The sequence below is a fragment of the Ornithodoros turicata genome, chromosome 1 (assembly GCF_037126465.1).
Source record: "Ornithodoros turicata isolate Travis chromosome 1, ASM3712646v1, whole genome shotgun sequence".
In the NCBI taxonomy this organism is placed as follows: Eukaryota; Metazoa; Arthropoda; class Arachnida; order Ixodida; family Argasidae; genus Ornithodoros; species Ornithodoros turicata.
This window is the reverse complement of record NC_088201.1, coordinates 25,737,371-26,016,936: the sequence shown is the minus strand read 5'-3', so window position 1 is coordinate 26,016,936 and position 279,566 is coordinate 25,737,371. Positions and strand designations below refer to the sequence as shown.

At 44.5% G+C, this 279,566-nt stretch overlaps 13 protein-coding genes and 4 long non-coding RNA genes across 33 annotated transcripts; 9 read left to right on the top strand and 8 right to left on the bottom strand.

The window, feature by feature from the left end:
- Nucleotides 1-8,340: 8,340 nt before the first annotated feature.
- LOC135377709 (uncharacterized) lies at nt 8,341-13,669 on the top strand. Its single transcript, XM_064610322.1, has one exon. It carries the CDS (start codon nt 8,717-8,719, stop codon nt 10,622-10,624), a length of 1,908 nt encoding a protein of 635 aa, XP_064466392.1. The 5' UTR covers nt 8,341-8,716; the 3' UTR covers nt 10,625-13,669.
- A 6,072-nt stretch (nt 13,670-19,741) lies between these two features.
- LOC135377708 (uncharacterized) lies at nt 19,742-45,821 on the bottom strand. The gene is made up of 5 exons (XM_064610321.1): nt 45,646-45,821; nt 41,151-41,358; nt 24,334-24,453; nt 21,373-21,574; nt 19,742-19,889 (listed from the first exon to the last, which is right to left on the bottom strand). The coding sequence occupies exons 1-5, from the start codon at nt 45,724-45,726 to the stop codon at nt 19,880-19,882; spliced, it is 621 nt and encodes a 206-aa protein (XP_064466391.1). The 5' UTR covers nt 45,727-45,821; the 3' UTR covers nt 19,742-19,879.
- An 11,411-nt stretch (nt 45,822-57,232) lies between these two features.
- LOC135397782 (uncharacterized) lies at nt 57,233-60,558 on the top strand. Its single transcript, XR_010423749.1, has 3 exons — nt 57,233-57,263; nt 59,577-59,726; nt 60,408-60,558. It is a non-coding gene; the product is annotated as an uncharacterized LOC135397782 (long non-coding RNA).
- Nucleotides 60,559-61,617: 1,059 nt separating this feature from the next.
- LOC135377707 (uncharacterized) lies at nt 61,618-69,339 on the bottom strand. The gene is made up of 4 exons (XM_064610320.1): nt 69,178-69,339; nt 66,997-67,198; nt 64,739-64,858; nt 61,618-62,693 (listed from the first exon to the last, which is right to left on the bottom strand). Exons 1-4 carry the CDS (start codon nt 69,244-69,246, stop codon nt 62,491-62,493), a joined length of 594 nt encoding a protein of 197 aa, XP_064466390.1. The 5' UTR covers nt 69,247-69,339; the 3' UTR covers nt 61,618-62,490.
- A 179-nt stretch (nt 69,340-69,518) lies between these two features.
- Nucleotides 69,519-96,772, top strand: LOC135377706 (solute carrier family 35 member C2-like). Of its 8 annotated transcripts, none has more exons than XM_064610311.1 (9): nt 69,519-70,057; nt 71,902-72,116; nt 72,210-72,282; nt 73,343-73,511; nt 78,122-78,205; nt 79,836-80,011; nt 82,873-83,002; nt 88,740-88,822; nt 94,011-96,772. In XM_064610311.1, the coding sequence occupies exons 1-9, from the start codon at nt 69,812-69,814 to the stop codon at nt 94,119-94,121; spliced, it is 1,287 nt and encodes a 428-aa protein (XP_064466381.1). In that variant the 5' UTR covers nt 69,519-69,811; the 3' UTR covers nt 94,122-96,772. The 8 variants fall into 8 exon arrangements, with proteins under 8 accessions (XP_064466381.1, XP_064466382.1, XP_064466383.1 ...); XM_064610312.1 differs by having other exon boundaries at nt 94,006-96,772; XM_064610313.1 differs by having other exon boundaries at nt 93,983-96,772.
- Nucleotides 96,773-99,090: 2,318 nt separating this feature from the next.
- On the bottom strand, nt 99,091-118,117 carry LOC135377704 (G1/S-specific cyclin-E-like). 7 transcript variants are annotated; one of them, XM_064610304.1, is made up of 13 exons: nt 117,961-118,117; nt 117,337-117,372; nt 117,183-117,259; nt 111,170-111,421; nt 110,794-110,851; nt 110,562-110,649; nt 106,963-107,283; nt 106,191-106,337; nt 106,030-106,125; nt 105,678-105,833; nt 103,033-103,144; nt 102,128-102,273; nt 99,091-102,043 (listed from the first exon to the last, which is right to left on the bottom strand). In XM_064610304.1, exons 5-13 carry the CDS (start codon nt 110,805-110,807, stop codon nt 101,933-101,935), a joined length of 1,191 nt encoding a protein of 396 aa, XP_064466374.1. In that variant the 5' UTR covers nt 110,808-110,851; nt 111,170-111,421; nt 117,183-117,259; nt 117,337-117,372; nt 117,961-118,117; the 3' UTR covers nt 99,091-101,932. The 7 variants fall into 7 exon arrangements, with proteins under 7 accessions (XP_064466374.1, XP_064466379.1, XP_064466378.1 ...); XM_064610309.1 differs by lacking the exon at nt 111,170-111,421; XM_064610308.1 differs by lacking the exon at nt 111,170-111,421 and having other exon boundaries at nt 117,224-117,259.
- Nucleotides 118,118-126,038: 7,921 nt separating this feature from the next.
- LOC135377703 (PRELI domain containing protein 3B-like) lies at nt 126,039-147,343 on the top strand. Its single transcript, XM_064610303.1, has 6 exons — nt 126,039-126,250; nt 131,252-131,420; nt 132,935-133,021; nt 143,962-144,032; nt 144,108-144,210; nt 146,866-147,343. Exons 1-6 carry the CDS (start codon nt 126,219-126,221, stop codon nt 147,064-147,066), a joined length of 663 nt encoding a protein of 220 aa, XP_064466373.1. The 5' UTR covers nt 126,039-126,218; the 3' UTR covers nt 147,067-147,343.
- Nucleotides 147,344-155,804: 8,461 nt separating this feature from the next.
- Nucleotides 155,805-160,251, top strand: LOC135397775 (tetraspanin-33-like). The gene is made up of 2 exons (XM_064629354.1): nt 155,805-156,622; nt 159,645-160,251. The coding sequence occupies exons 1-2, from the start codon at nt 156,048-156,050 to the stop codon at nt 160,045-160,047; spliced, it is 978 nt and encodes a 325-aa protein (XP_064485424.1). The 5' UTR covers nt 155,805-156,047; the 3' UTR covers nt 160,048-160,251.
- A 5,311-nt stretch (nt 160,252-165,562) lies between these two features.
- Nucleotides 165,563-168,525, top strand: LOC135377702 (GDP-fucose transporter 1-like). Its single transcript, XM_064610302.1, has one exon. It carries the CDS (start codon nt 166,165-166,167, stop codon nt 167,179-167,181), a length of 1,017 nt encoding a protein of 338 aa, XP_064466372.1. The 5' UTR covers nt 165,563-166,164; the 3' UTR covers nt 167,182-168,525.
- Nucleotides 168,526-172,795: 4,270 nt separating this feature from the next.
- LOC135377701 (cell adhesion molecule Dscam1-like) lies at nt 172,796-179,259 on the bottom strand. The gene has a single exon (XM_064610301.1). It carries the CDS (start codon nt 178,962-178,964, stop codon nt 176,733-176,735), a length of 2,232 nt encoding a protein of 743 aa, XP_064466371.1. The 5' UTR covers nt 178,965-179,259; the 3' UTR covers nt 172,796-176,732.
- A 7,543-nt stretch (nt 179,260-186,802) lies between these two features.
- LOC135377698 (synaptic vesicle membrane protein VAT-1 homolog-like) lies at nt 186,803-213,174 on the top strand. 2 transcript variants are annotated; one of them, XM_064610299.1, is made up of 10 exons: nt 186,803-187,159; nt 200,811-200,940; nt 201,053-201,268; nt 202,152-202,294; nt 203,947-204,050; nt 204,568-204,623; nt 206,081-206,275; nt 208,909-209,007; nt 209,592-209,697; nt 212,367-213,174. In XM_064610299.1, the coding sequence occupies exons 1-10, from the start codon at nt 186,957-186,959 to the stop codon at nt 212,375-212,377; spliced, it is 1,263 nt and encodes a 420-aa protein (XP_064466369.1). In that variant the 5' UTR covers nt 186,803-186,956; the 3' UTR covers nt 212,378-213,174. The 2 variants fall into 2 exon arrangements, with proteins under 2 accessions (XP_064466369.1, XP_064466368.1); XM_064610298.1 differs by having other exon boundaries at nt 208,909-209,049.
- Nucleotides 210,206-217,488, bottom strand: LOC135377700 (uncharacterized). The gene is made up of 2 exons (XR_010418184.1): nt 217,202-217,488; nt 210,206-210,326 (listed from the first exon to the last, which is right to left on the bottom strand). It is a non-coding gene; the product is annotated as an uncharacterized LOC135377700 (long non-coding RNA).
- Nucleotides 217,489-219,263: 1,775 nt separating this feature from the next.
- Nucleotides 219,264-222,895, bottom strand: LOC135377699 (heat shock factor-binding protein 1-like). The gene is made up of 3 exons (XM_064610300.1): nt 222,730-222,895; nt 221,874-221,940; nt 219,264-219,523 (listed from the first exon to the last, which is right to left on the bottom strand). The coding sequence occupies exons 1-3, from the start codon at nt 222,850-222,852 to the stop codon at nt 219,435-219,437; spliced, it is 279 nt and encodes a 92-aa protein (XP_064466370.1). The 5' UTR covers nt 222,853-222,895; the 3' UTR covers nt 219,264-219,434.
- A 5,241-nt stretch (nt 222,896-228,136) lies between these two features.
- Nucleotides 228,137-258,536, top strand: LOC135377695 (protein naked cuticle homolog 2-like). Of its 3 annotated transcripts, XM_064610294.1 has the most exons (8): nt 228,137-228,348; nt 231,440-231,537; nt 244,775-244,853; nt 246,627-246,754; nt 247,839-247,934; nt 248,253-248,552; nt 253,713-253,894; nt 257,839-258,536. In XM_064610294.1, exons 1-8 carry the CDS (start codon nt 228,324-228,326, stop codon nt 258,302-258,304), a joined length of 1,374 nt encoding a protein of 457 aa, XP_064466364.1. In that variant the 5' UTR covers nt 228,137-228,323; the 3' UTR covers nt 258,305-258,536. The 3 variants fall into 3 exon arrangements, with proteins under 3 accessions (XP_064466364.1, XP_064466366.1, XP_064466365.1); XM_064610296.1 differs by lacking the exons at nt 228,137-228,348; nt 231,440-231,537 and adding an exon at nt 236,101-236,265; XM_064610295.1 differs by lacking the exons at nt 228,137-228,348; nt 231,440-231,537 and adding an exon at nt 240,209-240,442.
- LOC135377697 (uncharacterized) lies at nt 240,103-246,747 on the bottom strand. Its single transcript, XR_010418183.1, has 3 exons — nt 246,616-246,747; nt 244,440-244,487; nt 240,103-240,615 (listed from the first exon to the last, which is right to left on the bottom strand). It is a non-coding gene; the product is annotated as an uncharacterized LOC135377697 (long non-coding RNA).
- Nucleotides 258,537-265,103: 6,567 nt separating the features above from the next.
- LOC135377696 (ganglioside-induced differentiation-associated protein 1-like) lies at nt 265,104-278,439 on the bottom strand. The gene is made up of 5 exons (XM_064610297.1): nt 278,284-278,439; nt 266,560-266,749; nt 266,265-266,429; nt 265,894-266,094; nt 265,104-265,574 (listed from the first exon to the last, which is right to left on the bottom strand). The coding sequence occupies exons 1-5, from the start codon at nt 278,371-278,373 to the stop codon at nt 265,375-265,377; spliced, it is 846 nt and encodes a 281-aa protein (XP_064466367.1). The 5' UTR covers nt 278,374-278,439; the 3' UTR covers nt 265,104-265,374.
- Nucleotides 271,115-272,416, top strand: LOC135397767 (uncharacterized). Its single transcript, XR_010423735.1, has 2 exons — nt 271,115-271,161; nt 271,243-272,416. It is a non-coding gene; the product is annotated as an uncharacterized LOC135397767 (long non-coding RNA).
- Nucleotides 278,440-279,566: the final 1,127 nt, after the last annotated feature.

Sequence of the window (279,566 nt, the reverse complement as noted above, 5' to 3'; positions counted from 1 at the left end):
GCGCATTACTTGTTGGTACGAACCGGCGGCAACGGGGCCCCAAGCAGCACAATGTACTGAAAGTCGAGTGCAATAGGGGTGGACGGTATGTGCGTTATCAATGTTCTTTAGTTTCAGGAGTCTGTTCAAGGCCTTCCGCATACCCGTCCACCCCTATTGCACTCGACTTTCAGTACATTTTGCTGCTTGGGGCAGGACCAGAGAAGGCAAATAACACTGAAAAATTCTGGAGTAATATTTTCTGGAACTGTGCGCCTTCTTCACGCTGTTTCAGTTGGTGTGGTACAAAGCATGTGACATTGAAGCGAGTGGGATTTTACAGTGACCCTTGCCGTCCTATAGTATAGTTGTGAGGCACAACAGTCTGAATACCATGTGTTGCTGAATTCCAATTCGTGTTGTGTGGTAGAGCGTGCGCATGATTTGGGGATGAATGTGCGGCTATGAAGAAACTGAGAGATGCTGTAGTGCTATTTGAGATTTTAATAGCGGCCGAGACTATCACGATGCGGGCTGGTACAGCACAGGGACTAATAAGGGCTGCCATGTGAATCTTGCGTGGACCTATAGTGGACTGTGGACATAACATTAGTGAGTACAACAGGTTTCTTTTGATCATAGTCGTCCCGGGACTTAAACCCCCCCAAAAATTATTAGGGGGTTTTAGGTGACCCGAAGCTGTCTACGACAACGACACGGCAAAGGAATCGGCAAAGGAATCAAAGGTCAGCCACGCGATGTATGTGAGCCACTGCAAAGGGATAGCGCGATTGGTTTAGCGTGTTTTTCCAACCGTTATCGTGAACCCCGTTCCGATGTATTAAAACTCCCTTTATCACGAGCCTTCTTCATAGATCATCATCGCAGTATCACGACTTTCCACATTCTCTATCAGTACTTCAATTGCAGCACTTATTTCATAAGCAAGGTGTGACCTGGCAACGTAAGCACCTTGCACGCTTCACGCTTTTTCTTTCCTACGACCGTCTCATTCTACACGTTTCAAGATACTAAATTCCGAACATCTCGTACGCCGTAGAAAAGAGGAATAGACAAAAAATGTCGACGTGTGAAGTGCTAAGGGACTTGGGTAATGAGATGGTTGGACGACGAGGCCAGATTGCAGGAGTAGGAAATATTGCGTTGCTTTTATTTGGTAGTGGTAGCGGTGCCGCCATACTTTTCCAGATTCGTAGTGACGCTAGCTTTAGATTTGTAGCTACTTGTGAGTGAAGTAGCGGGTAGCGGTTATTTCGCTACTAAGTTTCACTACTACCTCAAGCTTTGGCCGTATATCCCTAGAGAGCTTACGAATCAATGTTGCGCCAAGCTATGAACGAATGCTTCGTTGATAATAGGTATAAATTTGCTTATGAACATCGATTGTGCAACGTAAGCCGCACAAGGTCATGGCGCATTGGGATTGCGACACTTCTCGGCTATGAGGTCTGGACTCCGTGAATATCCTTATTCGAAAAAGCACTTTGGATAAAAGTATACCATTCCATAGGATTAATCAGCACAAAAATTAGTAGACATCCTGTGAACACCAAGCAAGCATCATCCGCTGCCGCTTATCTTTCTAAAGTACAAATGTGTATACTACTACGCATATTTTGGATTGCCTGTCAGCTACCACAAATCAATGGCTGTTTGTTGTTTCACAACGTACAGCAATTAGGCATCACTACTTCTACATAGTAAGCATTTATTCGACGCAATTTCGTGTACCCTCTGCACGCCTTACAGCCCTTTTGACGGTCATCCCCTAGTGAGAAGAAGTTTATTTCTGGCTGTGTACCCCACAAATGTACCTCAACTCTGTCCCGGTAACCTTGCACCTGCCGCAAATGAATGTTCTACAACTGACGACCAGATTCTTGCTACGTGCGATGAGTCCCTCTTTTTATAGAAGTCTGTCGCCTGCTACGATTCGCAGAAGTTACGTGCGACAGACGACACGAAGAATGCACTCGCCTGTGTCACCCCGTGGTTCAGAAAGTGAGGAAGAAAAAGTGAATTGTCTCGCACGATGTACTGAAGGAGCACGCAGGGGGGGGGGGGGGGAGCTAGTGTGCAGAACGCTTCAAGCTGCAGCACCTTGTAGGATGAAAGACCAAGGCATAGAAATACCTGCCCTCTATGAGCTTTCTTCTTTCTCGATAAGGGTTTCTGACAACTTGCCCACTCTTTTTCTACTACTCAGCAGCCTACTCAGTGCCGGCGTCTACGGGGGGTGGGGGATTTCTTCTCCTGAGCCCGTCGAAAGGGGTGCCAAAACGAGCCTATACTACCGCATAAAACAACCAAGAATTGTTGCGGTTGTGTGGGGCATCTACGCCACAGCTCAGTTTGTGTTCATTTAAGTATACTGCAATATTTGGGGACGCGAAAGACGGGGACATAAGGTGCACACTGAACAGGCGTCACTCACATTCAGGCGTGACGACATTCAAGACTTGAATGTCGGCACGTGTCGCTTGTTACCGGTTTGCGTATTTATGCCTCCCTTTTTTCCGCAATACACTTCAGTTGTGAGTGAAGTATGTTCTGTGTGTACCTTTTGTCCTCGTCTTTCGCGTCCCAAATATTGCAGTATGCTATCTCACCAACTAGCCCAACTTCCTGCATTTGTTCATTTAAGTATTTTAGGAGGAGTCTTGAAACATTTTTTTTTCTTGATGACGTATAGGTCAGGCGCCGACGATTGGCCCGACCAGACTGGTCTATGTATATTTTGGTTAGGGCTTCTTTTGTCTTGCATATTTAAGGCAAGGTAGTAGCATTTTTACTATGCTTTTTTGCTTTGCATGTAGCAGTTTGGATAAAGAGTAATTTCGATTTTAGCCCAAAGTACATATAAGAATAGTCCAAAACGCAGTGCATTAATTTTCAACCATGCACAAAGTAATGATCAGAAATGTCTCTTTTTGCCAGTACAGGATTCAGTTTCGCGACGTGCATAACGCAAGAAGGGAGAAGCCATGTCTACAAACCGATTAGTACATGGCTGGCTACTCCTTGGACTTGACTTGAAGTAGCCCGTTGGGATAAACTAGTAATTCCAGCAAGGGCGTAGGGTGGCCCAAGTTCTTACATCCAACGTCTCCCTTGGTGAGTTTCTACAATGAAGCACGGGCGTGTTCAACGGTGTCTTTGATCACGCAGGATGTGAACGATGCATATTCTTATATTTTTGCCTGTGAAGTAGAGGACCTTCTCTATCTTGACTTTTGCAGTTCTGAGTCATAGATACTATAATATTTGATACTACAGACATTTCAGACGGAATTCTTCGTGCCGAAATTGTCGCATAAATTGTTTGCTTGACCGCCTGCTTGTATAGCGTTTCGGCGGCTTTACACATTACCACAGCTGACCCATGTAGCAATAGCTAACCGACAGAATTTCTTATAGGATGATATAGCTAGGGTACTGTAATGTAACACTAAATGGGAACACACAAAATGTCGCCTCAATGCGCGCAACTGCTGGACGCGTTATTGACTTTTGGCTGCCACTGTATTATCAAGCGCTGCTGTGCACAAGTCCAAAAGAGTCAGGACGTGAGTTTTTCGCTTTCGTCCGAGTACCATACGAGCTACGTCACTATAGCTAGCTTTAGAACATATTTACATCGTTGCTTGCGGACTGTCAGATGAGATTCTAAGTCAGCGAATCTGAATCATGAGTGAGCAATGACGCCAGAGAAGCGCGGGTCTCGATCATTTCTATTGGTTCCTACGAGCATGTGACCTCTCCCAAGCACGCAGCCCGTGGGGGACAGCAGTTCGACTGGCTGAGCAGCTGCCGTGGTCAAACACCAGCATTCTAAGGGAACTGTGCCGAGATATGTCTGAGAGAGAGTGCATAAGAGCCCATTAAAACCTTCATTCAACCAATGCTAATGAACTTGCCAAGGTTTTTTTGTTGTTGCAACGCGCTTGTGGTTACTGGTGTATACGCCACAAAATTTCACGGGGTGAACGCACACTTTTGAATCATTGCGCACGTTAAAAAATAGCACTTGTAGTAGATTAGCACTCTCGTACACCCAACATGAATCAATACACTAATAAAACGCACAGCCTGATATGAAAGTAGAACAAAAAAGGCCCCTTAGGAACAACGCCGGTGTCAACCACAATCATCTCATTCATGAGATGCGAAGACGGGAAGCCCCCTGGTAACAAGGGATGGCTGTGCTGCAACGCTACCACCCGGCGCCGTATCCGCTAAAGACCGGCGCATCTGTATCATACGCCATCACGTGGCGGAAACGTGCATCAAGTAAACACATACGGGACAACATCAGAAGGCACAGATTTGTCATGGCCAAGGGGCCACTATCTTACGGACCAGGGTTCAACCCCTAGAGACCTCTAAAAATAGCGTAGCTGTACTACGTGAACCGGCGCTCGGCACGCCACCTGGAGCGTGTCCTCCACGCGCCGTCACGTGACTCCCGAAATAACAAACGACGCGGGAACGTGCTCGAGTGGGGGAGCGTAGGGTTGCGTATATCATTCAGCACTCACGTGGTGGAAATTATGCAACAGCCAATGCTGGGGAAGTGAATGCTAGTGAAGACTGTACTTTCCCATTTCCAGAAATGGAAAGAGAGAAACACACACGTGTCACACCTCCGTGTCGCAATGTTTGAGCCACTTCGACTTTTCCTATTTTCTTCAGAGCGGGAGGATGTGAGCGCAGCGTGGCTTACTGGTTTCGCGTAGAAAAGGGCCGGTGAGTACATGGACTGTGGATATCGGTTCAAAAGAACCGATGCCTGGACAAGTTAACATGCTTGCACGGGTTAGTTTCGACGCTGATCCAGACGTCACATTCGTTGCTCCACAGTGATGCCAGACGCTGACTAACCCAGTGCATGCAAAGTAGCGTATCGCAGCGATATGGACACCATCATACCTTCCGGTTTCATGGGGCACCCGTTACTCCGATCATCGCTCCCGCTGTGCGTCCCAGACCTTTACAAGCCCAGTGAACCTATGTGTTCGATGGCTATAATATGTGGTACCTCCTATATGCCAATATGTGTATAGGCGATCCCAACAATTTACCGGATAAATGAATACTGCGTGAACCGCACACATGGAAGTTTGCTGTCTAGCCACTTTCCCGTCACGGAGTATATACCTACCGCGCCCCCACCGAGTCTCTTCTTTACGCAGTTCTGAAGTCGTGTCTTGCCATTAGTGCAGATTTCCTCTGTTTATATGTGGACATTTTCCGTCCCACTCAAAGCGGCTAAGTGGTCTGGGGTAGTCAGTTTGACTTCGTCGTGACTTAAATCTTCATTTTTTTCTTCTTCATTCACATCACATCACATTACCCACTGAAAGCGCACATCATTTTCGTTTTTCCGGAGCCAAGACTCAGTAGTGAAGTGATCTCTTCTCTTTGGGAGCGGTCTGTGGACTGGGACTCTTGTGCCTGGGAATCTGGGACGCTGTAATGAACCGCACCTTTGCCTTCTGAAGAATCCAGCCACAGAGCCAAGGTGTGACTAACGAGTTGGGGCGATCGACGTGGCAGCGGTCAGGTTAACGGGGTCAGAAAAGCTTCCCCGAATTGTAGGTAACTGAGTGGAGGTTTTTAATTGCAGTGAGGCCGTTCCCAGGACTTTTGTACGAATAGAGAGTTTGCTGCTACGATGCATCCTTAGTGTTCAACATGTCCACCAGTAATTGCATACATAAGTCGGAAGCGACATGCCCTGTACGTTGCAATTCGACACACTTTTTTGTCACTTGTACGACCGTGCTTGTACGTACAAAAGATATGCTCCAAGGGGGACATGGCGCGAACTAAGACAAAGAGGACAACCACAAGAGACAACCCCCTTCTACCTTTTTGTCGTAGTACTTTTTTGTCGTAGTTAGCGTCATGCCCCCCAGCTCGGAAAGCACTTCAATCACCACCATTGTTTTAAACCATGCGAAGTAATTCTATCAACAGGTGTACAAATATCGCATAATTCGATTTTGAAAATCGCGACCGTGCGCAACGGTGGCAATGCCCGGAAAGAGCCGTCGAGCCACTTGCGTCATTTTGACGTCGGGAAAGTGGAGCCGCTGATTGGTTTAGAGGAACGTCGTCTGCTATTTTTCACTCGGAACTCCGCCGCAGCGGTGGAAGAAGTTTCTTTTTGCCTTTTCTTTGATTTGGTCTACAGACACCGTTCAAGGTTAGGCCATGAGATTGTGGAGGCCATCCTCATTGAACTCCCCGAGCAAAGTTAACCAAAAATCGGTCAACCTGTCCCCGCTCGATCTCGCTTTTCCCTCCCGCGACTTTCCGGAGTAGGTGGATTATGAAAATAAACTTCAGGTGCCAGTTGAACGCTGTTCTGTCCATGTCTGTGTTTTGTATGGTGTTCGTTATTGTGGTGACTGTTTGTTGTTCTGTTGTTGGCGGCAATAAGTATAAACACAGTGCAGCACTAAGCGCTGCTTCAGTTCACGCTTGAATATGATCGCTGCATCGCTATGATCACTAATTTGCCCGTCACTTCGACTAGTAACTTTGCTAGCCATTCACCCAAGCAGCACAATGTACCGAAAGTCGAGTGCAATAGGGGTGGACGGTATGTGTCTTATCAATGTTCTTTAGTTTCACCAGTTCGTTCAAGGTCTTCCGCCTACCCCTCCACCCCATTGCACTAGACTTTCAGTACATTGTGCTGCTTGGGCAGTTAATGTCTCGTTCAGCCGGAGGAGTGTTCTTGCCGATACGTTATCAGATACAATCCAGTGAAATCTATCGCAATATGCCGTTGCCGGTACGTCGCGGCATCAGGCGTTGAACATCCATTGGCTGGGTTACACACCAACATAGCCAAGCAGTGTCATAAAACCACTACAATTTATGGTTAACTCAACAATCATCGAGCTAAACGAGAATTAGCCGGTACAGGCTACATACGTGGGCGACACAAACACACAAGTTTGAGTTCATCCGTGCCCGGCGCCTTTTGTTTTGTCACCACATAATGGCCGACAACGAGTTTGCGCCCGTCGGCATATCAACGTGCACTCAAACAACACGTGACTAGCGTAAATGTTATCTGACCATAAAATGCACAGTCGCGCACGGGAAACTGCCAACGGCAAACTGCTTACCTAGACATAACATTGCAACAACAACAACAGCAACATAGATGAATGGATGATGATGATGATGTGGGATGTTCCCCTGCGTTGAGTGCAGGACCCTATACCCCATTTCAAAATGGTTGGCGTGAAAGGTTGACGAGGGAAGGAAATCCCTACAGTTCGTGAAGGAGGCCGGTGGCCCTCAGAAAGGAAAGAAAAGCGCCAAGTGCACGACACTGATGTCCAGGGTTACTCCATGGGCCGAGAACTTTGCAGATGTTGAATGGCCTCTGATCCAGCATTTCAAGCATAACATTGCAAACACCCAACTAACTAACCTAATGATGAACTAACCAATATGCCGCCCTGCTAAGCCAAATGGCTGCTAAAATGTGCCTTTTGGACACATATCGAAAACCCGTGAATTTGAGTGGTTAAATAGTGATGTTATGTTCTTAATCACGGCATATAATCTTACGAAGCAGCATTTTCCCTGGTTTTCCTTGTTTCCAGAACATGAATCCATCACATCCTAAAGTTGGCAATACGAGAACATAAATTTCCAGAACGGGGGTTTCACGGCAAGGAATATCGAGGTCCTTCCTTATTCATCACTTGACAGGGAGAAAGCAGGGGAAAAGAAGAAGAAGAAAAAAAGAACTAAGTTAAACATAGCTCCGCGCGTTCACCCTTAACTCGCCACTCCGGGTATAACGAGGAGGAGAAGCATGATGCCACGTCACCGATGACGTTACAGTGTCCACGCGTTCTGGTTCGCTGGTCAGTGGGGGTCAGCGCCCTGTCCCTTTGCCGCCTTAAATCAGTTTTGCCAGTTCCCCAGGAGAATGGGGATAGAAGGAGCGGCCGAATCATGACCCAACCAGGAGCAATGCTTTTTCGGAGCCCCGAACAGCCGAGTAGCAGACAATATTTCTCTGAACCAATCAGCGAGCGCAGACTCTGTAGCGTCAGCGCGAGGTCGCAGGCAGATCACAGGCTCGTACTGCTCTCCACCACCGTTGCGCACAGTCGCTTTTTGCGGCGTACTTTAAATTCAGTTTCTGCGTGTAGTCGTTTTTAGTTTCTTCCCATACGCGAGAGAGATCCAGTTGTATGTTGAAGCGCCTATAGATGACATCGGATACGCTAGAGCGCCAGCGAAGTTGTTTGGGTTTAAAGGGCTGTTGAACGTTGGACATTGAACGGAAGAAAGTGAGAGTCGCGGTCTTGCATCGGCGGGACGCGGTATGGCAAGGTGTCCGCGGTTTTGGTCCTGAACGTTGAAATGGAACGTAAAACGCAAGTATTAAAGAGTGTTTAACTCAGTATGTGTGTGTGTGTGTGAAGAAAGTCTACAACTTCAGAAGTGGGATAAAGATCCGTCTTGGACTGTGACGACGAAAGAAATGTGCGAAGAGAGCGAAGCCTAAAGCCAACTACGCAGTACGGAAACATGGCAGACGGCAACAAGGAAAGTGAGGTCTCGGAGGTTCCAACGGCGGAACTTCTGCGCATGGTTTTGGAGAAAGATAAGCTAATCATGGAACTACTACGAGAACGGACAGCTGACCCGCCAGCTACCTGTGTCAAGTATTCAAGTCATGCCGGACTTAAGCAAGGGAATCAAAGACTTCAACGGGGAAGGCGACTCATCGTTAGCCCGCGACTGGATTGAAAACTTAAGGAGTACGGCGGCTTTACATAAATGGCCAGAAGAATTTCAGCTCGAAACAGCAAAGTCCCATTTGAATGGAGCTGCGCTGGACTGGTACCGCAGCCGAAGGAGCAAGATGACGTCATGGAAGGAATTCGAAGAACGCTTCACGAGGACTTTCATAAGTCAAGCTAACGCAGCAGAGAAGTTCAGGCGCATGAAAGAGAGAGTCCAGCAGCGGAATGAAAGCACAGTGGCTTACTTTCATGCCAAGATTCGATTGTGCACGGAAGCAAATCTGGATTTTTGCATTACCAGAGAACAAGTACTGGTGGGATTGCGATCGAGGCAGTTATGCAGTCCGCTGATGGCACGTGTTCACGACGATGAGGACGATTTATTGCACGACATTCAAGAGTTTGAACGGGTAGAGCGAGAGCGAGATGAAAGGTTTGGCGCTGTCCTCAAGAAGCCGACGCAAGACAATGAATTACGTAGCGCAGAGGCGAAAGACGGGAAAGACGTGCAACCTCAATCCGGAGGTCGAGTCGTCTCAACGGGAAAGGACTTGCGTCCTCCACTAAGAAACGAGGAGGGGGATCCGAAGTGCTACAACTGTAACGAGTACGGACATGTCGCCCGAGACTGTTCAAGGCCCAAACGTGCACTTTTGTGCCTTAGATGCGGAAAAACTGGTCACACTCAGCGTCACTGTTCAGACTTCGTTAAGAGAAATGAGACCAACGTTGTGGGAAAGCCATCGGAAGATGTCCAGCAACCACAGGTCCTCCTCAAAAAAGTGCGTTGGAATGGGAAAGCGAACCTCGTGGGAATGATCGACACTGGCAGCTCCGGCTGTCTCCTACGCAAATCTGCTGCAGAATGTTGCGGCGCCGAGGTCCAGCTTGAGGCAGCGCCCCTTTATGGTTTTGGGAATAGCGCTGTTCCAGCGACAAGAACAATTGGAAAGTGTACCGCAGATCTGGAAATCGATGGAGTTGTGGGCAAGAATGTTTCTGTCCTTGTGGTACCAGATCAAGCCCAAACAGTGGACTTGCTTGTGGGTCGCACGTTCACGGAACTCCCATATATAACCTACGCGCGCATTGGGGGAGTATTGCGTTTCTGGCACAGAGACGACTGTCCGTTTTCACATTTGGAGCCTGACCAGGTAAATACTCAACTGCGGCTGAAAGCGAAAAAAGATGAGCTTTTGCAAGAAGGTACTGTGAACTGGATTACGTTGACAGCAGACGAGAATCTGAGTGGTGAAGTGTCGTACAGGCAGTGTGGAGAGGAATACTTCATCGATATGCAGCAAGGTGAGATAAAAGTTCCTGTCGTATGTACCGAAAGAGGAGGCACTAAGATCAGAAGAGGTCAGCGCATGGGAAAAGCGGTACTCTTTGAGCCTGATCAGAGTGGCGATTCAGGGGAGAGCCCCTGCACAGACTTTAACCCTGCGGAAGAGGGCACCAGTGCGAGCGACACGCTTCTGGTGACTGAGCGGAGATTGATAGATCTCGGAGAGGTGAAGGTTGGACCAATAGTAGACGAACAACAAAAAGCAGAACTGGTTGACCTTCTGAATGAGTATCGCCAGTGTTTTGCGATGATTCCAGAGGAGCTCGGTTGCACGAATGTGCTGGAGATGAAAATCGAAGAGATCCCTGGTAGCACACCGGTGGCCGTAAGACCATACAGGGCAAGTGCGATCGAGAGGGAGATGATCCGGAAGATTGTGACTGAGTGGAAGAGGCTGGGTATCGTGACTGAGACCCATTCACCATATGCAAGCCCGGTCTTGCTGATTGGCAAGAAAAATGGTGAACAGCGCCTGGTGGTGGACTACTGACGCTTGAATGCGCAAACTGTACGAGAGAAATACCCACTGCCGAACTTGGATGATCAGTTGGAGGGGCTGGCTTGCGCGTCGCACTATACCGTACTCGACCTGGCTCATGGGTACCTACAGGTCCCTTTGTCTGAGGACGCCAAACAGAAGTCCGCTTTCATAACGCCAGACGAGACAGGACAATTTGAACGAATGATGTTCGGTTTGACAAACGCTCCGTCCGTTTTCCAACGTCTCATGAACAAGGTGCTTGGGCCTTTGAGAGGACCAGTGGCTTGTGTGTTACCTAGATGACTTAATGATTCCTGCTACATCATGGTGTGATCTGATCGATAGGTTAACTAAGGTTCTACAAGCCTTTAAGGAAGCAAGATTAACTCTGCGACTAAGTAAGTGTGCGTTCGCTATGGAAAGCATTGAGTACCTGGGATTTCGCATCAGTAAAGGGATGGTTATGCCAGGAGATCTGAAGGTTAAGGCTATCACCCAGTTTCCAGCTCCGAAGGACGTCCACGAGGTGAGGCGATTCTTGGGACTTACGAGTTTCTTCAGGAGGTTCATAGAACACTATGCAACTATTGCCGAGCCACTGACGCAGCTTACGAAGAAAGGAGCTCCTTACGTCTGGGGCCTTGAGCAAGAACGCAGTTTCCAAGAGCTGGAGTCAAAACTTACACAGAAGCCGTTGCTAAAGCTCTACGATCCGACTGCAGAGACCGAGTTGCACACGGACGCGTCAGCAAAAGGGCTGGCAGGAATGCTACTGCAAAAGAGCGATGAAAAGTGGCACCTTGTCTATTGTGTAAGCAAAAGAACGACAGAAGCCGAGAGTAAATATCACTCGTCAAAACTGGAGTTGATGGCAATAGTTTGGAGCGTTGACCGCCTGAGGCCACTGCTTCTCGGCATACACTTTACAGTCGTCACGGACTGCCAGGCTCTCGTATACATGAATGCCAACAAAACACAGAAACCTCAAATCGCACGTTGGAGTGATCTGATACAGGAGTACGATTTCACTGTCCGACATCGACCGGGGACTGATATGCAGCACGTTGATTCACTGAGTCGCGAGCCGGTCGAAGAGCCTTCGGACACGCTAGACAATGTTCTCGAGGACTGTTTCGAAGTATGTTTGACATACAGCATGGAAGATCAGATCCTTGCCCTACAACGGGGAGATTGTGAACTGCGCGAGTTATTGGAAATTCTCGAGAGGCCCCGTAGCAACTGGACCAAAGAAGAGTCAACTCGTGTGAAAGACTACATTACAGTGGATGGTAAGCTGTTGAAGGTCATCGTCATAAATGGCAAACAACACAACCGCTTCGTGCTTCCCAAGTCTCTACGCAAAGCCGTTGTTGTACGATGTCATGACTTAATGGGGCACTTTTCGGTAGACAAGACAGTGGCTAAGATCAAGGAAAGGTTTTGGTTTCCTCGAATACGTGCTTACGTAAGAAGGCACATCTCAAGATGTTTTGAGTGCATCGCTAACAAGGTACCAGGAGGAAGAACGGAAGGTCTACTTAACCCCTCCATATTTTTCTTTCTTTTCCAATCCAATCCAATCCAAGGTCTACTTAACCCAATCTCGCCAGGCTCAAGAACCTTTGAGACTGTGCATGCGGACCACCTAGGTCCCTTTGTGACGAGTAAGCGCCGAAACGAATACCTACTTGTCATGATCGACAACTTAACTAAGTTTGTGCGACTCCTCCCTGTCAGGAATACCTCAACGAAATGTGTACTACGATGTATGGAGGAATATATCCTAGACTAGCGGGGACTATCAAAGACCCTAATAACTGATCGAGGGTCGTGCTTTACATCGAAAGCTTTCGAGGAGTTTTGCATGGAAAGGACCATAAGGCACGTCCTTACTTCTACGCGACGTCCGCAAGCTAACGGGCAAGTTGAGCGAGTTAATCGAACTGTGCTACCTGTGATTGCTTCGTCCATGCGGGATCCTGAGCAGAGAGACTGGGACGAGCGAATCAAGGAGTGCGAGAGCTACCTAAACAACGCCGTTAGCAAGACGACAGGTAGAACACCGTTCGAAGTACTGCATGGTTATAAGCCTGATTTCTACGCTCTTGCATTACAACGTCTTTCTGGAGACGACTGCAAGGAATGGCAAGATCCCAAAGAGATTCAAGCAGCAGTCCGAGAGCGGCTGATTCACGAACAACAGAAAATGAAGATGGCCTATGACAAGCGGCATTACCCGGCCCATCAATATGAAGTTCGAGATCGTTGGCGAGATCTTTTTCATGCGGACTGCTCCGCGCCACACAGGACAGTCAACCAAGACGCAGCCAAAGTTTCGAGGCCCCTTGGTTGTAACTGAAGTCCTCCCATCTGACACATACAGAGTTTCAGCGATAGGCAAGTCGAGTCATTTCCGAACGACTGCCCATGTGTCACAGTTAAAGGGGTGGTCCATGACAACTAGATCCTCCCATCAGCTCGATGATGACTCTGATGATGATGATGAAGGATCAGCGGGACCAGCATCAGCCCCTGAGCAACTAATCCCAGAAGCATCCGCAGAAGACAGGGAGCACCGCCCCAGACGAACAAGACGACTTCCAGCAAGATTTGGAGACTTTTAAACTATAGTTGTGTGTGTGTGTTAAAGATTTCCCGTACAAAGGGATATAGCCTTTATATAACCTACCTATAGTTTTATATAACCTTTTCCTATTCGCGTATTTACCATTTAACTGAGGATAGTTACGTGTGGCAATTTAACGGGGACGTTAAATCTTTCAGAATGGCCGAGTGTAGTCGTTTTTAGTTTCTTCCCATACGCGAGAGAGATCCAGTTGTATGTTGAAGCGCCTATAGATGACATCGGATACGCTAGAGCGCCAGCGAAGTTGTTTGGGTTTAAAGGGCTGTTGAACGTTGGACATTGAACGGAAGAAAGTGAGAGTCGCGGTCTTGCATCGGCGGGACGCAGTATGGCAAGGTGTCCGCGGTTTTGGTCCTGAACGTTGAAATGGAACGTAAAACGCAAGTATTAAAGAGTGTTTAACTCAGTATGTGCGTGTGTGTGTGTGAAGAAAGTCTACATGCGATAATTATGACTCTGTGGTGTGCATTACTCGCGGCCGACTCCAGGGCGGCCCTACGTCACGTGGTTGACTTCTTTGAGGCGACAGCTAGGCCTAAAGGACTCACTATGACCCCAGCAGCGCCCTCGGACACTCCCACCACCACGATCACGTCCAGCATCGTCATCGCCACTTCGATCATTCCCGTCATCTCTCATCGTCATCACTGATCATTGTCACCACTTATATTAGACCCCTAGCTATGGGGTAGCGTTCCACTCCTAGAGTGGAAAACCTCCCCACTTCATCATCACAATATATATGTTGTTGTTGTTACTTCTCATGGTGCATTTTATTGGCCTACTCAACAGTTGTATAGGAAGAAAACAGGGTGCTAAAAATTACTTCTGTGCTACTTTGAAAGATATGCTGTTTTTGTCAACTCCGAATGGAACTTCGAAAAGAAAAAGGAAGCCTTGCGATGCACTGAAGCCACACTCCTAGCCAACCTTCATCTCGAATGATATCGTTATCTGCCTTGATTAGTTGAAAAACGGAGGCGTCCGCCTTTTTTGTGACACTTATGCGGTTAATAATTGTCACAAAAAAGGCGTACGCCTCCTGTTTTCAACAAATCATGGCAGATAACGGTATCATTCGAGATTATGGTTGGCGAGGAGCGTGCTATCAGGTGAATTTCATTTCTAAGAGTGTGACTTGTCGGAGGGGGCAGTCGGCGACCCGGAGTTGGAACCTACGCATCTCTCTTCGGGTAAAAGGAAGGATGGCGCTTTTTTCGGTGGATATATCCATTCCCACGTTCAAGAAGTTGTCGACGGCGTCCAGTGCACTTTGCACATTGCCTTCATCATCTCAAGGCCCAGCGCTGGGGAAATGTGATTCGTCACTTTGCCGGTATGCGCTGGGGTTGCACTAAGCGCGATCTTCTTCTGCTCCACAAAACACTGGTTCGTGGCTCCATGTTATACAGCTTGCCCGTATTGCACGGTCTGTCACCCACGTCTCAACACAAGCTTTGGTGTGCACTGGAACGCAGCCTGCGGACGTGCCTTGGTGTTCCGCGCAGCGCTGAGACGCGGATGGTGATCGCCGTCGTCGGAGATCTGATATTCTCCGCCGAAGAGAAACCATCCGACACTATTTACGGTTGCTCGCTCACCACTGGTGCAATCCCTCTGGTACAAAAGCTACGTAGGCGGAAGTAGTAAACTCCCGACATGTGTTCAAGCGACGACGGGCCGCATCGCTGTCTTTACTGTTGTCCTGACCGCCCCTTCAGTGGCACCGTGGACACTGCCGAGCCCATTCCTTTCGACACACATTCCTGTCCTCATGGGGCCGAAGAGCCAGGTCCCCGTTCCGGTTCTTAAGCAGCCTACTTCGGAAATGATAGATACAAATACAGAGGCTTTGTCATACCGGACGAGTAGATATGATATGGGTTTCGCCTGTCACATCGTGCTTCGTCGACCTTTGCGGAGCTGTATGCCCTATTGCTGTACCTAAAGTGGACTACCATCTTTGCTCCTGGGTGCACCGTGTAAGAAGCATGGGCATTCGCGGCTCTTTGGCCCCGGTGGTACTGAGTATCCTCACGCTGCTCCGACTCTGGGGGAAAAGGGGCACTGGGTGATCCTACAGTGGGTCCCCGGCCACATTGGAATTCAAGGCAACGTGGTGGCAGATTTGACGGCTGTTGCGGCCCACCGCTACCGCAGAGCCGTGCCTACCATCCTCTCCAACGGAGATAGGCAATCCCACTTGTCTGCGTTGGGGCCACCCTAGGCGCGCCAGCAATGGTGCCATGACATCACTCAATGGTCACTCATCTATATAGTGGACCGTCGTTATCATTCAAGATGTCAGATGATTTCCCTCGCAGCTTTACATCACTTGTGCATAGTTTACGACTCAACGTCGCCTTCACCCCTGTGTTCCGGGCTAGGCCGGGCTACGGTAATACGATGCTGTGCTCCACTTGCCATACCCCAGCTACGATTCCCCAGATCATCGAGGACTGCGACCGGTACACGTGTGAACGACGGGTACTTCGACGCCAACTTGAACTCCTGGACCACAGACCATTCAGCTTGTCCAGAGTCCTTCTCCCATGGAGCCCCCCTGCGCACCAGTGTCAGGCTCTTCGCTCCCTCTTTGCTTTCGTTCAAGCTACCCATGGAGGAAGGAAACACAGGAGCGGCCCTTCCAAGTTTTTGCCATGGGGACGGGCGTGCCAGCATCGCATTGCACTCTGGGATGCTCCTGTCTATCATGTGACCGCTCACCTGACCCCAAGAGCATGCGCAGGCCAGCTGCCTAAGCAGACGACGGCAGGAGTCGTGATTGCAGCTCAGCTCAGACGCCTGCCTTGTACGCAAGCTTGTACGTGATGAGCGCCGCGCGTCCAGTTTTATTTGTGTGTGTTCGATGGTTTACTCTTGGTTTACCCTTCTACTGCAAGACCGGTCACGATCTGCAGGATAAGCAGGCAGTACCAGAAACATCATTCGTAGCAGTGAAGTTTGTGTGACGACGTAGCCACGTTTTGTGTTTGTTGCTGAAGTGGTAAAGCATGCCAGTAATCAAACTTATACAACAATGAAGGAAATCAGATGAATCTGCAGCTGTAGCACAGCGCTAGCTTGCAAACGAACGATTCAAGATGACTCTCTCACAGACACGGATACGAAACAAACCGATCAAGTACGTACTTACGAATGAAACATTATTCCCGTGATAGAGCTGCTTTCTGTTGAACGACAGCCGCAACCGCGGTAAGAACACGTTAACAAAATGTTGTTTCCCCAATGGTGCTCACATTTTAAGAGTAAAAGACTTTGGAAAAGCATAAAAGCACGGAAAGCAGCGCGAGCAACAAAGCGTTGCTAAACCGAAACTTTAGAGAGGATCACGTGGTGGACAGGAAGTAATGGCGGTTTTGACAGGGGCGACCGCCAGAGGGGTCCCACGGAAATCTGTTCGAAACGGCCGCTCCTGTGTTTCCTTCCTCCATGAAGCTACCGCGGCCTCCTCGAACAGCTCTGAACAGAACTCTGACCTGTCATTTCTTCGCGCTCACCATTAATTCGTCCTCTCATATTAACCTGTTTGAAGTGAGGTAGGGTCCTGAGGCTATACCACGGGGAAGCATCCCATGTCATCATCACCTTTCCTCCATTCATTTATTGTTGTTGTTGAGTCCGGCTTGAGGCTCATATTTCTGCAATGTAAGTGTGTAAGTCCTATCCAAATAGAACACTGCCCAGTTTATTCACAATAATGACGAGGAAAACATTATTTTGGGAATGGGCTCTATATACATTCCCTCCACTTGTCATTCTTTCTCCGAGTCGCATTTCTAGTCGTGACCATTTACCACGCTACTCTGCCTCCCTTCTGCATAGACTTTGCCTGAATATAGCTTTTGCTCGCAATTCGAACACAGTATCGGATTATAGTGATACAAGCTTACGTTCCAACTGCAGCGTCGTGGCGGCGTTACGTCCTTATACACTGTAACTAACGTTTCTGGTTCTCAGTATTTAGTGAAAACCGCCGATAACCACCGCGAGAAGGATCAACGATAGTCACCTGAGGGCTCCCTAGAACGTCCAGTGGGTGCGCCAAAAGTGGGCATGTACAAGCTGAGCCGAACTTTGCTGCGGAGAGCTGTTCGGTTATTTTAGACGCAATGAAGGTGAGGGAATCGGAAGCTGCCCTTTAAACGAGGCGCATTTGATGGGCTTGATATTTTCCCCCTTCTTGGTAAGAAGCGAAGTTTCGGGAATGGTCGCAAAGGAAGCCGATTGAATCCTGTCAGGAAGTCAGAGTGGAAGAAAACGCACATGTTGTGCGGGTCCCTCAATCAATATGTGCATGAAAAATCCACTACAACAAATTCAAGTTCTAGATGTGCTTATCTACTCCGTTCTATTATGAACGTGTAAACTAATAACAATTTCAATTTCAACACTTCTTTTGTTTTACTTCATAGCTTCATATTTGCGCCGTGTCAGATATAGACAAAAATGTTTTCGCCGAAAACTACCGTTTTCAGGTTTCCTAAATCACATTTCTTTCTCGACGAATTTCGGAAAATCTAAACGCCGAAAACCAAGAACCGTTGCTCCATCCAAAACGGAGATGCGACTACTTCGTGCTCAGTTGAGTATCATCAACAGGAAGCCACAGCCTGGCAGCGATTCTAGTCCCTGTGCAACACTGACAGTCCCGATTATTTATGAAGTTGTTGCCGACGCACCGCTCTGCTCGTGCGCTTTAGATGCATGTCGTGGTTTCTGCTATTATCGGTTTATCAATCGCACCCGCACAATAATCCCCGGAACGGAATGGCACATAAGGTGCTAGGCTCGAACTATGAAGCTTTCCTGACCCTCGTCAAATTCGATCCTATATCCTTTCGACGAGGCTTCTATACCTCTCATGTGACCTTGTGAAACACAAGCAGTAGGCTTTTGTATTGCCGTATATCCAGAAGTTTTGCAGTATCATCAGCCTAGCCACAAGTAGGAATACGAGCTGCACCACAGCCCAATGTACTGTCGATTTTTCCATTGTCGATTATATGCTGGCGAGATGGTGAGAAACTGTCGTTGAATGCGGGCAGGAGTGACCAGGCGTCTACGCTGCCGTAATGTACGCCGATATCTGTGATAAACTTTGCCAGACCTCAGACCGCTTCGACGGAACCGGTTCACGTCATGCCACCTGATTGGAACTGCTCTGCACGTCACCGATTGACGTCAACCTGACTACTGCGGTTGGGTTTCTCGGAGGATGCTACAGCGAGTGCTGATAACTCACACACACAAAGAGACGATGGTGAGATGGGGCTGATGCCGGCCACGAGGCTGGGCGCTTCGCCAGTGCCATTTCTAGATAGTGAAAGATGATGAGGGAGATGACGATTCAGGTGATCAAAGCAGGGTGGAGAGGCCTGTTGATAACAGGAAATCCCAAAGGTGACAGAGACCTTGGTGCATATGAGCGCTACTGGACCATAGACCCAGCACCTTGACTATGGTAAAGGGGCGGTGGTCGATTGCATGTATTCCGTGTTGCAATATCTCGCGTTCCCGCTGGTAGGTAGGGCAGTCCATAAGTAGAAGGTGCAGGTCAGCGCGCACATTGCGTGATGAACAAAGGTCCGATGGTGCACGGCCAAGACACTGCCTCCTAACTGGGGTAGATGCAACGTTCAACCGCATACGGTGAAGAGCGTGTTGATAAAAACCGACTGATGAGCTTGCTTTTGTGTAAGAAGCTAAGAACACACCATATTCGCCATGCAATCCACCGCTATGAAAGACTTATGGAGGACTTATACTTCAAAATTTATGGAGGGGGCTTGCACACCTGCAACACTGCACATGCACATAAAAGTGCCACTACGGACTAAATCTTGTGTCTTCAGAATCCTACCAAAGTTATGTTACTGAAATCTTCTTGTCTGACTTTACATTCCTGCAAAATATTTTGGCTCTACGTGACGAGAAAGCTAGAGATAATTATTTTTTTTTAGAACTGTGACGTCATGTTATGCTCCGACGGAGCGCCCGGCTCTCATCTGGCAACGTTGTTGCCCTTCGCGTCTTCCGGGGGCTCACTTTTTGCACTCCGTTAGCGGAGCCCCACGTGACATACCATCCGACCGCTCCGACCTTGGAGAAAACACAAAGGAGGGAGAAGACATCTCTCCCATTTCCCCCTCTTTCGATCAGCCTCACATGACTTCTCCACCACGTGACCCTCCCCGGACGCCGGCGTCGTTGCTAGGAGACGAGTGCCTTCACCAGAACATGACATCATTGCAATTTGTGGACTTATGGTGACGTCACTCGCTCGTTGCGTCATCGAAATTTGTGGATGCTCAGCAGATCTTCAAAAATTGACAGAAATGCACAGCGTTCGTAAACAGGATTGAAATTTCGCGTAGAGAATTCTTGAGACACCTTCTTTTCATGGACTAAATAAAATAAACGCTGTTTTCTGAGTCCGGAGTGGCACTTTGAAGAAGTTATATTCATATTCTATAGTTTATTTCTTTTTGGATAGTTGTACAAAAGGTGAGGGCAGAATAAAAAGCAGCTTAGGACATCTTCCGCAAGGATCCTGTCATGTGCGTTGCTCTCACCTCACCTCTGTTGTACCCATCTCATCCGCGGCTGAAATAAACAAGAATAGTAGTTAAAATATGCTCTCCGCATATATCCACAGGTCGCTCTGCACCACTCTCCAATCGAGCTGACGTTACTTTAGGTTCACCCTGAACTCCCATGTATGACTGTGTACGGATGTACCATGAAAACGAATTTACATCTCCAATGCCGAAGCAGTACTGCCCATTTATGAGGGAGAGCCACCAAGAATGACACCAATATTCACCAATGGGCCAAGAAGAGCCCTCGGATTCACGTGTGCGTTTATGTACTACATAGAAGGAATGACACGCCTCTCCCACGCAACATCGTCGACAGCAGGAAGTCGGTAGCGCAAGTAAGGTGTCCTCTGGCACTAAATGAGTTCTATACACTGAGACTCCAGAAGAAGGCGACGTACAGATAGGCCATCACGCATCGTTCTTGGGAAGTGGGTGCGCGGATGCCAACAGTGTTGACAAATTCTCCAAGTGTGCACAAGAAGTCTGCAGGAGGACATGACGTGTTTTTCAAGCTATTCCTAGACATGCTCCAGATAGATTCCAAAAGCCACCGGGTCGGGATTTTGAAAGTTGGCGCCAATTTTAAAACGCTGAGTACAGAGTCGCTTGTGGGGCTACGTATGACAGATCGCACCATCTGTGGGGATGCTTGTGAACTAGGTTCAACCGCACTTCACCGCATAGCACGCTCCTAGCCATCCACCATCCCGAATGACATCGTTCTTTTTCGTGATTTGTTGAAATCGGGGGGTGTACGCTATTTTTGTGGTATTTTGTAGTAGGGTCCTGCGGCTACCACGGGGAAACATCCCATGTCACCATCGCTTCTCCATCATTTATTGTGGTTGTCGTTGTTGTTGTGGCATTATGCAATTCATAATTGAAAAAAAAAAAAGAGGCGTATGCCCCCCGTTTTCATCAAATCATGCGAGAGAACGTTGTCACTCGGGATGATGGTTGGCTAGGAACGCGCTGTGCGGTGAAGTTCTGTTTTTAGAGTCTACCTGCGTCGTTCAGTTGGAGATACTCGTTTGACAAGCATGTAATACGCTGAAGAAGGCCTTTTCCAAGTGTTATAAAACAACAGGTATTTCCGTCACTGCGAAGGGGGTTGAATGCACGAAAAAGGGTGCTTCGTAAATAACACAACGTTCGCTTGTGGCGATGGATCAGTCCTGAATGCGGCAATGGCAACCTATTGGAACCCGCTTCCTATGGGGTAACTGAACAAGTTACCATTAGCGTTTTTCTTTTTCTCTCTTGATAAGTGCTCCCTTTCTGCTGGATCGACATTGGTAACCTGATTTCAAATAACTATTTATTTATTGTGAGCTTGTGCCCGTGCTTGTGGTGCTAGCAGTGTAGCTGTCACACATACTGGACCAATAGGAGGCCTGTATCTACGAATATTAACTATAGGGAGATGCAAAATGCACAGTCTTATTTGTCGACAAAAATTATTCGATAAAATTTCCGATGTAACTTACAGTTCCTCCAATACTTTCACAGTGCAATTCGTAATCACGACAGGCGTGAGTGGTCTCTTAGTCGGTCCCACTTGAACCTGCTGGATTTTCTTAATAACTGTCATTGATGCTCTAGAGACATTCCCGAACGCCAAGTTTTGTCCATCCAACCAAGGCGCTGGTTCAGTCGTAATGATGAACTGGGCGCCATTTGTATCTTTCCCTTAAAGAAAAAAGAGAGCAACTTATTTCACAACATTCAAGGAAGTCGCCACCAAAACGTGGGCACATAAAATGCCCGTAATATGCTGCTCTCCCACTCCACATGAAGTCCACATATGCTGGTTCGCGGGCAGAGACGAGACACTTTTTTAGCCCAGTCGACTTCTACCGCCTTCGTGCAAGCAGCTATTGACCTTGTCCCTTGTGCTCATCAACAATTTTGACCTGTTAAACGTACATAACCAAGCGGTGCGTTCTGAATAGCTTTCCGTTTCAGACGTGAATGCGAATCTGGAAATTTTGCGTTATTTGTGGATTAAATAAACCATATAAATAATCGCACAAATAAATATCCAGTATTTAGAATTTGACGACGGAATTCATTTGCAGAAGTCCAATTTCCAACGCGTCACACTGCAGAGATTGGTTAGCATGTTTAAACTGTACACTCTTTAAAATTGAACTTCACCACACGCTGAAGGCCAACCATTGCATAGAGCGATACCTTTATCACGCATTATTGTGGAAAGTGTGAAGTGTACGCCTTTTGATGACAAATAACATAACCACATAAGTGTCACGAAAGGGCGTACGCCTCCCGTTTTCAACACATCAGGGGAGAGATGAATGGGAGCGTTGCCATTCGGGATGATGGTAGGCTATAGCTGCGTGCTATGCGGTGAAGTTCTGTTTTAAGGGTGTAGAGCACATCGCGTGTAGGCTAGCGACACTAATTTAAAATGAAGGCATTGGACTAAGCATATACTTCTGTGCGAAATAAAATTAGCATAGAAACAAACAAACAAAATTAAATGAGGCGTGGTGTCTCTTTGTTAAATACACAGAGGTTGGACAAAATAATGAAGACTGGTGCGAAATGACGCAATTTCTTCATAAAGATGGTGACCTCCCCTTGATCCCCCCTGATCTCCCCTTCATGTTAGGCTTCGAGAAAAGTTTCAATACAGAAAGACTTCCCAAAGTGATTCGATAGTTCGATATTCGATAGCAACAACAACGTAGTAGGCCAATGGAAATGTTGAAGCGCATGTTCATGGTCTTGTATGGGAGGAATATTGGAAGATGACATCAAAGGTTGCATCTAGAGAGTGACTTTTTCGGGTTAAATGCCTTTCTCAGATTCGGGGGCGAGGAGGGGGGGGATCGGGCGCTATTTTGAAATCTGTCGTCCGGGGAGAAATCGGGCGATAACTGTGCCTTCAGGTGTTATCGGGTGTTTTTGTTTCTCCTCTTGTCTATTAAGTCCTCCCCCCTCCTTTTTTTATCACCCATGATTGTGGCATGACATGGTAGCGTGCATAAAACACGCCTTTTCTTTTTTTTTCTTTTGTGGGTGACCTGCCAGCGCTAATTCCTGAAGGCATGGGCAATGCTCACACACATGGGTGTATTTCTGGGATCGTAAGTGACCCATTCTTATACATGTCTTACACGTGGCGACCTTTGTTCGTCTTCACTGGAAACGTCACTTGAGGATTTCATAGTGAATGGAATTCGGGGAGAAATCGGGTGTAATCGGGGTCGGAGGTCAGTTCGGGAGGATCGGGCAGAATCGGGTTTAACCCGAAAAAGTCGCCCCCTATATATCCCTTCCGCAGACCTATTGTCGGCCAAAAGAAATAGCATAAACTGGTCAGTTCCACACGCAACAGACGACCGGTATGATAGGACCACGGTCCTTTGGACCGTGGTATCAATGGACCGTGATAGGACCATATAGAGATTAAGAATTAGCGCAGGCCAAGGCACTATTCCATGTGTGCTTCTTGGGGCTATACCCCCCAAACATAATGTTCGCTAGGAATAAAAGCTGTTCTAACGTCAAAACCATGAGCTAGTTTTGGATAAAGGTGTATCACTACGGGCTCGGCTCTTGTTGCGGAAAATTTGGATTTTCTCAAAGCAAGGTTTCAGCAAGATTATTCCTTCGAAGAGTCACTGTTTTCTTTTCTCCTCAAACAACCAAACTCGCACAGTTTTAGTTAAATCTACTTCGCTTAAACGATTGCCAACAATACGCATTCTTCGGAGGTCGGACAATTTTGCTATTTATTTGTTTTATTATATACTTGTTTCTTTAGGTGGGCACTGTTTTAGGCACTGTTCCTGCAGTCTTTCTTATACATTACGTCGCTGTGAAGGCGCATCTCGTGTTGCTCTTATTTTGTCCAAATCCTGTGTGTCGTTATCTCGTATTTACGTTTTCACTCTTCCTCTAAACCCCGTCATGATATAATAGACACAGATACATACTATATGAGTGACCTCTAGAGGTTATGGAAATGGTTTAAGACGTTTAACCACACTTTATTTGAATGACTGTGATTTGAGTGCTTCATCGTGAGGGCGCGGAGGGTGGGGGGGGGGGGGGGGGGGTCCTTGTTGCGTTGTAACAGCTCTATGTTTTGTCTGCCGACATGTGTCTCAAGCTGTACGGGATGCACAAGAAAGAAAACAAACGGGGGCGCGCGCTAAACGTTGGGAGGTTGATTACTGCCCTTTCGTGGTAATTTGTTGAACAACTAAATGGTGAGCAACATAGCGAGGACCGAATTCATTCAGAAAGGTGAGCAATGTTTTAGGGCAGTGTGTTGGTGAGCTCAATTTCATCAGCTAGGGACCAAGCAACTGCGTCATTGAGAGGTCGCGAATGTAACTGATTTAAAAATACGGTGCGAGGTTTAATACGTGTGCTGAAGACCTGAAATGATAACAACGAGGAAAAAGAGAGTAACATACCAGCGTTTGCGGAGCTCACGATTCCCGGCTCGGCATGGTTGAGAAGAAATGGTTCATCATCGAAATAAGTTCCATAAATGCTGAGGGAACCCCAGCCTTTGCGGTTTTCAACATCTCCACCTGCATGAGCACGTATTTCACTATGGCACTATGTAGACGATCGAGTACCCGTCGTATTCTGGCTCCGCCCTGAGGGATCCCTCGACAATAATGCCCTTCAAGATTCATTCTCAATAGCCTTGGCATTGAGCACGCGCTCGCTGTGCTGCTGCGAATGAGTTTTGAAGCACACTAGGGGCCCTCAGGGCCCGTGTTCAGGGCGAAGCAAAAATACAACAGTACGCCACTTTCTCGACAATGGCGAGTTCAACAAACTTTAGTAAAGCGTACACGGTGTTTCTCCCATGCTCGGCATCGTATGCGCTTTTCTAGAGCTTAACTAGAACACTATTGAAAGTTTTCGTAAAGCATATATATCATGAACTGTAGCACATATAGTAGTTTAAGGTAGTGGCGTGGGAAATGCGTGGTTAGTTAGCCACAAGATAGGTGCGTGATCCAGATGACCCCCCCCCCCCCCCCCCCCCTCGAAGCGAAATATTTCTACACTAGCCGCACAATATCACGGCAATTTCACCTGTTTCAGATGCTGTGAGGTGTCTGCAAAAAAAAAAAAAAAAATGTAGGCTCTTTTTTCATTGTAAATTGTACACTATAATCTGAAAGGACAATAAAGGTTCAGGAATTCGATGCAAATTACCAGAGAAATTAGTGCTAAACTTGGTGCTTCATCACTCATTTCTCCTAACCAAGTGACCATAAAAGCATTTTTCGTACATAGGGAACCGATTTTCTTACGCTAAGGTGATTTTCTATACTACGTTTTCATCAAGCCAACAAACATCATGTCGTAAAATCTTATATGAAAACTAGTCATTAAAAAACATAGCTTTATCAGTGAGTCACACTCTTGCAGTTTATAAAACATTTCCAGGAAACAACGATATATCGACAACTCTATACTGAATAAAACGTTTTGTGTAGAAAGTGAAAGATTCTCATTGTTGCAACCACATATCACTAAGTTCTTGCTTTCAGAATATTTCTGTGCCAAAACGGAAGACTTCTATAGCAGCTTTCGGGCGCAGCAGTCGTAAACACGACACCGCTTTGTTCGTGTCTAATTGTCGACAGGGCGACAGTTTATGGTCGGGCAAGGAGGCAAACAATATCTTTGGTCATAGAGGGGGGGGGGGGGGATATGTTTATTAAGAAAAAGAAAGGAAAGGTCAGCCAGACGGAGGTCGGCTTGCTATTCAAAAAAAAAGGAAAAGGAGAAGAAAAAGGCGAAAAGGAGAAAGAAAATGAAAGGAAAGGAAGGAAAGAAAAGGAGAAGACGAAGAAGAAAAGAAAGGAAAAGGAAGAACACAAAACTAAAGCTGAAAAGTCACACACACGGTCACACAATCACAAGGCGTTGACAAGGTTCGACGCGTCGAGAAAGCCGAGGATTGCAGTGGTGACTGCCCACTGGGTCGACTGACGAACGGGACCTAGTAAGGTAGCCAGTGTCATAGTGCCGTAGCCAAGTTGGGATAGACGACGACCGAGGGCGTTACAGTGCAGAAGGTGTTGCCGGCAGTGTAGGAATATCACCCACCACGCCACAGCTAGTGCAGAGGGGAGTGCTAGATTGACCCATTTTGAACAGTTGCAATGGTGTGCGGGCGACGTTTAGGCGGAGACGGTGAAGGAGCGATTCCTCGTGACGAGTGCAGCGACACGTAATAAAGAAGTCTTGGCAGGCCAGCAATGTATTCTAGGGCTGCGAGGATGGCATACAGTTCCGCCTCAGTAGAGGACACAGGATAGGGCAACGTGTAGGCTTGTTCGTGGTCCGTATCTGTGACGTGAAATGCTGCCCCTGATGTGTCACGCATCACAGACGCATCTGTGAAGATTTGACGACAGCAAGGGTTGGTAGAGATGATATGTGCCAAGGAGAGCTGATGGGCTACTACTGGAGGAGCTTCGTGTTTTCGAGGAATGTCCGGGATTGCAGGTTGAATGACGGGACGTTCGGTCCACATAGCTGGCGCAAAGGAGGGAGTAGATGTCGTGGGCGGGAGATAATCCCTTAGGCGGGCAATGGCAGTACCGATGGCGGAAGCAGGGCAGCTTTCTGCAATCTGACAAAAGGGATGGGAAGGGTGGGTCAGACAGCGGGCGTATACGCGCAGGGTGGTTGAGTCCCGTAGAGTAGGAATAGGGTGTTCTCTAGCTTCTGCGAGGACGGAGTAGGTCTCCGTTGTCCGAGGGACCCCTAGGCAGACACGGAGTCTGCGGGCTTGAAGGTTGAGAAGCTCTCGGTCTTGGGTGGGGCTGATTCCATGGAGGATAGGGAGGCTATACCGTAGCGTGCCCAAGAGAGGAGCCGTATGGACTCAGTGGAGGTCATGGCAGGAGGGGCCCCAGGACGCACCTGCGACACGCTTAAGGACGTTCACCAGGCTTGAAGCTTTGGCAACAAGTGTCTTCACGTGAGGAGACCATGTCAAGCCACGGTCAACGGTGAAACCCAAGTAACGCCAGGTTGAGACAAATGTGATGGGCGATCCAACAAGGGATAGTGGGTAATTGTGAAATGACTTCCGTGAAAAGGTATACCTTTTCCATACCTATAGCCATTAATGGCTAGAGTCTTGGCAGGTGAGATCGTTAGGCCTCGGTCGGCGAGATAATGACATATTGTGTCCAAGGAGCCTTGCAGATGACGTTGGATCGCATCATGACGAAGGGCAGATGTCCAAATAAAAATATCGTCCGCATATAGAGTGTAACGTGAATGTGTTTTGGCAGCTGTGCTGAAAGGGAGGCCATGACGATATTAAACAATAGGGGCCTGAGTACGCCACCCTGTGGGACATCTCGTTGGACGTGCTGAGAAGCAGTATCCCCCTCCGTAGTGCGTACAAAAAGAGAACGGTCTGTGAGGAAGTCTCGGAGCCATGGCGGGAAGAGAGCTCCTACTTTGGCACCTTGGAGCGTTACCAAAATTGCATTATGTTGCACATTGTCATACGCCTTCTTAACGTCTAGGAAAACAGCGGCGGACAGGAAGCCATCCGCACGAGCCTGTTGCACTTCACTGGCGAGGGTAAGGACACTATCAAGTGATGACCGGCCTGGGTGAAACCCCATCATTGTGGCCGGGAAAAAACCGGTACTCTCTAGGTACCAGCTGAGCCTGTTGAAGACCATTCGTTCCAGGGTCTTCCCCACACAGCTGGTAAGGGCTATCGGGCGGAAGGAGTCCAGGTGGGGAGGAGATTGGCCGGGTTTGAGCAGGGGAACTACCATTGCGGCTTTCCATTCCTCGGGAAATCGCCCTTGCCGCCAGCTGAATATGCGTAGGAGACATAGTCGCCCCGCATAGGGAAGATGCTGAAGTACAAGTACGAGATCTGGTCCGCTCCTGGTGAGGTATGCTGTGGGGATGCACCTAGTGCAGCATTCAGCTCCATGAGAGTAAAAGGCAGGTCTGGGGCTGCGTTGCTCGTACATTGCACTACGTCAGAAACAGCTTGGCTTGGCGCAGGCAAAGCTGTGAGGCGTGCACGGAAGTCCTCTGCAATTTGCAGTTCCGTGCACGACATGGCCAAAGAGAGGGAGCGGAACGGGTGACGTTGTATTACAGGAGTCGAGAGTCCCTTAAGCACGCCCCAGATCCGAGACAGGGGGGTACGGGGCGAAAGGGACGACGTAAATCGACGCCAGCGGTCCCGTGTGAGCTTCTGCAGACGACGCTGTATAGCTCTTTGTATGCGTTTTGTGGCCTGCCGGTCTTGGGGCTGGAGAGTGCGTCGTGCCCGCCGTTCGGCACGTCGTCGAGGGCTCGGAGCCGCATGCTGCATCAACGGCTGAGAATTGAAGTGGAACACGGTAGCTGCTCGGGTTGCGCTGGATACAATGTGGCAGAAGTCCCGAGCATTGCCATATACACCACTTGAAAGGATTGACTCGACGGCCCCTGCGAAGTGATGCCAATCGGTCCGCTTGACGGAGTGTGAGATAGGCGACCGGCGGGTTCGTGGGATGCCAACTAGGACAGGCGAGTGATCGCTGCCAAGAGTGTCCGCATCGACACACCAGCGGAGCCGGTGGGCTAGGGACGCCGACGCGACGGTGAGGTCGAGACAGGAGGAAAGGTAGGTTGAATGGATGAAGGTTGGCGAGCCGTCGTTTAACACGCAGAGGTTTCTGTCCGCAAAAAGGTCTGCAAGCCGATGGCCGCGTGTGTCCGTACGCGTGCTGCCCCAGACAGCATTGTGTCATTTGTGTGCATTAAAATCCCCGCAGAGCACGAAAGGTGTAGGGAGGCCATTAATAAGTGATCCCAACTCGGCCACATTGTATCTGACTGCTGGTGGGATATATAGAGAGACGATGGCGAGGTCAAGTGAACCAACACGAACCGAGCAGCAGACGTAGTCCCCGACCTCATCCATCTGCAGATCACGTTGGATCACTGAAAGGTCGGCCCGGACAAAAATCGCGCCACGACTAGTCCGTGCACCAGGCTCAGACACAACGGTGAGGTAGTTTGAGAGACGAAAGTCTGCCCTAATGCCACACTCTGAAATGCACAGAACCAGGAATTTACGGCGCCGCACGAACTGGCGACAGTCAGATAATAGTGAGTTTTAGCACACCGTTGGTAAGGTTATCGTTCCTATCGGAGCCAATCACAGTCGCGTGTGACTCAGAATCTTGTCCACTGATTGGTTCCGGTTGATACGGTTCGACGCAAGCCACGTTATCAATGGTTTCCTAAAACTCTCTAATTTCGAGGGCAATCTGCGTGAATTCCATTGAAAGATCGTGGCTGTCTGGTAGCGGGCTAGTGTAATGCGACGGCGACCGTTATTCATTGTACGTAGAAGGGGATGGGCCTTTGCATAGGAGGGGTTCATGGGCAAGCACAGCTTGGACCGCAGGTATGTCTGCTGCTGTTGGGAGCTGCATACTATATTCTACCCCTCTGATTTCGATCGGAAATTTGTAGTAAGAATGATGATTTCATAGGCTTTGAAATTGCTCGCTTTCATTCTGTTCGTCCGACTTCAATTGCAAATCTGTAGTGAAACTTATATGTCACGCATAATAATTATTGCTAGCTATGATTAGTATTACTTGTTCCAACATGTTAATAAATTTTGTTACACCTGTCAGTACTCTGTGCTGGTTGAAAAGGATCCTTGCATACGTATGTGAGATGAGTTGGTTGAATTTCAATCATCCATCAGGATGATATAAATTCAACTGCAATTGATCAGCAGGATGAAATATTTTTGAGTGTAACAACTGCGTATGTCTATTTTTTGCATGTCGGCGAGCAGGTGTGGGCAGGGAGTTGTTGCGTAGGGTCGTACGGTGTAGATTACATGATTCCTCCTTTAAAAAATATTTTCAAGTATACATCTGTGCATTCTTTGCATGTTGGCGCGCAGGTGTGTGAAGCCAGTACGTCGGCTTGCGGGGTATATCGACGTCACTGTCGCTCCTTTGCAAATTACTTGCTGTACACAGCAGATGATGAAAGTAAAATACTTAGGTCTGTAGCGCGCACTGTGATTACTTTTGTGCTTCATCAGTGCCTCGAGCACATCATGCGGACATCAGGCCTTAATATCGCAATTGCAATGTGCTCCCTAAAGTCAATAATTAAAAAGTTGATTAAAATATCTTCGTTAATTAGTCCTCTAATTGAGAAAAAATACGGTTTCCTAGTAGCAGCCTCGTACGTCGAGTAATCCAATGACAAGAGTAAAAGTGTCCTAAGGCAACTCCCCCTTTTATGAAAATTTATTGCAGATAAAAAGAAACCCCCTGTATAATTATGTTGCCGTATTCACATTTTCAATTTTTTTCCTCAGCTTCCTAGTCTGGTGATCTGTGATAATTGCCTGATTCTCAATGTCTTCCTTCGTACATGTTATGGGCCACAGTCTTGCAGCAGTGTAAAGACTACTTTTATACCGTTTTTTATTCTTTTTCTCAGGGATACTTGCAAGCAGTTGTTTCTGAGAATGATTGAGCAAGTTGTAAGCAAATGTGTATACACCTATATTATATTCCTTGCTGGCAAGTTTATTTCAGTATGTCATTCAGTGCTTTAGTCCAGGCATCTGTGATAACCGCTATATCAGTTCACTATTTACATCTTCTTGGCACTTATTTTGTTCTTTTGTTTTTTACCTCTGTGTTCAGGCACAGGCTTATATCTGCACATCTGGTGTTACTTGTCAGTGCATAGATTTTATCTTTTCTCAACAGTGTATAACAAAGCTGTTCCACTGTTGCTTTGTCATGCTTGTCATGTACCTGCTAGTCAAATGCATAAATTTTATCTGTTCTCAGCAGTGTATAATTAGCTGTTTCATTGTTGTTCTGTCAAACATGCCTACTTGTGAATATAACAGTCTTGTGCACCTCCAAATGTTTCAGCAGGTTTCTTGAATTTCATTACGCATGTGAAACCGCAAAGACACGGCGCGCGCGCCCGCGGAGGCTGGTGAAACTATGAGCGGGAGAAGTAGTGAGAGAGGAATAACGAGAGAGAAGGGAGGGGGGGAGGATAGCGAAATGAGCAGCGGGAGGATCACGTGGATAGATGGATGGATGGATACTGTGGCTTTTCCCTTTGGAGCGGGCGGTAGCTTGGCCACCTGTGGTTTAACACGTGGTTTTGAGCGTCAGCGCGATCTATTGAGAGCGGCGTGCGAACCAACTACCCCATGCACCCTCCACTCTTACACTCCTCCTCGCCATTACCGTTGCAGGAGCTACAGCTGTGGAGGCCTGAGGAAGTGACACGATCTTGGGTCGGCGCTAACAGTGTGTCTCCGCGAGACATCAGTGTTCCACGGCGAATGCGCCACCTGTGGAGGCCGCAGTGCAAGCCAGCATGTACATATACAAAGGAAAAATAGCCGAATAGGCGAAAGAATAAATTTTTAATATATCTGTCCATCGTGAGCGACCGCGTTGGGTCGTGGGGTCAACGCGGGGGTCGCAAGTGTCTGTCGTGTGTGGTAGACCATACAACTGGCGTGCGGCTAATTCACCGTGCATTTCCTTCGACACTATCTTATACTACTACATACGAACGACAAAAAAAAAAAGAGAGAGAGGAGGGAAGAAGAAGCATAACGTTGTCATATTCCGTTTTGATTTGTGCATGTTATCTGCGACAGCAAGCCTATAATAATGAGGTGATAATAATAATGAGAGAAGAGCCTCAGAACGAGGGACGTCGATATTTCGAACAGAGTCTCCTCTTCTTCTGGTCTAATAATGGATAGGAATTTAAAATAAAGGTAACCTCAAGTATAAAATAAAGGTATAATAAGTTTACCTCTCTGTTCAAGGCAGCCAGGAAATCGTTACGCGCATTCCAAATTCGAGTTAAGCGGAAGCTGGGAGGACGACATTTAAGCCTAACTGCCATATTCTCGCGCTGCTCTCAGCGCTCCGTAAGCCAAGTGCGCTTCAACAAGCCGTCAGTAAAATTCCTTGTTTCCGTAGGGAGGTCCGTGATGTGTTCTGGTGGTTGTAGCTGATCCCAATGACGTCTGACAAGCAAATGCTCAACAGCAACAATGTTTAATTACACTATACAGGCACGGCATACACATAATACACAAGGCACGTACACAAGGCATGTACAACGCAAAGGGTTACGAAATAAGAACTCGGTGGGGTAGAAGGTGACGATGAGGTCCCAGACCTTCGGTGGCGAGAGTCCCCGCTCGAGCTGTCCGAAATTTGCATGCGCCCGCTTAAAAGGGCGAAAAATGGCCGCTGCCCCTCGCATGCCTGCTCCAATGAAAACACCCAAATGAAACAGAAACCAACTACTTAATTGGACAATTAACTGGGTTGGTCACATGAAACTACCCGCCCAGGCTTGGTCTCAATCCCGTAATCCTGTACGCCATCTTGAACATGTTTTAGTTTCCACAGTGGTTTCGGCTTTAGAGATTAGCTCTGGCCTCTACAAAGGCTCTGGCTCCAAGTGGGTCACGGGCGCCGCAGGTGGTGAATGTTACGTACAAAAGCCATTCATGTCGCTCCCGCAGACGGAGATGCGAGATGGCCGTCGCTGTCGGAACCCTTACCCTTTACCCTTACACCCTCTCTTACTGGTTCAGTCACGCAACTGTCTTCGTTGTACGATCTGACTGTCTCTTATGACGAATTCCAAACGTGAGACAGCAGAATGGGAGACAATCGTCCTTGAAAGGCGTTCTCTTTTTAAAAAAATCCTGAAACGAGCACGTACGTTGAAATATCCATCGGCGAATTTTCATATGCAAATGAGCTGAAACCGAAACCGCCGCGTGGATCAGGAGCACAGGGAGGACAGCGCTCATCCCATGCCAGAGGGACATGTGCTTTGGAGCGACGGAGATGATTGGAGTAGGTGCTGATCTGCTAGCCAGATCAACCGCTTTGCACCACCACCACCGCTTTGCGGCACCAGCTCGCGTGGCTTATAGTCAAAGAAACCTAGTCCGTCAGCTCTCAAAATATTACTGCGCCGCAGATAGGATGGCTGGATACAGAGAGGTCATGCTCGCTACTCCGCGAGATAATGTAACCTAGAGTCACTGTATACTGTATACAGTGACTCTAATGTAACCCATCATACTCACTCTGCTTCCGTATTGGCTGTTAAGACTGCCCACATGACACTACGCTGCGTGGTGGCGCTGCAGTATTTCTCTTGGCGCGCTATTGCGCCTCCTTATCTCCAACGGCGTATGTGGAATTGATGGACTAGATTTCATTTTCCTTCTTAAGTTGAATACGACTATAGTGGTTAGCGTGCTGGCCATTTCGCGTCGAGAATGGGAGGTACCCGGGTTCGAATCCCGGTGCCGGTAGTGATGTCTGGGGTTTTTCCTGGGTTTTATTCAGACGGCTGTCAGACATGTGTCGGCACAGTTCCCTTCGAAGTCGGCCCAGGACGCACGTTCTCCCCAGGGCGTTAGTCGTGACGTTGCCTACCTCCGTCACCACCACCGCTTTGCGGCCCCAGACAAGCTCATGGGGCTTGTGGTTTCGTCTCATTTGCATAGCAAAATCCGGCTATGGATATTTCAGTGTGCATGGCTCGTTTCTATATTTTTCAAAGACGGAATGGATTTCAACGAGGATTGTCTCCCATTCTGCTATAGTACCTCACTTTTGCCCGAAATCCCCTAATTAAAGAGTTAGTTAGTGAATTTTAAGTAATTGGTCATCTTGTAGTTACATACTGTCTCCGAGAGGATGTCCGCTTAGCGGTTTAACTCAACTGCAAAGCAGTGTGTCGAACCGAACGGTTTTTCGTTCCGGCTTTCGTTTCAGTTAAAAGTAAACTGTTCAGTTCCGGTTCAGGTCCGGTGTAAAATAAATAACGAAACCGGTTCGAACCGGTTTAGTTTCACATGGTGTAAGGAGAATTGGTATCAGCGAAAATAATCCCCTTTATTCTTTCCAATAGAAAGAGAAATAAAGAAAATGGTTACAAAGACCTACAACGTGGCTTATAGACGAAAAGAAGGAGCCCGTCTCGCGCTCTGGCACATTGTTGTAATGTGAGGTTTCTGGAGTTTCCTACCCAAACACCGATGGATGCCATGCACTGTGCACTTGAAGTCTTGCGTTACGTACCCTTGAGGGCCAAATAGTTCAATTTTCCATTTGAACCGAAAACACATTTTCGGTTTCCCTCCGGAGCATAAAATTTTGTTTCGGTTTTCGTTGTGTTCCGGTTCGCCCAAAAATAACGTTTTTTTTTTTTCCTTTGTTTTCGGTTCAGGTTTTCTGTTCTCTCCGGAACCCTGCTGGCAAAGACGACATCCAACAACAACAACAACAATTATATTGTGACGATGAAGTGGGGAGGTTTTTCACGACATTCAAGTTGCTGTCATATAATTTTTAAAAAATCTGTTGCGTTTCAAAAAGGCATTGCGTTAAAACAAAAACAAAAAAACGTATAATTATTTATTTGCAAGTCACCGTAACACTTGTCATCTTGTCTCTTATGGGGCATTGGGAGATATGTTGTATTTGGCCAGATATATTTTGAAACCAAACCAGGGAAGTCGGTAGGAACTGTCGAAGATAGCTGTTCAATACATATTTGCATGCTAGTTTACGTTTCGGGAGATTTCGATTACTATCAAGATGTGAAAAAAATGCACGTGCACCCTTTATGCTTTCATGAAATTTCGATCTAAAGTTGAGATTTGTGTTATACCCGTACCACACGAGCACAAAAAATGACATGGTGGTCTAATGTCATTGCGGTCTCCGAATGCTACGATTTACGAAGGTTGTTCACCGTCACACCAGCTCCGGTGGCGCAGCGGTAACGCGTGCGCTTGGAGACTGGGAGGTCCGCGGTTCGAATCCGGTTCCGCGATTCCGCGGTTCGAATCCGGTTTTTCCTGCGTTTCCCTCAGATGTGTAATAGGCGTATGCCGGCACAGTTCCCCTGAAGTCGGCCCATGGACGCAGCTATCCTCCCCCCGAGCGGATTCCGCTCGGTCTTCCACTTCACCCTTTCCTCTCCTCCTCTCCACCACCTTTCCCTTCCCGAGAAACATGCCGCCTAATCAGGAGAGGCAGACCTCTCGGGCTCCTCCCAACGACACACCTCCTCCTCCTCCTCCTCCTGTTCACCGTCACCTTACCCTTTTTTTTAATGACATTAAACGCCGTCATAAATGACGCGACCCACTCCCCAAAGTACAATGTATGCGATTCGCAAATTAGAGGTAGCTTACAGGTCAAAATGAATTTAATATTTTGAAACGCAATAACATTATTAAGTAAAAAAAGAAGCCGGAGCGCTTTGCCTGCACGTATCGTATATGAGTCAACTTAAACGTCGCCTTACCTGCACCGGACAGCTGCTTCGGCCTTATTGGGTCATTGTCAGAAGTGCGCGGGTAGGTAACATTTGAGTAGGCGGCGTCAGAAAGTTAGGCTCTCACCCTGACGGGAGGGTATCACGTGCGGCAATCCAGAAGATGTGGGTTCGATCCCTACAGCTGGCTAACCTTTTCAGTGACTTTCATCGTTCATCGTTGATTTCTTAGGCAATTTGAGGCTTTGTTTGTATCTGTCCCCTCTATGTTGTTCCAGCCTCAGAACATCAGTTTATCTCACGTCTTACGTGACATTCTGACGCCACCCACTCAAACGTTGCCTGCCTGAGCGCTGCAGACGATGGCCCAATAAGGCGAAACAGCTGTCCAGTGCTGGTATGGCACCAGTGCCGGATTTACAGTGGTGGGGGCCCGGGACAGCGTACATGATGGGGGCCCTTCTGCACGATTAGTACTTTTCATGGTGCTTCCTGAGTGTAAATTATGGTCATACAGATGCCTGACCTTGGTGCGAATATTCCGTGCGATATACAGGATGTCCCAGAAAACGTGGCATTGAATTATAATAAAAAAAAACTACGCCACCTAGAATCATGCGGTCAACGGCATTTATTCTTACTATGTTTTTGCCAACTCCTGATGTGAATGTCATGTATCGTAAGTTTAATTATGTAAATATTTGCGAACTGAACTCGGAAATTTGCCAAGTAAAGGTCACTGTTTTACCCCACCAATATGAAGAGCGTGCCGAATTCACTCAAGTTCGTGATAATTGACAGTGATATTCACGAGCTATCCCATCGGAAAAAATAGCCGAACATCATGCTTGTGGTAGCACCGCACCATAACGTGCGACGACTTTTTGAACGCAATCGCTCTCAGACCGACGAAAGGAGGTTCCAAACCCAGCCCACAGAGTGATAGTAGAAAAAGTGACAGTTCCTGAAATTTGGAGAGGGAAAGTGTGATCCAAGCGAAAGTCGGACGCGATAAGCCATACCTGTGTTATCTCTTTCTGCGATGCAGGTGTGGGCTGGGTTTCCAACCTCCTTTCGTCGGACTGACAAGGATTACGCTGAAAAATTTGTCGCGCGCTAGCTCCGTAGAGCATGATGTTCAGCTATTTTTTCTGATGGGATAGCCCCTGAATATCCCTGTCAAGTCAATTAGACACGCTCTTCACATCGGTGGGGTAAAAAAGTGACCTTTACTTGGCAAATTTCCGACTTCAGTTCGCAATAATTTACATAATTAGACTTACGTTACACGGCATTCACATCAGGAGGTGGCAAAAACCTAGTAAGAACAAATGCCGTTGACCGCATGATTCTAGGTGGTGTAGTTTTTTTATTATAATTCAATGACACGTTTTCTGGGACACTCTGTATACGTATATGAAAAAGTTCAATGTCCAGCAGTTAGTTCGTTTATTACCACACAGCTTCCAGAAAGAGTACAGGGTCGGACACACATAAGCGTATCGCGGGAGCGCATGACCTGCAAGTATGCCAGCGCCGCGCAACGGATGTTCCTGGGTTTGAGACCTCGCGCCTAGCGAACATTCGCCACCTCTCGGTTGGGTCCGTCATTGCTCTCGTGGCGCCGGCGGGCGGGGAGACCCACCTGCTGTTACTATTCAATTTCTGCTGACGATGTTTTGATGAGTGCGTGGCGCGGTGTAATCTTTTACGACATGACCGTCTTATCGGGATCAAGAAGGAAAGTGAAACAGACGGATGTGATGACATACGATGCATCCTTCGCAAACGAACAGATAACTATACATTACAATAAATGCAAGTATGCCACGACATGCGCCTGTTTCACTTTTCTTCTCGATTCCGATAAGACAAAGATTACGTCGCGCCACGCACTGATCAAAACATCGTCAGCAGAGATTGAATATCAACAGCAGGTGGGTCGCCCCGCCCGCCGGCGCCACGAGAGCAATGACGGACCTAACCGAGAGGTGGCGAATGTTCGCTAGGCGCGAGGTCTCAAACCCAGGAGCATCCGTTGCGCGGCGCTGGCATACTTGTAGGTCATGCGCTCCCGCGATATGCTTATGTGTGTCCGACCCTGTACTTCACATTAGCTTTTACAGTGAACATCTTTTAAGATCTTCTATCTACTATCTTGCAACCTATTCAAGACTACATTTCGCTGCTAGCGCACACTGGAACCTTCGTTGACTTCCTTACTCAAAAATCGTTAATGAGCTCTGCAAAATGAAGCTGTTTAAGAATGTCCCTTTGCATAGGAGTGACAATGTATCTGCCGTGCGTCATAGTTGCCCGATGACTGTTCTTTATGAGCTTCAGTATCGAAAATGAGCGCTCACAGGGACTGCTGCTAACCATCACACTGAGATCTATATGAAGAGCAACCTCTACATAAGGGAAAACTTCCTTCACTCCATTCTCCATGATCAGTGCGTAGAGGAAAGATTCTTGGCTGCCGACCTCGTCTTGCAAAAATGCCTTAGCACAGAGGCTGAACTCATACCTCCAGGATGCAGATTTCTCCAAAGAGAAACCGAACCAGGGCGATAGCTGTTCATACGCGGACAGCCGTTGATCAAGAGAAGCTAAATTGATTAGAGGGCGGGAGAAAGTTCTTTCTCCGGAACTTCTATGAAGGGTCACTAAACCGTGCTTCAGTGGCAGTTACGTAGCCTATTGACGTCAGCCTGTACACTGGATCGTCAATTGCGCTTTATTACTGCAGTAAATTCCCTCGTTCCAGGTACATCTTCCCCAACCATGCGCTAGTGATCGAATGCTTCACGCCTTCAGGTCAAAGCATGTTCAGGTCGCTGTTCAGGTCTATCTGTGGGCTTTGTAACGTTTTGCTATTCTTGTCCACTCTGTCTAAAATATCGTCCCAAAACAGCGCATGAATTCCCAAGTCAATGACACCATTTCATCTCGATTGCTAGTAACGTACACTCTAAGAAAAAATGTAGAATTTCCTACCCAGGCTGGTAGAAATATATGTTCTACTCTGTAGTTTGTTTCTACTCTGCAGTTATGCCCGAAACGTAAAACAGGTTTGAGTAGAAATGTGGTTGCAATGCATCTCTACCGAGATGGGTAGAAAATTCTACCTTTAACGACGTTTAAAGACGTAATAACTTTTTAAAGAAAGACAGTATCCCCTGACAGTTCACGCAACATCCGCCCTACAGGACCACCGTGTTTTCGGTACTGGAACGGGCTGCTTTGTTGAGCAGTCGCCGGACACCGTTGTGGTGAGGTCGCTCATCTCCTGTGTCTTCGTGTCTATATCTTTGTGTCTATGCGTGGATGCTGTAAAGAACTCGTATACTTGCTCGAGGTAATCTAAAATGGCAACAGCAGCATGTCAGCACCCGGCAGCTAATTTTGCCACCAGATTCAGACAGTGCCCTGAGCAAGGAACCCACGTAGCCAGGTGCTTTTTCTGTCGTACTCACGCTTGAAGACCTTTGTACGTTCTACTCATGGACGCAGCATTGTCGTAGGACTACCCTGCCTTTCCTGATGTTTATGCCATGCGCGTCGAATAAGCTTCGAGCATGTCTTCATCATTATGCCCCTGGTTATGCATGAACCGTACACGATGGAAAGCAACTGCTCTCAGGCTGAAACACACAACATTGTGTGCTTCACCTTGAGGGTTGTGTTAACACGAGCCACCAGGGCGGCATGGTCAAGTGGGTTAAGGCGTCTCGCTCGTTGGTGTCGTGCTGACTGGGAGGTGGTGGGTTCGAATCCTAGCACCGGCTGTGCTGTCTGAGGTTTTCCCTGGGTTTTCCGAATACTTTCCAGTCGAATGTCGGCACAGTTCCCCTGAAGTCGGCCCAGGACGCGTACTAACCCCCCCACTCCTTCCTGCTGTCCTCTCTTTATCTGTCCTCATCTGTACGCCGCTCATAGCCATAGTTGTTTTGCGGCGCTAACACGAAAGTAAAAAAAAAAAATGTTAACACAAGCCTCAAGGTTCCTAAGAACATGAACAACTGAATTATGGCATATCTTTCTACAGGGATGGGCATAAATACTTTTTTTGAGTGTTTAAATATAAATACAAAATACTTTGTTGAAAGAGGTATTTAAATACTCTGCATAAATACTTTTCAACATGAGTATTTAAATACAAATTATAAATACAGTATTTAAATACCCTAACTACTACCATAAATACTGTGAGGAAAATGTCATCTGGAATTACAAAAATAACGATGATCATAACAACAAATCAGCAACGAACAATAGCATTTATTTTTTAGATTATCATGGCAAATTTAATACTAGAAGTTTCTCGAATATTGCATCTTAGGCATCTTCTGTTCGGCCGTACAATCAGATTGGCAAAGGAGAAGAGCATCTCCACATGTGCCGATGAACAAATGCTTACAACAGTGAAAAACTTACCATCTAAAAATTTTTGTCGCATGCGCATGGTAGCGCAAACACTGCATAACTGCGCCCGAAACTCTCTCTTCTTCCCGAAAAGTCGAATGGAGGGCAACTTTAAGATATGAGTCAGTATATATTGTATTTAGGAGTATTTACAAAGTATTTACAAGAATAAATACCCAAAAATTGGTATTTAAATATAATTATAAATACATTTTTCAAGTCTGTATTTAAATACAAAATATAAATACATGTATTTATATTTTAAATAGTATTTTAATTACAATGTATTTAAATACTGCCCATCCCTGCTTTCGACTGGGGTGGTATTTTCCAGGTGCACTAAAGTTCTTGCTCCATATGTGGTTTTGGCGAGAACCCAAAACCGTATCGTTTGGAGAAGAAACAGTGACAATTTCATGACAATGGCAAATGACAAATTTCGTCACAATGGAGGCCCCTTTTTGGTGGGGGCCTCGGGGCATGCGCCCCGTTTGCCCCCCCCCCCCCCTCCTCCCTTAAATCCGGCACTGTATGGCACGTTTGAGTTGTAAACCCAATAACATTAATTGAGTTTTATATGAATCAGTTTTATGTCTAACATTTTAGTGCCCGTGTAGCGCGAGTATTACTTTGGCTCGTAAAAGTGGTTTATTTCTTCCTTTTTTGAACGGGGGGGGGGGGGGGGTAACGTTGGGTATCCGAGCGCTCTGCCTAGCTAGACTGGCGCGGCACCTTGCGAGGGAAGTGGGAGGAAGGGGAAGGGAGGTTCGTTAACTTATTTGCTGGTAAGGACCATGGACTTATAGCCATCCTTGAGAGTCGACGACGGCTATGTATTTTGTAATTGTGTTAAGTGAATTGTCCAAAATTTCAGACGTTGAAGGGATAGCGAAAGTACATAAGGATTCGTCTACAAGGGTACGTCCAACATGTATGTTGCGACTACACTCTTAAAAAAAAAGGGTGGAGCAGCTACACCTTTTTGAAGGTAATAGTTGTCGCATATGTTGTTCCTAAAAGGTTGCAAAGTTCCACCTGCTACGTCACTCTCTGCCACGAATTATAGGGTTACCGCTTCTGATTCGGTGAGCGAGCGGGACGTACGACTTTTTGTAGCAATTTGGATATATGATAATTGCTTTTACCACCCTTTTACACCCTTTATCAGAAGCTATGTTGACCTAGGTGGTAACTGTAGAAGTTACCACCTTTTCACACCCTTTTTTCTAAGAGTGTACGTCCCCTATGGAAATAAAGAGTTGTTGACAGACCTTTATAGCAATACTGAAAAGCACAAGTCGGCGGTGACAAATCGTATTTTTTTTCCGGGAAATGTCGTACATGTTCACTTCCATGGTACTATTTATACTTCCTTCGTCCTTATGCGATAAAAGAGGGCAGCCATGGACGCAACCAGCGAATAACCTTATTCGTTTTACTTACATGTAAGAATACGTTTACCACATACCCTGGATCAATGACTCCTTAACGCGGTGGAACTCAGTGCTGTTATAAGACAGGCCCCAAAATCCATCTCCAGCGAAGGTGATGAAGTTCTTCACTGTTCTCGGTGCAATTTTGCCGTATAGGTTGACAGTTATAACGCCTAGCTTCGTATCTCCGTGATGAATAACAAACCTGGCTTTATGAGTCACTTTTTTCAACCTGGAGTCAACCTGGAAGTGAGGGCGGAACAGCTGTTACTAGATGGTCTACAAATTATATATCATAAACATACACACAAGGTGAATACTCAACAGTGTGCAAGTTGCATCGTCCCTGTCCTTCCCGGGAGACAACGTTTTGCTTACGCCTAACCTCACGTTCCTGAACTAGCTTTTTGCGATGAAAGCAAGTTGCAGTTCCCACCCATATTAGAGAGTTTTAGCAGACCGTTGATAACGTGACTTGCGTCGAACTGTATCAACCGGAACCAATCAGTGGATAAGATTCTGTGTCACGCACAGCTGCGATTGGTTCCGATAGGCACGATAACCTTATCAACGGTATACTAAGACTCACTATTGTTCAACGAGACGGCACGGCCGAGAGGCACAGAGGGGAAATCTTACACGTATGCTAGCAGGACTATATCCTAGCAGTCCCGTATTAAAAACTGCAACTGAGCATGTACTGAATGAGAAATAAAAACTCCTATATTGAACATAAAAAGAGCATGCAATTCAAATGGTGTAGATTTGAAGCAGTTAGCGTTTCCTTGGGACTGAGGGAAGAGAGAGACACAAGACGAAGCACAAAGTACGGACGAGACTTTGTGTCCCGTCTTCTGTCCCTCTTTTCCCACAGTCTCAAACAAACGCTACCTTCTTCGAATCGCGTGTATGTGGCATTAAAATTTCGAACAGAATATTAAGAACAGTACCAATTAAAAATATCCCCAGCTTCTGACGTTAGGCCCCTCATTTACTTATATCAAAAACACATCTTAGTGGTTGTAGAAATCGCCATGGGAAAACAAAGTTTTATGTGGACCGTACAATGGCCCATCATGAGGTAATAAGACGTAGGTGGTGATGTAAACCCCAAGAAGATTAATTTTGCGGTCACACAGTTATCAGCGCCATCTACACTAATGAAGGCCTGATCGCTGATCGACGTGACGTAGTTATTCAGAGCGCGCCAATCGCACCCATGCTTTCGTGAAGGTCAAGTATAATTTCGCCAGACGATGCGGCACCCTGCGGCCCGTGCAACATGTCATCACACTGCGCAGACAAACCTTACGTGCAACATCACAGTACCATTATTGATGGAAGAAGGCGCACACTTATTTGTCTTTCGCTTGTTTTCGTTGAAGAAGAAGCGCGTGTAATCGTAGAATGGTTGCTGCCTCAGAAGGCCAACAGATACAGTAACATAAACGAGTCCCGTAAAATCAAGACGCCGTGTAATAGTGCCGAATGTATTCTAAAAATAGTAAGTGAAATCAGACAAAAAATGCATCCGTCCGTCCGTCCGTGGAGGTCTTCTTTGAAGCGTGCTTTCATTGCAGTACACACAAAGTATGCGGGGAAAGCAACCTGAGTGTCTATAACCGGCTCTCTCAGAGAGCAGTCGTAATATTGCTGCGCTGTTGCAAAGGAGCATGAAAGTGCCGGCCCCACTGGTTAGTGGCGCAGCCGGGGGGGATTTAACCCCCCCCCCCTTACCTCTAGGTAGCGAATTTGGGAGAGACTGCCACTGGTCTGCTTTTAGATGCACAGCTCGGGAAGAACATAATTTTATTTTTGTTTATTTATATGTTTCGCTGTACATGGCATACAGTGCGGGTCCACGGGACAAAAAGCAGCTCAGAGCAGCTTGACTAATGCATTGGGATTCAAAATGAAGAAGGCTGAAGTGACAAGCTCGCTTGGCGGTTCTCCTTTATACTCTGTAATGTACCAGGTAGTTCAATAAGAACAAGTTGAGTTGAGCGTGAACAAGACGGTCGTCACTTACTTTAGCCATCATAGGCATCTTCTCTACAGCATGGATTTAAACACCCCCGAAGCGCAAGTCACACCGCAGTTAACGAGCGCAACGACTCCGCCGGCGGTGACAACGCAAGAGTACTAGCCATCCGAACCGCAAGGAAACGTTTGCTCCGAGATCGAACGGTGTCGGCGCGCTGTGGAGGACGGAGAACTACCGTAGTGTGGACGTGTCGTCTGCTTTTACACGTTTATTTCGGTTTACATTGGCGCCGTTGCATCACTTTGAAAAGTTTGCACAGTGAATAATAAACAATGGAGCTTTCTATGGTTATTCTGCAAAGCTTTCATGTAGCACTCTACATTTCATCAGGTGACTGTCTGCTCTTTCTTGGCACCTGAAGAAATGTTGACTGCTACATGAAAGGTCCTGCGTAGAATAAACACATAAAGCTTCATTGCTTTGTATTCATCGTGCCTGTACCATTGAGGACGTGACTTGTTGAGGAGTGACATTTCTCTACTTTTAAAAGGTGGATGAAATTCAAGCAGTTCACGAAAAAGGCTCGACTCTGCTGTATTAAAAGTTCGATTCGCCATTATCGCAACTGCACAACGTGAAGTAAACTTCATTCAGACTCCCAACTTTGAACAAGAACTATTCCATGAACAAAAATCTCTGGCAGTTTCTCCGACTGATTTCTATAAGTAAGTGGTGCGTATATCTGGGACGTTCTGTGAGAACACTTTACCTTTTTATATATATAATTTGCGTAGTTCACTGATAAAGCGATACGCATATGGTCACGAAATAAACTTTGCAGTTGTTTCTGCGTCTCCTGCAACGTTTATATAGTACCATGCAATCCTGTGGTCACGTCCACGCCGATGCCTCCTCACTATGCCGATCAGCAAGACCGATCAGCATATAGTGAGCCATAGGCAAAGCAAACCGAGAAAGCCGATCGGCATAGTGAGGACGCACCTTTACAGACTCTTCACAGTGCTCTTTGATTGTGATTAGCGATGTTTGTGGACTCATTCGAATGAGTATTGCGGATTACTCTAGTATATTACTAAACGTAGTACTGTCAATACGCTTTGATAACCGCGGTATCGGAAGCGTTATCTGGAACATTGCATTCGGTACGATTGGCACAAATTGGTACCGATGCGCTTCTATGCGAAATATTGCTTTCCGTTTAACTTCTTGCGAATTACGCTGTCACTACCAGTGTTGGAAAATCGTAGGAACTGGGAAGCAAGTTAATTTTGATGCCATATCGGCCAACAAATTGCCACCAATGCTACCACATAACCAGCGTTGGGTAGGTGTAATAAACACAATAGAGAAAGACATCTTGCGTCTCCGTTCTTTTATCCCGTAGTCAAGAATGGGGAGAGGGTTGGGATGAAGCATCAGTAATATGGGAGATCGAACCATAACCCGACTGCCATCATTCAATTGCAACTGGGCGTTGTCAGGCTTGTGCTGTGTTTGTCCTTCTATGTTTAATTGCCTCAGCCACTATACAACATAACTCGACGTTCACACTACGACAATCACAATGAATTGCTTCCTGCGATCGCTAGTTACAAATATACATGGTACCAAATCAGTGCGTCCTGGTTATTAGACCTTCGTCATAGTGGTTATCACAGAACACTGATCATTGTTTTTTGTCTTTTTTCTTCTTCTTCTTGTTCTATTCAGGTATTTTTTCGGGTACTGACGCTTATCCTGAGCAAGACAGACTACGTATTTTGGCAATATATATATATATATATATATATATACAAATACAAAAATGAGCAAATGCTCCATGGCTGCACGTGAGGCATATGTTTACAGTTCAAGCGTGCCACAATCCCAGCTGTGGACGGCCGTTTCGAGCTTCTTGGCTCTCATCGGCACAGCGTAGGGATGTGACACGCTCTTGGGTCGGCACAAACACTGTGTCTCTGCAAGACATCAATGTTTTGCAGACATTACACCCTGGAACATTGATGTCTTGCACAGACACAGTGTTTGTGCCGACCCAAGAGCGTGTCACATCCCTACGCTGTGCCGATGAGAGCCAAGAAGCTCGAAACGGCCGTCCACAGCTGGGATTGTGGCACGCTTGAACTGTAAATATATATATATATATATCTTTTTTACCATTTCCCATAAACATCTCCCGGCATTATAACGCTCTCCGTCCCTTCTATACATTCAAACCCTCGATTTATGAACGATTACCGAGAAAGTCTCGTTTATATATCAAGGATTAGCTGTACAAGTATAGTTTTAACGTTCTCTATGCCAGATCTGAACAAGGGATCTTCGTATGGTATATAGGTACTGCATGCGTTCCCTATAGGTGCACCGCTCAAATCGGATAATCCAAAAAGCAACGGACAATGCAACGCAATGCTTGTCCGTCGCGTTCAGAGAAAGAGACATAAAGTTTCTTCACCAAGTGCCGAAAAGAAAGTCAAATACTGTTAAGTACTATAATATTAATATTAATAGTAATATTTGCATACCTCTGTTTGACCGTACGCCTTGGTCACATATAGTGCTACACAAATGACCAAAATTAAAACGTGCACCATGGTACGGGACATCACGCACGGATTCGTAAACAAGGGCCAACGCTGTGTGCGTAAGCAAGCTCCGTAATCAGCGAGGATACTGCAGAAAGTCACACTCGTACCTCAAGTAATTGGCAGAATGTCTGACCGGAAGTAGACGCTCGTTACTCATTATAGTTATTTCGTATTTGGCTAAACTTTGCGATGGTTACAGATGCGCGACTCGTAGATTGCAGCCCTTTATTGTAGGCTCAAACTGCACGTTGCACGCAGGTGTGGAAGGAAGTGAATTAGGGCTGTACAATTGAGTGCAATTGCCCGCCAACAAATAAAATGCGTCTCCTCAAAAATCCATTATGTTCAAACAGGAAGTCTCATTTCCTTTCGGACTCGCTTCAGAGAATAGGATACACAGACGGAATAGTATACTTACCCTTTACTGGGAATGGTATCCCAGGAGACCTCTTTACTATGCCATACTCTTAAGCCGTATGGCTGTTTTGTCATGTTTCTCCCACACCTTGAGTGTAATAAAGTGCTGTCTATCTATCTATCTATGACCAGAACGATCGCCAACTGCCAGGGCACAATTAGAGCTCGGAATCCCGAGCCGTTTTTACAATCGCGGGAGCTGAGAATTTCGAAATGGGCATCCCGGGACGGGATCGGATATATGTGCAACTGTCTCCACGAGGCCGAACACGACTGTAACCACTTGCGCATCTACGATACTGCATGCAAATACCAATACAGCGCGCGTTTCCTACCTATATTGTGCTTTGCTCTTTTGGTTCCTCCATTTCACCCATTACCACCAGCAATAGGGTTGACTTTCGCGATGAAGCTCCCCAATCATACTCACAAAATAAAGTTGTTGTTCCTCCTTTGTTCCATAGTAACTATACTATCGTGTTCTGGTACGGAGTAGCCGAATCTATAGTTTTCCAGAAAGGCTGTCTTCATTTTTACCTTTTCACTTTTAAATCAACTTATTGATTAGAGAGATGGGCTTCTGCAAAATTTTGTGCAATCTCGCAGATCATAAGAATCCTTGTGATTTCGTGAGAGTTTCAATGTTATACCTGATGGCTGTTCTCGTGGCATAGTGGCCAGTCGGCTATAGAACGGTGCAGCAAACAACAACTTTATTTCGAGACGATGAATGGGGAGTTTCATCGCCAAGGGCGATACTCTATTCTATTGCCGGTGGTGATGTGAACCGTGCAGCAATATGTTGCTGTTGTGTACCAATAACATTATCAGCACCAATATGTGTGCTAACTTGTTATATATTCCCCAAGAACACACTGTCATCCCAGGGCTATCCTAAGGTTGTCATGGGGACAGGAATGACATCCCTGGGATATCAAAATCTGATCCTCAGAGTATCATAATACTGCCACTTTGGCATATGAGATGACGCCCCCGAGGCTGTCCCTCGCTCATCATCAGGGACGGATTTAGGATGGTTTAAGTACACTCGGGGAAGAAGGCTTTCTCTCAATTCCCTGCTTTTGATTTGCTTAATTTTGCTCTTTCTGGCACGTACATGCGCCAAGTGGTTATGGGAGTTACGTCAAATTCCAATGACACTAAAGTTATGGCAGCATTTTTATTGCTCCAGTGTGAAACAGAATCTTGTCAGGGGCACTAAGTCCAAGAAACCCTCGCATTGCCAACTGTAGGGTGGGACAAGTCTAAGCTTGCCCACCTCGAAACCCACTCCGAAAGGTACTAGAATTCTTTAGAAAAAATCTTCCCGGAAACAATACCGCAAGCGATGCTGCCCCGACGACCGTTTTACAGGCCGCGCATTCTAAGACACGGCCCACCCGGGGGCGGACCGCGTTATCAAGGGGCCCTTCTCGAAATATGAAGGACCGGCTCCCTTTCGCCTCCCTCCACCGCGAAAGAACGAAAGATCAATACGCGGATTTGAAGGGAGACCAGAGCATGTCCTAGAATTCTCTTTCGAAGCCAAAACAGATACCATGTATTGCTCATAATGCGACCCTCCGTAAATTCGAGAGTCCTGCTCGTCAGCGACACAAAACGAAGGGTGAGACTGTGGCTGACAACTCTTACCCCCTACAAAGAAGAAGAAGAAGGGTGAGCTGTCCATGTTTCTTTACATTACGCAAAGAAATAATACAAACAGTGAGAAATTGATTGGAGTATTAGATCTGCATCATTTCAAAGTCTATGTTTATTACTCCGTTTGGTTTGAGAGATTCAGGTAAAACCTTTGATAGTCAAAAGCAGTGCCACAGAATAGCACAATTCTGTCCTTTTCACGAGAAATCCTCCATGTGTCATAGACGGCCATCCTTTCTAGAGGCAGAGAAGTTTACGCTGGGCCACCCTTTATTTAAGAAAAATATCAATCGGGTCCCAGGATCGTCCCAAAAACAAAACAAATGTGTTTAGGGAGTCTGAGCAGGTAAATACTTCTCGTCCCGCTAGCTACCCACAGGGACGGGCACAGCACGTTCCTGAATGACTCTTCACGGACAGTCCGCGAGTGTTATCCCTGGGACGTTCTGGGGACGAAGGACGAGGACACGATGACACTGTGGGGACATCCTGAGGACCGTGTGTGTTGTTGGGGTTTCGTTCACTTTAGCATAGGATAAAAATCTACTCCAGCTTCCTTTTTATTTCGAGACCCTTCTGCATTAACTTTTGTCTGCATTTCGGCGTCAGCTCTGTGTCACTATCGTCAGAGATGACTGATTGATTAATTGATTGATTAATTTGAAGGAGAACTAAAATGGAGATTTCGGTAAAGAGGTGGCTGTCCTATCGCAACGCCCGCTCCTTGCACCACGCAGGGGGTGTTGTTTCCAATGCAGCCCCCAATAGACGGATTATCTCCGATGAATAGAAGGATTACCCATTGTTTAGGGAACACCACTAGAGGGCGCTACGAACGACGCCTCACCACTAGGGGCCGCTGCTGTCGCATTCCGCGGATGACGTCATTGCTCCTTCGGGGAGCATGGTGAGAGATAGCGGGAGGCATTGGATGGCGATGCGAAATAGAGCGCCCCCTTGTGCAAGGCTGTGGTGGCGCTGCGGGCGACAGGACAGACGCTCTCGGTGGCGGCTCTCCACGGCGTTGTTATGGTCTCGTGACCGCGATACGCGGCGTCGGCGGCAAAGGGTTTTGGGTCCAGCGTTGTGTACGAGTCTTTGAGCGAGTTTATATTAATCTCACTCCGTTTATTGTTCAACTGATGGTTGTTGTTTGAGAGCTCAATTGCTATGCTGTGAGATTGTGGTGTACGACACGCATATAAGGCATACGACAATATAAATAAATACGTATAAACAAAAGGACGTGCACGATAAATTACGCCACATTATTATAGCTTCCCGTGTTGCTACACTTTGCATTATAAAGGCGCTTTCGCGAACCAGTCCGTTCACAAACAGCTGTGTGCATCCCGTCATGTATATATTAGACTTGGATACTTTCCTTCTAATTGCCTAATAACGCTTTTGCGACTCGAGCGCGTATATTATTTTGGTGATGGTGCATATGTTCAGACAAGAGCGGAGGAAAGTTGTTCCCCCTATTTGCTTTATGTATTTATTCACTTCAGTATATCACTCTCACATACTAGTTTAAATTTAATTAGCGATTAGTAATACTGCAGTATATGCAATTTAGCACACTACAGTGCTGTAAGATATATTGTAAGCACCTTGGCTGCAGAATCACTGGGTGGATATCTGTAAAATTTTAGTGCCTTCTTTTCTGTGGTGGTCACTGTCACTAATAGTGATTCAGTTAAGTGTTGTGGCAATTCCAATGTAAACAGTCATCTGCTATATTGGAAAGTGTGTGATTATGGTCAAACAAGTCTCAATAAACATGATACCTTCTACAATAATAGAAATTTCAAAAACACGTGGCCTGCCTTATTGTTGCTCATGTTAGACCGGTGTGTTCATGACACAATACTGGCTCAGATTTTGATTCGATATCAGGTGTTGAACACTAGATGCCCAGCACATTGAATATAAAAGGTATGGAAATGGCTGAGAAATTTTAAAAATACCTAGATGAGCATAACAAATGTGCAAGATGGAACAGCGGTTTGCAACTTGTTGACATGTGGTCTGCCCTTTTGTTGCTCATGTTACACCGGTGTGTTCATGACCCAATGCTGGCTCATATTTTGATTCGATATCAGGTGTTGCACACTAGATGTCCAGCACATTGAATATAAAAGATATGGAAATGTTTGAGAAATTTTAAAAATACCTAGATGAGCATGACAAATGTGCAAGATGGAACAGCTGTTTGCAACTTCTTGACATGCCGTCTACCTTATTCTTGCTCAAGTTACACCGGTGTGTTCGTGACCCCATACTGGCTCATATTTTGATTCGATATCAGGTGTTGAACACTAGATGCCTAGCACATTGAATATAAAAGATATGGAAATGGTTGAGAAATTTTAAAAATACCTAGATGAGCATGACAAATGTGCAAGATGGAACAGCGGTTTGCAACTTGTTGACATGCCGTCTACCTTATTCTTGCTCAGGTTACACCGGTGTGTTCGTGACCCCATACTGGCTCAGATTTTGATTCGATATCAAATGTTGCACACTAGATGTCCAGCACGTTGAATATAAAAGCTATGGAAATGTTTGAGAAATTTTAAAAATACCTAGATGAGCATGACAAATGTGCAAGATGGAACAGCGGTTTGCAACTTGTTGACATGCCGTCTACCTTATTCTTGCTCAGGTTACACCGGTGTGTTCGTGACCCCATACTGGCTCAGATTTTGATTCGATATCAGGTGTTGCACACTAGATGTCCAGCACGTTGAATATAAAAGCTATGGAAATGTTTGAGAAATTTCAAAAATACCAAGATGTACATGACCTACTGACATGATCGTTGCAACTGCAATAATCTTCATGCTTTCCTTATTGCAAATGTGTTTGACTGCACATATCTGCATTTGTGTAGTTAAATTATGTTACCAGAGGCAAACCCAAGACCCGTCTTTTTGTTTTTGTTTTCTGGGTGTTTGTAGATGGGGGGGGGGGGGATGTGGAAGAACTTGCTTTGGATAGCATGCACTACGTTAACATTTCTTCATACCTTGTCATACCGACATTTAGGAACCACAGATGGTATTGTAGAAGGTATCATGTTTATTAAGACTTGTTTGACCATAATCACTCACTTTCCAATATAGCAGATGACTGTTTACATTGGAATTGCCACAACACTTAACTGAATCACTATTAGTGACAGTGACCACCACAGAAAAGAAGGCACTAAAATTTTACAGATATCCACCCAGTGATTCTGCAGCCAAGGTGCTTACAATATATCTTACAGCACTGTAGTGTGCTAAATTGCATATACTGCAGTATTACTAATCGCTAATTAAATTTAAACTAGTATGTGAGAGTGATATACTGAAGTGAATAAATACATAAAGCAAATAGGGGGAACAACTTTCCTCCGCTCTTGTCTGAACATATGCACCATCACCAAAATAATATACGCGCTCGAGTCGCAAAAGTGTTATTAGGCAATTAGAAGGAAAGTATCCAAGTCTAATATATACACGACGGGATGCACACGGCTGTTTGTGAACGGACTGGTTCGCGAAAGCGCCTTTATAATGCAAAGTGTAGCAACACGGGAAGCCATAATAATGTGGCGTAATTTATCGTGCACGTCCTTTAGTTTATATTTATTTATTTATACTGTCGTATGCCGTATGCGTGCCGTACACCCCAATGTCACAGCATAGCAATTGAGCTCTCAAACAACAACCATCAGTTGAACAATAAACGGGGTGAGATTAATATAAACTCGCTCAAAGACTCGTACACAACGCTGGACCGAAAACCCTTTTGCCGCCGATGCCGCGTATCGCGCTCACGAGACCATAACAACGCCGTGGAGAGCCGCCACCGAGAGCGTCTGTCCTGTCGCTCGCAGCGCCACCACAGCCTTGCACAAGAGGGTGCTCCATTTCGCATCGCCATCCAATGCCTCCCGCTATCTCTCACCATGCTCCCCGAAGGAGCAATGACGTCATCCGCGGAATGCGACAGCAGCGGCCCCTAGTGGTGAGGCGTCGCTCGTAGCGCCCTCTAGTGGTGTACCCTACACAATGGCTAATCCTTCTATTCATCGGAGATAATCCGTCTATTGGGGGCTGCATTGGAAACAACACCCGTCTCGTGACCGCGATACGCGGCGTCGGCGGCGAAAGAGTTTTGGGTCCAGCGTTGTGTACGAGTCTGAGCGAGTTGATATTAATCTCACTCCGTTTATTGTTCAACTGATGGTTGTTGTTTGAGAGCTCAATTGCTATGCTGTGAGATTGGGGTGTACGGCACGCATATACGGCATACGACAATATAAATAAATACATATAAACAAAAGGATGTGCACGATAAATTACGCCACATTATTATAGCTTCCCGTGTTGCTACACTTTGCATTATAAAGGCGCTTTCGCGAACCAGTCCGTTCACAAACAGCCGTGTGCATCCCGTCGTGTATATATTAGACTTGGATACTTTCCTTTTAATTGCCTAATAACGCTTTTGCGACTCGAGCGCGTATATTGGCAGGCTCCAGACTTGCGCAATATTATTTTGGTGATGGCGCATATGCTCAGACAAGAGCGGAGGAAAGTTGTTCTCCTATTTGCTTTATGTATTTATTCACTTCAGTATAAACAATTATGCACACTACAGTGCTATATGATATATTGTAAGCACCTTATGGCTGCAGACACACTGGGTGGATATCTGTAAAATTTTAGTGCCTTCTTTTTTGTGGTGGTCACTGTCACTCATAGGGATTCAGTTAAGTGTTGTGGCAATTCCAATGTAAACAGTCATCTGTTATATTGGAAAGTGAGTGATTATGGTCAAACAAGTCTCAATAAACATGATACCTTCTACAATACCATCTGTGATTCCTAAATGTCAGTATGACAAGGTATGAAGAAATATTAACAAAGTGCATGTTATCCAAAGCAAGTTCTTCCACATCCCCCCCCCCCCCATCTACACACACTCAGAAAAAAAAACAAAAAAAACAAAGCCGGTCTTGGATTTGCCTCTGATAACATAATTTAACTACACAAATGCAGATACGTGCACTCAAACACATTTGCAAGGAAAGCATGACGATTATGCACCGTTATTATGACCGTTGCAACGGTCATGCCAGTAAGTCATGTACATCTTGGTATTTTTGAAATTTCTCAAACATTTCCATATCTTTTATATTCAACGTGCTGGACATCTAGTGTGCAACACCTGATATCGAATCAAAATCTGAGCCAGTATGGGGTCATGAACACACCGGTGTAACCTGAGCAACAATAAGGTAGACGTCATGTCAACAAGTTGCACACTGCTGTTCCATCTTGCACATTTGTCATGCTCATCTAGGTATTTTGAAATTTTTCAAACATTTCCATATCTTTTATATTCAACGTGCTGGACATCTAGTGTGCAACACCTGATATCGAATCAAAATCTGAGCCAGTATGGGGTCATGAACACACTGGTGTAACCTGAGCAAGAATAAGGTAGACGGCATGTCAACAAGTTGCAAACTGCTCTTCCATCTTGCACATTTGTCGTGCTCATCTAGGTATTTTTAAAATTTCTCAAACATTTCCATATCTTTTATGTTCAATGTGCTGGACATCTAGTGTGCAACACCTGATATCGAATCAAAATCTGAGCCAGTATGGGGTCATGAACACACCGGTGTAACCTGAGCAACAATAAGGTAGACGTCATGTCAACAAGTTGCACACTGCTGTTCCATCTTGCACATTTGTCATGCTCATCTAGGTATTTTGAAATTTCTCAAACATTTCATTATCTTTTATATTCAACGTGCTGGACATCTAGTGTGCAACACCTGATATCGAATCAAAATCTGAGCCAGTATGGGGTCATGAACACACCGGTGTAACCTGAGCAACAATAAGGTAGACGTCATGTCAACAAGTTGCACACTGCTGTTCCATCTTGCACATTTGTCATGCTCATCTAGGTATTTTGAAATTTCTCAAACATTTCCATATCTTTTATATTCAACGTGCTGGACATCTTCGATTGATATCAGGTGTTGCACACTAGATGTCCAGCACGTTGAATATAAAAGATATGGAAATGTTTGAGAAATTTCAAAATACCTAGATGAGCATGACAAATGTGCAAGATGGAACAGCAGTGTGCAACTTGTTGACATGACGTCTACCTTATTGTTGCTCAGGTTACACCGGTGTGTTCATGACCCCATACTGGCTCAGATTTTGATTCGATATCAGGTGTTGCACACTAGATGTCCAGCACGTTGAATATAAAAGATATGGAAATGTTTGAGAAATTTCAAAATACCTAGATGAGCATGACAAATGTGCAAGATGGAACAGCAGTGTGCAACTTGTTGACATGACGTCTACCTTATTGTTGCTCAGGTTACACCGGTGTGTTCATGACCCCATACTGGCTCAGATTTTGATTCGATATCAGGTGTTGCACACTAGATGTCCAGCATGTTGAATATAAAAGATATGGAAATGTTTGAGAAATTTCAAAAATACCAAGATGTACATGACTTACTGGCATGACCGTTGCAACTGCAATAATCGTCATGCTTTCCTTGCAAATGTGTTTGAGTGCACGTATCTGCATTTGTGTAGTTAAATTATGTTATCAGAGGCAAATCCAAGACCGGCTTTGTTTTTTTTGTTTTTTTTTCTGAGTGTGTGTAGATGGGGGGGGGGGGGGGGATGTGGAAGAACTTGCTTTGGATAACATGCACTTTGTTAATATTTCTTCATACCTTGTCATACTGACATTTAGGAATCACAGATGGTATTGTAGAAGGTATCATGTTTATTGAGACTTGTTTGACCATAATCACTCACTTTCCAATATAACAGATGACTGCTTACATTGGAATTGCCACAACACTTAACTGAATCCCTATGAGTGACAGTGACCACCACAAAAAAGAAGGCACTAAAATTTTACAGATATCCACCCAGTGTGTCTGCAGCCATAAGGTGCTTACAATATATCATATAGCACTGTAGTGTGCATAATTGTTTATACTGAAGTGAATAAATACATAAAGCAAATAGGAGAACAACTTTCCTCCGCTCTTGTCTGAGCATATGCGCCATCACCAAAATAATATTGCGCAAGTCTGGAGCCTGCCAATATACGCGCTCGAGTCGCAAAAGCGTTATTAGGCAATTAAAAGGAAAGTATCCAAGTCTAATATATACACGACGGGATGCACACGGCTGTTTGTGAACGGACTGGTTCGCGAAAGCGCCTTTATAATGCAAAGTGTAGCAACACGGGAAGCTATAATAATGTGGCGTAATTTATCGTGCACATCCTTTTGTTTATATGTATTTATTTATATTGTCGTATGCCGTATATGCGTGCCGTACACCCCAATCTCACAGCATAGCAATTGAGCTCTCAAACAACAACCATCAGTTGAACAATAAACGGAGTGAGATTAATATCAACTCGCTCAGACTCGTACACAACGCTGGACCCAAAACTCTTTCGCCGCCGACGCCGCGTATCGCGGTCACGAGACCATAACCATAACAACGCCGTAGAGAGCCGCCACCGAGAGCGTCTGTCCTGTCGCCCGCAGCGCCACCACAGCCTTGCACAAAGGGGCGCTCTATTTCCCATCGCCATCCAATGCCTCCCGCTATCTCTCACCATGCTCCCGGAAGGAGCAATGACGTCATCCGCGGAATACGACAGCAGCGGCCCCTAGTGGTGAGGCGTCGGTCGTAGCGCCCTCTAGTGGTGTACCCTACACAATGGTTAATCCTTCTATTCATCGGAGATAATCCGTCTATTGGGGGCTGCATTGGAAACAACACCCAAACTATTCACAAACGGTACAGGTGACAATGAATTTCAATTAAAATTGCCGCGGATACTGAGCGGCCGTTTCCTTGGCCTGGTGGCTCTCTGGTAGCAACGAAATTATATGACTGTGAGAGCGCATTGCACAACTTTAATAGTATATTCTGCAGAAACGTTCGAAATGAAAATGAAATTTCGAAAATGCAGAACTACACGGCAACATTCTTTCTTTTTTTTTTCAATTTTTTAGACATTCTTTCATTGAACAGTAGACATGACGGCACTTTACACTGTGACGTGTTAACACTGTGACGCTTGACGTCTGCCCTGACCCAAAAGGGACGAGGTGCACTCACTCACTCACTCACTCACATTTGAGTAGTAACTTCGGACGGGACTCCTCCTTTCCTTCGGTTTGACTTGTCTCGCTAAATCGTGTCCACTCAAGCGAAGCTAATTACAATCGCTCAGTACAGCGCACCTTTATTTAGTGCCTCTGGGTTAGACAAAGTTACACTGCACGTTTGTAATTTTTTGTAATGAAACATGTATAAGACTCGACGAGCTTACTATGCATGACCCTAGCCAGGCAAATCTCGCCGAAATGAAAAAGGAGTCGATACTCCCAATTTCTTCGGTGGGTTAGACATTTTTACGGTTGCGGGTTTTTACGGGTTTCTTTTTCTTCTTATGTTTTTTTTTTTTTCGGTGGGTTTTACTTTTCCACGTTTCTGGCGGATGGGTTGGTGTTCTCTTTCGACACATTCCTTGTGGAATTCGAGGGAGAGGTGAAATTGCGATACTGCACGATTATCCTAATAGGAAAGGCCCGTAATAGATAATAATGAGTTTTCGCATACCGTACGCTGTCGCTTTTGCGTATACGTAAGGGATAGCGTCTTGGTTCTGCGCAATGCGCTGCTTATGTCTTGCGCGTGCGAACGTGGATGTTATACCACGGTTATACTGAAACTCACTATTAAGTGTGCAGCAAATTACGCGGAAATCCACCCCTCTCATCTCCTACAGAGCTTTCTCAAGGGGAACAACGCAAAACGGCGTCAGTGCATGTGTCTGTGTCTGACTTTTTAGCTCCCCGGCACTGGGGTTTTAATGCTTTCAATCATGAGCCTAAAGAGACCTTACGTAATTATTAACACAAATGTTAACACGTGGCTGGTAGAGGGCGCTCCAGCTGCTGAAGAAACTCTCGAGTTCTCCATAATATGTTATTAATAAATTACATCTTACGACGGCAATGAAAGCACTCAATGAGAAATGAACGAAGGAAGAACACGACCCATCTCCATATTTTTCTTTCATTTCCAATTCCAAGAACAGGACGTCCCACAAACAACCGAATCGGCGTAATGGACATGTGAGTCATTCGGCCGATTGGGACAGCACTTTTGAAGGTCAAAGGTGGTGATGGTGATGAGGTAAAGGGAAAAAATGGCGATGTGGGGAGTAAGGTTGTCTCCCATTCTTCAATGCATTCGGCGAATTAGGATTCGGCAGATTGGAAGACAGTTGCTGCTGAGCCGCTGATAAGTCTGTTTGGACTGGTCATATACGTAGACAGGTTTCCTGGTGGCCCGCCTCGGTTTGACATGCGTGATTTGGGCCGTGATCACGGGCGGATCTACTGGGTATCGTATCTACTCATGTTTTCAGTTCGCAACACCATATGCATCTGTTGGTGGCGATCACTGCATGTGGAGCTTATACATAAAGCGTGCCTTAAAAACCCGTTTTTATGCTTTTTTAGGGTCACGAAATAAAACTGGAAATCATATGTAATCATCTAAACAATGTTGTTTGCCTTCTGATTGGTTGAAAATAAGACCAGCAACTGAAGGGGGTACTTTTTTTTTATTCTGTGTTAGCACCGCGAAGCAACTGGCTATTTGAGCGGCGTACGTGAACAGATCCCTGCTGGAAATAGAAGGCATGATCTCAATGAATTATTCCTGCAATTCCAATGAGATTCAAAGAGAAATCAGACGGCCAATTCGTTCAGTGTGTATAAGCCGAGTATTTCTCCTTTGGAAATTTTGCAGGGATGCTGCCTTCGCGACATCGTGCTCCGCCATGTTGCGTGGCGAACACCGGAATCAGGGAATAAGAAACCAAAAGGAATTGGTCTAATGGGTATCAGTGAGAAACAGTGATTTCCAATTGATTTGATGAGACCCAACATGTTGTGTGGCATAGACTGCACCAATACAAGGAATGAGAAGCCAAGTGAAGGAATTGGCCTAATGGGTATCAATGAGAAACGCTGATTTCCAATTGATTTGATGAGATCCAACATGTTGTGTGGCCACCAATACAAGGAATGAGAAGCCAATTAAAGGAATTGGCCTAATGGGTATCAGTGAGAAACGCTGATTTCCAATTGATTTGATGAGATCCAACGTGTTGTGTGGCCACCAATACAAGGAATGAGAAGCCAATTAAAGGAATTGGCCTAATGGGTACCAATGAGAAACACTGATTTCTAATTGATTTGATGAGACCCAATATGTTGTGTGGCATATAGACTTCACCAATACAAGGAATGAGAAGCCAAGTGAAGGAATTGGCCTAATGGGTATCAATGAGAAACGCTGATTTCCAATTGATTTGATGAGACCCAACATGTTGTGTGGCATAGACTGCACCAATACAAGAAATGAGAAGCCAATTGAAGGAATTGGCCTAATGGGTATCAATGAGAAACACTGATTTCCAATTGACTTGATGAGACCCAACATGTTGTGTGGCCACAAATACAAGGAATGAGAAGCCAATTGAAGGAATTGGTCTAATGGGTATCAATGAGAAACGCTGATTTCCAATTGATTTGGTGAGACCCAACATATTGTGTTGCATAGACTGCACCAATTTTTAGGAATGAGAAGGAATTGGCCTAATGGGTAGGAAACACTGATTTTGAATTGATTTAATGAGATTCAACATGTTGTGTGGCCACCAACACAAAGAATGAGAAGCCAATTGAAGGGATTGGCCTAATGGGTATCACTGAGAAACACTGATTTCCATGTTGTGTGGCATAGACTGCACCAATACAAGGAATGAGAAGCCAATTGAAGGAATTGGCCTAATGGGTATCACTGAGAAACACTGATTTCGAATTGATTTAATGAGATCCAACATGTTGTGTGGTCACCAATACAAGCAATGAGAAGCCGATTGAAGGAATTGGCCTAATGGGTATCAATGAGAAGCACTGATTTCGAATTGATTTAATGAGATCCCACATGTTGTGTGGCCACCAATACAAGGAATGAGAAGCCAATTGAAGGAATTTGCCTAATGGGTATCAGTGAGAAGCACTGATTTCCAATTGATTTAATGAGATCCAACATGTTGTCTGGCCACAGGCCTGGCTCGGGTAAGCCCTGCTCTAGCCAGGGCTAGCCCTGTAAGCAGTGCTCTAGATCATCCTAACTACTATGCCACGGGAGCTGATAAGAGAGTACTATAAAGAGATTATAGTAGTAGTGACACCCTTACTGGAAACAGCAAGTAGTCCGCCGTACAGCAAGTAAATGAAAAGAAGAGATGCAGTTACTAACCAAAATAACGACATATTCGTATTACCTACTCAGAAAACAATAAGGAGGCATGCAGTCAAGATCCATGTGTAAAAAGTCATTCAGCTCAAATCCCTTTGTAGAAAACACAGAAAGGTAGACAATCCAGTGAGCCGAATATTTCAAACATGGACTGTTGTTCTTCTGGACCCGAAAGAACAGTCCCTGTTCAAAGTATCGGCAGCCCTTGTCCTGCTTGAGGCTCATCACTCTTTAGAAAAATGATCCAATCGGAATCCAAATCCCTCTGCAAAAAACTAGTTCAATCCAAAATCCTATCCATTAATTGGCAGCCAATGAAATCCAAACCAAATCTACATGCTATTTGTGATGATTTGAATGCAAATTGAAATCAAACTGCAGGTTTCAAATCCACAATACTGGATCGAGGAAGCCACTCTCCCTCATACACTGCAATGAAAATTCAACCACGGCACCAGACGTCTTGATGAAGACAAAGCCTCATGTCACTGTTGGCTATATCAATTACTGGCACACCAGCAGTTCACACTGGTAACAGTCCGACCACTTAATTAATTTTTAACCATTGAATCGGAGAGTTTGTCCACTTTATCCAGGATGTCACATGTGGCAGTGATGCAGCTCCGCTTCACATGTCCCAGCCCCTCGGGCAACTAATCTGGATTGTTTAGCGACAAGATACAGCACATCGCACTCATGCACAACTTACCTGAATCACTCACTCACTCAATCCCATGTTGTTAAGTTCAGCCTAAAACTCATCAAAAGCCAGAGAGGAGGGATATGTTTACTAGCATATCATACTAACCAACTTGGTGCCACCTGGGGCCCCGATCTTCAAGTTATCGTCATACCATAACGCGCATTAAATGCATCACCTTGCACCATGATTCGCCACAGTCTCTTCCACGAGCCTATCAAAGCGGCTTTGGAGCACACAAACTTTAAATATAACGATAACGCTTGCTATGTGCAAGAGTTCAAAATCGGGGGCACTGGAGCATAGCTTCTTCGTGGGTCAGACTTCATTCATCAGGGATTTTGCCTGCGGTTATGAATAAACATATTGCAAAACCATGTGTGCTGTGTACTTATTTTGTTTCGTTATTGTTAGTTACAGATTCTATAGTGGAATTAATTCTTGGAGAATATGCGATGTCGCGAGTGTATCAGAATCATTCCATGTGTCTAAAAAAGGTCATATCTATGCAGGATTCGCCGGGAGTCGTTGGTTCTTTCGACGATGTGGAAAAATACTTCAAATATATCTCTCATGAAGTTTAGAAATGGTCGGCTCTCATTCACCGTCAAGACCAGGTTGAAATATCCAACGGCTGCCATATTTATATGTTATATGTTTGAAATAGCTCAGGAGTATGATAGACATATCATGATATCCTTCATCAGCTATGTATGGATTAAACCGATCAGTGTTCAGACTATGTACAGGAGTATATCTTTCGGAACGGTGTGCTCAGGTTTATAAAGACCGCAATGAGAAGACAGTTCTTTGGGGTCAAATTTCAACTGGAAAGGCTTTTCCAAATTTCTGTGCCGATGAAATTTTGACACCTGTATTAGTCTCTTCCGAAACAGCCACGAATGTGTGACAAGATGTTGATCCGGTTTGGTATGAGAAAAAATAAAATGGAGGTTGTGGTGCTCATAAAGACAGCAGACTACGGGCTGCAGACAAATGGTCATAGTGCTCGCTCCATTCGTTTCACTAATCACTACTGAACTGGATCTCACACCCTCCCGATGAAACTGAGTGATCCATAACCGGATATATGCAACTGTATTCACCCAGCCTTCATTCTTCAGTCAGGGTTCACTCAGAGCCAGCAGACCTACTGCACCTGCGAGGCATCTTACTCGGATCACTAGCCTATCCAAGAATATCTTGTTATACGGCAATAAAGTGCCGTTCTAGTTAGTTTCCCTCAGTCAAACTTACAATAGGGGAAAAAGTAAATTGGTTTTAACGCGACAGAGCTTGATCACCCTGACAATCACTCACATCGTTTTGTTCGAGTTTCGTTCGATTCTACACTGAGTCACGCCGGCTACACTGTGCTGCACGAAAACGACAAGAGGAATTTGCTGTTAAACACAACCCACCTGTCTGTCATGCTTTTATATGCGAGCATTTCAACAATAACAGATAAAGCATTCCATTCAGCATTAGTTTTAGGAGGTCAGCCTCGCTCTCAACATTACTGTAACAGTACTCCATGCAGTGGAGTGTTGGCTACATACATGTATAGTACGAAAATATGCATTAAATTCAATACAGCTTTGACCGTTCAGACACAAAACAGCTGCATCCAGTGTCAAACGGCACATGGTTATTATGTTGCAATACCAACTCCGGTTATAAAGAGTGCACACGTATTAGATAAAGCAACAGCACACCTGTGACTGTTTTTGCAAGACTTGACTGATCACATTAAAAATATCAGTCAATTTTATTGCAGTCCAAATAGTGGTAAAGAGGTACAGAAAATACACATTAAAACTGTAGCTTCAATAATGACATAGAAATGTGTAAAAAGTTTGATGCTTTAAAATAAAAAGTCTAGAAACAAATGTTTGGCACAAAACATTGCACGCTACATCATAAAAGACACGGCTCACTTTGTGGTGCCTCCCCCAAAAATTGAGAAAAACAGAAAATGGCACACATTATGTAGGAGGACTAATGCTTATGCCTTTCAAAGATTTGCTAAGTTAAACTGTTGTTTAGTACAATAGATCCAGAGCTAAATCGTGCATCAGAGTTGAGTGTTCCCATGATATGAGTATTAAGATAAAGGCACTGCAGGAATGTGGAACAAGAGCAGATAAGTGCACCTGGCATTAACAAGAAGTATGCCATAAAGTACTGGTCAGACAAACAGGCGTGCCAGAAAAAGAAGATTTGGGGGATTTATAAAGTCTTAATAGCACAACCACAGCTGCTGGTAGCGAGAATAGAACTATACGTCCACTTGTTTTGAAGCAACACTCATCTGTTACAGAGCATCACCAGTTGCAAATAGGTTGAAAAAAACGAGATCTGGGAGAAGTACAGCAGAGATAGCCACATATGCAAAGTTGAACAAAATAGTTTGTTTAAGGCAAAATGGTATACTAAGAAATGTACCAGTTCAATTAGAGAAAGCATGCCATTTTCGTTTGTTTCTTATGACCCTACAACGAACTGCATGATTGAGCTTCGTGGCATGCTCAAACACAGAAAAGAAAACTGCAATAGTCCACCTGTATTCTTGAGTAAGCCTCCGTACTCAATGGCTCACAGAGGCACAAGCTCTTGAACGGATGATTTGCGAATGAGAACAGGTTCAAGAGGAGTGTCCTGGCTGTTTGTCTTCACGCCTTCAACTTGATGGACAACATCCAATCCTTCAAGGACCTTGCCAAGTACGACATGGTGGCCGTCCAGCCAAGATGTTGCCACAGTAGTGATGAAAAATTGGGCTCCGTTTGTGTTCTTGCCTAATATGAAAAATAAATAAAAACTGCAGCTCACAATTTCAGGTCTATAACACTGGGAACAATGGCCCGGAGAGCTGTGCAAGAATTCTTAAGTGCGTACTCATACAAGAGAATTGTACTTAAGAATACATTACGGGAACATTGTGATGGAAAGTAGCTGTTGTTAAGGATATGGAAGATTGAAATATGGAAGTCGTTGAAAAAGCCAACTGCTAAATCTGAGGGAAATGGAATTTGTTGGAGTACTCAATATCCTATGTTTTATGGCTGAGGGCCCAACATCACAGCATAACCGTCTACACTGATTTACACTGCAGACACAGACTTAGTCCTAATAGCAATTGCTTGCAAGCAAAGAGACTTATTCAATCTCGCAAACAAATCTGACACAGCTCATTATTGCACATATGAATCAATTTTTTTTCTAACTAATCCACCTTGTTACCTAAATGCGTAGCTGTCCCAGATATTTAGCCACATGTGGGGACATTATATAACGTATTGGGACTATGCACATGTTCCATAACTAGGGTTTCGGGTCTTCGGATTAATCCCCAAAACTCCGGAAAATATACACCAGTAAAATTTTGGCAACTAGGATTTATCCAAAACTCTTTTTTAGAGATCCCAGAATTCAGCACTAAGGGTCCCGTTTTCCTTGTCCTCCACGTGAACGAAACACTACAATGGAACAACAACAACAGATAAATCGTGGCTATGACATGGAACAGACGTGGCACAAAGTGGCCATTCTGAAAGGTTGCTAGTTGGCGCAAATAGCGGGATGGGACGAAAGCAGAAGAACAATTGCGCACTTTGAGGAGGAGGGGAGGCAGGATTCATAGAAAAAGGGGAAAGTGAAAACACTAGCCACTGGACATTTTCCAGGTAGCCTTGAGAAATGGCCTCAAGCGCACTCATGTCGAGCAGAGTCACTAAATAGGGCACCTTGTGTAGCGACTCCAATGTCAGGGCACCCCTAAAAAAAAAAAAAAAAAAACAACCTTCCTCGTCGTGGGGGCTGGTAACCCGTGATGAGAGGCAATCTCGACACAAAAGAAAACTAGCTCCATCAACCAGCCATCAGGGCACAGCTTTTCTGGCTAAGCTCTAGATTACTGGAACCTTCAGAAGTGGATAGATCTAAAAGCGATAAAACCCCGGTGCAGGGGACACAAAGAGACAACACAGACGAAGCACTGTCTTGCAGTGCTTCGTCTGTGTTGTCTCTTTGTGTCCCCTGCACCGGGGTTTTATCGCTTTTAGATGTACCACCAAACAGCCCGGTTTTTATCGCTTTTTGAAGTGGATAGTTCTGGATAAATCCGAATTGCTTTATATTTTACCGGCATATGTGTTTTTTATAAATCCAAAAACCTGGAACCCTACTGATAAGGAAGCATCCAAATGTTTCCAACTTGCTGTAAACTCATTGCAAAGGGATCTGCGATTACGCATACATATCTGCTTCTGACATATGTACCCGTGCATCAGTTACTTGCAGAGAGCCATCAGTGTCCGATGCATAGCACTAGTTCATTATTTGTTGGTAACACGGTGTCATTTTATTCCTCGTGGACCACTGATCACGGCATCGAAGTCCCCACGCGAAAGAGCGGCGTAGCTTTACTGTTATTCGATGGAATACATGACAAGAGCAGACACCAGATGTTGAGAGTATGCCGGGATTCCCTCTGGAAAAACGAGAAAACGTCCCTAAGAACCAATGAGGGAGAGTCCTTGAGAAAAGGAATGCTGCAGCCGTGCAGGCGTTTCATATAGTTATGGAGCGTCTGGACGGCCCCTTCTCCTCTGGGCGTTGCCCTCTCGCTCCTTCGCTTGGGGAGTGAAGTCACACCACCGGAGCCTCTGCAGCTACGGAAGCAGCGTGTGGTATCAGTTTCATAGATGGGTTTCCAGATGCGACCGTCCCTTTAAGTCGTGGCATAAGTGCCTTTCTCTCTGTCAGGTGAAACTTTCTCCTACTTGCATGTTCACTTTCATGTCATCACCAATTCAAGTCCAGGAGATATAAATTCACCTACCAGCATTAGCCATGCTCAAGGTTCCAGGCCCGGTGTGCTTCAGAGCAAAGGTTTCATCATCAAAGTACTTTCCATAGATACTTATGGACCCCCTGCCTTGAAGTTTCTCCACGTCACCACCTGTGAGCATGTACCACAAGAGCTTACTTGCGTTAATTATCTCACTTTTAATGAATAGCAATGAATAAAAATATTTGCTGCAGAAGGCAAATTTTCCCAAAAGCCAAAAATCTATTTCTTCAAATGAGAAAAGTGTTTCAATGCACGATCCCTTATACCTCGGCAACAAGAATAGTAAGGCATTGAAGGCACTAAGGCATCATCCCCTGAATTAAAAAGTCAATGCAATAAAATGTAGACTGCAATATTTAAATATGTGATGTACCATGCACTAATTGAATATCAATTACCAGAAGCATCTTAGTTCCAGCTATGAAACCTTCACGAGTGGATGTCTAATAAGAGCAATCCTAAATTACTCTGGCAAATACAATCTTAACTAAGACCACAGAAATAACCCTGAAGCAATCAGCCCTTGAATAAGAAGGAATGAGCTCAATACAAATTTAAAACAAAATAGTACAAATAAATCTACAACCCGTTCAAGTGAGACATCTAAAACAGGAACTGTGTGCCCGCTCTGATATAAATACGTGCATTGCAGAAGTAATGAGTAGTTACTCTAAGTGAACGTTGCTCATGCAAATTTTAGCCATGCAGCAACAGACAATACCTTATGAGCTACAGTGACAAAGGCACTTGGATGACATCATCGCTGGAACGATCATCTTCAGAATTTCCACACATCCATATAGTGTTAGCAACCTTCAAAGAGCATCATCCCACATGATATGATGCAACAGAGGGCACAGTGCAAAATATTTACACTGTCAACCTTTGTTGTAACACACATCAATGACACCAAAAACCTATGTATACTGAATGAGCACCTGAACACAACATGAATTTCCTGTCATATTTTGTAATTGCATCACAGCTGAAGACTAAAAGACAAACATTCAAGAGACAATTATGAATGTTTCTCCATGAACCAGTATATTTAATAAATATACATCAATAAATGTAATAAATATGCATTATTTTACGACTTCGAGGACAGTGCTGTCCCAGCCAGTGATAAAAGTCTGACACCCAAGTGCATTCATTCCGGTTACTTTGCCCTCCCCACCACATCTGTGTAGCATATCTTGCTGGAAGAGCCAATTGAGGTCAGACGTCTCCGGTCACAGATGTGAAATGAAGATACTTGTGGTAGAAAGCGGACCATGAAAGGGGATGTAGAAGGAGCTAAAGTGGGAGTAAGCCTTTATTCTTGGGCTTTGCCAAAAGCAGAAGAACTGGCGGAGCACAAGGCGGCATGGCTGAATATTTTAGAGCAGCATTACAGCTAGCTATTAAAGAATATGAGAATTCAACGGTAAACTGTGATAGTCTTTCAAATTAACCAGCATACAGAATAAGCATACTGAGATGCCACAGTTGCCACTTTTGTACACTGAACTGTTTGCACAGGTCAACTTCACTGGACAAAATGAAGCCTTATTTTACAAAACTTTCTACTGTGAAGTTAGAAATGTGACATGACAACATTTTCGTGCCACCATTCCAGATAGACTGCTCTTTCACCTCAACTAGCCATATATCATGGCAGCCATGCTTACAAGAACTTTATTAATCGTGTAAATGTCATAAAATAAAAAAATGCCGGCCGGCAAGAATGGATAAAATGCCCTGCTATTCTGATGTGCCATAGCTTCACTGAATCGACGAAATCATTTCACAATCTAGAGGACAGCACTGTCTCGCCCAATTATGCAAGTCTGACACCGAGACCCAAGTGCATTCATTCCAGTTACTTTACCCTCCCTATCACATCTGTGTAACATTATCTTTCTGGCAAAGTCAACCGAGGTCATATATCTCCTGTTGCAGATGAGAAATGAAGATACTTGTGGTGGAAAGCAGACCATGAAAGGGAGACCTGAAAGCTGTTAATGTGGGAGCAAGTCTATTTTTAGTTTTCAGCACTTGGGGAGAGCTGGCGATTGTATATACTACCAGTACATAAACAGGATGCAGACTGAAAGTCTAAATTTAGTGCATCCTTTGCATGCAACCCTACATGGTCAATGCACAGGACCCAAAGGGGCAGCCAAAACAAATGCACCAGAGTCAAGGGTCCTCTGTTCACAGCAAAAAGTGTAGTGGAGCTAACATAGCATTATTGCAAATCATACCCTGGATCATGAAGTCTTTGATGACACGATGGAACACGGTGCCCTCATACTTGAGTCCCTTGTAACCATCTCCAGCAAAAGCAATAAAATTCTTCACAGTCTTGGGAGCAACTTTGCCATAGAGGCCAATAACCACTTTACCAAGGTCACGAGAGCCAGAACTGATCTCAAAGGTTACTTTGTGGGTTACAGTGGTGTCTGGCTGAAAATGTGTAAATGAAGCAAGGTTCCATCAGTGGTAATGCTATCTGCATGCACGTATAAGAAACAAGCAAAACTAGCACTCTTTCTTGTTTAGAGTATTTATTGCCTTCCATTCGCAGCACAAATAGAGACATATTATGCAGGCCTTGCATGCATGAAAAGTTCAGCACAATGACTGGTTTTGCAAAATGAGGGATATAAACTGAAAGTGCATTTATTAATCCAGAGGTACAACCCACCCTGGATTCTTTATGAATATTCCAAAAGCAACATTAAAGGAGAGATAGAGGCCCATATCTATAGCAGCGAAACCTACCAAACTGGTTCTAGCATATTCTTCAGTATGCGAAAACAGATGGAAAATGTCAGATCTGAGAAAAGTTTTCCTATCCCCTATAGATGCTTAGCATTATTCTGCATTTGAAGCAACACAAGAGGGGAAAAAGCGTAAGGTGAAAACAGTAAACTGAAACACAGATCCCAGAATCTTCATAATTTGAATAAGAGAAAAAACGAAGTTAATTAATAGAAATAGCTAATGTAAGGAAAGAACCAAGCTTGTTTAACATATATGTATGCCATGAAAAGTAATGTGCCACATCTGAATGAATAAAAAGAGGACACATTAGATGCTAAAAAATATGAAAATTAACTCTGGGTTTAGTTTTCATTCAATAAGCTGAAAATGAGAAAAGCTCAGTTAGCACTGTAGCATCAACTTTGCTATGAAGTTATTTTGCAGGTATCTGACAATTTTGAAGCATGACAAGCATTTTTACTTGTTTCACCTTTAACTTCAAAAGTTAGTAACTTCAAAACAGTTATTCCTGGACAGATCAAGATATTATCAGTAGACTATTGATAGTGCAGAGGAGTGAGCAGCTCAGTTTGTTTTACTGATTTACAACAAACTAATCTAGGATTTTTGTACATGATTTCCAAGCACCATATATCATTTGCAAAAGTTTCAACAACTGCTCTGCCACTGGCATTTTCACAGTACCCAACAAATGTGGTACTTTATCTATAGAAATATGTTCTTATACCACCATTCTTGAGTAATGCTAAGGGAAGGGCCTCGTGACGAGGGCTACGGATATTTCGAACAGTGACTGTTCGAAATATCGGCGGCTCTCGTCCCGAGGTTCTTCTAACATTTCCTTTCCAGTTCGCTAGATTTTGTACCTTTCTACTTTCTTGGTAAGTTCTACAAGAACTTGTATGAACAGATTGTTAGTTTCCCCACTACTGTTGTCAGCAGCTGATTATCTTCTGCTTGTATAGAGATATAGCTTGAACACCTTGAAGTTAACTATGGGTCAGAAGCATACAACTGATTGTTGATTCGGTGATTTTTGTGCTAGAGTACATCCCTCAAGAAGTACAAATCTAGTTTGAATATGATGCAGAGTATTATGTGGGCCACGCCCAAGTTGACAGAGCCTCGACAGGGAGCGGCTATCAAAACATCAGGTCATGCTTTACTGGTCACACGCGACAGGAGATCCTACTGCGAGGCGCGTTTGTTCAACGGGCAATTTGTAATAAAATTCTTAAAATGCGTTCTTTGTGTATAGTTTGCAGTACCAGATTTACTTCGTGAAAAAGGCTGCTCAGAAAAAAAAAAAAAAAAAGAAGTAGAGAAACACAGGAAACATATCTGCGTGCATATTTGCAACACTAGCGAAATGCTCAAATAGGCAGCCTGAAACCGGCATATATTTGTGCAAGTAGCACCACATCAGACAGCAGCTGTCTTCGATCGGCTCAGGGTAGGGTCACTAATCAGGCTACCCTTTTTGGTGCCTCACGGAAACTTTATTCTGGCAGCAACGATAGACTTCGTCAAGGGGTCATTCTTCAAGTAATTTGATGCCTTTTCGAGCCAAACCGCAAAAGCGAGCGGATCCGACACCAAGCGAACTCAGATACTACTTGTAGTCAACTTGCAGCTTTATGAGAAGTATGTTTACTTACCGATGAGCCTCGTGCATCAGATGCGGTACAGATGATCAGAACTAACGAAAACTTCAAGAAAAAATTCATCGTATGATACTTCTAAATGGAGCTCACCAAAACACAGCAGCACAGACAAAGACACGAATGGTGCACTGGTGCAGCAGGCAGACTAGATACACTTGATATAGCCTACAACCTGAGCGAATTCAAACAACACTGTGCGTCCGACCAATGAGAATGAGCTAACAACTATCCTGATCATCCTGATAGACCAACCAGAAGAACCCCCTCCAAGGCCTCCAATACGGCTCGCCTAGGCTTTGGCCGTCTAGGCTATATTTCAGTCAGGAGCTAGACACTAAGCAGCGCTCCCAGCGCTCTCTCCCTACGCAAGTCACCATGCAAGTCACCGTCTCACCGTGTTGTATCTTGTGGCGCTGGCGCCGGAAAAAACGATGTCGGCGTCCACTCTGGTCTGAATTGCGCATTGGTTTCGTTTGGTCAGTGTGTTTCTGTATGTGAAGTTAAGGCAGCGCATTTCCAAGCCACAACTTCCACATGCGAAAACCCAGGTGCAGCCACATTGTGTGTGCCCAGCTTTCTCACAGTCATACGCGATTGCTACGGGTTGAAGAAAATTATTTGAGACATTATGCCAATCACAGCATCATACAGCACGCAAGCTTCGGTGAAACGCTTAGGATGCTTCAGATACAGACCACTCCAGAGTATCGCGACCAGTCACAAGTGCAACCACGGGCTACAGATTCCTCAAGCTTCAAGATATAGGATATTCACAGTAAAGTACCTCGGTGTTGCACTTAGGACGGTCGGACTGATTTTGCTATACTACTGTTTTTCAATCGGCATCACGTTCTACCAGAAGTGGTTCATTAAGGTAACTGTTCTCCACCTAATATTGTCAGTGGTTGGCATTATGTAACGCAAAGCTAATAACTTTCTGTTGAATCTGTCGTCTCTTGGTATGGTATCGTTAATCTGCATAAGCAAAATTTGTGCAGCATAGATTTAGATAAGTAGATTCCACGCTATGTACTCCCTGTGTACCATGAAAACCCGAGGGAAAATTGTCACATTTTGCTCGAACCCCTCCTCATATCCCTTTCCTCCCTTAAGCCCTGATATTAACGGAGATTTTTGTAACACATATTGTTGCCTGGGAACATCTGTTTGACATCACGTCAGCATTGTATGGCCACGTTTTGCTTGGCTCACGTCGTTTGTATGTGTGTGATAGCCGTGAGAGGAAAGCTGCGGTCGTTATTTGCGCCTTTTAGTGATCACCTTGCTATGTGTTGCGGGACCTGGGTTTAGGATGTGCCACTATTCTTGACACAATTGCCCAAATAGGAGGAGGAGGAGCATAGAGAATTATACTTCTGTGTCTGCTCAAAATGCAGTTCATGAGTCACTTGAGTTCTTTGAAAGACCCTTGCTTTTACAATAAGAAGAAGAAAAAAAAGAAAAAAAAAGGAAAGCTCCAGGATACTGGGGAAACATCTGATTCATCAAATTTAACGGAAACCCCATTCTCTTTCTTTAGTCTACAACACTGTTACTTGAAATTCAGTGCATGAGACTTGGGCAGATACATTGTCTGCCTATGCACTGCCCATGAGGAACCAGTGGGGCCGAAACAGCTGTCCATATGCTACGACAGTACATCTCTGCACATGAGCGAAAGAAATGTGACAAAGTCTGCCCACTCAGAAAACAGCAATAAGGGGGCATTCGCAGACCACTATGGTGAAAAGAATGAGGATACCAAAGCACCCTCCACTTATCAGTACATAACAGGGTCGAGATTCTTCAAAAATGATTTTGCACCTCTCTGACATCTGCATCATGCATCAAATAAATATTGATAAATCGGTATTTCCCTCCCCATTATCAATATACCAATAAGATATCAATATAGTATATATATATATATTTTAATTTATGCTTATCGATACTTTGACAGATATCGATATATATATGTCTCAGGTATCTATATTTATTGGTATTCGAAATTTTGATAGTTTTGCATCACTAGGATGTAGGCACCATTTTGTTTCCCTTGTACATAGTTATGTGTACATATAGTTTTTACAAGTCATTTGGGGAAACTTTTCTAAAACTAGTATGTTTTGTAGATGCATTTTGATTCTTTGGAAAGCACAGGGATCTAAAAATATATAACCAAAAGGCAAAAATTAAATAATGCAGTTTGTACACATTAACAAAATTAAAATAAAAAAGCAAAAGGAATTGAGTTCACCATAATTTCTGCTTTACAAAGCAAGCTTCCAAACAGGCTGTTGTGCTATCCAATAAAAGTTTTTACTACCTTACAAAGAATCAATTCTATGCAAGACATTTGAAAGTGTTCTAGTGTAAAATACTGTTTATGCTTCAATTTGTTAGTTTTGTTTTCTCTATAAAATAAATCCTGATTTTTATACCTTTGATTAGGTATGGTCCTCATGATATAGTAGTCCTTATATTTGGTTACCGGATTAGTATATGGACACTGCTCAAGATACTGGTTTTGAAATTATGCCAGAAGCGTTACTGACACCTGGGTGGGCTTCTGTTAATGTTATTGAATGGTTTGAATCTCAGGTCATACAGTTCGACAGAAAGCTTCACATATACCCCCACACTATCTTTTTTGCATTGCAGTGTACGATGTCTTTGGGAGAATATGATTGACAAGGTGTCTTGTGTGGCTGTTTTCAGGAGTTTCGATTTCCACTGACAGTGGTGATTTGCCACCTTGTGGTGAAGTTCATATTGTCTGGTTTGATCCGTCAAGCGCATCAGCTATGGACTGGTCACCCAAGAATCTTGCTCTCTTGGGCAGTGTACGTCAAGCAGTTGGCAATCACAGGGGTTGCCAGTGCACTGGACATTGGGTTTTCAAACTGGAGCTTTGAATTTATTACGATTTCCTTGTGAGTAGCTATGAAGTTAGAAGATCAGCGCAGATACATGCAGCTCATATAGATCAGTCTTCATATATCCGTGTCTTCCTTTTGTGATTGCAGGTACACAATGACCAAGTCCACATGCATAATTTTCATTTTAGGATTCTCTTTGGTGTTTGGGCTTGAGAAACGGGTATGTCATCTGCGGTTTTCTTTTCGTTGTTGTTTTAGATAATTTCTGTCATTTGTGTTGTGATAGAAAGAACAGGGAACATTCCTTAAGTCCTAGGCCAAACGTATACAATACAGCGATGCCTCTTTATGTGGGACACTTGTTGTGCGATCAGCTTGCCGCTGTTAAGGATGGGACACCAAAAAGAGCATAACGGTCTGGAACACAAGTAAAACCAGTTGACTTATTGTAGAATGAGACTGCTCAACTCATAAAGGCTTAAGATGGAGATAAAGCCACAGCTAACAGTCTCAAAGGATGCACCAACTAGCCAGAACGAAGTAGAAGAAATCCTCAGCCTTTATGCACTGGCACATAGCCATTTCCAGTAGTGGTACTTCTTGTTCTATGATAACCGAGCACACCAATAGGGTTTACAATTTCTGCACACACACACACACACACACAAATTATTCAGAACGCCGTGGTCAGGAGTGCATATCACCTGCTGGTGTTTGATCCCTTTAGAATGATGAACATGACAAAGTACATCACAACATTTGAAATATGCTGTTAGTAATTTGCTACGCCAAAGGGCGTAAGTAGTTGGTTTACGTCGCGTCATATAAGGTTGCTGAATTGGCTGATTAGTCCCCTGATAAAATTGTGGTGGGAGGCTGGATGTGACACCTCAAAGAAGCCTACAACACGAAAGGGAGCTAATTAAGATTCCTATTGCAAGCATCGATTTACATTCTCAAACCTTAACCTTTTTCATAAAAAAATTGGGATATTACTAAAATGCATTTTGACATTTCTGTGGTTTCACATGCAAAAGACTTGAACCTGATACGTTAAATCATCTTGCTGTTGCATCTTCATCGATCGAACAGCAGACTAATTGGGGCAAGGTCTGTGCTTGGGGACAAATTATGCAGGTGTTTACGTGTTTTTGAAAACGGGGATGCTGTTTGAGTGTAGGGTCCTGATACACGGGCCTAAGAAAAGTTTTGTAGTTACAAGTGGAAGGCCCCCAATGTGCCATTTTTAAGTGTTCCTGTTTTGGCTACTTTAATTGCAGCGCTGTTCCCTGGTGGTGATAGTGCTACTTATAGCTATTGGACTCTTTATGTTCACCTACCAGTCGACCCAGTTCAACATGGAAGGGTTCCTATTGGTCCTTAGTGCTTCATTTCTAGCGGGACTCCGCTGGACACTAGCTCAACTTGTCATGCAACGCAAGGAAGTGGGTGTGTAGCATACTACTATATTTTTATGCATATCTACTTACAGTACGTTATATAGCACAGGGTTGCCCAAGATATAATATTGGGTTTGTAATGAAGGGAAACGAATAAAAAAAAAAGAGTATGAGAGCTACGCTATGCATTGAATTACGTGTTACAGTATTTTCCAGTGTATAACATGCACATTATACATTGAAAAAAGTATTCAAGAGGCAGTACATGTTATCTACCGGCGCTTGTTATACATCAGAGCTTTTCCTGGAGGACCCATTCCTCAGGTAGCAAAGTAGGTCCAAAAATGGGACGACCTTCAAGTGTCAGTGATCCTGAACTCATATTATAAGGCTAGCACTGTTGGGAAGGAGTGTGAGACAAACAGCGGCGAGAAAAGCAAAGACTGCAAAGACTCTGACTTTGTTACATCAGTCTTTTGGCATCAGGGACGGCTTCAAATAAACATTGCGTCCCTAATGGATGTTAATAAGAAATACACTCAATGCACGGGCTTAGACTGCTATGAACACTAACTGTGATGTAAAGTTTACAGTTTCTGTGCACCAATAGCACCGGTATTTTCACCTTGTGGTTAGCGTCATACATTGGACATATTTTAAATTATGCTAATTTCTTTTAGAGGGGTGCATTATACACTGGAAAATATGGTATGTGCTAAAATTTTCCATAAAAATTGCCACTTGGTCTAGTTCTTTGTGGAAAAATCGTGCAAATTAAAAAAACGCTGCCTTAACATTCACGATGGCCTATACCCACTTCGAAGCCTCATGTGTATGCAAATTTTAGTAGTTTTGTAGCAGCCTAAACTTTGTTACGGTATTTATTTTGCTGCTGTACAGCAATTTTGAAGCATAATTTGTATTTTTATTGTACCACTTCTAGTAAATCTGCCTTCTAGGGTTAATCACAAAACCTCAAAGATTCCCCCCCCAACTGTTCGAGAAAGTGTCAGATTAGGGTGTTGATAATGTATAGGAACAAGAGGTCTTTAATTTTCCATAATTTATTGAAGCAAATCTGGAAGCTGAAAATGTTTGCCACAATTTTTTAATGCCCCATACATAACTAAAAATGTTTTCAGCATCTGCTCTGTTAGCAGTATTTTTTACGGAGCGGAAGGAATACCATACTTTAATCCTGGGTAACCCTGACTTAGTGTGTTACTACTACTGTAGTACATTTAGTACTGTGTATACTTATATAATATACTATACTATACTATACACATATACTACATTTGAAGGACCAAAACATGGCACAGTTATGTCTGAGGAACTTAACCACTCCTCTGCTGCTAATTTTGTTTCAAGCGGACACTAGAGAGAAGAACAAAATGGGAAGATGATAATGTGTAGTTACAGATCGCAGTACATTTAATCAATGTTGGGGGTAACACGTTTCTGTAACTAAGTTACTTTTTTTCGGTAACTTTTAGCTTAAATCGTTGGATTTGAACTCCAGTAACTTCTTGATTAGCTCGTTCCTTTTTTAGCTAACTTTTTCAAATTAACTTTGGGCAAGTTCCAAGTTCTTGTGGCGGCCAATGGACGACGATGAAGACGGGCCTGTGCTGCCACGCGCCTGCCAGCTAATTCTACTGGCACCGTCCTAGCGTGAGGTCACGAACATCTGCCCGCTGGGACATTCTATCATCACCGGTCAGGACTCGTGTGGAGGAACACCATCTCCTCTACGTCCTGTTTGTTCGATTCTGGTCTACAAACATCGCAGCTGCGTCCTCCCTCTCTAATGAGATGACTGTACGTGCGCACCGGTCATACGAGGGGGGTTAAAAAAAAAAGACCAAACTTTTGCTCTGAAGCTTTTATTTGCTGTCCTGCGTCAGTCTAAACACTGTCGCCCTCAAAGTACTCCCCGTGCTGCCAATGCACCGTTCCCAACGTTTCTCCCACTGCTGGTACGCTTCGTGGAACACACTTTCTGCTATAGTGCGTAGATCCCTCGTCGCATTTTCTTGAATTCCCTGTATCGTCTGAAAGCGACGTCCTTTCAATGTTGTCTTCAGTTTGGGGAAGAGGAAAAAGTCTGCTGGAGCCAAGTGAGGCAAATAGGGAGGGTGGGGTACGACTGGTACGTTGTGTTTGGCCAAATAATTACGGACCAAGAGTGACGAATGTGCCGACGCATTGTCGTGATGCAAGAGCCATGTTTGTTCCTTCCACAGTAATGGCCTCTTCCTGTGCACAGCATCACAGATGCACTAAAACTTCTTTGTAAAGCTCCTTGGTAACCCTTTGACCAAGTTGTACGAATTCGTGATGAACAATGCCATTGCAGTCAAAGAAAGCAATCAACGTCACCTTGACCATCGTCCAACTCATCCGCGCTTTCTTGGGCCGAGGAGACCCTTTCCCCGTCCACTGCTATGACTGCAGCTTAGTCTCGGTATCATAGCCATAGACCCACATCTTGTCTCCCGTTATGATCGATTTAAAAGGGCAATAAACAGATATGCAAGGTGTACTTTTTTCTAATGCAGTGTGATTCATTTCCTACAGTGACATTTAGCAAAAATTTTTGTCACAAAAAAGTAAATAATGGCTCCAAACTGACCGAATATTCACTGCACTCTTTCGCACTCATGCCCCAGCCCTGCGGTGCGCTGGCGACAATAGCCAAATGTCATTTGACGTCGCGCACCATCAACCATTCAAAATGCGGGACGCCTATACATTGATTTTGTTGTAATATCGGGAAGTGAGGTTAACTCTAAACATATTTACACTTGTTAATCCCAAGGTAGACAGATCAAAAGGTACCAAAAGCCCACAATAGTCCATTTCATGTGCGCACTCTGTTTTCAGTGCTGTATTGCTCCACGAGGTCGCAGCGATGTTCCTGCACGCTGCTGCTTGTGTCAACGAGGCCCGTCATTGGCTAGGAGTCCGAAATCTCCACCCATCTCCAGCGACTGGAATGCAGCTTTGCTACACGTGCGAGACGTGTGACATAGGTGCTCTCTGAGTAGGAAGGAGAGACTTACGCGGATTATGCTCTTTGAATGGCATTGTTTCCTGGTAAAGACGCTCGCTAGAAGTAAATGAATTTCATAATTGGATATCGTGAGCCACATTCTTTCATAGAGCATAATAATTGGCAAATATTTGTGGAGCTGTTTAGTGCCCCTTTAAGACAGCTTTCGTCCGCATTCGCATTGGCAAGCAGCTCCTTGCTGATTTCAACACGAGTCTCCTTTTGGTTGTCTGTTAACAAGCGTGGGACGAATTTTGCACGGACCCGTCGCATTTGAAGTTCTTCTGACAAAACTTGATGACACGATCCGATGCTGACGCCCACTTCATCAGCGACCTCTCGCACCGTTAACCGGCGATTTCCGCGAATCACTGCATTAATTTTCCGTACACTTTCGTCATCCATTGAAGTGGATGGTCGTCCAGGCCTCGGATCTTCAGTGACTGACATCCTGCCTTCCTGGAAGCGTTTAAACCAATCGTGGCACTGCGTTCTGCGGATGCAGTCTTCTCCATACGCTTGGCGAATCAACTGAAACGTCTTCGTGAAGTTCTTGCCAAGTTTGAAACGGAATTTCACACACACACACGCTGCTCTTCAAGCTCTTTCATTCCTAAACAGTCAAAAACTCGACGAAGGACTTCGGGGTGCACGCAGTCCACTAACTGTAACTCGACAACAAACAGTCACAGGGAATTCAAACGAACAGCGGTCCGTTGCATAGGAACACCAGCAGCCGTGCACAGTGTGCGAGCGCCCTCTGTATTCCGGAGGACTCACTGTTTGAGAAGTTCAATCTTTTTTTGAACACTCCTCGTGCGTGCACGGCGTGTCGGTCTCCACTCCCTTGTTGCGCGGTGAACGCTACAAATTTTGTTTCGGCTGTACACTAGGAGACTCAGATGACATTCACCATAGCGATGAGCTATGATGACAGAGGGCTATAGCTATATAATGACAGAGGGCACTGTGTAGCAAGATGTGTAGCTTGGTGCGGTTCTATGAAATGTGCGTAGCGGACAACTCGTGGAACCTAAACTGTTTGTGCGCCATTGACGAACCTTATGATGAGATCAAAATCATCAAATGCCTCTCTGAAGTACATTCATCATCTTAAAATGAAGTTGTTGTTGCGCATAAGTATGCTCCGTATTCGAAGTTAAAATGTGGTTTGAGTAGCAGAAGCCATGTAACTGAAGTAGTTTACGTGCTAATCATAATTTACTGTATTGAGTTTATCGATTGATTGTGTGCTTGATTTTATTGACCAGAGGTGTTCTCAGCATCGCTGATACATTTTGGGCACTCTCTTCTGATAATTGCTTTCTTTGTTTCCAGGAAGATCCCCTTTTCAGTATCCATATTTCGGAGGAAAAGACTTGTCTTACAAGCACATAGTCAATATAGTGTGCATGTTGTGTATAATTTTATTATAGCTGTCGGTTCTTATGTCCTATAATCTCTGCTGGGTTTTAATTAGTGGAAATAATTATATGAGGGTGACATTTCCAGTGACAAGAGAAAGAAAGTGTGCCTTTCAGCTGGTTTGCGTATTCATTGATATGAATTTAAAAAAAATTAAAACTTGGTGTCTTCCTCACTAGGCCTTGGAAATCCAATTGACATGATTTTCCATGTCCAGCCATGGATGATACTGGGTCTACTACCACTGGCCATTAGCTTTGAAGGCAAGATGTTTTTCTTTCCCCTGAATACTAAACTAAAACTCCATTTGTCTTGTTATAGTAGTTATGAACAATGAGGGAGGAAATTAGGAAGGTATTAAGAAGAACAGAGAGCCATGGCAGCCCTATAACAATAGCGTCTGTTGAGGTGTCCATTCCCCAGAAAAGAATGTTTGCAAGCAGGGCCACTTACCAAACTTCACAGTGTAGTTCAGAGAGACTGGAGCTGTTGGCATCAGCCGGCACATTGGGATCATTTGGAAACATACTTGATATCAATTCACAGGTGCATGGGCGGTGGCAGGCAGGATAGCTAGTACTTTAACACTTCTCGGATGTGATAAAACAGGTAATAAGAGCCAAGGACTACTGCTGCACACTAGGCTTGTAATTGATGTCACTATGTCACAGCGAATATAAATGAGATCTGCTGTAACATTATGAAATCACCGTAACGGACCATATGTAACAGAAAATTTTTCTATTCTGCTCCGCCAGTGGTCTGGCATACTTAGAATTGCTCCCTCAGAACTTTGAAATGTTTCAGCTTGTAAATCTTACACTGACCTAGGCTGCCTTACAACAACTTATGGGCTTTCTAACCTATCTTAATCTCCAAGGTGTGCTGACATAAGTATAATTAAGGAGGTTATCAGTGTGCCAAGTAAGCACAAAAGCATTTTAGCACAAACTGCACTGCTGTTAAAGCAAGCAGAAACGTGCTTGTCTTGACTTCGTTTCACAGTAGTGCAACATACATGTGTAGCTTATGCTAAAAGGCTTTTACTCCTGTCAACACCAAAATGTGCATTCAAAAGGTGCAGGAAACCCGATGTAGGTATTTCGGGCCTCGTGCAGTGGCCATAAGCTGATAAGTGTCTGTGAGTGACAACAGCTCCTCAGGAAACTTACAAATACACTCAATTGTTAAACTTCATGTGGTAATAACACAGCAATTAAGTAAAACTAAACTTTCACACATACTGTGTAAACAAACCCATATTTCGAACGCCTAGAAAAGGAAACCAAAGCCCTACAGGAGAATCTTCTTGTTGGGAGATTTTAGAGGAAGAAAATTATGTTGTGGCAGCAACTGAGACACGAAAACAAAAAAGAAATGCCATAATGAAAGTGCCTGAGCAATGGGCAGAAGACAGAGAAAACAGTGGCTTAAGATGGAACTACTTGTATACCAAAATGGAGTGACACGGAACCACTTCGATGACCAAGAGGTTTGAAATGGAACCATCTTTAAACCAGACTGGGTAGAGCACGAACCATGTGGCTTGTTATAGTGAGGCTAAATGAAAACAGTCTGTAGCAGAACTGGGTTCACCATTGCAGCCATATTTCCACTGTGTCACTAGGCTTGTTTGAGGGGTTCAGTGCTTCCACAAGAGGTCTCCAACTCTGACTTTTTGTCCATTAATGGTGTAGCTGAACCATCACAGAGTTTGTCAATTAGAGCAGCTTAGGGAACATTATTGTATGTGCAGCAAACCACTGGCTGTATTTTCTTTGAAGCAAAGTTACATATTCTGTTTACATTCTATACAGAATGAGCATTGGTTATTGAAAATAGTGTGTTCATTGTATTTTTTCAATTTGTGTATTATCAATTGTGTCACTTCAGGTGTAGTCATAGCAACATCAGAGAAGGTGTTCCGTAGCAGAGAGAGCGGAGCACTGGTGCGGACAGTGTCATACCTTCTCACAGGTTCACTGTTGGCTTTTTTTATGGAACTGAGTGAATACCTACTTCTCACATATACGTCCAGTCTTACTTTGTCCATCGCTGGCATAGTCAAGGTCAGTAGATGTTGAGTTGCTCACTAAGCATTTTGGTGCGCGAGTTCTTTACTGTCCTGGGAATAAAACTTAATGCTGCTCACACATTTCAAATGGCAAAGCTGTGCAAAATCTGTATCTTTTTAGCTGTTGCATAATGTCTAACAAACTTTCCTGGTTATAGTAGAGAAAGCATATACAGGGTGTTTTGCCTAACGTGATAAAACATTGTATTAAAAAAATTACTGGTCTGAGCATTATGGGATCAGCGATATTTATCTTGCGGGAGATTTTTGCCGTTACTTCTGAGCACTTTTATGAAATTTAATTTGCAAGAAATTGAATTTTCTCAATTGATCTCTGAAATTTGCCAAGTTAACCTCACGTTGTTTTACAAAAACGAAGTGCACGTCGGATTTACCCCATTGCATTGCCAAATACTGTCTTCCCTACTACTTTGGTAATAGCTGGAAAAAAAATTGTGAAAACTGTCGTTTCGAGGCGCGCAAATTGTCAGCATTCGTGACCAGAAATCTGGAGGGTCTAGTTTCGAGTCCTGGTGTCAGCACCTTTTTCCTGAGTTATTTATTTTCATTGATTCTTGGGCATTGGAGGTGTACATGTTTATGTCGGCTATGTCTGTTGCTTGCCTCGGCTAATTCTCGTTATTTTCATTTATGATCCACATTGTTTCATACAGTCTGGATCAGCCTCCTCTTTTCTTCTTAGCGAAGTTGAATGACAGCCCAAGGTGTTTGTTGTGCAAGGATGTGCCCTTTTGTCAGCAGACCACAGTTGTTGGCAGTTAGCTGACTCTTGTGTTGTAGGAGTCATTGGTTCAACGATTTTCCTGCCTATCCCATGTACTCTTGGTCACAGAAAAACAAAATGGAGCACTAATCACATTTTGTGATAAAATAACACTTAAGGTCTTGTGGTGAACTTCACAGATCGTGATGCAGCTATTTTGGCAGATAACTCTGAGTAGTATTTGTGATTCTCATTGTTCATGCTGTGGGTGAGGAAATGCACTTAAGGAAATGCTGCTGCAGACCTTTTTTTCTTGTTCTTGGGAAATGGCAAATGGTTTTTGTGGTGGCCTTGTGGGGTTGCACATCACTCTGACAAAGTTCAAGAGATGAGAAGAGGCTCTCGACCTGGCGACTTTAAGGGAGGTGCTGGAGGACATGAAATAAGAGCAGAATTTGTGAACAGAGGAATGATTGAACCGTGTTGGAGTGATAACTAGTGAATGGAAGAAGTGACCTCCTTGATTTCTGATGGAAGAACCGGCATCCCCAGCTCCAGATAAATGAAGTTGACGGTCCAGGAAGTGAAGTGTTCTTGAATTAGACACCTCATCTGTGAAATTGTGAGCGAGGCCCTGTTTCCTGTTCCCTGGACACAATCATGGCTTTCTTCATTGGTCTCTGATGCCTGATTAGGTAGTCATCCACTTATATCTGAGAATGCAGAGTGAATTAATGTCTTGGAGTGGAAGCTCTTTGTTCACCCCCGTTGCCAACATGCAGAAGGTAGCCTTCAGTGGGAGTGCCACATTGGAGCTGATACATACGCTTGACTTCTACATGTAGTGGTTTTCTTCAAAATTCATGGGGCACTATATGGACAGTCGCCGACCGATTTTTCGGACTCGTTTGCGGAACGGCCGCAGGTCCCATAGATAAGAACATCCAAAATTTCAGATGCCGTGCAGCCCCGTCGCTCGATATTTCAGACTCTGTTTGGCCAACAAGCGAATTTCTCTCTTGGGGTGATGGAAAATATTGGTATCGTCTGAAATTCGTATCAAAAGAAATCAACCAACTAAAATATTGAGGAAAAAAATAGCCAATGATTGTTAATTTTCTGTTCCTCTGAGTAGAAGAGGTCTGGCGTAACGCTTTTGCATCTTCGTTTTTGGCCAACGGCTCGATTCAAAAGGCCCAGCACGTGCTGAACGCCTGCGAGTCGCGCGACAGCGCTGTAAAGCGAGCTTCACCTAAAGCACGCATGTGTTAGGTAAAGCGGACTTGATGATGGCGGTGCCTCTGTCAGTGTACAGTGACGAAATGTCGCTTCGGGAAATAGAAGCTGATGTTATCAGGCAGAGCTGGAAGTGCGTTAGGAAAGCATCGACAAACTTTTCCAGCCTACTAGTGCTTAGTAAAGTTTATTTTGAAGCGAAATTCGTTTTTTCGGACTGCTTCAGAGTCCGAAAAATCGGACGGTGACTGTATAATACTTCTAGCAATAAAATAGTATCAGGAAGGATATTAAGTGCTCATATTTTGACTTGAATAGACTGAGAAATATGCTGTGCTCACAGTTAGCACAGTGAAGGGCAACACTCCTTTTCTGCTGGTTACATTGTAGCTTGTTTCTGTACGTGAAAGAGAGTCCAAAGTTGTAAGTGCAGTGAGAATTCCTTTCTTATCTGTCTAGTCGCATGCTTCTTATTCTGTTCATTTCGGCTCGCTTACGGAAACACATAATGTAGATGAGGGGAACCAGTCAGCATCCAGGTAGAGGTAATACAAAAGAGAACCAACGATGAACACTTCTTCTTTAATGGACACTAGCTTTCATGTAACAGACTACATTTCTTCAGGTGTGAAGAAACACACCTGAAGAAATTTTCACACCTGAAGAAATGTAGTCTGCTACATGAAAGCTAGTGTCCATTAAAGAAGAAGTGTTCATCGTTGGTTCTCTTTTGTATTACAGAAACACACTTTGATTGCAGCTTGCAATGCTGTTGGAGACCTATGTAATTTTTGATTACAGCAAGACCTTGTGCTAATCATCCTGTTGATGTAAATTCTAGAGATAGGACATATTCATCTTTATGTTCTTTCCATTATGATATTTTCTTGTTGCAGGAAGTTTGCACATTGTACCTTGCTGTTAACTACAGTGGAGATGAGATGAACACCATGAATTTTGTTGGCCTACTAATCTGCCTCTTGGGTATTGGCTTGCACATTTTAGTCAAAGCCCTCAACAGCAGCGGTGAGTTGTACAGATCAACCATCTCTCTGTGCACATCGGAGTTGTGCAGAGTGCCTTAAAATTGTACTGAAAGTAGTTTACTAAATACGTGGCATCACTGGTACTTCAAAGTAAAGTACAAAATAATTGGCAGAGTACTTTAAAGTACCTGTTAAGCAGGGTGTCGAACCGCAAAAAATACGGGTTCGGTTCGGGTTCGGGTTCGCGTTGTTTTGATTTCGTTCCGGTTCAGTTCCGGTTCGGCCACGCCAAAACTCGACCCGGTTCGCAAACCGGTTCGCAGTCCCGAACCGGTTCGCGAACCGGTTCAACGCTTCCGTTTTATATGTTCCATAAAACTGACTTTATCAGGAAATGCGTGGCTAATAGCTTACTGCGGTTGTCTGCATTGACGTCTCTAGCGGTTATGTAGCCCTTTAGCGAGAGAAATGAGAAATGGATGAACACTTATTGCAAATAGGGTCCACGCTGTTGAAGCGATGTAGTCCTGCTACTTTCTGTTTCCAAAATCTCTTTTTTTCACACGCACAGTGCCAGCAAGATACACTAGGAAGCCTAATAAGATGGACAGCGTAACATAGACGACAGTACTTGCCGGCACACTGCCTTCGCAGCGTGAATCGATCTGAAACCGTATTGAAACATGTCGAAAATAAGCCTGCCAGCCGAGCTGTCCGAGCTCACACAACCACAACACAAAGGCAATGTGTCGCGACATAACTGCGCTACCAATAAGCAGAACCACATTTACTTTTCAAACCACGACCAATCAAACAGGCACCGTTCTGCGTACGCTCCTTCTCTACTTCTTATGTTTCTGACTTGTTTAATTTGTACTGCTCACATGTAAAGGGAAATCTTGGGCGCTTATTTGATCACATATTCGTCCTGTAGACCTACATAACTGGCATACTCAATTCCTGTTTCATTCGTAGGCGTGGCACCTCGTCTCTGAAGAGTAGACGCCGCAACGCGTGCGGGGCGCTAGCCGCGGCACTCACAAGGACAACTGCGCTTCAACATGTTAAAAAGACGCTGAAAGTATACTTACTATACGTCGTCGTCTGACTGCTAGGTGAAAATTTCAGAAATCCATGATATAGGCGCGTGATGATGATACCAATGCGTCTTCGTTCGGGGATAGAGAGGAACTCTTATGCTGACTTCTTTTATGTCCGAACCGTTTTGTTGGGAACCGGTTACCGCTATTATTTTTTACGGTTCTGCTCCGGTTCGGGTTCAACAGTGTCATGAAAATTCGGTTCTGGTTTGGGTTCGGTTCCGGCAAAAATAACGGTTCGGGTACGGTTTGCGGTTCGGGTTCGGGTTCGGTTCGACACCCTGCTGTTAAGTACCACAAATGTGTTTGTACCACTCCATGTTTAGCACTCTTTTTTGGCTTGGATTGCTGCCTATTCTTGAATATGACCTGAACCAGATGGCTTAATTTGTATTTACGCCTGCACAGGCAATCAGTGGTGATGTTAATGCAACATTATGGCATAATATGAACCAAGGAGGCATGCTTTCACACATACACAATAAGACGTGCCAGCAGAACATACACATTTCCGTGCATTCCCCCTCTCCATTCTGACATGTCACATACATAACAAATGCAAAAAGCACACTGAAAAACTTATTAATTCCCCGCATCACCACCAGCAATGGGGTAGAGTATTGCCCCTGGCGATGAAACTCCCCATTCATCATCTCTCAATAAAGTTGTTTGTTTCTACAGCTACGTAAAAATGTAAAACAAACACGTGTGCCTTCTGCTTTTTTTCTTTCCTCGTGTAATAATTAGAAGTCAGTCAGGAATTGTGAAATTCAACGATTATTGCATATAATGACTCCTGCTGGAACAATCAAAATGAGCCATAACATCCAGTCTTATAGACACGAAAGATACATACAAGTCACCGTGCTGCCCATTGCAGTGTGCCACATGTGTGTTTACTTTCATTCCATCTTACATCTAGATGTTAAATGATTACCTTAAATATTACCTCTTATGACTTCTCAACATTTCAAGCCTGGCACCAAAGCACTTGCATTTTTAAAAATTAACCTTTCTCATCTCAAAAATAGGACATTGATATTTTCCAATTTTTTGTCTTTGCGTTACGATTTGGGTACTCGAGTACTTGATGGCAATGTACTGCAGAAAAGTACCTAACGTACAGTACCAGGTGTTTCACAGAAATCACTGAATAATTCAGAAATGGCTGACCCCATCGAAGAGCTTTCTCTTTGTTAAACATCCTTGAGACATCGCTGAGCTTTTGGCTGATGTCTCAAGGACGTTTAGCAGGAAGGAAGTTCTCCGATAGCATCCATCGTTTCCAAATTATTCAACTGGGTTTTTTTCGTGAAACACCCGGTATAAAGTCCGCAATTACGTAGAAATGTACAAATACTCAGAAAGGTACTTAAAGTAGTACTTGAGCACTTTGTACTTCAAGCACTTCTTATGACTGGTGCACGTGCGTGGTCACGCTTTACTACATGTGCATGATTTGACCTGTGGTGTAAAGATTGCTTAGATACTAAGTGGGAGAAGATGTAGAGCGTGTTGGTTAAGAGGGCATACCAGTCTAGGAGCAACTCCGATTCATGATTTTCCAGACACTATACGGCGCCACGCTTGCCATGCCTTGTCACGCCGTTCGCCTCAGACTCCGAAATAATCCCCATTGTGCATGATTGAGGTCGTGAGTTTAAGGCAGCACGCCCCCCTCCGCTGTTTGTTGAGGGGTAAAGCGGCAGACTTTCAGACGGAAGGTCCGCAGTTCGATTCGGGACACTCGCGTCTTTTTGCTTATCTCCTATTGCTGTATGACTAATTCGTTATTTTTATTTTGTTGCTATATATTTATGCTGTCTTTATTGTTTTCACAAGTCACTGGTGTCTGTACTGACTGATTATGGAATTTTTAGTTGCTCTTCGTACTGTTGTACTAGTGCATACTTGCATATTATATGCCAGCGTACAAATGTGATCAGATAGTATGGATGGTAATATGGGCAATACACATACAGATGGTATTATAAACGAAGGTTGCCGGAACTGAATCTGAGCACTAGTCGACCGCTAAGTGAAGAAATCGGGGAAATGACCACGGAAAAGTTACATCATATGCTATCAAGGCTCACCGGAGATGTCAGTATCTCGGAGACTCTCAACTCGATGTACTAACGGCTGTATATTAGGCTATAAACATTGCCTGCACACCGCGCTTACAATGCCAGTCTGGAAAATCTACTGCTCGAAATAGTATTTTTTCCCTGCACTCGCTTACACGCAAATGATAATACCTCTATTATTCGTGCAAAAATGACATTTTGGGATACAGTTGAACCTCTATATAATGAATTTGTAAATGCTGGCACTTTGCTTCGTTAAATGGAGATATTCGTTACATGGAACACGCGAAGTAAAACAAAGATGGCTGCCACCACTACCTGTGCCGCGCGTACCGCAAAACGCCATTTATCATAAAACAGGTATCAAGCTAAGAGGGGCACAAAATATCGAGCTTTGTATTACAGCTTACAGCAGTACAGCTTTTATTGTTCATAAACATCGACACAGAAAAGATGCAGGGGACAACTGTAAAACCTGTGTCTGACCAACAGTAGAAAAATACTAGCATCCAGCGAACGATATCACTTGCGAACTGGTGCAGCGAATTATATTGATTTTATGTTGCTCATTGAATGGAATTTCAACAAATCGGGAGAGCGAATGATAACACTCGGTCAGCTGTGATGTTCTCCATCGGCTATCAGCAGCTACGCCCCTGTATTTTTGGTAGCGCAGGCGCTTGCGGGACCAGTTTTTCTGCCCACACAACCAGGGACCATTTTTTTGTCACCATATTTTGCGGGATCATTTTCCTACACCCCGTGAATTTCGAGATCAGGGATTTTGCAACCGGGGATATCAAGGTCCTCCCGAAAACTTCACAAGTTCGAAACAGACTGAGTCGTGCACACTTAGCAAAAAGAAAAGAAAATGGTGAATTATTATTATGGGAGGGGACAGTAGAATTTCTAAGCATTGTTTCAGCATTATGAACATTACAGGACCGTCGTGTTGAACGTTACTGGAATGGCTGTAAAGCCCGGCTTGCACTAACTGGAAATACGAGAGATTCTCATTAGCCTTATGAGACAGTTCAAACAGTTGACTGAGTTCACGCGACCTCTAACCGGCATAATCGGGCAAATTGACGTTTCATGTGAAGCTCATAAAGTCATCTCACTTCTCCTTATGCGCACCGTGCGCAGAGAGAGAAAAAAACAAGAGGGTTGTTGGTTTCAGTGTGGTTTCTCCTTACATTACACGGGCCCCGACTATGCAGGCTCAGAAGATAATCCCTTTACGAGCAGCTAAGCAACCTTTTGTACTGGTCTCCAAGGCCATGCCATAAGTCAGTGGGCCATGAAAGTAAAGGGGAGAGAGAGAGAGAAAATACAGGAACCAGCCACCTCTAGTCCAGTGCGCACATTCCGCAGAAGGATACCACCAAGTGCAGCTTTTCCTATGCAGATGGCGACATGTGGTGATGTGGTCCCCACGGCGTTTAGCGGCTGAGTAGAGGACCTTTGTTTTTATGTTTTTGTGTGAAAGATGAAAGTCGTAGTTATGTCATTTTGCCGTCTATCGTTTCCTGAAACATTTTTAAGTCTGTTCTGTCCAACGGTTCTTCCCTGCTCGCAATAGAAATGGAAAAATATGTCTTGAAAGAGAGGCCACGAAAATCATGCATATTTTTTTTCATCTTTACGAGACCATCATAAAAAAAATTAAGCGAACTTTGGAGTTCTGGACTTCAGAACCGACCGATCTCGGCTACCTCTGTCCATTGAGACCGCCAGTGTTAATATATGTCAATCGGTTTTCGAGAAAAAGCATAAATTGCGCTCCATAGAAGATACATGGGGACGAAGAGCTGGTATGCCCTCTTACGTAGCATGGTGATAAATGTGCAGAAAACACGGACGGGCAGAGGACGGTGTCCTCTGCTCATCCATGTTTTCTGCATGTTTATCACCATGATGCTAAGTGGGGACATCATTTGGGACCCACTTTCAGGATGTTGGTTACATGAACTGTTGTAGATCAAGGTCTTATTGTGTTTTACAGATTGCTAAATAATTTACGTATAGCCAGTGTAACCGATCTGAAGTGGCAGTGCAACACAGAAAATCTCTTAGTAACTTACCTTGTTATTATTGATATACAGGCACTCTTGTGTTTGTTTCTGCTTTATTCGGCCTCGTTGTATTAGCTTCAGGTAGGTTGCACCTGAAAACCAATTGAAGACAGGCTACTATCAGACCAGAGATAAAGCCCCTTACTTATAATGAAATAGTTGAGCTAATTCATGATTATTTCTTGCATTTTTGTCGAAAGCGAACAACTGATGAATATGAAAACACGCAGAATGTTGTGTGTTCTGCGTAGAATCCCTAATATTCAATCAATATCAGCCTGCTATTGGGTCCTATGTGCTGTTGTTTCTTGGCCTTCCTTAAGCTTTTGTAATGCTATGTCTCCAAGGCTTACAGCAGCTTCTTTCTTTCTGATGCTTATCTACTATGCTGCTTAGCTTTCCACTATCACTTCTTGTAAAAAAAAATTCTTATTGTGTGCTTTGAGGCATTCAGATGGGGGTATGCTCCTGAGTGTGGTCTCCCACACCCTGTATCACACATCCTGTCTTTCTAGCGCTGGGTCTCGATTCCCTGTGCCGCATCACATGCATGTCTGCCCACAGCATACTCTTTGTCCTACTGACACCTTTTAGGAAGGTATGTGTGTGCCCTTTGTCTGCTATATTTTCCACTCTAATCTGCCTTTCTTAACTAGTAGCTGCAGAACTAGTTTCCTTCTAATTGTACTTTTATAGCTTCCCTTTTGACCTTAGTGTAGTAGCAATGGTTCTTCAGCAAAGTATCACCATAACCTAACAGAATCAAAAGGCTATGGCCACATCACTATGAAATAAAAAGATGGCCTTATAGAATAGTGGGCGAGCATTTGCCCAACTTTCCAGAAGCTGCGTCAGTCTCTTAGCTAAATATTTTTATTTTGCTGGCACTGCATTGAGGTCACGACAACTAGGAGTATTTTATTTACTGTTTATAATGTTTATTTACTTTTTCTTGCTGTTTTTTGTGAGCAAGTAACAGTTTTGTAGAACCTTCAGAACTTTGTGTGTGTTATGTAGGAAGGTTTTTGTTTATGACTACCCCTTAAAGGAGCAGAGAAATGCCCCTCCATAGTTTTTTTCTTTTTTGACTGCTGCATGCCAAGTAATAAATAATATGAGCTCTTGCAAGGGAACGATGAGCGCAGCTTACCTGTAGTTTGTGAGAGAGGCCTCTGATCTGCACACCATCTAGAAACCTCCCACTCCTTCAGAGAGCATAGAAGTGAAGGGGAGAAGTTGTTATCACTTTGTGATGTTCGCAGTCCTGATGGAAGGGCCGGTCACAGGACTCGTGGCGTGACTCACACGTGACTCACACTACTCTAGCCTGGAGCAGCCGAAGTGCTAAAAACAGTAGTAGCAGTAGATGAAGTTTCAGTGGACATAAAAGGGCTTACAGCTGCTCCCCACACAGGCTTGATGCCATGCAGGTCTGCTGAGGTCACCCAAGGAGATCGGGTCGTGCTGATGACTGCTTTCTCCAGGCATTTTTGTAAACTTGATGGCACAGTGACGATACACCGCACAGCAAAACTATTGTGCATGGTGGTTCCTGATAAAGTGCTTGATGAAGGAAACAGGAGCCATGTTAAATGGCACTTCCTTGCTCCTCCAAGCCTTTACATCCTTTTACAAATCTAAGGCAGGCTTTATACAGCAAAACACCACAGGTAAAACGTGTGCGATAGGTGTGCTTAGCGTTAAGCTGGATATCATTGGCAAACTGCAAGCACATTTTTGAAATCATTTCAATCTTTGTTGTGCTTCACCAGAAATATGTTGAAGCACTGCCAATTACAAGTATCCAAAGCTACGAGTCTTTGAGCAATATATATTGTGTAGCAAGCATGCCAGGTAGACTGAATAATGCATATGTACAACATAGAAAACTAAAAAAAGAAAAAAGCTTTTTGTTTTCATGTTACAAGCTTAAACACAATGCAGGGCACATTTAAGATGAGAAGCAGTGGTATTACTCGTGGCCTCCCATAGAGCAACTAAGTACTCCTCCTGAAACTGCCTGCAAATCATGTACCAAAAGTACTACTGTACATATAGTATAGACTCATTACAACCCCGAATACCAGATGACAAGGTGAAAAAAATAAGATTCTTACAAAGACCCCCAGAATGCTATTATGGTAAGCATCATTTGTACTGAATAGAAATTTGAATGTGACAAAACAAGTAGGATGGCAGTATAATCTGCATGTCATGGAAGCAGATTGCAGTTGAATCTTAAAGTCATTTGGTAAAGTCATTAAAGTCAAGCTGGTACATTTTCCTCCTTGAATATTAGTTGTGAGGGCAGCCACATTACTGCATAAACTGGAGAGCATGAATATGCTTTCTTAGTTGCAGCTGTTTCTGTGGGAAAGACGGCTAGCAAACAGCCAACTACGGCATTGTCCACACATGTTTTTATCAGTTATAACAAGATGTTCCCCTATCTTCTCACCACGGCAGTATTGCACTCGAATGGGAAATTCTGAAAAAAAAGTCAAGTGCCTTCACTCATATCAAATTTTCCTTCTCGCCCAGCCTCCTCTACAGTGGCCTACCTCCCGGCAGACTAGCTCTGAGATTTGAGGCTGCTCAATACGCCATGTCTGAAACATAGCTGCATTCACTAGACCAAATGACAGGAAAAGAACGATGTTTGGCCTTCAAGACATGTCTCCACGTTTCTCTTACATGGCGCTACCAGAAGCACATCTTACAAAGTCACCTGGTCTCTGCAGATTCTGCGCATATGTCTTGCAGGCCATTATTGTTATTGTTTGCTCCCTGACACGAGTGTTATTTATCGCTTTTTGCTTTTCCTGGTTTGTATTATAACTAGGGTTCTGGGTTCTCTGAGTTTATTTTTTGGCGTATTCAGAGGACGTTTTTCGGAGTTTATGATGTTCCGAGAATTCTGAGTTTTTCATCTTTTATTGTGCTCAGTTAATATCCGAAATTCGGGGAAAAAACTACAGCTGTGAAACAATATAGAGTGAACCCTCGTTAATGCGACCCCCATTAATCTGACATACTCGCTTTATGACCGTTTTTCTCTGGAACCGTTCCGTCGGCATGTAAATCCCCCTTGTTAATATGACAATCCGTCTATTGGACAATGACCAAGATTTTTGCAGGGTCAAGTAGGGTCAAACACAGGCACTATCTTCTCATTACTATGACCGTGTCACATGACCCCTCGGTAGCCCTAGGGAGAGGCTACCACGTACCTCGCTCAGAGGGTGACAGGCGTTAAAGTAGGCCATCAAGGTGTGGGGTGGCCCCTGAAATCGTTGACCTCAGGATTATACTCGTATTGCTTTTTGAACCATTGAAGTGCTTAAAAAGGTGGTGACCACGGGACCAGGTCACATTGTGCTGCTGTCGTCACGTAAGGATGGCTGGAACTACTGTGCCGGAACGAAGCGGAACAGGGATTTAGCAGCCGGATTGAAGAGCGGCGTTACTCAAAGGGGTCAAGCGAAGCCTTATGATTTTTTTTTTTTAAACTTTACAAAGCTTAATGAGTAGTACAATTCATACAGATGGAGGACCCAGAGGGAAAAGTTTCCCGGTTAAAGCGTTTTCCGTGTGACATACAAAGATAAGAGCCATGAAAACAATGCAAAGATGAAAACAATACACAAGAATAATACACATGTAATAGCAATGCACACACTAGATACAGCTGCACATCTTTGTGCCCCAAATCAGTAATATTACCATATGCAATATATGGTTAAATTGATCTTGATATATTTTTTACAGCAAAAAATATTTCGCTAGTCTTTTAAATTCAAAAAAATTTTTGACGCTTTTTATGTTTGGTGGTATGCTATTCCATTCATTTACACTTCGAAACACAAAAGTTGGTTTTCTCTAGTTAGTCTTAACGATAGGGAAGTTAAAGACACCTTCAGCCCCTGCTCTCGTGTGGCGAACAGCTCGAAGTTCATCGTAATTCATGGCTACAGAAAGGAGATGTCCACTCAAAACGCCAAATGTTATATGTAATATGTGTTGAGATATTATTTGTTTAATAGCTAGTATCTGGTGATCGCGCATGATTGAAGCAACAGAAGACAAGTATGGTAATCTAAACATAATCCTTATAGCACGATTCTGAACAGTTTCCAGAGCACGTAAATGGGTTTCTTTGAGCAAAGAAAGGACATTGATAACGTGTCCGCCATTGATGGTGCTATTGTACATTTAGAAAAATTAATTACTGAAAATTGTTCGAAGCAGACATTGTTAACAGATTTTTCAGAAAATAAATCATAATTCCATAGGCTTTTGTTGTGTGTAGCATTCTGTCCAGTCCGCGGTGGGTGCGTTTCTCGTCAATATGACAATTCGCTTTATGACTGCGGGAAAAGCGGTGGTCATATTAACGAGGGTTCACTGTAAAAGAATGAAAAGATGCCTCCCAGGAACGCTTACTGTTATGCTGCTGAGCTTGCAGACAATGACATGCAGTGTGAACATCTCTGTATCCTGATATTTCTCTACGTCAGCGATTCTGAAATGGGGGTCCGCGAAGGCATTTCTAGGGATTCCCGAAACTCTTGCTCATCAGTGAAATGACTGGCAGCGGAAGAAATAGTAAACTGACCGCACGCATCGCATCGAGTACGTACCAGCGGCCGTGTGTGAGGGGCAGTGGAAGCATCGTCAGCATGTTACAAGCAGAGAGCAATCTCTAAAATGCTGTGATTGGTCATGGTCTGTTGACGCTATAAAAACCAAATAGTCCAAACTGTTTGATGATTTTTTCGTGCATGTACCAATGATCTCATTTCTATTGACAATTTCTTGTATTCACTTTTCTCAAAAATTTCCAGTCAGCCAGCCGTCATGGCATGCCCTTTTTTGCCGAGTTCTCGATTACTGGAACGCACAAATGTGGTGTTTTTCGGATAAATCTGAATTGGTTTAAATTTTGCTGGCGTACATTTTTCGGATGTTTTTGGATACCTCTGAAAACCTGGAACCCCAACTACAATGCAGCTATGAATCCCTGGAGAAGTTAGCAAATTTGTTTGACTGTCCACTGTTGACATCTTTTCATTACCCTTACCATCGTACATGGAACAATACCTTAATTGGATATATCTTAATAATATTTAAATATATTGAGATGCACATTTCATCATGTACATTTGTCTGCCTTTTGAAACATGTCATCCAGGCAGGTTTATACCAGCGTGTAAGCATAAGTGAAACGATAGCCAGATAACTCTCTGGTGTGGGGAGCATACGTGTGCAGGGTCGACAGAGACCAGACCACTTTGTAAATTACACTTCTGGTAGCATCTTGTAAGAGAAGCGTGGGGACTCTTATTCCAGAGGCCAGGCATCGTCCGTTCCCATCTTCTCGTCTACTGAATGAAGCTACATCTCCAACCTGATTCATTGAATGGCCTCAATCCTTGCAGCTCATCTGCTGGAAGGTGGGTCACTGTAGAGGAGGCTGGGCAAGAGGGAAAGCTACACTGATACCTCAATTGTCCTTGCTGGACTGATTTCAAAACACGTAGGAAATAATAGCTCCTCTTTGGGTAATGAGTAACTTTTCTCTCCACGACATATTTTAGATGAAAATTTGGTAAAATTTCTCAACGTGGCAATGCCGTCACCCAGGTTTACTACTTAGCAGTTCCAAAGTATTTTTTACACCCCAAAAATCGTGCCTTTGTTACTGTTTCCTATAAACTGTCTAGCAAAGCCCCACAAATACGTCAATAATTGCAAACAGCAGTGGACGGTGACCCGTTTCAGAGAAGACCATCGCCCATGCCACTAGTCTGGAGTCAAACCAAGCTCTTTTGACGACAATCGGGGAGGAAGATGAAGAGGAGGAAGAGATGGTGGTGTTCACACAGATACCCAGATGACACCAACAATAGTGAGAAGCCACATTGGTCTTGTGTCACTTCATGCTTCTTGCAGACTCCTTTTTTTTTTTTTTTTTTTTTGCAACAATGTGACTGCACAGAACTTTGATGCAAATAAAGGGATCAGTGATAGGTTTTAAGGGGTATACTTAGTTTTAATAGATGTTTTATTGGAGCCAGTTCTGATGTATTGTTGCTATCTTCCTATACATGGTCAGCCTCTCAAACCATTTTGTTTTAGTCTGAAGAATACAAGGCTACATCTCACCAGGCATCAAGTTTGTGAATTGTTAGCCCCATCTCTTGCAGCCATGATGTACTATCTGTATGAATCTTATTTTGAACCATCATTGACCCATACCTGACCGAAATAGGCTATGCAAATGCATAGTGTGTGTTGAAGATGAGACAGGACAGAGAGGGATGACGATGTGTTTATTCCGTTAAAAGGAACTGGAATGAACGCGATGTCTGTCACGCGAGTGTCACAGACAATGACTCATCATCATCTTTGTTGACAGTAGAATGTTGACATAACATTCAACAGCTTGCCGCCCCGCGAAGAAGCAGAATCGTTTGGCCGTTGTAGCTGTGAAGACTCAATCTTATAGAGATGTTGCACTGGTCTTCTGAGTGTGGTCCGAGAGGACCACTCACGGCACCACTTTGTAGAAGACAGTACAACGAGGGAACAGAGGTGACAATGTTTAATGGAAGGGCTAGAGAAGAATGAGGGGAGCACGAGGTGGGCGTCGTCATCCTCATCAGGAAGGATTTAACAGTGTGGTTCCCTGATTACCTTTTTTTTTTTCTTTTTTTCTGCATGGTATCCACACAAAACCTAGGATGCAGCGGATTCTGGAAATGCTTCCTAAAAACTAACTTATAAAGCTTGAACCAGTGTTATGTTCTATCTTCTGATGCAGTTAAAATGAGTATGATTTGAGTGAATCATCCTGCCAGAAAGATATTTACAAGCCCAGTGCTTACAAGCTTCATAGCGTTCATAAATATCTTTGAGAACTGTAAGTTTCTTGTATAGAAAATCACAGTGCATATTATATTTTGCAAAAGGTTCACCATCAACTACTTTATGCTTGCATCTAACATTAATTCCGTGTGGAAGGGTATAGCATATGCATTCCAAGGTTCTCTTTCGTTCATAAGGTTTTATCCTAGTTGTACAGCACTAATCTCACCAATGCAAAAAGTGAATTCAGAAGCAATTATATTAGGCTTTCTTTTGTGCAAGTTTTCATTTTCAAGTGTGCAAAAGATAGTGTGCCATGTTGTATCAGAATCATTATCTGCTGACACTGTTACAGCAGCACACAGTTTAAATTCATTTGGTGGCTCAACCAAATTGCCATCTGGGAAAGTCAAGCATTGTGCAAGTTTGCTGCATAGGAGCACTTCTAGAGCACTTTGCCATATAAGTTGCAGATACTATCTGTGACCTTTAACGTGAATTTGGCCAATGCATGCACAGTTGTGGGACTAATAGGTACTGCATAATGAGATTTCGTAAGTCAATAAACATGGTGAAAATGCCAACTTGATAATCATCAAGACGAAATTCTTGGGATCAGTGCCAACTACATAGGGTGAGCTGCACTCAGTGTGAAAGGGTCCTCTATTCACACAACTTTTAATTTTTTACAACCAGTGATGGATTGAGAAGGTGCTCTAGACCATGTGATCATAGTAGATAAGGTGTATCAATGAGATACTTATCATTCCAGGGCCAGTAAGTGCTTGGTAGTAAATAATTTATTTTATAGTCATTCCAGTGAGGGACAACTTTGGTGTAACTATTGTCCAAGATATAATCATGTAACTCGTTCAGGGCACCTGATGTCCCTCGCCACAAGCTGAAGTCTGAAAAAAATAGAGAAAAAAGCGAGAGAAAGTGAAGTAAAGCGACACATGCTACACACAGTGCAGAATGCTCAAAGATACTCTAGAACAGCTTCACCTTACAGCATTGTGTTAATTATAGGCAATGGCCAGTCCTTCTCTATGTGATTGTCAGCTATAGACATATTTAGATTTGAAATGTATTTTGTTCTAGAGGGGCAGTGACCATGTCAGTGAAGGTAATCATGGGAAGTGAGTTTTTCCTCACTGAGGAAAGCTTTAACTGCTGTAACCAAAATTCATTCAAATGAACATTCAGATCCCATAAAAATATGCCTTATAAGAAAATACCGGACACCTTGTTCAATATCTAAGCATGAGGGGGGCAAGGACACCACAGCCTGAGCTCTAAGTGAGTGACCGCCCCCACTTGCCATCACCTCTATGTCTGAATGAGCAGTCTTGTTAGATGAGGTATGCTTTATATCATTTGCATAGCTGCAACCATTTCATTTTCAATAGGCACACTTGTGTATCCTTTGGTAAGATCTTGTTACAGTATATGTTTCAATTAGATTTGTGTGAGCATTTCACATGTGTGAGCTATTCAGCTGGTTATACCTGTAGTTGCGAGTGAAGAATTTTTTATTTTTTTTACACATAGCTTTCTGAAATTTTGTGTTTTACAGTTTGTTGCATGTGTGTGGGCCATAGAATTTTTTACCAGTTTCTACATGTGCAGAGTGTAATATATGAATATGTACATCAACAATAAATTGTGCAGTAAGAGAGTACTTCTGACGTGTCCAATGACCCAGCGAGAGATATACAACATGCCAAGACATACAACTTTTCCACAAGTAAGAAAGACTCCAAACTGACTCCCTAGTCCCTATTGATCAGGATTAACTGCTGCTTGAGTTGTAAAGCTCTCTCCAGCTTTTAATTGTCCAGTGTCAATTAACACTTTTTTTTTTTTTCTACCACACATCAATGTAGCATGTGTTTCAAAGTGCAGCAGTGCTCCACTCGCAGGTACGCTTGATGTGCTCTCTGAAGCACTCGCAACCTTTTGGATACTTCACGATCCTTGGCAACAGCATCCAGTTGCCTATCCGTAAGCATATTTGAGCTCTGGGCTTACATGCAAGTGTGGTCTCACCTTCCTTCATACACTTGCAACCAGAGGCTGGCATTTGCGACTCCCCATTAGCTCTGTTTGTTCACTGACTTCCCGCTGAGCTTTCCCAGTGCACATGCTCGCTCATATGCTCTCGCCCCCTGCTCAGGTCCTCGTTTGCCGTCCGATCTTGCTTGAGCCAAGGTTGTCAAGAGCATAAAGTTTGACGTGAGGAGAGTCGAGCTGGTGTGATATGGGGGCTTGGGTGAAGGTAAGATGGAATAAAGGTGAAGTGAGACCACATGCGTGCTTTCTGTGAGCCGCTAAGTGGTGCTCGCTTGTGAATGAGGCTCAGTCTTGAGTCGAACTCGTTCATGCTCACTCGCGCTCGTATGGTCACATGTGGTACGCTGAGCTCATTGGCCACAATGAGCATGCTCATGTGCAAATTTTGCTGAGGCATGCTCTCAACATATTAAGAGGGCTCAAAATTTTTTGGCACATCCCAGTTGAATGATAGGAGTACAAAATAATACTAATGCTATAATGCGACCATATTTAGATTGTTTACCTGTGTGGGGGGGAGGTCAACAAATCCAGTGCATTTTACTTCACCCATGGCTGTTATGTTTTGCTTTTGACATTCGCTTTCTGTTCTTTTTATTTATTTATTTAATTGCGGTTTATGTACTGTCTAGTGCACACATCAAAACTTGGCCAGAATAGATTCTGTTTAGACATGAAGGCCAAATATCATCAGGGTTGACTATAGTTGATTCTGGTTACTGATAAAGGAGCTGTCTACCAATAAGGATTGATAGTGAACCATAAAGGATAACAGCTGGCAAGGTTATTGGTGTTCTAATTGAGATAATTGGAGGTGCGTGGGTATGAGGGTGCGCTTTGTGATAAGAGCTGGCACTGATAACAAAATGATAAGCAAGGTCTCATCCTGATCACAACAAACACGCAATTATCGCTGTACCTTACCAGCAACACGTCGGCCAGTTATCCATATTAGTGAGCCTGTATCAGTCACCGATTCCTTATTGGTAGGTGCTTCTCAGGCGGGAGGTTTTTGCACTTTTCCCAAATGAGAGAGACCTGTTCATTTCCTTATCAGCGAGTAAAGTTATCAGTCTGCCAACCTTTATGCCCAGATCACCTGGCAGCTGCAGCTGCTATATAGTTGCCTTGTAAGTTCATTTTTAGCTAGGAGCCCTTATCAGCGACGTCTCAACAGCCCATGCGTCCTCATGATCTTCTCTATAACACAAATAACCTCGTCAATTGTAATTGGTCAACAAAGTCAAAATGGCCTTTTGTTTCATTAATGGCTAATTATCAATCCTTATCAGTCGATAGCTCATTAGTTACCAGAAACTGGCCAGTCCCTATAGTGAACCTCAATCCACATGGACCTCAGCAGCTTTTCCTCTCTTATCAGTCAGTACTGAACGGAGTAAACTAGTTCTTATCAGGAATTATCAGATTGAATAGTTATGCCAATCTGTGTAAAGTATACAACATTGATTATGCATTCTTTGCGAGTCCATCTGTATGACAGATGTCAACAGTGTCGAATGCTTCGATAATGAAGCATGACCTTCATTTGGAGTACTTAAAAACACAATGGATTAATTTGGATGGCATTTGTTAAAATGTATGGGAAAACCAGAAGTTCACCAAACTCCTTTGTGGGGCCCATTCTTGCAACTGCCAACAGTATGCCAGCAGAGGTATCTAGATTTTTTAGGTCTGGCTTCTCTAGTATCAACCTTCAACCTCAACCTTTTGGGCTTTACCTACACTAGCTCATGTAGCATAATGTTACTGGTTAGAGATGCAGAACTACACAGATAAACATGCATAAATGGTACCCTACGCCAATGCCGTACCTTGCCAATCAGTGAACCAATAAGTTTATGCCTATATAAACTGTCCCTGTTTTGTGTTACAAAATGAAAGCAAATGAAGCACAATCTCTTTACATACATTGTGTGACTGCATCTTTAATAAGGAAACTTTACATAGAATTGTGTTCAACAGCATCAATGAACTGCCATGTGCAAGAGACTGGGAAGAGGAATTGGAATCTTCACAGCATCCACATAACAATTGGTCCCCAAAATACCAAAGACTGACATTAGAAAGCATTGAAGCATTCAGTGTAAAAACACTGGAAGACCAGTATGGCATTCTAAGTAAAAGAAAAAGTTGTCATCTTAGAGATCACAGTATATTTACAGACACCTACAGGATCAATGTTAGAGAACAGAAATAATAAAAATCCATTGTACTGGCACTTTCCATGACACAGCCTTCTATGAATGTTTAATATAATTCATAAACTACTCCACTTTTCACTACGAAAGGTTACAGCATGTCATGAGCAGAAGTACCAAAGCCAGCCAAACTACAAGCTAGTGGGATGGAAATGCTGAACTGCAAAGTGGTGCACATTCTCTTTTTCACCAACATCTGAAGGAATGACACTGCTTTTTCCATTCACTCATGTACACATGCCTCAGACAAAGGCTTTTAAATGGCATATGGCATTGCTTTGATATATATTCTCCATTCACTCAACACGAGAAACTGTTATTGCACCATAAAACAGTCTGTTGATGATGTGGGCTTTTGTGAGACAGGAATATATATATATATATATTTGTACTTCAGGTTTAAACCTTGTCTATCCTGAGCAAGAAGAAAAATCTGTCTATTTTTGTTCCCAACAATAAAGGGGAAAATACTACACTCAACAGCACACGTGCAACAAGTGCCATGCAACTCTGTACAACAAAATTTGAAGAAATTCATGGTGCACATTAACAATGAAACGTGCAGATGGAGATCTTTGAACATCTGGCTAGAGCACATACAAACTGGTTATGTGTACTTCTTGCTGATTTAATATGCAGAACAAATGTCTCTGGTGGAGGTTCCTCTCAGATAACTGACTGCAGTGCTTTAAACCTGTTACACTGACAGCAAGCATACAATCATGTGAAGGCAGTACACACAGTTTTAAGAGTCATTTTGAGAACTTTGTGCCCCTCATCTCCCACACATTTACAGTAAAGTTAAAATGTCATAAAAGTGACACAGCTCACATAAAATAAATACATATAGTATAAGATGCACCCATAAAAGTAGTGTTCTGGCATTAAAACATACCATAGTCACAAAAAATATGAAGCTAGCACATCAAAAGAATGCATTCAGAAGCAATTTTGCCACGCCCTCCAACTAAAGTAGAAAGAGCATCGCAACACTACATGATTGGTTCTTGAGACAGTGGCACTTTGTGCGACTCATGACAAGATCGTAGTTCCTATCACGTCTAAATAGAGCGCATTCTGTACTGGCTGCACTAGTTGGGCACGTCAAATAGGGACACTGTCCAATAGTCAAACATAGTAATGGTCTACTGGTATGGTACTGACAAATTAAGAGTTACTTCACATTAACGTGCAGCCAGCAGGACATCGCACAACTACTTTTGTTGCCTGATGCAGATTCTGTTGCAATTCTGCTTTAATAACAAATCACACTGCATCCAGATATTGTTTTGTATCTGCATCTGTTTTGGGAGATACTGGAACTTCTCCGCGGTGTTAACTTGACTGGATAGGGAAAACATGCATATATTGGACTGTTGTCGACATAATGCCTCCTATGAATGCAAGTAGTTCTACAATGAACTGACTGGTGGCAAACTTGTGTGATTTAACAGAGCACTTTTAATTTTCAGCCTTATGTCTGATATTTTCAATGAAGAGGAATAAAACACTATCTAGACAGCAATAAAAGATTTGCAGAGTGAAGATACAATAACTTCGACCACGAAAAGAAATGTTTCTTCACTTCTTTCATCACTGAAAAAACTATGTAGACATAGATATACTGTTCTAAGAGGTTTGAACGTCGCTTAACATTAAAAGCACTCGCATATGTGCTTGAAAATGAGACCGAGTGCAATGCTCTCTTGGGAAGTTAAGAAACAGCATTAAAACACATTTTGATTCATGCAACAAGCAGCATGGGCAACAACTGCTAGCCTTTTGTATTAGGGAATTAAACATTAAGAACTGCCTTTCTTTCACCTAAGCTAAGATGTCCTGAAAGATTGTGGCCTATAAAGTGGAGTTATGTGAGCAGGTATGGGGTAAATTGTTTTTCTCTCATCCCCCCCTTCTTTTTGTGTGTGTGTGTGAAATACAGCTGATGGCTAACAAATACCCTATAACATAGGAGGTATCAATTTATTCCAACCCAGAGTATAAAATTTGTCTTCACAAACTAAAATCATCTACAGCTGCAGTATGCTTACTTTAAAATCATTTGTAGACTACCACTTAAAAGCATAAAAGAAAAGATAGAGTTCATAGCACCTTTCGAATAATAGTGCACTCGTGAAGCCCACAAAAATGTTACACCTATATGTACCTGGCTTTAACTAAGCATGCACATTTGAGATATATGTATGTACTTAATTCCTGAATAATAGTGTTCAAGCTGTGGATGTGCAATATGTACTGCCAGCGGCACATGTGGTGTACACAACTGACACGTAAAAACAAGTACCATCCCATTTGCTTCCGTATCCCTACACCCCCTTGCTGTATCAAAATAATGACTGACACAGTCACTGCGAATTGTAGCCCATTGTATGACATGTACCGTAGCAATACACAATAGTTCCAAGGCTACAAGACTAGAAAAGTTCAAATGCCCCTTGTCTCATGGCCAGGCCCAGTACCCTGTGCCACTACCAGACACAAAAACCTTGTTGCACATGTATTGGCATTCATGAACCAAAAATCGAATACTATTCAGGTGGAGGAGGAGTTAGTAGACCCAAGCCACTGGAAATGGTCTTGTCTCGCTTCGGTGGTGTGCTGTTCCTGCCGTACTCCTTCTTCAGGCACAAGGCTTTGTCCTAGAATCGAATAAAGGATTAGATGAAAAGGGGTCACATTAATTAAATTGGACTAAATGAAACCTAAAATGTTGCAACACACACCAATAACTGGATGTTGACATGATGCACTTGGATCTCGTGACTGTCCCTAGTTTGTGGACGAGTCCCGTGCTTGAGCTCTTCGTGAGCAACGGCTGCAAATGGGGCCATCCATTCTATGCATTCCAGCAGGTGTACTGTCTTGTAACCTGAGGACATTAATAGGGAATTTTTATGCAAGATTTGGATGCAAAACACAGGTGTCATCTCACAAGCAGAAAAGCCTGGTGGAAGACAAGAAAAAAAAAAAAAAAAAAAGAAAGAGAAAATAATGAAAATTTGATGAATGGTTTAGAATAATAAATTTGTTCTTTTCTCGCAACCATAGAAACACACAGGTACGTGTTTACTGTAGAACTCATTGCGTTGGCAGATTCAGCTACAATAAAACTTATCGGTCCCTCAGTACTTGTGGAACACTTCAAGCAGTTACTTGTAACAAAGTATTTTAATTTCAAATTAAGACTACACAGTGTTAGCAACTGGGGAACTCGTAGCATTGCACCTTGTGCTTGTATTTTTCGTGTTGCAGGTGGAACGAATCGAACGTGATCAAACACAACAGAAACCAAAGCTATATAAAACAGTTTGACATGCTCCGATGTGTTCAAGGGCATGCACATGAGATCATTAGCAGTTCCACCTCTTACCTCAAACATGAACTAAGTGAAGTCACTGGAAAATGAAAAGCTGACAAGTAGGAATTGTGTTACTATCTTGAGTGATTGTTCCGATAATTGAGGAGTCGGGGCTAACTTCACACAATATCTGGTTTTACCCAAAAACGTCCATATCGCCATACGCAGCCCATATAAAATATGCTTCAATGCTTGGGCAATTTCTTGAGGACACACTTCAGCTCTGACATAGCATCCAAATCAACTGCATTAGTTTCCAAATCCACAAACCTGAAACAGCCGACGCAATAGCCGGCGTCATCATGTGATGTAGTGCTGTGGCTGCTACAATACTGTATGGGAATTGGAGACACTCTATGTCCAGCATGCATAGATCCACCAACTGAAAGGATTGCAAAAAAAAATGTAGCAGGAGCTAAGCAATAAACACACAAATTAGACATCACTGACAAAGCACCATGAAACAAATAGTCAATTCATGGAAATAATGTCTACCTCCACAGTTATACAAGTGTGGAAATGTCTTTGTAATTTACAGCTCAGCAAATCTTCCAAAATAGATTATAAAAACAAAACCACGTTAGTTGGAAATTCTCATATAATTCGAAGGATTTCTGCAGTCCCACTTTTGCGCATTGCGATCTGACTGCTTGATTCAAAGCATGTGTGCACCACAGCCTCCTTAATAGGCCATTTGCAAAAGTTCCAGGGAGCAGCGCGCGCGCCCGGGAGGGCATGCCGGGAAATGCTGTACAAAACAACAGTGATGGTGCACACACCAGTACGCAAATCGCTGTCGTTTGGCACAGCATTTCCCGGCACACCCTGCTCCCTGGAACTTTTTCAAATGGCCTATTAGAAGCATTTCCCGCACGGTTCCTTCAATGTCCATGAGCGCTGCACATTGGTGAGTCACCCTCAGCTTCGCGGAAACCACATGCCAGGTCACTTCACATTCATATTGCACAAACCCCTCACTATTGCCACTCCTCTAACCACGCTTTTGCTTCCCTCGCCTTCCCTTGTTGCCAGTTCTGTCCTTCGTGTTCTCGCATGTTTTGGGACGCAACGCGTAACCTGTGATCGACTGCTGTGTGAAGAAACCATGCCAAAGTACAAAACGCTGACAAAGACAAACTGGCAGTTAGCGAGACTGCAAAAGCTCGAACGTGTTCGAAAACCTGCCTGGCGTACCAGTTTGGTGTACCGCTGTTGATGATCTTGAAGAACAGTGACAAGATCATGAACAAGTACTGCGAGACGCTGACAGAACTGATGATGATGAGACCGCCAAAGTTGACTATAAGCCACCACGTGTGCCACCATTTACTGAGGTGCTGGCTTCCGTTCATGTGGTGCGGGACTTCATAGAGGCGAACAGTGCATGCAACCGATCTCATGGATTTAATATCCAGTCTCGAAAAAATAAAAGCTAACTTGTGATGCAAATTACAGTGTGCAGCAAACAAAAGTGAGTGAGTTTTTTCGTCCTGAGCATCAGTGAACGCATCTTCATGTCGATAAATGTATAAAGAGTCAACCGTGTATTTGAGTTCGCTTAATTCGAAGATTCTTTTGTGGGCCGAGCGACTTCGAATTAACGGAGTTTTAACTGTAAACGAAACGTTGCCGTACCAGCACTGGACAACTGTTTCGACCTCACTGGGCCATCGTCACCAGTGCGCAGGTAGTTAACAGTAGTTAACATTAGCAACGATACTGCAATATGTAAACTCGTACAATATGTGCAGCCAAAGAGTGTCGGCTTGTTTTTGCCTTTCAAAAATGATTAGGTTCTTGCACTGGTGTATCTAAAGAGAACGGCACTCGTAGCAAGCAGCAGAATTGCGCAGCAAAATTTCACGGCTAAATTGGTCTGTGATGTGATCAAAGTCAGTTTTTCCAGTTTCTTCCCTTTCTACACCCAGCAGAGGATGAGCACAGAGCCTGCCCTCGACCCGTGTATGCTCTCAAATATGGAAGTATTAGTTTTAGCTTGTCCAACCCACTCGTCTGGACACAGCATGGATTGTAAGCATTGCCGTCACCACCCCCATTTCTCCCCATTATATATGTGCACAGCCTCGTGTTTTCAGGTTTTATGTTTCTTGAAATTTGAAAATTTGAAGAAAAAATATCTGGTTTTATGTCAGGAGCCATAACACAGGGTCAAATCAGGTTATAGCAGGTGGAAAAGTAGATTCTCTGGTAGAAAATTAATTAAAAGCACTACTCGCATTTTAGATCGACACAAGAAGCAGAACAGCTGTGCTGAGTGGTGATTTCAAATATTCAGATAAAATGGTTAAAAAGCAAGCGAGCTGGGTTTTTCCCAGTCTCGGGTTTTCGTCATGGTTCAAATATTGCCCTTGTGCTCCGCACGGGGGCCCTCCATCGCCCAAGTCACGCGCATCGCGTCGTGGGAAATGGTTTACATTCGTGCTCGTCTGCCTGTTGCTCGAAGGTGCGGGAGGTGAAGGAGAGAGAAAACCGTTTGCGCTCTTCTTCTTCTCTCTGACTCATGAGAACTAAATCCCAAGGTGCAGCGGGGCTTTCGCAACACTGCGCTCCCTGGTGGGCCAAGCATGCAATTTCTGAAATCGTCTACTGGCACTTGGCCAAGTTCATTTTCGGGTTTTACCCTGAGTGGTGATGATGCAAATCAGGGAGTAAAAGCGGGTAAAAACACAGGGCCCTATGTATGTGTCCCTGTGATCCCCCATCAAGTGGCACCAGGGCAAGCGTACCCAACTACCCAACCCACTTGCTATTTCCTAGATATGCCTCCTGGTGCTCGCAATCAAGGCAGTTCCCTCGTCACAAGGGAACTCAAACAGAGCTTGGGGAAAATGGCACCTTACTGAACCAGAAGATTTGTCTATCCATTGCACACGTCATAACTTCATGCATGTTACCTGTGCTACTCTTGCAAAAGCACAGGTGGAAAACCTTGGGTGGAGGAAGTTTTCTTCTTCATTCCCAGACTCTCTCCTCTCAATATCAGCTGCAACCTGGAGGTACACATTGAGCCAGCCATTCACTGTAACTGGAGTGAGGTCCCAGTTTAGTGCCTGAAAGAAGATAATTAATTTTACTAAATGCACTTTAATCAAACTGCCTGCACTTAAGAAATGGAAGGTTTAAAAGCATAGATGTATAGATGCAGTATAGGTGTGGCATATGATGAGGTATAGATGCACAGTGAGCTACATATTGGGGCCCATAGGGGATTGAGTTAAAGAGATTTAAAGCTTGTCCCAAACTTACTGTGAGAATAGAGAGTTCTTTGTCAAGAATTTCACTCTCCTGACATGCACCATCAGTGACGTATGCAAACTCTGTCAGTTTTGGTGGGTAGATTTCCTACAGAGCAAACACTATGTTGTAAGGCGCCCATTTGTAACAGAAACACCAAAGTAAGCACGTACCTCCATCTTTGCAGCAAGGAATAGCGCTGTGATACCAAGCAGCTGAAGTTGGCTCTTGGGGAGATCAGATGACTTTGTAAGGTAACGGTCAACAAAATCCTGTGCCAGGTAGTAGGTGTCTCTGTGTAGCCTGTACACCTCACAAACCTGCATGCAAGAATTATTATAAAGCAGGCAACCACAGCATCACCATAGCATAGCAATTTCATAGCAAACTGGCATGTCGTAGACTTGGGCAAAATGAAGGACAACACAGAAGTAGGCAGACCCAGTTGTCGTCCCCCATTCCATTTCTCCACCATGCTACAGTTTGATCAAAATAGAATACAACTGTTGGTAACATTTCCCTGAGCCCAGAGCAATATGGACAAAGACGAACAAGTGGACAAGAAAAGACGGAAAAGTTCAAGCCTCGTCTCCTCCATTCATGTCAGTTCTCATCCATGTCACCCCAGACCAAGGGAAATATTACTGACAACTAGCTTACACCAGCTTGCTTGCACTAACACTAAAATGTTGCATTATGAAAGTTAACCCATGTAGTGCACAGTCTCACCGTTGTTCTTCAAGTAAACAACTAAATAGAATATGATGTCTCGCATTATACTGGAAGCAGGAAGGGTGCTATAGGCTATGTATATCTTGAACCTATTTACACTAGGTGGAGCACAATGGCTTTTGAGAAGAGCCCAACAGAGAATTGGAAGAACGGAGTCTGTTTTAGGGAAGTATAGCTCAGGTACGTATGTACAGACACATAATACAGGCTAACCTCGATTAGCCAATCAAGTAGTATAGTGCGCATCCTTGGCTGCAACGCTGGGTGTTGATTTAGAACCGCTGCACTATGCTCGTAGATGACGTCCTTGCGCACCATCAGTCCCCATACGTTCTCTGGGTCAGCCCAAGGAATCTGTGGCAATGGCGATGCTCTAGTGGAGGACGACTCGGGTGTTGGCAGGCAGTGAATGCCTCTGAAGTGGCTATAGTTTTTTGGTGTTTGTGTTTCCACTGATCCAGCTTCTGATTCAAAAGAATCATCAAGCAAGGAACGGCCACCATCTGTGCTCTCATCCAGTGGTACTAAGTATTCCTGAAAGACAGAAGGTACGTGTCAAATCATGTGATATACATATCCCCATGGGTTTACATTTGTTCAAAGAAGTGGTTCTCAACCTATATCATTCGACAGAACCTATGCCAGATTTTTTTTTTTTTTAATTATACAACCATTTGCCACTTTTGGTCCCACAATTTGGTCGTGAAACAATGGTTTTAAGACCAAATGTCTTTTAACCAAATCCAGGTGTCAGCTTGTAACTTGGTTAATTGTAGAAAAATATATCTTTGGGACCTCGATAAAATGGAAGATTTACCATAACAAGACAATGAATAAGACAAGAATTTGAGCCCCGATAATTTGGGTACGGCATCACCGAAGGAAAGATAAGGTCAACACTGCAAGCTAACGACATCAAAAGCAAGAAGATATCAGTATGCCACAAAACCCTATATGACTTTGAATACTGGAAAACCCAGAGAAATCTTCCATGAAGAACCAAGCACTACCGCATTACTGCATTCCAGATAGGACAAAGCAGGGGTATGGCTCACAATTACTCAGAGGGCCACTACATTCTTGATTCCCTGTTGCACATCAAATGCAAAGGCAATGGTCAAAAGGGTTGGGGAGACACGTCAAGAGCTAACGTGTGGGGCCACTGTGCTATCCTACACTTTTCACTGCAGGAAGAGCGCATGGATCGACTGAACTGGATGGAAGTGAAATGCCTCGCGCCAGGCAGCCTTTTCTCAGTGTTAGTGACACAAAGGAAATGTGGCTATGACCAGCATGCAGATGTGGACAGATGGAGAGAGGACAGCAGGAAGGAGTGGGGGACAGGAGGTTAGGATGAATTCCTGGGCCAACATCAGGGGGAACTGTGCCTACATTCATCTGGAAAGTCTTCCGGGAAAACCCGGGAATACTTTCTGCCCACTAAGCAGGTGCCGGGATTGGAACTGACGTCACCACCCAGTCTCGGTGATCATCCTAACCGCTACACCACGCGAGCTGGTGCAGCCTGATATTACAGCAATACAAATATCAGTGATACATTAAGGGCTACAGTGAGGGCATCGCAGACATTCTCACTGTAGAAGAGGGTGGGAAAAGGTATGTCAGAGGCTAATAAAAAATCCCTTTTCAGACTTGACGGGCATTAGGACACCTTCGATGGTTGCTCTCATAACACAGCAATGACAGGTTGATGACCCATAGGCACCCAAATGGTGACTCAGGAGACAAAGGATCACCACAATGGAATTGGAGAAGAAAAAGCTTGGTGTGTGCATAAACAAGACAGTCAATTTCCTTTACTTGGGTCCTTGCATTTTGTGGTATGTCAGCACAGCTGTTCTGAGGGCGGTGTACTGGGTGCTGGATGGCAGGGGTCCCGAGAGCTCATTAGGTGAGCAATAAAGCGAGCATGAAAAAAATTTCTGCCATGTAATTTAGAATATTGCTATTCCACTTTTCACTGTTTCGCTTCTCTTCTTTTTTTTTTAATTTTTCTGCAGCTTTGAAATCCAGAATATTTCTGCAACAGAGTGAATCACGAGTCACATCTCAGGGTGTCTACCAAATTGCAGCCTTCAAATTCCCTGACTTTTCCAGGTTTTCACTAATTATTTCAAGCGAATTCCCTGACCAAAACATCCAAAAACACTGAACTGCTCTACATTTTGATAGAGGGCATTCATAAAACAGCTCACTTGCTGAATTGAATAATACAGATCATTTATTGAATTCAAACTAACAGAATACAAATAGATGTTTCGCGTTACTATTTAAGAGAGCAATTTCTTTTTCCTGCAGTAGGGGGCAGACCTCGTACTGTGCATCATTTATGACCCTTGTCTTTTTTGTTAGATGTCACCTGGTAGTGAGGCTGCCCACTTTCCTGCCTTGGAGCTTGTCGTATTTGCGAACTGTTACTCGCGGCAACGTTGCTGCAGCTTGGCTGCTCAACCACTGCAGCCACATGTCAACCGCACTGATTCGCTGCGTATCGTCATGGCACTTCCATTTTCTTGCGATTTTTCCTGACTTTCCCTCCTGAGCTGCTTTTTGGCAACTTCCCTGACTTTTCCAGTCACATCAAAATTCCCGGTTTTCGAGGTTAGTAGACACCCTGTATCCAGCGAGAGGCGTACGTATGTAAATTCTACGTCTAGAATTTTTTCTGGCTGTTGTGCAATCTTTAGGTAGTGCCTCCAGAGAGGGCTTTCGCAGCCATCCTTTCCCAAGCCGAAGGTGACCTTAGGATGCCTCTGTATGCCAGCAAGCAGTGATAGACAAAGTACCGCATAATTGTACTTTTAGTAAAATACCTGGCATCATTGATCAAGGCCCAACCTCTGAAAAACTGGATTCTCTCAAATAAGTTTAGCAGAGCATGAAATCTTGCAAATGATACCAATGCATTTCTAGACAAAAAGCAGTGCAGCTAATGACACACTATGCTTCTTTAGGATTTAATAGGATTTCTCAATCTTTAGGATATTTCTCCTATTTTGAAAGACTCCAGGCTCAGCCTTTTTGGTGGCTCAAACGAAAAAGAAAAAAAAAATACAACAAGCTGAATGAAAGCGAACACACTGCATTGTGTCCTTCCATTCATTTTTAACCAAAATGGACAGAAGGTGTACTTGTACAAAATTGCAGGAGAAAGGCTATATGAGGCTATAAACAGTTCATCATTCATATTCATGTTGACATGCAACATTTATTTCGTCACATATTCACCTTATGCATTTGCCATATAAATTCGCCAGAAGGCAAATAGACAGCTGAAAACATTAATTAGCCATGTAATCCCACACAACGAACAAAATATAGAATAAGTCCAGAAATTAGACATAACGAAAAAAAAGGCGCGCCAGGTCGAACCACAACAAAAGACAAGGGGTGGGTCCTTCGCCATACAGTCACAAAGAAAACCAATTTTTCCCTAAATTGTACACTGCATGCCTACTCATAAGCATTTATTAGCGAAATAAAAACAGAAAAGCATCGTAGAGATAGATCATGTGCCGGATTCACACACAAAACAACCCTAACGAACGCCGAAATTAGCCCGCCAATATCATGCAGGAATTCCGACAAGAAAAATATAAAGTCGACAAATCTTTCATACCATCCTGGTGTCTTCCTTAGTAAGATATCTTTCGAAGCACACAGTTATTTCATCAGTTTGTTTGAACGCCTCATACCCCAGAGACGGCAACTATTCTAACCGCCAAATATCATCTACACACTCCACGGGTAAGCCTTCTTTGCAATCGAACAAAAACAGAAAATTCACAAACCTCAATGGTAGGTCCGGTCCGACGTTTTCTCCTTAGTATATTGGGCTCGATTATGCTCCTGGACCTTTTAGGTCTAGAGGATTTTAGGCTGAAAGTGACCAAATGTGAAGCTTAGCGAGGCGTATCCGACGGCATCAAGTCTAACAGGACTGCCGCCCAGAAAATGGGTTATTGTGCACTTTTTCCAACAAATATCCGCAAGAAAATAAGGCCAGACAATTTTCAAACTTACTTCTTCTTAGACATGATCGATTCTTTGCTGGTATTGTCAAAATTCCATGGGGAAACACCTACAGAAACCACAGAACAAAAAGACCGGGAATGACTTTTTGGCGCGACAAAAAGCGCGCGATTGTCGTCAATAATGTGACAGAAAATTTCATCTAAAAGCTATAAAATTTCGCAAGGAGACCATTTGGTGTCTGTACACTGTGCTAAAAATGTTTTCGATCCACTATCCTGAGTTTCAAGGAGTCAAAAGGGGCAATCTTGTAAACCGGCAACGTTGCCAAAGCGCCATTGCCGGTTACCATAGGAAGGTACACAACACGGTGTGTCAGAAAAATTAAGGTGTTTCATTGCAAATCAAAAAAAAGGACTATACTTACTGTTGCAAAGGTAAAAAATGAAGATGTATCACGCAGTTTGAAGAAATCTAGAGAGCATCCCACACACACAGCAAATCCCTACGGATCGACGACCCGCCGCCTCGGCTGCCAAGGGACACAGTACACACTTGCGCGCGCTCGATTCTTGGCAAACGCGCCAACAGCTGACGAGAGATGGGAGAGGAGAGGGAGAGAGGGCCTCTCAACTCCAGTGTTGCCAACGTGCGCGGTGCTGTGTCGTCTGTTCGAAGGCTTGAATGGAGTGGAATGGAATACGTATTGGACGTATTGTGGATATCATTTAATGTACGTATTTATGTACAAAACGTGGCTTGTCTACACTTCAGATTTTCTGCTGCTTTTACAATGGGGCGCACGCATTAGTAGTACTGGAAAATACTCAATGCGAGTATAAAAGGATTATGCAACTGAGCTGGAACTTGACATAGGCAACATATCGCTGAGTTTGAAGTGCAGACAAGGGGAGTCTTGTCCTGTGTTGTACGTTTGTTTGTTCGTACCCTTGTCGTCACCCCAACTCGGGCATAAGAAGCCCACGTCAACTCAATGCGAATGTGGTATTGCTGCATTTCGTGGGTATCTTCATAACTAACTGATTAGAAAACGTCAATCTCATTCCTTTCCACAAAAGATGTAACCACAGTCCATGTATTACAAGTATGTAGTGTAAGTCCATGTAGTACAAGGACTATTTTACCATGGGGGATATGAAATTTTATGAAATGAAAAAGAAGGAAAGGCTTCCATGGGTTGCTCACAATGACGGAGAATATCTACATATCTGAGGGAGTGAGCCGGGATCCATGACTTAGAAACCCTCTTACAAAAATGATCGGAACCCCCAGGCGATGTAACGTAGAGGATTCATCAAGATAAAGTACTACATTTGCGATTAAGCGAAAATGAATTAAAAATGTTGCTTATGAGTTAAACCATGTTGGGACACCATCTTCTTCTTCTACCAATCAAAAGATGGCCGTGAGCCACCAACGGAGATTGGCCACATGTGTTAGTATGGTGAACTCAGGTGAACTAGCCATTTTCTCTTCTTCTTCTTCTTTTTTTTTTTTTGCCAAATTTGCCACCTGGTTCAATAATCCAACGATCCAAGTCGTCAAAAACTAGAAAAACGCAGGGCTCTGAACATTTCTAATGGCGCTAGCATAACATGTCCCTTTCGTTTCACTTTTAATTAATATGCTTTCTTCCCCTTGAAGTCGGCCCAGGACGCATACTAACCCCCCCCCCCCCTGTTCCCCACTCCTTCCTTTGCTGTCCTGTCTCTATCGGTCCACGTCTGTACGCCGCTCATAGCCACAGATGCTTCGCGGCGCTAAAAAAAAAAAAGAGGGGAACCTTAAAAATTTCGGCGTGACTTTCCAGCACACCCCATTGACGAAAGATTCAACGTCTGCCGCACTAGTGGTCCGACTTACAGTCCGAAAACAAAAAAGTGCCATACTTTATACTAAAAAAAAAAAGAAGAAAAAAAAACAGATGTGCGAGGGGCGCTCAATGTGCATGTTCTAAGCCTAGGTATGATGCGATGTAGTGAGGGTATTGCAATGCATTCGATGCATCAAATTCCTCTTCCCGTGTGCATAAACACGAGTCACATGGCAGTCTGCACTCATTCGATCTCATGTCGCACTCCTTTGAACTTCGCAACGTGGCAATGTCTGAGGCAAAGAACAGCATCATGATAATTGAAGTAGATTTACAAGATGTGTCAGCCTATTTGTGTGGCGACATCCTGCACGTGCCGCAGGATAGGACTGAGGATAAGATCAATGACGACGAAGCCTGAGCTATTTTATCTGACTGCGGATAATTTCGACCACCTGGGGTGCTTTTGACGTGTGCCTGATGGAAGGGACAACACTGGACAGTATTCATTAACGCATGAAAACTGTCAAAAGTAGATGACGTTACTTCCGCATGACAAGGAGTAGTCGTTGGAAGATGACCCACGAGCAGGTCGTCCCACTGATGCTACATGGCAGGGGTTGTGGGCGATCCAGGGTCTTCCTGAGGGTGTGCGTGTGTGTGTGGGGGGGGGGGGGGGGGGGGTTCCGGCCTTGTACTGTGTGATGACAGAAAAAGAGGAGTGGTCAGGACATTCGGACCCCCTCTAGATCCACTCCTGAAGGCATGGTTATACGGATGGTGTAGGCTTGAGACTTCTTCGGACTGCCACAGAGCTAGGTGTTAGTCTACTGGAACCACTCCGCACAAACGTTTGGTAATGTCGAAGACTGCCTACCGAGATGGAAAAGATTCGAATTCGAGATGAATGCTGATGAGCACTCCTTTGACGGGCGCTTGGTTGCTGGGGATTGAAACGTGGATAAGAGCTGTCAGAAGAACACAAGGACAAGGAGGACAACACAGCAGCTTCTGCTTGTGTTCCCTCTGCTTTCCTTGTGTTTTGGCTACTCTTACGCAAGCTATACCAACTTATACGCAACTTATACCAGCTACCCCCTTTAAACACCATGGTTCTCAACAGGGTCGATGAGAACAAGCAAAAGCCATAGCACTGGAAAGACTCTCCTCCGCTCGGAAATTTTTTTGAAATTTCTCCGAAAATTCCTCCACAACATTTTTTTTAATTTTTTATGTATTTATTTTTTATTTATTTTGATGAGGACAATTACTGTTCATTGATTACCTTCCGCCTAAAACTACAACAAAAGGAATGTACGGTATGCGGAAGAAAAGTACTCGTTCGATTGGAGCGCCAGGGTAAGTCGAGTCATAAATTCTGCTGCTCCTCATACCAACGTCCCTGCAAACACATCTCCTCACATTGCCCCGGTGACTCTTCCCTCTGCCGTCATTTGGAGAAGTACCTACGAGGGCAGAGATTTAACGATGACGATCACAGAGGAGAAGGGGGTGTGACGAAACCACCTTTTCCTCAGGAATATCAGCGAACTTGCTAAGCGCAAGAACACGCTCTCTCTCTCTTTTTTTTTTTTTTTTTTTGCCTACAGACTCAATGGAGACAGATGATTTGTTTGCTTAAATCGTAGTAGTAGTTTACTTAGATTATAGTAAATACCATAGTCCCCCCCCCCCCCCCCCGCCAGTGTTGTGTTGTAGGAGCCATGTAGAGCTTATGCAGAAAAGGTTGCTCAAATCTAGTGAGTGTGAAGTCACGGTCCCGTAAGCTATCAGTATCATTTTTTTCTAAAATGCAGTCAATTTAGATGACTCAGCAACACTTCAAGGCCGATGTCACTCTAACACAAGAGAGCCAACAATGTCACATCTGGGCCATCTGCGTCAGAAGCTTTGGAGATAGGGCGCAGCTTTCGACATTGAAGAGAATACAGCATTTGGAATGCCGATTATGTATCTAAATGCAAGAGGTCTGCTCGAAGGTGCGTGTACTATTTCTGAGAAGTATGCGAACTGGGCACTAAAGGTACTACAGTAAAGATTACCCTCTTTGAAATTGACCAGGTAATGCACGACTTTCTGGCATCTGTGCTTTGCAATGTGTCCATTCACTACAGATAGGACAGCATAAACGCACGCCAGCTGGTGCCCAGCAAACCATTAATATCTCTGCGACGTCCCTGCATGGCCGCGAACGTCCTGAATATCCGAACATCCATGAGATATGCATAGGATATCCCAGAGCGACATTTGTATTGTGATTTTACCCACTAAACAGCAGGTGTCGCAGGTACGTCTACAGAATATCGCGCTCTGGATATTTGGATTCCCATGTATAAAGCAGTTTGCAAGTCCTGAGATATAGAATGAATAAATAAGAACGTTCGCGTGCTGCTCTGTGCAACGTATTTACGTAGCATTCTTCAAGCGACAGAGTGAACGTATTTGCTTTACAGCTCTACTGAGCAGATAATCACATTCGATAACCTGAATTAAAAACACAGTATTTGACAGCCAAGGATGTCAGGATTTACTTTGACTCGATGAAGATGCACAGGAATTGCAAAAACGCATCAACCTTCGTCACCGTTACGAATGTTTTACGCCCCACTATTCTTAATGAAATAGAGGCGAGGAGGAGGAGGAGGAGTGTCGTTAGGAGGAACCCGAGAGGTCTGCCTGCCTGATTAGGCGGCATGTTTCTCGGGAAGAGAAAGGTGGTGGAGAGGAGGAGAGGAAAGGGTGAAGTGGAAGACCGAGCGGAATCCGCTCGGGGGGAGGATAGCTGCGTCCATGGGCCGACTTCAGGGGAACTGTGCCGGCATACGCCTATTACACATCTGAGGGAAACCCAGGAAAAACCCCAGACGGCACAGCCGGCCCGCGGATTCGAACCGCGGACCTCCCAGTCTCCAAGCGCACGCGTTACCGCTGCGCCACCGGAGCTGGTGAAATAGAGGCTACTGTGGGATTCCAAGGGTTCTCCTCCTCCGCCCAAGTGAGGCGGCCTGGTGGGGTACGCCATTTATATGCTGGTTACACAGTGTTGCTGCATTGTAATAGATTTTGCAATGCCGCATGCCGCAAACCTAGTAGTAATATAGAGTGACAAATAATGCGTCTTGATATATCTCATAATAAGTGAATATACATTAAAATGCTAGGGTGCTAATATATCCAGCACGTATCCAGATGTCCGCGAAATTCGTTAAATACACTACCAGGAGACCAAACAAAAGGGTGAAAGTGCTACTCCTGTGGATATCCACTGGATCTAACTTGGGTCCACACGAAACTCCAGTGGATATCCACGGCGATATATCTTCTGGACATTTGTGGGACATTGGTGGACATTGTCCCTTCTATGTTGTTCCAGCCTCAGAACATCAGTTCTTTCATGTGCAACAGTTGCCGCCTGCGTCGATCCCGTCGTATGAATGTGTGTATGAGTGAGCAAAAATGTAAATGAAAGGAGGATGAGTGAGAGAGAGTGGCAGGTTTGACCCTTCAGATGACGCACCCTAGAAGGCGCTGAGAAGGCGTGTTAGCTTAGCTCAATTGGTAGAGCCCTGGACCGGCAACTCAGAAGATGTGGGTTCGAGTCCTACAGCTACCTAACCTTTTCAGTGACTTTCATCTTTCATTGGTGGTTTGCTGGTGGAAGAGATCCATGAAGAAATACAACCTTGAGCTTGGGCAACACTCTCAAGAAGGAAGACACGTACCTAGTATACCGAATACCGTATCCGGATACCGAATGCCGAGTACCTGGTATGCCATGTATACCGAAAGTATACACGTACGACAGCTCAATGAGCTGTCCTACGTGTCGTCCTCCCAAGCTCAGGCCTATATTTCTTCATGGCTGTATTCACTACCTTTCAGCAGTAATGTTATGAGTGTTACAAACTTTTTTTTTCTTCTTTTTGTGAGCACCCAATGTCCTCCAGTGCCGAAGAAAACGTTTGCTGTTTAATGAACACCGCAATAGTGAACAAAAGTCCTGGCTCACACAAATTCTTTTGAGTTATCGTACTTAGAAAGAATGGGGCACTAAAATATCTCCCTTCTGCTACTTTCCATTCCGCATTGATTGTTCAATCCCAAGCACCTCGGACGGGCTCTTTGGAACCTCTTAGCGACTGCATGATAGGGTACCTTGATGATACCATCGAAAGTTATGCGAAATGGTGCAAAACCTCCCAGTAGCACACTTTGTGCGCTATGCTCCGGGTGTTCCGTAAAGTATGATGTTCGGCTATTTTTACCGATGGGATAGTTCCTCAATATCCCTGTGAGTTATCATGAATTTGAGTAAATTCGGCACGCTCTTCACATTGGTGGGGTAAAAAAGTGGCCTTTACTTGGTAACTCTCCGAGTTCAGTTCGCAAAAATTTACATAATTAAACTTACGTTACATAACATTCACATCAGGAGGTCGCAAAAACCTAGTAAGAACAAATGCCCTTGACCGAATGATTCTAGGTGGTGTAGTTTTTATATTATAATTCAATGACACGTTTTCTGGGACACCCTGTATATAAGCTCTTAGAACCATGAAGATCACTTAGGAAGGCAGTAGCATACCTTTCCAAAGCGAAAATAGACACTATATGTATATTGCTTGCCTCGCGATATTCCACAAATACGAGAGTCCTGTTTGCCTGCGAGTCAAACGAAAGGGTGAGGTGTTTAAATTTTAATGCGATTGCGATGATAAAGAAATAGAGTGTGTACTTACATTGACAGAATAATCCTGCGGCACGCTGCTGCACAGCTGACAAGAAAAAGGACTACAGAAAATCGCGCCTTTTTTGTGGGTCTTTACATTCCAGGCAGAAGTAACCGATTTTTTTCTCTTCAACGCAAATACCAATCCGGACAATTCTCACGTGCAATCAAAGCGTATATGCAGAGCAACCTATGAGTAAAGTTTCAAGCGCATGGAGTACAGACGGCGTCGAGTAAGAACTGTCTCATCTTGCCCCACCTTACCCTGTATTGCACGGTCCCACGTTTTCTGTCCAGCGCTTTAGGCCATATTACCAATCCTCGTAAGCTCATCACTTTTTCTTGCTCCTTCTACACCGTTCTCCGACAGACTACAGCAGACGACGTTATGTGTACCTCCGCGTTGGCGTCTGATCGGGTGCTACGATTCTTCAAATGACGTAACAATGGATAGAGATATCTGGATGGCGGTACGTCCGGTATCGCAAAAAAAGTGCGTCTTTGTATTAACGCTGCACTCATTATATAAGGGGAAGTATTGAACAAGCACTTGTAAATAGAATTACGAAGCGTAGGAGAACCATATCACACCTATTACACCCGTAACTAAATAGCTGCAGCTAGGAGTTCTTACCTCCTTTAATGACCTCTCTGCTGCTGACCGCGCGCTCACAGCCGTCTCTTCTATCTCTCGATCGATTGATCAATCCTCTTTCCAACTTGACCAAGCGCTCTACGTCGAATTATGCGCCTTGATGGAACGAAACCTGCACGAGGCCCTACAGAAGACGTAAAGCAGCATGGAAACAAACTCGCGCTTAACACGTGTTATGTTAAATTACCAATTTCTCAAGGCGATGTTCAAACGAACTGTATCCGTTGCAAAGCAAGAATTTCATAATGGACGTAACTCATTCCTATCTGACACGAAGCGCAGGAAGGCACTGCATCGGCACCGTTGCGTTTATCCGCAGGTCGTTCTCGTGTGTTTCTACTGACCCTACCGTTCTGTGTGATCTGGATGCGAGGTCCCTTCTCAACGTACCTCCCGTGCCTTTTTTTGTCTCCCAACCATCGTCTTGTGGGTTCGTTGCAGCTCCGGAGCATGAGTTGGGATGTGTTGCGCGAATCCTCCCTAGGCCTGCACCAGGCTCCGATGGTATTTCCGACAGGGTGCTGAAGTCTATGTGGGCATCTCATCCTTTCGATCTCTTAGAAAATAAAGCTTCAACACCGTCTTGACATAACAGAAAACAACATTTAAAAACAGATGTTTCGTCTCTCATACGAGAGACATCATCGGTGCAGCCAGACGGCAGAATGCGGGGAAAAGCCACACAGGCTACTTAAAAAGGTCGGTATACAATACAATACCAGAGTACAATACCCCGTGGCTGCACCGATGATGTATCTCGTATGAGAAACGAAACGTCTATTTTTAAATGTTGTTTTCTGTTGTGTCAAGCCGCTGTTGAAGCCTTATTTTCTAACCATGAGCCCCGGCTTTTGGAAAATTTTTGCCTCTTGAACACTGTAAATGTGTCCCTACAGCGTTCCTGGATTCCTGTCGAATGGAAGCTGGCCAGAGTGGTGTTACTGAAGAAGGTTCCCACTAGAAGCCTCCATCTGGAGAACGATAGCACTAACGTCTGTCCTCTGCAAGACGTTTGAGCGCATCATACACCGCGTAGATTGCCTGTGCATGTGGAACCCTCTGCAATACTTAACGATAGTCAAATTGAGTTTCGCGCACGATGTTCTATCTGGATGGAGAACCAGATTCGTCTCGCCCGGGAGATGGGGAACATTTGTGCTCTCGTTACCCTAAACATTGCAAACGCAAAGGACAGCATTGAATACAGCGTCCCTTTACAAAGACTGGTCATGGTTGGCACTCCGCCGTATACATACTCTCGTGGGTCAGAAATTTTCTTTGGGATAGGTTTTTCTTTTGTTCTGATGGTCATTATGCTTCCTCCTCTCAACCCCAACACAGAGGCGTACTCCAGGGTTCTGTGTTATCCCCACGGCTTTTTAATATCTTGAAGAGTTCCCTTCCCTTGGAACCGGACGTGACGATTACTTACGCTGACGACGTCGCGTTCTTTGCCTCCTCCTCGTCGTTGCATATGTATATGTCAAACTTTCAAATTCAAAGTGTCAAAATTCAAGGTACCTGGATAATTTGACTACATGGATGACTTCAGTCCACCTCTCACTGAATGTAAAGAAGTCAGCAGTGATTTTATGTCCTGCGAATACTTCAGCCCTGAAAATCGAGCTGAAGATTGGCATGCTGTCTGTTCGTGAGACTATACTGCTCAAGTACTTGGGCGTATGGTATAATGACAGGCTGACATGGGACCATCATATTGATTATTTAACCATCAAAGCTGCAAAGGCTCTCGGCATTACGTTGCTGTTCCAGCATTCGTGTCGGAATGCGTAGGACTGTCCTACTTTACGTGTATAAATGCCACATCGGACATATACTGGAACCTGCTTATGCCCTGTTTTCGCAGGCCCCTGATTATCGCCTCAGTAAGCTGTTTATCATGGAGAGCCTAAAAAAAAGGAAAGTTTGTCTAGGCCTTCCCAGGCATACTGCAAATGATGCGTTATATCTTGAGGAGCGTACGCCCCCCTCTTAAAGCTCACCTTTCTCTCCCAGTGTCAGAATTCTCTTGTAGTCAGAAACAATACCTCTTTCAGAGATATTTCCGTTTGGATAGCATGCAGTTGTCGTAAATCGAACACGCCTCAGTTACCCTCCGTCCAACAGCTCCTGACAACCCTGAAAGTGTCGCTTGCGGGCTTTTCTCCACTTGTGCTCAGTCGCGTAGCCAGGCCTCCAAGGTAGGGGGAACGCGATCCGGAAACCCGTCCCGCTCCATTCCCACTGATCTGGGGTGCGCCTACACACACACATAGCTATGCATACAGCGAAATGAGAGATGAAAATGTAGAATATTTGAAGTTTTACTAATGTGATTACATATGGGATATGGGGTGTCATGACCAGCGGGGGCGCGTCACGAGATTGGAGGTAGTTTGAAAAGCTAATAACTTCAAAACTACTATTCAAGAATGATGCATAGAGAGACGCCAGCAACTGCAGAAACTTTCGCGACCGTCACACTGCCCCCCCCCCCCCCCTCCATAAATATTTCTCCCCTCGGATTTGCACGATCTGCGTGGGTCGACCACCTTGTCATCGCAACAGACGTGTATGGCTCAGAGGAGCGGACTGGTGTCGGCCTCTTCATTCCTCAGTTGGACTATCAGTTTCCTGTCCACCTTCGGGATTCTCCTTACGAAAGTGAGTTTCTGGCCATGATTATGGCCCTCCGGAAATTCCCCGGAACCTTCGGCGAGGTACTTTTACTATTAGATTCCCCAACAGTTATATCTGCTCTGGCCACCAACAGGGCCGGCGAGAGGGGGGGGGGGGGGCAGCCGGGGACAGAGCCCCGGGACCCGGGCCTCTTCAGGGGCCCGATGGTTTCTAGCGCCAGGAGACATGCGAAGAGGGGGCCAGGGCAGGACTCATCCGGGGTCATCCCCGGACCCGTAATTTCTCTCGCCGGCCCTGATCACGACCTAAACTCCTTAATACTTACATTTTTGCCCCTCGTAATCAGTCCCATATCCGAGATTGTAATCACATGGGTCCCCGGTCCCCATGAACTGTCCCTCAATGAGACAGCGGACCGCCTGGCAAAGATATCCGCTAGGTACCTGGACAGATAATTGAGGTCTTGCCTGCACTTGCTGAAATCACTCGAGTCAGATATACGCGGTTCCTGGCGTTATCTTATCATCGTACTCCTCGCCCTGGTTACGAGATTCTGTCCTTCACGACCTACTACTATACTAGAGAGGCAGATGGCAATCGCCTATATGGGAGAACCGGGTCGCCGTGTCATGGGTTGGTTACGCTAGTGGCCGCTAGAAGCGCCACTGCTTGGTGAAGGTTCCACTTTAGGAATTTTTCTTAGACACGGAAAGAATCGTGGCACAATGGTGACATCTGTGCACAGCTTTCCCGTTTTATTTGTACATGTTATTACGTTAGAACACAGCACATTAGAATACAGATTCATATGAACGGCATTTCAACATTAAGATGCATAATCACACGACCGACAAAGAAAAAAGACTAGCACTTTGTCTCACGAAGCTCAATGAATACCTAGCACACAGATTGGACAAATGCATGGTATACGATCATCTGCATGACTGTGCGTCCTACAGCTCAAGTTTGACAGTACAGGATGTAATTCGCTGCGCCGGACTCTCTACCAGAACGTGTTGGTGGCCGAGCTGGTTGGTCACCTGAGAAATTTCAGGGGGGGGGGGGGGGGTTGCAAAAAAAATGCAGGGGGGTCTGGGGTGGGGAATCCCTGACGTGCACCCACTGCGTGCAGAATGAAACAGCTGTCGAATATTTGATCGCCTCCGTCATAGTTGTCTGGTCGTACCTTCGTCCATGATGGGAGTTCCTTATTTCTCACTAACTTCGCTGTTATGGGTCAGCTCACCGGGAAGCTGGAGTCGGTCCTGACATCTTGCATTACATCATTTGTTTATCGCTCTCACCTCATGTACCCACTAAGGGAAAAAAAGGGTAAATAAGAGTAAAGGGAGTGTAACTATGACTTTTACACTCATTCTATACTCTTTTCTGCCCATCTTTACTCTGACCACCCCACCTTATACTCTTCCGATACTCTCTTTACCCTGCTATGACGACTATGACGATGTCATGCCACACTGAATACGCAGGTTCTCGTCCGTTGATTACCTGTACTCTAAAATCGCGTCGGTTGAGTGATCGCCAAAGTATGTGCGTGAGCCATATCCTTTGTCAGTCCAAGTCTCAACGTCTGTACGCCCGTCCATATAACCCCTCTCAGTGTGTATACGCCCAGGGCGAAGTCAGACACAGGGCCTGAATGGTAAAGGGGCACTCTTCATCAATAAACAAAAAGCAGGAACAAAGTAACGTAAGTGAATGACAGTAGCAACGTAGTAACGTAGTGAATGACCCGCATCCACGCAGAGTAATTTTTACTCCCTTGCAGGATTAAGTTACACTCCTGTGGGCGACAGTGTAACGCTCTTTAGAAAAAAAGGAGTGAACATTACGCTAAAAAAGAGTGATCTCAGTGACAAAAATTTTACACTGCATAAAAGTTGGGTATACTCTATTTTTTCTTAGGGTGCATAGGTTGCATAAGCCATGCATTGTGCTTTATTTTTTTCACGTGCTCCTTCGCATGCTCCCACACACAGCACTGCATCTCTGTTGACACAAATTCATCATCCTCTTCAATCATAGCTAGGCAGGGGCGGTGCAACACCTGAATTCAGGGGGACCCCAGATCCCAACCGGCGCCTCCTTCCATCCCCCACCGCACCCCCAATTCATGCCCGTGCCCCTCAGGATTCGATAGGAAAAGGGTTTATGACATTTTATTTGCATGCATGCGGCACCTGAGATAACACTTTGGCGCCTCACCCTCATGGGAATTTTGCGCCCCCTTCACAAATTTAGGGGGTCTACAGTAACCCCTGTAAACCCCCCCCCCTTCCGCCGCCCCTGTAGCTAGGTAACATAGGCACGTTTAATTAATAGTTTTGCCGTGGCCTATCTCCCTTGGTGTATAACGGCCAGTGTCTAAGATGGAAGAAGAAGTAGTAACAAAGATGAAGGTACAAAGATGAAAGGTGAAGATGAAGATACAAAGTATGGAACACCTAAAAAATAACTTTAATTACAAGCTTTTGCGCAGGGTCTGCGCGCTTCATCAGGTACAAAACAAGTATCTTCTAGTTCTTGTGACTTGTGTGACTTCCAGCACCGTGTGTGGGAGATTTCCGGCGCACGTGAAAAGAACCCCAGGTGGTCGAAATTATCCGCAGTCCTACCCTGCGGCACGTGCAACATGTCGCCACACTGCGCAGACAAACCTTACGTGTAACATCACGGTACCATTAGTTATTGATGTGCACATTGCTGGACGTTGAATACGCGCGAGGAGAAGAAGAAGAAACCAGCGATCAAAACCACGTGATCAAAACTATGGCGGGCTAATAAAAATAGCCAACCTTCTTCCTCTTCTTCTTCAAAACAGTGGCGCATAGCTCATTCTTCCATCGCCAATCTTCACGCCGCGTTTACATGAATGCGACAAAAGCTCATCATATCGACTTGCAACGAATCCTCTCTGACAGGGTCACGTCAACCAGGGCCGGCGATAGGGGATAGGGGGCGAGTAAGGTGACCACCATAGGCCCCGCGCTTGAATAGGCCCCGCGCGCAGGCCTAGCCGGGCCTGTGAAACAGGCCCCGCGATGTGCCTTTGCCTCAGGCCTCGCACACCCCTAGCACCGGCCCTGACGTCAACCAATCCACGGTTGGGATAGGTGCGAAGAGGTGCGATAACTCGAAACGATTCGCTTCTGTCGCATTCATGTAACCGCGGTGCTCTTTTCCTTTTCTTTTTTTTTTCTTTCGCGTAGAACTAGTTCACCATAGTAGAACTTACGTCTTGCCGATGGCTGACACTTCAGAAATTTCAAGTAACGTTTCCATGCGAACCAGAAAACATGCAAAGCAACCTTCGACGTCTACGGCTCCTCCACCAATTGTGTCCCAAATGCCCTCAAACACACACCCGATCGCCAACCAACGACCGTCAACGTGGTCTGCGGAAGGTTCCTCTGCTATGTTGAGAACTGTCAAGTAGTACTGCAACTTACAAGTCATAGTCATCAACTCATTGACACATCACGGAAGTCTCAAAAGTAAATTCTACGCCCAAAACCTCGCGGACCTCAGGGGAGGGGGCATTCTGGTCGACACCCAGCTACATGGGCGTACCGAGAGGAGGGCAAGGGGGGGGGGGGGGGGCGTGCCCCCTCCCCTGGAGCTTCAAGATCGCTTGTGAAAATAGTGCGCACTTTGGTCATAAGTCGTAATGATCATTCTCAGATGTCATAATAGGAACCTCTGGACACCCGCACAGTCCGCAACGTCCGCCTCCAGAAAAAGAGGGGTAAGTGTGTGTGTGTGCGGTGGGGATTGCCCCCCCCCCCCCCTTCGAATAAATCCTGGGAACGCCCATGCCCAGCGGACGTCGCTGTACTCCTAGCCTCACCGATACCATTTTCAGCGGTGGCTGCAAAACCACATCATGGACCATACAAACATGTATGACATATGTAAACATATTTATATTCACGATGTATTAACTTTCGCGAATTTTGCGATGACGATCACGAAAACTTGTGCTCGCGAATAAAGTGACACTGATTCTGGAATAGGCTAGCACATGCTGAATTTCATGATCTGTGAGCCGGAGTCAGCCCTGCCTGGACGCACCCAGATCGAATTGTATCTTCGCGTTATAGACTTCTTCAAAATCATTTATTAACCACGCAGCGTGATAGCCAATTATGGGTGCGTGCCCGCAGGAAGCTTGCCAATGCCTAGAATAATAAATTGTGAACCGCGTCTAGTTCATTTTCGGATGCACTATCATTCGTTATCTGTATACAGAGTGTTTGTTTTTATTCTGTACAGAATTTTTAATAAAAAACTAGCAGAGCAAAATAGATGCCTTTTTTTGCAGTTGAGTTCTACGGCCAGGCTGACATCCCCTCGAAGAAAGTATGCAACTACAAGGTGACTAATTACATAAAATTCATTAATTAACTCTTTAATCAGGGGATTTCGGGCAAAAGCGGGAGATCAGAATGAGAGACCATCCTAGTTGAAAGCCATTCCACGTTTGAAAAATCCTGAAACACTCACGTGTGTAAAGATATCCACCCCCCCCAGTTTTGATATGCAAATGAACTGGAACCGAAACCGCGGCGACCTGGAACGCATGGGATACATCCCTCATTTCACGTGAGAGGGCCACATCATTTGGAGCGATAGAGACGATTGGAGTAGGTGCCGACCTGCGGGCCAGATAAACCGCTTTCAGACATATGTCGGCACAGTTCCCTTAGAAGTCGGCCCAGGACGCATATTCCCTCAGGGCGTTAGTCGTGACGTTGCCCTCCTCTGTGAGGCCGACAACGGCGATCCGTTTCACCAGCACCACCACCACCATCACCGCTTTCCCGCCCAGATAAACCACCGTCGGCGAAGGTGATGCGCTTCTCAGGCGCGCGTCGCTTCGAAGCGACGCGCGCAACTGGCCGTGGTTGTTGTATTCACCAATGTACACGTTAGGGACGTTAGGGTAGTATACTCATTACCATGAATGCTATTTTGCGACTACAAAAAAGGTTATTGTCTGGACAGCGTTCAGAGTTACTCGTGTATATAATCGTGGATGCATAGTTGTGCCCCTTAGATGGCCTAAACTTTCCATGGTGAGTAGCTCGGATATTATTTTTAACAGCGATGCAATGTCTGCCAGAGGGTGTCTGCCCGAAATAGTACCATTGGTTGTGCATTTGAGAGATGGAAAAGGGGGTGAAATTCTCTCCACCATGTACAGTTCCCGCAGAACCCCTCCCGAAATATTTTTCTGGCTACGCTATTGTAACGATGCAAGCTGTGTCAGACAGAGGACACGGGTAATGTAAACCGAAACTAGAACCGAACACTGCTCCACAGTTGGCGCTGCCGTATGGCTGCTACCAGAGCCGTATACTGGCTGCTACGGCCTATGGCTATGGCTTTTGGCTTGGCTTTCTCTCTCTTTCGACGGACCCGACGGACCACACCGTGGGTGAAGCCTGCTCGCCGTTAGCTTAAAAAAAGAAAAGAAACCGAAGTGCTTCGAATTACTAGTTTCTGTGGATATTTAGGTGTTCTGACCGCTCAGCACTTCGTACAGCCTTTATAAACCTTACATTCAAGTAGAAAACATGAAAATCTGGACATCGGAGCACACATTCAAGTAAGTGCGCGGCAACGACCTTCGTCTGATGCAACTGCAACGTTTCCGTGTTTGATACTTGGGGGCTTGCATCAAGAACAAATATAATGTTTCGTTGAAGTTCAAATGTCAGCCCACAGTGATATCAAGCGCTGTTGCCATGAAATGCTTGTGTGTGGTACTTTGTTTTTAAAAAAAGAAAAACTGTAAAGCTGTCCAAATAAATCGGGGCAGCGACAATAGCCAAGGTCATAATTTTCCATGCTCCCCAAGCTGTCGGATGCTATAACGCACACGTTCAACAGAAATTGGGGCTGTACTTTAGTAACGATCCTGTGGTTACAACGGCGTAAAAGATGCCACGCATTCTTGGAACTGAACCACGGAGAACGCCATTCCATTCATTTGTTGAAGGGCATTGCCCTATATCAGCTTGGAGACGAGGCTATCTATTGGGTATCAAGAAGTGAGTTACGTTTGCGAGCTGCTTGTGGCGAACTCGTTGATGTTCAAGTTATAATACTTTGTGGCTAAGCAGCGCAAGACAACTGTGATCATGAGCCCGCCATTCTGCTCTCTCGTGTAGGATGACGTCGGAACAACTTCTACTTCAGTATCAAGCTTCAGTATCTAGACCATGACGTATGTGCCGCCTATTGGGCGTATGGTAAATCTGATGATAAGCCGTTACTACCTGCAAACAGCTCCCACACCAGTCTAAACTAATCCGATCAGGTGTTGTAGCTCCGCTTCTGCATACGGCCCTTAACAAATCATGTCGCCACCTGATTTCCGATAGCCTTCGCCCTCAGGTTTGACGGCTAGCAAATGCGGGGTTTGTCCCTCACCTGCTTTAGTCAGTTATAAGGATGACTCGTTAGTCTAGGTGTTGTAAAATGTAAAAAAAGATTTGGAATTCCGGTTGTATTTTCTGATGTTGCAACAATTAAGCTGTCTTACGCCCGTTCACTCCAGTAGTTCTGGGTGCAATATTTCCCGCAGAACCCGCTTTGTTGACTGTGTGAAGTGTACTATGCCCTTCTGGCTTGTGGCTTTTGTTAGGTAGGGCATACTGGCAGATGTTTAAACACTGGGCCCCTGAACACGAAAGGAATGCTGACTCCCTTTCGGGGGAATCTGAGAAGTTGTGTTGCAATTGTGTCCCACTGTTAAAAGAGACTGTTGTTCTTGAGAAGGTGTGTGACCCAGTTGGCCAGCTTTGGACTGAGTTCAAGGAGATTACGTCAAGAGGGAATTGTGTTAGTGCTCCCTCAGTTTCTCCCTTGCTACCCATCAGAAAGTCAAGTTTGGTGTGTCATTAAAAGGGTTTGCTGTGTTTGAGGACATGTGGTGTCTTGTCCTTGTGCTCCCTGTCTCGGGGTTTCTCTTCATTTACATGAGAGGGAATTTTCAAACATAACCGTGCATTTCTTGACACTTCAGTCTCACTGAAGATTAAAAGCATTTTAAGTTCCTGCAAAATGCTGCAAAAGTAGCATTTCTTTATGATCATAAAATTGATGTCCCATTGTATTTTATAAGCAAAATTGCACTCAAGTCCAGGACGGTGGACAATCCCCAACAGTGTGCTGCGGTGTTGGGGATTTGGGGGAACAAATTGGGTTTAAATCCGCAGTTTTTTTGCAGAAGGCGTTTAATCAAATCCAAATCAAGTCCAGATTTAAATTTATTCGAGTATATCATATCACTTTAAATACAGATTTAGTTTCAGCACGCCAAATCAAATCCCTTTTTAAATCCGGAATTTTCGAATGCATTACAAATCCGGAAGAGGAACTAACACTGCTGAATAGCTGTGGAATGGTTTCAGAATCAACTGCAGTTTTCGAAGCTCTGATTTTTACAGAGAATACCAAATTACAAACACAAATTCCTAACAGTTGTGTAACTAAGAAAAGGAGGCGAAACATGGAAGACATCTACTTCAGTCGAGCTTAATGAGCATATACTGCGGTAAAAAGAAATGGGAACTTGATTGTTGGACGAATATTGTGCTGCGGGAAACGCAGTGCTCATTACATCCTTGTCGCTGATCGTGGTATAGTACACCTGCTACATGATACATTTCTTGATGTGCATATGTATGAACGAATGCAAAGAACTATGTGAAATAAAGAGATGGGTGAGGAGCATAATGGTACAGCACTTGGTGGGGAGTTGGAAGGATAAGATGTGTCCTCGCGCTTTTTTTTTTTCTGCGTATGAAGTATAGGCCTTAAATTGACATAAGCAGCGTGCAAAACCGTCGTCGCAGTGTTCTGGCAGTACCACCGAAGAACAACCTTTTATCCTATGAAGAGCTTTTCTCAGCGGCCTATTCACCGAATATTGAAGTGTATTGGATTTAGTGTCAGCATTATATTACACAGTATAACAGAGGCAGCGAGAGCCGGAGCAAGCATTGCGCCACAGTCACGCAAGCATGCACATTGCTCATGCATATACGGAATCTCTTTAAACGGAACCTCGAGGGACCTGGAAAATCTGTTCCGTTTATCAGGAGTTCCATTTACTGAGATGTGTGTGAGATGTGAGATGGTTGTGTGTGAATTGTTAAATGGTGTAATTTCCAGGAGTGCAGAAGCTGTAAGCAGTCTTTATGCACATTACTGCATCAAAGACGAGGAATACACACACAATTTTCAACTTTATTCTACTCCTCATTGAGATGTTCCACCTTCACACGAACAATTGGCCCACTCATTCGGATATTCATACTTTGGGCAACTTTATCCACAGTAGCAAGCATTTTTAAGCTCTTCGGAGTCGCAGAGTCCAAGTATTTTTCTTTGCAGTCGAAATCATGAAGCACTAAAGGCATCACGCAGCTTGTCCTTTTGGCTAAGAGTTCTTGTTAGCGTACTTTTTGGCATCCTGTACTTCATCGTAAGCGCCGTTTTTGTGTAGCAACCACTCTCAAAATTGATACTGTTGGAAATGGCATTTACTACTGTTAGCATACTAATCCTAATCATGGTCGTACAGGAAGTGGAGAGCTCAAGCTGCCAAGCGCATAGCAATGATGCTTTGAAATGTTCAGTCAGTTCCGTTTTCTGTTCTGTTTACCCAGTGGTGTAAAAATTGTCGTTCCGTTTAATGGGAAAATTTTTGCATTGCATAAATACGAATCCAAACAACCTCGCGGCTGTTGTTCCGTTAAAGCAGTAATTCCGTTTAAGCAGTTTCCGTTTAGTGAGATTCCACTGTAGGCTGAAGTTGATGGCAAATTATGTAAATCCAAATCTTTGGGAAAAAATGTGATTCAATCCAAACCCCTGAGCAAAAGTGTGATTCAATCGATGTCCAAATCATGTACATAATGAAGCCGCCAATGAAATCCAAATCAAATCTGCCAATGAAAAAATGGCTAGGAAGCAAGCGAGGTGGTGAAGGTGATGCGTGATGTAAAACCCCGAGACTAGGGAGCACGAAGGGACAGACACAAACTTGAGACTTCGTGTTTGTGTCTGTCCCTTCGTGTTCCCTAGTCACGGCGTTTTACATCATGCAAATCTGCCAGTCTCTTTTGTGGATTTAAATCAAACCCAGGATTTCAAATCCCCAACACTGGTGCGTTGGCCCACACAGTGGTTGAGCGACTGTCCTTGAGTTTGCTGACCAAGAGCGAGGGAGGCTCCACCTCTAAAATGTGCGCCAATTGGAGGGCTCGGAAGGCGGAGCGCTGTAGCCTCTGCTCTTGCCTAACAGATGGCGCACTGGTAGCGCTCGGCTCGGGATGTGTGACCCGCAGTCGTCTGCTTCTTCCGGTAGCGCTACGACCTCGAGACTGACCTCCAGCCTCTGCTGTCGTGTAAGAGATGGCGCAACATTGGCGCTCGGTGGGGCACGTGTGGTCGTGATAACACGTGGTCGCCATAACTTTGGGTCTTGACCTTTGCGAGTTCGACGCTTTGCTTGCCTCAGCTCTTGAAAAAAGGAAAGAAATGTTGCTGCTTCTTCTACTCCTCACACTGATATAAATAATTTCAAATAACTGTACTGTGTGTGTGTCTTTTTTTTTTTTTTTTTCCTTTTTGTAAGTAGTTACAGAAGTATCTAAAAAGGAAAGAAATGTTGCTGCTTGTTCTACTCCTCGCACTGAAATAAATAATTTAAAAAAATTGTACTGTGTCTGTGTTATGTTTTTGTAAGTAGTTGCGGAAGAAAATAATTGTACTGTGTGTGTGTGTTTTTTTGTTTTTGTAAGTAGTTAGAAACATTGAGAAACATTCCAACTTTTGAATTTCACTTTGCCCGGCTTTGCCACCTCTGCCGTAGCGATGGGGACGTTCAACAAGGGATACTCCCCCTCTCACCCCCAAAAAAGCCCCATCGAATCTTAATGATTTCTCGATTTTTGTTTTTTTACTCCCATACCTCTATCTTTTGCTGGACGACCCATCGATGCGTCATAGGTTGCAGAGCCAGTGAGAATTGAATAATATCGATATTCATATGGGTATTATATATATTTTTTCAATACGATGTTATCGGTACTTGTAAAATATCGATGTGCCTATCCAGATGACGAGCGATGCTGTAACGCGCGCATACACAGAGATGCTCCACGCCGAATTGTGGGGCGCAGACAATTGCTCACCAAAAAACTGCTGAGGCCGGACAATTAATTGCTCACCACAAAACCATTGAAGCCGGACAATTACTCACCGCGTCTTTCGCCACACTTATATTGTGATTTTATTTCGTGTTTATGGCGCTTGACATTTTTATGTTAGATGAACTTCTTTTTTAGCTGTCTAAGTTGCTTCAAATAGATCTAGGAAATCCATTAGTGAAGAGCGTGAGGTGAGAGGTCGGACTGTCCTTGAGTTTGCTGTCTTATGGGATCACATCTCTGCAAAAGTTGCATTCTTCAATGCGAGTCATCAGTCCAACGTTGATCTTTTCACCATTTTAAGTATGCCTCCATTAGGCAGTGTTTCTTGACAAACTTTTTGTTAACGTTTTTGTGATTATGTGGATATTGTCGTTTTGTTACAGTCACCCATGGGAGACAGTTGCACAGGCAGCATGGCGTAAATACCCCAATCCCATGAACCCAGCTGTGGTCGGGATAGATGTGGTGGACCGCCAGGTTACCGGCAGTGGAGTCCTCAAGAGCCACCGTCTCATTAGTACACGATGGGGACTGCCAGGATGGGCACAAAAGGTGAGAATCTTGTGGGTTTTACAATTGCACATAGGAACATTTGTTGCAGCACATTACAGTCCAGCTCTGAAGGTTCGCAGGTAGGACTGGTGCTGTTGGGTCACTGAAAGGTGCAGTTGTAAATATAGGGGGCTTGAAGAATCTCTGAAAAGGTTTGTCATGTCCTCGGAAAACTTGGGGAAACCTACATACTTCAAACCTCACAGTATCAACGTCTTTGCTGTATTCTTACTGTGTTTCCCATAGTTTTGCTTTTGAATTTAAACATTGTTTTGAATTGATTTCAGGGCACCTTTAAGGCCACAAAACAACCACCTATACCACAACAAAAACTGGGTTATTTGTTGGAGAATATTGTCCTACATATCCCCAAAATTGTAGCATGAAATATCTCTTGTACATTGAAAAGTAGTGACAGAAATCTAGAAGTGAAGTCAGAAATCTTGCTTACCACAGACTTATGTGGGATTCAAAAAGCTACAAGTGAACTTTTTTCTAAATCGTTGTGCTGTGTCATAGCGCTTTCAGAGTGTCTACAAACCTGAATGTCTTACAAAAGCATGGAAGAATCAGATGTTCAATGGCATTTTCATCGGTAGAAGGATTTTGTCAGAGCCTCTTGAAAGGAATACCTTCGTTGCCTTGCTTTTAATCTAAGCACGACAGTAATGCAGAATGCTGTGGAGAAGGATTGAGTGAGCACTAATGTGATGACTGAATCTTCTAGGCCAGGGGTCGGGAGCCTGCGGCATGCTTGCGGCCCAGTGCAGACCAAACGCGTGACAAAAATTCCGGTGCTTAGGAGGAGTTGTTGGTTATGGGGCATGGGGAGAGGTTATTCAAGACTGGGCTGGCTTGGCAGAGGGCGCGGCACTGCAAGCGAATTCCTCAGGCAAAAGCGCGTGCTCTGTGTTGCCTTTCCCACTCCTAATAAAGTTAACAAAAGGTGTTTGTTGTACTCTTACCATAACCTTGTGAATTCAACACGCCATGGAAAATGCGAGCTTTCAATGGATTATGCCTAAAAAGTAATATTTAAAGGAATTTTCTTGTTGCTTGTTTGACTGCTTAATAATTGTGGCAGGTTAATTTATACTTACTTTGAAATGGTTTCAAATATGTTCCGTGGCTCCTGGAAAAAAAATCAACGAGGGGGCATAAAATGTACCCCTTAGGATTGCAAGGGTTCCTGCCCCCTGTTCTAGGCTCTTCAAGCTGCTCACATCATCTACTTAATCATTAGAAATAGTTATGAGTTAATCACAATGATGCCTATGCTTGCACCTTGTTTAGAAGTGGAAACTTTCTGAGTTTTCACTTTTCATGACAACTGTGCTCAACATGCATGGGGTGCAAACATTTAAATGAGATATTGACAGCTCACGAAAGTTTGAAAACTTTGGTGAAGGTGATCAAACGAATCATAGTTCTTTTGTGTAGCACTGTAATGATAACTTCCACGTTGGTTGGTGTGTTGCATTATACAAGCTCTTGATTCATGATTCTCTATGCAGATCCTAGGAGCAGACCGCACCTGCTACGCAAGTGAGCATTCTGTGGTGGACCCGTCCCAACGCACCATGACTCTGCTTTCCAGAAACGTAAGGATGTTGCATAATGTGTCACGTGCACAATATCTGTGCAAAGTTATTTTGAGAGGTGGAATACAAAGTATGGCGTGCAGTTGGCAGTTGCATATGTGTGGCGTATGTGTGGCGTATGTTGGCAGTTGCATATAATGTACTCCTGCCTCCGGCAGGAGTACATTCATTGGGTGGCTTTTACAGTGATAGCTGTAAAGTGGAGGTACATATAAAGGAGAGGGAGATTCTGGAGTCTGCGGAAGAGCGTCTGAAGCACGGTGGTCTGAAGAATCCAGTAAAGTGCTTCCGTCTGTGCCTCACGGAGGGTGCCCCAGGCTCACGTATGGATGAGCCTGCGGTAAAGTGCTTCTGCCCGCGCCTCACAGAGGGTGCCACAGTCTCGCGTAACAACTCTGGTGGACCCGACAGCTATCGCTGTTGGTGAAATATCGTGGAGGATTCGTGTTAATTTTTCTATCTGTGTACTGCTTATTCCATTTCCGTCTCATTCCTTCAGTGCCTTAGCATTATTTCATCATGTCGTTCTCAATTGCATCAATAATTGTCTTGTTTTAGGAACCATGCAGTTTGTCTCCATACATTTCACCAGCAAGCAGCTTGTTGGGTATTCAACTCATCTACACAGTTTATGTGTGGTTGTAGCTCTCTTTGAAGCCTTGTGCTTTGAACTGAACATGGCTACTAAGCTTCATTATGCAGGAATAGTGCCCCACTCCTCCACATAAGCCCCAAGGTGGTGTCAGAAATTTATTTGTGAGAGCTTAGGACTTTTTTGTGCTCATGCCCTTAAATAGTGAATTTGCAAGGCTTGTAGATGATAGAAGGAAAATCCCTATTTCAGGAGCTGCTAGTGGGTGATTTCACATCGGGGCAGACAGGTTGGCCCGGGTCACACCTTCGACTTGTCCAGAAAAAATATATATTGTAGCCCAATGTCTGTGTAGAAAAATCACGCAAAAATCAAGTCCGTATGTTGTTTGGTTACGATTTTAAAAATCGCTAAAGCTGACAATGTGCGCTCCCCGTTTTTGCGTCGCGGCGTTGTTTGCCTTGTTCAAAGCGTTGTAGCTCCGGACTTTTTTAAGGTATCCGACAGAATCTCCGTCGTGGAATGCACAGCACCTGGTACTCTACGCCTACGAACTTTGACGGCTCCGGATGCCACCGTTAATTTTTTAAAAAATCGCAAACTTTGCAAAAAGTGCAACACTTGTTTGAATTCGTCGCTCTATTTCTTAGGCAGATTTACGAATTGAGAAATGAAATTTACATCATCGTACTCGGCAAGGCAAGCTCTTTCGATTGGTGCAGGTCTCACTTTTGTGGATTAAATAGTTCTTGTCGTACAGGCGCTGTTGTAGAAGACACTCACTGAAAATTCAACAGGTTTAGGCCCTCGGTTACCAAAAACACCAGCTTTAATTTCGACCAAATTTCTTTCAGTGCTAGACAAATGTGTCGTCATTAACTGCCAATAATCAAATTTTGTCTCAAAAGACCGGCCGAAGAAGCGCGCTCGTTTACACTGACGTCCATTCGCGGTGCCTTGCAGCCTAGTCTTTCAAGCCGAATGAAAGGATTAGAAGTTCGCTTCCTGTCCGGATACCTCATTTTATTACTTCCACGAGGGCTGAGATAAAGGAGGGGTACTAACATGAATATAAGAACACTGTATTAGGTTTGTGGGTGGCGGGAGTACGATACTCCCAGGCTTTGCTTTATTGTTGCCACAGTGGCTTTGGCCCACACACCACGACTCCCATCTGGGTGTGTCAAGGACGGTACCAATTTTTTTTCAGTTGAATTAGTATGCCCTGTTTACGTTTTGTGCCATCTATTCAAAATGTCTCAGAGTTAAACAATATTGATGGAGTTACGGTGAGCCTTACGCAATTCTCACGAATTCCGCTAATCTTGATTGGAAAGAACAAACAAGAACAAAACAAAAAAAGAAAGAAAGCTTGTTTTATTCTCGCAAAGTCGATTGATAACTGTGGGTAGTGCTAGCTGTAATTCTGGAGACTTGTGACTTGTGAATAAAAATAGCCTTTACTGATATCAACCAGTTTATTCTGAGTAACATTACTTGCAGCCGATATGTTCCACGGGGTTACAGAGACACGTTCTTAAGCTTGCTCTTTCCTGTCCTGGCAATGTACAGTTCACGTGTCCCGTTGTTGGTTTTGCTCAGCCATACGTGCGATGATTGTATCCCAGGAAAACTTTTCACAGACGCCCATTCTTCCTTCTTGGCTGTGCGAAATTCTGAAATGAGTTCAGAGGGCAAATGCAGTAAGTGCACCCCCTTTAGCTTGGATGAGAGAGAGTGGATTAGGTCACGTGGCGTCAAGATCGCTTCCCGTGCAGGACACCTCAAATTGTGAAGTGTTGCGTAATGCTTGACAATCCCGCCTACGCCATCACATGCACTTTTTCCGTGACCGGTGGCTGTAAACATCCATCTCGCTTCATGAAAATTCGTCTTCCCTAGCTCAGACAATATAAAGCGGTTCTTAAAATGACTTGCTGCACCATCCGAAATGTATATGACATTTTTAGCAATTGGCAGATTTTCGTCCAGCCAGTCCTCTACAGCTTTCCTTGCGAACAAATCATGCGCAGAGTCGTGAGAGAGGTCTTGGCTTACCGCAGCAAAGCTTTCTGTCTGATGCTGTGTTTTCACAACACACGTGAAAATAGACAGCTGTTGCTTGCTCCAGTGGTAGGACTGGACCTCATCTGGCAGAAGGACAGTCCAGTTTTCGGCGAAGTCGTAATGCAGGTTGTACGTTGCGTCGGGGACAGATGTTTTGCAATCATGAATGAGGGTGCTCTGAATACCCCTGATGTAATCGTGAGTGATATTGGCCGCGGTCCACTTTCGCACTTCGTTGAGAAATTCTTTAGCGTCCAATTCCTTTTTTACCAGCTGTCCACCCTCCCACGTCGCCACTCGGATATCCTCGTCTTCATCAATTCTAAGCTTTTCCAGTTATTCCTTCCTCACGTGGGCAATTTTGGCACTGCTGCAAGTAGCACTGTTCTGTGGGATCGTTGCAGAGGTAAAAGCACTTCACCATGTCAGCGTCAGCTATTCCCTGACAGCTGCTCCGTACTGCAGAAATGCACAAGTGAAAATTTGCGCAGTATATACACACACACACTTCATGCTGGGGCTGTATTTTTACCCATTTTGGGCGCAAGGAATAAAATTTTGTGAGTCCAATTTTAGAGGTTGGGTGCTGCTCTTTGAATATGCGATAAGTTTCCCTAATGGAGCGCGTCATGTATCGCTTAGCCACTTTGACTTTCTCGTCGTCAACAGTTGCGGTAACCACATCCTTTCGATTGGGGCTCTGTAGTGTGCATTGCAGGTCATCATCCGTGTAGTACTTGCTTGCAGCGGCCACATCTTCATGCTTCAGTTTTCCTCCTTCGTATCTGTCTGGTTCAGCCCATACACCTCTTCTGCTTTTTACCTTGCGGGCCTTCAACATCAGGTGCTTAGTAGCTTCTGGTATGACCCTTCTGATATCTCGAGTAGACATTGAGCTTGGGAGTAAAGTGAAAAAGCAGCAACGCTCTCGATAGGTATCGCAAGCTGAAAGCGCCTCGTGAAAGTTGCTTGCCCATTCCGTACAAACTTGACAGATATCAGCCTCGTCACCCGATGCCTCACTTTCATAGGCTGCACTGACTTTTTTTGACATCTCTCGTTGGAGTTCACGCTTCTTCCGTCTTGTGTACGCTCCGCGCAAGCGGCCACAACTTTCCAAGTCCGCCACAGCTTTCCGTCGTCTCTGGTCCAGACGAATCTTCTTCTTGTGTCTAGTTCCGTAGTCCGCACAGAACGTCCGGTCAGAGCTATATGCTCGATACATTGCGAATGTGGAGAAGGGTCTACCAGAGAGAAGCTGCTTGTGCAGAAGCTCCAAGTGTATATATGGCAAGTCCACTCGTGAGCCCGTCACAAATTTATTGTCACCTTGGACACCGACGGCGCAGCAAAGGAAATTATAAGGCAAACACCGCCAAAGAGTATAGACTTCCGCCCCCCATGAAGGTAACCCCTTAGCCTCTTGCTCATGTTAGGACCCCTCCTTTATCTCAGCCATCGTGGAAGCAACAAAATGAAGTATCCGAACAGGAAGCGAACTTCTAATCCTTTCATTCGGCTTGAAGGACTAGGCTGCAAGGCGCCGCGAAGGGACGTCAGTGTAAACGAGCGCGCTTCTTCGGCCGGTCTTTTGAGACAAAATTTGGTTATTGGCGGTTAATGACGACACATTTGTCTAGCACTGAAAGAAATTTGGTCGAAATTAAAGCTGGTGTTTTTGGTAACCGAGGGACTAAACTTGTTGAATTTTCAGTGAGTGTCTTCTACAACAGCGCCTGTACGACAAGAACTATCTATCCCAGAAAAGTGAGACCTGCACCAATCGAAAGAGCTTGCCTTGCCGAGTACGATGATGTAAATTTCATTGCTCAATTCGTAAATCTGCCTAAGAAATAGAGCGACGAATTCAAACAAGTGTTGCACTTTTTGCAAAGTTTGCGATTTTTTTTTAAATTAACGGTGGCATCCGGAGCCGCCAAAGTTCGTAGACCTAGAGTACCGGGTGCTGTGCATTCCACGACGGAGATTCTGTCGGATACCTTAAAAAAGTCCGGAGCTACGACGCTTTGAACAAGGCAAAAAACGCCGCGACGCAAAAACGGGGAGCGCACATTGTCAGCTTTAGCGATTTTTAAAATCGTAACCAAACAACATACGGACTTGATTTTTGCGTGATTTTTCTACACAGACATTGGGCTACACTATATATTTTTTCTGGACAAGTCGAAAGTGTGACCCGGACCAACCTGTCTGCCCCGACGTGAAATCACCCTAGTAGAGAGTAAATCAGAAACACACAACAAAAATGATGCGATAAAGGAAGCTGTCAAGTCAAGAATGTGATGTCAGCCGCATGAAAGAAAATGCATCATTGGCTTATCACATTTTTTTGGAACCGTTATTGTGAACATCTTTTTACTAAAACTCACTAATATTTCACCATATGCACTGCAGGGGCGGATCCAGGGAAGATCCTCGGGGGGGGGACTAAAAAAAAGAGAGAACTCGGGGGGGGGGGGGGGGGTCGCCATGTAGCAGGAAAATCTGCCGGAATGGGGGGTAGAGGTATGTCTCGGGGGGGGGGGGGGGGGGGGGGGGGGGCCTGGATCCGCCCCTGATGCACTGTGGGGGCCAAAAGTCTTGGATCACCAGTATGTGCAGCATATTTCATGTCTTGAGGTGGTATTTTGTGCATTTTGTTTAGCGTTACAGTAGCATAATATGAGGTGTGGAGGGAAAAGGCGCATTCAGCACAAACATATTCAAACTCAATCAGTGTCTCCTTCAACATACTCCCCTCCCCTATCTAGACAACGTCTGACACGAGTTTGCCTTTGTTGGTGCTGCAAGTCATCAGGTGTTAGCTCCTTCAGTAGCGTAGCCATTTTAGCCTTGAGGTCGTCCACACTTTGGAAATGGGGTCCCTTCAATGCGGATTTCACCTTCGGAAACAGGGAAAAGTCGCGCGGAGCTAAATCCATCGAATAAAGAGTGTGGTCCAGCACAGGGATCTTCTTATCAGTCAGAAACTGCTTCACCGACAGAGCGTTGTCAGCTGGAACATTGTCGTGATGGAGAATCCATGGGTTGTTCTTCCACAACACAGGCCTCTTTTTCCTCATTCTTTCTCTCAGCTTTGTCAGGATCTGTATACAGGGTGTCCAAGAAAACGTGTCATTGAATTATAATAACAAAACTACACCACCTAGAAACATGTGGTTAATGGGATTCGTTCTTATTAGGTTTTTGCCACCTCCTGATGTGAATGTCATTTAACTTAAGTTTTATTATGTCAGTTTTTAGGAACTGAACACCAAAATTTGCAAAGTAAAGGTCACTTTTTTTTACCCCACCAATGTGAAGCGCATGCTGAATTTACTGAAGTTCATGATAATTGACACAGATATTGAGGAGCTATCCCATCGGAAAAAATAGCTGAACATCATGCGTTCCGGAGCGCAGACAGCCTAGTGCTCAACGACATTTTGCGCGCCCTTGTTGTCAGTCCCACGAAAGGAGGTTTCTAAACTCAGCCCACACAGGGATAGTAGAAGGAGATAAGACAGGCATGGCGTATAGCATCTGACTTCTGCTGGGATCATGCCTTCCCTCTCCCAATTTCAAGAACTGTCACTTTTTCTACTACGTATCCCTCTGTGGGCTGGGTTTAGCAACCTCCTTTCGTCGGACTGACAGCGAGGGCGCTCAAAAAGTCGTCGAGCGCTAGGCCCTTGGTTCCCCGAAAAGCATGATATTTGGCTATTTTTTCGATAAAGTAAATATCAAGTAAATATCATAGCTGCTTACTACCAAGCTGTTGCTGGTTGCACACTTGAATTTGTACGTTGCGGTAACAGCGACAATCTTGAATAGTAGAATAGCTGCAGAGCGACGCGTGGAGCTTTCAAGGTTGTTGCAGTCATATGCGTATGCCGTCGGTACGCATTCGCTAACCGAAACTGGAACTAGTACACAGTTGCGTGCAGTCTCTATTAAAGTTAGCCCCAGCGAAACTCGGAACCTCGATACACTTCATGCATCGTCAGCACAGTCGCGACTTTAGTGGATTGCCAACAAACTCTATAACATTCGTGCGAGGTCTATAGTTCGGTTAAATTCTGGTTAAATATTGAAAATTTGTTGGTGTTGAGCTGAACACCGCTGTTCACCGTGCCACTGTGTGCGCAGCCAAATCCAGCGTCTCTAACGTGTTTTTTTTTTTCAGTTTCGATTTGGGGTAGTGATCTTTTATATTGCTATACCTCGAAGCTTGAATCATTTATCAGCGATATTGTGTAATAAAATCCTGAACATGTGCAATGTCAGTGATAATCGAGGCGATTACAGCAGTGCCGAACACGAGTGTCGCGGAAACGATCGCGTGTGATTGTGTGACAGCCATGGCATCGCGGTCGTGATCGTGAAAAGAGCACTTGCTACATTCGTTTTTGATAACCTGTGATCTGAGATGTGCTCATCAGTAAACCATCCCACATTCTAAGATGTCATTGCTTCCATTCTCTTTACTTCCATTCTGTCTCTCTGTGTTTCACCAGAAGGCCACCAGAGAAAATATAGAGAAGGAACACCAAAGCATATCCTGCGGTCTTGCGGCTGTTCCTTATCTTCTGTCACCCCTGTGTGCCAACCAGGCGGATGAACACGAAATTGACAGCTTGATAGCTGATCCAAAGCACTGCTTTGCGCAAGAAATATGTAAACTGAAACCGATTAGTTACTCGAAAAAATGACAAAGCGTCGACACTTTTTTTTTTTTTTAATATTTTTCGCTGAAGGTCCCGATACTTCAAAAGGTTCCATAAACGTGCGAAGTAAAATTTAAAAGTTATTATGTTTATTTAATTAGTGAGTGTATGCAAATGAGCCGCTCATTACTCAGTTAATGGCCAATGTCCCAAAGATCTTTACCAAAAGGAAAGTTCTTCGATGGCGTTACCTGTTTGCGAATTATTCAGCCGGGGGACCTTCGTGAAACACCCGCCATACAACACTGCGTTGCTCATCCACAGATGCCTTGTCTTGTCCTTGGGACGACATAGCAATTGCCTCATGTTTGTCCTAGGTTTAAAAGCTGTTCGTAATCCTAACTGTGCCAGTGTTCGATGTATAGGTTCGTAAATTCCTTTTATGTATGAGATAGTGACATAAATGGGCCTGCTCGCGGTTTCACATGTGTCCTGCTGTCTCTCAGACATTCAACGACAGGTATCATCACTTAAAGACTGGGGATACGGCCCTGCCTTTCCAGACAATTCCTAGCAGTTTCCATCTCTCTCATTCTTGAGTTGGGACTGGAGGGAATATTTAGAGATTGCAAGGTCAGCGATCTAACCACTGCCCTTTTGTGTTCTGTGGGATGCGCTGAACCATAGTGCAGTACCAGTCCTGAATCGCAAGGTTTTTGTATAGACCGTGGTGGATAAAGCTCCAGAAGCGTTCCTGCTGACAATGACATCAAGGAATGAGATTTTCCCTCGACACTCTGTCTCGTGCGTAGATTGAATGCGAGGATGATGCCGTTAAGAGTATCCGAGAAAGTGCCCGTACAGTTTTTAATAATAACAAACATTTCGTCAATGTAACGTCTGTAAAATGTTATGTTCTATCCTATTTTCTTAAGGGCCTTGTCCTCCACATATTCCATCATTAAATTGGCAGTTGTCATAGATATCGGGCTCCCCATAGGACATCCGTCAATTTGCTTGTACGTACATCTTTCCCTTGAACAAAAAGAAGGTCTGGTCCACGTACATTTTTAACAAATTCAAAATGTCATCGGCTGAGAGAGCTGTACAGTCTTCTAAAGCAGCATCGCCGTCCAATTTTTCTCACACTATTTCAAGTGGCAACTCGACCTGTACATTGGTACAAAGAGATACAACATCGTATGATATCAGTTCATCTTGAGGTTACGGATCACTTTACAAAACTCAATGAAATCCTGAACGGACAGTCCATTCCCATACATTGTGGGCGTTAACAAGTCAACGAGAAACTTTGATACGTTGTACGAAGGGATATCTTGAAAGACACTATGGGACGTAAAGGACAGTCTTCCTTGTGAACCTTTTGGAGGCCATAGATCTTAGCTGTTGCACCATCAGATGAAAAGAGCCTTCGGTACTGTCTTCTCACATCAGGAAAATCATAAAAGCTCTGCAAAAAAAATTAATTTCATCATCACCGGGTTGGCCCACCGAACATTAATGAGTTTGTATATAATGCTTGCCCTTTCTTGTTTTATGTACACCACAGAAATGAATTCTTTGTGTTGACATAAGCAGGTATTTCTGAGAATAAATACATGTTAAGGTGAGAACTAGTGTGTGACCAGTTTCATTATTCTTACTTCTAAGCTATAATCATAATTGTAAACTACAGTAGTTGATATTTCTGGCTAAATACCGAAAAGTGATGTTGTGCCAGTGATGTGTGAATTTTGCCCCCACTGTATCACTGAGTGATGAGCATGGCACTCCGTAGAGTAGGGTTGCCACCTGTCCTGATTCTGCCCGAACAGTTCAGAAACTCAAGGCTTGCATTCGGTGCCTGGGTGAAGGTGTAACCTGGACATAAAATGTCCGGAAATTGTCGAAGTCTGGGTAAACACCTTATGACTTGAGTTTTCCCGTTTGCGTCATCGTCGCCGAAGATTGAGCGATAGCTAAAGTGAGCAATCAAAGCTATGTTGAGCCACATGAAGATACTGTAGAGAACCTCTTATCTAGAGCCCTCCATACTCAGTGCTCAGCATTGAAGTCTCAAGAAATTGATATGGTCCCTCACAATCCAATCCAATCCAATCCAAGACAGGGCAAAAAAAATGGAGGGTGGCGTGGCAGGGCCTAGCGGTAACAACACCTCATACAGTGCTGGACAAAAATTTACGGAACACGCTCCGGCGCATTCCTTCCCCACAGTGACAGGTTAGCAGCGCATGGGACCGTACGGACTTACAAACAGGTGACTGGGTTACCTAGGCATATGTCTGTAAGTCTGTACGGTCCCATTCGCTGCTAGCGTGTCACTCTGAAGGTGGAATGCGCCGGAGCGTGTTCTGTAAACTTTTGTCCAGCACTGTACCTGTAGTTTGAGATAGTAGTAGATACCTGTAGGTAGTGTAGATAGACAGAGCGCTGGGCACAGTCCAAATGAAATTGACTGGACCTAGTAACGAGCGAGTTTCATGAGTGTATACTGTTTCGTGCTTCTGCTTGCAGCGCGACATACTGTAAAAGTAGAAATTTTCGCTAGGACTTAACTTTCGCAATCAAACTTTTTTCGTGAAATGAAGGTTCCGCAAAATATAGGTAGCGGGGATGAAAAAGTATGGGCACTGGAATTTGCGACGATATGAGCTCCACAAAGACAAATCGACTTATTTGGCGACCTCTGTTCTCACAGATTTGTTTTTGTCAAACATTTCTATAATTGAAACGCCACTTCAACATCAGTAGTTTATACGCGTACTGTGTCACTTGGCATTGCAGATACCTGCTTTCACAAAACCAGCACATATGTCATTGTCACGGGATTGGAATTCACGGTAAGCCTCTATAAGCCAGCCGGCATATAGAGGCTTCACGACACTGCCGGCAGTGTCATGAACCCCCGATCCTGCGATTACTGCTTCCGTCTGCTTCCACATGAATTCTTAAAATTAAGGTCCAGTCAAATATTACCAAAACGCACTTCCACACGAATTTGCGAATTGTTAAAACTGCAAAAGTACATTGCAGCAAAATGGAAAGTGCGACAATCCTCCCCCCCTTTGTTCGATATTTCCTGTCAGAAAAGGTGGCAACCCTACCGTAGAACAGTGTTCCGTTTGAAACATGGATGTTTCTGTCCGAGCTGAGGCTTTTTCCTCTACCTATCTTTGCAATAAAAATGGATTTTCTGCCTGTTGACTTGATAGGCAGTGTGCCTAGTCAATGTGGCCTAATGTGTTCCCAGCTGAAATCATCACTATTGCAGGTTGTTCATAACAAGGAAATCTCATGTAAATGCAAAATTATGTTTAATATGCTAAAAAGGAAATGCTCAAGCTTTGCTTAGCAGTTCTCTAAATGCAATGCCATCTAGTAGTGCCCTAACATTTCCCGTATTCCCGGTCAGTGATACGGTCTGGAAAATAACTTTCCATATTGAGCAGACAAGGTGGTATAGAAGATGTAAGGTTTCCGTACAGTCCGTGATTCATCAAGTATAAATAATGGGGGTCCTTATTAATGAGGAGTGGCTGTACAATCTTTTTGTCACTTACAGTTTGATTTCAACTGAGATTTTTCTCTTATAGCTCACTTTCTGCAACGAAGTGTCCGTAGTGGAAAAGCTTACCTACACGCAACACCCTCAAGATAAAGAACGGTGAGTCACAAACCAAATATTATCAGAATTGTTTTAGTAGTTTCTGATTGCAATAAAAATTTGTATCTGACATAGCACTCTGCTAAAGCAAGAAGCCATGATCACAATACGTGGTGTTCCTCTGAGCAGCTACCTGGAGAATTTCCTGGCCAATGCCATTTCATGTAATGCTGGCAAAGTGAGTTCTTTTCAGATTTTCTACATTTCACCTCTTATACTAGCATCTTTGTGCATTTAGTTTTGATTGACAGAGATTTCCTCTGGAATGCACACACTGGGGGGGACTTTGCTTTCTCTAGTCTTGTCTTGAGCGAATTGAGCCACTAAAAATTAATGTGAAGTTTTTTCCTGTACCAGTCTTCAACTCCTGATGGTATGAATATTGCTAGTTAGTTAAAAATGAATGTACTAAAAGTGAAGGGCTTTCCTTTGCCTTAGCCAATGAGAGAAGTATACGCTTCATTGTGTGGAATATGCTCTTTGTTGGTCGTGAAAGTTAAAGGAGCATCAGTAATTTCTCACTATCACTTGTTATGTTGGCACATCACAGTTCTAAGGGTGAGTCCACATCTGGGTTTTTTGACGGTGTTTTATTGTTAGATATGAACAAATGTGCTTAAAACTTGCCCTGTGAAAAGATAGACAAAAAATAATAAGTCTGGGTATTGTTTAATTCTGCACTGCTTGGCTTTATTGGACTTAAAAGGGACCAAGAAAGGATATTTGAAAAGCCTACGACCATTTTCAATTCGTTCCTCTGTACTAAAGCATTCACCCTGTGAAATATAAAGTTAAAAATCGTTCAAATAGTGAAAGTATTCTATATTAACCACAGCTGTGAACGGCGGCTGCTACGCCCCGCCTGCGAGGCGAACTCGCTATGACGTCAAGCACTGGTGATGTTGCGGGCAAACTAGGAACTAGAAAACTAGTATCTGACATGCGCGAGAAAATGTTTTTCCTCCAAGGTGCCAACGCTGATTCGCTCAGATTTCCCTCTCAATCACCTCTGTCGTACGTTCCGTACTGTTTGGCCCAACCCGACTCGTCCGTCATCGGTACCCACGCCGTTTCTTTTCAAAGACATGCATACTGCGACTCGTGTTCCTACGAAACGACGCCGCCCGTAACCTTTCTTACCAATCATCTGCTACCAGAAACTCCACCTTCACCGCCACCACGAAAAGTACACTTGAAGCCTCCTATCCCACAGGTGCTTCTGTGTCTGGGTAGGGGAGCACCTGGAGTACTGCATCTACATAGGTGACGACGATCGCCACTAGGGTGCGGATTTTCATGCAAATGCATGTTTTTTTATCGATAAGGTTTTGTATCTGGACGATGGAAAAACACTTTGGTCTTGGTTTCGGATCGATCAGAACAGTTCTCTGGAGCATATAAATGCATGTTTTGCACGTTGTGGCATATTTTGCATGAAAGTGCATGAAAAGTGCATATTTTGCCATATTTTCATGTGCAAGATCTTGCTATGTACTTAGGTAAATGACACCAGGAATCGCGCCAGGATGACGCTGATGATGATGATGAGGATGTCGGCAGGAATCGAACCTGGGTCTTCTGATCAGAAGCCCCAGGTTCGATTCCTGGCGTCAGCACCTCTTTTCCCCCCGAGTTGTTTGAATTCATTACTTTCCGGGCGTTTGAGGCTTACGTGTCTCTGTCGTCCTTAATTGTGGTCTGCCTTGGCCAGTTCTCGTTGTTTACTATGTACTTCTTTTTTCATGGCTGGTTTTGCTGGTTTCGGGATGGCATAGGGTTGAATTTCATGAAAATTCTGGTCCGAATCGAATATTTTTCATTGTTTCCGTGAGGTGGGGTGAGGTGCAGTGTTCAGCCCACACCCTGGCTGCTCCATCTTCCACTGCTTGCATGGCGAATGGGCCGTACTTCACCTTCACCACATTACCGTTATGAAGATGGGCGGTGTCTGTATTTTAATCGACATGATGCAGTGAAAAACGAGATGGGATGACTAAACAAACATGGGCACACGAAAAACACGAACATGTGTGTATGTTTGTGTTTTTCATGTTGCCCATACTCAGGCTTGTTTCGTCATGGGTTTTGTCCACCAACTACCCTGCATTTGCGCTATTTTATTAATCATGAACGCAAAGCCTTCAGCTCCATAATTTATATCTGTTGTGCAAGTATTCTTTGTTGTGTGCTGCAGAACGAAGCCAGGCATTAACTTTTTATTTAAATAGGCATTTGGTACATGGCTTTTGTACCAAGAACAGTGAAAAATGTTGGCGGTGCATATATTGACGTTTTTTACTGCATATTTAGAAGATTTTCAGTGCATAGTTGCATGCATATTTTGGGAGTTTTGAGTGCATATTTATATGTGCTCCAATCATCACGCTCATGCTCTTCATGCACTAAGCTCAAGCATTAAATCAATACTTGTTTCTTGACGTTCTACCTGTGTGAAATCACTGAATTTAGAGATCCACAGCCCTATAATTTAATGCAATAAATGTCTGTGTGATAGGGATATCAGGTATCCATGCTCTGCAGTTCTCCTTGCCTAACATTATGCCGGATTGAAAGTGGAACTGCCTATGAGGTCAAGGATTGTGAGCAAATTACTCATAGAACAATGCTCTTTTCTGTGTTTATGCTGGTACAGTTTGAATCTTAATTTTGTTGCCTAAATGTAATGTGAAGCTGTGCAGGAAGTGAACCCGTTTTCAGCAAATACAGCATACCCTCATCCGTGTCCACAACTAGTGCCCCCCCCTCCAATATGTTCTGTTTCCTTGTTTTCAAGTTCAATCCTAAAGCCTTTTTGGAATTTCTTGTTTAACAGGGACGACAAGCAATGGAATGGGTAATTGGAGTTATAAACCAAGAGGTCCAGGAGCTCACTACAAAGACTGTAAAGAGTGTAGATGAAATTACACACACAGCACGAAGAAGCGTGGGAGACATCACTTCTGCAGCAAAGAAGGGCATGGATGACCTGACACACTTAGCATCGCCAGAACCACACTACCATTTTAAAAAATAATTTCCCTTAGGCAGTCTAGGCACTTAACTAATTTGCTGACCGTCATAGGTTTATTCAAATGGACTGATGTGCTTGCAGTTCTTGTCTGAACTTGGGTCAGAAATGCAGTATAATAACATGCACTTGAGTGACAGTATACTTCATGGTGATATGTGCCTCATGGTAACGGTATGCCTCTCTTGATTGACATTGGTTGTATAAGGTGGCGTATTGCCCTGTTCAGGCTTATTCTGTGAAACAAAGCGTTACTGAAATGCGTCATTCAGCGATTGTGAGAGAGAGAAAAAATTCTGTCAGCTATGCATTATTCACATCAGAACATGGCTAAAGTTCTCGTGTTATGCTCCAGCAGTGCTGAGAGGCAGATGATTACAAAAAGGAAAGTGTGGGAATTCATGCTTTTGGGCCTTATAGAAACTCGTGCTGTTACTGTCGCTCACTGTCTTCTCTCTGCTCATTTAATCTTGTCTCAATGTTGACGACGTGCCCTAAGCTATGTCAAAGTGACTGACTGTGTATTGTACAGTCAGTATGTATTTCATCGTAGGTATAAGCTCTGAACAATAAATAAAAAGCACATTTGATTGAATTAAAATTCTGCAAGCATTCGGCTGTTGTAATGTTATGGTTCTAAATTTTTCACAACATTGCAATGGTGTAATTTGCTGAAGCTCAGTTATATGAGCTGTATCTTTTATCTTGCATCGCACAATACTAGTTGGCCCACCGTTTAGTACTCTCTCGATAGAAATGTGCATGCATTTTGTCACGTGGATGTGTTAGGAATATTGAAAATTGCTTCCCACAGCTTCATTTTCGTGCAACTTGCAATTTGTGTGTCTGGAGAAAATAGCATTTTTATGGATGGTGGTAGAGAGATCATAAAAATGACTCATGAAGGGATGGATCATCTGTATTTCACAATTAGTTTAGCTCCTTCTTACCATCTTTGCAGTCTACATCATTGGTTTATTAAGAACACTTACACCAATCTGGTAAATTCGTACACATATGGTTGCTCAAATGCAGTGAAGTGAAACCTTGCCACCTTTCTGTTCCATCTGTTTTGTCAATCCTCTTTGTGTGAGGAATTACCAATCTTGTTCTAGTATTGCTTCACTGAAAGAAATGTGCTGCAAATGATCCGACGTCTTTGCCACCGCATGGCTACAAACATCTATGAACTTTCTAGTTTCTGCATAAATTTTAAGTATGGCTTTGCAGACATCCTCAGCAGATGCTCCCGTTACTTCAGCTTTAGTACAGCCTAAAGCTGGAGTATTGTTATGGACCACTCCGACCCACCAAGCACATTCATGTGCAGACAGGGTGCATAGACCATGTACCACATGAATTCCACAAATGCTTTTTCTTTCTTTCATTTACACTGAACGCCAATGAAACCCTGCATCAAAAGAGTATTTTTATACCTTTTTCAGTGATGCAGATTTTACATTTTTTAAATACTGCCAAACAGTACCTAACACATATCTTCAAGAGATTTTGTGCTAAGATCAGGAGCATAGGAAAATGTAGATGCAAATCTCTAGCCTATGTAAGTGCACTGTGTGCGAATTCTTTTTGAAACAAGGTATTTTGAGGTGCTTTCAGAAAAGTCATCTTGTTCGAAATTGATCGAAATTGGCAAATATGCTGCAGAAGCACAGCATAGAAAGGGCATATGCGCTATTATCAGTTTATTCCCATCAGGTGCAAGCTTTGTCTTCTGGGTGGTTTGATTATGCCATACCAGCACTTCGCAATGTGACATCAAGTGGTGCTACTGTGGATGCCAAAATTTATGTGTGCAACTAATCAACAAATAGTTAAATAAATGACAGTTTGGGGTAGAAGTGCCAATTTTTCATGAGTATTGGCTTACTTATTGGTGCGTTGGTAAATAAAGAACATAGCAAATGAATGTGTGTCATGAGCTTGGTTCTGTTGCAGGTTTCACCCAGGAAGATATCAAGGCATTGTAATACATGTAACAGTAATATGTCAGACTCTGACTCTTTTGAGCTCATTGTGCTCACGCTTTTTTGAGCATTTTATGTGCAGTGACGGAGGGAGCGGTGTATCGGCCGTGATGGGACGCTCGCGACGGAATCACCTCAGCCAGTAAAACGTGTGCTACGATAAGAAAGAACGTTACGCTTGCTCTTCAGCTCAGACTGCTCGCGCTTTTTTGAGCATTTTATGTGCAGTGACGAAGGGAGCGGTGTATCGGCCGTGATGGGACGCTCGCAACGGAATCACCTCAGCCAGTAAAACGTGTTCTACGATAAGAAAGAATGTTACGCTCGCTCTTGAGCTCAGACTGCTCGCGCTTTTTTGAGCATTTTATGTGCAGTGACGAAGGGAGCGGTGTATCGGCCGTGATGGGACGCTCGCAACGGAATCACCTCAGCCAGTAAAACGTGTTCTACGATAAGAAAGAATGTTACGCTCGCTCTTGAGCTCGGACTGCTCGCGCTTTTTTGAGCATTTTATGTGCAGTGACGAAGGGAGCGGTGTATCGGCCGTGATGGGACGCTCGCAACGGAATCACCTCAGCCAGTAAAACGTGTTCTACGATAAGAAAGAATGTTACGCTCGCTCTTGAGCTCGGACTGCTCGCGCTTTTTTGAGCATTTTATGTGCAGTGACGAAGGGAGCGGTGTATCGGCCGTGATGGGACGCTCGCGACGGAATCACCTCAGCCAGTAAAACGTGTTCTACGATAAGAAAGAATGTTACGCTCGCTCTTGAGCTCGGACTGCTCGCGCTTTTTTGAGCATTTTATGTGCAGTGACGAAGGGAGCGGTGTATCGGCCGTGATGGGACGCTCGCGACGGAATCACCTCAGCCAGTAAAACGTGTTCTACGATAAGAAAGAATGTTACGCTCGCTCTTGAGCTCAGACTGCTCGCGCTTTTTTGAGCATTTTATGTGCAGTGACGAAGGGAGCGGTGTATCGGCCGTGATGGGACGCTCGCGACGGAATCACCTCAGCCAGTAAAACGTGTTCTACGATAAGAAAGAACGTTACGCTTGCTCTTCAGCTCAGACTGCTCGCGCTTTTTTGAGCATTTTATGTGCAGTGACGAAGGGAGCGGTGTATCGGCCGTGATGGGACGCTCGCAACGGAATCACCTCAGCCAGTAAAACGTGTTCTACGATAAGAAAGAACGTTACGCTTGCTCTTCAGCTCAGACTGCTCGCGCTTTTTTGAGCATTTTATGTGCAGTGACGAAGGGAGCGGTGTATCGGCCGTGATGGGACGCTCGCGACGGAATCACCTCAGCCAGTAAAACGTGTTCTACGATAAGAAAGAATGTTACGCTCGCTCTTCAGCTCAGACTGCTCGCGCTTTTTTAAGCATTTTATGTGCAGTGACGAAGGGAGCGGTGTATCGGCCGTGATGGGACGCTCGCGACGGAATCACCTCAGCCAGTAAAACGTGTTCTACGATAAGAAAGAATGTTACGCTCGCTCTTGAGCTCAGACTGCTCGCGCTTTTTTGAGCATTTTATGTGCAGTGACGAAGGGAGCGGTGTATCGGCCGTGATGGGACGCTCGCGACGGAATCACCTCAGCCAGTAAAACGTGTTCTACGATAAGAAAGAATGTTACGCTCGCTCTTGAGCTCAGACTGCTCGCGCTTTTTTGAGCATTTTATGTGCAGTGACGAAGGGAGCGGTGTATCGGCCGTGATGGGACGCTCGCGACGGAATCACCTCAGCCAATAAAACGTGTTCTACGATAAGCAACGTTGAGCTCGCTCTTGAGCTCACACTGCTCGCGCTTTTCTGAGCTATTTTATGTGCAATGAGGAAGCGAGTGGCGTAACTGACGTGATGTGACGCTTTCGATAGAATCGCTGCAGCCAGTAAAAGGTGTTCTACGATAAGAAACAACGTTACGCTCGCGGCTTTCTTGAGCAATTTTATGTGCAGTGAGGAAGCGAGTGGTGTATCGGACATGATGGGACGCTCTCGACGGAATCGCCTCAGCCAGTAAAACGTGTTCTGCTCGCGCTTTTTGACATGAAAACGTCTAAATTCGGTCGTGCCAGGTCAAAATTTTCGATGCAACGAAATTATGCCGAATTTCATGACGCGATAACTCTGTGAGTAATAAACCGACAGCAACCAACCGGCTAAATCGAGAGAGCTCATACGTGCAAGATTCTAGCTAAGGAGGTCATTTTGGCGGGTGATGCGATCTCTGGGTGTGGAGTGCGAGAGAGACGGAAATATAGGGGTACGCGTACCTTGCGGGCAGTCTACCTCGCGAATGCGTGAAGCTAGGACGGCGATCGAGGTGTCGTTGGAAAGGGCTTGAGAGGTGCTACGTGGACCTTAAGCGATATCGATTTCAACAACAATAACCAACATTTTGTAAATTTGCGAAGTAGAAATATCAAAATTTTGAGAGAATGTTGGTATATATGAATCCAAAATATGATCAGAATTGAAGGAAGTTCTGGGAAGGCAATCAGCAAAAATGGCGGCTCGAGAGGAATCCCAAAAGCCCCCAAAGTCCAGCACCGAGTGATCGAGTGAGCTATGGGTGCGCCGAAGATTAGCGTTTTTAGTTTTCATAAAACACTACGGCTCGGACACTACTGAGTCCGCCCCGTTCTTTTCACAGGTACTGTGATATGCACTCGTTGAACACGAAAAATGATTGACAGTTCGCTGAACGAGATGATCGATAAAGTGAGGAGCACCGCTAAGAGTCATGAAATACTGAAGAAGGAGTGGTGAGTGTGTTAGTAGCATAAAACCGTTACTGAACGCTTATGAATGTACATTATATGCACAATGACAAACTATGAACCTCTGTTTAGTCTTCTTGTGCACAAAAATACCTTGCCTTCTGTATTTTATAGAAAGACGTCCAGTTGCCCAGGTTAACGTGGACAGTGATTATTCTTTCGAACGGCCGCAAGGAGAAAGGCTAGAAAAGCTAACCGAAGAGTAGATTGTGTATGATGTTTAATTTAGAACAGTGATCTCCATAATGAATGTTCACACTTGTGCAAAATATTTAAAATAACATTGCACTGCCACATGCTGTTATGGAGAAAGGACAAGGCGCAGGCTAGCTGGTGAAGCATGATGATGGAGGAATACCCTGAGACACGGAACGAAGAAGACGACACAACAAGTTGTGTTGTGTCGTCTCTCTTCTTCGTTCCGTGTCTCAGGGTATTCCTCCATCAACACGCTTTTATGTTGCAGCGCGCATGCTTCTGGTAAATACGTGCTCCAGGCGAAAAAAAAAAAAAAAGACGGGAAAAAATTGGGGCGGGCTCAGTCTTGTCCGAGCCGTAGTGTTTTACATGAAAACGTAACGGTCCCCGATTCATTTGCGGGATTTTAGTGAAAACCAAGGGCATGGCCGAGCGGGTAAAGGCGTCCAGCTCGTTGGTGGTAGCCAAGGTCGTGCTGAAGACTGGGAGGTGGTGGGTTCGAATCCTACCACCGGCTGTGCTGTCTGAGGTTTTCCCGGGGTTTCCCGAAGACTTTCCAGACGAATGTCGCACAGTTCCCCCTGAAGTTTTCCCAGGACGTATACTAACCCCCTGTCACTCTCCTGCACACTCCTTCCTGCTGTCCTCTCTCCATCTGTCTACATCTGCACGCCGCTCATAGCCACAGTTGGGTCGTGACCCTAAGAATATAGAAAGAAATATGTCTTTATTCATCTGTTCATTCCATTCATTAGTCATTTATTAATACCAAGAACATAACCTAAATGCATAATAGCTAAAAGCCTAAATAACTAAATAGCCTAAATTAATAATACCAAGAGCATAGCCCATCGCCGCTGCGTCTGGGGTTCTTTGGGCAATTCACAGAAGACTTCAGGCTCAGTATGGCCACGATACACTTAGCCGCAGCAAAGCGTTTGAGTGGTGCAAACGGTTCCGAGACGGCCGTACATCAGTGCAGGACGATCCCGGCCTCGACAAAGAAACAATTGCTAAGAGGAAGATAGACGTCTCGGGAGCACATAATCAAATGGGAAAGTTTAATTACTGAATGTACCAAGACGGAGCACATAGAACCAGACAAGACAGGCGCTCAATTTCAACTATACGTTTATTCGACTATACACAGTTGAATGTTTAAATAAGCAAGAAGGAAAACAGGTTTTCTCCATGGTGTCTCTAACCAATGCAGTAGCGTGCTTTATCTAGAAATTCTATCTGACTTTTGTTCAAGTATAGGGACGTGTTGCCGACACATTGTCGGCCCGACTTTCTGATATGGTATGCTGATAAATTACGCGACCGCATTGGTTAGTGACAGCATGGGAAAAGCTGTTCTTCTTTCTTGCTGATTTAAACATTCGACTGCAGTCGAATAAACGTAGTTGAAAGTGAGTGCCTGTCCTGTCCGGTTCCATGGGTTCCGTCTCAGCTTACCGCCTTCGTCAGTTTTTCTTAGATACGAACCAACTAGCACAACAACGTATCCTATTAAGCGACTTTCAAGTTTTGTTGCAAGGAACATTCTTTTTTCCTTGGGGAAGTTCCTCATCAGTGAGCAAGTTAACTGTAAGTCATAAGCTTATCTGCTGTAGCGACGAATAAAAGTGCACCTAGTGTTGAGACACGCAGTGCCCAACAATTACTCAGTGCAGATGGAAAATTTTTCCAATGCTGATTTACTTCAAACTTTACCACAACTGAAGTGACTCAAGAATACGCAGCAAATATCTATGTGCATGGCGTAATCATAGGCGTGTTTATAGGTCGCCACCATATACTACTTAATTAGGGGATCCGGACAAAACGTCCCCGGACGAAAGGTCGCCGGACAAAATGTCCCCGAAAATGTCCCCGACTGCCGTCCCTCACTACGAAATGAAAGTTCCTGTTACACAGTCGTTGCTAGCTTCCGTGACAATATATGTTTGTTTTCATGCTGTCCCATGGAGATTGTACGTCTTGGGCCGACTTCTCTGAAGGGGAATTAATTGCCTTTGCACAGCCGTTGCTAACTTCCATGACAATAAATGTTTGTTTTCACGCTATCCCGTGGGAACTGTGCGTCCTGGGCCGACTTCTCTCAAGGGGATTTAATTGCCTTTTTGTTCGGCAGCCCCAAGCTACCACCTGGATATTCTGCGTCCTGGGCAGTCTTCTCTTGGAGAGGAATTAATTGCCTCCCTGTTAGTGACGTACTGCTTTGTGGACACATGCAATGAGACATATCTCGATAGTGAGGACCGTTACAGTGATTGTGACATTGAGCTAACCAAAATATTTATTTACAATTATTTACATCTGCAAACGTCTCGCACCACTTCGTGTTCCGTTCTAGAAGCGGATCGTTCTGGCAACACCTCGTAGAAATTCTTCAAGGGTTTTTCATGCACTTCTCCCTTTTTCGAGAACAAATAGATAGTTCCTATTTGTGGCTTGGTGACGTCAGTTAATTTACCGGGTTGGAGCAGTAACCTGAGGAATAGCAGTGACACGCATGGAAGCAGAAATGTGGGGACCCATTTTCCACACCCCGCTCTCCTCATCGCATTCCCCCGGGAGGTATTCTATCAGGAGACCTACTTTTCGGTTCCTCAAGGGAACTAATTGCCACCTTGTCCTGCGGCATGCTGCCCGTTGGAGATTGTGCGTACTGGGCTGACTTCTCTCAAGGGGATTTAATTGCCTCCTTACCTTTTCCTTGCTTCATTGCCTCTCAGTTCGGTGGAATGCTGCCCCGTGGCCCGAGAAGTTGGCCTATAGGACGAATTATCTCCACCGCACAGCATGCTGCCGCGCAAAGACGCAACTGAATCCCTCTGCGAGAAAACGGTCCAGGACAATCTCCACGGCGTAGCATGCCGCCGAACAAGACGATTAAATTCACTTGAGAGAGACGTCGGCCCAGGACGCACAATCTTTACGAGACATCATGCCACCGAACAAGGAGACAAACAAATAAGTCGGCCCAGGAGTAACCCTGGAGTAATTCCTCAGTGCCAAACAGCTGGGAAAGCAACCTCGGTTACCGAATTAGGGCTCTCCGTCAGATTAGTCAAAGAGATGCGCCACAGACTCATGAGACCAGCGCCACGGCCAAGCGGATAAAAGGATCCGCCCGTTGGTGCTAAAGACTGGGAGGTGGTGGGCTCGAGTCCTACGGTTTTTCCATGGGTTTTCCCGCAGACATTCCAGACGTATCACATGTCCCCTTGATATCGGCCGAGGACGTCCCCCACTCCTGCCTGCCTGCTGCCCTCTCTCAATCTGTCCACGTCTGTCCACGCCCTCTCTCAATCTGTCCGCTCATAGCCACAGTTGCTTTACGGCGCTAACGCGGAATAAAAGACACATACAACGTCATCAACCGCGCCACTGTGTGATCTGGATTCTATGTTGGGCGCCGGAGGCATTTCTGGAGGAGGAGATGAGCACGGGGGTATAGTCCCCGCCCATGGTTTCAACATGTGTGACCCACTGCATGCACACGTCATTTCCTCACGCAGAACGTCACAGCAGGAAGGTCAGAATACGCGGTTCAAACTGTGCAAAGTGTAGCGGCAAAGTAAGACGTTGGCATCGGCGCTCACAGTTACCATGGGCAAAGCATACGTATGAGAAATATCGCGGAGAACCAGTAAAAGATATAACGACATGACGATTTTGTCTAGTACAATATGACCACAGTACTGCCGAAAGTTTCTATTTTTGTTTATTGACGAACACAGACTGACGAAAACGACGACCCTACTAAATTTCTTCCTCGTTAAATACACGGCCACATCGAGCCACGGCCACTGCTCCGAGGACGAAGAAGAGGATGTTACACCCAGTCGTCCTGGCTACCTGGCCAATCTCCCATAGTGGCTCACGGCCATCTTTTGAGAGGAGGAAGAAGAAGAAACACCACGCTGTCAGGGTCATGCGCTTCAACGGGACTACAGAATCGAAAGGACTGCTGTGCAACTCGTGAGTACTTTTGCACCGTGGATTTCAAAACATGGAAAGAGAGCAGGCGTTTCAGCGACACTCAAACAACAAGTCCCTTTCTTCAACCATCATCGTGGACGTGAACAATTGGATCCGTATTCCTCTCATCGTGATCAACCTGTTAATTGTTTTTTTCTCGATGATATTCTTCTGGAGTTCCTTCTTCGTTACTTTCACCCATGCAGACGGAACCATCGCTGACCTTATTCAACCTAAGCCGCAAAACCTCGTGGCCAGTCTCGTTCGTCGGCCGGAGCTTCCGATTTTGATCACTAGTGGCTTTTTCCTGCTAGCAAGTTTCCTGGGAGCACTCGGTGCGTTACGTGAAAATATTACCGTACTCAGATGTCACATCACGTTCATCTACGCCCAAATCGCGTTCGGAGTGCTGCTCACAGAACTGTCTATACTTTTGCCGCCTGTTGCGCGCAACTACCTCAAGAACAGAGGTCCGTCAAAATTCATCAAGAGTTACAGGGACAATGCCGACTTTCAGAAGATAATGGATTCCATGCAGGCTAATTTCAAGTGCTGTGGGTTATCTCAGGATTCATATCAGGACTGGAACCACAACCCGTACTTCAAGTAGGTTGCTGTCATACTAACCACAGTGAATGCGGCAGGACAGTAGTTTTAAAAAAAGTGGTTGCTGCTAGTTTTGGGTGAGAGCAAATGAAATTTACTGACAAAACAAATTCTGTTACATCAACGACGCTTTGACAAATCTTTAGGCCCAGCGATGCTTCTATAGAAAACAGGGCAGAGCAATTGAACTGTCCTCTCCACGTGCTTTCATTCTAAGGGAATTCCGCTAGTCGTTGTAGTGCAGAAAAAGTTACACTGGCTCTAGCGTGCATGACACACGGCCGCTTCAATCCAACGTGTGTCTCGTTTCATTGGCCCTTCCGTATTCGCTCATGGTTTTTCGGCTGAACTCACAGCGGCACATTACATGCGCTGCACGAAAACGACCATCGGAATTCGCCATTAAGTCTGTTATATATTGCATCAAAACAATTTGTGGAAGTGCACGACACATTCAATGTTAGAAACCGGTTCACACACCCCTAAAAGGGAACTTTACCGCATGACATGCTTCTAGCCAACCACCATTCCAGATATCGTTCTGTCTCCTGAGTTGTTGAAAATGGGAGGACGCGCCTATCTTGAATACATTATGCATGTCCAAGATAGGCACCCCTTCGTTTTTGACAAATCAGGAGACAGAACAATGTCATTCGGAATGGTGCAGGGCCGGCGTCTACTTTTCGCCTCCGGGGGGACAAATGGGAAATTTGCTCCCCCCCCCCTCTGTAATCTTGATTTTCTTTGATTATCGTGCCAAAAAGGTGTCTTTTTGGCTCCCCTTCAGGCGGGCTTCTCCCCCCATGGAGACGCCGGCACTGGGTAGAAGAGTGCCCAAGAACACACATGGTCCTCAGGATGTCCCGACAGTGTCATCGTGTCCTCGTCCTTCGAGGTGTAGCCCCAGAACGTCCTGAGGATAACACACGCGGACTGTTCGTGAGGAGTCATTCAGGTACGTCCTGTGCCCGTCCCTGTGGGTAGCTAGGGGGACGAGAAATATTATTTTGTTCAGTTTATATACCTGCTCAGACTCCCTAAACACATTTGTTTTGTTTTTGGGCCGATCCTGGGACCTGTCTGACATTTTTCTTAAATAAAGGGTGGCCCAGCGTAAAATTCCCTGCCGCCAAAAGGAATGACTGTCTATGATACATGAAGGATTTCCCGTGGAAAGAACAGAAACGCGCGATTCTGTTGCACTGCTTTTGACTTTCAAAGGTCCTACCTGAATGTCTCAAACCAAAGGGAGTAAGAAACATAGACTTTGGAATGAACCAGAGCTTCAATCAATTCCTCCCTTTGAGTATTTTTTCTTTGCGTAATCGAAAGAAACATGGGGAGCTCACCTTTCGTTTTGCGTAGCAGGCGAGCAGGACTCTCGTGTTTACGGAGGGTCGCGTTATAAGCAACAAATGGTATCTGTTTTGGCTTCGGAAGAGAATTCTAGTACCTTTCGGAGTGGGTTTCGGAGTGGGCAAGCTTATGCTTGTCGCACCCTACGGTTGGCAATACGAGGATTTCTCAGACTTGTGTCCCTTGACAAGATTCTGTTTCTCACTGGAACAATAAAAATGTTGCCATAACTTTGGTGTCATTGCAATTTGATGTAACTTCTGTAAGCACTTGGCGGATGTGCGTGCTAGAAATAGCAAAATAAAACAAATCAATGTAGGGAATTGAGGGAAAGCATTGTCCCCCATGTGTACTTAAACTGTCCTAAATTGGTCCCTGAGGATGGGCGAGGGACCGCCTCAGGGACGTCATCTCATATGCCAAAGTGGCAGTATTATGACATTCTGAGGATCAGATTTTGACATCCTAGGGATGCCATACCTGTCCCCATCTGACAACCTTAGGATAGCCCTGGGACGACAGTGTGTTCTTTGTGTGGTAAAGATCCATGACGACGAAACCTGAGCTTGGGCACAACAACAGGGCCTCACAACGACACTCGAATCACATTATTGTTGTTCCCAAGCTCAGGCTTCGTCGTCATGGGTCTTGGCCACCATGCACTTTGCATTCGTGCATGTCATTTTATTTGTGTGGTGAAGTATAACAGTCTGGTATTATGTGTGGGGAGGGGAGGGTTTGCTAGAAGCGTGTTATGTGGTGAAGTTCTATTTGCACAGTGCAAATGACATCGTTCTGTCCCCTGATTTGTTGAAAACGAGAGATGTACGCCTTTTTGTGACACCTAGCATTAAGTGTCACAAATATGGCGTACGCCCCGCGTTTTTCAAAAATCAGGAGTGGATAAGGTATATCATTTTGCGGGTTCTCTTTTGAAGGTATACAGTGAAACAGTAGAGGTGCAATCTGGGGATATTTATCTATTCGATAGCCTGAGCCCTCAGTACTTTTATGTCGCAATTTCCGTCCCAATTGCTCTCATAGTTTTTCAGAAAATTTAAATTCAAAATTACGGGTAACACTGTGTCGAAGTGGTCACCAACTGCGCATCGCTGGTACGGCGATAAGACTACATTCTATGCCGACGACAGTAAGCGCATTCTTTTCACTTGCACTGGACTGCACTACCTTGGACCCCACGCAAGACGGGTTTTCGGCAGCTGCACTTTCTAGCTGAAAGGAACTGCAGGAAAGTGCAGCACGCAAATAACCCAGTTCAGATCTGGTCAGGATGTGCAAGCGAAAAGAATGCACCTAGTGTCTAAAACGAAAGCAGTCGACTACGTGTCGGCTACGTAGCTATGAGGAGCAGCAAGTCAGTCGGGGACGATATATCACTGTTGCTTGACGAATTGGGAATTATTTGCCACCAGACGTTGGCCCTGAGCCGTTTTACCTCAATTTTGCTAGTAAATTAAAAATATTAAGCGTTCGTTGTCACTTTTGCAACTTGTTGCACTGGGTTTACAAACAACGAGCTGTTAAATTACGCCGTCAACGTAAACTGCCTCTCTTCTCCTTTATGGACGAGCAGGAGCAACAAACGAGCAGGAGCAACAACATGATCGATTCATGCGCTGTACACACGGTTCACCCCACTTTACAGGTGCAACGAAGAGAACCCAAGTCGTGAGCGTTGCGGTGTTCCCTATTCCTGTTGTCGGCAGAATACGTCGAACGCCGTCCCGAACTTCCTGTGCGGTGCCAAAGTACTCGGGGTCCCTGAGCAGGAAGCCTGGAAGACTGTGTACACCCGCAATTGTGCGGACGCCGTTTACACATACATCCGAGCACACGCCCCTATCGTCATCGGAACGTGCATGTGCATCACCCTCCTGTTCGTCCTCCAGATGATCCTGGCGAAGACCGTGACCAGTGACATTGAAACGCTCTCTGACATCTACCAAGTGTACTATGACGCCCTTGAAGAGGGACAGATGACAATGAGCGGCGGTTACGCAGCCCCGGGGTGCGCTAATGCTTTCGACCGGCTGCGCAGTTTCATGTAGGGATGTGCCTTATGCGTAAACATTAATTGTAAGACACGGGATACATTGCACGTGTTTGCAGATTTTAGCAATGTTATTAATATGTAGTTATAGATCTGCAAAATGAAGAGGACGCAGAGCATCATTGTGCGGACACTCTTGAACTACAGAATACATTCAATGTGAATACATGGGAACGGCGTTACAGTAAAATTTCGGAATCGATGTATTTGTGTTATGCAGAATGTGCAGAATGGGAGAAGTATACCTAATGCGGCGAAGTACTTTATGGAGCAGTCCTTAGTTCTGCGCACATTTATGACCGATTCTCCAGTAGCCGTCTCTCTTCATGAGCGCCACAATCTACAATATAGTTTTGTACACTCACTCTTCTTGACTCCGCCAACTCTCACCTTATGGGTGTGTGGTGAGGGCCACTTTTGGTTCCGTCATGAGTGAGTTCGCTCACGGTATTGGAACTTTCCGACCGCTATGCCAAACACTACTGACTTCTGAAGCGAAATGCCCATACTTCTCTTCGACGCTCACGCATGCTTCCACGAGAAAGCGCAACAATCGCGCACCAGTCATACCACATCATGCCGTGGAGGCCAGGGGCGCGTTGCTGGCCAAGCCGCCACGACGACGCCTTGCATCGCAGTTCGTCATCGTCACCGCGCCGACTGGCGGCATGACAGCACCCTCGAACTAGAGATGTGCGCCGGTGCCGTTTTTGCCTATATTGCTATATGCCTATATATATAGTGGCTCGAAAATACAGGAGGATAATAATAACGCGGGGCTTTACGTCGCCAGACAACTGCGATCATGAGCGACGCCACAGTGGACGGGTCTGCGGGTTAATTTTGCCCACCTGAGGGTTCTTTAACGTGCGCCGAAATCCTGACACAGGGCACATCACATATAGCGTTCCTCGCGGAAGACGGCGTGTCTGAGCAACCTGCACCCTTCCACCAAGTTGCCACCGTCCTCGGCCGGGTTTTAACACGCGATCTTTGGGTCAGCATGGACACACTACCGACTGAGCTACCGAGGTCGGCAATGCAGATGATGTTAACTGATTAGGTCAAACATGTATCGGGTTGTTGTATGCCACACGAAAGCACTACACTTCGAGATTTGATATACAGCATATCTAAAGCGAAGCAGAATACACCTACTTCTGGTGGCAACAACACACCCTCTTCACTCAGGTCTGCACCGACAGCAACGCCTGCCATGGTGTCCCAGCCATCCAGGTCCACACGAGAATCCAGACCCTGAAGACAAGATGCAGCATCAATGATGCGCGTTATATCTTCCCCTTCAGGCTGTGTTCCCACCTGTATGGCCATGCCGCCATCTCCACCAGTGCTCCTCATGTTAGCCAGGCTGCCCCCATGCATTACTGCGGACGCGGTATCGATTTCCAGTTCCTCCATAGCGCTTGCCACCCGGCCGTCGGTTTAACTATTCCGCCGACAGACCACCGACGCAATGTCCTCTCATTTCTTCTTTCTGTCCTGTTTAGTTTCCCCCGGCTTGAACGTGCGTTTGTTACAGAGCTGATGATCCTTTGCACTCCCAGGTCGGACAGGGGGTGCCACAATATTCCACCGTTAAATCCACCGTTTAAAATCCCAGATGTTCAGAATCCCATATTTCTATTTTATTTATATATTAAAGTTTTAATATGAAGAATGGCTGAATGATAGTGTTGAATAATACATATTACTGACAAATCTCGCAGTATTGCGTGATTTTGACGCCAGTTGAAGGCTTTTGGCGACCGTTAGGCTTAGCAAGGCGGTCACACTAGAGGAGCAAAAATTATTAGAATTTGGTAAGGTTAGGTTAGGTTACTTTTCAGAGGTTAGGTTAGCTTAGGTGTTTTTTGACAGTTCACCACGCCGTTGAGGGCTCCCCACAGTTGGGCACCACGCAACGCTATCCGCTAGCGCCGTTTGGGATTTTGAATATATGGGATTCTAAATGGTGGATTCTTAATGGCGGCATTTCGGGATACCCCCGTCGGACGTGTTAATGGGCAGCAGGACAGATATGAACAGATACGAAGAGACATATCGGAGCCCTTTTTCGGAATTCAGTGATCCTGTGGCGGACTACAACGCAGCTTTTGTTCGCGGACAATCAATCAGAATTTCCAAGTTCAAAGGAACCTATTCTCGTGCGACTTTATTGTTCTTCTGAAAGTGCTGAGTTTGAATAAGTTGCGCGAACTGGAGAGAGTACGTAGTGCCTTGGGCTTGCTGGTGTTCCATTATTAAAAGCCCCAAAACTAATGCTGTTGGAATATTAAAGACTAACCATGTACAGGTCTGTCCACACTTCAGTAACACGGTACGCGTATAAACGGTCGCTCCAAGCAAAAGCTTGCCGGGTCCACGGCAACGCGAGTTGCTTACGTCAAGGTCATGGTTCTCACCTTTACATTAACGTGAAGGTGAGATGAATTGCTAATTAACAACTCGCATTGTGGCGAGCACGGGCGCACCTTTGCGTAAAGCTGCCGCTTGTATGGGGGTCTGCTCAGTGGCGGATCCAAAGGGGGGGGGGGGGGGCGATCGCCCTTCCCCAAAACGTCAGTTTATACATTGGATTTCCCTCTCCCCCACCCCCACTACGCGCTCCGACAAAGAAACCGCCGCTCCCCCCCCCCCAAAAAAAAAAAAAAATCAGGGTCTGGATCCGCCCCTGGTCGTGCTACTGTCAAGTCTACGCAGACCTGTATATCAGGCCTGTACTCGATATCAAGCTGCCCCGGCTTGGTGTCGTTGAAAGTGACCTTTATTTACATAAGCAATAAAGTTATAAGATGTGTGGTGCATCATATCTAATTCAACACATCTTGTGGTTCTTAAACACATCGTTTGTTCCACTTTACAACACCAGTTGGCATACGGAATGACATCATGTCATGTCTCAGTCTAAGCGTTCTTTGCTTGCCACTTTCTAACGCGGCAGTCGAACGTGTATTCAGATAAGATGAGACATGACACGCTTGAGAACACTCTCACGTGAAATTCGTCCTGCGGACAAATGGACGTTGCTGTAAAGACTTTGTGCCATCCGACGCCTTCCTGAACAAGTTTACAAGAAAACTAATGGATCCATAATCCAAGAGTTCATGCATATGCGCTTCTCATAACCCATGTGCAAGTTGCGTGCCCCTATCTTATGCTGTATATTCTCCCGGTTTTGTGAACAGAGTAACGAAAACGCTTTTGGCTATTTTGGCTGTTTTTTCTTTTATGCGTTGGCGTGCGTTGGCTACGTTTGGGCTATTTTCTGAACCTGTTTTGGCGGGAGACGAGTTTGGCATCTGGCAACCGTGATTGGGAGCCCCCAACGCATAGTTTCGGAATACTTGGAGACGTGTGATGGTAGCGCGCCAAAGTGGCCCACAAAGGGGCGCGTGCAAACCGCCGTCATTGGGCTATTAATGTAATGTGACCCCCTCGTGGCTCCAAAGAAGCTACAGCTCACCTCCTATCCTTCTTATTCTTATTCTATTTATTTCATTTCCAGAAATACAGAAATGAGGTCCAGGTACAAAAGGCGGAGCCTGACGAGGTGCCTGGACCGACAAACAGGAATGCATACAGACATATACATAAACAGTCGGCGGATATCTGTCCGCCAGTACAGTGTCCATTGCAACGTGATTATGCAGTAGTAACATCGATAACATTTTTCTAGAATATATACAGTACAAGTACTCCACTGTTCGTGGACAATCATCTATCATCTAGTTGCTACACACAAAAGAGAAAAAAGAAATACACCACTGGTGCAAAGTGTCCTTTAGCCAAAGGCACACGCAACCATACTAAGGTCGAGCACTTTCTAATAGCGTAATATTATAATTAACCTCTAAATATGAGCGGAAGGGTCCTCTAAACTGTGCCTGTGTGTACTCGGGCTTTACAAAATTTGTTTAAAAATTGAGGCACTATATAGGCCATGGATTGATACTCGTAATTGGTTCGCACACATGACGTTGTATATGAATTCCGAGTTTTAGAATGAACATTTGTTTAACAGTAAGAATGTGAGCGTCGGAAAAGAGGTCTGGAGAAGGAGTAAAGAAGTCGGCATTTGTTAGAACACGTACTGCTCTTCTTCTCTGGAGTATGTGTAATTTGCCTAGGTTATCTGCTGACGTGTTGCCCCATACTAACAGGCAGTAGGAGAGTTTGGAATGGACAAGTGCGTAATAAATATTGCTCATGAGCCACCTTGGCAGTGCTCTTCTAATGCGACTGATAGCACCGATTACCTTGGATAGTTGTTTTGTAAGGTGATCAACATGCGTATTCCATAATAAATTCTCGTGAAACCATAATAAAGGGGGTTATTTTCGCTGCAATCAATTCTCCTTACACGATGTGAAACTGAACCGGTTCGAACCGTTATTTTCTTTACTCCGGAGCTAAACCGGAACTGAACCGTGACTGTCCTTGCGTTTGCTGACCAAGAGCGAGGGAGGCTCCGCCTCCTGGGTGCCGGCCAATAGGAGGACGCGGAGGCCAGGCACTTCCCAAGCCTCTGCTCTCGCCTAAGAGATGGCGCAGCGTTACCGTTGTTTCGCGTGTCGCAAGGCTTTTCGCGCGACTGCCGTTTGGCCTCGTTCCCATGTTGACGGACGGCGAAGCCGTTGGTCAGTGGTTAGATTGGTGCGCCATGGCAGAAGCCTTGCGGCAGGCGAAATAACGGTAGCTACACTCCTGTCTAAGCTTCATTCAGCAGTTGATTAGCTTGGTGCGCCATGGAGGAGCCTTGCGACACGCGAAACAACGGTAACGCTGTGCCATCTCTTAGGCGAGAGCAGAGGCTTGGGAAGTGCCTGGCCTCCGCGTCCTCCTATTGGCCGGCAAAACACGTGTTCCAGCTACACATACTACACTGCTTTTAGGCTGCTTCGTATACGCAATCAGTGGATTCGGTAAGCACCACTAGCACCCAGAAACAACTTATGAAAACAGAACGCGCAACTAGTAGTCAGCCAAGTCACCATGTCACTCGTGTATATATGTATTTTTTATTTTCTTTTTTGTTGCGCCTGTGACGCTTGACGCCTGCCTTGACTCAAAAAGGGACAAGGTGCACTCACTCACTCACCCTTGCTACATTTCATCACCCTTGTTCATCTGACGGAAAGGAGCTGAAACACAAACTGTGGTTCAGCTCTTCTCCGTCAGATGGCGAAGCGGTCGAGCGCGGCGTTGCAGACGACATCGAAACCCAAGTGAACACACTGATCTCTATAGTATATACTACATAGATCTTTATACATAGAGATCAGTGAGTGAACATGTGGAACTGAATGCAGACTAGTTCTCTGCGACGCCGCATTCGACCGTGTTGCTATCTGAGGAAGGTAGCTGGAACACAGGTATAGCCGATTACGCAGCGGCGTTCTTTTAATTTTCACGATTTATCCGCAGAGTAACAGACTAGGCGGCGTTATGGACATAAAATTTGGGGGCATAATACGTCCTCTAACTTAGCTTTCCGACACTGTTCTTATTTGTTCTATCTTCGTTACAATCCCTGAAGTTTATCTTGGCGAAACCTGTACGTAGTCTCGAGTTGTCCGTACTTTGGCGAGATGCCCCGCTTCTTCTGTGGGTTTCCTACAGGTTCTGTAGCTTTCCTTGGCGCCATGCCGCTTGAAACACCATGCAGAACCCGTTTGTAAAACTACCTACTCTTCAGGTTCGCTTCATCCCTTTTGAAACAGGGCAGGCATCCTCACTGGGTATCCTAAGTTTTGGACACCACAAGCGAGAAACTAGACAAACAGTCTAGAAAGCGGGTTGAACGCCAGAGTCGTTCGGGAGGTGTCGCTGGTTCTCGGATTCCCTGGACTTTTGTTGATTCGGATACGCTTAACTTGGCTACCGGCTTAGCCACGCTTACTTTGGTCACTTTAGGTTTCGGAATCCGTGGCCGCTTGGGCCTGAAATGGCGCTGTGCAAACTTCGCTGCAACCACCCTGATAGTTTCACGAACAACAATCCAATCCAAGTTTCCCCACACAGCAATAGTGATTTTGACGTGGATGTGTGTTGCTCTAGCGCGGTGATTCTTTTACTGTAGTGCTTAGACGCGATTATGATGGGTGACCGCGCAATTATTGTGAAGTATGTTCACATTGCTAGTGTTGTGTCAGCTTACTGGGCGATATCCATCTCCCTTGTATTCATCAATGACCGCCTGCTCTCGGACAAGGATCGCAAACTGAACGCCCCTCTGTTCATCACGTTTTTCCAGTGTGTGGTGTCTACACTGCTGTGCCTCGTTCTCAGCTTTTTCAGTGAAAAATTTCCCAGTATATTATGGTTTCCTAAAGTTGGCTTAGATTTTAATATCCTACGAGCACTAATACCACTGTCGGGGTTTTTCGTGGCTACGATAACATTTAATAATCTTTGTTTGAAATACGTTGGAGTTGCCTTTTACACTGTAAGTCGATCCCTGACAACCGTGTTTAATGTCATCTTCACTTTCTTGGTGTTACGTCAGACTACATCGACACGTGCCGTTTTATGTTGTGCAGTTATAGTTGCGGGATTCGTACTTGGCGTCAACCAAGAAGGACGCATGGGTTCACTCTCTGTATTTGGAGTTCTCTGCGGGCTTCTGGCAAGTGCAACGTTATCACTGTATAGCATATGCACAAAGAAAATGCTTCCCGTTGTGGGAGACAGCGTCTCACTTCTCACGTACTACAACAACGTCAATGCGTTGCTGATGTTCATGCCCATGGTGGTACTCTTTGGAGAAGTGCAGACTGTGTGGAACTTCAAGTATTTGAACGATCCTCTCTTCTGGAGCTTCATGGTTGTCAGCGGTGTCTTCGGGTTCTTAATTAGCTACGTGACAATGCTGCAAATTCAAGTGACATCGCCTCTTACACACAATGTTAGTGGCACAGCAAAAGCGTGTGCACAAACTGTGCTTGCAGTAATTTGTTTTGGCCAAGTGAAATCTGTGTTATGGTGGGTCAGCAATGTGCTTGTGTTGCTTGGTTCAGCTAGTTACACGCGTGTGCGACAGCTTGAGATGCTGAAGCAACACCAAGAAGTTTGCAAGGAAGAAAATAGGGATGGAAAATTGACAGTAGTATAACCGCTAGTCCTGTCTTGGTCGATGTACTTTGTGGACCATGCAACACCATGTAATGTTTTTCTGTGTATTCATAAGCGGACACATACAACATTATGTTGTGTAAAATTATGTAAAGACAGGATGCTCCAGAAGGTTGTAACGTCTTCCCAGTGAAAATTACACGCTATAACTGGTGCAGGAATTTGTATGAGTCTGTCAGCTGAGGCGGGGCATTGAGTGGGCTTCGTAAGTGGGAAAATGTGGGATAATGAAACATGGTATGTTTCCACTTTTTTTTTTTTTTTTTTTCATTTTGGTTATGGTTTGAGACACAGATATGTTACACTACACATTAGCACAAATGCACATGGTGTTGATTGTTGGCCTTGTCCACTTCAGTTTTTTGCTCCACTGTCCTCCATATTCAACACCACACTTCAGAGATGGGCATTATGGGCAGAAAATCACAGAGACCGTGTAGAAGCTTTGTCAACATAGCAGCAGGCTCTGCTGTGTCCTGTCAAAGGTAATTTTGCTTCAAAACTATACAAAACATAAACCCCTTAATTTAAAGATCCTTTATCTTGAGGTCGTCGTAGGTATGCATACGCAAATTTCACTGGCTGCATACGTCATCAGCTACTGTTAACAAGCCTGAACTCAACACGAAATTATTAATGTAAGCTGAATTGAAAGTAGGATGCAATGTCCAGAACAGAGAGAGTTTAATTACACTCACCTGGAGAGAAGTAAACATGTTGTTAAACTTGTGAACATCATACGAGACATGCATCTTTCGGATGAGCACCCTGGATTATGCATTCCCTAAGTGGGGAATATGTCCATAAGCATTTGCTAAAGCACTGGTCTACTACATAATTCAGTGTTGGGAAACAGGTTCATTGGATTTTACAAGCGTAAGAATAAATGGAAATCTAGGCACAACAGGCTGAGGCATGACAATGTACATGTTTACAGTACAAATCAAGAAGCATGTTGCTGTGAATTTTTGCTTTTTAATCATTGCATAGAATTTTAGAGGCAAGACAATCAAAACCTCAGCGAGCTCCAGGACAACCTGTAGAAATGTGATGTCATATAGACACACATTTGCACGTAGGAATAAGGAGTGAAATTTAGTTGCTATGCAAAGGACCCAAGTAAGAAGTAGGACCTGCTTTGTTCTAGTGTTTTCTATGGCTGTGGAACACTCGATGGTCGTAAACTGTTGTTCCTCATTTCAAACATTTGAACAGGGAAATGCTTGTGGGAAAATGTAACTCGCTATTAAGTTGCTTCAAAGTGGGCAAAGGCAGTACGTGTATGGTCTGTGTATGAAGTGAAATACATACATACATACATACATACATACATGCAAAGAGTGGCTAAGTTACAGTTACTACACAAATAAAGTTACCAGTTACAGGTGTAGTTATTCTACACAAATAGTAATTAGTTAACTTACAGTTACAAGTAACTTATTTACTTATTAAGTGGCAAAAGCATGAACATACGTCAAACAATCTTTATTCCAAATTCTATGCTACAGCAAGTTGAACATGTATGTGTTGCACCTGAGCAGCAACAACGCTCAGCAACTGCTCCACTGAGGTACAGATGTTATAACCAGACTTTTCAAGCTGTTGAAAAAACAGCTTTTTCCTGGCGTCTTTCCTCTGTGCAAGTGGATGGAAAATGAAATTCTATTATCTGCCTGTCGACCTATACTCGCGAAAGTTCTTGTTATTACAGGAAAACTATTTAGAGCAGGTACCATTAGGGCCCTGAGGGGGTAAATAAATACTGTATTTCGACAGCTTTCTTCCCGCCTTAGAAATCCTTCAGGTGCTGATGCTGCATAGAGGCTTTCAAAAACGAAATAGCCACATCACACACACGGCTGTTTCTCAATAGTGATGATAGCTCCATACTGTTTCAAGTGTACTTGAAGACAGTTATGTGACCCATGAATACCACTCGGCAACAGATGGTACAAGAAAATGAAAACTGTTTCCGAAGTTACAGCGAAAAACATGTCATTCTAAAAGAAAGTAACTAGTTATTGAAGCAGCTAACTTGTCACAGTTGAAAGTTAGCCTCTGAGGTAGAGTGGAATAAAAGCGCTAAAAACACAAGGACGACGGACAGACAGTTAGCGCACTAACAACATTTATTTTTCGACAACAACCGTTCCTTAAAAGAGCTCACAAATTTCCTTTCCTTCCTTGTTCGGTGACACGCAGATAAAGGCCAGGTTCTTCGATAGCAGGGAACGAGAAATCTGGGAAGCTTTTTTGATAGCGGAGGGGGGTGACAAGTGCGTCAGCAGCGCTTCCATTGGGTTGACGACGAAGGAAAGGGAATTTGTGTTTTTAGCGCTTTTATTCCGCCATGCCTTACCAACAGGCCCAGTCTAAAGTTTTAAGTACTCTGAGGTAGAGTACTTTTTCAGCAACTAGTCGCTTGTAACTAAGTAACCTCTTTGATCATTGAGGGTATGAGAGGCAGGGAGTAGTTTCAGATTGTTCTTTGTTTATCTGAATTTACTGATTAGCTGAAGTCCTCGGTACTGGCCTATTATTCCACTGATGGATTGATTTCCCAGTAGTAGGGCAAGCGTGAGTTTTTCTTTCCTGCATATTATGTGTTAATTTGTGATGTGTTTCAAATATCAGCCACATTTGATCTTTTGTGTTTGTATGTCAGAAGTTTTTATTCAAGACATGTGTGTCATGACATATGCATACTGTCATGCACAGTTTTCTTGTCTTTCTTGGTCTGAATTTATACCAGTAACCAATTTTTTTGACAATTTCCCAGAAAGAAAAGTGTTTGAAGTGTAAAAATGTGATGTTGGGCATTCAGAATACTAATGAATGTATCACATATGTTCATGCATGACGCAGAGCACATTTGGGAACAGTGTTGAGCTATTTTGATCAATACTTTCAAGCCCTGAAATAATTCTACAGAGTAATGTACTTTTATATCTCTTCCTTTATATATCGTGCATCAATAGCAGTCTGATGACTAACTGAGCCAAAATTGTGGCTTGTGCAAGAAGGCTGGCTTATGATGTCTGATGGTTTGCCAGTTTGCAGTTAGGTATGTTGGGCATGCACCAGTTGGGATGCTCCAACTGGCTGCTGGTAAAACAGTTGGAAAGTCATCTAGTCTCGGTCCCAGTAGTCTAGTCTCTCCCTATTATCTTTTTTTGCCAACATCAACATCAGGTGTTTCACATCCTGAGCGGCATTACCATTACTGATAAAGTATCGTACTAGATGAGACCAATATCGACTACTGATTGCTAATAGTGAAATAGATCTCATTGCTGGAAATTGACGTGCAGGGTTCGCATTCATGTCTAAAAAATGTAGTACATTGTCAATTAAAAAGATAAGTTGATAGTATTTTAATCTGTGCTTCCCATCATAATCTTGCTGTTTGTAAAAGGTTCCAGTGAGTCACTTGCATGTCTGAAATGTACAACTAGAATAGCTGTAGCCTCTTGTAATGACCCTGTGATGTAGCATCAAGCTTCAATGTGTGTAGGTTTCGATCGAGCAGGACCCACTGAAACCTGTCCTTGAAGCACTTCAGTTACAGCAGAAACTCATTGTATAGTGAGATGATCTAGGACAGGTAATGTACTCCACCGTACCAGTAGCTTTACATGACTTATGTAATGTAATGAGCTGTGTATCTCTACAGCCCATAGCCATAACAAGCAGGGCTGGCGAGAGAAATTAGGGACCCCGGGGATGAGTCCTGCCCGGGCCCCCCAGGGGATCCATGGCCGGATCACCCCCATCTCGCCAGCCCTGATAACAAGCAGTATTAGATACAGGTTGGTATAACTGCGTTTTGTATTCTTCTGTACATTAGTATTTACCACGATGAACTTTTGGCCTTCTTGTGCAATTAAATATGTGAAATCCAGTTACACCCCCCAGATCTGTGTCTGTAGAGCAGTTTTCTTTCAACAAAGATTGCGACCACAGTAAGGGCTCCCAACATAATCTGCTATGTACAAGGATTTTCATGCAACACATCAAAAACACGAGAGAACTACTTGATATATTACTGAGCTGTCAACAGTACATTGTCAAATTATATATCTGCTGCTTTATGAGAGGACTTTTGCGTGATTTTGCTTTTTGTGTAATTATTTAGAGCTGTGCTCAAGAATTTGTAGCCAGGGACTATCCTGAAAGAAGGATGAGCATCTTGCATTGGTGACACCATATGGTGACCATACAGGCTTTAATGGATCTAGTAATGAAAAAAAAAGTGAAAGTCATCAGGCCACCAACTGGATGTAGAGGAAAAGAACTGAAAAAGCAAAACTACTACGTTCAGTGCAACCAGATGCTAAATTTTATCATGCATACCTCATCAGTTTCATTCTCCTTTATTACTCATTTTTATTCTACAGGTGTATAGAGTTCTTGTGTACTACTCCAAAGGTCATTTTTACTGAATCGTTTCACCATGGAAACACATGAAACTGCAAGGGCGTGTCAGCGACATATACACTATGCAAGTAATGTACTAATCGGTAGTCATTCCTTACAGGGAAAAGTACATTCATTTGGAATGTTCAGGAATATCCTCTCATTTGAGCCTGTCTACTTTCTGGGTCTGTTTGACATGAGTGTGCATCATGGTATATCAAAGTGATGTTGCACTAAAAATTCCCAAAATGCCAGCTTAGTGCAATGATTTTGCTTTCTGTCATTGCATGTTGAAAGGATGTCATGGATAGAAATTGACTGCAAGTAATAAAAACTGACACATGAAAAAGTATGGTTTAAATTGCTTATAGATGTGTACTTGATCAGTTTGTCTGTTGGTTTTTCTGTCAAGACAAAGTGAGTTTTGCACCTGAAACAACTAATGCACGTTTTTACTTTCCAGTACAGATCTATATTTTTGAGAATCATTGAGGGTTTTGAAGCCAGCTGTACTTCACTTGGACTAAGACCTTCAAAAAATACACACAAAATAAAAGGTTAGCTTTCTCTATGGACGGACAACCAGGGCCTGCTTGTACAAATGTTCAATAGAATCCTCAGTGGCTTCGGTAGTGCTTCAGGCCCACGCTACAGTCCTTAATGCTGCTCATGCATAAAGCACTGCCAAAGCTACCAAGGACGCCGATGATAATGCTGACGAATTTCCTCAATGTGCGTGCAAACCAGCCCGGGTTGTGCTTCCACAGTCTGCCCTTGCATGGAGAATATTTGTTGTAGCAGCGATGTGATGAGTCAGTGAAGCAAATTGTGGCAAGCTAGTGACTCATAACGAGGTCAACAGTCGCCGGTCATAATAACGAGGGCAGAATACACGTGTTCTCCTTGGTCCGTCCTCAAAATTTCAGTCACAGTCGGATTAACGAGTTGTCATAATAATGAGGATGAGTTACATGGGGTTTCTATGGGGAAAAAAACGGTTCCCTAGAAAACCGGTCACAAAGTGAGGACGTCGTGTTAACGAGTGTCATAATGACGAGTTTAGACTGTAGTATGCGTAAAACAACGAGCGGAAACGCATCACTATCTCAAAACTAGGAAATTACTGAAAAACATGCAGTGCCTGTTGAGTCATGTCTTGTGAATGCAAGAAAGGACAATCTTGTCTACCACATTTTATTAGATGCACAGCACTGGTTTCTTATCTTAAAAGTGTATGGTCACATTCAGTGTTTAATATGTAGAGATCAGCTTTTACAGACAAAATTTTTACCAAAATGGGCAAATTAGGGGGCAACAGTAAATATGTATTGTGTTTGGTTTGTCGAGCATAATGGCATAAAGGAAATGCTTTTGGACATGACAAGCAGAAAAATCGCACTTCTTCATTGTACACATATTGAACAAAATCTGTAAGATTCATGTCTTTACTGAGTGGCCAATCCCAGGTCATTCAGAGTTATCATAATGAAACACATACAAGTACTTTTTACAGTCCTCATGACATCATATTAGTATCAGGACCATCACAAAAAGTAGGTTCACGTGCTAAAAATCCAGTCTCTACTGATGGCACCTCCTAAGGCGCCCAGTTAAGAGGACAGGATTTATACATCTACAGGGTGTGCTTGTTAGAAATCTATGAAAATGATGTTTTAAAAATGTATCGTCAACTATAATGGACTCTCAAACTATTTTTACCACTCGTTTGTGCAGTTTTGCTGATCTCAAGCTTTGCTTTGATGTCAAAGGCACATTTTCCTTTCTAGAATAAACAGCATATTCGTCACTTATCACGTTTGAACATGAGCTTTACATACTGAATAATGTGTCTCCCTTGTCTGTGTGGGAAGTCAGAAATTGTTTTTGCTGCTACTTAGCTAATAAGCAATGAACAGATTTTTTACTCAATTTTATAGCTAACTAGGTTCACGAGAACGCAACAGGCCTGCAACAACACGGGGCAAACAACACGTGCAATTCTACTTTTTCAAAGAGAAAGGTATCGTCTGTCAACATCCTTATCTATGGTCCAAAAAAATTACGGGAAAGCTTAAAACCATCAAAAAGTGCTCTTTAGGTAGGAAAAAGTGTTACAGTCCTGTGCCATTGATTGCACACTTTTGTGCGATGCGATTTTTTTTACACATTTTTGGGCCACCCTCTAGACCTGTGCAGTACAAACCTAATGTTGTAGGCAAATGAGTACACATAAATGCACAATTCACGCTAAAGCATCCAACGCAAGGCACGAGCACATGTTTACCAGCTTTACTACCGTTGGTGTGCCAAATACACCATATATAAGCTGTCTCTTTCTTTCTGGAGTATAGAGGCAGATGAAATGCTTTTCCAAAGTATACACACGCACTCACAAGCATATACAGTATGTCCATCTGCACAAATTTCAGTTCTACACAACATACAAAGTTATTAAAACCACACAAAAATGTGTAGTAGTGAAAAGTACTTCCAGTAAAAGGCAGCCATCAATATACACTAGATGGGACGACTAGCATGTGCCTCTTGGCTGAAAATATGTACCAATATAGTTACACATCTGCAAAAGCACAAAAGCGTAGTTTAAAGAATGACGTAGTAGTGAGCGATAATTAACGTATATGAGCAGCCAAAGGCAATCACATGTTTTTCATCTGACTATACTATGTTCACATAATTTTATCTCTGACCAAGATCGACAAATGTATAAGAGGCTAGTTAGCACAAACTTCACGAGTTCCCCAAACAGAGCAACACACAATCAACAACAAAAAAGTTGCAATAATGACTGTATTTGATGAGCTGGTGATTTGTTCTCATTCCTATCACCACTACCACCACCAAGTAGGCAGTCTGTGACAAAAGCAAACAGGCAAAACTTTAAAATAGCCTTTCATTGACAGGGTTTGCCAACAGCAGCATCTTTGCACAAATTGTTAAATGCATTACGAGGGTGTGTTACAAGCACATTTCAGGATATGTCTACCACAAGATTGACACAAATCCTGTCCCCAGGACATGCTAAGAAAAGAGAAGACAAGATAGGATGAGGACCACAAGATGAAAACTGCCAAATTGTGCATAGGTGATTGCTAAAAGATACCTGAGAATCTCTGACTTGTCAGTGAATCAGATGTTCCCCTACAGCAGCCATTTACTTTCACTCATCCTTACTCATCATTACAGATCTGTATTCCGCCAGCTCAAAGGCAGGTGCTGCTCCTTTGCAACAAAGCACTAGTTCGAAACCAAATACACACCACAGTACATCACCGCTCTGCTATGAATAGGGTTCCAGCTTTTCAGTGTTTTTATTTGGCAGTGGTCGGGATATGTTTGCCGGAGCTTTCAATTTCTGGAAAATTTTGACTTTTTTGGAGATGCCTTTCGGAGAACCTCCGAAAAACACACAAATTTCCAGAAATTGAGGGCTCTGGTGGGCGCCTCCTGATTTATGCCAAATGAAAACACCGAAAAGTCGGAACCCTAGCTATGAACAATTTGAATCATCTGCAGCTGATGATTTAGAAATTTTTACATCAAAATGATGCGCAATGCATGGCCATATGATGCAGAAGTGGATTAATGAATGCTGTGTGTTAGTTTAAGCATAATGGCTTGTGAGATGTGTGTGTGAAAGTGCCTTGAGATGAGGGCTGGTAATATGATGGTAAAATATGTCCTGCCTAATTGTTGGTAAGGAACGAGAGTAGCTCCCCTGTTAACACATAAAAAAACACATTTTCCTCCATTCAGAATTAACAAAAGGAAGGAGCAAGTCACATGGTAATTGTACAGTTTTTCACAATTATTACTTGATGAATTATCCTTAAGATTATCTCATTTCATGTCAATGGAGAACAGCTCTCTACAGGTATAAGAATAATCATATTTGGTACAGCAATAGCATAATCTAAAGGCTATAATACAGCATGAAACACAATGTAGCACATTATTCAACAATGTGCTAGAAGAGCATTTCAAAAATAATATTGTACATGATTAAGTATTAAGACAAGAAACAACATGAAAAAAGAAATGCAGGGTAGTAGAGCGAACACTGCGATCATCTCACAGCATCCAACATCAGATCACGTTCGAATGTAATGTTGCGGCAGATGACATCAGCCACGTAATAATGCAAGAATGTATGGTTTAGCATTACAAAAACCAGCTGTGAGAATCCTCCGTGTGAAGTAAAACTAATATCCATTGTTTCAGTATAGACAGCTCCCACTACAACATGCTATGAATTAGTGTCAACAGTGCCACCAATTGCTGCACATTATGTCATTTCATTATCCATTTTCTGACCAGGACTAGTGAAAGCGAAGGCTGCAACAGAAATGTGGGCAACGAAATGCAAAATGTGGGAGGGAAAATGTGAGAACCTTCCCAACAGTGCCTGTTTTGGGAAGGGGGTCCATAACTCTAGAGACTCTTGTGACTATGCATAGAGGTTTGTACAACACTAATACAATATGCCCTCAAGTAAATAGTACAAGAATTAGGGTAGAAAATGCATTGGGAAATTTAGTTATGTAAGCAAAGGCAATATCAGCCACGTGGGAGAGATACATCAGTGGACCGCCACTGAAATCCCTTGCATGTGCTAATGACGTTGAATTTTTGTATCCTGCTAAAAGACAGCAAATAATATTTACATTAGCTGAGGCACAGTAAGATGTGGTTTGATCAGGTCTTTTGTAATAGGCCAATGCACAAAAGCTTCCTATGCTTTGAAGCTTCAGTGCTTTCTGAACATTTAGTTGGCATCCATACAGCTAAGTGTTCAGAATTAGAACAAACAAATGCTGTGGCTTAGCAGCATTCACTACCCATAGTGCAGTACACTTGAAAGTAGAGTGGCATTTTCTAAAGTCTGTCACTCCCAAAAATATCTAAGACAACACCTTGGCAGCACTACATTTGTCAACGGCATGTGTGCGCAGCAATTATTACAAAGTACCAAACTTTACATATATTTAGCATAATATATCTTCTGAACTCATATGTATCTGTGTTTTGAAGAAATGCCAGCACAAATGGCCCCTGTACTCTATACCCAGTCAAGGCACCACCCTAAAAGAAAGTCACTCAAACAACACAGACGTCTACAATGTCTATAGTCCCCTTCTTCAGCGAATTTTGGTTGGCTTGTTTTCTGCGCAAAGATAAGGTCCTCATGTCAACTATTGACTCATAAATTCCTTCGTTGTCTGTTGACCTCCGGATCGTGGAGTATGGTGTTCCTTTATGGTGACTCGCCGCCTCGTCTCCCGTAACTGCAAACATGAAGTCCGCATCCCTCGGGAAGTCTGCATAGATGGGTGGTGGTGGTGGACGTGTTTTCTTGATGTAAAGGTAGAAGCAGACTGAAATCACCAAGATGACAATCATGATAGTCACTGTTATGATCGGAACCACAATGTACAATATCTCCTGGAGTTCGGATGGCTGTTGCGATGGCGACTGAGAGCGGGGAGCATTCTGATGGGCAAACTGTACTGTTAGAATATCACTGGGCTCACTGTTTCCAAGGTGACTATGTGCAACAAGGTAGACTTGGCAGGCCTTGGAAGGGTCCAAGCCAGACAGAAGGTACGTGGTCTGCTTTCCTGATGCCACAAACACCTCTCTCCATGCTGAAGCTTCTTGTCGATAGTGTAAAGTATAGCCAGTAATATGTTGTTGTACTGGTGAACTAAACATCCAGCTCAGCTGTACTGAACCCTGATACAGGTTGCTAACACTAAGCAGTGGTGCTGGTGGATATTCCCCATCCAAAGTTGTTACCTCTTTGGGAGGAGAATGTGGACCATTGCCAACAGCATTAAATGCCTTCACAATAATTTTGTACGTAGTTGCTTTCACAAGGCCACGTAGAGTGAAGCTATCTTCACCCACCTGGACTGTATGGTAGGAATAACGAGCAGTTTTTGGAGGGTTTGGGTCACTGGCAGGAACAGTACTATAGCCAATATAGTACCCTAGAAGTTTTCCATTCCAGTCACTTTCGGGTGGTGGATTCCAACTAACCAATACATACGTGGCCCCAGAACGTTCGATGCGTACATTCAAGGGTGCAGCTGAGGGTTCTTCCTCTGTTGTGTTGAAGCGAACCGTGCTAGAAGGTTCACTGGTTCCTGCAGAATTTATTGCCAAAATGGTAACTTTGTACTCTGTCGCGGGATGTAAATCTCGAATGAGAGTCGTGGTGACACTGCCGTGGACTGTCTCACTGGATCCAGCATCATTGCGATATGATGAGTATTGAACTTCATACGACATAACTGCCGAATCCAAAGGGCTTTCCCATCGGACCCTTGCACTACGACTCCATATGTCTGAAACTTCTATCGCGGTTGGACGGTGTGGTGGCTCCTGAACATTCAAACGAAAGGTCTCCTCGTTTTCTCCGTACCTGTTTCGAGCAATACAAGTATATTTGCCGGCATCTGATGGCTCTACTTGTTTCATCAGTAGGGACGACACAATCTGTTCTTCATGGCTGCTATCTGATACAATAACACGGTCGTAGAGGTGGCTGCTAGACTTAATGCTCTGCTCATTCTTCATCCATACCACTGTTAATGGATGGTCTCCAGTGGCGATGCATGTTATATTTGCAGAACCACCTGTTACAACAGATGAATTTTGACGAAGTATCTGTACCCGTGCTGTCTGGTAGACTGATACCAGAACAGTCTTTTTCAGGTTAGCACCAATACCATTACTCACTTCGCAGGTGTACATTCCAGAATCACTTCTCTTGAGATCCCGGAAGAGGACAGTGCCATTGCTGTAAACTTGGTGCCTGCCATTCTGAGAGATGACAGTCACATCATCACCATTGTGTTTTCTCCAAACTATCTGTGGCAGTGGTGAGCCTGTAGCATTACAGTGGATTAATGCTGTACTGCCTTCTGAAACATTCTGAGATGTTGGTTCTACTACCCAGGCAGGCGCAGCGTTGACAGTAAGGTGAACTCCAGAAGTATCAGAGCCTGCCGAATTGTTCACCCAGCACTTGTAGGTACCACTATGATGCACACTCAATGGCTTGAAAATCAAAGTTGACGAGTAGTCACTTCTTTCTTGCAATAACGTGTCAGAATCGTGCGACAGTAAACGTTTGTCGTTATGATACCACACTATATTGAAAGGAGGGTCCCCCAATTGTACGTTGCAAGAGAGCCGGAAGTTCTCGCCCGCTACGAGATCCTTAGGCGCTTCTAACGCGGTAAGCTTGGGAGGTTGCTGTGCCCACGTTAACAGTCTCTGACCAGAGAAGAGTATCAATATGACAGGAGAGATGTACATAAGCATTTCTGTAGTTAACCATGGAATGTTTAGAGAGGCAACCCAAAAGAACGATTCACTTGGCACATTCACTACTGCCTACAATCATGTCCAAACAGCAATGTGTACTACTTCAAAATGCATAATGCCACATCACCTCTACCTTTCTAAGGACGAAAAACATAGTGTTGGTTTTATAGAGACACCTTCTGTACCACCATCGCAATCCCCAAGCGACCGCCACAAACAAGGCTTAGGCATAAACAAGCTTATCAACTGCGACGAGCTTTCCGCAACCTCCATCCATATGTCCCTGGGTCCCTTGCGCCTTGCGCGTCGAGGACTATTTTTCTCTGCGGACTTTCGTTACTGTACTGGCATTGCTGGCGTTGGTTTGTCAAGTCACGTGACAAAATTTAGTGGTGGTTCTGCAATCGAAACCCTGAATGAAATAAAGAAATGCCGCAGTGCAGTGACACACTTCGCAAAATGTTGCTCGAAATAAGCATACGAACGACTGCAACGTAAATTTAAGCATTTTTTTATATATACCGAAGGGACGCACATTCCTATGCGTGCCACGACTTCCCCCACAAACAATAAAAACAATAAACAAACAATAAAAATTGGGACACTGTCAGCCTCTGGACACTCATAGCTGGACACCGCTTCCAGTCACGTGCCTGTCGCGTAATTTTGGCTTTTTAGGGAGTTCATGGTGCAAATATTTCGAAGTAGCATCGACCCTCCACCTCCGCGGCAAGGGAGCACCGAATTCATAAATATATACTGAAAACGTAACATTGCAACAGGAGAAAATGTAGTAATACAAGGCGGGTGACCGTGGCTATAGTAGACCACTCTCTTACTGCAAAGTAGTGGGAAGATGGCCCACAAATGAACAAGACATGAAGGCACTCAAGGTACTGTGTGTCTACCTAGAAAGCGGTTATACAATCCGCTACTAGCAGCCACATATCATAAACCTCAAAACCACCTAAATGAGATGGAGCTGCAGGCGCCCTTCGGGGCAGCCACCCTGCTCCAAGTCCTTCCCCTCTTTTTTTTTTTTTTTTTTTTTAGCAGTTAATTACTACCACTACTATACCTCCAACCGCATTGGTCGCTGTGTGACAATGGTATTTGTATGTGATAAACTCTGGTGCTGGTGTTAAGCGAAACGGGCGAGACTGGATTATTAGGCGAAAAAGGAAGACCTCTCTGCCGTATCAGCCTTTATTAGATCTTGTAAAAGAATAGGCAGAGAGAGAGATAGGAGTACTGCTTGCAACATACTTGTCTGGAATCGACGGCTCGTGGTTTATCCTATATCTCAAATCTCCGAGATTATTTCTCCTGACTAATAGAATCGTGTGGCATATACGGCCCTCCTTTGAACACAGTATTGATAAAGCCCCTTCGAAGAAGCCCGTTCGAAGCCCGTTGAACCACTGATTGAAGACTTCAGACCAGTATGTCGCAAGCAGTACATAGAAACTGTTGATAGCTTTTCTTTACAGAGCGTACGCTAACCTCATCACGAACTCTGATGGAACGTGCATCACGTGACTCGTCAACGCGCTAAACCTCGAGGTAAAAAGCGACGGCTCGGTTGTGAACAGTGAAATATATCTTGTGAGCAGAATTGCGACCCCCCCCCCCCACCTACCTGCCATGGGCCAACTCAGGTAAATCGTGCAAATCCGAGGAGAAAGATATACATGTGGGGGCGGGGGGGGGGGGGGGTCCAGTGTGACGATCGCACAAGTTCTTGCAGTTCAGAGCGTCTATCTGAGCAGCATTCTTGAATAGTTTTGATAATATGAGGTTTTGCAACCACTTCCAATCTCGTGACGCGGCCTCACCGGTTATGACACCCCCATATGTATTAGCATTATTAAACGTCCAAATATCTTATATTCTCATCTTTGATATCGCTGTATGCACAGATACGTGTGTGGATCCACCCAGGATCAGCGGGGGGGGGGGGGGTTGTATCGTGCCCTTCCTTACCGCAACAACGTCTCTCGTGTACATGACATTGGCATTTTTGTAAACTCTATTTCTTGTAAACTTTATTTTCACGTGCTGTTAAAACTGTTGGGGGTTCGGTCCCCTCTTTGCGAGGGAAATGAACAATTAAGTAAATAACATTCAAATCCATTGTTTGACCATTCCTATTATAACCCATCTTACTAATTCAGTGTCTTATGTATTGAATAATTAAGTGTGCACCATAAGGTAGACCATTCCAGGTTGTTTATGGGCACCTTTAAATGTAAAACTTGAAACTCCAACCTTGGAGGTCTGGCTACGCCACTGGTCAGTAGCCAACATAATATTCTTTTTCGTCTGAAAAGAAGTTTACAACAGTGTCTACATCGAGTCCACAGGTTATTAGTTTTTATTTTATACTATGGTAGACATGTCTTAATTGTTGTAATCAACGTGTGATACACTAAACCGCGAGTGAAGCTGCACCCCCCCCCCCCCCCTATGCAATCACGAAAAAGTCTGGAATTTCACTCACAACGTGCGTTGTCCACTTCCACTATGTTGGGACAGGTCCACGTAGATACAAACAGAGATTTTCCCAGGATTTTCATTCGGGGGGGGGGGGGGGTGACATATCTGCCGCTTTTCTGACATTTTTTGTTTTTCTTGCAGATTTTCTATAGGGTTTATTCACTGACGTCACCTCGCCGCCATACTGTAGGTCCCTCAAAGTTATGTTCCCGCATTCGTTCCCTGCCATATGCTTTTTCGATGACCATAAACGTCGAAAAGATGGAAATTACTTGGGTATGCTACAAATCGCACAGAACAATAACCTTGAAACACCAAATATACGGTGAGTGCGATATGGGTGACGGCTTGGAACAAGGGCAGATTTAAGGGTCTGTCATGTGGGGGAGGGGGGGCGGTCTCAAGGAAATTTCGTGCTTTGCGGCACAGCAGGAGGTAGAGTTTTTACATAGGAAACACAACCGTATGAGGGGGGCTCGCCCCCCCCCCCCCGCCCATTAAATCCGCCCCTGGCTTGGAAGGGACCTATAATATGGTGGTCGATGGCAGCACATCTGCCTGCTAACGACAGTGGCGGTCTCTTACGGATGACGTCATGTAAATAAACCCTATAGGGTGATGTCGCGAGATCTTTGGGGAGACATTGGGGGATGCAGGGAAAATTCCTAACTCCCCGATACAAATGAAATCTTTCACCTGTGCCTTGACCTTACGGTGTCTCTGCATCGAGCCTTCCAAATGGCGAACTTTTGCAATCGCCGTAAAAAGCACGCAGAGTTTCCACTCTGCACTGTTATTCTAGCTCCGCTGCAATCCAGCTGCATGGAACACGTTAGTGCTATAGGTAGTAGTATATGCTAGAAAGTATCGACCATACTCTGCGGACGGCATAGGGCACTCCCGAAAGACATATGTAGTCCGTTTCTCCTTTGTTGCACCTCATACAGGTGGGTGTTCGAGAAACACGCTGACGGCTGAGTCTGTCACGGGCAGTGCGCCATCGCAGATCCTGGACGGGACCGGTCATTGCGGTGCAACATCGTTCCAACGGTATATACGCTACGAGCACGGGGGAGTTCCGCGGGGAGTTACGAGTACGACAGTGCGGCATGAGAGAAAGAAAAGGTTGGAGAAAGCACGTGACAAAGTGTCCGTCCACTTAGAAAGCAGCAATAAGGGAGTATTCGCAGACGGGCCTCAACACTACGGTGAAAAAGACGAAGCAACGTGGTGGTGGTCGTGGTGGTTGTGATGGTGAAAGAGCTCGCCGTTGTCGGCCTCACAGAGGTGGGCAACGTCATGACTGACGCCCTGGGGGGAATGTGCGTCGTGGGCCGACTTCTAAGGGAACTGTGCCGACATATGTCTGACAGCGTCTGAGGAAACCCCAGGAAAAACCCCAGACAGCATAGCCGCCACCAGGACCTCATGTGGCAACGGCAACGCGGCAACGTGAACCTCACGTGCAGTTATTGTGGTATTTGAGAGGGATCCAATGAGACCGTTCTACGTTCTACGAGGGGAAAGGGAAAAACAGGTGCTGCAGTAAAGGGTACAGGGTGCAGCAAAGAGTAGCAAGCCACTTGACTGTGGCTGACAACTCTTACCCCCTACAAAGAAGAAGAAGAGGTGCTGCGCGAAAGGCCAGAAAGGCTGGGCTCCTGTCTTTGTGTAACCATGAATGCGAGGCATTCCCTCTTCTGAGATATTCTGGTGGGAAGTGTTCCCCTAACATCGATATCCTTCATGGCGTTGTACGCTGTGGTAACGACTAACGAGCGAGGACTGCTGCGTATGGGGGTGTCGTCGTTTGCAATTTGGCACGCATGTTGAGGTCAGATCGAGGTAGGGGCCCGTGATCATGGGCTTGACAGCCGGACGATCGGTTACTACTGTGATGCGCAGTACATGTCGTAGCGTTGGCTACAACTCATTGTAAGATGTTATATTATGTTTCATGTTGTGATGTATTGGCATCAGTGTGGAAGACCACCCGCGGAGGCTGATTCCCGATTGAGTTGTATTGCCAACTGCTTTGTCTCCCTCCCCGGCGATCTTGTCTTGTTTTGTGAACTGAAGAACGGGACAAGTCCCAGTGCTTGATCACACTTACATTGACTTGACTGATGTATAATATTCTCCCTGCCTTGTATTCTATGGGTACTATGCCTACTTTGCATTTTCCTTGGACACACAAAAAAGAGAAAAAAGAGCGATTTCTGAAACTGGTCGCAGGACTGTTTTGACGGTTCCTCCCCTCGTCGTGCTTGTTCTCTCTACCTTCCGGACGGATCAGAAAACCGCTGCAGAAAGTTCATCAGGAACGTAGTAGGAGTCTTCATAACGAGTTAGTGCAACCAGACAAGGACGGAAAGACGACGACAGGGACAGGCAGGAGAGGCATGTAGTAGGAGAGAAAGTCTTAACTGGTTGATGACAGTTGGTGGAAGTCTTCGAATGTGTGGCTCGTAGAAAAGGTTTTACTCGGTGAAGAACACACACGGACTGCACTTTCACTACTGAATCCACTCGCGAGTGGAAAAGTTCCGTGGTTGGCAACCTCAGCTATTCTTCCTTGGAGTATGCTCCTGAGGAATTAACTTGGTCGGGGATTTTCCCAGCACCTTCCCACACCCTTTACTATACTCCCAAAAAAATCTTAAAACGCCCCCCACCCCCAAAATACCCACCAAACAGGCCAAAAAAACTCAAATATAAGCCACAAACGCCCCCTCCTACCACCACCGCCAAAAAAAGAAAAGAGACGCAGATACGGGTGTCACCCCACCATGGAATTTCAACAACCCCTCTGGATGAAAATCCCGCACTTGATGGCTTGGTGCCAACCTTGCAACGTTGTGGTTCAATCGTGGGCTGCTAATCAAGGTATCTAGGTGCTCTGGTCTCCCTTCAAGTCCGCGTTCGCGGTGGAGGGAGGCAAATAATAATAATAATAATAATAGTTTATTTTACCAACGAGTTAGTAGGTGGCTCAGGCAAAAAGCTGCTATGAAAGCAGCTTGACCCAAATGGGAGCCGGTCCTTCATGTATTGGAAAAGGGCCCCTTGATAACGCACCTTACGTGTAGTAACATCACGGCACCATTATTTATAAAATCGGTCGTCGGGGCAGTATCCTTTGCTGTTCCCGGGAAGATTTTTCCTAAAATCTAGGTAGGTGTAGGTCTAACTTGGGGGACTCAAGCATCAAGCTCAGGAGTATAGATCTCCGCCTTTTGAGATTGTCGGAAAAATCTCCATTTTTTTTCTACAAGTGCATTCTCGATGACCTCTGGACTGCCATAGCATTCTTCCAGTGTCTCCTGTGCCAAACGGAGACTCCGCGGGATCGCTGACATGCACGGACCCCAACCTTCTCGCGTACTCTGCTGACAGATCCCCGAGCTATTTTGACAAAGTATAGCAATGGCGTTGAGGAACGTTCTCTTCCAAGCCCGGTAGTGGGACGGTTATCGAACTTCGTGAGCACAGTATTCACAAGCTCCTGTCGAACTATACATGTATGTATCTGGCAAGGTCCGTTATCACGAATGAAGAGCCGTAGGTTCGTTCTGGTGCACGGGCAACGTAGTACACTGTGGCTGCTATAACAATTGTTTACTGTCCCAGCTACTACGTTGAACGCAGGGGCGGATCCAGGATTTATCTGGCTTGTATGGCATGCTACACTACCTAAGGTCAATTGAAGCGCTATGTAACGACAGGAATTGAGGGGGTCAGGACATCCTCCCAAATCCGCGCCTGATTGAGTGTTGCCTTTTGCTGCTGAGGGCTGCTCTGTAGTGGTCGGCAAGTGGGTTTAAACAGAGGGATAAAACCGAGGAGCAGAAACGTTGTAACGTGGTGGGGTATAGCTGACTGCCGAAGGACGTAGTGTCTTGTTCACTGCGCATCGTCTTCAGGAAGTGGACACAATTCTTGGGTTTTATCGTCGTGCTCGAATGCTGCCGCCTTAAGAATTTGTAATTTTGTCGTCGTTGCGATGAGTTTCCACACGCGAAGTCGCTGCAGACGTTTACGTGAAGGTACTGCGTTATTCCGTGGAAGCTCGCAGTCCGTTAGCAGAGCAGGGGATCTGGTTGTCTATCGAAAAAGGGCGCGTGCGTAGTGGTGATGGCCTTCTCGATGAAACTGGAGCACTGTCCTCATCATGAAATCCAATAGAACGTGAATAACGTGACTCGACAACCACACCTAACGAGAGGTAAAACGCAATGTTTCATCGCGACTAGGTTGTAGCGGAAGAGGGAACATAGCGCTGGAGAGGGGTCAGTTTCGTTTACGGGTTTCGTCTTTCGAGTCCGAAGTCTCGCGCTGCGCTCGGAAAACCAAACATGGGGCTGTTGGCGTGTGTCTTAATCGACGTTGAAAGCAAAAATTGATGAGCACAAAATGTTACAGAGCCAAGTGAAGCACAGCAGTAGCCTTTGTGGACGGAGTGACACTGGTTCCTGTGCATGTTCCTTGCTGGCATTTTAATTTGGGAATTTTAGGGGGCTCGTACGAAGTGAAATTCACCCTCCACGGCACGTAATTCATCAATATACTGGGTAGTTTTGGTGTACAGGGTGTATCATGTAATACGGACAACAGCATTGGTCCCTTGCGACAAGAGTCGCATTATGGTCGTATATGATGGACAGCGCAGCACGCCGTGGGCGCAGCTGCGAGCGAAACGGGACTATAGGATATTAGGTCAAAAAGGAAGACCTTTCTTCCCCCTCCATTCTGCCGCTACAATCATCTTTAGATTTTGCAAGCGATTAGACACACTCCAATTCATACACACTGCGGTTCCGGTTTTATTTTAGGGTATACAAAGGGACAGTGGCGTAGCCAGAAATGGGGGGGGGGGGGGTTCAAACCCCCACCGAAATCGTGCCTTTGGACGTGCATTTCGGAGAGCGAAAACGAGCGTGAAATCCCCCCCCCCCGTAAAGTTCCCGTAGATCCCCTCCCGAAATATTTTTCTGGCTACGCTGCTGGTCGATAGTACACAAATGTTGTTTCAATCCACACCAAATGAGCCCAGACAGGAAAATAGGAGTACGAGAGAAGAATCATATAAAAATGGTTCCTGTCGTTTCCCCTACAGACCTTCCCAGATTATTGATAAATATATAATTATGTAAATATAATTTATAGTTTATATTGAGGGTTCACAAAGTTTATAATAGTTTCGATACTGTTTGAAGCAGAACTTAAATTTGCCAGAAACCGTCATGGCGCCTCAAGTTTCACATAGTACCTCCCAGATGGCACTACTATTACAGTTAATGTATACTTCCGCGCGGCCTACGGGTGATGCGCGCGCGCGTTTCTTTTTTCTGAGCTGTCAAGCTGTGCCACCCCGCCAGTGAGCCACCAGTTGAGTCACGTTGAAGTAACATCTCCAGTTCTTTTGTTCGCTTAGGAAGCAGCCTCTGCTGTTGTAGTCAGAGTTGTAGTTTAGCTTTAGGCTCATAGTCAGAAATGTCTGAGACGGAAGCAGCAAACAAGACCGAAGAGCCCAAGCCTGCCGCGGCTGCTCCGACCGAAGAAGCGGCCGCTCCTCCCGCAAAGGAAATGCGGGCCATCGTCCTCACTGGGTTTGGCGGACTCAAGTCTGTCAAGATTCTGAAGAAGCCAGAGCCAGCTGCAGCAGAAGGGGAAGTTCTCATTCGGGTCAAGGCTTGGTAAGATGTGCATGTTTATAGCGATAGCATTTTAGGCTATCTGCGGAATACCTCAATGGGCGGTGTCTAGTCTGGTGTTTGTGCAGCAGTCACGCAGCCAGACTGGAAGCCGTGTTATCTGTTTTCTGCACGTCAAACAGCAGTTAATGTTTTCTAACCTGCTATTGACGTGAAAGAAACTCACCAGTAAAGTTCAGGCGTTTCAACTTGCTTAGCTTTTGTATTTTCGCTCCTGAAGTCTTGGAGCGCTTTCCCATTTTCTTTCTTTTTTCTCTTTTCGTGAAGGGCGTGACGACACGCGGCTGTTGAAAAGGGGTGTTAAATAACCCTTAAGGATACCTGGTCTCATTCTTGCATGAAGCTTCGTGTTTGTGCCAAGGTAATTTTCAATTGTCAAAAATGAATTTGGTCCACCTTACCCAGGCGGTTGGCAGGTTCCTTGCGATATTGGCAGGACTCAATTTACCCCCGAATTTTTATCATTGTAGTGCGATTTTCAGTAACATCTCCTGCATTTCACTGGTTCACGCGGTAAAATATTTTGCAAGGCGTGAGTTGAGGGAGATAACCTGAGGTGCGATGAATCATGGAGTTTGGGTCGCCATATCGCCCGCAGTTTTTTTTTTTTTTTTCTTTTCTGTCTTCCTTTCCTTCGATTATATTAAAGGGTGCTCTGTATTTCATGCTCTGCGTCACCCATGCTACCTGTTGTCATCGAACCGCTCCGCGAGTTCCGATAAAGGAGGGGGCGTTAGCTTTTTCAGTCTCTCATACGAAGCTGTGCTTTTGGTATTTCGGAGGGAGTGACACAGCGTGAACACTTTCACGTGAAGCTGTTTCAGGGCTTTGTCAAATGGTATGAAAAGGTCGGGACAAATTCCCCTGCACGTGTTACCGCGCATTTTTAAACATATTTTGAATTTGGTTTGACTCTGGCAAACCAGCACGATCGAAAGTTAACTTTTGGCTCTGTTGTAGTCAAGCCAGTTTTGCCCTGACATGAGGAGCGGGGCGAGTGAGTGAAAAAGACAAAAAATTGAGAAAATTGGCACCACCAACGTCGAAGCCGGCTACTCCATACCACGTAGACAACTCAGAAAACATACCAATAGTCAGTCAGAATTTAATTCAACTCTGGAGAGTGCGGTGACAGGAAATTAAATCAAAAATAAGGTTAAAAATTGGGCTCTTCGGTTCTTCATTCGAAAATCGCTAAAATACCCCCAGTGTTAGGGATAAGACAAAACGACACTGGGGTAACCCTAACACTGGGTGTATTTTAGCGATTTACAAGAAACCGGAAAACTCAACTATGTGGTCGATGCCCATATTTTGTGACATTGTTGCGGCTGACATAACGTTTGAATTTTTATTATTTTTTTCGTAAATGTGGTAGCCCCAACGGAACGGACCCCACCTATGCACCCTGCAAAGTGCAGCCACTAACTTCTAGCATTCCATTTACGGCAACTCATTCCCAACAAAATTATCTCACTCCGTGAGATTAAGCCACGATTGACCATTTACGTAGTTTGTGGTCCCCTGCATATTCCATGTCTATAGCCTACCGGTAACGGTGTCTGGGTCACTTTCCCTAATTTCGTGTTTGCTCATTACAATCTCCATCTGAAAGCAGAATGAAATCATTGTCCAGCTGAATTATTCTAGAATCCGGTTGCCCATTCCGCTTTCAAGAACACCCAAGTCCAGATAGACTTCGTGTCGTGTATATTCCAGGAATTATCCCCACTGCAGTATCGTGTGCCATAAAACACCAAAACACCACCTAATGCAGTGTCGCAGGATGAATGTCTGCAACACCTGTCATTCTGAGGATTAGTCTCTTTCAGCTTAGGCATAGCCGCCCTTGGGCATTCATGCTTTCATAAGTGCTTGTCTAGCAGTGTGCAAACGGGCACACGATACATCGCATCCTTGGTCATCTTTACACTGATCTTACCAGTGGCGTGGCCAGAAAAGTGGTCACCGCCTCGGCTTCCCCCTGAAATCGTACCTTTGGTAGCGCGTTTGGGAGACTGAAAACTAGTGCAAAATCCTCTTCCCCGTGTACATAGAACCCCTCCCGAAATCTATATTTTGCTACGTTTCTGGCTGGGTTTTACAGACTGTTACGAACATTGCACTACGAACGTGCAGCCATTGTCGCCTCTGAGTGCATCTGGAATAATCTGGACATAATGTAGTTAAGTCCTCCTCCCTGTGGCCTAGAAAAAGGATCGAACTCATAAGACTGCCAGATGTCCGACCGGAATTTTCAACGTGGCGGCTGACGGAATAATTTCGGCAAGCGTGAAGGCAAGTCACTCGGTCATGTGAAGGTGTACTCTGCAGATAGAGGAAACGGGCCTCGTATTTGTATTCTATCTTTCCTCGCTTGTTTATTCATGTGCCGTGGTCGGCTTCAAGAGGGCTTCAAATATTTCCTTCCACTTTATGCTTATCCATGTTGGTTTTATCTGGCTGAGCGACCGTCTGGACATTATTTGCTGGCCCGGCTGCTTACAAAACTTCGATGGCGTTGAGGGGGCGTATCTTCAACCGAATGCGCCCCACAGCGACACTGGCGCATCTTGCTGTCTCGCAGACCATAGCAGCCCTGGCGGCACCTTTCAGTATTACGGCGCACGTTGGAGCACTGGATAAAATTCACGGTCCGGCGACTGTGGCATCGCTCACGATGGGCTGTCTTGCGATGTGGAACCCTACATTGTGGAGAAAAAAACAATAAAAAAAAAAAAAAAAAAAACACGAGAAGTGTACGCTTCGTCGAGATTCTTGTTCCTGAAATTGACCTGTTCATTCGGTGTTTAGATCTGTTATCCTTGCGCCAGTAAAGTCAAATCATTCGGTGTTTAGTGCAGTATATCGGGCTCTATCTTATGCATCCCCCCCCCCCCCCCCACCCTTTCCAAATTTTGATTCTGCCGTCAGTATAGGTGTGGGGCTGAAATAGGCAACCATATAGGCAAACTGTGGTTTATTTTTAGCCAGCGGTATCGTGTGCCAATACGGATCACCGATAATAGATCACGTGCAGTCTTGTTTATCCTGTGTGGTCGAGGTGCGCGCACGAAACAATAGTGTCCAAACAGCGTGACTCGTCGAATGTTCGTGCAAGAGGGGTGTCCAGGATGGCTTAGATTACATTCGTGTGCGGCTCGCGAGCGAACTACGACGCGATTGGAGCACCCTGGTCACGAGATTATGAAGATTTGTTTCGACAGCTGTACGGGAGGGCGTACAAACTGCGCATCGATATAGGGTTATCAAGTCTCAACGTTGTGATGCAAAAAACGCATGTCATAAAAACCCACATAGCCAGTTTATAGAACTAGACGCGATTTTTCGAAAAGCTCTGTTCGCGAATAAAATATTTTCTACTACTATATTTTCTTCTACTAATATAATATTTTCTATTTCATGTATTCTGCCCCCTGTTCGGCAGCTTATTTTAACCTTTGGATATCGCTATTAATCGACAAGGTCGTAGATAATGTGTAGTGAACGGGCGTGTGCACTTGCGAGTGATCATGTTACAAGACACGTAATAGGTCATTGCCAGGCACTCGCACGATAAGGAAATTGTTGCTCTGGAACCGAAAAGAGCCGCTCTAGTGTCTGTGTATATATACACCCGCCTATATAAACAGATAGCGGTTGGTTTATAGGAGCTTTAGTAGATGGTAAGTACTCTTCGCAAACGAGATACGATAAAGGAAGCTCGCAAATCAGATCAGCAACGTGATGTCATTCGCTTCAAAGGAACAAGGCGACTGGCTTACGTTCTTTTTTTTTTTTTTTTGTACCAGTATTGTCAACACCTTCCGATTTATTAAAGCTCTAGCATCTCGTTACCGGGTGCTCAGGTCGTGTCAGAGGCCAGCTCGTGGGAGGCAGTGTGGTTTATGGATTCCGTGCCACTACGTCCAACGCGCCGTTACGTCCATCGTGCTCTTGCATCCAAAAACGAGTCGTTACCTCCACCCTGCTCTTGCATACAAACGACAGTTACATCCAACGGAAAACCATACACAACGAGCTGTTACGTCCATTGCGCCATTACATCCACAGACGTAAGGAAAGTGTGGGACAGTGGTTCCAATGCCAGCGCAAAGAACGCAGGTGTCGCTGAATATAGACGCCTGTGTCAAACCTAGATGCCAACGCGGTACCTCACGGGTACTTCTTTGAATAGGAAAAAAATAACTAAATAAAAAGTGACCTGTAATACGGATTGACATTGATTGGTTCATAGGCAGCTTCTATATTGGTACAACCACAAAACGAAGGTCGTTAGGGTATGAGGCATGTTACTGAGTTCCCTATTTCTCCCTATTTTTTCGTCAACATCAACTGAGTTCTAAGCAATGCGCATGTGTGGAGCAACGCGCATATTAATAAAATGTTAGGTGTACAGCAGATGGTGTTTTGTATTGTCAACGGACAGCGCTTTGAAAATAGAAAAAATCTCAATGCTGCGTCTGCATTCCAGGAAGTTCTTTGTCACTGCTTTGTTGTCACTTTTATCGTTGGCTGCCTTCGCGCCATTCGTTGTCGTAAAGTCATATGTTGGTGCTTTCTTACTTATGCCCAGTCCGGCCGCGCTGTCAGGAGGTTTTGTCTCGGTTTCCCCCGACGATCACATGCCGGTACGGTTTCCTTGGAAGTCTGCCTAGGACGCGCGCTGTTGCGTTGGTCGTGACGAGCGGCCCGCCCTCTGCGAGGCCTACGGCAAGCAGAATGACACACACGACCAGCAGCTTTTTTACCTAATGCGGTTTTACCTTTTTTACCTAATACTATTCGTGAATATTTTGAGATCTGGTGATTTCAACTTGTGGACCAACCTCGTAATTTAGAACCTGATCTAATTTATTCTCTCACGACAGCAACTCTGTCCGTTTCTTGTGAACATATCAAATCATAAAACATCGTAATTTGACGGACTCTCACGAAAACAAAAATCTGTTTTTCATCATCTCCTCTGTTTGTGTAAGAGTACTGGGGTAGCCAGTTCGACGTCGTCGAAACTCACATCCCCATTTTTTTTTCTTTATCACATCACGTCATGAAAACAAACAAACATTCCGAGGATACGCCGCGAAATATGTGTTACGGAGTGGCTGATTCCAAAACTACATCGATGCCATATTAGTTCACGACCGACATATCCTGAAGCCGCTTATCCATCGAGCATTTACATCCAAAAGATCACAAAGTCCACCGTGCGGTTACATCCAACGTGTCGGTACGTCCATACCGTGCCGTTATAGCCAACGAGCCGTTGCATCCAATGCGCCATTACGTCCACCGATGAATGTAACGTCTCGTTGGACGTAGCGAGCCCAGACCTGGTTGATGCTGTAGGTGCCTTGTCGGAACAGTTGTGTTCAGCTCCTCACAGCGAATCTTTGGCCGCCATTTACTTGCTCATTCGATTGTGCGCAGCTTGTTTCGCCAGAGCGTGAATCGTACATGCTTGATGTATGTGTGTTGGCAACGCATCCTGTACGAACACCTTGCAAATTTGTGCGCTTCGCGTCTGCTATTCCTGGAATGTAAACTTCGCCTAACCTTGTCTTTATCGTGAACGCCTGCGCTCTCAAGGAAACCTTGCCGGAAGCTCAATATCGATCTGTCATTCAATTCTACGCGAATGAAACCGGAAACATGTTAGTTTTACTACATCGTACACGAGAGTTCTAGTGCATCGTACGCTCTGGCCTTTGCGTACGTAAGGGATAGCGTTGATTGTTCTACGCACGCCCATAACAGAAAGAGCTTCGCGCAGTGCGCAGAACCAACAACACTATGCGTTACGTACGCTGTCGCCTTCGTGTGCAATCTACTAAAACGCTCTATTATCACCTTTGCGTACGCAAGGGATAACGTTGGTGGTCCTGTGCACTGCGCGAAGCTTTGTTATGGGCGTGCGCAGAACCATCAACGCTATCCCTTACGTACGCAAAGGCGATCGCGTACGATGTACTAAAACTGTATTGTCGCCAGTAGCTTTGCACAAGTGAGGGTATTTTCTGTAGTGCCTCTAATTGTGATTATGGAATTCTAAATGTTAATTTTATTGTTCGATTGTCAGTTGCAAGTTGTATAGCGCCTTTAGAAACCTATGGTTCAGTTGGTTGGAAGCAAGCCCCTCATTTTCTTTAAAGCTGCAATGCTCTCGAAGATTGAAGAAAAAATTCCACTGGGCTAACCGCCGGCGCGCCTGGGTTGAGCGCTCTCAGGCGTGCTCTGAACGAAATCCGCTCCTAGCATGGCTCGGCCGCCCCGTGCAAGTGGAATGAAGGAGCGGACTTCGTTCTTTCCGAGCACGCTTCAGAGCGCTACAATCCAGGCCAGCAATCACGTGGTATTTTAAATTTTGAGGGCATTCTTTGGAAACTGCGAAAGACCACATGGGAAGTACACACGTGACTGGCAGACTAAATCCGAGATTTTTGATGGCTCTGTACAATCTCCGAATGATGTTTGGGTTCCAAAATTGATAGTTGAAATTCCATAATTAAGCTCCGTTCATTAGAAGCAGTACAACTGCCTGCTTCATTTGCGTATGTGCCTGTATATTTGATGGAAGAAAAATCCCCGAGACAAAGGAACATGCAACATATCAAAGGCTTAGTGTCTTCGATATCCTTGCGCCAGAAAACTTTATTCCGATCCAAAACTTTTTGCTGTGTTTTATGTTGCGTGTTCCTCTGTCTCGGGGTTATTCTTCCATGTATAACTAGCTAGCCTGCGTCTTATGTCTTCACATACCCGTGTATTGATTTTGGCCTTATACACATTGCTTAAAAACGATAGCGATTTAACTCGAAGCTTAATGTTTTTTTTTCTATCTTCCGTGCCTTCATAAAATCTCCTGTTCGACTCATTTGAATTACTCCTTGGAGTGCTGTACGAAATCCATTCTTTAACCAAAGCGGCGGCGATCACAGCTTTCATTTACTACACGCTGAAATGTTCGTGCAATGCAGTGACGTCTTCGATATCGTTGCGCCAGAAAACTCCAATGCATGACGTTATTCCACGTAATATTTAGGTTGGAACGGCAGTCTATAATTTTTTTCCCCCCCGCTCTGTGTTGCACTGCAATGTGGTTTGTTATGAAAGTGCACAATATTTTCCTGCATCGGTGGTTTCAGGAATCTCTATGCATTCATAGGCTTCTATCAGCGGTGCCGTATTCTCCATTTACGCACTGGTGTGTCTGGTCCTCAAGCTGATAGTCTGTAGTTCTACGCAGAGCCGTAGCGACGGGGTTGCGAGAGGGGCAGCCGCCCTCGCCAGAGGGCGCCAAACGGCAAGCCCTGGCAGGTTGGTTGGACAGTATAAAGTAGGAATGAAGAGAATTTACGGTCTCGGCAATGTAAATGGACGTTTTCCCCTCTTTGTTTACAAGGCTTCTGACAGGGGGGGGTGTTCAGATTTGCGGGCACAAACTCGCCGCGCAACGGCTCTGGTTGTACGGATAAGTTGTCCTTTTGATAAGTTACTCGTTTACCGCTTCCTGTGAGGGAGGGTAGTGGCTGTTCTCATTTAGCAACAAGCTATCGTGTGTATACTACGTAAACGCGAAATTAGCCGAGGCGGGCTACAAACATGGACCACACAACCAGTACGCAGAACAAGCTGCGTTCATGTAACTGACCACCTGATTTGTTTTGCCACCTCCTTGCGCCAGTAAGGTCAAATCAAAAATCAAACTGACCACCTGACTATGGTGCATCGCCACCTATGCTGTCGCTGGCTTAGCTGTACGAAGCCATATGTAGACGCAATAACTGGATTACGTAGCATCAACAAGCACAGTTTAGTCTGCGCTGTGCTTCGTAGTCCTTCGGAAGCCATTCGCCGTTCGAATCACCCATCTATACCTCCTCTTATAGTATTCTTTGAAAGCGATGTATACTCGTCAAAGCTTCCGTGCGTATAGTGAATGCAGAACCGTTATTCGTCGTTATGTATGAACGTAGCTTCTTTAGAAGCTTGCACCTGTTTGCGCTTTGTGACTCGAAGCGTCTGCCCTGGTTGTTTAACGTCTGTTCCACCTGTGCCGTCTGTTACACCTTTGATGCTTTATCCATAGAAAGATGTGGCGGCGAACCTCGTTTTCTTTTTTTTTTTTGTATTGTTTAGGACCGGGCCTGTTAGAGACTAGCTGCAAAAACTGACTGCACAAGCGACCAGACAAACCATTAGAAGTTCACTGACCTACGTTAATTTTTTTCTTACTGGTCATTCCGTCCAGAAGCTGTCGATGAAGTCTGCAACGCGGCCTATCCATTTGGCGGTGTAGCGTTCGTACTTCCTTGAGACGGGTGAGCCAAGCTTCGGTGAAGCGTGTTCTTTCCCCCACGCTGCATGGCCGTTACGCTCTATGGAGTGAGTATGCAATACCAAAAGCTCGCAACAATAGAGATCGGAAGGCTTCGCAGGACATTAACTTGTCATCAACCCAGTTGCCTCTGGGGCTAAGGAGTAGCAGCTTATTGGACCTTATTGTCCCTCCATATGATGTAATCGCTCTCGTGCCTAGCGAGCCGCTACAGGTTCCGCGTTCTTGGCTGCTACGTTTGGTTATATACGGAAGATACTTTTCCAAGTTGGACAAACCGGGTTGTTTACCTCGGGAGCCGACGGGCTTGCCGAACTGAGGCTTCACTCGTCTTAGAGCATGGCAGGCCATTCAAGCATTCTTTAACTACGTGGCGAAATATTTCTTCGGGAAATGCGAATTTCCTGATAAAATTGGTTTATTAGAATGCGCGTAGCTGCGGCGTTCTCGCAGCTACTCCTCGTGTGCGGTGACGTCAGGTGAGCGGAACCCTTTTATCGGCTACCGAGAATCGTCTGCAAGCGAAAGAGACCAGTCAAAGACGCGGTACTGACGGCGCAAAATACAACTGCAAGAAGAAAAAAGCCTGCGCTTCACTATATTGAGCAGAAGACACGCCGTCGCAGACTGCCAGCCGAGTGAAGCAGCTTTTCTGAGATTGAAAGGATTGCGCACTGCACTCGTACTGTTTGCGCGAATATATATCCCAGGACTTGTATGTCAGGAGAGTAGAAATATGGTTTACATTTTTCTTTGGGTCCTCCCATGCTTATTTGACGTAACCGGCTGTTCAGACAGCCTCGGAAACCGGTGAATCTTCTAAACACACTGTAGAGCACAGAACATGCCCACATCAGTTTGTAACGTCTTCGACACCGAGCTTTCTTTTTTTTTTTGTGCGTCCACAGCTGGGAGAAACATTTCCCGACTGCAACGTGGTCTCTTTTTGTAGGTCATATTCCCGCGTGTTACCTCAGCTTGTTACATGAGCTCCCTGAAGGTGGCATCCGATACCTTTTGTTCGTCCCTTGGCTGCGCAACCATGTGTAGTCGTTGGCTCACCATGTTTTTGGTGTCGGTGCGTCTTTTGATACATATGTTCTGTGAGAGGCTGCGCTCGTTCACCATCTTGTGTAGTCCATGTGTTTCCTGTGGTCTAACCTGGCCTCCAGTATTTGTCCTTGTGATGTACAGGAAATGAGTGTAGTAATATATTTCGGTTGATTTGTTTGGTTTTAAAATATCAGTGGCCTCAGACTTGTTCACAAAAGGGATGCTTGTTTTGGCTTATTTCCAGCGGCCATATTTACGCTTCCAAGGTCTGAGCCGCAGCACGAATATCCTGAGCACCCCTTCAAATCAGGCCGCCTAAAAACATGTTCCGTAGTGAAAAAGGCTTCGTGTTGATCGCCTGTGACAGAGGAATTTAAAGAGGCGCCTCGTTTTGGCAGTCTTTCTTTGTGTTAGAGAATCACTATTGAAATACGTGTGGCCTCAACGCTGCATGCTGTACTGACACTAATTCTTTGACCTACACACTATAGTTAGGGTCTTCCTCGTTCAGGTTAAACCAGATTTCTCCCTTAGTTGCTCTTGTGCCATAAAACACCCACCGATCACTCCTCTCGGTATCCTTGCGCCAGCAAACTCCAAACTCCAGACCGATTACTCCTCGAATTCCAATCGCATATCACGCTGTATCCCGCACCATGTGCACTATTCTGTAGCAACTTTTATACCCGTCTCGTGTAAATATTGAGTGCAACGATAAACGGTGCGAACCAACTTTTGATGCTTCAACATATGGTCCGTCCTTGTTGTTGCTGTAAATGGCGATGTATGTATACTCGAACAGTATAAATTTTAATTGCGGGCGGCTTGCTGGACAGAGAAAAGGAAAGATATAACCCCCGAAAGTAGTAGGTGTAGAAATCCCGATTCCCCCGTCGAATCGGGGAAAGGCATTTAACCCTTCAGGTTTATTATATATAACTTACGCGACTACTAAAATGACCGTAGGAATATCGCGTCCCTCAAGCATTGCGCTTTAGAAATCCGCTTTGAGTGTGAGCCAAACCGTCCTTCACACCTGCAGTTTGAGCCAGCTCTTATTGTAAATAGTCTCAAACGCAAGTGTGACAATTTAATGGCGAAAAATAGACCCCCGGGATAAGGTGCTATTGTGTCGAGCTTCCTTCAGGCGCACATGACACTGATGAACAGTAAAAGCCGGGTAAAAGTGGCACCTTCGTGGGAGGAAGGCCTTACATGCAGAAGGAACAAAGCTTTCCGTTTGGTTTTGTGCAGAGGTTTATCTCCCTTGTATGAGACGGTGCCATATCGGACAAGAATTGCATGCGCGTGGGGCGCTGTTCAGTAAGACAAGTTGAAATAGCTCCGTGTTCCGTGATGCAGACTGCCTAGAATACGATGTGTGTATATATATATAAATGATCGTAATTATCAATTAGCGTCATTTCGTCTCCGCTCGTAATAATGTAATCTTGATTCGCTAAACTGTAACCAGTTCTCTAAAACGGTGCTCCCTTCAATCGTTGGGGAACGTATTACCACGGTCCCTTGGTATTACGTTAGAAGCGCCCTTCCATTGCAAGGAAGAAGGAAATGGGAAAAGCCTAAGGACTAGGGATATTCCAGAGCACTGATATACTGGGCGCAAACGGCGCGATATTACAAAGCTAGGCTTATAGATCCACAATAACAGTGGTGGGAGGAAGATTGTTCATTTCATTTCGGACAATATTAGGCGATAGACAACCGTTAATTGAAGTCTGGACGAGTGCTCCCCCCCCCCCCCCCTAAAAAAAAATATTCGCAGGAGGATGCACATCCCTACTGCTTCTGTCATTTCGCTGGATTGACTTTTGCATACTTTGGCTTTAGTCGCAATCTAAATGTTATGCGTGTGTCTTGAAGGAGGCGGAATTGCTAGATGAAATCGGAATCATGATTGAATGCCCCACCCTTTGTCAAAAGTGAACGTCTGTGGCACAGGAAGATTATGCAGCAGAGAAAGCCACTGTACAGTGGTTAAAAGGCTACTATCTGACCTTCGACGCTGTTCAGATTACTGCTGCAGTGTCATGGGTCGTCGCATGTACGCAGAGTGGCGTGCACAGTCTTTCATAGTGTTTCGCATTGATTTCAGCGTCAGACGGCGTCTGACAGACGAGACGCTTGGGGTCGTCAATCGATGGGTCGATGTACGTTTTGAGTTGGTGGTTGACTATACATTTTTTCAGGTTATTCTAGTTCAGTGACACGCGATTGTTGTGCAGCCGTTACCAGAGGGTTGCGTGGGTGTCGCCGCTGCAACCATTTGTTGCTGTGGTGGTTGCTTCGCCGCTGGATTCGGAAATGTTTCAAACCATTGCCGAAACTATTTTTCTTCTTCACTTCAGTTCCGCATACGGGGTGTTTCACCTACGTGTCGAAAAATTGTATTGAAAAATCTTGTCCCAGAATTGATGTCAACGGTATTTATCATTGACGAACGTTTGCCACGCGACTGACTTTTCCTTTTTTTTTTTTTTGTTGAAACGAATTGAATTACCTGAATTTAACTGACATTCGGCAAGTGCCGTTAATTTTTTTTCTTATCAGACAATTTGCACCCGTTCTATTACGAAATTCCCTGCTGCAATAGTAATAGCTGAAAAAAAAAAAAAATATATATATATATATATATATATATATATATATATATATCCGTGTCTTCGAGACGCCAGGCTGCTTTCAGCGGCGAAAGGACATGGATCTACCCCTTTGGTTTCCTTTTCCGTGCTTCTACTCATACGGCAGAAAGGTTACTCGCCAGTTATCTGAAAGAGAGGAGGAAACGGGAATACCGCGGTTCACCGTTTTTCCCGCCGCTGCTTGCATTAACTTTACGGAGAACTGACGGCGGCCGACAATTGTGCGTCCCTAATGGCACATTCCATTGGCAGAGCTGGGTCAAAGTTTTGCCCCGTGAAGGGGCAAAAACTGTTCCATTGGCAGAGCGGGGCATGCGTTGAATGTTCCATTCGTAGAGCAGGGGCAAGAAAAATTTGCTCAAAGGAGCAATAATTTTTGACCTAGCGATTACCTCAGCGGAATGCGACAGAGGAGGCATGCGCACGATAAGTTAGCCCGTGATGTTCGAGCTTTCTTTTTACTCGTGTGTCGCGCAGGTAGTCGTGCGTCCCGAGAAAGCACGCGGGTCCACAGAGCGCGCATCCTGCCTTGAATGCTAGCATTCCATTGACAAAGCAAACCCGTGCCGGGACCCCGCCGGGAGCATGCACGAAACCCCACCCAACGCGGGGCAAAAATTGCTTTCCCAATGGAATTTGCCATGACTGTTTTCGCTACCCCCCCCCCCAGCTATTACCGTTGTAGCAGGGAATCTATTTTGCAATGGAATTGGGTAAGCCCGACATGGCACTTCTGGGGGAAAAAAAGATACCGGTATGTTCACGTTCAATTTCAGAGTTCAACTCAGGAAATTTGTTGACAAAAAAAAAAAATCACAGTGGTCATGAGTCGTAGTAAAAGTGAGATACAGTTGACCTGGTAATTCTCAGACAAGTAGACTCTTCAATAGAATTTTTTTAGCGCAGGTGAAACATCCTATACGTTGAAAGCAGAACTGGGAGTTCAACCAGCTATATTTAGCCCACTAGAGGTAATTTCAAAATATAATAAATCTGAGAGGACCTATGTCGTCCATTGTCCAGAACTGTAAGCAGTGCTATGAAAGCAGCACATTTTTGAGCTGGAGTCAACCATGAACCGAACTCGGATGCCACTTGTCGCAGTCAGGAGTGTTCCAGCAAAGCGTTCATAATGTAGGCTTTCGAGGTACCGTATCTGCATTAGCCAACCAAACGATATTGAGTCGCATGACTCTGCCATTGACTTCATATTAGGAAAAATACCTTTACATTGACGTTTGGAACCATCTACTAAAACTGCCTATTTTAAGTGCAGTCCTAAAAAGTAACTTCCCAAAGTCACTATGGACATCTCGCAGGTGTCTGGGCCAGACATTTGTGGCACATTTTGTATCTCTGGAGGATATTTATGGTTATTTCCTGGGCCACGTCAGGCTAATGTGTGTGACTGCAAATTTAAGTTTCGGCACACTTTGAAAGCTAGTTGTGAAAGATGAAATTGAGTGCACCAGTATTTTTGTCTTATGGATAGCTTTTAGGTAATGTGTCATGCATTGTGTAATGCAGCTTCTCAATACACTTATTCTGTCCTTTGTAGTGGACTCAACTTCTTGGATCTGATGGTGCGCCAGGGTGCCATCGACAATCTGCCAAAGACTCCCTTTATTATGGGCTTTGAATGTGCTGGTGAAGTTGAAGCAGTGGGAGAAGGCGTTAATGATTTCAAGGTGATCTTTTTTTCTCTTTTGACTGTTTTGTACAAAAGTGCCAAACTATAATGGCAGTACTCATGGCTGACAATACTGAATCTCTTTATTTTGCAATCACTTGGCCTTCCAGGTTGGAGATCGAGTAGCTGCGCTGACAGAATACAAGGCATGGGCTGAGCTCGTTGCAGTGCCAGCCAAGCATGCCTACGTCCTTCCAGCATCCATGTCCTATGGAGATGCTGCTGCTGTGCTCATGAACTATGTGGTTGCATATTCTCTCCTCTTTGACATTGGTAATCTGAGGGAGAAGCAGACAGTCTTGGTACACTCCGTTGGTGGTGGAGTAGTAAGTCCTATGTATCAAAATTTTTACCTTCCAGTGTTTCATAACACCTTGAGGTCTAGCTGATGCAAGCTTTTCTAACACTCCGAAGCCACTTTGAATCGGAGTACTAGCCTTTCAGCCATATAGCAAGCTCTGTTTTAGGTAGGAATTTAGAATTTGGCAGACAATAGAACCCTGAAACTGCCAGTAAAGTGAGGCACAGTTGCTGAAATGGCTCGCATTCTAGCCCTCTAAGTCAGTCAGTCGTGTCATGTTGTCCAAGCACTACATATGGTGACTGACTTAGCTGCCTGTTCAGCTAGCTTTTGTGTGTGTGTATTGATATCCATTACACATTTGTTTCTCAAATTGAGACCATCTGACGTGCCTCAGAACTTTGTTCTCTCAATCTTCCACCAGTGCTACTAAAAGGAGGAAAATCAAGTAAATTAGTGAAACAATATATAGTTGAAATTCAAATGTGTAGTTGCTTCAAGTGTTTAGGGTATGGCCTGGACATGAGCCTGGTAATACAGTGGAGACTGTATTTGCTAATTTCAGGATTTAAAAAAATACAATGACTCAACAAGGATTGTCTCCATTGTGCGATATCACTTTTGCCCAAAGCCGCATTGAAGTGTTAATTAATCTCAGGTAATTAGTTGTCGGTAGTAGTTGCATATTCTCTTAGAGTGACAGTCTGCCTGGCAGTATAACTCACCTGCAAAAGTGGTATCTACGCCGCTCATAGCTTTTTCATAAATCTAACTATATCTAACGAATAAAACACCACGTATACTCCAATAAAAAAAGTTGGCTGTACGCATGTCTCAAATTCATCTTTATGACTTGGGAAATTCCTACTGGGCATCAGTTAATCAGCTAAAATTTTCACTGTTTACAGGGTCATGCTGTTGCTCAACTTTGCAAAACAGTTCCGGATGTGACTCTTATCGGCACTGCATCAAAGGGAAAGCATGAAGCTCTTGGAAATCTTGTGACTCATTTGCTGGATCATAGTACTGACTACGTACAGGAAGTAAACAAGTGTGTATAAATTGGCTTGTACTTTGATCTTTGGGGTTGATTCCCTTTAGCCTTCAATCATTTACTCGTCAGCTGTATTTCACTGCACTCATCCTCAGATGATTCTTGAATAGAGCCCTGTGCTTTTGGGTTAAATCTGCTAAAACCCATTATCCCGCCCAACTTGCATCATGATCCCTTGCGGTAAAACCGCAAAAACTAACTTGCCAAGTGTAAATTCAGCCACCACTGACAGCCACAGGACAACCGTGCCTCTGGTTGTTGGCTTGTCGTGACCACTGGAGAACGCTAAGTACTGTGCATTTAGCATAGCAGCTCGGCATCTCATGTTCATCTGAAATGCAAGAAGCTTTATTTACTCGTTTATTTACCACCTGAAAAATCCACATTGAATCTACCAAAGACTCGAAGGCCTATTGTTGAAAGTGAATGACTAAGGCAGGTAACTCTCACACATAGATGTGCAGGACAAAGCTAGGACAATGCTATATTATGACTGTCTGCACTGTAGGGAAGATTAATGCAGTGTGTATTTGCTCTGACTTACCAGACATTAGTTTGTCATCCAGTATGTCATCCACTGGAGAAAATTGTAATTAAGAATTTAAGCGAATTTCAAAAGTGAGTTATTCCTTGTTGGGTATCATTTCTCTCTACATAAAATTCTGTAATGCTTTCCACGTTTTGTCAAATTCCACTACATTAGTTTGTATTTTGCCATCGAAGTACAACATGGGTTTAGGTCCAGAAAATGCATGAGAAATTGAGCACCGGAAGTGATAAATGCAAATAGGAGTCAAAAGTAGAGCATGGAATTGCATGTTTTTTTCTTCTGTTTTGTATCTGGACGATGAAAAACACTTTTGGTCTTGGTTTGGGACCGATCAGAAGGGTTCTATGGTGCATATAAATGAATGGTTTGCACGTTGTGGCATATTTTGCATGAACAGTGAATATTTTTCCTTATTTTCAGGTGCAAGGGCTCTCTTGTTCTTTTTTTGTGTATGTGTGTGTGGTTTTGCTGGTTTCGGGACAGCATGGGTAGTCGTTCGCAAAAATTCTGGTCGGAATCTAATATTTCCATGTTTTGGTGGGGAGAAGTGCGGTGTTCAGCCCGTACCCTGGCTGCTCCATCCTCCATGGCAGATGGGCTGTACTTCACTTTTGCTGCATTACCGTTACGAAGATGGGCAGTGTTTGCGTTTTAATCGGCATGATGCTGTGCCGAACCTAAAGCCATGACGAAACAAGCATGGGCAACAGGAAAAACACGGCCATGTATGTTTTTCATGTAGCCCATGCTTGGGCTTGTTTCGTCATGGTCTTCATCGACCAGGTAGCCAGCGTTTACGCTGTTTCATCAATCATGAACACAAAGCCTTCAGTTCCATGATTTATATCTGTGGCCCAAGTATTTTTTGTGGTGTGCTGCAGAACAAAGGCGGCTTTATTTTACCGTGCTATGCCTAATAAATTTTTTTTAAGTAGGCATTTGGTACATTGCTTTTGTGCCAAGAACAATGAAAATATTGCATATAGAGGATTTTTACTGCATATTTCAAATATTTTTAGTGCATAGTTGCATGCATATTTTGAAGTTTTTAGTGCATATTTATCCGCACTTCAGTCATAACATTCATACTTTTCTCTAGGATTTCTCCAGATGGCATTGACCTTGTGTTGGATTGCCTGTGTGGCGAAGATTGCAAAAAGGGTTACAGTCTTCTGAAACCACTGGGAAGATATGTGCTCTATGGTAAGTTTATGGTGTTAACACAGTGTTAAAAGTTAGCATTACTGCTTAGGTGGTAGCATCTGGTAGCATTTCAAATAAAAAAAAAATGATTTCATAAGGTCGACATTACTGTGTTAGGGGTCCTTTATCTTGGTGTTCTCGCTGCAGTATTATTGGTCATGTGGACTAAAGGGGCTTACCGCTGAACAGCTGAGAGCATGTGAAGGTCAACAGTTTTGAGCCATGGCTTTGTAATCTAGGTCGGTCGTGCAGCTCAAATGCCCTGCTCCAATATTCTGACAGCGCAAGAAGGGTCAACCATATTGCCTATATATTTGCCTTGCATACATTGGCATCTGGCTATCAAATTTTCGAGATACATTGTAGCCTACAACCACTAAATGCCTGGTATGGTCGCAGTCTCTAAGCAATTTCAATTTGCTTGCGGTATATCAGTTCCTAAACTTTTCATTGAAGGTCTGTCACCAGGCAAAGTTTTTGTCATATGCAAGTCCTAATTTGCTATCCTGCTTCACAGGAACATCATGCATAGTAGCAGGTGAAACCAAGAGCTTCTTCAGTTTTGCAAAGTCTGTAAGTAAACATATGTTCCCTATTGTGAGATTTCCTCAGAAGCCAGCTGTTTTTGTGCTTTTTGGGCATCTTTCAATACTCTAAGTTGCATGTACTCTACTGCACTACACAATGGGTGTCCAGTAGTTATATATTCTCTTGCAACGAATGGCAACCCACTTACAAAAATGGCGTCTGTGTTGCTCTCATAGCTTTTTTAATAAAATTTATTGAATAGAAAGATCCTGTAAATCAGTGTTGGTGATAATGTGGCAGATGTTCCCCAAAGAATGATAAAAAGCAAAGCTGAGTGGGTTTTTCTATCGATGTATTGCATGTGTGGAATCATCCAGTGTCTCGAAACCAGTGTCCACGCATGGTGGCGCTGACGTCTCCGCAGGTCACGTGATCGCGCGTTATGGTAAAGTGTGGCGATGGCTTTACCACACAATATTAGCACACAGCACAAGTACTTTCCTAGCTGCTGCGTACAAGTTAATGAACCTGTTAAGATGTGTTCGTGCATACATTAAGTTCGTGCATGAATCTTTGTCGGAGCGTGTAGTAAGGGAGGGGGGAGAGGGAAATCCAATGTATAAACTGACGTTTGTTTGGGGGGTGATCTGCCACTGCTTGGAGGTGGACTTTGATATAGGGCTTTGCAGATAAGACTTGCAGATATTGCTACATGAAGGTAACGGACGACACGGGGATTCACGTATGATCTTCACTGCAGTGCAACAAATATTATGAATATAGGGTAAATTCTATATTCAATGTTACGCAATTAGGTTAAGTTTGTAATCCTGAGAACACTCGCCTTTCGCAAAAACTGAGACCAAGGCAATTTGTTGAATTAATTGCATAAGCCCCAGGGTCTACCTGAACGATGCATTAGTGAGCGATTAGTTATTGGTGGATACGCTTTCTGGTGACTTTCAAAGATAGTTCATAAAATGTGCACAAAACTCAATCCAGCCATCTAAATGGGGAGAGTGAAGCTGTTGTTACTCCCTTCTAGCCACTGTAGTACTGGCCTAAACCTCAGTTTGGTTCTGTTAATTTTAGTGAGGCATGTGTGTGGTGGTGCTGTATCAATTAGTTGCAGTGTGGTGAAAACAGCTCGTGGTTATGCATGTCTGACTTTTCCATATCTCACTTAGGTTTGGAAGCAATGTGTGAACAGAAACTCATATTTTTATAACTTGTATAACTTCGAATGTCTTGCAGACAACTTAAGTGGATCACTAAGCAATCCAATCCGCGTGAATCAAACTGTTGAGCCCATGCTACAACTGGTTTCGAAAATAGCTCTGAAAAGAAAACAAACAAAATACTCCTTTGGAAATGGAAACCAGTGCCGAAACTAGCATGGAAATGGAAAGGGAAACAAAGTTCATTTTTTGTGTATACCAGAAATGTTGGGGCAGGCCACACAAGATTTGATCAGTTGATGCATGTTTGCATATTTCTTCTAGTGGTGGCAAGTTGACAAAGTCAGCCCTATCAAACTGTACGACGAGAGCAAAGTGATTTCCGGCTTCAACTTGCGGCATCTGTTGTATCAGCAAGGCATGCACGATTATGTCAAAGGTGTTGTGACAAAAGTGTTTGACTTGTATGAAGCCAAGAAGATTTCCCCAGTTGTCGACTCATCTTGGGCCTTTGAAGACGTATGTAGCAATGCTTTGACATCTCGTTCCAAAAATAAGCGTTCTTATGTGTCTGATCTTATGAAAAAATTGGGTATTTGTCAAGCTAAAGACTCAATGTAGGTTTGAGAAATGTGAGCACAGTATGCAAAATATATTAGAGATAACTTGTCAATGTTTGCTTTGAGAAAGGGAGTGCAACATTGACGAATGTGTTCAGCAACAAGATGCCATTTTTTTTTTTTTTTTTTAGAAAGCCTATTCTACTTGTGTCGTTACACTTGTAGGTCTGGGCAGATCAATCTCATCACTGTTAACAGCAGCGTAACCTTGCAAATCTCGATTTGTAAAGGACGAATATTTAGGTGCTGCAAGACAACTCATCTCAACGTAATGGGCAAGATTTGGGAACCCTGTTGTTTCCCTGCAGTATTTTAGTTGGCATTTATTCGGACTGCAAATGGAAAATAACTGGATATACTTGTACAGGGAAACATTGGCCCTAGACAGCATTAAAAAGGTGTACATTTGAATGGGATCTGGGAGTTCTTTCCAATTTCCTGCGCTAATGTGTACTAGACACAATCTAGCTTTTCCCTGGTCTGCTAAAAATATACAGTTTACACAATCCTTTACTCTTCCGAGATGGCCTGGGACGGCTTGCACGAAACTGAGTGCACTCTGCGTACATTGAGTGAAAATGTTTCACTCATTGCACGCAGAGTGCAATAGGCTTTGGTGAAGCTCTCATTGAGTATTGCACTGTTTCGTGCATGCTGGCCCCGAGGAATTCTGAATGTTTGCAGAGTAGGCGCATTGAGATTTGGAAGCTTCGACACCGGTGCAGTCTTACCTGTGTTGTCCTTAAATGAATTCGTTGTGCAGGGTCTCCAACCATAATGCCACATCACTCCTACGTGTTGACTCTGCTCATATTTTTACATGTTATACACTGTGCATCAGGCTTGTACATGACTTACTACTCAAGTTACTCTAGCTTAAATACTTTTGGGAATAACTTGGTACAGATACTTTTAAAAGGCACTATTTAATTTCATAACTTAGATACCTTTTGGCGGTAACTTATACTCATTGAAGTTACTCCCTTTCATTCATTTTTAGATGCACTAGAAAGATGCACTGTGTCACTTACATGTGCGTACATTTCATGTTAGATATTTCGGGGCACCCCCTTCATTCTACGCCATAGCCAGCGAAAGCCTGTGGTGCCATAGCGCTGGGCAATGTGTTGACCTGAACGACATATGGGTGAATACTCGGGCTGTCGAAGCCAGGGAAGAGGAACAATAGGTGGTTTAGGGTGGCTTGCTCACTTGTGTTCATTTTGTGAGGCTCTTCTTCCTCTCCTGAGCGTATCCCTGGCAGCAACATAATTGGGCAAGTCTTCCATGAAGGAGAGCATGTATACCAGGAAGATATTATGGGAAAACGAGAGTATCTATTTTTATCTTCACTTTGTTTGTATTTATCTAACTTTCACAAATTGTACCTTAAAGTATCTTCACGGTAACAAGTTATGCTTAAGTATATAGTATTCTATTTTTGTCTGGAACTCTAACTTAAATACTTCGAGAAACTTTTACAAGCCTGCTATGCGCACATGCTTCTAATGCACCATACAGTGTGCCCACGTTTCTACAATAACCTGGATGATGTGAAATTGAACATTGTTTACCTTGTGCTAGAGTATCTGCATACTTTTCCATGCCAAAAATAATCTTTACTAAAGTACATTCTTTCTCACACGTTACAGTAAGCTTTGCCCTTCATGTCTTGTCTTGAGTGGATGGTTGGGGCCCGGATTTTTCGGCACTTAAAAGGGCAAAGGGCCTGAAATAGGCAGGCATTAAGCCCCCCCCCCCCCAAAAAAAAAAACACCAAAGAGAGAATAGGCACGTTCTCCTGAGGGTGGATAAAGACTTTCTTTTACAGCTTCTCACGATATGCAATGCCGGTGCTTGCGCTCATTAAAATACTATACAAGCTTCAAGTGCTCATGCAAGTACTTCTATGCATGGGGCCGATCGCAGGATGGCACTACCACTTCACATATTATAGCTATACTCATTGTCCTGAAAATAACTAACGGATCATGTTTTCAGTATCTCAGCCAGCCTTGAACATTTGCAAAAGCCAAGAAAGGCTGCATGTCTTAATACCTTCCATCTGAATATCTTCTAACCAATGTAACTAAAAAAACCAGTGCCTCCAGCTACCAGAATGAAAGCAGCCCACAGTCAAAGGAAAAAAAAATCACTGTGCTAGGACCTAATTTGGCACACTCGCACGACACTTCTACTGTGCTCTACCATGGTCATCACAGACCAGAATTAGGCCTTGCTGGATGAGTGTTGCACCTGTGTTCGTAGTTTGTGTAAATACACATTACAAGTGCAAAGAGGTAGACAAAGAGGGCTTGGCAAGGTTAAAAAAGGCAATTATTGAATGATTGAGAAAAAGGCAGGCAAACTGGAAAATGCTGTCATTAGGCACTTTTAAGCATTTATAGGCAAATGCCTCAAGATCCAGGCCCTACTACTGATGCACCACCATGGGGGAAAAGTAGCAGCTTGTGATGGATATGTGTGTGCATGCATGCATGCAGCAGTATCATGTACAAATTTCAACTTCAGGTGGCAGAGGCCATGCAAAAGATGCATGACCACAAGAATGTTGGGAAGCTCACTTTGGATCCCAGTCTGGAGCCCAAACCCAAACCACAGCCAGAGAAGGTAGGCACACCTGATGCACACCCACGTCGTTTTAGTTTCAAAGTGAGCACAAACTTCACTTTTTGTTTCTTCTCAGGTAAAAATGCAGATGGACAGTTTCCCCAAGTTTTATTTGCAAATTTTCTATCAAATGCTCACTGGACAAGTCCCAGCTGCATATTTGCCTGATTTATGTGTATCTAGTTAAGATTCATTCAGTTTGGTTAATGAAATTCATATGCACTTAATTTTATGATGCATGACTTTTCTCTTGTTGCTGTGTGCTTAACTGCTACAGTGTACAACACTCCGTTGTGCAATCAATGTTGTAATATTGGGGATCTTGCTTACCAACTGTCTCTCTTCTTGTGGGCCTCTATTAATACCAGGAAGTGTGCTTTGGGAATGCAAGCAACATCTTTGATACTGTATGCCACTCTTTCAGTTATTGCAAAATTTGCATAAACTACGGCAGATCTACAAAGTTGCACATAATGCAATCATGTTACTTAATGACTCATGAACACAATCTCCTGGATAGCTACTCTACTAAAATAACATCGTTTCCGCTAAGCATGTTAACAGGAATATCCTCTCCTTTACAGTCGAAGGGCAAAGACAAGGAATCCAAGGAAGGAAAAGCACAAGTTCAGTCTGGCGAAAGCACTGATACCGAAAAGGATACCAAAGAGGAGCAGTCCCCTCCTGCAAGTAAGTCTCCATTGATAACATCCTTTGCGTTCGGCCAGATAACAGAGGCAATTTTTCCACGAGGCCGAGTTTACCTAATGTACTGCCAGATGTCCTCATGCCCGGTCCAAACCTTTGAAATTCACCTACTGCACAGGGGAGACAGTTCATAGCAAACCTCATCGCAGTCATGGAAGCCATTAAATTGCCATTAAGGAGCATCACTGAATATTAAGATCTGCATTCATACAAAAGACATTTGCAACATCAGACTGCGGTGGATTGACAAATGTGTGCAATATCTAATGCACAAGGCCACTCTATTACTGAAACATTTTTGTAAAGTCTGCTCGGAGACATAGCGCATCTGTAACATGTTCTACATTATGAAATAGCAAGGTTGCCACACAAGGTTTTGTTTGGTGTCCCGGTGAAAATGTTATCTGCATGCAAGTTGCTCGGAAACAGGCAAGGCGAATGTAAACAAGATACGGCAATAGCGCCTTGTCGTAGAAAAATGTCCCAGAGCTCGGAGAAATGTTGTATCAACACAGAAAATAGTTACATCAATAGAAAGGTACTTCAACCTTTGAGCCGACTAGTATGTAGTGTAGTATTCTCTATCCAGCTCTTGTCTCCTTCCATCCAACCTGAGGTAGAGAAAAGAATAGTGATGTGTAATGAGTGCATGTGCTATAATGAAGGAAGCAAAGCTGAAGATAGACTGAAGATGACTGCAAATTTAACTTCACAATGGACGCGTTAACTAGTGACTCTTCCACTCCAAAGAGTGACTCTAACCCCACGAGGAGCCTCTACTTAAAGCAGCTCCATATCGTAGAGGGCTTGGTATTGCTTGCCAGTCACCCTCTATCTGCTTATTCTGACACCTACTGTAATTTCACGCGTATTAGCCGCAGCTTGTGCACAATTTTTTTCTCGCGGGGGCTCTGCGGCTTATCCACTGGTGCAGACTCTTTTTGCCTTGTATTTTCTGCATACGCCAACATTAACGAAAGGGCCGACAGTGTTTCTGGAACAGCGCAGCCCTGCCAATGCACGAACAATGTGTAACAGGGGCACGTCCACATTCGTGTAGACTGACCTTCATGGTGCCTTCCCCCATGCAGCTTTAACGAAAGTGGTGACAGTCATTCATGTCTTCTGGAAGGCCACTGACCCATTGATCCATGAAAAACAAACAAGGGCCCAATCCGATCTTGGTAGAACAGACCTTTTTTTGTACACCATGCCAACCTCTGAGTATGGACCACAGGGTCTATGGCCTTCTGGATGGTCTCCTTTGTCGCACAAATCAGTCGCGTCGTATTGCCCGCAGCTTATCTGCCCCAAAATTTACAAAGCGTTCCTAACGGGTCCTGCGGCTTATCTGTGGTGTGGCTTATACTCATGAAATTACGGTATTTCTGCTTCAGAGTGCTTGGCTTGGCCCCAAAACGCTAAAACACGTCTGGGCTAGCGGAACTACATTGCTACACTTTCATCCCAGTCTGTTTCAGACATGGAGTCAAAGTTTGAGTTACGTGCACCGGAAGTGTGCTTGGCTGTTTAGTGGATGGAGTCATGACTCTGGGGTCTCAACTTATCGCACCCAATGACTTTCCCACGAGTCTTGAGACTACGCTAAAGCACAGTCTCTTTGGGGGCAGGAATGTTGAACAAAAAAACATCCGCTATACTAGATGCTGTATACTATTCTGTTATGCTGAGCAAGGAAATTGTTACTGTGCCTGTTTTATTCTCAAAATTTGCTTGCTTCCTTAACACTGTTAAACGGCCTCCAGCACATATGCCAGGCCTAGGGTATGACACCCCTCCTACATTTGATAATTCCCGAAAACAAAGATACAAGCCCTGTTAAGATGTGAATGCATACGGTCAGGAAACCTATTCCATGTAATGAGGTCGTACCTGTTTCATACAATGTGGCACTTCCACTTGGCCTCCCTATTGGTTCTGTAGTCGTAGTAGTGCATTTCGGCTGCAACAATCCTTGTATTCTGGATCTCCATGGAGTGATTTTTGTTCACAAACATGTATGAAATCCTAATGGATCACATACTTTCAATTTATGATGCACTTGGGCAACCAAAGTTTTGCCCAGCTTGCATTCTCAAACTCAAACCAAAGCTGTAGCCAGACTTTGTGATGCAGAGAATGCAAAAAAAGAAATTATATATATAATTGTATGGGTAGCTATAGGGTTCTACCATATCTTACAAATTCGATATGTGTGTTTAGGAGATACAGATTGTGAAAATGACCTACTTGATGCAAAGTAGGTGTTGGTATAGCATTTTGAGTAGCATTCAAATGTAAATTTTCAAGGAGTGCACACAGTAAGCTATTTTTGCAACCTTTGTTCAGTCTAACCCCTAGCCTGATTAGCTAGGATACCTTTCTAACTGCATAGTTCTGAAGATTTACCATACCATTATTTCATAGACATTTGTATCATAATTTTTTTGTCAATGTACAAAGGCAACACACAAAGAATGCTCTCATAATGTCAATGTGCAAAGGCAAAAATGAGCAGGAAGTGAGCCTTCAAGTGTAGACATGTCAGGTTGTGGGATTTCCTAGCTTATGAAAAACATTTGAGTGTTATCTTCATAGCAGGTTTCAGTAAATTTTATGTGGTCATTAACTATCTTTCATTGTCTTTTCAGATGCCAGCTAAGAGGACAGCTAGGGTTACCAATTGCAAGCACTGGATTGCATGACAAGACAATTACTGGTCACAAACCTCAATTGTTAGCTGCCCTCACAACCATAGCCTCTAATTCGCTTTGACACTGTTGGGAGTCAGTCACGGCATTACTGCTGGTAAATGCAGTTTCATTTTGGGAAAACAGCTACTTCCTGTGCACGGCTGGTGTAACCTCTTAGCCTTCCCCCGACCTCCTCCTCATTCATGATTTGAGCAGTGTTGTCCATAACGTTGTGAATCTTGGTGTTGTCTCAATACTGTGCATACTTGTCAGCAAGCCTGTATCAGCTGAAATACTTGGTATGAACATATTTTTGAGAAGTAAGCTTTTTACAAGCATCTAGAAGTTTGAGTAAAAAGTGTGTACAACTTTTAATACATATCGGATAACAGTGCATGACAAAAGCCTGCAGAAAGTCTGCTTCTACAGTGGTAAAAAATTTGAAACTTAATTTCGGCAGTTTGAGCAGTGTCGAACACTGTTTTGTTACTCCAAAGTGGGGGGGGCATATATAGTAGTCAATTCAGCTAACTGAAATGTTCTTGTCATACATTCCTCTGAGCTGTCTCTAACAAATGTTTTCCTAATTACTGTTGGTTTTCAGACTATGTAGCATAATCATGACGTTGGTTGGCACTTAAATGTTTGCCCTTGTGAGATGGTTTTGCTGTGTCGCTTTGAAAATGTCATTTTATTGGCTGCTGTGTGTGCTGTGTATTTCCACACTGCCTGTGATCTTGTTTGCATTAAACTATTTTTGTCTGTATGATTGTGTATGCAATTCTTTCCCTACATAGTACCACAAATTTACTCTGTACCTAGAGTGTGAACTTCAATTGCACAATTTCTCTAGAAGTTGTGTTTAGGGTATTTTGTTTGTTCATAACTTGGGGGGAAGGTGGTGGGGCATGTGCCCCCCAACCTTGAAGTTTTCCCTGTCTAGGGTTTTCAGTAGTTCCTACTGTTATACCCTACTTCATCCACCTTGTAAGCTTCAGGTTTTGAACTAAATACTGTTCAGCTCTTCACCTGCTATAGAAGTGTGTAGCAAGCCTCCTTGAACATTTAATCCCCTGTTCACAAGTGCTTGATAATGTGCCAAGACCAAAAATTTAAAGGGAAATTTAATCAACTAGCTAATAGTTCAATAGGAGCATGTTTTAGGAGTTCTGACAAAGATATCTGCACCCCAAACACACTTTCTGAAATTTGGGTACAACCAGATTTCTACTAGCAATCTCTGGTCTGTAGGCTTTGGGGGTTGTGGTAGTTGCTCAAACTGGTGTCATGTCAACCAGAACAGGTCCAGGAGGAGACTCGTGTATCCTCCTTTTATATTCCTGCCCTGCTGATCCTGAAGACGAGCTTTCATAGAGCTGGAACAAGTGTTTCAATTCCCCAGGTCATTTAGTGCCCCAGCTCAGTCGTCTTTGTCTAGTGACCTGTTCCCACCAGTGAGTGTGCCACAGGAGATAATAGAACACTGACCTGTAGCTATGTAACCTTGTATTATGTAACGCACAATTTCTCCCAGAATTGAAAAAAAAATAAAACCCCTAAAACAACTAACCCTATACATACACTACCTAAGGCCAACTAAGTCACTATATGATAGCAACTGAGGGAGGGGCCAGGACTTATGACCCCCCCCCTTCCAAATGTGTGTGTGTATCACCAGGAGCCATCCACAGCCTATGAAATTCCTAGGCACGTACTGCAGATCTGTCAACCTTAAAGGAGTACAGAGGGCCATCCAAAAATTTTAGATTAAGCCGTCTGATGAAAGTGTGTGTCAATTTACTGTAAAGCACGAAAGGCTTTGATCTGTGCAACTTGTTTCCCAGAAAAAAAACTCTTAAACATAGCTCCGCGCGTTCACCCTTAACTCACCACTCCGGTTGTAACGAGGAGGAGAAGCACGATGCCACATCACCGATGATGTGACACAGTCTGCGCATTCTGGTTCACTGGGGGACAGCGCCTTGTCCCTTTACCGCCATAAACCAGTTTTGCCAGTTCCCCCGGACAATTGAACCTCTGTATGCAATAAAGGGATAAGTAAAAAAATCCCAAACCGAGAAATGGGGCCTGATCGGATTTTCCGTCCCATTGACACACACGCATTTCCCGTTTCTTACCCTCCTGTGGCGGGCCAATAAATTGCAATACGGTCCTAAATTTTCTTTCGCAGGTACATACTAGTACGTAGATGTCAATGCAGCAAAAATAGTAAAAAGGGGATACGTCGACTTATCCCCTTATTGCATACAGAGGTTCAATTGGGGATAGGAGCGGCCGAATCATGACTGAGCCAGGAGCAATGCTTTTTCAGAGCCCTGAACAGCTAAGTAGCAGACATTTCTCTGAACCAATCAGCGAGCGCAGGCAGATCACAGGCTGGTACTGCTCTCCACCACGTTGCGCACTGTCGCTTTTTACGACGTACTTTAAATTCAATTTCTGCGATAATTATGACTCTGTGCTGTGAATTACTTCTCATCAGGGGTCGGAACCGAAAACCGCAAAGAAATGTTATTCTTTGCCGAACCGAACCATAAACATTTTTTCTCTCCCCTTGAACGAACCGGAACTGAACCGAAAAAAATATGATGCGGTGACCGGTTTGCCAGACGGTAAAAACGCCTATACCTTCCCACTCGACTGCCGCGCACCAGCTCCCTGCATCGGTCGGAATCTTGCCGAATTCATAGAGCGGACAAATTGATAAACCAAGAAGTGCTGAGTCCCTGTACCTCCTACAGCCTCACCTCCAAAAGGTTCACGACATCCCTGTACATTTTTGTGACTCAAGGTGTAAACAAAAAGTGCTACACGACAGCTACACTTTGCATTGTTGCCTTGGCTGCTTGCATTCATTCAGCGTCGCAGTGTGAAGGTGATGTAAATTTTAATAGTTCAGAGTGACATCCGCAAACAACGCAGACCTCTAGCGACTATGGGAAAGAGATTGGCGTGTGGTCCAGACCCAGAGGAAGGAAACACAGAAGCGGCGCCCTCTTTTCAACGGGGAGCAACGTGTCGGCTTGCACATGGGACTCTGGGATACGCCTATCTACCACGTGGCCGCTTTCTTCGCTCTTTTTTTTTCTTTAGAAATTGGCGATAGCCTTTTGCAATGGAGTTCAATGGTATGCTAGCTGTACGTCTTTTCCCAGCACTTTTCGGTGCAGTAAAAGATTATCTGCTGTGAACTGCATGGTCCTTTGTACATACGAAGTGTAGAGGCGAGGGAGTAAGAGGAAGAAAGAAGCAAGCCATCGCCGGAACCTGATATTAATTCTCACATGTGGTACACTGATTAGCACAGCACATGTAAACCGTTATGTTGGTTGCGCTGAACCTCAACCGAACCGATAACCTTGAACTGGAACTTGAACCGAACCCCAAAAAATAACGGTTTCGAGCCCTGCTTTTCATGGTGCATCTTACTGGCCTGCTTGACAGTTTTATAGGAAAAAAACAGGGTGTTAAAAACGACATCTGTGCTACTTTAAAGCAGGGAAGGGTAATGGTAACAGAAACAAACAGTATATTACCGAAATTGGTGATGGTAACGGAAACGCATACCACGGTCCTCCATTACCGAAAACAAACGAAAATGATTGTCCAGTATCGAATTCCGGTAATGGCTATTCCTGTTGTGCAATGACATTTCAGTTTGTATTTTGATGACTCCATTCCCTGTAATGCTCTAAATACTGCATGAGAGCATGGAAACAAAGCGATATATTGGATCTCGAGAGTGCATTCCTCGCTAACCTACTCGTGCCAGTCCTCATAACTCCATGACATCAACACATGAGACTTACACAACATAGACTCCACACACTCTACTCCATCATAGCATGAGGATGACAGCCTACAATTTTTATTTATTTATTTTTACTTTTTTCATTTCACCATGGCTATTTCAGTATTGTTTACTACTGAGAGCGTCCCTCTATGAGAGCGACATTAGATGAAGGTTACGCCCATCTTGGGTTGCTGGACTCGGAATGACTGGCGACATGTTCCTAGATTTCTTTCAAAAATCTTGCAAGATGTGCGCATCCCAACGACATAAAATTACTTGTGTAGTGCATACACGTGACATCGAAGCAGTACTTGGGCAAAACAGGGTGCTGACAGAGCTGGACGGGCTGTCCTCCCGCAGCTCTGTAACAGCCGTCCCATAACCGGAAACAGTACCGGAAACGAAATTGAAAGGGTGGTATCAGAAACGGAAACGAAAATGTAGTGGTAACGAAAATACGTCGTTACACTTCCCTGCTTTAAAGTCCAGACCCAAACCGAAGTTTAAACATGCTCCGATTCTTAGGGTTGTCATGCAAAATAGTTTATTCACTTTGCAGCGAATTATTTGATTGGATTTTATAGCTAGCTTTTTTTCCCCACATCACTATCAGTAAATTCTGGTTGTTTGGTTATGCTGTCAAGAGACCCAATGAAGGTGAAACTTGCTGGTTATGTTTTGTATCTCAAAATGGTTCTCAATCATCCTTATCTTAGCCACACACTGAGGTGCAGTAACTCATGCTTACATCGCTATAAGGCTGAAACTGTATGTAGATTTTTCATACTTGTTTGTCTAAACTGATTTCTGGTGGATGAAGTTTTGCGTATGGCACCTCCATGTAATTAACAGTGGAATGAAACTAATTTCAAAATCACTTGACAGCTCTACACTGTCACGTTAAACGTATGGCTTCTCTTCCCTTCATTTGCCCCAAATCAGAAAAACGTCCGCTCCACAAGGGATCTGTCAATAGTACCTGTCAAGTGACGTCGAGAGTCTTCAGAACCACACTGAATGTTTCGGCTTCCAAGACTAGTGGCCATACTGAAATAAGAAGCAGAGCATCCAGACCTAAAAGCTCTTCGCAAAGTACAGTGCGAATCACTTATCTTATCACTCACTCCCACTTTGTAGCACAGGTATGTCAACACTCCAACATATGTACCCCATGGAGCCAACCATGACCATAATGGTAAATGTTTGACTCTGCACATCATCCTTTGCAAATTCGTTCTTCCAAATCACCTCATCATACTTCACATACTTCAGCCATTGTTGATCGTAAACATTTTGTTGCCGTTTTCACTCCACATTCATGCCAACGTATTAATTACTGTAATAATGTTCTTTGACCACTGTCACGCATTTTTGTACACCTTTTCTTTTGTTTGGGCTGAGTCTTTTTTTCATGGGACAAGTATGGGTCCCACTTCTGTAATTGTTCTTAAAGGCCCCCTGAAATCTACAAAGGCAAAAATTTAAGATCACACAAACAGTTACTATATAAAGAGGATTATAGGCTGATCCCCCCCAACATATTAACTGTAAATGCAAGGTGGTAAAAAGCCCTACGGTAATACATCAGGATAATATATCCTATAGAGATTGCAGCAAACACATAAGGGGGGGGGGGGCGGTGAATGGTGGCATCTGCCATCCATTCTTGTAAAGCTAGTTCCTTTTTCTGCCAGCAACCAGTATACAATACAAAGGTCTACCTTTCCTGGTGCATTTTTGAAAAACAGTTTCAACCTGCTATATGCATCTGCTAAAGACGTTTGGTATGAACAGCTGTGAAACTTTTTTTCAGAATGCAATGAAGGAGGTTCCTAATAGGTTTTAAATATGTGTACTTGGTGCTTCTCTAAATGGAATCCTCCTTACCCATCCAAGCTCACAGGTATGTCAGCATGGGAGAAATCGGAAGTGTTGTGTGAATGTTGTATGGCTTGTTTTACTTTGTTTTGCATGATTTTACCTTTATCAAGTGAACTTGGCCAGGAACGCTAGCAACTTGGTAGCACGGTACAAATACATAACTTGCACTTCGTCCTTCGTGAGGGACATTAGACACTGACAAGATGTGCAGAGTGAAAGACTGGAGCACAAGAAAGAACACAGGACAGGAAGAAAACACTCCCATCTTTCACTCTGTACATCTTGTCTATTATGCAGTACCAACAAGCCCAACTCTCAAACCATGTTGTTAGACAGCGTGTGCCGAGATTTCAGTGCACATTAAAGATGCCTCAAGTGTACAAATTTTCAGACTGACCACTGTGGCATCGCTCATGATCATAGTTGTCTTGCAACATATGGCCAAGAATTACATTTCAAATGAGTTCACATGATAAGGGATTGCTGTGAGTGGAGATGAGTGGAGATCCACTTTAATTGTGCTCATAGCACTACAGAAATGGATCTTATCAGGCACAATCAGACGTGAGAGAGGTTTTTGTTCAAGATGTTAACAGCTAACACGTGCACTGCACAAGCTGAACTTTCCTACTGCACCTTCTGGTATTACTGATATTTAGGATGCTCAATCATCCATCCTCCATCCAATTAAGTAAGTCACACTTTTAATTGCTAAGCTATACATCACTGTAATAGGAAGGTACCTCCCTTCAATTACATGCAAGTAGCTGCATGATAACATGATACCAAGAGACAATACCATGTGCACCTGCACAAGCAGATCTTTCTTACTGCGCCTTCTACTGTCGCCCGTACCTGCTAGCTTTTAGGGCTCTTTGGCAGATATTTCAGGGGGGGGGGGGGGGGGGGGTAAGTGTGCTAGGAAAGCCTCTGTCCCCATGCTTACAGTTCTGGATAAGCCACAGACTTTGAGCTCAAATGATCATGTGACTTGTATCCTGGGGGTGCCTCAAGGCACTAAGCCCAGAGACATGTTTCTTCATACCCAATTATAGTTACACTCCTGTTAGGGAGAATTTTTGATGTATAGGGCAGTAGGAATTGTGGGAGAGCTTGCTCGGATGAGCATCTTGGAAGGCAATGACATCCAGGAATGCAAATATGATACAAGGTATTTACTTTGGAATTCTATTAGTACATGAAAAGAACACACTACATAACATAATAACAAACCCCATTAGGCCCCACAGGCGATATACAATAATTAGCTTGACCTTGAGAATGTTTCATAGCAATGACAGTTCTTTAGGGTACTACATACACCTTGTAATTCACTTTTCTGCCTCATCAACACCTGCTTGAGTCATGAGTTCAGTGATGTTCTTCTCTAGATCATCGATCCTGTGACCCATTTCATCGAGTATGCAATGTCAAGGAAAGAAAGAACTGTAAAAACATCTTGTCTCCAACATTTTGTCATGCATTTGTGCAAAGTTTAAAAATTTTTCGCTTTAGTTGGCCCAGTTGCAGCTACCATTCTTTTCAATGCTCCCAAGATATAACACAAGCAATGGCCTGTGTGCCTCAACTTCATAGTACGATCAGTTTGAACGTTTGCATTTTAAATGGCTAATGTGGAACGCATGCGACTTGCTAGTGGGTAAGTTCTATCAGAAAAGACAAGTCACGCATGCAAAGTTAAGCTTACTACCTTTCCATGGCACAGGAACCCAATCTCACATGAAAGGTGTTGCACACACTCTCTCTTTATCTGTGATTTTCTATGTTGCTGGAACACAGACCACTGTACAATTTATTAGTACCCGATCCTGATTTATAATTCCCAAGCAACCTTCCAGGTTTTTATACTCAAATTCTACATTTTTTAACGTCAGTGTGATGTATTTCGCTGTATTCCTATAGAAATTATTTTCACAAAACCTTCCTGGAAAATTCACCTGCTTCACACACTTATTTATTTATTTATTTACAATACCCCAAAGGCTCTTGCGAGCATTGCATGGGGGGTGGGGTCGTACAGATATTAGGTATAACAATAAATGCACTTGACAAATAACAGTGCGAAAAGCAAGGAATCAATTGATTATTAGTGAATGGTTAAATGGTAGATGATATCTTCCTATGAAACATGGTGTGATCAGTGAGCTCCGCAATATTCAAGGGAAGATCATTAAGTTAATAGTAGTCTTACAAAAAAATGATTTAGCAAAGATATCAGTGTGGCAGGCGAAACGAGTTACCTTGTACAAATGGTCGAAGCGGGGAAAGATTGTGGAAGAACGAATGATAGGGGAAATGCTAGGCGGAATGGTATGAATGAACTTGTGAAACAGAGACAACCTTGCAATGTATCGACGTTTTTCTAGGTTAGGGAGTTGAAGTTGTTGTTTAATTACCGAGACTGAAGAATGACGTTATCCTGTGCTGATATTTAAATATGCGTATACATGAATGATTAACACTCCCCATGGTGTATGTTTGGCCATGGATATGCCAAACTTCACTTTGGCCTTGTCACTTCACATAGAGATACCTGAGAAAGGCAGACCAGGTGAACAAATGTCACCCTCCACTGTATCATCTACCAAACCAGAAATTTTCCAGAATTTTTCATCTTTAGCTTTCATCATATAGACCTTGTATAGCTCCAATACCTTTTCGTGCACGCCATGAAAAGTGCCCAAAAAGGCATATGCATATTACATTCAATAGGTTACGTACACATGTCACATTAAAATGCTAATCCACTGATTTTTGAGTGTTACTCAAATGGTTTGATACTTTTTGTATGAAACATCTTTTGTATAAACAACACATTTCAAACAAAACATGTTTCATATAACCTTGAAACAAGCTTCTAAGCTTTTCCCCCCCTTAGAATACAACTACTAGAAGACTTTTAAGGTGACTGTACATTTTCAGCATTTGCTACATCCCTGAAAGTAGTTCCTCCACGAACAAACTGCACTAGTGAGTTCATGAACATGACGAAGGAAAATGAACCTTCTACCGCTGACGAATATGGCGTTGCTTATGGCGTTGCTTATGGCATGCGAATATGGCGGCACTTGATGTATTACTCTGTAGGTAGAAGGGCGTGCAGTCCCCTGTAGTGTTGTAGAAATTTTTCTACTACACAAGTGTCACAACAAGAGGAAAAGCGTTGTGTGGCAGGTCAATTTTCCATTTCAATGTTGCGTTTTCTTCTTTACCTTGCATAATAATTTTGCCTTCCTCAGATGAATTTACTTGATATTCTCTACATAACTAACACAGTAAACATAAAGAAACAGGGTTGCTGGAACAGGGACAGAATACTTCCACTTAAAGCACCTATGAGAGGCTTCAAAAGAGAAGTTAGCTGGGCTAGTTGGTTGGAAATGAATTCAAATATGGGATGGATGCAGAATCATGTCGAGAAACATGCCACAAGACTTGGTGCTTGCCTTGTGGTGTGTTTTTCATCTTGTTCCTGTGTTCACGCAATTCAACTACTAGCAGTGTCTCGTCAGAATGTTTTGTCCCCACAGATATTTTGAAAAACTTACTTGTCATAGTGCCAACCAAGAATATGAATTGGTTGTTCATTTTAAAATCGATAAAACCCCAGTGCTGGGTAAAAAACAGTTTGCCTATTACCATCATGAGCACCATTGTATCAACGCACCCCTGCCAAACTGCTCAGCACCCCTGCATAATGTTGTGCTAGCACATCCCACAAAACACACAGAAACAGCTGAAAAGGATATTTCTTGACAATATTTGGTCCGACATGACTTGGAATTTATCTTGCATCTGTTGCAAGAGCGTTTGTACCTGCAAAATAGTAAGAATTGTGAAGTAAGTGTGAAATAATTGAGTAAAAAGTTTCATTGGGATGCACAAGGAAAGCTGCAATGAACATGATGAAAATCTAAGGCTGACAGACTACATCCCGCTGTCAACTACTAATGCACTTGTAGTTCCACTGGCCAGCGCACTGCACTTCTATCATGCGATCAGGTTAAAGTATGCGGTTATTGAAATAATGAGAAAAGCTCCAAACTTTTTCTATAAAGAATGGTACTCTAAAGAAGGTGTAACGAGCTGCATTTAAAATAATGTATTATGAATCGTGCATCGCAGTATGGTTTCGTGCTTCTGTAGATTTCAATAAAAAGACATGGGTTTTGTTGGGGCGAGGCAAACCGCCAAAGCCGCACTAAACAACCTAAAAGTGTCATAAACACTAAACCAACCTAAAATGTCATTAAACCGACCAACTATATCATAAACTTTCCAAAACTAGTGATAGTTTAGGTTAGTTTAGTGCGACTTTGGCAGTTTGCCTCACCCCACAAAACCCATTTCGACAGCGAGGTGAAGCCGACTTGCGGAATGGTGACGCCAACCAAAACAATGCCCGACCGACGTGCTAGCTGATGAGGGTTTATTGCTGAAATCCGAGCGTACAGAACAGTACCGTACAGCGGTGCTCAAGCTCGTCCCGTGATGTCGATTCTCGTATGGTCAGTTGTCAAAAAGTTTCAAAAACCCAAAGTCGTCGGGAGTGCGCGATCTTTTTTTACAAGCAACAAGAACTGCATAGAGTAAGTAGATTCATACGTATTGCGTTAAGTCTTGGATGTTCTTCGGATCAGGAACATGATCGCCTGTTGGGGGGTTTTTGCTTAAATCTGCCTTTCCTTCCTGATTTTTTGCTGACGGATAGCTTGCCTGTTCCGCCATCTTCAGCACTTACAGGTCTACCTACCGACCAGCGTCACAATCACAGGACGAGAAAAAAAAAAAAAAAAAATTGAAAAACCGTATTACCCGAATGAAGAAAAACTTAGGAAGGAACTGGCATCAAGAGGAACGTCGAATGTCCTGTAGTATATTCAAAAAGTGATTTTAATACAGCTTTTTCCAACCTGCCATGCGCCGCCGCCGATGACGGTAGTCGCGCGGGAAATTTAATTTTGTTTTGTGCTACTTCGTGCTTCGTGGTGCTACCTCTCGCAAAATCACCTCTGGGATTGCTTGTTTGTCATGGCACAAGAAAGGCGGTCTCTGTATCTGAATCCTGGTCCTACACGATTGAGAGAAGGGAAAGATCGGCTATGATTTGCTCGGGGGTGAGCGTTTGAGATGTGCCATTGAGAAATACGAGTCGAAAAGTGATTTTGGCCAGGTTTAATGCGTTATACTTTGCCATAACTTTATATGTTTTTAATTTTCAGGATTGGAAATTTTGGCCAATTTTTCCGACGCTGTGAAAAAAAAAAAAGAAAAAGCAAGCGGAAAGAAACCGATTTTCCCTCAATTTTCGTTATTATTATAATTATTATTGTTGTTTTGTTGTTGTTTGTTTTTGTTTCTTTTTCTTCCCCGCATCTCTGGGTACGAACATGTATCGGTATTGCGCTATTGCCTTTGTCATTACACTGATTCTGCTAGAGAACAACCGTAGAGAAAAGCAAAGACCTTTGTTGTGTAGTCGTGGTTGTGTATGGCGTCAGAAGCATGCCACATGGCCTCAAACACTACAAGCGTGGTGATGGTGAACAAATATCGAATTGCTAGAGCTGAAGCATGGTTGCTGTTTGCCGAGCTTTCGATGAACAAGTCAATGAGGGTAGATATTGGTCATCTCGTTGTATGCTATTGTATCGCAAGGGATAACTGCCGAGTACAGTTAGTGCCACCATATGTGTGGCATGGGAAAATCAAACCACTAACATTTTCCATGAATTACGCGGGTGTTCATGTACGTAGCACTGCTGCCGCTGCTTCTGTCAAACGTAGCATTTATCTCATTCTTACTCGTTAATAATATGTTACTCCACACATGCGAACCACACGGTGTACTATTCTTCATGGAAAGTACAACTGTTTTGAGGCTGAAAGAGACGAACACAACACAAGCCTCAACGTGCCTAAGAACATTGTTCATCTTCTCAGGCACCTCGAGTCTAGTCTATGACGAGTCATCTGCTTTCTCGATTTTGTTGTAAAGTACTCGCCACTGGCAGACGGCAGAACAGAACCCACAGAAAGGCGCACGCGAAGAATACCGGTGACGGGAAGCCCAGTGTTGCTGGACCGCTCTTCCGTGGAGGAGCGCCGAATCACTCATAGGAAAATATTTGTTTTCTAATTATCTGTGCCTCCTGGGGATGAGAAACTGTGTCCACTGAAACATCATATGGTATGGATTGAAGTCGGCCCAGGACGCAAACTAACACCCCTGTCTCTCACTCCTTCCTGCTGTCCTCTCTCCACCTGTCCACGTCTGCACGCCGCTCATAGCCACAGTTGCTTCGCGGCGCTAACACGGAATGAAAAAAAAAAAAAAACGTTACTTCAACACGTTTTTGGTGCGCAGTTTTCCTTTAAGAATGTACAAATATGTAGAGTTAGGCTGTGCAAACAAATCGGCAACATTGCTAGTTCGCGTACGTGCACTTCATATTCCTGAAAATCTCTCAAAGAGCTGACCAGCGGCATGGCCAAGCGGTTTAAGCGGTCTCGCTCGTTGGTCGTCCCGCTCGCCAAGGACGTGCTGAAGACTGGGAGGTGGTGGGTTCGAATCCTACCACCGGCTGTGCTGTCTGATGGTTTCCCTGGTTTTTCCGAATACTTTCCAAACGAATGCCGGCACAGTTACCCCATGAAGTCGTCCCAGGACTCATACTAAGCCCCCTGTCCCCCACTCTTTCCTGCTGTCCTCTCTCCATCTGTCGAATCTGTACGCCGCTCATAGCCGCAATTGCTTCGCGGCGCTAACGCGGAATTAAAAAAAAAAATCAAAGACCTGAAGGTCAGCAGGCGATGCTGTTACATGAAATTTTCTACTTGCAACCGAACATAGACCTCACTATCAAGCGGCTCATTGGAAAGCAAACGTACTCAGTTGTTTTGTCTAACCAGACAATTTGAATAGCAGACCGAAATCAGAAGGTATACACCGTTTTCCAGCCAGCCTCACACCCAGCGCTTTTGCAGCCAGCACAAGCCAGAGAAGAGGAAAGCGATACCAGGGAGGAAGCACACGGCACGTGCGCTTCCCGTGTCAAGGTGGCAACCCGTGGCAACGCGGGAGGTTAATATGCGTCCTGGGCCGACTTCATTCGTCTGGAAAGTCTGCTGGAAATCCTCAAATAGCACGACCTCAACACATAACAAACAAACAAACCCGCGCCACCTCCTCCTAGTCTCGGTCTGGAAAGCGATCATCCTAACCACTACGCCACGGGAGCTGGTAGTAGAGTATTCATCTAAGAGATAGCACCGTAGAAATAGCAACCAATTCGTTCGTCATATTTTGATTTTAAATTCTGCGTTAGCGCAGTCAAGCAACTGTGGCTACAGCGGCGTACAGAGACATGGACAGAGGAGCGCAGGAAGAACGCGGACAGCTGGGTTAGCTTTCGTCTTGAGCCGACTTTATGGGGAAGTGTACCGACATCCGTCACGAAAGTCTGCAGGAAAACCGAGGGAAAACAGCCTAAGACAACAAAACCGGTGGTAGGGTTTGAACCTACCACCTCCCCGTCTTCAGCACGACCGTGGTAGGTGTAAACACTAACGAGCGGACGTTTTTGTCCACTCTGATTTTTTTCACAACGTTTCTGCGCATGCTCTGTGACCCTGACGGCGCCGAAGAAGGTTCCCTACATATTCAATAGATGGCGCCAATATGGCGCCGGCTGTGCTTTGGCACGCGCCGATCGTGTTTCGCTGGACAGCCGATAGGATACGTGTGCTAGGAATGTGAAAAAGGTCCATTGGTCATGGCATTTGTGTGCATATGTTCCGGAAACTGCAGCCTCCACTTGCAACACCCCAACCGATTTGTACCTTTTTAATTTGGTGATCGACAACTGATTATGCACTTTTGTGTCTAAGCACGACAAATAGCGTCTGGCTGTGGCTAACATTTGTTGATGCAATGTGGCTATCAGTGAGGTTATTCTTGCGTAATTGGGCGAGCATATGGGCACCAATGGCAGCGAGGTAACCACACAAAAGAAAAAAAAAAAGGAAAAGAAGAAAAAGAAAAAGCACGCGAAGTATTTAGCGTCAAATTAGGCATGCACGGAAAATTTTTTGAAATTTGACTGAATGTGTATGACAAAGACACAAACCAGTGTGTGCCCTGACGTGATGGAAAGGCTTTGTTGGAGGTATTGGTAAGCGCGTATTGGTGAGGAACCGAATCTGGGCTATCACCGCCCTCAGCGTTAAAAACAGCCCCCCAATCTGCGCAAAAATAAATAAACAAGTAAATGAATAGAAAAGAAACCTGGAAGACACACTGAGAGGCCGCCGAGCTCGGGAACATATTTTCCCCTTCCCTCTCGAAGAGTCACGGGGTAGGATCGTCTATGCTCCTGTTGTCCGCCTCGCTTGGCGATTACATTTCGGGGACCTGCGTTTTACCGACGGGACAAAGCAGATACAAATGCATTGTTTTTCGTTCGATTGAGTCGGTACAGTGGCTCTGACGGTTCATTGCTCCGATTACCTGTCGAGTTTGAATATCTCTTCCTTGTACCCGCAAATATTTCCCATACTTCCTTCCCCGCACAAGGCGTTACGCACTTTTAATTAAATGTGATCTTTAGCGAGACAAAGGGGCGCCTTTGCGATTCTTGCAACTCTTGGCCAAGAGCGGATCTCGTAGACCCCTGGTGGTGTCCGGAGGGACAGGATAAGGGGGTCCAGCAGGCATGAGAGGAGGATTTCGCACTTTGGTGTTGCTGTTTTTCTGGGCTTTCTTCTTCTTTCTTTTTTTCCTTTGGCGGCGCGCACGAATAATTCCCATCGTGCAACGCCGTGCCCGCCCATCCCAATGATAGGTTTCTGGAAGTCGGTTGGGGGTCATTTTACGGGCTGCGGCGACATCAAAGGGGATCGTAAAAAATAAACGCCCCGTGCGAGGAGGGCGAGAAGAAATGCGAATAAAATATCTTTATACTTGGAGCGCGATGGAAGAAAAAAACAAAGATGAGAAGGAAAATACTATCCAACGTTAGCGAGAGCTTTTGACGTCGATCGCTGCACTTGGGTTCCTGGTTGAGATGAAAGCCTCACTTCCGCTTTCATTTCTTCGCTTGATGAGAAACACTGTTCGGAGACAACACGGCGATCGGCTAAAAGATGGTTCGAAAATACAATGGTTTCAATTGGTGTAGTAATTATTGCATTTTTCTTTCTTTCCTGGTTTCTCCCACCTGGTTGTGGTACATACTTTTAAGTAACGCAAAGGAAGAAAGAAAAATACAAAACAGAAAATTTATTTGCATGTTACGCATGCAAAAAGAAAAAGCACCGCGGAAAACAAATATGACCTTGTCGGATTTGCAGATACTAATCATCCACTAACGATAAAAACACAACATTGCATCGCGAATTAATAACTGCAGTGAATTTCTACCTCCTGCATTGAGTGATCGCGGAACAACAATATCTAAAGCCTTGGCATTACGTTACAGCGAAGCGTACGCAAATGTTGTGACGGATACAAGTACACAGCCTGCGTGGAACAGCTAGAGAATGAGAGCAGTATTGGAAGAGGGAAGTGCGAATAGCCGCACACAATAGCGAGGACTATATAAAACGAAGAGACGAAACCTGAGGAGCGATCGGAACAGAAAAACCGAGTGACATGGCACACACACACACACACACACACACACACACAAAGAAAGATGCAACGCAGTTTCCTCAGAGAAAAGATAAGTCTGGAGTAATACCCAATACATTTTGCTACAGGGAATTTGAGTACGAACAAGTTGAGTAGTTTGAGGAATGAAATCGTCAGATGTGTCGGAACGCAGTCATAACAGACCAATGTCAACCGTGCTGCATGATGCCTACGGTGGCAGTGTTCAATTAAGAGCTTCGAATGCTACACCGTCCCATACACTTCACAGGTGCAGGAGTAGCAGGCGGACTGCCGTCTCCCCCTCCCATCTAAAAGTGAGCCCGTCCTGAAGTCCTCATTGGCCACCTTCGCTTACTTGCTCCCTTGCTCCTTACCCTCTTGGGCTGTACTGCTTGTGCTTCTCCGGCGAGGTAGCTTTGTGGGTTTTTTTTCATTGAGCTGCACCGTAAAATAACTGTTCAGGATGGCGGTGTGTTGTTTCTCCGGCAACTGTTTTTGTTGATTTGCCATGATGTGCGTGTTTATGTGATTTCCGGTGTACTACATCATGGGTAAAGTCCAGAGCAAGCAAGGTAAACCAGCTATTTTCTTCCTCATTTGAGTGTGGGCCTCTATCCCATCTTCTGTGTATGTGAAGGTTTCACAGAGGAAGCGTTTTCAAAAAATGTATTTGACTATCTTTTTTTATAGAAATTCGTCTCTAAAATAGCTTAAAGAAACTGTTTACTTCCTACATCTCAACCCGTCGCTTTCATCTCCATCTGCGGAATGATGGGATGAGGAAAACAATGCGTCTTTGAATGTGTTGTGATAAGTTACGCTATTGAAATAATGGATGAGCAATGCTTCTCCGGAAAAATGAAAGACCTATGATCATAATTGCTGAGACATCAGGCAGTAGGATAGGTGCGATACGGAACCCTTATGTAAAAATGATTCAAGACGAATATGGTTTATCTATATGGTCTCCGCGGTTCCCGTGATGCATGGACCTTAAATGAAAATGTATCGACGTGTTCCTGTTTGCGCCCTGTTTTGATGCTGAATGAGCGGCTGCATTATCGTTGTTTGTCTCTGTCTATTTTCTTCCCGTACGACAGCGTGAGGATCGCATTTGCCAATGTTATTATTTACCAAGCTTCTTGCTGTGGTTATTGGCAAAAAAAGATTTTCAGCGCTCCTACAACTTCGCGCTGTATTTTCGTTGGAGATAACAATGTGTTAGCTATATGAGCACGTCGGCCGTAAATGATGCAGGTATTTATGACCGTTTTTTGTGGTGCTCGAAGTAGAACAGGTCCCTTCTGATGCGATGGTTAACAGTATCACCAAGCGGAGCTTGTTTACATACAGGTCGGCACTACTCTAGAAATGTATTTACGGCTTTGTCGCACCATATCACATCAACATCATTAGGGATCAAGACCATAATCCATCATCAGATAGCAACGTCATTGGACATCAACGTCATACCCATCTTTGATGTCAACATAAGTTACATTTCCGCGTTTGCGGCAATTCATTTTCGTACGAAGTTGTGCGAGACTGCTTATGACATCCATAGTGGTTTCGGACCATTTCGCTAAATGTCCGACATTTTCGGCTTTTAACATCAAGGGGATACGGGTGTTTATGAATATATCGCTCAAAATGTATGTCGTGCCTTTCCAGGCAAAATCTCATAGCTGCACGCAGAGCGGGTACTGCGTCACTCTGGGCAACGTATAATTATCCATAGAATGTATCATTAGGGCAGAAAAAGAGAGAGGCCCAAAATTTCAGCCGCGACCTTTCGATTGAGTCTTCCACTCCAAAGTTAAGTAACTAGTGTAATGTAAAGCTTCCAATAGTATCTCGACGGGTTTTGTCCACAAGTGACTGCAAACAACGCCGATGAAGGCTGCAAACATAGGCTCGCTGCCTTTGTCTGGTTCCGAACAGAGCGTGATGAACAGCTGTATTTCTTTTTCTTTTTTTCGTTGTCGCGTTTCGCAAAAGCACACGGTCCTAAAAGACTGTTTCGATAGCGTGTGGTAATCAACGCAGTCCAAGCATAGAACGTCCAAAACTCAAGCGCCATCTGTCCCAGAACGTTTGCGGTCTCAGCAGAACGCCACTGACCCCCACCATTGCGAGACGACAATAGCCGCATAACTTAGGCACAAAGAGAGACACTTCAATGCAAATGTTACGCGACCCGCTGCACTCGCTGAAGTCGACATCGGTCAGCAACCGACGCCAGGCAACGTCAGAAATCGTACGCCATACCCTTCCCCCGACGCTGTGACATTTGCGAGCTTACAGCACCACCCTTCTCCCTCATCTCGTCAGCTGAGCTGAAAACCGTGCACACGGTAGACGAGATGTAAAATAAAAAAAATAAGCTTCCCTGAGTTGTTTGAATTCGTTAATTTCTGGGCGTTTGAGGCTTTTACGTGTCTGTGTCGTCCCTAATTGTGGTCTGCCTTGGCCAATTCTCGTTGTCTATGAGGAGTTGCCACCTTTCAAATCAGTGCCTAAAACCGACACCATAGCTAGCCTATCATCGGGCATCAATATCAGTACCTGTCATGAACACCAACATCATAACCATCACATCATGTTCCATAACTCTACATCAACACATCATCAGACCAGATTGATGTCCATGCATGATGCCATTACGATTGATTCTGACTGTATTGATGACGCTAAAGTGGGGCTCACTTCGTCGTATACTTTTTGCAGTCAGTGGTTAGGTTATGGGGGGAGGGGGATATGTAAAAAGGTTGGCAATGAAAAATAAAATTAGGACCTGCTATGCTCTGCATTCATAGTACTGCGCTACTGCGAGTGCTGAGAAGGTTCGATAGTGTGACCATACATCTGCACGTGCTTGTTTTTTTGTTTTTTTTTTATTAAAGTCGACCCAGTTGGCACGGATGCGGTGACAAATTTATCGTGAAAACATCTTGTGCAATTCAGGCTGTATGCTGCCCATGCAGTGTTTGATACATGTATTGCTGGAGTGTACATCTTGAACGGACGAAGATAACAATGGCTCTGACACGAAAAGCGCAGAATGACTGAATGAATGAATGAAGGAACTAATTATGAGTGATCTGTCACTGGTATTCGACAGGGCCGGCGCCTAATTTGTGCTCCGGAGAGACAGACGCCAATCTTGCAGCCTGTTTGCGCTCTGTCGGCTATTTTGGCGCCCCCCTCTTGCGTTCCCTATACTGTTGGACGGAGAGGGGGGGGGGGGTGCCTAGAACCCCCAATCTCCTAACTATAAAAGCAGGCATTGGAGTCAGTGATCTTTTAGTCAACTTCGTTGTGTGCAATGGACAGGGAGCCAGAAGGAAAGCCTGGAAGTAATTATCGCAACAATTATGTTTTTACATTTCAGGTACAGGTTTTCAGTTTTTTTTTTTTTTTTTTGTGGTTATTGTTGCTCAGCTTGCCATGTTGGTATTCCCTCCGTGAGAGGGTATAGCAGTTCCCGAGAAGGATTTTTTGTGTGCACAGGGTTCGTTGTGGTTCAGATTAATCGTTACACCAACAAACATGGGTGAGGGGAAGCCTATAGAACATGTGTATGCAGTGTGCCTTTTTCCGCAAGCCGGGCGGAGAGACGACAAAAGAAGCTGCTCACACCCAATGATGTCATGTTTACTTCAGGTGACTGCATTGTTGTGAACGCACATTTCAACCCAGTCTGCCAGCTGGATGATGACCTTCAAGGGCAGAAACCACAGGCACAAAAGTTTGCATGTTCGGTAAGTGTGATATTCCGATCTGGCTCCCAAAGGGATTAGGGATGTATTGGATCGTGCGTGACACCTCTTTGAACTGGAAGTGAAAGTAAATTGAACAATCCAAGTTTGCGTTGTTCAGTTGCACTTTATTGCGGTCAGTTCTAAACATCCAGTATAATGGCATATGATAATGTGTTATCTTCTTTGGGGCAGATGTTTTGATGTGTCAGAATGGAATGGAACGGTGGCTTTGATGCGGAAAAGGGTCGCTATCTCATGCACCTGAAGACATGGAGATGGTAAAACCCGTGAAAACACACGGTGTACGCGATTTTGTAAATATATATAAGTCCAATACTGCGTATCAGAAAATTAAGGAGCTTGGCTATACACTCCTAAAAAGAGAACTTCACCGCATAACATGCCTCCCCCCCCTCCGTCGGAACGGCTCTGTGCTCCAATAGCCAACCATCATCCCGAATGACATCGTTCTCTCTTGCAGTTATGTTAGTTGTCACAAAACAGGCATAGTTGCTTCGCGGCGCTAACACACACACAAAGGGCATGTCATTTGGGATGAGGCTATATGTTATATGAGCTGTTATGTTTACTATAGGAGCGTGTTATGCGTGGAAGTTTTAAGAGTACTCGAGACCATATAAACATGATTAGTTTGGTGTGCAGGACGGAACCAGGATTTCTCTGAGGGGGCCTGGGGGGAGGGGGGGGGGGGGTCATCTGCCTTGGACAGCATCGTATGCTACACTACCTAAGGCCAATTGAAACTATATGTAACGACAGAAATTGAGGGGGTCCAGGGCATTCCCCCCCGATGCGCACTGTTCGGGGTACTTATAATCTACTTCCTATAATAGCAAATCATCCTGTGCGTTGCATGAACTGATGTCTGACCACAATTGCGTAGTTCATGTTCCGCGCTGGATGGTTGGCGATTTTTGCTGTTGTTGTGTACAGGCAACTATTACGACTACTAACACTTTGGAAGGCTTACAGGTATCTATCTACCTGTTTAATTGCTTTTCATTTAACATCTGTAAGTTAAGTTGATTAATTTGTGCGCACGTGCAGTCTAAGTAGAGTGCTGTGCCACTAAACATCACTTCTTAGGGAAACATTTAGCAGTAAACGGAAGCAGTAAACAAGATAACAGTTCGGTGAAATCAGAACCACGCAACTACACGTATATATGGTATGCCACCGTCTTTTATGTTCGCTATTGCTTTGGGCACTCAGCGTTTTGAGCTCTGCGGAGCACTCAAAGTTGCTGCAAACCGCGTAATTTTTTAACGTTTCCTTAGCGCCGATGTGTGGCAGAGCTGGGAATCATGCGTTTCACGATTATCACCGGGTGAAGAGCCGTCTAGATTGCCGATAACGGAGGAAACTGCGACGATCTGCGCTGAATGATCCTCAAGGAAAAGCGTTCCCCTTAGCGCTGCATGCAGGTTCCATAATGAGTCTCGAGTATGATCGCTGTGGACCACAACGCCATCCGACGTTTCCATTACCGCGTACGGCTGGGTTGCGTTTTGATTGTTTTACAATGATTCTAAGTTGAGGATAATGCATGGTTCGTCGTGTATAATGGAGAGACGTGGCGAACGCCTGCAGCTCAGAAACTTACCCGTTTCTCCTTTTTTTTTAATTTTAAACCTTTCTCCCGGATTCTGCGGGTTAGAACCCGGCCGAGGACGCCAGCAAATTGGCGGCATGGTACAAATTGCTTAGGCACACTGCGAGCGACATTAAACGCAATGTTACGCGATTAAGCGCACGTTAAATGTAAAGCAAAGTATAGCAGACAGGCAGTTTATGTTGGCGACGTATAGTTGAACAGTTTGTTGCTTGTAAACTCGGAGCAACAAGTTATACATGTGACAGAGCACTCGTAATATTTTTATTAATTCGCTAGCAAAATTGCTGTAAAAGGGGTCGGGGCGACGGCTGGGTGTTTAGGTGATCCATTAAGAACCGCTAGGTAGGCTATATGTACCCGATAATGATTTTCTGCTCCATTTGGGACGATCTGAGGTTGAGATTTTCGCGGCACCTTTAAGGAACTCTCAAGTGGGTGAAATTAATCCACGGAGTCTATATAGGGAGTCGTCGTACCACGCCACCTCAGATGTCGGTGTGTGCGTGTTTGCTCACCTGCGGCCAGGTCTCGCATCAATGACTCGGCCCATTCCTCAGAGGCACGTTCTTCTCTTTTTTCTTTTTTTTAAATTCCGTGTTAGCGCCGTGAAGCAACTGTGGCTACGAGCGGCGCGTATACAGATGTGGACAGATGGAGAGAGGACAGCAGGAAGGAGTAGGGGACAGGGGGGAGGGGCATGTTCGTTGCAGGCCGAGCCGTTGGAGGTTCTTCACTAAGGAACGTTGGAGCCCGTGCAACAACCTACCCACCTGAAGATTGTTGCGTATTTTGTGATCGTGTTTACTCGTTCCATACAGTTACAAATTTTATAGGCTCGCAACGAATTGATATACCGGGACAGTCCGTACCATGACGTCATTGCTGAGGCCGGTCCGTAGTGTATAGTATAGTGTATAGTCCATAGTGTATAGTATATATATATATATATATATATATATATATATACAGCCTTGCGATTGGATGCGCATTCGACGTAAACTTTTCTGAAAATGAGAGCGAGAGAGAGAAGAGAGGAAATAAAACGCGCAAGTGGGAGGACTATTTTCTGCGCTTCACATGCAGAAATTGGCTCTATTGTTGTTTACGTCGGTTTTACGAAATCGTTCACTGTAACCCGTTGTCAAAAAGATACGTGACGCTGCTTTTGTAGTGGCGCAGTATACAGACCTGTCAAGGGACGGGCACTAGCTGGGACGTGATGGCAGAAAAAGCAGCGGTTAATCAAGTTATTCGCTGCATCCATCAGACGCCAGCCGCCATCTATCGGGATATTCGCTGTATACAGCAAATGGCAAGCATTCAGCGTGGCTAATTGCACATGGCGGGCAGAAGTGAAGTGAGCATTAAAGCGATGCGGCGGATGCTATTACCTTTGGGTCAGACAAGCAGATGTATCTTTGTTGCGTAGAATAATTCTCTCTTCGTGAGGGGGCACAGAGCGCGATGGCATGGAGTGGCTGGGTTGCCTGAGGCGGCCGACATCAAAGCGGCGTTGGCCGATAATTCCCCGCAGAAGTGTGACAAACGTTCAAAGGGAACCGCCAAGGATCCTGTTTGTGCCGCCGCCGCCGCCCCTCCTTCTCTCTCTGCCTTGCGGCTGCTGCCGTTATTTTGGCACAGCGATACATTCGAAAGAAACCAACGAAAAATCGACGCTGCACGTTCCGATCAGGTTGCCCGTGGCGTCGTTACGTTACGCCAGGACGTTTCCGTTCATGAATAGAATGCCGCTTCCACAGGAGTCACATTGGCTCGTACGAGCAACTCTTCACCGTCGCTGGCGTAGCGAGTATAGTTTGCTTCGCAGGTACCGTCTTCCATATCCAAGCACACATCGTGGACCACTGTTTCGAAAAATGATTCTCTCCGGGTAACTCCATCTCACGCGAGAAGGGCGCCATTCCTGTACCAGCTTCCTGCAGCGTTTTTTAAGGAGTTTTGACGAGTATTATTCTAAAAATATCGCTCAACTTATTTTGTCTTTTCACCCAGTACATACGTATATAGCTTAATACATAGATAACGGTCTATAATGCGCAGTTTGTACACTCTGGAAGAGCGGGAACGGAAAAGAGGAGTCACGTGTTGCAGTCGGCGGTGAATGGCCCGGAGCACCAACTCGACAGATTTTCGCTCCGTGACTGATTCCCACCAACCCGAGTCGCTTTGATTGGTTGTGTGTCTCACCGAAATTCCATGTTGTCGCGAGATGCGAACGCTTCGTAAGGATCCCAGCGGCAGCAGGAGATGTTGAACTACGAATCTAACCTCGTCCTCCACTTTCCAAAATAACTGCAGCAGCCAAAACAGAGAGTTTTTAGTCTGGCCTTACGAAGTAATTTTATATTACTGGTAATGATTGGGGTAATGGTCCCTGCAATCCGTACGATGACGTCATTGCTGAGGCCGGTCCGCGGGAGAGTGCACGTTTGTAAACATGCCAGATGCTAATGGTAAATATACCATTACCATCTCGCAATGGTAATGATTGCCAATGATGAAATTGGACTGAACCAATTGAACCAACTGAACTTTGCCAATGACCTTGATAAGTTACGTGCACAATCGTACTAGTGAGGAGATATGTGAAAGGGCATTCAGTTTTGAAGAATGTATGGTGTCCAGGATGTGCTATATTATATATGCAGGACGTATGTGTCATGAACCTGCTGTGTCATTTTGTTTTGAAAGCGCTCAGGTTGTCTGCCGGTACTTGCTGGGCGTCCAGGCAAAGTCCCTTTGTCTTTAACTCGTCTGCAAAGCCGCCGGTCGTCGCAAACCAGTCCGGAAAACAAAAGAAGGGAGTTTGTTTTTCCGCCGTTTCGTTGCGCCAAGGTCACACGGACGGCCTTAATCTCTGGAGCGGCAACTTCAAAGCGAACGTCATACTTTCCCGACACTTGTTGCTCGAGAGGGAGCACGTTTATCAGCTTTTGAGGAGCGTCGCTGATTTAGTCAGCTAGTGGCCAGTCGCCGCCGTCATGCGGCTCAAACGTGGCTGGTCCTTGTTCTGTGACCGCTGCATGGCATCGCTTTGCTTCTGGCGACACAACTCCCGTGGCGAGAAGAAGGTAGGCGGCCCTTTCTCATTTGGAGGGCTTCAAGATTAAACACACTGTCCCATTACCAACCGACTTCCATACGTCCGTCCGTTCAGTAATTCCAGCGGATATTCGTCTATAGTCTATTGGTACAATGAAAAATGGTAGCTTCCAGGAATGCGTTGCACGTGTAAGCATTCTCGTAGTGTCGAAGGACATCGATCAGCGGGGTTTCGTCAGAACATTCTCCGTGCGTGGTCTCGGCATTCTTTTTCTTTCCCTCGAAGACAGCCTGTCGTACGTTTTTTGATCTGTGACTTGTACAACTTCGGAGTCTGCAATGTTCAGTCATGGGAATTAAGTGGCTTACAATTAAGTGACGATGTAGTTGAATTTTTAATCACTTTTAACAATCGATAGTCATACATAATAAGAAGCGCTGACGAGCGTCATAGTGAAGCTATACGAGGGTGATTCAAATGAAACGCGCAAATGAATTTGTACTAAGCGTATGTTACGTGTAGGTGAAATTACGTGCGTCTAGTTTTCAATATAATAATCCCCATGTCAATGCACTTGCGTCAACGGTGCACAAAAGCGTGGATGCCGTGTGAAAAACAATAAAAATAAGTGGTATTTCGGACGTGTGTGCAACCATACTTTGTACTACCATGGTGCTCTTTTGACAGCTCCAAAAATGTGAAAATGTGAAGGTGCTAGCTCGGCGGCATAATCATGCTGGGTGTGCAACTGTCCTATATACGAGCGGCGTGAAGGCGTGCGTTGTCGTCTTGAAGCAAAACATCCGGCGAAATGGAGGTTTCAAGTGAGCACGTAAGAGCTCACAATGTAGGTTTCCGCTGGTGGCTGTGATACCTTTCTCCATGTACAAGTATGGGACACTGATGATCACAAAACGAAGTGAGCATCCCTTTTACAACCGACTGTTGTATCTGAAATGCGTCCCTGACTTCGGCGACGTGGAGTGCCGCAGCTCCTTGCTTGACCGCTTTGACTCTGGTCTGTAATGGAGGACCCAGCTGTCATCCCCGGTCCAGATACGAGTCGAAATGCCCTCTCCTTCGATCAGTTCCTGACAGGCGTGCGCTCGCCGTTCTCGTATAGTTTGGGTGCCATATTGGAGGGTATACCCATCTTGCGGACACATTCCGATCGTTGAGCTCCTAATGGATGATGTGGTAGGCCGAGCCTGCGCTCATTTGAAGCATGTCGGCCATTTCTGCCACCGTGACACGCCGGTTCGCACCAAGAAGAACCGGAGTGACTTATGACTAATGACTCAGTGCACCTGTCCCGGACGGGGAACGTCCTCCCTACAACTCTTACCATTCTTGAACTTAATTGTTAGACCACTCGTATACTTGCCTCGAAGACATGCCTAACGAACCGTATATAGGCAGCTTTGTCATCCGACGGTAAATTTCTACCTGTTTAACATCGTCCACGGTAAGAAACCTGATGACAGAATGTTGCTCTTGTTTCTTGTACATATCCAAACAAGCGGCCATTTTTAATAGTTTTGTCACGCTGCTTTCTGCGGTTTTCACTTGAATTACCTACGTAGTGCAGATTGCGCTGTACCCAGTACCGGCGACTACTTTTCCCCTCCGGAGAGACAAATGGGAAATTCGCCCCCCCCCCCTCGCATGCATTTTTATGTATTATAGACCACTTTCGTCTTCGTGGCATGCCTCACTTTTGAAAGAGAGAGAGAGAGAGAGAGAACTAGTCCTCGATGCGCCCCCGAGGCCGACTTCACGTTTACCTCCATCCATACACGTAGCAATTGCAATGTTGCACCTTATTTGTGATATTATTAGTAAATGCGTTATTGTTGGTTTTGAGTCCGTCTTGTCCGCTTCGTGCGAGTTCGTCACCCCGTTCTTCTCTCCCCAGACTCAAGGATCGATATGCTGCGATCTGCAATGACGTTTTCGCGCCGAGGCTGGGAGGTGACGAGGGTTCGAATCCCCGCACCGGCTGTGCTGTCTGGGGTTTTCGGGCAGACTTTCTAGACGAATGACGGCAGAGTTCCCCCTGAAGTCGCCCCAGGACGCATAATAACCCCCCATGTACCCCACTCCTTCCTGTTGTCCTCTTTCCATCTGTCCACGTCTGTACGCCGCTCATAACCACAGTTGCTTCGCGGCGCTAACACATAGTTTAAAAAAAATGACGTTTTCGACCAGTTGATTCATCCTTGAGAAGATGACACACTCCAAATGTTGAACCTTCGAACATGTATCCATGATAGCGAAACCCCGAGACGAGAGACAAGGAGGGACATACACACACAACGTCCCTCCTCTCCGGGTTTCGCTATCATGGATACTTATCACCGGCTCGCTTGCTACTTAACCATCCTTTGAAATATGTGGCGTTCTCATATTCATCCGAACCGAGTATGTCGGGGAACAAGAAGTTCTACGAAACAGACAAAAAAAGCTCAGGGTTCGATGCTGTCTGAGAGAGTATATAGCTTCTTTCTTTTCGCCGCCTAATCTGCCCAGAACATTCAGCAGAAGTCGGGTGGGGCTGTTCTCCGATTATTGGACGTGCACCTTGGGGAGGACAACACAAGTCGAGTGCCGCCATTCAGTTGAAAGTCAGGCGGCAATTCTTGGACGACATCGTAACAATGAACGTTCGACGGGGTCGTCCGCTTGGCTAATCCCCCTGCCGGCCGGTTGTTTCTGGCAGGAGCAGGGCGATCATTATGCTACGGTCCCTTCTCCAGCGTCTTACCAAAGGGGCTCCACATCAAAGAAGCGCCGCCAACATGTGCCCCGAGCGGCGAAGATCGCTGCCGGCTTTTCTCTGTCTTCTCTGCGTCCCCCCCTCCATCTCTGCTTCGCGCGGCGGAGGCTCGCTTGCTCGTCCGACTAAAAGGCCGCCCTTGCTGCTTCCCAAGTGCTTCTCCTTCTTCTTTTCCTGGAGTCGCAGGCCCCCGGCGGGAGAGTCACCGCGTCGCGAACCTTCGGGCGTTGACGGCGCGTGCTGCCTGCCGGGGCCCACAACATTACTGCTGCTTCCACAAGCACAGACGAGCGACACGCAGTCGGATTCAGTGATTTCGAAACGCTTCGCTAAGATATCTGAGTATCCGAACTGGCTCGAATATAGCACAAATTCTTCTGTGAATGGGCTTTGGGTGATTGTTAGTGGGCTGTTTCGAAGTTGCCTGATGGAACCCTTTCGTATGATGTAGCTGAAGGACATTCAATTGAGTTGGGCTGGAGCAGAAGTGTCGTTCGAAATAATCATTTTATAATTTATTCACCTTACGGCGTCCTCCTCAAATATTTTAATTCGGTTATCGAGGCAGCGAGTGTGAGATACTGGTGATCTCCATTATTATTTACGACCTACAGCAACCGGAATTATCCCTGGTGCGCAAAAGAAATAACGGATCAGTTACAGTTTTGACATTCATTGCACACTATTTACGCCCAACTCGTTATTGGACGTCTCAGAATACCAAAGAAATAACTGTTCAACTGCAGGTTTTTTTACTCACTTTTGCATGCGCAACAGAAAACCAGGGCCGATAACCCACGATGAGCATAATTATGTGCAGTGTGCACTTCATAAAACCAATGTCGTAACCCATTACCACTCATTTAGCCGCCAAACTGGGCAAGGACCTGTAAATTCTGCAGGCACATGCTTATTATAACCGTGATGTGGTTCATTGTGCACCACTATCGGTTCGTATGAGGAATTTTTATTTCGATGCTTTTATTTTTCGAGACCAGTACCTTCACAACAAACACACCAATTTTCACGAGCTGCATGAATTGCATAAATGACTATTGCACATCCCAACACCAAAGTTACGGCAACAAAAAATAAGTAGGTGCAATAGTTCTCGCTTTCGCCCTGTTCGCCCTCCCCCCTACAGAATAGTGGTTCAGCCCGCGTAGAGGCGCGCATGCGTGAAGGGGGTCTTTCCCTCTCTCAGCCCTTTTAGCTGTTGGAGGTTGCGGGATGGCATGGTGATGTTTATGTCCAAATTGTCCATGCTTGTGGTAGTGGCAGCCGTCGATGTAGCGTGCTTTCCGTGCACTTCACAGCATATCGCCACGCAACAAGCATGTCTTGCTTGTTGAGAAAAATGCCTCGGTTTACAGGGGGTCTGTCATCTGCATTTGGAAAAGGTGACCGGTCAACCTCAAAATGTCCACTGGTGAGTAACGCGTGGTGTTGCAGCGTCGCATGGATAGTCGATGTCGAATGTATTATTCAGTAGCATTGTGGACTGTGGGCTTCATGGCAAAACTTTGCAGAGATCAGTGACATATGCATTCAGAGTGCTCCTACAGAAGAGTTCCTGGTTTGAAGTTTGTCTTTGCGGTTTTCCTAGAAAGGAAAGATGGACATAGTATGCATTAGCATTTTCAAGTATTGCCCTCCTCCGCGAACTCCGAGTTGGGGAAGCGAAACTTAGAGAATGCGTGACGCCAAAACTTGAAACGTGCGGACAGGATGGACAGACTCCTCACGTTATGCATGGAATGACATGATCTAATACAATGTACCAAACGCTGCGCACTCAAGTGATACTTATACGGTGTCTGGTTTTGCTTTCAAATGTGAGCGATATACAGCATATTTGCTATGAAACGTTAGTCGTTTTCATGTAGCGTGAGTTGTTTATGTACCCTGCGATGGTTGGACGCCACAGGCAGACACTGTTTGTTCACGAAAATGGGCATTGGAACGTCAGTCTGGAATACTTGCCTGACAAAACATTGAATTAAGATTTTCGCTTCTTTGCGGAGTATGGCGGCTTTGACAGCGTTTCTTGCACTGTGCCAACTGGGGCGTAGTCTAACGGAGCACAATACACAAGCTACATCTCGATGCATTTTGTTTTGCAATCTCAAACACGGCAAAGGAAAGCCCTTATTGATAGCTGATACACGGATGTCACGAGTTTCGACACGTTGTGACACAACATCATTGGGCTTCGTTTCACGGTAACACAGCAAACGACAGCCCCAAAGGACGCGCATAGTATCATATTGTGTCGTCTGCTTTTCGCTTAGTGACATATGCTTGGGTACAGGAAATGCTTTTTGTGTACGGATAAATATGCTGACTAAACTGAGCTCCTTTCCTGTATTACTTTGGATAGCCGTTTAAGAGAAAAACTTCACAGATTACGTCGAAATCGTCACCTTCGGTCTTCGGTTGCTGCGCTGAGAGCGCTTTCAGCAATGTATTGACAAGAAGAATGCAAGTACATACATAAATTTGGTGTGTTGCGGATATATTCGTTGTCACGTTACACGTTACATTACACGTTACACACTTCCCACGCGCATATGTATATATAAAAAAAATGCCGTCTTGCTGCGTACGACCACTCGAGGTATTTAAACAAGACTCGCCACGTATTTTTTTAAATATAGGAAGTTGGTATACAGATGCCTAATGACCGAACGCACATAAAAAACCAAAAACAGCAACAACATACGTGTGCTCCCGCTCCATGTCATCATCACTTCTCCATTTATTGTTGTTATTGTTTCATAAACACATGCGAATGGAGATCAAATTTCAGTGCGTCCACTACAATCATGCGATGGAATTGAACTGTCTCTGAGAGTCTATAGTTGGGGACTTTGGGTAGTCGGTACATAATCAATCAAAAACGCAGCCACGAGACACCAAGACAAAGGTGGAAACAACAAGCACGGACGGGACGAACTGCGACACTGTCTCTGTATCATACATGGTATAGGTAGTCTTGAAAGGAAGCCTAGCCACAGTTGCTTCGCGTCGCTAACACGGAATTAAAAAAAAAGAAGAAAAAAGAAAGGAAGCCAACATTTGTAATGCTCTGGTGTCCAATCTGTGTCCCCCTCAGCAGCCAAATATAGGATATAACGTACTCAAAATATTTATAGACCAATATAACTGGTCATATGAACGGTATTCAGGTATGAGTGATACAGTATCAATTTCATCACGTTTATTTGAATGCCTGGAGCCCTATCGTTTACAGGTGCATGTGCATAACTGTGTTAATAATTTGCTTCTAAAATTACCTCTGTCCCGTTTATTCATTACTTTTTGGGCAAGGGAAGTGGTTGGGGGACGATGCGAGATGTTTGAAACGGCAGAGTTGAACGGCCATGTCACTTACAGCAGATAGGTTTTTGAAATCTACACTTTCTTCAACTTATCTAATCTCTCTCATATATGTAGAAGCGTAGAGACAGAGCTTCGATATCACGATTGATTGAAAGCAACGTCTATATGTATTCTATAAACGAAAACGTGTCAGATGTTTATCGAATTTTATATTCAGATGATACGAAATATTGGCGAGGCTTCCGTAATCCACTTTTCCAACGACGGTAATTCCACCTATAGAATGCGTGAACCAAACCAGCCAGCCAGCCGAACGGTCTGAGTTTCTACCCCTGACGCGTAAAAGTCGTAGATGTTCTCCGGGCTTCCGGCAAATGTCTGGGACAGTCATTGACGCGGTTGCAGTTGGTATACCGTCTTCTGCACGGCGTAAGCCGTCACCGCCCTGCAGTTTCGTATGAATGGGATCCGGAGGATGTCGTTCCCGAGCGCGGGTTCCATGACACCGAGGCATTGAAATGAATGACAGAACGTGTCGCTGTTTCTTTTCGTTTTTCTCGTGTCTGTTTGTTGGGATAGCAGGAGGTCTCCACAAACATAGGAGCACGTTTGGTGCTGAGGCTCGCAGTAATAGAAAGCAAGAGGAAGAAAAGGGGGAAGCACAAAGAAGTGGTATAAACGGGAGCCTTGGTGCGGTTGTGGCCGCCGACGCCAGTGGTCGGCTCAGATGAAAGGAGCATCCCCCCTACCCTACCCGACGCTTTTCTCTCCTTTTTGATTTGTTTCTTTGTACGCGGCTTCATTCTCTCTTTCTCATTTTCTTTTTGCCCCCTACCCTTTTGTGTGTCCGAGCTTTTGGCTCCCAGCGAAGCTTGTTCCCTTTTATGACACAAAGCTGCGTAATTGCAGGTGAGGAGGGAACAGTTTGTAGTCTACCTATATTATCCCTTTCCTCCTTGTGCTTTTACTTCTTTTTCCCTCAATGCACTGGGAGAGCTTTAATTTTGTCGGTGCCTCGCAAATTTCGCCACCCGGCAGCCATAAATGAGGGGCAGGATGATGAGGCAATGCTATGCACGTTTCGCTCGGAAGGTAGTGCCCTGGACAACATCGTTCGTGTTGGCAGGGCGCACGCGGCTTTTCACTCATTAGTATAGGTGAGCGAGGGTAGGAATTCAGTGTCGCTGCGACCGCGGGTAGTGTGGGTATTCCTGCATCACCCGCCGCGGGTTGCGGTTGCTGCCTTGCGGGTGCCACATCTGCGGGTTTCGATGCGGGTACGAATTTACTAACACAGAGCCTCAGTACGGAGACTGATGTTCTTCTGTGTGAACAAGAAGAACAGCCTATGTTCGAAATATCGGTCGGCTCTCGTCCTGACGCTCTTCCCAAGGGGCACTGAGCTGTGACCCCCCAAAATTTTTTTCGTTTTTCGCTGCGCAGTGTTCTGCAATGAATAAACTGAGCTCCTGCGAAAAAAAAAAAAAAAAAAAACGACGAGCGCAGGTAACCTACAGAGCAAGCGCGAGGCCTCTGTTCCGCACCACCTTTCAAAAACCCTCTCCTCGTGAAAAGAGCGCGTCGCAGAACAAGAGAACGTCGTGACGTAACGTGGTCCCCGGCTCGAGAAAGGGCCAAAGGGAAAAGAGAAAGGGTGCTTTCTCCGACTGTTTTTGTAAATTCAATTGCGCAGCCATAATACACCGCAGAGCGAAAACATTTTGCATGGTACCGCCCCGTGGACAGCTTGACAGATGAGGCATGGTTTCGAGCCACGTTAAATGTCACCTGATTGCTCCTTTAACACTTGCATTTTCTAGTTTCATGTGTTTCGGGCATGAGGGGATGGGGTTTTTACTTCAGGAGCTGTAAAACGGGGTAAAATCGGGCGCAGTTGAATATAGAATTAAAAAAGAAGCACTTCTCGCATTTCAAATGAATACGAGGTGCAGAAGGGCGCAGTGCTTAGCATTATCCACCCCTATGGGTGGCTGAATTTGCACTTTGGCAAGCTCGTTTTCACGGTTTTTCAGGTTTTACCGCAAGTGACAATGATCGAAATTGGTAGTAAAAATGGGACCTACCGTGTTTACCTCTAGGCACCATGCAAGTTTCTCAGTACTTTAGCAGGGCTATAAAGAATGCGTCAATAAATCGGGAATTGTCAAACTTGCATAAATACAACAAATCAAGATGAATGCCTACTTGCGAATAATATATAGTATGGAACGAGCAGTTCAGCCACTGCTGGTATTGAGGAATACTGTATCACGTGGGAGGCATATTTAGAGGGACTGATAAACACAATTAACACCAATGAAGTTTTAGTTACCAGCCTGGACTACTGGTTATTTTAATTACGCAGCAATTGAACATCGAAGATTGGTGACAAAATTTAAGACTGTTTTATCTTTCACAGGAACTTTCACTCTCACTTTGTGATGATGCAAATTGCAAGCCAAATGCAAGTTTCCAGGATGAAAAGTATCCACTGCATGGTGAGTTTCGGCATTACCAAATGGAAATTAATAACAAGTCGCCTTAAGTTGTCACGCAGTGTCTGACTGTGGTTTGACTGTGCAGAAAGGAATGTAAGGAGTGCTTTGCATAAACACATATCTCCCTTCACAATTTTTCTTTGTCCTTGCGATGAATTTTTTCAACTTAACTTTAGTGCCTTATCTGTAAGTTTATTCGTAAGATTCCTAATTGTACCCAATTTTAAACAATGCAATGCCATTCCAAGTTTCTTGGCACCAACATAGGCATTTTATACAACTTTTGTTGATGAGCTTTGTTAATAAAGGTAGCTAGAGGTTTTGTTGTAGAGAAACACTACTTCATATATGCAATTACCATTTTTGATTAACTACTGGTATAAAGACCAAGAAGATTCCTTTCAAAATTGCGTACTTATGGCAGTGTAGTTCTGGTTCGCCTGCAGTGTTATGTGCTTATACAGGGTGCATCACGTAAGACTGACCATTTTCATAAATTCATGATTTGTTTTTCTTTCAGAAAAGTCATTGAATTTATCTATTCCCGATGGGGCCTACTCAAAGATGGTGGTGTATCAGTAATTAGTGCAACCCTTAATTAGCTTTCATAATTAATCATCCTAATGATTGAAAACAGGTTAACGGCTTAATTGCAAAGCTGTAGAGCACAACCCTGAGGAGTCTAACCCACAAGAATCGAGACCGCAACGCTTTTCTGTGCTCTAGTAAAAAAGATGCGGAAATCCACAGTTTTCGAGCATACCATGGGAGTGTCAGCTGCTTTTTCCTATCTCTCTCTTGCTGTCACCTTTTCTCATGACATCAGGCTGTTCCCCAAAGCATGGAGCACCCCGCTTTGACCCCCAGAATGGATGTGAGGAGGAATACTGATGGCGTTTCTAAACCAACGTTATCGCTAAAATGCCGCCAGCAAGCTGATTGGAAAGCTTTAATGTTCCCTCCATTATCTGGTTTGACCTGCTCAACACGCTTTAAGACATAGTTCGCGATTTCATCTGATAATGTCACGCAATAAAACTGCCAACCCGTAACTTCCAAAAACCACGCAGATAACATAAATAAAATCACTAATTCCGCACCTCGATAAGTTTGGTACGTTCTTCCACGTTAAAAAAAAAAAGAAAATAAAAAATAGCGGTATCAACAAGGGCACTAGGAAGCGTGGAGGTGCACCATGCTTTGAGGAACCGCCTGATGTCAGTTGAGAAAGGGCGACAGCAAGAGTGGGGTTGGAAAAAGCGGTCGAAACTCCTGTGGAATGCTAGAAAATTGCGGATTTTCGCATCTTTTTCACTCGAGCACAGAAAAGCACTACGGTTTAGATTCTTGCGGGTTAGACTCCTTAGGGTTGTGCTCTACAACTTTGCAATTAAGCCATTAACCTATTTTCACTAATTATTACAATTAATTATGAAAGCTAATTAATGGCTGCACTAATTAATGATGCACCACCTCCTTTGAGTAGGCCCCATCGGGAATTGATATATTCAACAACTTTTCCGAAAGAAGAACGAATTGCGAATTTAAGAAAATTCTGGTCAGACTTACGTGATGGACCCTGTATATCTCCTGTGATCTGTGTTTTAGAAGAACATTTTGTGATGAAGGTTGCGATAACTGTATGCTCTGTAAATGTAACAAGTGACTTGTGTTCTACTGCCTTGTATCGATATGATTAATTATTTTATAACTTGGTTGTATGTCAGTAGCACTTGCATCGCTACTATTAATGTTTACTCACTTTTCCTTCAGAGGAAGATGGCAGCATAGGCAGCACAGAGAAGACCACATCACCTTCTGCAACAGAGGAGGAGGAACAGCCAGAAAAAGCGGAGGAGGAGAAAAGTGAAAAGGAGGAGAAAGAGAGTAGCAGAATACCTGTGAGTAAAAAAATAGTAACCTTTAAATAAAGTCATTTGCTTACACTTTCTTGAAAGTAAATATGACCCCCGTTAACCTGACATGCTTGCTTTATGACCGTTTTTCTTGGGAACCGTTTTGCCGCCATGTAAATCCACCTCGTTAGTATGACAATTCACTTATCTGACAATGACCAGGATTTGTGTCACGAGTAGGGTCAAACACACGTATTATCCTCTCGTTATTATGACCGCGGCACTTCACACTCTGACTAGCCCCAAGGAGAGGCTACCACGTACCCAGGCAGAGGGCAACACATGTTAAAGTAGGCCGACAAGGTTTGGGATGACTCCTGATGTTGTTGACCTCAGTATTACACATAGCGCTTTTCGACCAGCCAAAGCGCTGAAGTGCTCAAAAAGGCAGCGACCACAGGACCAGGTCACACAGTGCTGCTGACGCACACAGTGCTTTCCGAGAGAGTCATATTGGGTCTGCCCTGGGGTCGCCCGATAACGCTGCGGATGGGGTCCTGATGGTGAGCTGAGTGGGCCTCCACAAGTCACTGCGAAGGAGGCAAGCGAGGCACTAAAAGTTGCGCTGTTAGCCTTTAAGCAATAGAAGGACATTGATAATGAGTGCACAATTGATGGTGCTATTGTCCATTTAGGAAACCTGATTACTGATAATTGCTCCAAGTATAGACATTGGCAACAGACTTTTTCAGAAAATAAATAATCATAACTACGTAGGCTTTTGTTCTGCGTAGTGGTCTGCCTGGAGTGTGCGTTTCTCGTTAGTATGACAATTCGCGTTGTGACCAAAATCCACGGGAACGGCGGTGGTCATATTAACGAGGGTTCACTGTATTCTTATCCTTAGCTACAAAGTATAAATTGCAAAAACTGCAGGCTACATAGATGGAAAATTTGTGATAGGAATGAAATTTCTTTGTCATACCTAACAAGATGATCTGTGTGATTCCCTAAGATAAAGATATATATTTCTCAAAATTGCTATGGTGTAGCGTAGTAGTTTATGACCTGAGCCCTTCCATTTAATGGGTGAGAATTCTTTCATAACATATTGCTCCTTTCTATGCAGAAGCTCTCTTGTAATATGTCTTTGGAAGATGAAGAGAAACAAGAATTCTGTTTCACCCTCTATGATTTCAATGGCCATGGGAAGGTCACAAAAGATGTAAGTATGTCATACCACAGTTTTGATCTTTTGTTTTCATTTTTCATTGTTCTGTTTGTGATTAACAATAAGTTCTTAATGTAAACAATGAGAATTTGCTAATGCGAGCTTCATCCAAGGACAACAGAAACACATAAAACAATGAAATTAAAATAACTCAGGAAAAAGGAGAAAGGTGCGCATGCAAGTACTCTGCACCTTTTTCCTGAGTTTCTTCAATTTTGCAGATTTCTATTTAGTTTTCCTTATGACATGCCAACATTGCTTTTCATTTTACCTCATGTACTGTTTTGTAACTTTGTTACCTTTCTACTTCAGGACGTGGTTGGTCTTGTGCGATCAATCTACGATGCGCTTGGGAAAAAAAGTTTACCAAAATCCGGAAGTCGAACCATCAAAGTTCGCTTGGCTATCAGTCCCGACGATGGATGCGAAGACAAGAGAGATGTTGCAGAAGGTGAACCTTTGCATCTTCATTCTGAAAGGAGAGCATCGTCTGAATCCTCCAGAAACAACAGCATGACGACAGCATCTACACTGCTCACAGACAGTGTTACGGTTGCCTCTAAGAAACATGAGTCTCGTTCATCTGCAACTAATCGGAAGGTAGCACCACATGTAAGCAACAGCCTTCGAACTTCTACAGCAACTTCTTTTCTTGCTCCGCTTCTTCTTCTTCTTGTTTTTTGTTATTCTCTTTACTACACATCGCACATTGTGTATTGTCCGCATTGCACCATTGCCCTCACTACTAACCTTTGAGGACCACACTTACAATGTCTCTAAATGAGCTAGGCTCTTGCCCTCTCACTATGACAAAATTACACAGTCAAACCCAGCCCACCAATGCTCTGCCCTAAAAGCACTACTGACCTGACAATGCAGGACTTACGATGAGACTCATCATTATATTTTCGCCAACATACGGCGAGTAATGGGATAGAGTATCGCCTGTAGTGATGAAACATCCCAATGATCATCATCATCAAAACAGAGTTCTTGTTTGTCCATGCCCTTAGATCTTAATTTTGTCTGTGTTCAGAGGATGTTTCATGTCATATCAGTTTTTATCTAATTTAGTCTGTATCGTCCAATACATGCACAAACATTTATACGTGTCACGTTGTAAATGCACACAGAAAAATTGTTGAATTTTTTGCTTGTTTATTGGGCATATCTGATAAGCTCTCTGCCAGTGGTTCTTGTGATTGACTTTCTGCGAGAGATCTGCTATGTGAATTCACAAGAGATCGATGGTGGTCGTGGTACCCAAATTTTAATACTTTCTGTGCAAGTTCATATATGAGATACTTGTTGTTATTGAGACACGTCATTATTAAGGTCCCTGGTTTTCTGCTGCGGCAAATTCAAAATTCCGCGGCACCGACTTGTAAATTCCCCGATTTTCCGCGGCAAAGAGTCAGCGGCTGCTTGAAATGGGAAACACTGTATTTTCTCGTATAATCTGGGAACAAAAAATATTTTATAAACTTACAGATTCAATGCACAGTTGTGGCTAAGCATTACATGATATCTTTTGTTCTCCTCTGACAGCCGTCTGTTGCCTACAATCATTTTATACCTGCTGAAAGATCTCTCAGCATCTACAGAGTTTATAGGAATTGACAAATAATTGCAGTAGACGCTAAATTCGGAGCAAGCACCCCCATTCCGTTCCAAGACCCAATTACCGTATTTACTCGCATAATTTGTGCACTTTTGCTCCCTAAAAAAAGTTGGAAAAGTTGGGGGTGCGCAAGTTGCACGGGAACGTTCGTTTTGATATTAAAACGACGCAAAATTTTAGTATGCCGGTCATATGGGCTCTTGGTAGAGCCGATATCGACATTATCACTGCATTGCGCAAGCGCGAAAGAAGTACCCAAATACCGTGTAACTGCCTACGGTCAGGAGGTAAAATGCCGGCCCACTACCGCTCATATACCGGTGAAATACATGGAGACGCTGCTGGAAGACTCTGCTAGTCGCACTGGACAACCGAAAGCACGTTATGTTCGCCAACTTTGTCATGTTGTGCAGTAAGGTTTGCCATAGCGTGTTTGTCCAGCGTTTCTTTCCGTGTTTTGTAGTACAGGTAACAGTATCATCCATCGCGTCAGTGGACCATCACCTGAAAGTGTGCGCAAATCAAACCAAAGCATCGCAATAAGTTCGGTAGCACTGACGGCGTTGCGAAAAGCAATCGCCACGATCGTTGAAACGCGTGTGTCAGACATCCGCGTGCGAAAACACGTGCACAAATTACGCGATTTTTTGTTTTTGTGTCATTTTTACTGCTAAGCTTGGGGTGCGCAAATTATGCGATGGCGCAAAATATGCAAGTAAATACGCATGCCGAAGGGTCACGTGTAGGGTTGGGATCCCGGGATCCCGACGTCCCGGGATCCCGGGATCCCAGACGATTTCTCGGTCCCGAAATCCCGGGATTTTCTGACCAAAAATCCCGGGATTTCGGGATCTTAAAGCTCCCATTATGGCTTGGCATTGCTGGTGTAATGCAAGAGGTAGCTTGATGAAAACAATGGCTCCGTAGATTCGCTCTTTGAAGCTTTCGTCCGCGAAAAGTAGCCACGGCACAGCAAAAGCTCTCATCCGTTGCGCCGGCGAGGGGCCGGTCAGCGCACGGGGTCCCTCTGTCTTGAACTGGTGGCAACAGTCGCACCGGCGTCCGACTGTCTCGCCGACACAATCCGAGCGTCCGTGTGGTGCCTACATTGCCACTAAATGGTTGAAGCGTGACAATGTCCGCCGTTCGCTTCTTCGAAGTTCCGTCGAAGTGCAGTGACAGTAGCAGTGTATGGTTCTACTACTTACGTGCAGAAGATGGACAATCGGCGAAATGTAAGAGATGCGACAGGGTGTTAAAGACTCTCGGTGCCTCGACGAAAGGTCTCCATACGCATCTGCTGCAACATCATATAAACCTTCGAGTGAGGCCTGCAAACGAAGACGCCACAAAAGGAAGCCTTCCATCGACATCGAAGGTACCCAAATATTCTTCACCAACGCTTGATTCGTTTCTGGCGAGCGCGAGCACTTCGATTGAATATAGGGTAGCACGGATGGCCGCCAAGTGTGGGTTATCGTTTCATGTGATTGCTTCGTCAGAAGACATACGTGATGGCATGCGCGCTCTTGGACTGAAGTTCCCTAAGGATAAAAAAACTGTCCGTCAGTACACAATGAACTTCTACATTCAGATAAAAGATGTGTGCAAGCAGGACCTGAAGAATGAGCTCGAAGCAGGGCGTAAACTTGCCCTGACATTAGACGAATGGACGTCGGTCAGGAACCGTAGATACATGAACATCAATGTTCATACCGCTGGTGCAAAATTCAGGAGCGGTGTTTGCTCTTGGAGTTTGGGACTCGTAAGGATCAGGTGCGCGATGCCGGCAGAACAATGCGTGGACGCCATTCGTAACAGGCTGCTGGATTTCGGCGTCACCCTCGGCACAGATGTCGTCGGCCTTACCACAGACGGAGCGTCGGTAATGGTTAAGGTTGGAAAAATTTTGGAGCCGTTGCAGCACCAATTATGCATGGCGCATGGATTCCATCTAGCAGTCACTGATGCCTTATACGCTTTGCCGGCGAACATGTCTCGCGCGGATGAAGAGGAAAAAAGTAGTAGTTCGGAGTCGGAAACAGACGAAGAACTTGATGGTATGAGTATAATGGATGACGCAGTAGAGGTCCGGTCACCCACTCACAGGGATGATTGCATCCGGGACATCATTAATAACGTCCGTGCGGAGATCATGCGCTTCAAGCGATCTCCGAAAAGCAACGACATCTTGCAAGCTCACATCACTCAAGATCATGGCAAGGAACAGGTGTTAGTTTTGGATTGTAAAACGAGATGGAATTCGCTTCTTGCGATGCTTGAGCGCTACCTGAAAGTACGCGACAGCGTCAGGAAAGCGCTAATTGACATAGGATCGAGAAGTGAACTTTCGGACTCAGACATCGCGTGCATAACTAGCGTAGTCGCGTGCTTGAAGCCCGTCCACCTTGCTGTTGAGGCACTTTGTCGTCGCGATGCCCACCTTCTGTCAGCAGACGCCACAATCAAATTTGTGTTCGAATGTCTAAATGAACAGGAGGGTGCTTTTTCGCGGCTACTGAAGGAAAATATCAGAACACGCTTATGTCAACGCCGCACGATGGCATCTACGGTTCTGCAGATACTGCAGGACCCCTCTTACGGCTATCACGTCGAACGTCTTCTCGACTCGTCTTTCAGGACCGTCACCTCCGACGCTCTCCGCATATTTCTTACAAAAGTCATACAGCGTAATGAACGCCGGGAAGAATCTACAACAAGACTGTCTGCTTCGCCTGTCGAGCGAGAGATAGACGATATCCAGGAAGCAACTGCAGCAGTGTCAGATCCTCATGACCTCAAGAAAAAGTTGGACAATGCAATAATGATGGCATCGGCGTCGAGTGAACGGACTGGGGCATCATCACCCAATCGCTGCACAGTGGAATCCCGCCTCCGGAAAGAAATCGGACTGTTTCGGCATGGTGGAGGAAGAGGAGCCCTTCTAGAAGAGGCAAATCTCTACCTCCGATCCATTGTCCCGACCAGCGTGGAGTCCGAAAGGATTTTCAGCTCGGCAGGAAATCTTTGCACAAAGATTCGGTCACGGCTTGACGACAGTACCTTGGACGCTCTGTGTTTCCTGAGGCCGTTTTTTGAGCAACGAGGCAGTGGTGATAGTGCTAAAGACTGAGACTTCAAGGCTGCTTTGCTTGCGCGTGAAAGTGTTGTTTGTGGAACCTTAAAAAACCTGGAGACCAATGCGGGCAATAAAATTAACAAGCTGTTCCTTTCGTATAGCGTTAGAGAGGGCCTGCAATGTGTCATTGGACGTACGGGCTATTGCCGAAAAGGGAATTGCACAAAATCCCGGTCCCGTCCCGGGATCCCGGGATTACGATTTTCGAATCCCGAAATCCCGGGATAGCAAAAAGGCGTCGGGATTCCCTACCCTAGTCACGTGTACCTTGGCGCAGTTGTGAGTGTGTGCAGCATGCACTTTTATCTGACACTCTTTTGCGTGAGCATGCAATACTTCTCCCGAGACGCTGCACGTCGTAGTAACCATCCACATCGCGCCAATCGCATCCTTCGACCCAATCAGATTTCCGCAAAATTCCGTGCAAAATAATGGATTCCACAAAATTCCGTGCCAAACGAAGGATTCCGCGATAAATTCCGTATTCCATGAAATTTCACGGAATCGCGGAAAACCCGGGGCCTTAATCATGATTTGGATGCATTTCACATAACCTTCTTGCCAGTTCATAGAATTATGTGTTAATGGATAGTAGATTTCAAAATTGTAAAGCGCATACCAAAACTTAAGCAGACTTAAAGCCACCCTCCAAGAGCACATCCATACTATCAGCACTAGATTTTGTTGACAAGAATGTGCATACGCTACATGGAAACTAAAATGTTGCATAAATTTGTCATATAAATGGTAACCTGGGTTTCTTACTTATACTCCTTATTAGCTCAAATTGTGACACATGTATTCATATTCGAAATGTGTACATGGGGTCAACAGACAAATGTCAACATGCATATGTCATGCTGCTCTTCTTTACGAGCATAATTGATACAATGAGTTTAGAAACCCTTAGCCCCAATAGTCATCCATATCTTTTGGTTTTAGCAGTGACATATATTAGAACAACATGTGAACCACCCAGTGACTTACATATTTATTAAAATCATCCATTTAGGTTGCCTATAACTCCGGGAGTGGAAGCAGTTGTAAAAACAACGGAGGTGGGCATTGCTCCCCAGTTGCAAGTAGGTCACGGAGGTTCAAGTCCAGTTCCTTTCAACGTCAAGAGCTTATTCAGTGGTTGAGAGAAAGTGCTGAAAAAGCAAGTCATGAATCAGCTGCTGTGCATGACAATTGGTACGTCACCTTTTAGAATGCTCCGATGCCTGTCCAGCAGTAAAAATTCAGGACATTTTTCTCATTTCAAAATGCCATAGCATTACCATGAAATGTAATGCAAATGATAATGTAATGTAAATGAAAATGTAAAATTTGCCCATGAAACTAATTGTGTCGGTTCAAACCTTGTGTGCACTTATTCGAGCAAGAGGTATAGACATGGAAGATTTGTTGGAAATTTCCAGATTTTTAGCCTAGTTCTATAGGCATTTAGTTACACAGGGTCGTGGGGGTATTATAAGTAAAGCAACAAGCATTTCACTTGCAGACATGCAACTCTGCGTTCAGAATGTTGCTCTGAGTCAGATGATTAGATCCAGTGTGAAAGTGCAGGATGAGATGAATTCATGAGTTGGTGTCCGTGACTTGTTTAATGCTATGAGATCCCTTGTGTGGAGCACTATCTAATTGGGGTTTGTACAGGATTTTCATCTCATGGGGGTGTTGGAATTGCGAAGGGGTGTGTGACACCTGTATCTGTTTCCTGTTTTGGCCTTTTTGGCAGGTATTTTTGGCGGTGCTGTAAGATCTTTGGGGTGGGGTGCTGGGAAAATCCCTGGCCTTTGAAATAATGGCTATACTTGAATATTGCAGTGACATCCAGAATTATCTTTCCCTTAATGTATACCAGACTCCTATTAAGGTAGAGTTGGCCAGGTGAACATCTTTTAGATTCTTACGGAAATAAGGCAATAACAAATAACAATAAGCGTAAGCACAAAATCGTAAAACAGAAAATTCTGTTGGTGAAACACAGTTCTTGTGTATTCAGTGTATCTCTACACTATATCTACGGGCAGCTTGGAGTGTTTGGGATTTTGACAGCTTTTTCACACTGGACTCTTTTGTTTTGTGTGGTGCGTCGCATAAGCATGCTTTACGTGCAATGATTATAGCCATAATTTAATTAAAAAAAAGCAAAAAAATTCATTAAATGAGGCCTACAGCGTTTTAAAAAGGAGGCTTTAAGTACAGTGTGCAAGGATATTTTGTGTCAGCGATTATGTCTGGTCACAGAACATTCATCCAAGTTAGATGCATATGATGTGACACTACATACTAGAGTCCTGCAATGTGCAGTACCGTGAGGCGGTGAGATGCAGATATGAAACTTCAATGGCCAACTTAGGGTCGATTCACACGATGCAACTTTTTGCTGCAACTCGGTTTCCGCTATAGTTGCACGCAACTGAAGTTGCACCAAAAAGGTCCCTCTCATACGGCGAGCAACTCGGAATGCCGTAGTTGTCACCGAGCTCGCCAGATGGCGCGAAAAATATTGTTGTCATCATTTTCGTCCAATCGCACTGCGACTTCTGCTCGTTACGAGTTCAATCCGTTGCGAGTTTGATAATTTTGCATAATTTCCACTGGTTAGTGATAATTTCATCGTCTCGCGTACTGCCGCTGCAATAACTGACACATGGAAGTCTTCCTGATTGGTCGCGCTTGCAAGGCGGAGCCATGTGATTGACAGGTTGCAGCTAGAGTTGCAGGAGAAATCGCTCGTGAAGCGATCGGCTCTGCAACTCCTGCAACTCGAGTTGCGCAACCAGAGCATTGCGTTCACACGGTGCAACTTGGTGGCGCAACCTGGTTGCGTGCAACTAAAGTTGCATCGTGTGAATCGACCCTTAGTTTCATCATTTGCAGCTGATAAGGGATGCCATGTGGCATTGAGTGCACAGGTTCGAGCCTTTCCTTGGCATAGGAAAATAACATAAAAACTCAATTTTAAAAGCTAATTTTATTGCTGGACAAATGCAATCTTGTGTTAAGTAGAAAAATGGATATGGTATACGGTACTATGTAACGTCATAGAGATTGACGGCATTTATTCATATTTGCCTCACATTACTTGAAGGTTCACCATATTGACAAAACTAATTTTTGTAAAACTTGCGCACAAAATGGTAAATGAGTGCTTTGATGTTCGAAATATGGTCCCTTATACCTAGAATATTAGTCATAGTTTCCTGGTTTCATTTAGTAAGGTGAACTTATACAGGGTTATTAAAAGGACCATGAAAGGATATATTACGAGCCTACAATAATTTTCAATTTGTTCCTCTGTACTAAAGCATTCACCCTGCGAAATATGAAGTTGAAAATCATTCAAATAGCGAAAATATTCTACGTTAACCACGGCTGTGAACGGCGGCTGCTATAACCCGTCTGTGAGGCGAACTGGCTGTGACATCATACACAGAGGATGTTGTCGATTCGTGGACGGTCTTTTGCAAACTTCGCCATGAAATATGTTTTAATATGACCTGGACCTAAGATGGCATCTCATCGTTGACACAGAATCCTACCAGAAGTATAATGTAGCCGTTGATTGTCAGCTTGGTTACTGGATCACGTTTTCCTCTGTGAGCTTCTTCTTCGTCAGAAAATGTCTCTGTCGGTGGCCTTTTGGGAGATGCTGCATACTGAACGATTCTCAGATGCTGTGTGCCCTCTTCCTTCATCGTTGACATCTTGCGTTTCGCCATATTCCTACTGATTTCGACGGCAGATATACGACGTCGTTGTTGTCCAAACTGAAGCCATGCACCCACGTGGTCCCGTGGTGTGTGTGCTCCCGGTCGTCCACAATTGGCTGAGAGGACTGGACGTCGATGACATAAGCCCGCCTCGAAGACATGTATCCGGCGGTCACGCCCCGCTATTTTCACGTGGTAACTGTGCCCCCAGTGCACTGACTATGGCCAAAAGTCGATGTGTGTATGATAGTGAGGGATCATGAGAACCGTTCCATGCAGAGTACTCGGAATTCGCGAAAATCATTTCATGGCCCCTTTAAAAAACGAGCACGCAAACGAGGACGGACAAACGCAGAAGGCTCAGCCTTCCCTGTTTGTCCGTCCGAGCCTCCAAATTTCCTAGTCATCCGAGCCTTCCGTGTTTGTCCGTCCTCGTTTGCGTGCTCATTTTTAATATGGACTCCGACCAACTTGCCCGACTTTCTACACTTATACAGGGCGTTTCACCTAACGTGATAAAAAATCGTATGAAAAAATCTACTTGTCTGAACATTATGGGTTCAACACTATTTATATTGGGGACGATTTTGCCATGGCTTCTGAGCACTTTTATCAAACTTAATTTGCGAGAAATTGAATTTTCCAAATTGAACTCCGAAATTTGCCAAGTCAACCTCCCGTTTTTTTTACAGAAACAAAGTGCATGCCAGATTTACCCCATTCTGTTGCAAAATACATTCACTACTGCAATGTGAATAGTCGGAAAAAATTGCCAAAACCGTCGTTTCGAGGCGCGCAAATTGTCGGCTGCACTTGGATCTCTGAAAGAAGCAATGCTAGGAAGCCATGTACCTGCCCTTTCACTTTTCATTTTCCAAGCTTCTGCTGAAAACGTCAGCATGGTTGCAACACATAGTTATCTGAAACAAGAGCGAGAAGGAAACAGGAAGGGGTGGGTGACTGTTTTTCTTCCGCTGCATCTTGCATTAACTTGAGGGTGAACTGGGCTCCGCTGATAGTTTGCCCGTCTCTAAGCGACGGTTTTCGCTTTTCCCCCAGCTATTACCGTTGCAGCAAGGAACGTATTTTGCAATGCAATGGAGTAAATCCGACGTGCATTTTCTGTGTCTGTAAAAAAAACGAAAAAATGTGATGTTGGCTTGGCAGATTTCGAAGATCAATAGGAAAATTCAGTTTCTCGTGAATTAAATTTGATAAAAGTGCTCAGAAGTAATGGCAAAATTTCCCTAGAGATAAATAGCATTGACCCCGTAAGGTTGAGACAATACCATTTTGTTATCACGTTAGGTGAAACACCTTGTACAATCAGCAACACTGTGTCTTCCTGCCAATTATGTCAGAGTGAGTCTAATACTTATTGCAATATGTATAACTGCTTTTGTATTGATTTTTCAGGAAGCATCAGCAGTGCCAATTTAAGCATAGTGAACACGTCAGCAGCAGTGCTCATCCGCGGCTTCGTGTGCCACGTCCAGCAACTCCCGTGGACTCACCCACGTGCCCCTATCGGCTGCTGGATCACACGCATGACTGTGGTGCAAGTAGTTCATCACATATACCATCGTACCTAAATCGTCATCATCGACAACGATCTCAGTCACAAGAGGAGGAGGCTTCACCCAGGCATGGTCCCTGTCGGGGACCGTGCCGAGGTTCGCCAGGCTCGCATCACCATTACCGCCACAGAGAACGAGACCTCGAACGGCAGAGGGCCATGCGCCAGGTTGCTAGCTGGATTGAACGGGAGCACTTGGGAAAAGGTTTGGACCACGGGCGTGCAGGAAGAGTGGTTGTGGAACGACACGAACATCATCACTTGCATGAACATGTTCATCATCATTACCATCATTATGTGGACTGACATGTATGCTGAATGGGTTTGAACTAATACTGTACCCATGTGGCTCTGTGCCTACTGTGGACCCTCTCTGTTGCAAGGGCAGAATAAGTGGTCTCTGTCTTTGCAGTATTCCTCATGGAAGTGGTTATCATTGCTATAGGTTAGGTCTTTAGCCATGCAAAATTGTATCCTGCAGTAAAATCATAAGTTACGCCAATTTAAAAGTGTGGCATGGACCGGGATGCTACATGTGTCCTGCTACAGCGTCAAAATTGCCTCTGGATGCCAGTATCTGCAAGTATGTGACCTGCTGCTGAGACGGGATTCAGTGCATCTGCACTAACCTGTAGCAGTCATTGGATGAGGCAAAATGGCGTGATGCAAAGTCATAATTGTGTGGAACTTTATTCATTTGAACTTTATTCAATCTGGTGCGAGCGAAGACAATCTCAGAAATTTTCTTCTCCTAAAATGTACATTCTGAAAACTGGTCTTATTGAGTTGCTGAAAGCTCGGTCAGTGTGGAGGGTGTACGTTAGCATCGCAACGTGTGCCGTTCATGCAGCAAAGTGTAGGGAGCAGTCCCAGTAAGGGTTCAGCAGATCTGTGAGCCCTGTCTTTCCAGACCAAGTATTTTGCAACAAACATGGGTTTCATATCTGGAACCCATATTTTTAGCAGGTATGGGTTCCAGCAACTACAGTGTGTGGTTGCACAAAATGGTGCCATGCTCATTTGTTAAAGAGTTGTTTGCCATGCTCAGTGTTAAAGAGCAATCGTAAGGGCCATCAGCCTTTTATGATTGTGCAGAACCCAATGAAGTCAGGAATGTGGTGTATGGTAATGTGAAATTTGGATTACTGAGGCTTCAAAAATTTTGTGCCTTTGTGCACTGACAGAGAAATGTTCCTAAATGTCCAAAACCAAATGAATGGAAAAATGCCATCGAGCAACATGAAATCCACATGATATCCACATTAAATTAAGGTACATGTGACACCTGAACACTTTCTTCAATCATCGTCTAATCCTGAGGTTTTTGCCTAGGGGGAAGGCCATGAACAGATTAGTGGGAAGTATCTCCAGCTTGCTTTGTTTCATAACCGCTAGGCTTTTAAGGCTGTAACTGATGCCCTCCTAATAGGCCCATAAAAATGTATGTATTTCAACACTGTGTAATGCTATCACTTTCACAGCAAAGCTTCTGTGAAACAGAGGCCTCGTAGTTTTCTGTTCGATACAGCCAGTGTGCCAGACTGACCCTACACGTTACCGAGAAAGTTCACAGTGAGTCATCACAAGTTGATGTGTAAGCCCGCTCAACACAACAGCGGACAATTGCTGTGCTACGTGTGCTCCCTATTTGCCACCATGGAGACTGGCTGCTCCCCACTGTGATAGCCATGGGCTGACCTGAGAAATTTCACACAAGATTTGTTGTCTCAGTCTGGCCCTTGATACAGCTCTCGCACTGGCCATGTTGCAGAGTACAACGTTCAGCTAGTTGGTAAATTGTGGACGTAGTTGTTAAGTGCAACACGCTATTCCCAGACAGAGGCACACAGCCAGACAACACAGGCACTCGGGCCAGGCTGCACTCAGAGCTACAAGCAATGACTGACAATCGTACTGCAGGGAATGAGACAGGGATGTGAGTCAAGCAGATGTTAACTCACTGCCAACAAAACTCACCAATAACAGAATCATCAGTTGTAGCATTTGCTGCTGTAGTGTAACATCAAAATTTTGTAAATCTGTAGATTACATGTAAATGTGTCAGTATTTATATTCGCGAGTTACCAAATTTCGTTCAGTTAACTTTCTTGTGAATGTCTCTGCGGATAATGTAGTTGATCAAGTTGGACGGTCATTCTGTATTTTCAGTGTATTGCTCGGGAATTATAGTTGTAGTTATATCTCAGTGAATACCTAGCATGAAGCAGCAAGTTGTATGCAAAATTAATTGGTTCAGTGATGTCAACCTGGCAGCTCTTCAGTTGTCGGTCTGAGTTGCTAAGTCAAAAGATTTAAGAATCGTATTCAGTGTTACTTCTTTTATGTATGAATGCGAGCTCAGCGCATCTGGAATGTCGATATTTGTTCCATGCTTTGCAGTGAAAGGGAGAGACATGCTAGTTACATGAGGGACACCCCATGCCGTGCAATCATCGCATTTTAAGTATTTTTGGTTACTTCACAGTAATATTTTATACAAAATTTTATGTTACACAATATCAACACTATACAAAGCCATTCTGTAACACTGTCGATGCATTTGGCAGTAAGAAAGTATATTACACATTACAAGCTAGATATTGTACATTAGGCACTGGTGCTGATATTGGCGGCATCTGGTACTGGTGAAGAACGATGGAAATGCTGTGGTAACAGTAGAGTCAAGATGGATTTGGTGAGAGTAGTGTTGCAGTGTGAGGGTGAACAAAATGTTCCACCTGTGTTGCTCTTAGTTTCTATTTCTAGTATTTCCTTGTGTTATGCCAGGATCTTCTATTATATGACACATCTGCTCTGTGGCAGTTTTCCGGTGATCAAAAGCAGTTACTTAGAAGTTTGGCAGTAGGGTTAAAAATTTGTATAGTCGTTTTGATTCCACTTATATGGTACGTCCCATCTGCTGTATTTATGAATAACTGGCGTTCTTGCACCCCTTACATTTTAGGTGAAAGCTTTCATTTTGAATAGGATCTGAACTTGATCGTATTGCTACGTTGAGGATGATAGTGGAGATTTAAATTTGGAATACAGCTGTTAATGAGCCCAAAATGTAACATTTTAATGACAGTTGACCTCCTCTGGAGCTGTGTTGCTCTTCAGGCAAGGTTGCTCAGAAGTGGTTGCTAGTTTTCATATAATATTGATTGCATTGCACTTGACTTTGAATTTATCTTACCAAATGATCATAAACGCATTACATATCTTCCAGATATTGTTTGTTAGTCATATTTATTATTAGATGCAAAGGTTTGCAAACAACGTGGAGTTGCTTTGCACTATCTTCAAATATGTCTTTTACTACTAAACTGTGCAAGAGAAAGCGTATTATTAGGGATTTCACGTTAAGTTGTCTAAGTTTGGGGATGCATTGAAAACGTGTTATGTGTTCCTGTAAATCTCAGGGGGTCTAGAAAACTCTGCAGGCACTTCTACCTCTGCTTTCACTTTTGAATGTTACTGTTGATACTATTACACACATATGCAAACTGCATGTGGGAACAACATGGGTCATTTCTGATGCTGCATCACAAGCAACCCAGTTATCTGCAGAAAAAGGAAAGAGATATTAGTACAACCATAAGAAATGTTGTATGATGACCTTGGATCTATTGTGCCTGTTGCAGCATGTTAGAAAAATGCAGATTGCATGATTGCATGACTTTTTAGTATTATCTTTGAAAACACCTTTTTTTGCTCATTCTTTTATTTCATCTAGAAGTTGACGATTTGATACGCATACTGGTTTTTAACCAAAATAGTAGGCATAATTGGTTGAATTTGTTAATGCTTCATCCATTAAAACTTGTCCATGGAAACTGATCCACCAAAGCCAATGTGGTGAGCAAGACGTTTATTTTGTTCCTTATCTAATTGTACATCAAGTCAAATTTGCAAGAAAGCCAGTTTCAGTTAGTACAAGCGTTATAGCAAACCTTGACCATATTGGTTTACATTTTGCACCTGAAGGATGGCAGTCCTAGATATAAATATCTCTGGAGCTAGCACATTTTTATTTTTATTTTGTTCCACACACATAACAGGGACCATTCAAAAAGGCATCTCAATTTTTTTTTTTTATTGGAACATGTTTGAATTGTTTGGACTCCTGCCACACAATACGAAATGCACTTGGGAATATCTTGTTGCATGTGGCATGGCATACCTGACATATTCTACAACTGTGTTCAGTTCTGTAATGTATAGCGTGTTCCATTGTTGCTTAATATGACATGGTCATTCATCCACATCATTGTGGAGTCAACACCAAGCGAAGTTTTGGACGTTGAGTATTGTTTCCACCCATTTTTGTTTCTTATTTCCTGTAGTATATGTACATTAACCTGTATTTGAACTGAAAATACTCAGATTTTGTAAATATGTTGAGGGAGTCTCCAAACCACAAATGTGTTTCATTGTTACTCCACAGTCACGCAGCATTTCCACATTAACAGATATGAACATTCTGCAATGTCACTTTGTTCCATCTCTCAGGGCATATTCTGACTTATGTAAAATGCACACTGTGTTCTGTTCCTTAGTTGTTTTTTACCATGTAACCTGTAATTGCCTCGATTGATACCACGATGCGGTGATAAGTTATTTTGTAAATAGGGCTGGATACGTTCATTTAAGCTCAGTACCATGAAGTTCCCGTCGCTGTATTGAATACTCTGTAAAGCACAGTAGAAAAATATGTACAGGTGAACATTGATAAGTAGTGAATGAGCCAGCATTTGAATGTAATACTGTGCATGTCCAGAATAAAAAGACCATAACAGAACAACATATGTCTAAAATGAGTTTTTTTATGAGCAAGGGACCAGTTGTATCTTTTGCACACGACAGATTGAGCCCCATCAAAGTTTCCCTCCTTGGGATTTAGAACAAAAAGAGTTATTAGAGTCCGGCGCCAAACCAAATCTGTAACACTGGTGTACCATATGATTCTTTATTATGCTTACACTTGCCGCAAAATATTTCTATAAAATTTGCATCCAGTTATTTCTAACTGAATTTTGTTACCAACCATCTCTTTCACATGACACACCATCAGCATTCAGCAGTCTCTATGTTTGGCTCTTTGAAGCATCAAAGTCACAGGTTCGAGACAAAAGTTAGTTGTGTCCTAGCGATTCGCAAGTAGCCGTCGGTCTCCTCTATTCGTGCCGCGCATCGCTTGTGACCAGGGGCATAGCCTCCTCTATACTGATAGAGGAGGCTACTGATCAGTATAGAGGAGGCTATGCCAGGGGGTGTAGCCCCTTCCCCAAAATGTAGGCCACCTTGTATGCATGGCGCCATTTCTTCATGGCGGCTCACGCTGATCCGCTCGGAAGTGCTCAGGAAATGTTACCACCACTGGCTGGCGATCACCATTTTGCCTCGTAAATGTGGGAGCAAAGATAGATATAGTAGCTGTTTTTGTGTATGCACCTCCGCAACCCTCCCACCATAGAGGTCCCCGTCCCCCCACGAAAAAAATTTCTGGCTACGCCCCTGTCTGTGTCAGCTCCAAAGGTACGCCTACTAATGCTCACGGCACACTGAAACTAGATGTAAGAATGTGGTTAACTTTAGTATCAGCCTATTATATGCATCAATAAGGGATCTTTCCCTTCCCTCAGTTCCTGCATTAGGAAGCAATCGACGCAGGGATTTATCCAGACCCCCCCCCCAACATCCCCAGAATCCAAAGGAGACCCCCAAAAAATCTTGTGATATTGCGCAATATTGAGTGAAAAGCATGTAAATACACCCCCTTGCAGAACCCCCCCCCCCCCCCCCCCCCCAAGGACGAAATTCTGGGTAAACCACTCAATCCACGCACAGATGCGTTTACATGAATGCGACAAAAGCGTATCGTATCGACTTATCCAGTGATTTATCCAGACCCCCCTACACCCCCCCTAACACCCCCAAATGTTCAGTGACACCACCCTATCTGTCTCGCCTGTGGACCCCCTACAGGGGGCGCCCTTGCGATTTCAGCTTGAGACAGATGTCGGCAATGATATGTTAAGCTGTAATGACGTAACTCTAATAAGCCCCCCCCCCCCCCCCATATTTTCCAACACCCCTCCGTGCTTGGGATTCTGGATAAACCACTGGACTTATCGCGACAAATCCTCTCCGACAGGGCCACGTCAACCAATCCACCGGTTGGGATACGATACGCTCTGTCGCATTCATGTAACCGCGGCTTATAGAAAATCGGATTGCGAGCACAGACAAAGATGCTTCTACGTCCTCACTATAGAGCGCGGATTTTCATGCATATCGACTGCATGGAAAATCCGAGTATACTGACGGCACAGGCTATAGAATACCTAGATAGGTTTTCTGTGATTGCAGCTCTACAGCTTTACAGTACCATTCCGGCATGTCCTGAACAAAAAGACTGTATTCGAAAACATTTACGTGTGGCCGATGTAGTACCTGTGATTGCCTGTTGTGTGATATGCGAAGGCAACACTTTATGATAACTGAACAGTCCTTGTTCAAAGCAACGTTTCCCGGCAATATCCGATAAAGAAAAGTGGTGCGGGCAATTTTCCTTCTGGGAGCTAAGGGATCTTGGCGAAGAGCAGTAACACTAGCTGTTACGGGCGATTATCTTGCAGTAAGAACCGTTAGAATCAGCTATGTGCATAAGCCTCTTACCGCTCAATTGCAGACAATCTTTTACTCTGTCCCACAGGAAGGCCTCCATGTCCCAACGCTTTCTAAATTGCAAAAGATGGTGGCCTCCGTACATCATCTAGGCTTGGCAATGCTGTAGTTTTCGATATCTTTTAAAACCCAGGGTCCAAATACATATGTCATGAATAGAGGAGGGAGCCAGAGAGAGACACCTAAGGGTTAAGGTATTTACTGACCGAGGTCTAACGAAAGAATGAATCTTAGCACGGGATCCGTGCGCGATGAAATCTAAAAGCGCGAGATCCGGAACAACGTAAATACACCAGATCTTACAAAAGAAAGGGAATTTTCGCACCGCATCGCCCGCATCCCACAAATGGTGTCATCGCACGTACGTCCTTCCTGGTGGCCCTGGTGTCACCAGTGCTCTGAGCATACAAGACACTGTGAGGCGAATATTTTATTGAACGAGTTGTAGCTTATTTACATATTTGTATATTAGATATCATGCGCATGACTCTCAAATTTACTACGGACTTGAAATGTTAGTTGACACTATAAAGGTAATCACGGCATGAGGCTTAGCGCAATCAAGAAATGACGTACTTCATCGCTAGTATTGTACTCCCTATTGCGGATCACTACCATTATAAAATCCGTAAGCTACCTGGGTTGTTACCTCTAAAAGCGAATCTAAGAAATATCTCGAACGTTTTTTACTTCGGTTCGGTGACATTCTGGAAGGCAAATGTATCCTTGTAAGACTTTCGCTGCTGTATCTTCTTGAAATACTGCTGCAGCTTTGGTCTCTTGTCGAGGTATCTGTCCTTGAGACCAACCATGTCGATGCGGTTCAGAAGGCAGCAAAGGGAAATATCAGCCAGAGTAAACTCCTTGCTGCACAAAAAGTGGTCCCCTGTGCAAATAGTAATGTGTATTGAATAACTGTACTCCTTGAAGGCGTTTTTTTTTTGTTTATAAACAGGACGTTGGAGTTTGTACTGCCTCCTTTATTGCGTTAATATTCTCGGTGACGTCGTTCGTCCTGTCACAGCAGCTGCCCACTCTTAACAATTGGTGAGCTTACATAATCTTTTTTTTTTTTTGGGGGGGGGATGCCACATAAAACGCGTCACTAGGGTAATAGAATATACAACATGAACAACAGGTACGTTACTCGAATTCTTAAAACACTACACAAATGATGACACGGAGCGTTGATACTTGGTACTCACGGTTTGCCTGAGCAGCGAGAGCGTTTTCACAGTCATCGAAAATGGGTTCCAGACTGTCCAAGTAGTGGGCGACATTCTTCACGTCTTTTAGGATGTCCATCATGGAGGCAAACTTGTGTTTCTTCGCTTCCAAGAGCTTCGCAAGTTCTGGGTTTCTGTGCAGTGATTCTTGCGCTTTTCTAAAGAGCAGTTCTTGCATACCTGTGAGAGAGAGAGAAAAAAAAAAAAGTAAACTACTTCGCTTGTCATCACGCCTTGTTAGGGTGCACTAGGACTTACCAGTATTTTTTAGTCTGGCAAAAAATTCACAATGGACATACCACTCTCGTTAGGTGAACATGCACAGGGATTATTGTACTAGTGGAACAAACCCGTGAACTCTCTCAGGTCCTTCGATGTTATCTTCCGGTTGGAGGATAACTCTGGGTACTGTATGGTTCCAAAAGTCAGTAGTCGAATATCGACAGTCAATATGCGTGCCCTCAGTTTTTTCATCTTCTCCAGCTCCCCAGGATCTCGTGGCTGAAGAGGAGGAGCTGAAATTTCAACAGTAATGGTAATCGGAGTAGATTTACACAAATTTCATCAGTGTGTGCAGCGTTCCCGTTTGAAAGGAGGAAAAACTTATCACCATATATATATATATATATATATATATGCACTTACTTGGGTATTTCCTCTCCAAGTAGTCCAGGATTTGTTGGGAATCAGGCAGGACGTAATCGCCATCCTTAATGGTCGGTACTTCAGCTTTGGGGTTCAGCTTCAGGTACCAGGGTTCAAATTCTTCACCAGTGACCATGTCAACGTGTTGCACTTCGAATGGTAGGCCTTTTTCCATTAGAGCCATCCTCACCTATAATGCGCATAGTTGGCAGAATTTTGGCGCTTAAATTATTCAGTTTGCAGTATTTTAAATTGCTACATATGCGAACTCTACGTTTTTGTACATCAAAACTTCCGGATAAGCAAACTCCTACGGGTCAACTCTGCCCACAAATTTAAAGGCGTCCTGTCATTGGCTCACGCTAGAGCACGGGGCGCTTCCGAGTCGCAGCGTCCCCAGTAGGAGTGCGTATATCCATATAGCTGCGGTGGGAGATATTATCGCCACAGATACAGACAACCGTGTATCGGCTTTAGTTAACTCGTTATTCCTCAGATTCGACACGTGTCAATCAATGGGCTTTCTAATTAACGCAAAAAAGTTACCTTTCCTTGGCAAGTTTTTGAGTTCAATTAAGCTAATTAGACTAATTAATGAGGTACACTCATACAAAACACCTGTTTGGGTAGCAAAGACCTTCACAAGTGTCGCGCCTAAGGTTTCCAATTTTTATCTCACGTAGATTTAAAAAAATAATTTGGGGTCACTCTCTCGTGCAACACCCTGTATATTGGAACGAAAAAAAAAATGTGAGAGGTCCATCGGGCCACCTTGCCTGACTCGGCGTGAAATCACCCAGAACAAACACATGCGCTGTGAGTGTGGGAATCAGAGCTATTTTTACCAGAAACCGAGGTCACCCGACGTTTTGACAGCCAGGCCGTTTTGATAAGCACTTTGGCGCTCAAAAGTTTTTTTTTTTTTTTTCTGTGTTAGCGACGCGAAGTAACTGTGGCTATGAGCGACGTATAGATCTGGACAGACGGAGAGAGGACAGCACGAAGGAGTGGGGGTAGGGGAGTTAGTATGCTGCCTGGGCCGACTTGAAGGGGAACTCTGTCGACATCCGTCTGGAAAGTCTGCAGGTAAACCCAGGGAAAACCCCAGACAGCACAGCCGGTGCGGGGATTCGAACCCTCGTCACCTCCCAGCCTCGGCGTGGAAAGCGGCCTCCCTAACCGCTATGCCACGGGAGCTGGTGGCTCTCAACTCAAACTAGAGCCGACAAAAAAGAGGCGGAGCCAAGGACTTATTTCCGCGGATTTTCGGCCAATTTATTTCAGCAATTGTCGTTGCGTTACAGGTGCTATACTGAGTAAAAGGACCAGAAGGAACCCATTTCCGCAAAGAAAACGTTATGTTGACTTAGGAAATTCCGGAGTTCAATTCAAGAAATTAAATTTCCCTCAATTGAAATGAAACAAAAATGGGACCAATTTCTATCATTGTTGGTGGACCACCCTGCATACATATACATATATACCTTTTCTTTTTTTTTTCGAAACTTAAGCGTCGAAAGTGTTTCTGTAAGCGGTAGCTTTATGGAGCGAACCACCGCGTGTAGTCCCGTCGGGACCAGCTCCCGTGGCATAGTGGTAAGCAGTGTTGTACCCGTTACCGAAATATGGTATCGCGATACCGATACTCGTTACTTGAGTAAAAAGTATCGAAATACCGATAACGATACTTCTTTTTTAAAGTAACGAATACCGCTACCGTTACTAAAAAAAAGTAACGCGATACTTTGCCCGATACTTTTGTTTGAAACACGAAGATGATGCAACATAGAAATACTGTATCGCTTACGTGAACAGTTTTGCAGTAAAAAGACAGCAGACTTTTATCAATAGCTCGTTCTGGAACTCGTCTTCTGCCATCCTTTCAGGCCGTGGTCTCTCCGGCAGTTGGCAGAGACCAGTATGACAATTACGTTAGTGTCAGGCCCACACACCCTGGAGTCCGATTACCAAGGAATCCTATCCGAAGTTAACAATACCACAGTACCGTAATTTCACGCGTATAAGCTGCACCGCAGATAAGCCGCAGGACGCGTTTTCAGGAACGTTTTGAAAATTTTCTGGCAGATAAGCCGCGGGCAATACGAGCTGACGACTGATTTGTGCGACAAAGGAGACCATAGAGAAGGCCATAAACCCTGTGGTCCATACTCCGGGGTCGGCATAGTGTGCCAATATCGTTTTTCATGGACTGATGGGTCAGTGGTCTTCCAGAAGACGCGAATCAGTGTCACCACTTTCGTTAAAGCTGCTTGCATGGGGGAATGCACCAGGGATCAATCTACTCGAATGTGGACCCGTCCCTGTTACGCACTGTTCGTGCATCGGCAGGGCAGTGCTATTCCAGAGACACTGTCGGCCCTTTCGTTAGAACTGGCGCATGGGGAAAATGTCAGGACAAAATAGTCATCAGATAAGCCACACCGGTGGATAAGCCGCGGAGCGTCCATGAGAAAAAAAATCGCGCATAAGCCGCGGCTAATACGCGTGAAATTACGGTATATGTGAGCGTGACTCAGTGCGACACGGCAGCTAAGCAGTGGAATCCAGAGCGTACTGTCAATGACTTGACCTCTGTTCGTTGACCTCAACTCTTTTGTTGTGGTTATTTTCTCCAGTTTCTAAGAAAAGCAGTGAACATGTGTTTGGTATAGTAATTCTATAATTCCGGTTACGGAGCACTTGGACATGTCCACAGGCTTCTTGTCGAGGGCTAGGCAAACCATTGACAATGAACAAGAGTGAGAAATGTCGTCGGTGAAGAAAGGGTGGGGCACTAAAAAGTATCGGTATCGGTAACGATACGGAGATCGCGTTACCATAAATTTGTAACGGAAATACTCTTCCGATACCAATTTTAAAAAGTATCGCGATACGGACTCCGATACCGAAAAAGTATCGATTACAGTAACGGCGTTACTTGTAACGGCGATATGTACAACACTGGTGGTAAGGGAGGCCGCTTTCCACGCCGAGACTGGGAGGGGACGCAGGTTCTAATCCCCGCACCGGCTGTGCTGCCTGAGGTTTTCCCTGGGTTTTCCGGCAGACTTTCCAGACGAATGTCGGCACCAGTTCCCCTTGAAGTCGGCCCAGGCGCATACTACCCGCAGTGTCCTCCACTCCTTCCTGTTGTCCTCTCTCCATCTGTCCACCGCTCATAGCTACAGTTGCTTCGCGGCGCTAACACGGGATTAAAAAAAAGTTCCGTCGGTAACACTATAGGATCATGACCTGTCACGTGCCGCTTATTCACGTGAAACTTATTTCAGAAAGAATGTCGCCGAAATTTTACCTCTTGCGATGGCAAGAAGCAGTTGACGGTTTTTGTTCCGTGTTATCACGAGCGCAGGAATTGTAGCTATGAGTGGCGTGTATACAGACGCAGGGAGGATAGTTGGAAAGAGTGCATATGAGAGACAGAGGGAGTTAGCACGTGTCCTGGGCTGACTTCAGAGGGAACTGTGCCGAAGTCCGTCTGGCAAGTCTGCCGGAAAACGTGAGGCAGCACAGCAGCTGTCATAAAAACAGCAGCCAGTGGAGGAATTCGAACTCACCACCTATCAATCGTCAGTATGACCCTTTGGAGTTATCGGTATCACTATGAAAAAAAAAAAAAAAAAACAGCGTTCGAACTTGCAACAAATCAGACTCGCGGATTCGAAGCGTCTCTCTCAACGTACGCAATTTAATGCAGAATTCAATTTTTCTAACACACGTGACAGCACTTTTAAGCACTGGACATCGGGGTCCCACGTACACTCGTTCGCACACGTTCACTATTCCGAATCTTGCACGTTTGCAGCGGACATGCCTTCCTTGGCGGACCCCACAACCTATGTCACAGTCTCGGCCGCCAGTCGCCATGTGTGGCGTTCATCATATTCATATAGTACCGCGAAGGTCAGTGTTTGCTTGCACGAACGACGAGGAAAATCCTCAGTGGAGTCCTCAGTACCTTTGGAAGTGCTTTACGCACGACTAGAGTTGAAGACTGTAGCGTATCGGAAGCACTACTGAAGCTACAGAGGGCGCCATTGAGGAATCTCCTACGACGTTCCTGCTTGAGAAGTTCGATATTTCAGAAGAGTTCCGTGTGCGCACCAGCAGCGAGCAACACGTATCGCAAAAATAAGGTCCTGCGAGATAATTCCTTCATCGGAACTCGCGAATTGTTATAAGCCCGCGAAATTAACCACTTTTACGGCATAGTTTTAGTCGCAAATCACCTTGCTCCCCTGGGGACGTTCGAAGACGTCTCGTGTAGCTTCCCTTTCCCGCCCACTCCTCCTCGCATACTTTTCGCTCTAGTATCATTCCTCGATATCTAGGGATCGAACCAGTAACGCAGTTGTTCATTTAGATTTGATAAATGGGCGATAAACCATCGCTGCGATAAAGGCATGCCACAAAATCGCATTTTTTTCTTTCTATTAAAATATCAAAGATCAAAATTGTTTTTCTAGAGTTACATTGCATACCTAGCGCCACCATTTCTTTAAAAGCAACACGCACGGTCCAGAAGCCACCAGTTGTTCTTGGTTGTGCGATGCTGTGTGCAGCTTCCGTAGTTTGAGACGAGCGGTGAGTAAGCACCTTGTGTGGGTCTACCGGTATTATCTCATTTTCCTATCCTGACCGTACGTCTTCTGCCATTTCTTTTAGGCCACATTGGAGATGTTTGTTCAGCGGTGACGACAAGGCGGATTTTTGTTCAACATTCACGGCTTGGTAAACGAAGCCTTCTAATGGTGAGCGTATGATTTTCCATTAGCAGTGACCGTCTGGGCTGTCCCATTCGGCTCTGCAACAACAGGGCTCAGTTAAGTGTCAGCGAAACGTCAATGCAAGTGTAAAAGTTGTTTAGCTGTAGAGCTAGACAGATGAAGATGGCAAGCTTCAAGAGGAGCTACGCGCCTTTGTCTCCGAGTAGCTTTAGTTAGGCTTAACTGAGCCCACATTTCGTTCGTCACAGACCAACGGCTCGTGTAGTTAGTGACGAATGGAATGTTTTTTTTTTTTTTTTTTTTTTTTTTGTTCTTGCGTCAACTGAAGAGGAACTCCGCACTTCAGTTCGTAAGCCAAATGGGTGTTACGGTAAAGGTAGGCAAGAACTTCTGTATCCACCTTCGATTCCAATTCCATCGTCGTTAGGGTTAGCTTACGGTCGCGGTGTTAGGCATGCAATCTGTTGTGGCGTTTCCCCGTTTTCTTCGTATTTTTATCTTCTCGTTGTGATTGGGCTACGTTTGAAAATAAAGTACATGTGCTCCTTCCTTGTATGTCATTTTTCTCGCCACCCCCTTGACGCAAACATTCACTAGCTTACTGTTGAGGCAGTGATATACTGCGACCACCCCCCGTTGTCTGTCTTGCTTTGTCATTTGGGTACATTAGTGTTCAATTGTACTTGATTATTGCAATAAATGCTTGCTTCCTTGTTTCGCCCTTCTTTCATCGGTCCCCGGCACACAAACATGCATTAGCTCACTGGTTGAGGCAGGTAAATTTTGAATCCCCCCTTGCCTTCCAGATCGTCTGCTACACCAGTCTTCTCCGAAGAGACTGCAAGGACGTCCACCAATGAGGCGCACCACCTCGCGAAGTATATTGTGTATTGTAACGATATTTGCTAATTTGCTTCTATCTGCAGGCTGTGGGCCCTTGGGTGAGGACGCAGGAACCATTAAATCCCGGTGTGCCCTCTTCATTCCTGAAAGGATGACATGTAGCTGGTGAAGATGCATCATACAAGCCGCCGTGTTGTCCTTGTTTTCCTCAAGGTTTTATGTATAATATTGTTTTTCAATTGTTGCGAATTAAATGATCGAGAAATTTCCCTTTGTTGTCTTGGTATATGGCACTCCCTGTATTGCTTGGGTTTAAAGTAACTGCTTAGTCACGTCAAAGTCTTGATGACAAGCTCCTGGGGGAGGGGCGGATAGAAGCTGAGCGCAATTTCAGTATTTTGCTGTCAAGAGAAAGCTTGCTATATAGGTTCATCGTACGGATATCTAACTCAGCAAATAGCTTACAAACAAAACTGATTGGCTGAGGATGTTGAGTTCATCCAAACTTGTTTGATCAGAATTTGTAATGAGAATTTTATCAGCTTTTATTGGATCTCTCAAACATCGAAATACCAACACACACAAAGGCTTAATTTCTTAGGAAGGGCGTTTTTTCATGCGTCGGGATACGCAAAAAAAACAAACTCTGATTCTTACTGATTGGTTCCTGCTGATACGGTTCGACACAAGCCACGTTATCAACGGTTTGCTAATAATCCTGTAATCGTCCACGGTGTTGTAAGAAATAAGGGGCCGCATCTTGGTAAGGGGCATGCCATTGCATATCAGATTCCAATTTTTCTTTCATTGTGCCCAATTAATTTGATAAAACTACTTGAAGGCTGAGGTGTCAATTGGCGTGGCAAAGGTGAATTGAGGACGGGCGGATTCAGACCCTGGGCCTGGGGGGGGGGGGGTTTCTTAGTTGAGGCGCGTCGTGGGGGAGGGCAGAGAGGGAAATCCCTGGTATAATCTGTCGTTTGGGGGGCGATCCCCCCCCCCCTCCGAATCCGCTACTGGCACTGCGTAGGTCGCCTTTCGATGATACCTACTGAACGTCTCAAAGCAAAAGCAGTAAGAAACACGACGGTGTGTTGTCGGGGAGTTAGTACACCTGCTGTGATGGGTAGTTCTCTAGGACTACCCAAGTCCCAGAGCAAGAGTGTTAGCACACTCCTCCCTCCTCTGTGCTACCATCGTCTCTCCCTTCCCGTCTCCCTCACTAGGGTGCACAGTGGCGCCACGCCAGAGCAGGCTGAGCGCACCTTCCCCCTACACCACCCCACCCCACCCATCACCCAAGCTTCTACGACAAACAATGTATGGTATCTGTTTACCCTTTGCAAGTGAATGGACTACACCCACATTTATAGTTCTCCTACTTGATCACAATACACACCCGGTGTCTTGTTTTTCCCATTCTGCCTTTTGAAACGCCTCTGGAGATAAGAGAAACAAACAAAGGGGAGAAACGGACAACGAAATGTACGTGTGTGGTGACGGTAACCGAGATAAAAAAAAAGGAAAGAAAGAGGAAGTAAGGTCTCCATAAGACTATCTCTGATGGATATCCACAGCACTGAATTTTCTGTCTGGGCAGGGGAAAGGGTGTACTGTGTTAACGTCCTCGAACAACATAGGAACATATAATAGACGTCTTAAAGACGCTCACATCATGTGCTCTTTAAACATACAATAGACACCTTCAAGACCGACTCGACGACGTCTTCGAGACTTTAATAAGCGTGACATTAACCAAAGCTAGAACCAGTGGCGTAGCCACGGGGGGGCTAGGGGGGGCTCGAGCCCCCCCTACCTGCCACGGACCGACCCACACAAATCGTGCAAATCCGAGAACATAATATATGGGGGGGGGGGGGGGGGACCAGTGTGACTATCGCGAAAGTTCTTGCAGTTCATGGCGTCTATCTAAGAAGCACTCTTGAATGGTTTTCAAAGTATAAGCTTTTCAAAATACTTCCGATCTCGTGACACCACTTCGTTGGTCATGACAGCCTATACATGTAATCGTACTGTGAACGTCTAAATCAACTATTTTCATTCCCCTATTTAATCCTCAGTTTGCAGTGTGCACAAGTATGTGTGTGTTGTCGACACAGGATCAGCGGGAGGGGGGGGGGGAGTTTTCGTATCGAGCCCCCCCTACCTTTGAGGTCTGGCTACGCCACTGGCTAGAACATGTCATGCAGACGCAGGATAGAAGACGTCTTCTAAACAAAAAAGCAGTTTTGCCAACACATATTTGAGACATTTACAAATCGTTTTGTGCTACTAGGGGTGGTGCACCTGCTTTCTTCAAATTGTTGCTTGCACACTGATCATGCTGTGAAAACGCTCGTCGGAGACACGTAAAATATTCGCGCGTAAAATATTCACAAAACACGTGAATCGTCTTCACCAGCTGCCTGGCGTCCGCCATCTTCTCGTTTGCCCCACTCTCAATGTGCGGACTACATTCGCCGCTGGCGGAGATATACTAATTCTACCACTGTGACTGTAGTTCTTATGTTATCCCGAAGTAGGCGGTATACGTAGATATCTGTTCGAACGTTGCGAGACAGGATAGAAATGGAATACACGGCTGACATACGGCGAATCAGTGCAAAACATTCCGCCATTATTCTCTGCCTATCTGTTTGGTTCCTGCTCAACGACGATAGAATATAAGATGAAGGAGGGGCGTCACAGACACTAAATATGATTCATCGCGTCCTATCATATTTCCCATCAATTTCTGCAACCTATTGGGCCAATGTGGGAATGTTCGTTTTCGTGAAGTCCTCTTCATCACATCAAAAGTGGATATATTATCTGCCAGATGGTACACGAAATATATCTTGGCACTACGTACAGGATAGACGCGCAAGAGTTCGCTGCGCCGCCCGTGGTTCACCGACGTCAAAGTCACTGCCTTATATTGTGGTATAGAGGTTTCGTTGGCACAACTTACGCAACTGTATATCGACTTGTGAAGGAGCTTCACATTGTGCGCTTTGTAATCATAAGTACGTGCAACATTCTCCAATACACGACGTGACCCCGTGAACGCGACACGCATAAACCCAAACTGGGTGGGGCCTCACCAGCAGGATGATGTTGGTACACGTAACATATGACGCTTAAAATAATGATAACTACGTATTTCGCAAGTACGTGCCACTGCGACGCAAAGAGCAAAGGGCAAAGCAGAAATATATAACACTGTACAAAAAAAAAAAAAAAAAAAAGAAGAAGAAAAGAACTCTCGTGGTTCGGTAACAGCGTAGAAATATAACCTAGGTGGAGGATACTAAATTTTTTAAATACTAAATTACGAAATTTAATTTATTACTAAATAACAATTACTAATTCTCTGTTAATCATTTTCTGCTCTGCCGAGTACGACATTCACTCTCTGCGTCCATAGTGGAGGAACAAGAAGAATGGTGGCCTGTCAGCACCAAAGAAAGAAAACAAAACAACCGCTGTCGTTGTTCCTCAAGGCCTTTCTCTCTCTTAGTGTCATATCTCGTGGCTCTGGTGCTGCTCGATATACAAGCCTCCTTATTCTTTGCAGGTTCTTTTTCGTTTCTTTCTTTCTTTTTTTAATAAAAAAGCTACGAGAGCAGCATAGATGTCGTTTTTGCATTTGAGTTGTACGCAAGGCGGACATCATCTCGAAGAAAGTATGTATAACTACAAGATGACTAATTGTAAAAAATTCATTAATGAACTCTTTAATTAGGGGGTTCTGTGCAAAAGCGAGATAGCAGAATGGGAGGTTTGCCCCACAGGTTGACACATTACCACAAGAAGCGGAGTTATCGCTTTTGTCAACGCCAGGAACGCCAATGTTGCACTTCGTGATCGGGGTACCAAGTGACAACACAGTTGAGCTAATTTGTTACATGCACGAAACAACCACCGGCTTCCGCGAGTGATGTTTTCGCTAGTCATGGCGCAGTTTGTCGGTTGTGCAAATTGAAGAAAATGTCTAGGATAATTTTCACCCTAGGATACTTTTCACCAAGCCAGGAACTGCGGGTCGTGACCCAAAAGGGAGCTTTATACCAGGAAACACGAAGAAGAAGAAAGGTAGGATATTTGTTTGGGCATAGCATGCGATACTTTCACTTCAGGTGATAAAGATAGAGCTGTTATACATCCGACGTAGTTTACGATGCTATGGACACAGAATATTGACCACTGTTGTACGTAACGCCATTGCAATAAGTAACGCTGCTACAGTAACCGATACTTTTAGTATCGGTTACTGTATCGGTTTTTTCGGAATCGGAGTGCGGATCGCGATACCTTTTTAAATCGGTATCGGAAACGTATTTCCGTTACAAATTTGCGGTAACGCGATCGTTACCGATACCGATTCTTTTTAATGCTCCACCCTGTCTTCACCGACCATATTTGTTACTCTTATTCATTGTCACTGGTCCGCCTAGCGCTCGAGAAGAAGCCCGTGGATAGGCCTACGTACTCCATAACGGGAATTATACCAAACCATAGGTGGGGAGTAACGCGTTACAAAGTAGTGTGTTACCGGTAACGCGTTACATTCGAGTAGTGAAATATGGTAACGCATTACATTTGGAAGAAAAGTAATGAGTAACGTAACGTCATTACATTTTACTAACTAACGCGTAACGGCGTCATGCGTTACTGCGTGTTCGGGAACATTGCTTCATCGTCTAAACCTGAAAGCTTGAGCGAGGACCGTGCCTGCAGAATCCGGAAAAATCCACGATTTTTTCTATTCATCTTGAACAATCACAAGAAGGTCACATTTGCACCCACGAAGAACGCAAAAGAAGGATTATTGACCTACCCTGGTTGAGATCTGTCACCTTTGTTTACCACCTCTATTTTTCACTCCCTCTGGTATTTTTCTACGAATGGGGCGAAAGCGACAGAAAAATAGCCTCTGCCATCTGAACAAGTAACAATGTACCAAGGGATTGGCTGTTTGGATTTGTACTATATGAGATAAAAGGTCACCGTCTCTATCAACCTTGACAAGGAGCACTCACTGGTCGTTAGGCGTCCTCTAAGTCAAACGGGCTTAGCTCACAGATGAAAATTTTGAACATCAACTACTTCTGCGTTGTAATAAATCGTACATGTAAGTTGTTTTCATGCGTGACCTTTGTTTGTGCCCAACATTGCTTGTAGTGATTTGCGGAATGCACTTATGTGACTCAACCAAAAATGGTACATATTATAAGGACAACTTGTGAAGTAATGCAAAAGTAACGTCATTACTTACCAGAAGTAACGGCGTTAGTAACGCGTTACCTACTACCGCAACAGTAACGAATAACGTAACGCGTTACTTTTTGAAAAAAGTAGTGAGTAACGGTAGTGCACTACAAAATAAAAGTAACTTCCCCACCTACGTACCAAACACATGTTTACTTTTTTCCTTCGAACCTGGTGGAAATAACCACGCCACGCTCAACAAAAGAGTTGAGGTCAACGAACAGAGGTAAAGTCCTTGATAGTGTGCTCTGGATTCCACTGCTAAGCTGCCGTGTCACACTGAGTCATGCTCACATATACTGTGGTATTGTAACTTCGGTTAGCTTTCCTTGGTCATTGGACTCTCCACGGCATGTGTGGGCCTGACATTAACGAAATTGTCATATTGGCCTCTGTCTGCTGCCGGAGAGACCACGGCTCGCTAGGATGGCAGAAGAAGACTTTGAGAACTAGCTATTGATAAAAGACAAGCAAAATGTCCGAGCTACATAATACATATGCTGTCTTTTTACTGCAAAACTGTCTTCCCCCAATTTGCTTTTATACAAATGGGGTGTTCACGCAAGCGAGATTTCTATGTTGCATCGTCTTCGTATTTCCAACAAAAGTATCGGGCAAAGTATCGCGTTACTTTTTTTTACTAACGGTAGCGGTACTCCGTTACTTAAAAAATACAGTATCGATATCGGCATTTCGATACGTTTTACTCAAGTAACGAGTACCGGTATCGCGATACCATATTTCGGCAACGGGTACAACAGTGCGAGAATACCCACTAAATAATTGCGTAGCCATGCGGTGTAACAACAACGGATGGCAGCGCTTTACACTATACGTAACAACTGTAATGTTGGACAAAGCTCACCTTCTGGCAGCAATACGATGCCGGCCAGTTGTACACAATGATGCGCGTTCCTGTCATGTTGTCGCTGCTTGGTGGTGGAACTCTTTGCATTTCCAGGAGCCCCAGCCTTTTATTCTCAAATTGCGGCCGGCTAAACAGACTGCAAAACGGAAATGGGGCCTATCGCGGTTATTACTCCATGATAAGTAAAGCCGTAACCCTGTTTACGTGGACCTCCTCAACTTGCACGTGACGCAATTAAGGTATGGGTACATTGACCTCCTACAAACACCGAGTGCTGCTGCCATTTATATTGCGCTGCTGATGGAAATTTTACTACTAACACTTGTCCTCAGGTACTGAAGTAAATCTAGTTCATTGCCCTCCTGCTGTTGCAAAGTAAAATATTCCGCTTAATGCAGCAATACGCGATAGGTATAACTCGCATCTTTAAATCCCGATCATGGTCCAGGTACTGAACACCAACGTGCGCGTATTTGTACAGCAGCGTGTGCCGCTCGCTAGTAAACATAGGGCTATTTCGTGCAACTGTTCCGAAAAGCTGGAGAAAAGAATGGCCGGCATGCCGAAAAGCTGCTTGCCGAATGGCTGCTTGCCGAATGGCTGCATACGTAAAAACGCAATTAGTAGGCGCAGGCGTGGAGCTTTGTGCCTCATGAAATGTAGTCTGCTACGTGAAAGCTAGTGTCCATTAAAGAAAAAGTCTTCATCGTTGGTTCTCTTTTGTATTGCCTCTACCTGGATGCTGACTGTTTCCCCTCATCTACATTCTGCACGGTGAATAGTATAAAAAGTTCTCTAAACACTAACAACACAAGTGACTCGAGCTTGGAACCAAACATTTGCAAAATAGTATATTTTTTCCGAGACAACATAAAAGCAACAATCACGGATGTATTACCGGAGTAGTACTTAAAGTGGGGCTTACGATAACAGAAGCCAGGCAAGCGGGGTTATCGACTCACATGCTTTGTAAACTCGAATGTTTACATGTTTGCATTATAAGCGTGCAAATGTGCTCTAAGTACAACGTGGTTTTCTTCCCATATGACTACCTTAGTCGAACGGATTCAAGCTACTTCCACAGTCAATAACCCGGACATGGATATGGATTTCTCGCTGGCCGAGTTCAGAAGTGCACTGCTGCTGTCTCGGGTTCGGTCCTCGCCTGGGCCAGGCAACGTCACCTATAGGGCTCTTCGCAACCTCGATCAGAAATGTGTGAAGTATCTGCTGGAGGTATTTAATAAATCATGGTTGGAAGCGCGCACGTGTTATTCCGC

Excerpts from the sequence above, each read along its gene's own strand:
- LOC135377709 (XM_064610322.1), top strand. The coding sequence starts at position 8,717 with ATGCCGGACTTAAGCAAGGGAATCAAAGACTTCAACGGGGAAGGCGAC.
- LOC135377708 (XM_064610321.1), bottom strand. The coding sequence starts at position 45,726 with ATGTCCCGTACCATGGTGCACGTTTTAATTTTGGTCATTTGTGTAGCA. Across the intron at positions 41,359-45,645 it reads AGGCGTACGGTCAAACAGAG|GTTGACTCCAGGTTGAAAAA; the intron begins GTATGCAAATAT and ends CCTCACTTCCAG. Across the intron at positions 24,454-41,150 it reads TAAGGAGTCATTGATCCAGG|GTGGAGATGTTGAAAACCGC; the intron begins GTATGTGGTAAA and ends GTGCTCATGCAG.
- LOC135377707 (XM_064610320.1), bottom strand. The coding sequence starts at position 69,246 with ATGAATTTTTTCTTGAAGTTTTCGTTAGTTCTGATCATCTGTACCGCA. Across the intron at positions 64,859-66,996 it reads CAAAGACTTCATGATCCAGG|GTGGTGACGTGGAGAAACTT; the intron begins GTATGATTTGCA and ends ACATGCTCACAG. Across the intron at positions 62,694-64,738 it reads CTTGAGCATGGCTAATGCTG|GCAAGAACACAAACGGAGCC; the intron begins GTAGGTGAATTT and ends TTTTCATATTAG.
- LOC135377706 (XM_064610311.1), top strand. The coding sequence starts at position 69,812 with ATGCCAATCACAGCATCATACAGCACGCAAGCTTCGGTGAAACGCTTA. Across the intron at positions 78,206-79,835 it reads ACTGGCCATTAGCTTTGAAG|GTGTAGTCATAGCAACATCA; the intron begins GCAAGATGTTTT and ends GTGTCACTTCAG. Across the intron at positions 88,823-94,010 it reads TACTGACACCTTTTAGGAAG|ACCATCGCCCATGCCACTAG; the intron begins GTATGTGTGTGC and ends GTTTCAGAGAAG.
- LOC135377704 (XM_064610304.1), bottom strand. Across the intron at positions 106,338-106,962 it reads TACTTGATTGGCTAATCGAG|GTTTGTGAGGTGTACAGGCT; the intron begins GTTAGCCTGTAT and ends TCTTGCATGCAG. Across the intron at positions 103,145-105,677 it reads CTTTTGCAAGAGTAGCACAG|TTGGTGGATCTATGCATGCT; the intron begins GTAACATGCATG and ends CAATCCTTTCAG.
- LOC135377703 (XM_064610303.1), top strand. The coding sequence starts at position 126,219 with ATGAAAATCTGGACATCGGAGCACACATTCAA. Across the intron at positions 131,421-132,934 it reads TGCCAGGATGGGCACAAAAG|ATCCTAGGAGCAGACCGCAC; the intron begins GTGAGAATCTTG and ends TTCTCTATGCAG. Across the intron at positions 133,022-143,961 it reads TGACTCTGCTTTCCAGAAAC|CTCACTTTCTGCAACGAAGT; the intron begins GTAAGGATGTTG and ends TTTCTCTTATAG.
- LOC135397775 (XM_064629354.1), top strand. The coding sequence starts at position 156,048 with ATGGAAAGAGAGCAGGCGTTTCAGCGACACTCAAACAACAAGTCCCTT. Across the intron at positions 156,623-159,644 it reads AACCACAACCCGTACTTCAA|GTGCAACGAAGAGAACCCAA; the intron begins GTAGGTTGCTGT and ends CCCACTTTACAG.
- LOC135377702 (XM_064610302.1), top strand. The coding sequence starts at position 166,165 with ATGATGGGTGACCGCGCAATTATTGTGAAGTATGTTCACATTGCTAGT.
- LOC135377701 (XM_064610301.1), bottom strand. The coding sequence starts at position 178,964 with ATGCTTATGTACATCTCTCCTGTCATATTGATACTCTTCTCTGGTCAG.
- LOC135377698 (XM_064610298.1), top strand. The coding sequence starts at position 186,957 with ATGTCTGAGACGGAAGCAGCAAACAAGACCGAAGAGCCCAAGCCTGCC. Across the intron at positions 204,051-204,567 it reads GGGAAGATATGTGCTCTATG|GAACATCATGCATAGTAGCA; the intron begins GTAAGTTTATGG and ends CCTGCTTCACAG. Across the intron at positions 206,276-208,908 it reads CATCTTGGGCCTTTGAAGAC|GTGGCAGAGGCCATGCAAAA; the intron begins GTATGTAGCAAT and ends TTTCAACTTCAG.
- LOC135377699 (XM_064610300.1), bottom strand. The coding sequence starts at position 222,852 with ATGGCGGAACAGGCAAGCTATCCGTCAGCAAAAAATCAGGAAGGAAAG. Across the intron at positions 221,941-222,729 it reads TCCAAGACTTAACGCAATAC|GTACAAACGCTCTTGCAACA; the intron begins GTATGAATCTAC and ends ACTATTTTGCAG. Across the intron at positions 219,524-221,873 it reads GGACCAAATATTGTCAAGAA|TCGATGAAATGGGTCACAGG; the intron begins ATATCCTTTTCA and ends GACATTGCATAC.
- LOC135377695 (XM_064610294.1), top strand. The coding sequence starts at position 228,324 with ATGGGTAAAGTCCAGAGCAAGCAAG. Across the intron at positions 231,538-244,774 it reads CACAAAAGTTTGCATGTTCG|GAACTTTCACTCTCACTTTG; the intron begins GTAAGTGTGATA and ends TATCTTTCACAG. Across the intron at positions 244,854-246,626 it reads TGAAAAGTATCCACTGCATG|AGGAAGATGGCAGCATAGGC; the intron begins GTGAGTTTCGGC and ends CTTTTCCTTCAG.
- LOC135377696 (XM_064610297.1), bottom strand. The coding sequence starts at position 278,373 with ATGCAAAGAGTTCCACCACCAAGCAGCGACAACATGACAGGAACGCGC. Across the intron at positions 266,095-266,264 it reads GGACCTGAGAGAGTTCACGG|GTATGCAAGAACTGCTCTTT; the intron begins GTTTGTTCCACT and ends TCTCTCTCACAG. Across the intron at positions 265,575-265,893 it reads TCTCGCTGCTCAGGCAAACC|GGGACCACTTTTTGTGCAGC; the intron begins GTGAGTACCAAG and ends CTATTTGCACAG.